This window comes from Apodemus sylvaticus, chromosome 9 (assembly GCF_947179515.1).
Source record: "Apodemus sylvaticus chromosome 9, mApoSyl1.1, whole genome shotgun sequence".
In the NCBI taxonomy this organism is placed as follows: Eukaryota; Metazoa; Chordata; class Mammalia; order Rodentia; family Muridae; genus Apodemus; species Apodemus sylvaticus.
Window position 1 is genome coordinate 55,677,217 of NC_067480.1, and position 288,358 is coordinate 55,965,574.

Here is a 288,358-nt window from a genome sequence, read left to right on the forward strand (position 1 = left end):
TTTACATTCCAAAAACTTTCCCCTTTCCCAGTTCCCTCTTCCCCATATGTCCCATAAGTCCTCTTCTCTCCATCCATTCTATCTTTCCCCCTCCCTTTTCTCTGTCCTGATACTCCCCTACAATGCTGGATCAAGCCTTTCCTTCTTCCTTCTTCATGGGAATCATTTGATATGCTAATTGTACCTTCAGTATTCAGAGTTTCAGGGCTAATTAATAACCACTTGTCAATGACTGCATTCCATGTGTATTCTTTTGTGATTGCATTACCTCGCTTAAGATGATATTTTCCAGTTCCAACCATTTGCCTAAAAAATTTATAAATTCATTGTTTTTAATTGTTGAATAGTACTCCATTGTGTATATGTACCACATTTTCTGTATCCATTACTCCATTGAGGGATATCTGGGTTCTTTCCAGCTTCTGGCTACTACAAACAGGGCTGCTATGAATGAACATAGTAAAGCATGTGTCCTTATTTCATGCTCGGGAATTCTATGGGTATATGCCCAGGAGAGGTATAGCAGGGTCCTCCAGAAGTGTCATGTCCAGTTTTCTTAGGAACCGCCAGACTGATTTCCATAGTGGTTGTACCATCTTACAACCCCACCAGCAGTGGAGGAGTGTTCTTCTTTCTCCACATCCTCGCCAACACCTGCCATCTCCTGAGTTTTTAATCTTAGCCATTCTGACTGGTGTGAGGTGAAATCTCAGGGTTGTTTGATTTGCATTTCCCTAATAACTAATGATGTTGAGCATTTCTTAAGGTGCTTCTTGGCCATCCGAAATTCTTCAGGTGTAAATTCTTTGTGTAAATCTGTACACCATTTTTAATAGGGTTATTTGGTTCCCTGTGGTCTAATTTCTTGAGTTCTTTGTATATATTGGATATTAGCCCTCTATCAGATATAGGGTTGGTGAAGACCTTTTCCCAATTTGTTGGTTCCTGTTTTGTCCTTTCGACAGTGTCCTTTGCCTTACAGAAACTTTGTAATTTTATGAGATCCCATTTGCCAATTCTTGATCTTAGAGCATAAGCTATTGGTGTTCTGTTCAGGAACTTTTCCCTGTGTCCATGTCCTCAAGGGTCTTCCCCAGTTTCTTTTCTATTAGTTTCAGTGTGTCTGGATTTATGTGGAGGTCCTTGATCCACTTGGAGTTGAGCTTAGTACAAGGAGATAAGAATGGATCAATTCGCATTCTCCTGCATGCTGACCTCCAGTTGGACTAGCATCATTTGTTGAAAAGGCTATCTTTTTCCCACTGGATGTTTTCTGCTCCTTTGTCGAAGATCAAATGACCATAGGTGTGTGGATTCATTTCTGGGTCTTCAATTCTATTCCATTGGTCCACTTGCCTGTCCCTGTGCCAATACCATGAGGTTTTTAACACTATTGCTCTGTAGTATTGCTTGAGGTCTGGGATACTAATTCCCCCAGAAGTTCTTTTACTGCTGAGAATAATTTTAGCTATGCTGGGTTTTTTGTTATTCCAGATAAATTTGAGAATTGCTTTTTCTAACTCTGTGAAGAACTGAGTTGGGATTTTGGTGGGGATTGCATTGAATCTGTAGATTGATTTTGGCAAGATGACCATTTTAACTATATTAATCCTGCCAATCCATGAGCATGCGAGATTTTTCCATTTTCTGAGCTCTTCTTCCATTTCCTTCTTCAGAGACCTAAAGTTTTTGTCGTATAGATCTTTCACTTGTTTGGTTAGAGTCACACCAAGATACTTTATATTGTTTGTGGCTATTGTGAAGGGTGTCATTTCTGTAACTTCTTTCTCAGCCTGCTTATCCTTTGAGCATAGGAAGGCAACTGATTTGCTTGAGTTGATTTTATAACCTGCCACTTTGCTGAAGTTGTTTATCAGCTGAAGGAGTTCTCTGGTGGAGATTTTTGGGTCACTTAAGTATACTATCATTTCATCTGCAAATAGTGATAATTTGACTTCTCCCTTTCCAATTTGTATCCCCTTGACCACCTTATGTTGTCTAATTGCTCTAGCTAGAACTTCAAGTACTATATTGAAAAGATATGGAGAGAGAGAGGGCAGCCTTGTCTAGTCCCTGATTTTAATGGGATTGCTTCAAGTTTCTCTCCATTTAGTTTGATATTGGCTACCCGTTTGCTGTATATTGCTTTAACTATGTTTAGGTATGGGCCTTGAATTCCTGTTCTTTCCAAGACTTTTAGCATGAAAGGATGCTGAATTTTGTCAAATGCTTTTTCAGCAGCTAATGAAATGATCATATTTTTTTTCTTTGAGTTTGTTTATGTAGTGGATTGCATTGATGGATTTCCTTATATTGAGCAATCCCTGCATCCCTGGGATGAAGCCTACTTGATCATGGTGGATGATCATTTTGATGTGTTCTTGGATTCGGTTGGCAAGAATTTTATTAAGTATTTTTGCATCAATATTCATAAGAGAAACTGGCCTGAAGTTCTCTTTCTTTGTTGGATCTTTGTGTGGTTTTGGTATCAGCGTAATTGTGGCTTCATAGAACGAGTTGGGTAGAGTTCCTTCTGTTCCTACTTTGTGGAACAGTTTGAAGAGTATTGGTGTTAGTTCTTCTTTGAAGGTCTGATAGAATTCTGTACTAAAACCATCTGGTCCCGTGCTTTTTTTGGTTGGGAGACTTTCTATGAACTCTTTAATTTCTTTCGGGGTTATGGGACTGTTTAGATGATCTATTTGATCCTGATTTAATTTTGGTGTTTGGTATCTGTCTAGGAAATTTTCCATTTCCTCCAGATTCTCCAGTTGTGTTGAGTATAGGCTTTTGTAGTAGGATCTGATGTTTTTTTTAATTTCCTCAGTTTCTGTTGTTATATCTCCCTTTTCATTTCTAATTTTGTTAATCTGGATACTGTCACTGTGCCCTTTGGTTAGTCTGGCTAAGGGTTTATCTATCTTGTTGATTTTCTCAAAGAACCAGCTCCTGGTTTTATTGATTCTTTGTATGGTTCTCTTAGTTTCTACTTGATGGATTTCAGCCCTGAGTTTGATGATTTCCTGCCTTCTACTCCTCCTGGGTGAATTCACTTCTTTTTGTTCCAGGGCTTTCAGATGTGTCATTAAGCTGCTAGTGTATGCTCTCTCCATTTTCTTTTTGGAGGCACTCAGGGCTATGAGTTTTCCTCTTAGCACTGCTTTCATTGTGTCCCATAGATTTGGGTATGTTGTGTCTTCATTTTCATTAAATTTTAAAAAGTCTTTGATTTCTTTCTTTATTTCTTCCTTGACCAAGGTATCATTGAGTAGAGTATTGTTCAGTTTCCATGTGTATGTGGGCTTTCTGTTGTTTTTGTTGCTATTGAAGACCACCTTTACTCCATAGTGATCTGATAGGAGGCATAGGATTATTTCGATCTTCTTATATTTGTTGAGGTCTGTCTTGTGACCAATTATATGGTTGATTTTGGAGAAGGTACCATGAGGTGCTGAGAAAAGGTTATATTCTTTTGCTTTAGGGTGAAATGTTATATATATATATATCTGTTAAATCTAATTGGTCCAAAGCTTCAATTAGTTTCACTGTGTTCCTGTTCAGTTTCTGTTTTCCATTGAGGAAAGTGCAGTGTTGAAGTCACCCACAATTATTGGGTTAGGTGCAATGTGTGCTTTGAGCTTTAGGAAAGTTTCTTTTATGAATGAGGGTGCCTTTGCATTTGGAGCATAGATGTTCAGGATTGAGAGTTCTTCTTGGTGTGTTTTTCCTTTGACCAGCAAGAAGTGTCCCTCAGTGTCTCTTTTGATGACTTTAAGTTGAAAGTCAGTTTTATCTGATAATAAAATGGCAACTCCAGCTTGTTTCCTGAGACCATTTGCTTGTAAAATTGTTTTCCAGCCTTTTACTCTAAGGTAGTGTTTATCTTTGGCACTGAGGTGTGTTTCCTGTATGCAGCAAAATGTAGGATCCTGTTTTTGTATCCAATCTGTTAGTCTATGTCTTTTTATTGGGGAATTGAGTCCATTGATGTTAAGAGATATTAAGGAATAGTGATTATTACTTCCTGTCATTTTTGATGTTATCTTTATATTTGAGTGGTTATCTTCTTTTGGGTTTGATGAAAGAAGGTTACTCTCTTGGGTGAAGTTTCCCTCCTTGTATTGGTGTTTTCCTCCTATTATGCTTTGTAAGGCTTGGTTTGTGGTAAGATATTGGGTAAACTTGGTTTTGTCATGGAATATCTTGGTTTCTCCATCTATGGTGATTGAGAGTTTTGCTGGGTATAGTAGTTTTGGCTGGCATTTGTGTTCTCTTAGAGGCTGCATAAGATTTACCCAGGATCTTCTAGCTTTCATAGTCTCTGGTGAGAAATCTGGTGTGATTCTGATAGGTCTTCCTTTATATGTTACTTGGCCTCTTTCTCTTACTGCCTTTAATATTCTTTCTTTGTTTAATACATTTGGGGTTTTGATTATTATGTGACAGGAGGTATTTCTGTTCTGGTCAGTCTGTTTAGAGTTCTGTAGGCTTCTTGTATATTCATGGGCATCTCTTTCTTTAGATTAGGGAAGTTTTCTTCCATAATTTTATTGAAGATATTTGCTGGCCCTTTAAGTTGTAAACCTTCACTCTCATCTATGCCTATAATCCTTAGGTTTGACCTTCTCATTGTGTCCTGGATTTCCTGGATGTTTTGGGTTACAAGCTTTTTGCAGTTTGCATTTTCTTTAACCATTGAGTCCATGGTTTCTATGATATCTTCGGCATCTGAGATTCTTTCTTCTATCTCTTGTATTCTGTTGTTGATATTTGCATCTATGGCCCCTGATTTCTTCCCAAGGTTTTCTATCTCCAAAGTTGTCTCCCTTTGTGATTTCTTAGTTGTTTCTACTTCTATTTTTAGATCCTGGATGTTTTTGCTCAGTTCCTTCACTTGCTTGTTTGTGTTTTCCTGTAATTCTTTGAGAGCTTTTTGTGTTTCCTCTTTCATGACTTCTGCCTGTTTATCAAAGTTCTCCTGTATTTCTTTCTCCTGAATTTCTTTAAGAGATTTATTTATGTCCTTCATGTGTTCTTGTAACAGCATCATGACCAGTGATTTTAAATCCAAATCTTATTTTTCTGGTGTGTTGGGGTATCCAGGACTTGCTGTAGTTTGCGAATTGGGTTCAGATGCTGCCATATTGCCTTGATTTCTGTTAGTAACGTTCCTACGTTTGCCTTTTGCCATCTAGATCTCACTGGTGTTAGTTGGTTTTGTTGTCAATGCAGGACTCACCCATGCAAGCTCCCTCCCTGCAGCCGACCTCTGGATGAGCTGCTGGCCCTCTGCTCTGCTTGGGGATGGGGCGCATGGCCCAGGCTGCTCCTGATCCAGAGGTGGCTACCAGAAGGCTCCTGCCAGAGGCCTCAGGAGGGATCCTCTGCTCTGCTGGGTCAGATGGACTCACCAGAGCAAGCTGCCTCCCTGTGGCCAGCCTCTGGATGCACCGCTGGCCTTCTGCACTGCTTGGGGATGGGGCATGTGGCTCAGGCTGTCACATTAATTTTTAGGTTGCTGGTATACATAGTTCTACAAACACACCTCTGACTGCCTCCTTTATGCAGTGGGTAATAGCACAGCCTCGAAAATTCTGTTTCCTTCAGTAATTAACCTCTCGGTCTTAGATCCCTTATCTGCAAAATTCTGCCTATAGAACTTCTATGGAAGCCACGTGAAACACTGCAGAAGAATGTGAGCAGGGTACACTAAGGTCCTGTGCGGTGCCTAGGAAAAAGGAAGGGCTCCATAAAAATGATGGCGCCATTATCACCTCAATTTCTTCAACTCCAGTATGCTAGAGGTTACAAGATGCACTATTATTGATTACACAGCCATGAAAGAAGAAATAACTCCCTAGTGCCACCCGTGCAACTGTGAGCTCTTTCTTTGGCTGCCTTATCCTTCAAATTTTTATTTTACATTCATCAAGAAAGGCTTAGATAGAAACAGATGCCTCTCATGGAGGTCTTTAGGCATGTGAAGAAAAGCAAGGAGAAGAACTTGGTGTATATATTTCTAAATTTGAATTGATAGTCTGATAGCCTTAACGACTCTGTGTCTGAAAGTGTGTGAATGTATGTGTGTGTGTACATATGTGTGTACGGGTGCACATGCATGTTTATGTGTGTACAAAAGTAGAGGTTAGAGGTCACCACTGGGTGTCATCCTCAATCATTCTCCATCCTGTTTTGAAACAAGGCTTATCATTGAATGCGGATCTCACTGATTCAGCATGGCCGTCTGGCTAACAAGCTTCAGGAACCATCCTGTCTCTCTGCCTTGTCGTTTTTAGGCTTACAGTATCTGGTGCTGCTACTGCTCTCAGTTTTTTCATGTTTAAGCTAAAGATCTTAACTCAGGTTCTAACATTTGTATGACAAGCCCTTTATGATGAAGCCATCTCCTGGGCCCCTAAAATGACTTTTGACACATCATTGCTGGTGGTTTTCCTATACGGCTTCTCTAGCCATCTCCTGTCCGGCAATGCTAGTGCACCTTTGAAGTCTCTGACACCCTTCCTATAAGTTTTCACGCTCATTCTTCCCAGGTCTTATGAAATGATGCAGCAGTAAGGTTTGCATCTGGAAGCCAGGTAAGAATGTTCTTTCTCCACAGTTGAATTGGTTGAATAACCATAACCAAACCAAACCAAAACAAAACAAAAGCACCTTACTTTTGTCATGCTGTAGGAATGATATTATGTATAGAAATAAACACCCAAAGATGGTATGTCACAACCAATAAAATACAGAATTTTCCCTGTAAGTTTCTCTACTTTCTCATATGAATAAAATGATATGTGTCAATCAATATCTCTAGTCAAAAGGAGAGAGAAAGTTAGACACTTTCCTACAGAATATAAGTATTGATTTTTAACAGTGTCCACCACAACCTAACATACACTTGTTATCCACTTACCAAACATCTATTGAAAGTCTGGTCTATGGATATATTTTTAAGTAAGGCATGGAATATAAAGATGTAAGTCTCAGAAACAAAACAAAGCAATAGACCCAGCTCTGGGGGAAAGCAAATTCTAAAGTCAGTAACTGAAGGGACACAGGAATTGTTTGGTATGCTATCCAGTGGCACAGGGGGATTTCCGTGGGTTCTGCTTGACTGTGAGGCAGAAATATTATATATTAGTGCTTCAGGCCTGCAAAGAAGGATAAAGCATTGCCAACACAGGGGACATTTCTCAAAGAAAAGGCTATGTTTTCCAATATTTTTTCCAATTTTACTTTAAACCTCCAGCCTTGTTCCTTGTACTGAAAGATTAAAATCACTCCTCTCTCTCTCTCTCTCTCTCTCTCTCTCTCTCTCTCTCTCTCTCTCTCTCTCTCTCTCTCCCTCCCTCCCTCCCTCCCTCCCTCCCTCCCTCCCTCCCTCCCTCCCTTCTTCTTCTTCTTCTTCTTCTTCTTCTTCTTCTTCTTCTTCTTCTTCTTCTTCTTCTTCTTCTTCTCTCTCTCTCTCTCTCTCTCTCTCTCTCTCTCTCTCTCTCTCTCTCTCGTTGTTTATTTTTAAGTTGCTTATTTTATCTGTCTTTCTTCTGGGAACTGTTTACTTATAAACGTAGAGAAACTTCTTATATAATATAGATGACAATCTACAATAATTAAACATTTTTGCAAACAGATTCTCCAACAAATTCGTTAGTAGCAACTTGCATAGTCTTACAGTTTTAAATATTTCCCTAGCCAAAATGTCAGTACTTTTCTTTGTTTCTGAGTAGATTGGATTTGAAAGCTTGTTCCATCCTAAGGTTATATCCTGAAACTTTCTAAGGGATTTCCTTCTGAAGCTTTCTTTATTTTTACAGTTAGATGTAGAGTCCAGATTTGGTTGGGAACATGCTAGTACAGTGTTTTCTGCCCCTTCCCATCATGTATGCATTGAATTTAAACGTAGTCTTTTGGCTACCTTTTTGGCACTTATAACTGGGTACTAACTCAGATGATTGCAAGCAGCAAACGAAGAAAGGGTAGTGTCACTGATGCAACCAAACTTTCCTTTTTGTTTTAGATGTTAGACTTGTTTCCAAATAACTTTGTCAAATCATAACAATTTTTGGCTCTCTGAAAGAAACAGGATATAGGTCCTTGCTCAGAAATGGAAGAACTTGGAGATAGGACAGATCATCTATCAAGTCTGTTCCTCTCTCACACCCATACCTTCTCTTTTGTTTTTCTTACCTTTTTTATTAGTGTGTGTTTTTCCCCAACTGAAAATATATTCTTCATAGATTCCATTCCCCAGCTGATCAAAAGCAACCGGTACATGGCATTTGTGCTGACTAGATTTAAGCCACAAACTAGAGTTATCTGAAAGGAAGGACTCTCTATAAGATCCAGTTGTATGCATTTTCTTGTTTAGTGATTGATGGGGAGGGCTCAGCTTATTGTGGGTGGGGGTGCCCCTGGGTTTGTGGTCCTGGAATCCCTAAGAAGGCAAGCTGAGCAAGCCATGAGGAGCAAGCCAGTAAGCAGCACCCCTCCATGGCCTCTGCACCAGCTCCCGCCTTCAGCTTCTCATCCTGTTTTGAGTTCTAGTCCTGGATTTTTCAATGATAAACTACAAAGTGGAAGTGTAAACCAAATAAACATTTTCCTCTCCAACTTGCTTTTTTTGGTTATTTTGGTCATGGTGTTTCATCAAAGCAACAAAAGTCTAAGAGCCCTGCAGACGCACACCCTCTCGATTTAATAATGAGGGAGACCAGTGTGCTCCTAACCGCATCTGATAACAGTAAATCTCAGCAGAGGGCCTAGTTTACTGCCTAGTAGATTCTGGTTAGTCCTTTACCAGACAATGAGCCACTCACTCCTGGACCCATCTATGCAGCAGTAAGATCTAGTCTTGACTGAGAAGACTGGGTCTTATTCTCAGCTTGACCCATATTTCAGAAAGTGACAGCAGAGGGTTGTGTCTGCCAAGACAATCATTGAGACAGTCTCTCTCCAATCTGTGATTTGCTGCAATCAATAGTCATAAAATCAGCACAAACATTTACATTTCCCTATTGGCTAGATTAGATTTTTTAGGCATAAACTGTTATTTCTCATTTTTTATTATCTTATACTTGCATTAAATTAATTTCTCTAACCTCAGTACATAACAATTGATTCAAAGCCAGAGTTTGTGCCATATGATTTAAAACAAGTTGTCTAATTTCTTGTTGACAATTTTTCATAGTAAAATGAAGCCTTTGACTTTACGATCTTGAAAATGATCGAGAAGACAATCTAGGACTATAAAGACAGGAGGCAAGGTTCTAATTTGCAAAAATGAATGCTTAGTGGGCAAATAGGCAAACTGTAAACAGGGTCATAACCCTCTGCCTTGGACACACTCCTGATTCTACACATTACCTAAGAAAATGGTACACCCCGAGACCAGTGCCTTCTGTGTGTGACAACCCAGCTCAAGTTAACTTAATGGACTAAAAAGGAAGCTGATACCAATTCCAGCCCCTGTGGGTTGGATAAAGTGCACTTATGCAAAGGCTGAAGGAACAAGGTTCTCAGAAACACTAACAGGGGACCTGAAGCTACTGTGGTCTGTGTCCCTTTTGCTCATTGCTGTTTCTTCTTCTCTTTGTCTCTGGGCCCTCATTATCTCATGGTAAGAAGTGAAGCTGCCAGAAACTCCCAGTTAGCAATCACAATCAAAGATCATACTTTCATCTGGAAGTCCTGGCTGTGATATATACATATATACATATATATATACATATATACATATATACATATATACATATACACATATACACATATACACATATACACATATACACATATACACATATACACATATACGTATATACGTATATACGTATATACACATATACATATGTACACATATACACATAACACATATACATAAATATATACATATATACATATATATGTATGTGTGTGAGATTATGTATAATACAATTATTAATATGTTAATATATTATACATAAATATATAACTAATATAATATATTAATATATTGTATAGTAATATATTATGTAACATATTATATATAACATGATATATTACAACCAACATATTATATATATAAATATTATAAATATAACACCAGTATATTAGAATGGGAATTGCATCCATTTTTACTCTTGTAGCCAAAGTGATAGCATCTTTAAAAAAAAAGAAAGTGAGGTAGATGTAGAGGAAAGTTTCCAGGAAGAGTAAACTAAAATCCATCCTATATTTAACCTGGCAGCCTATGTAACTGAACTTTCTATGGGGCTAAATCAATCCTGCCTGTGGTTGCTCCACTGCTTCCTCTGAAGCCTCCTGGCTTTAATTGCCTTGCTGCTCATTGTTGTGTGCATGAGCATACAGACAACGGCCGTCGCCACAGAAATGTGGCTCAGCTTAGAAGGTGGGGAATTCAATATATTTTTTTATATTCTACTTGAGAATTTCATTCATATTTTTCTCCTGGTTGCTATACCTATTCCATACTTTCATGAATCTTTAGAGTTTAGTATGTCTGTGGATGTGAACTATGGGTTTTATAGATATCACAGATATCTTGGATTTGAGTGAAGCTTGGAAATTCTGTCTAACTTCTTATATAATTTATAACTTTTATGAACTACAGAATCCACGTGTGGTCATGTCTAGGTGATGAGTGTTTAGGAAATTAAAGGAGAAACACGGGGCGGGGGGAAGAAATGAGGTGGAATTGGAGGGGCAGTGCAGAGAAGCATTAATCCCTGAGGAGCCAATGAAGGTCTTCAGTGGAGGAGTGCCTAAGTTGGACTAAGCTTTGTAGCGATATAGAGGAGGCGCTGAAAGGTACAGGACCAGAGAGGGAAGTAGCTTGCTAGCAAAGGGAGGGAGGGTGGGAAGGAGTGGCGGGCAGGAGGTAACTCATTTAAATAGCTCAGAGGAGCAAGCCAGCAGGCATCAGAGATTGATAGTGCCTGTTTAGCATCACTCATGACTCCTGCTCCAAGCTTTAACCAGAACCAGATCAGTTTCTCTGCTGTCAGGAACCTGCTCACAGCACACATACTGATGTTTTTACTGTTGTATTGAAATATTCTGGAGTCACTACACAATTAATAAGTCCATCATGTTCTTGCCATGGCTTTGAGTGGTGGTGTTTCCCACACATCTGTCCTCTTAATGTCTATTTCTACTGTGGGAGTCGTAGATACACAGCTGATTCCTCCATGGTGCCCGTTTAAGTGATTTTTAGAAACTCTGCAATGATCTGAATTCATTATTTCAGCTCATTTGATTCTCATTTTGATTACATCTCTGTGCTAATGTCAGGAAAGTGCTGGTGAGCTGGCTGGCTGTGAGAACTAGCTCGCCTCTCCCTTCCACCTGCCACAGAAACGACCGTGGACAAGGGACAGGGCCTAACTCCCAACTACACATGATGACTGATAGCTTAGGGTCCTTCAACACTGAGGAGCAGCAGATTCTGTGGCCAATTAAGACCACAAACAAATTAAGACCCTCTGCATTTGACCAATGCCGAGCGACTCCCTGCGCTGGGTGTGAGCTGAGAACTTAGGCTTGAATCCAGGTTCTCCCACCACGTCCTAAGCCTTAGTCATTTCATGATGGAGGTAGAAGCAAACAACTGTTTCATAATGTTGACCTACAGAACGCATAATAAGGCAAGAAGGACACTTAATAGGGGGCTAAGCACCTAATGGGAACCCCATGCCTCAACCATCCCTAACTTAATCAACACAAACTTCCGGTCATTCATTCTATTATATAGGCATTCAGCTATCCATTCAGTACATATGACTTCTGACCAGCCAATATTTGCTTGAGTATGCAATAAAAATCAGCAGACCTCCGGCCAAGGGAATTCCATGGGGTTCTTTTTCTAGTTTTCCTCCCTCACTCCCCCCACTCTACCCCCACCAAAAGTCTTCATTTGCTAGAAGGGGGATCATTGTAGAACAGTTTACATTGTGTTATCTTTCAAAGTAACCAGCTACTGGCTTTAACTCATCTCAGCCGCTGATTTTTGCAAGAGAGGGAGAGTCAGGGAGCTCGTGCTGCTGTGTCTGTTTCCAGAGCTGATGTGTTTAGTCACTTGTGTGTGAAACTGCCGAAGGCAGGCTGGGTTACTGTCCTGGGGAACATCTGCACAGTGTTTATCATCTTGGCATTTGAGAACTATGTAAATACGTGCAGACCCGTGACAACCTCAGGATTTTCTTTCCAAATGTGCCATCAATGAGTAAAAGCACAAATAAGCAAAAATCAGCCAGACAACTGTTTAGGCAGAAAGCTAAGAGTGGGAATCACAATCTGTTTCTGGGGGCTCTGGGGTAGAAATCCGTTCCTGTCATTAGAAAACAACAAAGCTTCTGGAAGCACAATAACGTGTAAGATAGCTTTAGAACCAGACAACGTGTTTTGTTTTGAAAGTACAGATTCAAGTCTTGCCTGGGATAATTACAGGCAGAGACAGTTTTCTTGATGAAGCCGTTTCCATGAAAGGACACAAGCCCATATACACAGCAGGAGCTAAGTTCAGCCGTTGGCAGAGCTCACAGCCTTCTTAAGCCAGAAATCAGTCCCTCCATTTCCTCCACCGGTAACTTGAGATGAATACAACTCATGCTGTCTCTGAACACCCCAGCGGCTCTGTCTCCTTCCAAATGATTCAATCCTTTGTCTTCAGTTGCTATCTTAGAGATGTACATGGGCGATTATTTTGGACTGTCTCCTAGAACTCAGAAAACCCTGTCTTCGAAGGTTGAAAACATGCCTGGTCATTTAGTCTGACTAGACTTTAAAAGACATCAAATACAAATAGATTCTGGGAAATAAATCAACTTCAGGCTTTTTACTGCTGAAGGCTTAAAATAATTCCCAAAAAGGCTAATTATATCTTTCTTTGCTCAGTAGTTGGGCTTAATAATAAGCACCAAACATATGGTAGTGCTTGGGCTGCATAATCCATCATGGCCTTCTGCTAAGCAGCAGGGGCATCAGGCTTTAAGGAAACTGTATGCAGAAAGCTCACATATATTAATAGTTGTAGAACCTGCCATTGCCAGAAGTGATGGCTGCTAACCTAGCTTCTGAAAAACTCTTCAGCTTTCTTGTAATCAAAGGAACATGATGGAAGATAATAATGTCAATTTATTGTCCATTTATTAGATTAAGGGAATAAAATTTTAACTGCATATATTTATTGGGGGAATGGGGACTATAGCTGCCACTGTGGACTAGCGGGGGTCAGAAGACAATCTGTGGGAGCCGCCTTTCTCCTTTCACCATGCGGGTCTTGGGCCTCTAATTTCGTCTGGAAGCAAATGCTTTTGCCTGCTGAGCTCCTTGCTGGCCCCAAGATAAGAGATATTCTTTAATGTTGAGGAAGATTTGATGAAGCAAGCACATTTCTGATTTATGTTGAGGAAACAGATCTGCACAAGCTTCCTGGGCGGCAATTTGGCCAGAGGCTCATGAACCATAGACATAGTTACATATTCTGAGCCAGGCATCATGTAGCTAAGTCAGCCTCAAGACTAAAGCATGAACTGTGGATGACCAATTAGCTATGAATGCTCAGATCTTTATAATAGCAAATGATGCAGCCAATGAGCAAGCCATCATATATACCCACCACATTCTATGGTACATTATATTGTCATTAAAAGTGCTGTTGACAAGTATTTTCAAAGGCAGAAGGACGTGAGAATAGGATACAGACCTCGGTTATACCTTATCTTGGTGGTGAAATGACACATCCAGTGCCCAGTGGGGCTAAAACAGTTTTAAAACTATCAGTTCTGAAGTCCAGGACAAAAATGAAAATTTGTGTGTGGGTGTTAGATACTGGAGCAGAGGCATAACAATGTTCGGGTGTATAATGATCTGGATGTAGAACTCAGCTCCTTCTCCAACACCATGTCTGCCTGCTTCCGCACCATCATGACAATGGACTAAACCTTTGAACTGTAAGCCATCCCCAGTTAAATGAGTTCCTTTATAAAAGTTACCTTGTTCGTGGCATTTCTTCACAGCAATATAGCCCTCACTAGGACACAAGGCCATTAGCTTTAGGGAAACCATAAACCAGCAGAATAACCCATACACAATTAGAGTGTTCTGTTCAATATAAGCAGGACCTGCCTCATCGTGGCCAATGCTGATATTTTCAAAATTCCTCAGTGATTCTGAGCAAGAAACATTTACAGAAGCCCAGTGTGTGCTCTGGCACTGTGGCAGGTGAAGAAGGGACGGTAGTAAGCAGCACAGTGCAATTGTACAGCAGCTTGTTGGGGTTTCAGTACAAAGACATTGAATGGGATAGACATGGGGAATGGGTGGGTGAGGGGCACAGCAACGTCGGGCACCTTTTTACAGTGAGATTCTGTCCAATGACCCAGTGTGTTGATGGTATATTGGATATACTGTCTTGTACTGTACGGGCCATGTGGAATGACAGGAGTATTTGGTTGTCTCCATGTTCTGCAGTAGAGTATCATAGATGTCCACAGGAGCCTAAAGAAGCACTTATAAGAGGTGTAAAGAGGGAAGTCTGAGCATTCCACAGCAAGAGAGGAAGAAGATAGCCAGGAAGAGCTGGGGGCACCATGGTCTTCTTACAGGGCATTCAGAAGTAATAGGTCAGAACTGGTCTCCCTTCACTGACTTGGGATGAAGTTTGAATGGTTATTATCTCAATACTAAAGAGAAAGCTGGAAGACACATGTATCCAAAACAGAGAAAAGGAAAAATAGATATATTATATGGAGTACCATTTCTCATGGTCCATACTTGCATAATCCATTAAAAGCCCCGCTCTGCTTCTGGTCTGGTCCAGTGCCCTGAGCAGATCTTAGGCACAAACTCTGCAGCCAGTCCCATAACACCCAGAGAAAGCCCTACTCCCAGGCGCTCTAACATGACCAGGATCATAGGATCAGAGGTGAGAGGGACACAACATCTGTCCCAACACTGGGAGTTACTGGGACCAGCAGGACCCAGGCACAACAGGAACTCTACCCGACCAGTAGGACAGGTTTCTTCCAGTCTGTTTGGGCTGGTGCCTTGAGCAGACCATGGGCACAATTTCCACAGCCAGTCCCACAACACCCAGAGGAAGCTCCACTACCAGGCGCTTTTACATGCTGAGGATCACAGGATCACAGAGACAGCTTGACTTTGAGGAGTTCTGACACAACCAGGATCACAGGAAGGACAGGCTCCTACAGACATAGCGAGGGCAGGTAGCACTAGAGATAACCAGATGGCGGGAGGCAAGCGTAAGAACATAAGCAACAGAAACCAAGGTTACTTGGCATAATCAGAACCTGATTCTTCCATCATAGCAAGTTCTGGATATAACATCACACCGAAAAAGCAAGATTCACATCTAAAATCACTTCTCATGTTGATGATAGAGGACTTTAAGAAGGACATAAATAACTCCCTTAAAGAAATGCAGGATGGGGGCTAGAGAGATAGCTCAGCAGTTAAGAACACTGACTACTCTTCTGAAGGTCCTGAGTTCAAATCCCAGCAACCACATGGTGGCTCACAACTATCCGTAAAGAGATCTGATACCCTCTTCTGGTGAGTCTGAAGAAGACAGCTACAGTATACTTAAATATAATAATAAATAATCTTTAGGACCTGACCGGAGAGAGCAGAGGTCCTGAATCCAAATTCCCAGCAACCACACGATGACTCACAACCATCAGTACAGCTACAGTGTACTCATATAAATAAATAAATAAATAAATAAATAAATAAATAAATAAATAAACAAATCTTTAAAAAAGAAAAAGAAATACAGGAGAACCTCTAGAAACCCGTAAAGAGGAAACACAAAAATCCTTTAAAGAATTACAGGAAATAGAATTAGTAAATAATTTGCTAAAAACATAGAGCAGATGCATGGTCATAATGTGCTTTATTATTTTTATATACCATTTTGAATGGGAGAGAAGAATATGAAATAATAGCTAATATTCCAGAAATTGTCTGTATTAATCAGGCAGTTTTATATATGTATTTTTATTCTACAATGAAGAGTATACAAATGAAAAAAAAAAAGAATTATAGGAAAACACATCCAAACAGGTGAAGGAACTGATTTAAAAAGGGAAATAGAAACAATAAGGAAATCACAAAGTGAGACAACCCTGGAGCTAAAAAATCAAAGAAAAATGCAAAAATGCAAAAAGCTCCCAACCCCAAACATCCAGAAAATCCGGGGCACAATGAGAAGACCAAATCCAAGGATAATAGGTATAGAAGAGAGTGAAGATTCCCAACTTAAAGGGCCAGTAAATGTCTTCAACAAAATTATAGAAGGAAACTTCTCTAACCTAAAGAAAGAGATGACCATGAACATACAAGAAGCCTACAGAACTCCAAACAGACTGGACCAGAAAAGAAATTCCTCCCATCACATAATAATAAAAACACCAAATGCACTAGACAAAGAAAGAATATTAGAAGCAGTAAGGTAAAAAAAAGTCAAGTAACATATAAAGGCAGGCCTATCAGAATTACACCAGACTTCTCACCAGAGACCATGAAAGCTAGAAGATCCTGGGCAGATCTCATACAAACCCTAAGAGAACACAAATGCCAGTCCAGGCTACTATACCCAGCAAAACTCTCAATTATCATAGATGGAGAAACCAAGATATTCCATGACAAAACCAAATTACACAATATCTTTTCAAAAATCCAGCCCTACAAGGATAATAGATGGAAAACACCAACACAAAGAGGGAAACTACACTCTAGAAAAAGCAAGAAAGTAATCTTTCAACAAGCCCACACAAACATAATTCCACCTCTAACAATAAAAATAGCAGGAAGTAACAATCACCTTTCCTTAATATCTCTTGATATGAAATTTAATACTACCAACATATCCTAATTGATTCAAATTCAAAAATATGAGGAATTAGAAAATTGTCATTCAGTGGTCTCTCTAATTTGGTAGTTGGAGAAATATGTCCAATATTGTATAATCCATATATACTTTCTGCTTGTTTGTACATATCATTGTCTTGCTGTGTACCACATAATGGTCATGAAATCATGCTTCTCCTATCTCAGCCTTTCTATTAGTAGGATTTTTTATTTGATGTTTTTACACTGTATTATGGTTTTCAGGACAGCTTACATATTTCAAAATTATTTATATAGCTAAAAGAAACATAGATAATTAATTTGGGAGATGGCTTGCTTGTAAGACAACAACAAAGAGTGAGAATGAATGTTCTGCTTGATATTTATAATTATTATATCAATTTTGAAAAAGATGACCTTATAAGTTATGCTTTTTCTGAGATGAATGCTTTTCAAAATCATCACAGTCAATGAACTAGAATCTTATCCTCACCTAAAGTCTGTGCCATCCAAGCAGTTCCATTGGTCATTGAAACAATTGATGAATGATGTCATGGATAGACCTTCTTAATATACACACCACTTCTTAAATGAATGTTCCCTGTGGGCTGAGAATGATGACAATCACTCAGGTCAAATAGCTTTGACCATAGCAGGAAATATGTATCTGAATAATTGTGCCTACAATTCATTCCTTGGTGCAGCAGAGCTGTCAACTCTTAGTTTAGCTACAATGGAAGTAAAATCCTATGGTGATGTGAGGGACATTGAAGTACAGCCTTATTACAATGAACTCCAATGTCTAAAAATTGTTCTTATTTTGGGTTTGTACCATAGTAAGAACCAAGATTTAAAGCTCTACTAAAAACAAAACAAACGAACGAAAAGACTTTTATCTTTTTATGTTCATTTAATAACATGTCTATCATTTTATGATTGGTATAAAATATATATTGTGTTGAATATAATTTTAAAAAGTATTTTTATAAAAAAAAATCTGGGGTTGCGGAGTTTGCTTAATTGGTAATGTGCTTGCTATGTAAGTAGGAGGACCTCAGTTCGATCCTTAGCACACAGATAAAAAGTTAAACACATATTTGTAAGCCGAGAAGTGGTAAGGAGAGACAGGAGGATCCCTGGGCACCCTGGCCAATCGACATAGTCTACCAGGAAAGATCCAGGCCAGTGAGAGACTGTCTCAAAAACAATATGGATGGATCTCTGACCCTGGCCTCTATATGTATACTTAAGCATGTGTACATGCACTTTCACATATGGGCATCTAAACACATGGACACATCAACCATGCGCACTAAACCCTGCCTACCATGCTCACACCATTCATTTATGTTCTTTTTTTTCTTTTTTTTTCTTTTTTTTCTTTGATATATTTTTTATTTACATTTCAAATGATTTCCCCTTTTCTAGACCCGCACTCCCCGAAAGTCCCATCAGCCCCCTTCCCTCCCCCTGTTTTCCCACCCAACCCTTCCCACTTCCCTGTTCTGGTTTTGCCCTATACTGCTTCACTGAGTCTTTCCAGAACAAGGGGGACTCCTCCGTTCTTCTTGTACCTCATTTGATGTGTGGATTATGTTTTGGGTATTCCAGTTTTCTAGGTTAATATCCACTTATTAGTGAGTGCATACCATGATTCATCTTTTGAGTCTGGGTTACCTCACTTAGTATGATGTTCTCTTACAAGTTTTCTCCCTTCTTTTCTCCTTTCTGGTCCTCTCTGAGTATGAGTCTTGTCAGCCTGCCTACGCATAAGCACCATTTGGGTTTTGTTTTGTTTTGTTTTGTTTGGTTTGGTTTTGTTTGGTTTTGTTTGGTTTGGTTTGGTTTGGTTTGGTTTGGTTTGGTTTGGTTTGGTTGGTTTTGGTTTTGGTTTTTGCCCAGGATTCTTTTTTTGTTTTAGAATAACAATAAACCTTATGTATACTGGTCCAGCATTTCACACAGTCTGTGCAACAGCTTTACCAGGTAGTAAAATCATTATGCTTCTTAGCAGATGTGATGTGGTACAGAGACCTGTCTAGATACTGTTGCAGATAGCAGGACTGAGGTCTGGATGCAGACTCCAGAGCCTGTGCACACCTGTAGACACTGTTGCAGATAGCAGGACTGAGGTCCCTCGGAAGAGGGCATAAAGGATGTCAGGAGTTCTGAGCACTAGATTTCCTAAGTGATGTTCCACAAACATCATTGAAAGTGTTGGGGCCTTGTAGCCAACTCTCGTGGCATGCCTCAACTATCAGAAAAACAGAATGAAGGACTCTATTAATTTTTTCTGTGTTCTTGAGTAAGTTAAGATTTCTATCTAGCTTCTCAAGACACAAAATGAGGACATAGTTAGACATTAGTCCATTAGACAATGTTTGTTAGCTTTAGCATAATACCTAGCATATAGTACATTCTATATTTTCCTGTATCAATCATAAGCAAATGGTTTTTGTTCAGGAATTTATTTGCCCATTCACAGATTAGACTGTAAATACTTGATAACAGGGGAAAGCAAATTATAGCCCATAAATTGAATCTGGCCTACTGTTTGTTTTTATAAATAAAGTTTTATTTGAACATCACCATGATCATTAGTTTTTATAAACCCCATGTTTTCAGGTTATAATAACAAAGTTGACTAATTATGACAACAAACATATGGTCTATAAAGCCTAAATTATATAGTTTTTGACTCTTTGCCAAAGGTTAATTATCTTGAGATAGACACACTTACTAGACAAAGTAACAAAACAAACCACAATTCAATATTTTTGTAGGGTTTTTCTTGTTGTTTGTTGTTTGGTTTGGCCAGATTTTAGATAAAAACCTTTTTTGTTGATCAGGAATTAAAGTCCAGAAGGTCTTTTTTCTCAGTAGATATTTAGCATAGGACTAAAAATATGTGTAATCACTTAAACTATTCATACATACACAAAAGTATGTGAGATGTAAAGTGCTGTGCAATTTTCCCATGCTTTTCTTTGATAGGTTATTCCTGCTTTACTCTCTGTCCGATTACTGCCACCTTTTATTGGGGAGGCAGCAATACATCTGCCTTGTCCCAAGATGAACCAAAATGAGATATCATGGGTGTTGGATGGGGTAAATTGTAGCTTCTAGAATGAAACACTAACCTAGCAATGTAGAGGATACTAATCAATCAATCAAGGATTACTGTGTGTTTTCTTGACCACCTGTGGGCTCTTTCTTAGTGAGTTTTGGCTGGAGTTTCTCTTCTGGGACTATCGCTGTAAAAGTGGTGTTAGTTCAAGCATATGGTATGCGGGCAGTGACTCTGGCTGGGCAAAGGGGCTCAGATTCTTCTGCTACAGGCTGGCCAAGCTTAGAGAAGCTATGCCTTGAGCAATAAAGGCCTAAGATGACAGGAACAGAAACTTCATTGTCTATGTCCCAGAACAAGAAAAAATAAGATCTCACTTTAGAAAAATAGCTGAGGAGGAGAGAGAGTGGACCAAAAACTGATGGCTACTCTGCATAATTTCCCACCAAGGGATTTACCTTGGGCAGAAAGGATCACAGATCCTAGCCAAACAGGGACTCCAGAGCACCTCTAGAAAGCAAGAGATGGCTGCAGAGAAGTGGCAACAATTTAACTTGATGTAAAAGGCTGTCCTGTCTCCAGCATCCATCATATTAATTGTGGCCTTAACTAGAAAGACATAGTATCGGAGTTTCATTAGACAACATGGCAGGAGGGAAAGCAGAAGGAAGCTGACTCCAGAGCCATATGAAGAGCCTAGACTTTGTCAGAGCGCTGCCCAGATTGGCAACTCTCTACTGTAGGTGACAGAGACAGCTTCTCCCCTCCTGGACCTCCTGCGTCCCTCCCCAAATCGTCTGGGCTTGTTATGGTCGACTTTGTTGAGAAAACAGTGACCCTCAGACGTTAGGCTAAGGCTGTCTGTGTTTGCTAATGCTAGACTTTTCTAATTCACAACTTTGTTGCTTGCTTCTAAAGGATAAAGGGCCCTGCTTTTGCTTGTTTGTTGTTCTCTTCAAAGCGCCCCTTGTCCTGCCCATGTGCCACTAACATGAACAAAGATTCTATTTCTTCTTTACAACTTCTTCAACTTCCACTTTGCTCCCAGTTGTGGAGACACTTCTGTAGAGATGGTCTGGATACTGTTTTGAATCCAGTAATTGTTGTTGTTTTCATATTTTCCCAAGACCATCCATTATATTTTTATAATCATTAAAGCAGACAGATGCATGTTCACTCTTAATTCTACCGCCTACTGGCTGCATCTGCATTGACATTTCTTATCCCTCTATGTCAGTTTGTTTCTTTGTAGGTCTGAGAAAACACTACCTACTTTGATTTCAGGGCTAATGAGGAAGCATAGAAAAATAGACAAATTCAGCCAAGATATTTTATCCAAAAACAAACAAACAAACAAACAAAAAACCCAGATACTTCTGGCATACGTAAGAGACCTTTGGGAGATTGTTTATAATAAACATGTGAGCTTTCTCCCTTTGTTGACATGATTTGACTTCCTCCTTACAAACTATTCTCTTAATTTCCCTATTCCTATAACCTTTCTCCTTGAATATCAGTGCATTATAAATAAAACTAAGTCTCCACTGAGGTAAGGCTAGGACACACTGGACATATTAGAACTATCTGGGGTCCCACGCTCATTCTCAATCCCATTACCAAAAGTTCCGATTCAGTAAGTTGAGAGTGGGCCCTGAGGAAATCGTGCTATGGAAATATTCTCCAGGTGGTTCCAATGTTCACACTTTCCATTCCATCTTGCCTCCCAAATGAAATCACTACTTTCAACTTGCATGAGTTTCTCAGGCCAACTTTGAAGCCATTCACAAGAAGCCTGAGTTTATGGCCACATCCTTTATTGGCCATCTTAGTTTGACACTCCTCTGGCAACCTGTGTCTACTGGGTGCCCTTTAATACTTGTAAGGATTCAGGACAACTGAGGTTGATTAAAGGATAAAATTGGCATCACCCTTTGAAAGATCCTCTACATTTTTATGCTAATTAAGCAATTTAATATCCAACTTCCCACTCTGTTTGCAGGTTTGACCCTCATATTCAACAAAATCTGTAGCAACTATTTTTGAGAACTCCCAAGTGACTCATTAGTGATTCTGATCTTTCTCCCTTGGGTGATACCATTTTCATTAAATTCTGTCGAGCCTGTTGGCACTCAACAGGGCTTCCCCAGGAACCTCTTGTTTCTGCCCCTTATGTTGTGCACCTGGCTCAGCTACCACCACCACTTTGAAGATATCACCCATTTAAAAAGCTCTGCTGGGCCACCTCCCCAAATGCAGCAAATCCCAGTGGTCCAGGGTTTGCTCAGAGGGGTTTTGTTCCCACACTGCCCTTGAGATGTGAGGACACCCTCCAAACCTCTAGTGTGAAACTAACTCAGAGGGACATTGCTAAAGGAATGCTGGCCTTGTTAACTGAAAAACAAAACACTGGATATACTTTTTCAGGAGTGAAATTAGTGGTTTTTCAAGATATATGCTTGGTTAGATCCTAATAAGGGTATCTGAGATTCTTTTTTGTCCATTTCCTGATTGTGGATTGAACACTGTGGAATTTTGACTGCTAAGCTGCTAATATGCTAAGCTTTAGGTGTGGATTAAAATCCAGCTCTGTACACAAATATCATGTGGTTCACACCAAATTATTTCAAAGTGAAATACCACAGTTGTTGGTACCAAGACCTGCGAGACCTGTGACATCATATAGGCAACAATTAGGACAGTGTAACTATAGGCCTGTTGCCAAGGCAACAGCCAACAGCCGCCATATACCCAGAATTCAATGGCCCACCTTTACCTGTAATTTATGTCATCACCCGTATATAATTGGGTAGCATTTCTCCCCCCCCTCTCTTTCTTTTCCTTCCTTCTTCCTGCCCACTATACCTTTCCCCATCTTAAATAAAGCCCCACGTGGAACTGTTTGGCCTGGTGTATCTCATTGCGGCCCACATCACCACCGCATCCCCGTGGCCCACATGGCGGGCAGACAGGTGACCTGTGCTGCGGCGTAGGCAGACGACCTGCGTGGAAAAAAACAACAACAGTGATGTAGAAAACTCAGGCATCCTAAGTGGTCAAGTGTGCTGTTGTACTCAGAATCGCCTTTCCCTTCCATGTATAAGAATGTACAAGCAGATTGAAAGCAGACGACTTGACTCTTCCTTCTACTAGGAATTTGCTCTCATAAAATTTGTCATCTAAATAGTCATAAGGAGACAATGGCCCATTCATTATGCTCCCCAACATGCCTAACTGTGGTGTTTCATCTATATATAGTTCTTGAAACCTAGCTATCACACTGGTATGTGAGTGCCTTCCCTTTTCACTTTTTAGATTAATTTCCCTCCCCAGATTGGGCTGGCCATTTTTCTTCTAAGAATTGATTTTATTAAATTTGGAATCAATGGCACTGCCATTGGAAGCTAAGCTGCACTTATTATTCAGTCTTTATCTGTTCTAATCAGTTTACAGACACATTCATAGTGCCAAAAGAGAAACGAAGTTACTGGTAAAGTTGGTGTGGAGGCATACGGGGATACTGTATCTCCTTTTTGCAATTTGATTGTACCTAGCAGTGACATTAGCCAGCTGGATAAATAAAGACTCTCCTTGAGCCTGGAATCTAAGGCAATGGCTCTACCTGAAACCAGGCAAGTCCAAAGGAAGAACAAGTGAGCCACTGAGAAAGAGTCCTTGGCACATTAGCCACACATGCTAATGGCCTAGGGAGTAAAGCATTCTGACTGTGGTCCTCATTTTGAGTATAGAAATAATATGTAGCAAGGGCATGAGGGAGACTCCACCCCCAAATGTTCTTGATCAAATCCTACATCCCAGGATGCTCTAGATTACCTTCCCTCACATCCTCTGTCCTTGGATAAATCCAAAACATGGTTTTAAGAAAACATGCGAGTTCTTCTGTTCTAAGAGACTAAAAAAGGTCCAGAGGGGAGCCAAGTCTAGATCAACCTTCTCTTTGGGGTCTCTCCAGCTTTCTCCCCACTGGGCAACTTACAGCTGCTATAGGGTTGACTAAGGAAGTTCTTTCCACCTTGAAGGCTTAGTGAACAAGATGCTATGGCATGGGAAAGGGGACTTGGAACTAGCTGTTAGGCCTGTCCAGCAAGACCAGTGTTTGTCAACCTTCCTAATGCCGCAACCCTTTAATACAGTTCCTCATGTTCTGATGGCTCCCACCATAAAATTATTTTCACTGCTACCTCATAACTGTAATTCCACTACTATTATGAATCTTAATGTAAATATCTGATATGCAATTTCTGAGGAAGGTTTGTTCAACCCATAAAAGAGTTGCAACCCATGGGTTGAGAACTACAGATTTAGACTTTAATTTTATAAAGACAAACAAGAGATAACTTTCTTGTATCAACCCACTCCACCACTTTTAGACATTAGAGAATCTTGCAACTAAATACTAGGTGACTATGAGAATTGACATTTGCCAGAGACAGCTCTTGGGTGCATGTGCCTAAAGAACCGGTTGCTGTATACCATTCAAAGAACAAGCCCAGTTCTTCCTTTGAGGACCAGTGTTTTATCATAGGCCAGCTTTGTTCAAAGCACCTGCTTAAATTTCCAAATATACCCGCATTAATCAGCATTAACCTCAACCCCATTATCTTACGTGGATGAAGATCTCTGCTTTAGCCAAAATCATGTCATTTTAGTCCTCACACTCAGGAGATGATGGGACTTGGACACAAGCTTGACTGCTTCTAACATAAACACTAGTGACTGTCTATGGAAACCTGACAATTGCTTGTCAGATTCTTTTATAGTGGGCTAGAGTTACAATCTTAGAAGAATGTATTAAGGAATGATTATCTCCTTTGAATCTTTAATAGTCTTTGACCTCTTTTTTTAGTGATCATCACAGGGCTCCCTCAGAACTAACACTCCAGGATCACACACCATAGACCAAAAGGCTCTTCTTTACTGTACAGTAAACAGGGGGCGGGACTCAGAGAGCTGGAGGACTTGCAGCAGAAATGTCTGATTCATCGTGCATGTCTCCAAGCTACAAAACTTAATCCTCCACTTTCTGCCCCTCACATTCATATGTACTTTCGCATAAGAATGTACACTAATTTTAATTGCTTTTTAGTCACTTCTGGGTGGCATTTTGGAATCAAAGTAATGACAGAAAACCAAATCATTGCAGAGTCCTTAAAAGCTGAGTCCTTGAGCTGGGGGGCTAGATGGCTCTGCTGGGCACATCAAATCCTCAGTACTTGCAGGGAAAGCCAGTGTCAGCATTTACATCATGTCTGTAGTCCCGGCGCTATGGGGGCAAAGACAGGACAGTCACTGAGATCTAGAGACCACCAGGCTAGTTCCAGTTTCTATGAAAGACACTGGCTCAAGGGAATAAGGCAGAAAATAATGGAGCAGGACACACACACATACACACACACACATACACACACACACACACACAATAAGTACAAATAAAAATAAAGTTGACCCTTTGTATTTAAAAATATTTATTATTGCTTGATAAACTTCTTGCTTTTAACAGAAAACCTCAGTGGCTAGTACTTGGCTCAAGGATCCCACTGACAACTTTTCGAAATACACATTAGAAATTAGCAGTTTCTTTTGAATTTTATCTTTTACTTTTGCTTATTTGATTTTTTTTCAAAGCCATGCCCTAAGAACAGAAATGGGTTATGGAAAGCTGTTCTGGAGGAACTATGCAGTATATGAACTTACAGAGTTTGACTTTTAAACTTAGCATAATTCATTTGCAAGCCAACCCCGGGGGTGTGCACCAAACCTCTGATGTATACACCAGGCTGTTCAGCCGTGGCTCACTGAGGAAGAGCTGGGTTCTTTCTAGCGTCTGAGTATTCCAAATAAAGCCACTATGAGCATCTGTGTAGATATCATTGTATGAATGTAATATTTTGTTTCTCTAGGATAAATGCCTAGGTTTTTTTTCAACATCTAAAAATCCAAGGACAATAGGATGAACTCATGTATCTGATCCAGTTCTCACAGCTCACCTCGAGTCTGGCTTGAATTATTATCCTCACATTACAGACAAAGACACAGGAATTATTAGCAGTGACTAGTTATTTTAATGTAAGCCTGAGAGATGGAATTCTCTGTTGTTTAAGGCCTTGATTATTCTTGATGGGATCCCTTTTAGTACAGGCTTCTCTGTACCTGGAATCCTTATTGTCTGCTCTGAGGTTTACCCTGATGTTTGGCAATTGAGATTGTATTGGCTTTGATATTTTTATTTACAATAGCTACATTCTGAACACACCTAGATGTCCATGACTTTGGAAAATGATCCAGATGTCTATTCTACTAATTAAGAACCATGCAGTGGCCACAAACAATCAGGAATGCACTGACACCAACTGTGACTGAGCAGGAAGTCTGAAAAGCCCAGAGCTGGCACTAACTAGATGCCAGAAATCCTCTTGCACCATAAGCTGCAAAACAGCTTCCCCAGAAAACATCTCTTCACTCCCTTTCTTAACAGACTGGATTAACACCTGGTTGATCGCAAGGCCACACCATGTGTCTAGTCATTTGCAAAGGGCAGATCTCCAATTTGGCACCCCAATATCCAGCTGGCTGCAACCGGAACAAAATGGAAAAAAACACAAAACAAGCAAACAAAAAAAAAACAAGGATGACTTCCCGACTGTTTCATTTTATTTAAATGAGACACTCACTGCTTTTATTTTGCCAATGTTTAGCCATAGAAGAGAAGATGAAAAGACTTTAATGACTTAAACAGGGTGGAAAAAAAAAACTTGAAAAAAATTCTAAATCCATCAATCCCCAAAATGTGCATTTTGGAAGATAGGGAGCCAGGCCAATTTAACAATATGCTAAACAGGTTAAACATTTCATCTCAGAATTAAATTCCTCAAGACTGAAGCATGAAGCTTCCCTACTCCCAGAGAAGACAGGAAGCGCTCTGGGTCCACGGAGACAGTGCTAAGCTGGCTCTGGGTCAGACAGAGACCCACAGAGACCCAGATCTGCCACTTTGTCCCACTAACTTAGAAAAGATGGTGCTTCCACCTTTCCAGGACACTGTGTGGCTTCTCCATAATGGCCCGGTACAAAGGAATCCGAACAATTATAGCAACAACAACTGACATTTACTGAGTGGCTCCAGGCTAAGCGCTCCATGGTGGTTCTGTCATTGGCTCTTCGAGGTAGTCCTGTAAGGTAGGTGTTACTCTCCGTTTTTGTAGATCAGACTCTGAGGCTGAGACAGGGGAAATAACTTGCTTGGGATTTCACAGCTTTTAAGTGATGGATCCAGGATATAAGCCAGCATGCTTAATTATAGATTCCAAGTTCTAAGCCATATGCTCAGCCTTTCACTCTACTTTCCCACCAGAGTTATCTTTTTGAATAAAATTCTCTTTCGCTATATATATTTCGCCTTTGGAAAATATTGTATGAAATGACCTTACAATATCTAGAATGAATGATTATTAAGCACAAAACTGTCATATTTTATCTGACTCATTTGGTTGTGTTTTCTATCATGAATATTTATACTCCTTGCTTGTATATATGTTTTCCCAGGTTGTTAAAATGAAGTATTTTCAATGCCCTAACTCCTGGCTTTTGGGTGGATTTAATAGTCACACAAGTGAGGGGTTGAGTGGCCTTAGACTCCATCCCAATCATATTTCTTCAAAGGATGGGTCTTTTCATAAAGAAATGGAGGTGTAAACAGATCCACGACAACTAAATATGCTAAGCGATTTGAAGACCATTTATTGAGGGTATGTGATCTGGACACAGCTGTGCTAGATCTGTGGATAGTAAAAAGAAACATACTCACATAAAATAATACTTGCCACACCCGAGAAGTTTGTAGTGAACATATAAGCAGAGTGACGACCCACAGTTCAAAGAACAGATGTGTAATCCAGATGTTATGGGAAACTTCACATTCCTTTCCCATCTAACGTTTCCTGAAAGATTCCAAAGATTTCTACTCAATGTCACTTTTGAATCACAGATCCCTCCACCCCTGGAATTTCAGTTTCATTTTTCCTTTCTTCCTTTCTTCCTTATAATTGTTGAGTTTGCTCTGTCTTAAACTAGCAACACTCCCACTGACAAGATGAACATAGAAAACAGCATTCAGACTTTGCAGAGAACTTTCACAACAAGGAAAAGATAACAGTTTTTAAAAGTGTGTGTGTGTGTGTTTGTATGTGTGTGTATGTGTGTGTTTGTGTATGTTTGTGTGTGTGTTTACTTTTTTTATTCTTACAGCATTTCTGGCCAGTTCAGGCCCTAGCATTCTACTGTGTCTTGTTTTACTTTTCTGCTCTCATTGCTAACCGGTAATTTGCACCATGTGATCATGCAAAGCAATTCAGCTCCCCTCTCTTTGGTGTGGCTCCTGGCTCTGCTGGACACAGGCAAATGCTCTCCAGCTGTTAGACCCTGGGTTATCTACTCTCCTATCGATCTCCAGCACTGAACCAATATAAATACGTTTCCATAAATATCACTCTTGCCACTCATTGGAGGCTTACAAAGGGCGGGAATTGCTAAGACTAGCTTGCATTTCAATAACATTTTTCCTTCTGTTATAGTCAGTATGAAAGACTCATGAGGAAGCAAGATTATGGGCTCAGGCTGTAAGAAAGACTTTGCAGGAAGGACTAAGGTTTGAATCACTGAGGTGACTGTAATATACATGTAGCTTGAAAATCAAAACGTTCAGATTAGGAGTCTCTAGGGAAATAAAAATGTTTCTATCTTATAAGTCTCCCAAAATGTCTTATGTAATTTCTAAATAAGAAAAAAATCCATTGCAGTATGGACACGGAAGCAGGTGCAGTCATCATGCCGAGGTTTGCTCGCAGCACATGATCCAGCCACATAACCTCATACACTGAAACAAAGCAAGGGAAGGCTGTGCACTCTCCCTCTGGCTTTTCTCTCACTCTTGATGCTTCTCTAAAAATTAAAGAGGGTGCTAGAGAGATGAATTGGAGTCTCCTCTTACAGAAAACCCAAAATGGGCTCCTAGCACCCATGTTTACACACTGGTCTGTAACTCTCTCTCTCTCTCTCTCTCTCTCTCTCTCTCTCTCTCTCTCTCTCTCTCTCACACACACACACACACACACACACACACACATACACATACACAGAGAGAGAGACAGACAGACAGACAGAAATAAAAATAAAATCAAATTTAAAAACATTTTTAAATGAAAAGAAAGGAAGGAAGGAAGAACTAATACGATGGAAACAAGGGAGAGGAGGGAAGGGAAATCAGAAAAGAAGCTCTTTTCTGAGCAGCAGACTCAAGGGCAGAGCCATGGGCAGAACTGGCTGCACAGGACAGGATGGGTGAGAGCAGCTGCTCCAGCCCTGTTCTCAGAGTTGCTGTCTACCTGAAAGATCAGTCTGCCATTTACCAAATAAATGGAAACGTGAGTATGGATGAATTTGGATCATCTATAGGATGTCCATTGACATCAGAAAAACAGGGAAGCCCAGAAATATACGTGATCACTTTAAGATCCCAATGGGAAAACAAGCAACTTGGGAAATGACTGTGGTACATCTCACCTGCTTCATCAACTGACCACAGAAGGTTCAAAACCTACTGTAACCAGAAAAGCAGGGGATTTTTTTCTGGTCTAGGAAATGAACTCAGCAACCATCCAGTTCAATACAGACCTTTAAAGAGTATGAATAAACAACCATTAAAAGTCAATCGTTTTAAGAAAATAAATTCAATGAACAGAAGAACCAATTCTTGAAGAAATGGAGTTAATAGCCAAAAGTCAGGAACTTTTACATCACAAAAGGAACAGATGGCTGTGGGGGACAATCTACTACAATCCCTGCAAACTGAAAAAAAAGTTATCACTAAAATTAACTAACAGATGGCATAAAGAACAAAATTTACATAACATAAGATAGAAGTAGTAAATTAAAATATGTGGCCAAAGAATTATCCTAGGGTAAAGTAAAAAATAATGAGCTGAAAATAAGTACAAAATCAAGACAGAAAGACAGATGAATGAGATCCAGCATTCAACTAATTGGAGTTCTAGAAGAGGAGAAAAAGTCTTAGCATCACTAATCATTAGGGAACCACAGATCAAAATCCCAGAGACACCCTTCCATGCAGTGTCAGGATAGCTGGGGTGGCTGCTATATATAAAAACAAAATCAAAACTAGAGAAGGGGAGGGCATGAAGAAAATTGAGACCCTTGGGCATGCTGGGAATATAAGACTATTGCTATTCAAGAATAGGGTAGTTCTCTCTTATCACTGTTCTATTGCTGGACAGAGACACCATGACCAAGTCAGCTCATACTTTTTTAAAAAAGCATTTAACCAACTTGGAGCTTGTTTACATTTTAGAGGGTTAGTCCATAACCAGCATTGAGGGAAACATAGTACTAGAGAAGTCACTGAGAACTTTCCTTTCTGATGTATAGGCAGCCTGCAGAGAGGCATGGGGAGCTGGCATGGGCTTTTGAATGACAAGACCACCCCTAGTGACACTCCTCCTTCTTCAAGGCCACCTCTCCTAATCCTTCCTAAACAGTTCCACTAAGTAGGAACCAAGTATTTAAAAATGTGAGCTTCTAGGGGCCATTCTCATTCAAAGTGCCACTGTTACTCAGAAATTAGACTTATCTTGGAGCCCAGCAATTCCATTTGCATGCATATATACAAAATTAAAGGCAAGGATGCCAACACACAGGGAAAACAACCATACGGGACACATCTCAGTGCCTACAGGGGCTGAACATGCATCAAAATGCAGTTATCCACACAATAAAATTAAAGTGTCTATACAATCAAACAAATATAAAATGACATTTATTTAGACTTACTAAAAAAGAGAATAACTGATATATGTTACAAACATGAATGTAGGAAGATGATTGGGCACTGCAGCATGTATCCATGAGGGTTGAATATGCATATTACAAGGATTTTCTACAAGCCCAGTTTTGGCTTTCTCTCCTCCACTGGCACACGTGCTTATATATGCTAGGCACGTTCTCTGTCACTGTGCTATATCTCCATTGTCAGGTCTTATTGTCCTCACAGTGGCTTTTGATGAGTAGACTTCAAGAAAACATATCCCAGATTATTAGTTTATAATTTCCCCCTATCCAGGACAATTTTCATGTTCTCAGTTCTCAAGGTCATAAAAGTATGATTATGTAGTTTTTTCTAGAAATTTTATAGTCTGGTTTTACACTTTCTGAGTCCCCCCACCTCTCCCTCCCCCTCTCTTTGCCCTCCCCCTTCCATCTCCCTCCCCTTCCCCTACCCCTCTCTCTCCTCATCTCTCTCTTACACACACACACACACACACTCACTCACACACACACACCACACACACACACACACATGGGGTGGGGAAGAGCAGTGTGCTTGCCTGTGAGGAAGCTGGAGGTTGGCACTGGGTCTTTCTCCTGTTGCTGTTCACCTCGCTTTTCCCAGAGTGTACTGCTGAACTTAGAGCTCACTGTTTTGGGTTAGCCTGGCTGGCCAGGAGTCCTAGGAATGCATCCATCTGTCTCTGTCCCACTGGTTGCCTTTACGGATGCATGAGGCCTGGCTTTTCTATCTCTTTCTTTTTCTTTCATTAATTTATCATGGGTGCTGCAGATCGCAGGTCAGGTCTCCATGCTTGCCCAGCGGGCACTTCACCCACTTGAGCTGACCCCAGACCTCCATGCTTTGACACTTAAGTATGCAATTCTTCTGCTAGTTTGGGGTATGTTGTGAGATGTTCATCATGGTTTGTTTGTTTCTATATACATGTATTCAGATGTTCCGACAACATTTATTATTGATCCCTCAGTCTGTTCAGACAGCAGTACATATAATCTTGATAATTCTGGATTTATGAACAATTTTACCATTAGTATAAACTAGCCAGAGTAGCATCTTTTAAAAGCTTGTTTAGTCTATTATTCTAAAATGTTTAGTTTTATTTCATTCTAAAATCTTTATACATTTGAGAATCAACTTGGCAATTTCTATACAAGGCATATTATTATCTTATTGAAATTGCATTGACTCTTTATATCATTTAAGCAACAAAGATTTCTCCTTCCTCCTGCCAAAGCTGCCCATGCCCTAATTCTTGTAACTTGCAAATATATTAGGGCATGTGGCAAAGAGCAAATTCAGCTTATTACTCAGCTGACTTTAAAATATGGAGGTTGGCCTGGCTCATCTGGGTGGGCTCAAGGTAGACACTTCTGTTCCTTAAATGTAGGAGAGAAAAGAGGAAGTCAGAATGATGTAATACCAAAAGACTTTGGTATACATCACTGGCTTTGAAGGTGGAGAAGAGGTACTTGTAAAAAAGGATGAGTGTTGTATGGGAACAGGGAGAGGTAAGGGAAATGGTTTGTCTCCAGAGCCTGGGGAAGTAATGCAGTTCTGATTTGATGAGGCCCAGATCAGAATTCCAACCTACAGAGCTGTAAGGTAATAAATTTGTGTTATTTGAAGCCTCTAAGTTTGTGGTGATTTGTCACAGCAGTCATAGGAACAAACATAATTGATATCTTTGTAATATTAAAATTTCCGATCTATGACGGTGGTGTGGCTCATCATTTATTCAGGCGTTCCCTGATTCCTCTCTATGGTGTTTTATAGCTGTCAGGCTGGCAGACCTGTGCATCTTTATTAACTTCATTCCTAGGCACTTCAGATTTCTTGATGCATAGCACAGATCTGCTTGTTTGAAGCAGAAGTCACTCACGCTATAAGCTAGAAGAAACCACTTAAATAGCACCTTGATAAATTGTTAGAGGCTGAGTGTGAACTAGTGAGCCATTCTGGGAAGCACAGTCTGAGAGGGACCCTTGCTCCATCTTGGTAGAGACTATCTCCTAGGACTGTAACAGGGCAAAGTCAAGGAAGATTTCCTGGTGGCTGTTGAGAGATGAGGAAAGGAACAGTTGCTGTGAAACTCATGTAGAGGTTTTCCTGCAATGGTGGCCTGTGTAACAGGGATGAGACTTTTCCAGAAACTTATCCGCAATAAAAGTGACCTTCCAACCAGAGCACTTGTTAATGTCTATTATTGTGCACAGGAGGAAACAAAGTCAATAGAGATTAAGGCTTCAGGAAACTAGATGAGAAATATAGCACTTAGGAGAAAGAATTGGGGAAAAGAGGGAGAGAAAAGTGCCACTGTAAAAAAAAAAAAATTAAACAAAAGCTGGGCAGTGGTGGCGCATGCCTGTAATCCCAGCACTTGGGAGGCAGAGGCAGGCAGATTTCTGAGTTCGAGGCCAGCCTGGTCTACAGAGTGAGTTCCAGGACAGCCAGGGCTATACAGAGAAACCCTGTCTCAAGAAAAAAACCAAATCCAAAAAAAACCCCAAAAAAAACAAAAAAATTAAACAAACAAACAAACAAACAAACAAACCTTGCAAAATTATAGGCTCAACAAAACAAAACAGAAATTCAATCAGAAGAGTTTGGATGACTCCCCATTCCCCAAAGTGCACCATTATATACCAGGGTTCTGGGTTAACAGTGGTGGACCACAGCTAAAAGAGTGTAAGACACAGTTCTCCTTGGGAGAAATTATTTATGGGCAACTAACGTGTTTAGTCTTTCTTACTAAGGAAAGAAAAACAAAAATACCACAGGAATTTGAAACCAAATGGAATAGATAAATCCCAGATTATCATAGATTCTTGGGTTAATATACCATTTACCCACTTCCATAACCTGACAGAACATGTTCAACTTTTCTCAGACCAATTGTAGGAGGAGAGAAAAGAAAATTATCACTTTCACCTATAAATTAATGTTGTCTTAAAGAATCTTTTGGACTATAGGACCTCCTTTACCATTTGTAATAGCCCAGGAGGCCCTTCTTCAATAAACTATCCATGAGGTTTTTTATACAGGTCCTCCCATCAGCCTGCCAATATTCAGATTCAAGGTTTACTCTGGAAGCTTCTGGAACCACTGTTCATCCGTGAGGAGGTTCTGAATGTGAGACACTTGTTCCTCGGGGCTTCCTTGTGCCCACCACTCACCTAGCATCTGCTTGGTGTAGCTTTCACATGGTTTGAATTTTTCTGAAGCTATATAAAGACTAATTCACCTGAGTCTTTTATATCTTAGCTCCCTCCCCTTGAATTATTTGTATTATTCTCTTCCTTTCTATTTCCCCTCACTCTCATTGTGTTCTAGTTTGCTGTCTGCTGCTGTGATGATCAGCAATGTATGTAGGAAAGGGTTTAATTCAGCTCATGGATCCAGGTCATAGTTCATCACTGAGGGAAGTCAGGGCAAGAACTATGGACAAGTATTGCTTACTGCCTCTTGCTCTCAGTGACAGCATTGTGGTGTCCACCGTGCGCTGGGTCATCCCACACCAATTGTCAATCAAGACAGTTTCTCACAGACACAGTCACAGGACAATCTGATGAAGACAATTGTTTAGCTGAGGTTTTCTCTTCCTAAGGGGCTCTGGGTTGTGACAAGTTGACAAAACTAACCAGCACCCAGTGTTTACACCTTAGCTTACTAATTGTACATACAACCCCTAATTGGTTTCATTGCTCAAAGGTTCATTTAAGTGTTGCTGCCTTGCACTACTCTGTTGGGGCCCAGGAATTGCTTCACAGACCACACACCCACCCACCTAAGTTAGTCAGGGAGAGTTTATTGAGTATACAGCCCCAAGAGTGATTGTCCAGAGCTATGGTCCAGATTCAGGAACTGAACCATGTCCCCAAGTTACAGTCCTACAGAGATTTCAAGCCCCAAATCCACAAACATCTGGGCCTAGTTATTTCACCAATCTGGATTTAGGGATAGGGTGAGTTCCTTAGGAACATGTCTTTGTCATTATTCTTGTTTCTTTCTATTGGTTGGGGTATTCAATTGTGGCAGGGGACTTATCTTGTCTAATATTCATGTCCCAACTTGTCCACCATGATGGGACTTGTCTAACATTCCTGTCTTAACTTGCCAATCAAGATGTCAGATACGTACATCCATCCCAGGGTCAGCTTATACCACAAAAGCTTAGACACCTGTGCAGGAGGTGTCGTAGGGTGGTTGGTTCAAGTCCAAAATTATTATGGTAACTATATAAAACAGTTCTACTGATGTCTATCATGATTGGCTTCCAAAGGCTCAGAACATAATAAAATATGTAATCAGTCTTGGCGTTAGAAAGTTTTCTAGTAACAGAAGAAACATATGAGAAAGTTTCCTTATAATGGCAGGGTAGACAGGTAACAGTAACCTAGGCTTTAACATTTTATCCAGGTTCTAACATTTCAGCTAGCTCCCAACAATTCACTATTTTCTCTAAAACTACCTCTTAACCTCTAGACCTTAAGGTCAAATGGAAGAGTATGCCTCTTACTGAGACATAATCATTAGAACAGCCCATGTTTTAGATCCAAGATGCTTCTGGCTTTCTTTAGTGCTTTAGACCATGTGTTTGCTCCCTTGTTCTATTGTGTTTCTCATTCTCTGCCTGTCAATCAAAATCACAATAGGTTGAAGGACTTTTATCGACTAATTGTTTTATGTCAAATCGATAACTTTAAAAAGACTACTTTAAAATTTCTTGGCTGCTATCATGGTTTCGCTTTTGAGTGGGATGTGTGCTAACAGTGCTTCTGTGCTGTTTGTCTAAACTGACTTGGGATTTAAGCCAAAGGTTTTGTGATAGCATCTTTGATGTCAGGAAAATATAAGTTGCTGTCTTCAGAATTCTTGAAAATTAACATAGTGAACAGTTTAGTTATGCATGGCTACAAGAGAAAATATCTACATAAGCTAGACTAATTAAAGAGAGGTTGGTTGCAAGGACATTAAAGCGTCTCAAGGAGTCCAGTTTTAGCAAGGGCAGCAGAATTTTGCAGATCCAGAATGGTACCAATATGCTCGCTCTTCTGCTCCTTCTTCACTTTTGTCCTGTCCTTCTGGCCCCTCATCTCTGCTTGTCTGTCCCATTCTTTGTCTCTGGGGACAGGCACTTCAGTACTGCTAGCTCTGCTTACAAGTGCTTATTCAGTCTGCACACCTGAATCCAGGAAAGAAACCATGATATTTGAGTGAGTTTTCTGCTTTGGTCTTGTCAGTTCCTCCAGTCATGTAAAAGACACAGTATTCCACTTGTCTGTCAGTGTCAAGCATGCCCTCGCATTGGGGGATATGAGCCAGAAATGATCACTGGACAGAAAGGCACTCATCTCCAATACAAGGTTTTGGTAAACTGATTTATCTGCTGATTGCTATTACCAAGTATCAACAGTGATACAATCTTGGATTTGCAGGGTGGGACAGAGATACTATGAACAGGCCACTCATATCATATCTCCTCCTGACTATTCAGAGAAAGTAAACGTACATACATTTTTATTATAATTTCCTTTAAATTATTTATTTTATGGATGTTGTAGAATATAAGTAGGTTCCATCTTTCTATAAAAACTATGTCTCCCTCCTTTTGTATTTTTCCTCTTTTTTGAAAGATTTATATCTTTTATTTTGTGTGCTTTCCCTGCGTGTACATATATGCAGTGTGTATATTTATGATACTGGCAGAGGTCAGAACAGGGCATCAGATCTCCAGGAACTAGAGTCGAAAATGGTTGAAAACCACCTGGTGAGAAATGGGAACAAACTCAGGTCCTCTGCAAGAGCACTAAGAACTCCTAATTATCTCTCCAACCCCACTATTATTAAAAGGAGGAGAAGCCTGAATAAATGCACACCTCCATTACCACAGTTCATGCAGTGAAGTTATCCACATATGTGAACTGCTGGGGTCAGTTGGGAACAAACAGGGTAAACTGAGTGAGTCTCACCTCGGGAAAGCTACTTTCATAGCCCTGCTATCTCCCTTTCTGAGGAGCCCTCAGTGCCTCAGGACGGTGCTTGATGAAGCCAGAAAGATTACTATTTATGTCTGATTTTCTTTTTTCGTTTTGGTAACATTTTGAAGCTGAGACAACTTTAGTTTGATAATCTATTGTGTGTCTTTTCCCAGACTTTATCAATTAAATATTATAATTCTTCATGAATGAAGAAATGATAAGTCTTTCTTTTATGTGTTCTCTTCCTGCTATGTGACATTTCAACCACTTACTGATCCTAAAGGATTGATTTTTTTTTTCCTTTACAAGTAAATTCCTCACATATTAAAAGCTAGAAAGGGGTCAAAGAACCTTCAGTTCCTAAAGGTTCCTTTGTAATTCCTTTTCAGTGTTAACAAATTACCATAAAATTACCATAGAATTTCCCTCTCTCTTTCTCTCTTACATATAATCATAGAAATCATAGACATTGTACAGTTGACTCCCAACACAAAATATATGCTTAAGAAAAAGACTTCAATGATCACTATGTTAAGTACCCACTAGTAATTTCCTGTGGCTGCTGGCTAATCCCAGGCTGTTAAACCACTGCCCGCCAACCCACCTGGGCCATTTTTTCCCATTACAAATTAGTGTGTGGCCAAGGGTAGCCAACTTTTCTGAACAGTAACTTAGAGACCACACAATTACAAAGACGTTGCTGCAGGGAAAGAACGAAATTGAATATAATCCCAAAGCAGAGAGCAGTGTGATCCTTCATGATCAGTTGTGGGATTATCTCCATCTTGGCTCCCCTCTACTGGTGTAGATGATTGGGGGGGGGTGTGAGTGGGGTACAAACTAAACTGCAGGTTTTAAGACCAGGAAAATCCAGTCTTCTGGATATCCATATCTTTGTGTCTTTGCATATCCTGACCACTACAGAGTGAAGACTTACATTTCCTCAAAAATTTAGGTTATCAGAAATGTCTTAAAATTATAAAACCAATTTAATATCCTAGAAAGGACAGATTCTCCCATAAGAGACACTATCATCCTGACTTTCCTGTGGTTCCCAGATCTGACCCTGCATAGAAAGTGGGATGCAGTTCAAAGCATAGAAGAGACAGTAACTATGCTTGGATAGGCTCCATAATTGCTCATATCCTGGCTGCTCTCAGCTCCTTGGTAATAGAATTCACTTTGATCAACTTCAAAGCTTCCAATTACCTCGGGATAAGAATTACAGACATCAATTTATGATAGCAATTTAGAAACTCCAAGTATTTAAATATAATACTATACAACGAATGAGAATAATTAATATTGGCACTGCATATTTATGGCATGCCACTTTCAGAAGACTATTATACAATACGCATCATTGAGTTCAACTTCCAAACCCTGCTTTGCCAGGGATGACACAAGAATGCCCAGTGGCTCAGGACACGAGGACCCATTTGCCCAGCTCTTCAGACCCCCCCCCTTCTCCCTTCTTTCTTCTGCGGTATGCTGATCTCCCCAAAGAGTACCTTGGACCACGCCTCTCTTGCTCCTCAGCACCTTTCCTGGAGGAAACATCTAGACTTATTTGCCTTATCAGGCAATCTGCTCCATCATTATAATCTTATTTTCTCAGCTTCCTTCTGCACACACTCCCAGTGTTAGTCAAAGCAGCCTTGCTATTGCATGGCTGTGACCTCCGATTGTGTAATTTCTTTTTGCCAAAAATCTCCTCCTCACCTCTCAATCTCTTGAATCTGTTCATATCTGGACAGATCTGGATCAACATGTCTTGGGGTTGTTCTAAGGCTTATAGATCAGTGTGCTTAAAGCTTTTCATGGTTTTCTGCTTTTGACATTTTCTTCTATTTAGCTGTTTTTAAGGTGAATTCTACCTTGCTTAGTGATCCAATTACCATTGATTTTTTTTGTCTGTTTGTTTTGGGATAGTATCTATCTCTTTGGCATATTTAATCATTTTCTTTTTTCCCAATGAGTTTTCTGGGACTTTTCATTATTACTGGACAGACTACTAGTCTACCTTCTGTCCATATGACCTTAACAACACTAAGTGGACCTAAGTAGAACCTTGTGGAATTTGTCCAATTGGGTCTGGCATGTTTTAGTGATGCATGTTCTAAAAATTCCAGGAGCTGCTCAGTGAGGTATTTGGTCTCTGTACAGCTTTATAACTGGTTGTGAGACCCTAGGCAAGTTGGTTCCCTCCCAGGTATAAAGTAGGGGTGGTATAACAGCATCCACCTAGTGGGGTCATTTTGAAAATTAAATGGCTTAACAGGGAAAGCTCTCTAATGTGTTTACTGTGCACATAACTTTTAATATCTTGGAGTTCTCTTGCAGAAAAGTGGGTAAAAATTCCAAAGTGCCGAGATTTGCTATTGTGCAAGTGCTAAGATATTTGAGAAGAAAAAACTATATAGACCTTTGCAAACTTGAATCTGCCTGTACATTTCTCTGAAAATGTCATTGTCACTTTTGTGAGGATCCAGCTGTGATGATTTCTCTTCAAGAAAGAGGCAGCTATGAATTCACTGAGGCTATTTTTCAGGGCATCAAGAGGTTGTACATTCTAGAAAGGGTTTCATTGCCATGCCTACCGAAGTCAGGGGGAAAGGATCTCTTGTGGCTTTCTCCTCATACCAATGCTTACTAAATGCACATTCCATTAGCCAACTATGGCTACTACTGTATTTGCTTGTCTTTTCTCAGTTATGTAAAGTATAAGTAGTTAAGACACCAGAGCAATGCTGAACAGTCTATTTTCACTCATTGGTTCATCCTTCATTTGATCAAAGGGCATGAACATCTTCATTTCATTTTAGATTTTACCAAACACATCCATGAATTGGACTTCAAAGTGACTGCATTACCACAAACTAGATTAATCTGGCCAGCTTGTGTTACTGGTAATAGTTTGTCTTTGTTCTGAGATAAACACGCTGTCCTAAAAATTTGATAAAGAACTCCTTTTTAAAATATGATGAATTCCCTCATCACATACAGCAGCCCAGAGACATTACTTACTGAAATGGATGCTGCTGTATAATGTATCTTATTGAATCACAAGTATTTCCCAGTTGATTATCAGATGCATAAATCCAATCAAAATTATCACCTATCGAACTAGAAGCAGTAAACTTACAAACCCAAATGGATCACCTAGCAAATCATACATACTGCCACAACATTTACATATTGGCACTCTGTTACACTGAGTTACTGGGAGAAGGGTTAACTCTCTGTAACCGTGGCCTGGATGAGAGTGGTTTTTTAGATATGGCTCTGTGCCATTAACCATAGGGGGCCACGTTGTCTTTGCTTTGCAAAGGCACATGCCAGGTCATGGAGGATAGAGAGTCTCCTTCATCCTCCCATTCCTTCTCTGCTGGTGCCAGTGACCTCCAAAACTGCTCACAAAGAAGCTTTTATGTTGCACTTCAAACAAATATCATTGGAAGGTGAGCTGGCATGCTTGAGAGAACATTAGGCTGTTGTTGGTGTTCATGAGAAGATAAAGTTGAACCCTCATAAATATGCTGTTCTAGCTTTGCTTCTAGGAGAAAGTTGAATTGTAGGATACCAGGGAAAGACAGTGCCATCTCAGGGAAAGGCAATGCGGGTTTTTTAAATATCATTACATCTTTCAAGTGTCTGGTTAAGTCCTCTATTCCTCCTCTGCTCTGTGTGCCCTGCCATGCTTACCTTTGGGCTTTCTGACACTTCCATATAATGTCACCAAGCAGGATACATATGTACACATATATTCATATGTGTGTATGTATATGCATGTATATATGTATACATGTATATATGTATCTATATATGTATGTGTATATAATACATGATAATTCCCTGTCATGTATATATATGTACATATATGTATACCCCGCTTTCAAACATGTCATTTCCTCCATTCCACATTCATACCAGTCAGACAGGATTCCTATTTTTCATACAAAATCCAATGTCACCAATAGGCTGATATATCTGCCCCCTTCCCTGTGGACTCTCTTGTCTTCATTCCCTTTCCATTTAGTGTGGCAGATCTTTCACAAAGTTGATATTCTTTGCCATGGGCCCTATGTTAGTTAGCATTCTTTTTGTTGCAAGTAATAGAAAGGATCTCTTGCTAAGATAAGTAAAAGATGGAATTTATGGAAAGGCTACAGAGAGATAGCCTGCAGACACAAACATGAGGGGAACAGCCAGCAAAGCATCAGCAGGAAGATGCCTTCCTCTCCTGGGTAGAGCCCATGATGCAGTCAGCTCAAGGGATGCCTTCTTTGCATATTCAAGTCACAGTTCCAAATTGAAGACTGTGGAGGGAATCTGATTGCTTGCTTAAGTCGGGTGTCCAAAGCCACAGGGTGAGACATGGCGACAGATGATCAGTCTTATTTCACTGGGGCAGTTCCCTGTCACACACTGGGAAGTGGTCAGTAACAGAAAGGTGGCAGAAACAGAAATGCAAAGCAAGAACCTCTCTGTGTCTACTGCTTTGGATGGAGCCATACATCTAAAGCATTTTCCTTTACTTTTTGCCATGATACTTCCAAAAATGGCTATGGTTGGCATCTCTTCTTCCCCCAAAAGACATGTTCTTTAGTCCAAGTATTTCTGTGGCTTCAAAAACATTGAAGGACTTTTGTCTTGAAATGGTAGAGAGAAGGCAAAGAAAGCCAAAGGTGGTGTTTGAGGTATGAGATGCCACTGAAGGCACATGTGGTGAGTGTGTAGTCCTCAACACAAGGTTCGAGGTGAGGCTGTGGGGAAGGAATCAGATGATGAGGACTGTGACCTCACCTGTGGACTAATGTATGAACAGACCTCCATTTGAGACATCATTGGGAGTTGGTAAGAATTGGGATGTATAGCTTCATTGGAAGAGAGAGATCATTTAAGATGTGATTTTAAAGGGTGTATCTGACCTACCCACATCCTGCAGCTCTTTCTGGTTCCTGGCTCCCCTTGGGTAAGCAGCTGTCCTTGGAGATGCCTCTTCAGAGGGATGTTCCTGCCTCTCTTTAGCCTTAAGACCATAGAGCAAACCAAACTCGGAAACATTCAGAACTGTCAGCCAAAGTGACTCTTCGTCTCCTAAGCTGTTTTTCTAAGGAGTTTGGTGACAGTGATGAAAAGGTCTGACTGCAGCAGTCTCCCAGTGGGCTAAAATACACCTACACTTGTGACAGCAGAGATTTGAAAAAGAAAGCTTCTATAGCCAAGTAAGATAGATCCATTTCCCAAAAGATATAATTTAGGATGGAAGGAAAAGGGGCGCTTTTAAAATGCCACCTGGTTAGTTTACGGCCTCTATCAGCACTGTGGAGATGGAGAAGGGAGGTGTCAAAAAAGTCAAATAGCAGATTTACTATCTACTGAAGATTAACAGCTCTGCTGGGCCTTGGCGAATGGAAAGAGAGCAGAGCAAAATGTTCCCCCTGGACTCACACTGGTGAAAAGGGCTGGATGAGCAGACTGAGCAATTTCTCTCTGCTGTGGGACAAACATGTGGTCCCTCATGACCCAATCTCATCAGGTGGGGGGCATTTGAAGACCCATATTGTCTTAAAGCAAACAAATTATTCCTGATCTAAATAACAACCAAATTCTTTCCTCCTGTCAACACAAGAGAAAACAATGGCCATCAGTCTCATAAAGGGTTTAATCAAGGCTCCATTTATGTAGAAGAGGGTGTCAAAATATTCACAAGCTGAACTTTGGTGAAGGCAAGCTCCAGGAGAGTGGCTATGACCAAACACAGTGTGGTGGTTTGGATAAGAATGACCCTCATCTGCTTAGTCCTCAGGGAGTGGGCCTATTTAAGAAGGAAGAAAAAGATTAGGGGATGTAGTCTTTTTGTAGGAAGTAAGTCACTGGAAGTGGGTTTTAAGATTTCAGAAGACCGGTGTGCACCTGGAGGCAGGCTGGGAGAACACAGCATGCTCCGGTGGGTCCGATCCCACAGAGCTTAGGTTCCAGTCCTGAGGCTCCTCTGGCAGGAGCCTTCAGATCTCCACTTTGGGATCCAGAAGAGCCTGGGCTACAACACTGCATCTCCAAGCCCTGCAAGAGGCCAGAAGGGCACCAGGGAGGCTGGCTGGGAGGAGTCAGTGTGCTTTGGTGAGTCCAGCAGGCCCCAGCGAGAGTGTTCAGGTGTCTGCTTCAGGATCTGAACAGCCTGGGCCACAGGACTCAGTCTCTAGGAAGTGCAAGAGGCCTGCTGTGCACCCAGAGGCAGGCTGGAAAGAGGCAGCTTGCACTGGTGAGTCCAGCATTGACAACAAGACCAACTAACACTAGTGAGAACTAGATGGCAAAAGGCAAACGCAGGAACGTCACTAACAGAAATCAAGGCAATATGGCAGCATCTGAACCCAATTCTCCTTTAACAGCATGTCCTGGATACCCCATCACACCAGAAAAACAAGATTTGGATTTAAAATCACTGGTCATGATGCTAGTACAGGAACACATGAAGGACATACTTAAAGAAATTCAGGAAAAAATGGATCAAAAGTTAGAAGCCCGTACAAGGGAAACACAAAAATCATTGAAAGAAATTCAGGAGAATACAAAATCCAATAAGGAGGAAACATAAAAATCACTTAAAGAAATACAGGAGAAATTTGGTCAACAGGCTGAGGTCATGAAAGAGGAAACACAAAAATATCTTAAAGAATTACAGGAAAACACAAACAAGCAAGTGAAGGAGCTAAGAAAAACCATCTAGGATCTAAAATCAGAAGTAGAAACAACTAAGAAAACTCAAAGGGAGACAACTTTGGAGATAGAAAACCTAGGGAAGAAATCAGGGGCCATAGATGCAAATATCAACAACAGAATACAAGAAATAGAAGAAAGAATCTCAGATGCTGAAGATAGCATAGAAACCATGGACTCAACAGTTAAAGAAAATACAAAATGCGAAAAGCTTGTGACCCAAAACATCCAGGAAATCCAGGACACAATGAGAAGACCAAACTTAAGGATTATAGGCATAGATGAGAGTGAAGATTTACAACTTAAAGGGCCAGCAAATATCTTCAATAAAATTATGGAAGAAAACTTCCGTAATCTAAAGAAAGAGATGCCCATGAATATACAAGAAGCCTACAGAACTCCAAACAGACTGGACCAGAACAGAAATACCTTCTGTCACATAATAATCAAAACCCCAAATGTACTAAACAAAGAAAGCATATTAAAGGCAGTAAGAGAAAAAGGCCAAGTAACATATAAAGGAAGACCTATCAGAATCACAGCAGACCTCTCACCAGAGACTATGAAAGCTAGAAGATGCTGGGCAGATCTCATGCAGACTCTAAGAGAACACAAATGCCAGCCAAAACTACGATATCCAGCAAAACTCTCAATAACCATAGATGGAGAAACTAAGATATTCCATGACAAAACCAAGTTCACCCAATATCTATCCACAAACCCAGCCCTACAAAGGATAATAGGAGGAAAACACCAATACAAGGAGGGAAACTTCACCCTGGAAAAAGCAAGATAGTAACCTTCTTTCATCAAACCCAAAAGAAGATAACCAATCAAATTTAAAAAATAACATCAAAAATGACAGGAAGTAATAACCACTATTCCTTACTATCTCTTAACATCAATGGGCTCAATGCCCCAATAAAAAGACATAGACTAACCAACTGGATACGTAAACAGGACCCTACATTTTGCTGCAAACAGGAAACACACCTCACTGTCAAAGACAAACACTACCTTAGAGTAAAAGGCTGGAAGACAATTTTACAAGCAAATGGTCTCAGGAAACAAACTGGAGTACCCATTCTAATATCAGATAAAATTGACTTTCAACCCAAAGTCATCAAAAGAGACTCTGAGGGACACTTCTTGCTGGTCAAAAGAAAAAATACAACAAGAACTCTCAATCCTGAACATCTATGCTCCAAATGCAAGGGCACCCTCATTCATAAAAGAAACTTTACTAAAGCTCAAAGCACATATTGCACCTAACACAATAATTGTGGGTGACTTCAACACTGCACTTTCCTCAATGGACGGATCAGGAAAACAGAAACTGAACAGGGACACAGTGAAACTAATTGAAGCTTTGGACCAATTAGATTTAACAGATATATATAGAACATTTTATCCTAAAGCAAAAGAATATACCTTTTTCTCAGCACTTCATGGTACCTTGTCCAAAATCAGTCATATAGTTGGTCACAAGACAGACCTCAACAAATATAAGAAGACTGAAATAATCCCATGCCTCCTATAAGATCACTATGGAGTAAAAGTGGTCTTCAATAGCAACAAAAACAACAGAAAACCCACATACACGTGGAAACTGAACAATATTCTACTCAATGATACCTTGGTCAAGGAAGAAATAAAGAAAGAGATCAAAGACTTTTTAGAATTTAATGAAAATGAAGACACAACATACCCAAATTTATGGGACACAATGAAAGCAGTGCTAAGAGGAAAACTCATAGCCCTGAGTGCCTCCAAAAAGAAAATGGAGAGAGCATACACTAACAGCTTTGACCTGTTAGCCTGAAAGCCCTGGAACAAAAAGAAGCTATTTCACCCAGGAGGAGTAGAAGGCAGGAAATCAACTCAGGGCTGAAACCAATCAAGTAGAAACAAAGAGAACCATACAAAGAATCAACAAAACCAGGAGCTGGTTCTTTGAGAAAATCAACAAGATAGATAAACCCTTAGCCAGACTAACCAAAGGTCACAGAGACAGTATACAGATTAACAAACTTAGAAATGAAAAGGGAGATATAACAACAGAAACTGAAGAAATTCAAAAAATCATTAGATCCTACTACAAAAGCCTATACTCAACACAATTGGAGAAACTGGAGGAAATGGACAGTTTCCTAGACAGATATCAGACACCAAAACTAAATCAGGATCAAATAGATCATCTAAACAGTCCCATAATACCTGAAGAAATAAAAAGGGTCATAAAAAGTCTCCCACCCAAAAAAAGCACGGGACCAGATGGCTTCAGTGCAGAATTCTATCAGACCTTCACAGAAGACCTAACACCAATACTCTTCAAACTATTCCACAAAATAGAAACAGAAGGAACTCTACGAGGCCACAATTATGCTGATACCAAAACCACACAAAGATCCAACAAAATATGAGAACTTCAGGCCAATTTCCCTTATGAACATTGATGCAAAAATACTTAATAAAATTCTTGGCCAACTGAATCCAAGAACACATCAAAACGATCATCCACCTCGATCAAGTGGGGTTCATCCCAGGGATGCAGGGATGGTTCAATATAAGGAAATCCAACAATGCAATCCACTACATAAACAAACTCAAAGAAAAAAACCATATGAGCATCTCATTAGATGCAGAAAAAGCATTTGACAAAATTCAGCATCCTTTCATGCTAAAAGTCTTGGAAAGAACAGGAATTCAAGGCCCATACTTAACATCATTAAAGCAATATACAGCAAACTTGTAGCCAACATCAAACTAAATGGAGAGGAACTTGAAGCGATCCCACTAAAATCAGGGACTAGACAAGGCTGTCCTCTCTCTCCATATCTTTTCAATATGGTACTTGAAGTTCTAGTTAGAGCAATTAGACAACATAAGGAGGTCAAGGGGATATAAATTGGAAAGGAAGAAGTCAAACTATCACTATTTGCATGATATGTTAGTCTACTTAAGTGACGCGAAAACCTCCACCAGAGAACTCCTACAGGTGATAAACAACTTCAGCAAAGTGACTGGTTATAAAATCAACTCATGCAAATCAGTTGCCTTCCTATACTCAAAAGATAAGCAGGCTGGGAAAGAAGTTAGGGAAATGACACCCTTCACAATAGCCACAAACAATATAAAGTATCTTGGTGTGACTCTAACCAAACAAGTCAAAGATCTATATGACAAGAACTTCAGGTCTCTGAAGAAGGAAATCAAAGAAGACCTCAGAAAATGGAAAAATCTGCCATGCTCATGTATTGGCAGGATTAATATAGTTAAAATGCTTGCCAAAAGCAATCTACAGATTCAACTCAATCCCCATCAAAATCCCAACACAGTTCTTCACAGAGTTAGAAAAAGCAATTCTCAAATTCATCTGGAATAACAAAAAACCCAGGATAGCTAAACCTATTAGCAACAACAAAAGAAATTCTGGGAGAATCAGTATCCCTGACTTCAAGCAATACTACAGAGCATTAGTGTTAAAAACTGCATGGTATTGGCACCGCGACAGACAAGTGAACCAATGGAATAGAATTGAAGACCCAGAAATGAATCCACACACCTATGGTCACTTGATCTTCGACAAAGGAGCTGAAAACATCCAGTGGAAAAAAGATAGCCTTTTCAACAACTGGTGCTGGTTCAATTGGAGGTCAGCATGCAGAAGAATGCGAATTGATCCATTCTTATCTCCTTGTACTAAACTCCACTCCAAGTGGATCAAGGACCTCTACGTAAAACCAGACACAGTGAAACTAATAGAAAAGAAACTGGTGAAAAAACCCCTTGAGGTCATGGGCACAGGGAAAAAGTTCCTGAACAGAACACCAATAGCTCATGCTCTAAGATCAAGAATTGACAAATGCGTCCTCATAAAATTACAAAGTTTCTGTAAGGCAAAGGACACTGTTAAAAGAACAAAACAGCAACCAACATATTGCAAAAGGATATTTACCAACCCTACATCTGATAGAGGGCTAATATCAAATATATACAAAGAACTCAAGAAGTTAGACCCCAGGGAACCAAATAACCCTATTAAAAATGAGGTACAGATCTAAACAAAGAATTTTCACCTGAAGAAATTCAGATGGCCTAGAGGCACCTTAAGAAGTGCTCAACATCATTTGTCATTGGGAAATGCAAATCAAAACAACCCTGAGATTTCACCTTACACCAGTCACAATGGCTAAGGTCAAAAACTCAGGAAACAGCAGGTGTTGGCGAGGATGTAGAGAAAGAGGAACACTCCTCCACTGCTGGTGGGGCTGTAAGATGGTACAATCACTTTGGAAATCAGTCTGGCGGTTCCTCAGAAAACTGGACATGACACTTCTGGAGGACCCTGCTATACCTCTCCTGGGCATATACCCAAAGGATTCCCCGGCATGCCATAAAGACACATTCTCCATTATGTTCATACCAGCCTTATTTATAATAGCCAGGAGTTGGAAAGAACTCAGATGTCCCTCAAAGGAGGAATGGATACAGAAAATGTGGTATATTTACACAATGGAATAGTATTCCATTGTGTAAATATTGTGTAATGGAATTAGTATTCCATTGTGTAAATATTGTGTAATGGAATTAGAAACAATGAATTCAAAAAATTTTTAGGCAAATGGTTTGATCTGGAAAATATCATCCTAAGTGAGGTAACCCAATCACAAAAGAATATACATGGAATGCAATCTCTGATAAGTGGATATTAATTAGCCCAGAAACTCTGAATACCCAAGGCACAAATCGCATAACAAATGACTCCCATGAAGAAGTATGGAGAGGGTCCTGATCCTGGAAAGGATTGATCTAGCATTGGAGGGAATATAAGGACAGAGAAAAAGGAGGGAGGTGATTGAAGAATGGGTGGAGAGAAGAAGGTTTATGGGACATATGGGGAGGGGGGATCTGGGAAAGAGGAAATCATTTGGAATGTAAACAAAGAATATAGAAAATAAAAATATTTAAAAAAAAGAATAACAAAGATGCAAAAAAAAAAAAAAAAAAAGATTTCAGAAGACCATACCAGCCCCAGTCATACTCTCTGAGCCTGCAGATGAGGATGTAGCTCTGAGCTATTGCTCCAGAGCCGTAGCCTACCGTGCTCTGAGCCATAATGGTGATGAACTAAAACTCTGAAATTGGAAGCAAGGCCCCAATTAAAAGCTCTCCTTTATTAGTGCTACCTTGATCATTGTGAAATAAATGACCAGAGCAATAGAATAGTGACTAAGACCCCAGGAAATATTAATTTGGCCAAGACTGGAGGAAAGCCAGAGATTGAGAACTGAGCAGAGCACAACTCAGCCTCACAAGTGCAGTTTCAAGGCCACTGACTGAAATAATCTCAGGAGGTCATACGTACACAATTAACCTCGAGAGGGGATTAGAACAAAGATTATCAAGCAAAGGTCTTTATAAAGCCATAAAACCTGAGATCACTTTTTTTTCTTAGTGCTCTGTGGAAACCTCAGTCTCATGTAGTTTCTAGTAACCAGGCATCTGTCCTCCAATATTAAGTCCATTTTTCTTTCTATTAATGACCTTGAGCACAAGTTGATTGAATGAGTTGACTTTCTCCTGTTCCAGCTGGTGTTTCTGTCCTTCAGACTTAGTCTAGCTTGTCTTCACTAGCTGTTTCCAAATGCTACCAGACCTGTCACCTTTTAGCGCAAGTGTTTAATAGTGCCTCCTCTGCTATTTTCACACTAAATTCACACATAGATGATATACCTTGCCTTCACATGTAATATGTTTTAAGCAATATAATGCTATAACTTTCATTTGAAGAAATGTCTTAAAAAGAAGTTTTAACAAAATAATAAATCATTCTAGTATTCAAACATGATAGCATTTGAAGACAGAATGAAGACAGACGGCTGAATCATTAAGTAGTTCTGTTATCATTTCTTCACCTGAATGTGCCAACCGACAGATGGGTGGTACTAGCAAGGCAAGGATCCCACAAGCGATTAGGAAGTGTGGTTTTGTTAGAAGAAGTATGTTGCTGGGAGTGGGCTTTGAGGTTTCAAGTGTACACACAAACCCAGCATCATTCATTTGGCCCGTGGATCAGGATGTACCTTTCAGCTACAGCTACAGCTACAGCTACAGCTACAGCTACAGCTACAGCTACAGCTACAGCTACAGCTACAGCTACAGCACCATGAGTTCTGCCGTGATCCCAGCTATAATGATAACAGACCAAACCTCTGAAATGGTGAACCAGCCCCAAGTCAAATGCTTTGTCTAATAAGAGTTGTGTGGTCATGGTGTCTCTTCACAGCGATAGAACAGTGACTAAGATACATTGCTGACAAATGTTGGTTATCTCCCAAAAGAGGAAACATAATCCGCTTTCTATTTGTATCACACTCATGGAAAACTCTGCATATATTTAAACTATACTTAACATTGTTTATATTTATATAGGCATGGAGTTGGGCTTTAAGCCTAGATTATGACAAACAGCTTTTTCAGTGATATAGATGCCTTCGGAGGGAAAAAACACACACGATCATCTCAATAGATGCAGAAAAAGCATTTAACAAAATCCAACATGGCTTCATGGTAAAGTCATAGAGATGTTTGACTAGAGGAAACATACCTCAACATAATGAAGACTATATGTGAGAAATGCACAGCCAACACCATCCTAAGTAAGAACGTCTTGAAGCAAGCTTGCTGCAGTCAGGAGGGAAACAGTTGTCTGCTTGGACCACTCCTTTTTAATATTGCATTTAGAGTACTATCTGGAGAAGGAAATGAAAGGAATACAAATAGGAAAATAAGTCAAACTGTCCCTATTTGTAGATGACAGAATAGAACACATTAGAGATCTTCAAAAATTCCACCAGAAAGGTTCTAGAAATGAAAAAATTCTAGATTAATTTTGCACAAATCAATAGGTTTTTCTATACATCAACAACAGACATACAGACAAGGAGATGATGTATACACCCCCCCCCACTCACAATAGCCTCAGAATAAAATAAAATAAAATATCTAGTGATAAACATAACCAAGGAAGTAAAGACCTATAATAAAAACATCAAAGCCCCGAAGAAAGAGAAAGGAAGATATTAGAAAATGGAAAGATACCCATGCTCCTGGATTAGCAAAATAAAATTGTGAAAAATGTTCATTCAACACAATCCCAGTCAAAATCCCTAACCTGTTCTTTACAGAAGTAGAAAAGAACTATCCTAAAATTCATATGGAACCAAAAAAAAAAAAAAAAAAAGACCCTGGATAGTAAAACAATCCTAAGCAAGAAGAATAATGCTGGAGGCATTACTATTTCAGATCTTAAGATACATTACAAGGTCATAGTAATAAAAACAGTTGGCACCAAAGCAGATGTGCAGATCAATGAAATAAACTTGAAGAGTTAAACATGAGTATATGTAACTTAAGTCATTTAATATTTGACAAAAATGCCAAAACCATATGCTGTGGGAAAGAGCGTCTTCAATAAATAGTGCTAGAAAAACTGAATGTCCACAGGCAGAAGAATGAAATTAGATCTGTATCTATTACCTTGCACAAAATTAACTCCAAATGGACCAGAGACGTGAATATAAAACCTGAAACTGCTAGGAGAAAATATGTGCCATGTTCTATAGAATGTAGGCTTAGGAAGGGATTTTCCACATAGGTCTCCATTTCCTCAAGAATTAAGGCATACAATTGACCAATGGGATTTCATTAAAACTAAAAGTTTTCTGCACAGTTAGAGAAACAATCAGCTGTGTAACTTTAAGTTTTTCAAACCTTATTTTTAATGATGGTTCTTAAAAGATTTAACCTCCCTTGTAGCCCACTACCATAGGTAGTGGAAAAGGACACAGGGGGAGGGTGAGCTGTTGAGAAAGGTTCTTTGGAGCAACTCCCTTCTGTGTTTTCTGGACATCATCAGTTCAGTCCACAGGTGAGTAGGCAGGAACAGTTCAATCCACTAGCACCTCACGGCTCTTCCAGCAGTCCAGTTCAGTAGAATCAGGTTAGCAACAGTGGTGACACAACCTAGCAGAGACAGCCAGGCCTCAGCCTCAGCTCAAGGCAGCAGGAGGGACCAACAGGAACACCAGGAGAAGCTCTCAGCTGTGCCTCTGTCAGGGAAGCAAAGATCAGCGAAGACAGGAGACCCATAAGCGTTGTACAGCTGGCTGTACCAGCAAGCCAAGCTCTCTCTTCGTCACTCTGTGGAGTCCTATTTATACCCTCCAAACATCACGTGTCCTCGGCGTGTCTTGCCTCAGCGTGGGTCTTGCCTCAGCACATGCATCCAACTAGCCTGAGTGAAAGAGGCAAGAAACTGCAGCACATCACAAGTTTTTGGTGCATTTCTTTATAGAAACCGACAAATGCAGTTGAACTACATAATGTCAGACAGACCAATACATGCATGTCTTTAGCAAAGAATCCTTCATCATGTGTCCTTTCATGTCCTTTAGCAGAACATCCTTTCTCCTGTGTCTGCTTCAGCAAAACAATCCTTCACGCGTCTGCCTAAGCCTTTCACACCTGTGTTCACAAAACGTTCCTTCACATCTTTGCCCCAATAAAACACCAAATGACTTTTCAAAGAACCACTCCACGACTGGATGAAGAAGAAGCCGACAGAGTGGGAGGGAATCTTGTTAGATGTGAATTTAACATAAGAGTAATATCCTAAATAAATAAAGAACCCAAAAAGAGTCAAAATAAACAAAGAAACAATCCATTCAGGGGGAAAAATGGACCTGGGACCTGTATAGAGAATTCTCAAAAGAAGAAAAACATGGCTAAAAATTATCTCAAAAATCTTCCTTTTTCCCCCCTATCTATTATGGAAATACAAGTCAAAACCACTCTGAGATTCTATCTTTCCCCAGTCAAAATGATAAAGATCAACAAAACAACCTATAACAGATGCTGGAGTGGGTGTGGGAAAAAGGGAACTCTCATTCACTGTGGGCAGAGTTGCAAACTTTGTCTAGCTACTCTGGAAATTAGTGTTGAGAAGTCTCAAAAATCTAAAAATAAATCTACCATAAGACCTAGATCTACCACACTTTAGCATATGCCCCAAAGGACTGAACACCTTATGCCTCAGATACTGGCTCAGCCACATTCACTGCTGCTCTGTCATCAATAGCTAGAACATGGAAACATCCTCGATGTCGACTGACAGATAGATAATGAAAATGTGGTACATGTGCACTATGGACTACTATTTAGCTGTAAGGAAGAAAGAGGTAATGAATTGTTCATCTAAGTGGATGGAACTAGAAAAGATCATGCAGCATGAGGTAACCCAGACCCAGAGAGAAATATTGCATGCTCTCTCTCATTGCAGGTTCTGAGCTCCAAATCTTCAGATGTGAGCACATATCCTGCAGTAACTACAGAAACCAGGAATGTAAAAGGAAACCATTGCTGGGGTAAGGTGACCTGATCAAGGAAAGAAGAAAGGCATGGTGGCTTATGGTAAAGGGAGGGAAAATACAGAAAAAGGATGGAGGGGGAAATATCAGTAAGGCTATCTGAAAAAGTCATAGGGAATCATATTATTAGCTATTTACATAAAGTACCTGTAGAACTTGCAGTTCTGTATATAAATATGCATATAGTTTAAATTAACTCTTGCCATACGGATTGACAAAGTTCCCTTCAAGACCATACAACAAAAACTCCAACATCAGAGGAAGTGCCTAGCCTTACAGAGACTCGAAGTGCCATGGTGGGGTTACATAGGGGATCCTCATCCACTCAGAGGACAATGGGGGGAGGGGAAACAGGGGAAGGATTGTGGGAGGGGGTGGCTGGGAGGGAGCAGTGAGCAGGATGTAAAGTGGATAAGTAAATAAGTTAATTAATTAATTATTTAATCAAAAATAGAAAGATTTTTTGAAGCTGCAAAACAAACAAACAAAAACAAACATGCAAACTCCATCAGGCATGAGAAACTCCCTTTTGTGTTATCGGTCAGAGTTGTCCAACAGACTCTTAAATGGGCTATTAATGTTGTACTTGGTTGTCTCTCTTGCCCAGATGTAGAAGTGAAATCGTTTTTGCTGAAGACACTATACATTTCAGACACAGAGTAAAAGGCTTTTGAGCTGGAACTGACCTAAATGTGTCCTCACTGAGGACCGGCTCTCATGGTACCTTGTGGAAACTTCCAGAAGGGGAAACAATGAGCAGCCCTATCCAGCTGTGATGCCTGTGAACCACCACAACAACCACAGCAACCACAACAACCACAACAACCAACATGACATAATGACCATAAAGGCAAGTTAGTGGTGCTCATATTTTGCCAGTAACCAAAGAGTTCTTTAATTAGACTTAAGACTTGTAAAAAAAAAAAAATAGGTGGATTGGGAGAATCATGCCTAGTACTGGAAATCTAGCTCACTATCTAGAGTTAGTGAGATCAGGCTTGGATAAGAACCTAGGACCACCACAGTACTAAACCAGCATGATCTCTAACTACACTCTAAATTTCTAAAACATCCCTTTTTGTTTGTTTTATTTTATTTTATTTTATCTTTTTGAGACAGGGTTTTTCTGTGTTACCCTGGCTGTCCTGAAGCTCACTCTATAGACCATGTTGGCCTGGAACTTATGGGATCTGCCTGCCTCTATGCTTATATTCAAAGATAAGTGTACTCCTTGCCCCTCATCAGGGAAACTTCTCTTTGCAAAAGACAGAGACCATTACTGAAAACCATAGCCAATCAAAGCAGAGTTGTAGCTCTTAGTCCCAACAGAAACATCTGCAACATAACTGTTGTACCTAAAGTTCAGGGATCATTGAGAAAGAGAGGACTGAAAGACTGTAAGAGCTAGAATATCAGAGAATTTTTTGTGTGTCTTCTAGGAAAGTCAGAAGTTATGTCAATGAGATGTTGCCAAAATATATGCTGGGCAAGGACAACATCAATCGATTTGTCAATGTGGGCGGAGGCTGCACTCTTACACAAAGAACTACAGACAACACTGAAAACGACAAGAAATGCTAAAAGTGGGAGACAAATTCTTCCTCAGGGAAGAGCACAGCAATTGGTTGTCAATACCAAAGGTCAGCCCTGAAAACTTACAAACTACCAGTTTTAACTAAAATCTAAAACTGGAACGTGCACACCCATTTGAAGTTGGTTCATCTTCCAAAGCGGCCACTAACATTCACCAAGTGTTGATGCATTATCATGCCCGTCCTTTCAAAGAATGCTGTTTCTGAGAAATGTTTCTACTACTCATGACTTACATATAACCAAGTAGTAAGCCCTTATTAAGGTATCTTGTATCAAAAGACTATAGATGGTTGAATATTTCTGGGAAGTAATAGTCTGATGGTTAATCAGATTGTCAACCTTATGAGATTTGAAATCATGGAAATTTCAAATGTCATCTTGTAGACATGTCTGTGAGGGAGTGTCTCGACTGAACTAATTGAAGGGAGAAGACTCCCCTAATTGTGGCTAGCACTATTCTATGGACTTGGGTCTTAGACTGAAAAACTGAAGAAAGCTGCCTGGATGCCATTGCTGATCACACTCTGCTTCCTGACTGTGGCTCTGTGGCAGCCCCGCTTCACAAATGCTATGCCTTCTCCACCAGGATGGACGTCATCCTTTCAATCTGTGAGCGGAAAGAAACCATCCCTTTCTGCAGGTGTTTCTTGTAAAATGTTTTGTAGCATCAGCAAGAAATGTAAGTCATACAAAGGAAGAACAGTGGGTAGAGGAATCACGTCACAAAAGCAAACCTTTCTCAGGGATGTTTGCAATTTCTAAGATGAACAGTCAGGCAGCATGTACCTAGCTAGATTGAAAAACTGATGTGAAGCCTCCCAGCTTCAGAAGAAACCTTAGAGTCAACCATTTGACTTTCAGGAATAACTTCAAGGGGGGAATGTTAAGACCCAGGTAGCCTCTGCCCTGCTGACATTACTGTAGCCATTTTGTTTTGTGCCTATAGCCAGCCATCTCACATTGCTACAGAGGAATGTCTCATGTCTGAGTTAACCATTAACCACATATCCTGTTAAGTTTTTTGCTTTGGTGTTCTTAGAAATTCAGCAGACCCTCACCGTCCTTTAGAGCCAAACACGATAAGGGTCAAGTGGAACTGCTTTGTATAGTTAGCTGCAATACACTTGGAACCAAGCCAACCACAGCAACCTGTGCCCGTGCACGTGATTTTATGGTTGCTCTGAGCATTTGTGGTTTTTGACTTTATAAGCTGACCCTGGGAAACAGGGTGGCAGACTCCGTTCCCAAGTCTGACCTGCATCCTTGATTGATCAGTCACAGGGTGTATGTTCATTAAACTATCCCTGCTTGACTGGAAAAAAAGAAAGGAAAGGAAAGGGAAGGGAAGGGAAGGGAAGGAAAGGGAAGGGAAGGGAAGGGAAGGGAAGGGAAGGGAAGAGAGGGGAGGGGAGGGGAGGGGAGAGGAGGGGAGGGAGGGGAGGGGAGGGGAGGGGAAGGAGGGGAGGGGAGGGGAGGGGAGGGGAGGGGAGGGAAGAGAAGAGAATAAACTGCTGTGAACAGGTGACTACTGTGTGCTTCCCATCCTTCCCCTGATAAACAAGAGTGCTTCTTTGCTCTCCCTTTTCCCAGCCTCGCACTGCCGCATGGCATGTGTATGTGGGCAGGGGGCACAGAGGGCATTGCTTCATGTTGTTTGTAGGCATTCAGCACCGGGGTAGCTCTTCTACGAAGAGTTGTAAGTGAGGAACCTCACTCGCAGTTGAACTGCAATTAGACAGCAAAACCCCACACACTGCGTCTGACCTCACAGTAAAGCGAGGCTTTTGAGGAGGAAGGTGGGCTCTGAGATGTCACCCCCTGTATAGAGTAGGGCGTTTCAGTACTGATGCTGTCTGGGGGCCACCCACACTCTTGTAATCCTCATCTATGCTCCCATAAGTAAATTCAGTGGATTCACTGGCTCACCAAGATAGACTTGGATAGAATCACAGCTTTGGTCTCTCCTAGGTGCCTCATCTGGGATGAGTAGATATTTGTTCATGTCTCTCCTAGGAAACAGAATTCAACATAGATTGTTACTATGTTTTTTGTAATGTGCTCTGTATGTCTATACCTCAGTGCTCATGGAGGCCAAATAGGGTTCCAATTTCCTGGAACAGGAGATAAAGATGATTGTGTGCCATGTATGTGCTGGGAATCTAACCCAGGCCTCTGGAAAAGCAGCAAATGCTGCTAACCACTTCAGCTCTAGCCTCCAGATTGTTAGCATTTCAACAGCTATAAAGAGAGACACAGCATAGATGACTGCCACAGTAACTGGACGGCCTATTGAGAGGGAAGGCCCCTGTGGGGCTACCTCAGGCTTCATCTTCTCACTCTCTGGAGACATCAAAGATGCCAATTCATCTGAAGAAACACAGCCCCTCTAATGAGTGATGCATTTTACCCAACTAACTTTCACACAGTAGGTCTCTAATTTTGCTTGTCAGATTCTGAAACCATGAAAAACAAACAAAAAAAACAAAAAAACAAACAAAAAAAAAAAGCTGTCCTTGGTCCAGTACACCTACCCACAGTTTTAAGCAGTTTTTCTTACTTTTCCCTTTGACTTCTGAAATCTTTTGGTAATGGATCATTTGTGCACTGTGAAAGCTTTGGGATGTTAGCAAATTACATGTTTTTAGTTGACCTCTCTGAATTTCTCTCCATTATCCCGGCCAACTGCAAGGTACATGTGATTAAGTATCATTAGCCAACCAGAGATAAACAAGCCACAGAAATAGACATGCCAACCTTTGACCAGGTACAGGTCTCTGGTGCTTTCAGAAGAGGAAGGCTGGGGCTTTATACCCACATTTCTGTTCTTGAGCTAGATTGGGTTTGTTGAGTGATAAAGGCACTAAGCAGGAATTAAATGGCTGTGGTTCCCACCTAGACCCTTTCTTCCAGTTGCTGGGGGATCTTGGAATTCTTTTGTCTCACTAAGCCTGGCTTTTCCTGTATGATGATGGAATGATGAAACTTGTCCTGCCTCTCCCCAAAGGGTAACTGTGGGGAAAATCACAGTAATGCTTTCAAGGGCTCATAGAATTGCAGCATGGTCTACACAGGTCAGCAAAAGACTCTATTTCTGTGTGCTTAATGATAATATGTCTTTTTTACTATAGTGATCCGGTTGGTGCTGTGGTAAGTGTGGTGTTTACCATGGAGAAAGAATACAAAAGGTTCTGGAACAAAGCCCTCATGTCCTGGTGCTCTGGCTGCTAAAACACTCTTCTGCCACCCAGCCTCTGAGCAGGCTGTGGAGGGACTCTGATGTGTGTACTGTGTGTACTTGGTACATCAGGGCTGAAAATAGTACTTCTACATTTGCATAATGCACCTGAATGGAAAGGCCTGCCGTGCTCCTTTTATCCCAGATAAAAAGGATCGTGATGCTCATGGAAAGAAGACAAATGAAAACACACATCCCCAACTTCTCAGTATGGGGAAATATTGAGGAAGATAACATATCATCGTCTTGCATCTTGAGATACACCTTCACATTGACACTGAAAGTTCTTTGTACTCTCATTTATATCCTACACCATGAGATGCTCACATGGTTGGATAGCTCCTGTGCCAAGCTATCTCTCTATCCACATGTCTGCCCATAATCTCTCTATCCACATGTCTGCCTTCCTTTGTCACTGGTTATGCTGGAGGGTATGTAGGGGTGAGGCACGATCCAAACACCAGTAGATCCAACACCACCTGGGCAGAGACTTCTCTAGTCCTGTACACTGGAGTGTGGTCCCAAATGAGAAGCAGGGACTTCAGTGACTCTGTGCCCTTTGTGTTGCCAATTTGGTCACTCTGACAGGTTCCTGAAGATGTAGCTTTCAGATCTCCACTCTCCCTCCAGCTTCAAAGCAAGGCATGGCCACAAAGAGTATATTGGCAACTAGGGGTAGCATTAAATGATGTTTATAAATGGGCATGGCATGTGCTCCATCAACCATGCTACATGTAGGAACAGACACAGTTAGAAACAATGGCTATTTATAATAGCCAGAAGCTGGAAAGAACCCAGATGTCCATCAATGGAGGAATGGATACAGAAAATGTGGTATATTTACACAGTGGAATACTACTCAGCAATTACAAACAAGGAATTCATGAAATTTTTAGGCAAGTAGTTGGAACTGGAAAATATCATCCTAAGTGAGGTAACCCAGTCACAAAAGAATACACTTAGAATGCAGTCACTGATAAGTGGATATTAGCCCAGAAGCTCTGAATACTCAAGACGCAATTAACATATCAAATGATTCCCAAGAAGAAAGAAGGAGAGGGCCCTGGTCCTGGAAAGGCTTGATGCAGCAATGTAGGGGATTACCAGGACAGAGAAGTGGGAGGGGGTTGATTGGGGGTTGGAGGGAAGAGGGCTTATGGGACTTATGGGGAGGGAGGAACTGGGAAAGGGGAAATCATTTGGAATGTAGAAAGAATATAGGGGAAAAAAAAGAAAGAAACAACGGCTATGTCCATAATCCATCTAGAACTGATATTACCTAGAAGCTGGCATTTATGCTTAGCAACCCCCTTTCCCTTCTATACTGGCAAAGCTCACATACCTATATGTCTCAGTTAACTTACTGGGACCAAAATCCTTCCTTGGGCCCAGTGTCTTCAACTGGGTAGGGCCACAAGACACATTCCCAATTCTTCCCAATTCTTTTTCTAGGAGCCCTCCATTGATGAATATTTTCTGTGGTCTAGTGTCACTCTCTGATTTAATGGGTGGCTTATCCCATGGCTTCTCTCCAGCCTCTGACAGGATCAGGGTGCATGCTGGGGGTTTTCCACTACTTTCCAGCCCTAGTCACTGGACAGCAATGGGCCTTCTGCCTTGAGATAGACAAAGGGCAATCACAGTAATGGGAAGGCAGGCTGTGCTGCTAGCAGGTCCCATACTGGGACCTCTGCCCTACCCTACCAGTTTCCAGCCTTGATGTTCACGGTGCTCAGCTTTTGCGGCCAACTTATCCTCTGACTTGATTTAATCTGTACTCTGGAAAGCATACTTAGAGCATCTGTCTAGTCATCCTCCAGGCCTGGCTCAGCTAGACTTTTGCAGAGAGAGACAGAGAGAGAAAGAGAGAGAGAGAGAGAGAGAGAGAGAGAGAGAGAGAGAGAGAGAGAGAGAGAGAGAGAGAGAGAGAGAACAAATCCCCATGCCCCAGGCACATTTGGAGCATTCTAGGAAGCTCAAACAGAAGCTCACACACCATGAGTCTAAATGTTTAAAGGTATACACTCAGCCAAGATAATGTTAAATAAAACATGGCCTGGTCTTTCACTTTGACAGATACACCTTCATTGTGTCCTTGAGGCCCAAGTAGAAATGGTAATTTTTTGGATTCTTCTGGGTTTTATGTCAGATTGTGTAGACAGAATAATTAGCCCCAGTCGTGGCTGAGAATAGGCAATATCCCACCAAAGCAACCGTGTAAGGACAGGCAATACCAAGTACAGACAGCTTGCTCCTCACACTCAGATTCTACACACACATGCTAGAAACAGTTGGCCCTTGCCTAGCCTAGCCTCCGGGTAACCAGTGTGGGAAACAATCTGGGGACCATCTGGGAAGGTACCTCCAGGATGCTAGGCACTTAGAATAAACAGGATGCTAGGCACTTAGAATAAACCTACAAGTGCAGAGTGTGTGGCGTTCTGGGTGGATACATCTTCTGCCCTCTGAACTTCTTACCTAGGGACAGTAGGGAGCCAGGATTGGGCGTCGCCAAAGGTCTCTAATGCTTAGTGCCAGGTACAGGGATCCAGAGAGAGAGGGAAAGGGGCATTGAATTTCATATATGTAGAGGACAAGAAGCTAGAGAAGCCCATGAGGCAGTAAACTGCAGGCCCTTGGAAATAAGAACACAGTTTGATCAAAGAGCTATATACAGTAGAAATCCAGGTATTACTAAGCAAAGGATGTGGGACTAAATGAGATGTTTTATACCAGCTGATGGAAGGAACACTGTTACTGAAGACAGGGGAACCTCCCAGTGTCCCCAATCACTGTCGTTAATCGTGCAAATCATGCAAAAGTTGTTGCTACATTGTCTGTTCGTAGGCTGTTTAATAAAACAATTGGCTTGCCAGGAGTCATTCAGGACATTTGAAGGTACCTAGACAAAGTTATAAATAAAGCATATTAGCAATATTTGTAAGTGCCAAAAAATGATAAGCTGCTTATAGGATAGCAATTTTCACTATAATCTGAAGCTACAACTTTACTGGCCCAGTCTCCTCCTGTCTGAAAGATACCTTCTACATATTTTGAATGACAGTTTCTTACCTCATGGTTCAATACAATTGCCCAAACTCCAACCATCACTTCCACGTTCCAGACAGAAGGAAAAATTAAGAGTATCTTTTCTCAGAAGTTTCTCCTGCAAGTTCTACATCCATCTCACTGTCCTGAACTTAGACACATGACAAAATCTAAGTAGAAGAGAAACGAAATATAGAAATACTACAATTAACTGGCATTGCTCTTAAGAATGAAAGTTTTTTCTATTACTATTAAAGAAATAATGGAAATTCTTTGCTTCTGCTATAGGTTTGAAGAAAGGAGTGGCAGTGTTGCCTCTGTGGAACGACATCTTGCTTCTGAATGAGTGCACCTCCCTCGGCAATACCCAGCTTAGTCCTGGCCCTTTCCTTCCACTTAGGAGGGGCTGGCTGAAGCCTCCCTGCATCTGTCCCCCTTTCTTCTCAGGCAAAGTCTGCAGCAGCAGGCCACTCTCCATACTGGGTGAGAGTCACGTCTTAATTTGTCCTTGTACAACTCATCAAAGGCGATTTCTGTCTTTGAATAAGCTGAAGCTGTAGCCATTATTATGCCCAGAAAGGCTGTGAAGTTTCCACGGATCAGCAGTTTTGGTCGTTGACTCTGCCTGATCAGATGTAGAGCAGATCATAAACTATTCAACACGTAAACACTGGAGGATGTGCTTCGCATGGCTAAGTTGCATGAAGTGCGGTGAGTCCTGAGAGGCCTTTAACCCAGCCCAGCTGGCTGGAAGGTGCTTGTCCATCCTGTCAACACAATGTGACAAAGCTAGGGGGCAAGAAGGCACTGAAATGGGAAGGGGGCAGGAATAATGAGCAAGGCACTGTCCACTGCTGAGTTGTTCTAGTCAGGGTTGCCTAGAGTAACCAAACTTATATACTGAATCTATAGACAGAGAGAAAGGACAAAGGAAGCCTACCTCAGAAGATTGCAGAGTGCTAAGGAAATCATCATGCAAAAAAGCCCTAGGTCAAATCAGGTCCTTTCCAGGTCCAGGAATGATTTCATTCCATCTTCTTTGCTGGAGCACAGAATCATGTGTTGGCCCCACCATTGAAACTAGCTTTCTCTATTATCTCCTATCTGATTTCAGGCTCTTTTCGGCTGCTATCCCTGAGTTTTGTAGCACCACCCAATTCTTTTCACCTCAGTTTTAGAATGTTCTTTCTCAACAATTGCGTGGCTCTGATCAGCTTCTCCCTGCCACACAGAGACCTGTTGTGGTTTGAATATGCTTGGCCCAGGAAATGGCACTATTAGGATGTGTGACCTTGTTGGAGTAGGTGTGGCCTTGTTGGAGGAAGTATGTCACTGTGGCATGGGCTTTAAAACCTTCGTCCTAGCCAAGTGATAGCCAGTCTTATAGTGGCCTTCAGATGAAGATGTAGAACTCTCAGATCATCCTGAACCATGGCCTGCCTGGATGCTGCCATGCTCCTGCCTTGATGACAATGGACTGAACCTCTGAACCTGTAAGCCAGTCTCAATTAAATGTTGTCTTCAAAAGAGTTGCCTTGGTCATGGTGCCTGCTGATAGTAGTAAAACCCTAACTGAGACACCTGTGGAAGAAGGATTTAAAGGCCTCCAGTGCCCCAAACCCACTTGTTTGGGTAAGTGCCATCTTAGTCCAGATGTCAGTCCAGGGTGTCAGTCAACAAACAGCGTGGGCTGTCTTATCCCAGATGTCAGTCCAGGGTGCCAGTCAACACACAGTGTGGAAACACCCAGAGCTTACAAGTTCTCCACTGAAATCTAAATGGCTAACTAGAAAAAAGACAAATCTCTGCTTGAGTCAGAGAAGGATGGAGAGCTAAATGGAGAGATTCAACCTGTCCTTCTTCCCCATTGTCTTACTTTACAGCTCAACCCTTGCTTCTTTCACAGGCCTCTTAGCTGGTAACATCAGCATGGACCAGGGGAACCTGGTTGTATTGGCTTTAGTCAACTTGGAGTATTTACAAAGCAAAAGCAAAGGAACTTAATCCTAATGCTGCCTTGCTTCCTCAGTCAGGCTAATGTGAAGAGGCCTGCCTCTGCCTAGCTTCCTCCTGCTCCTCACAGTGGAAGATGCTTTCTGAAGGCTGGGCTGCCCGAGCGGCTGCCTCTGCTGCCACCCGGCACTTCTTCCCTGGCTCAGTCTCTCTTTGTCAGTATCAGCACTTCCTCTGTTGTCAGTATCAGTACTTCCTCTGTTGTCAGTATCAGTACTTCCTCTGTTGTCAGTATCAGTACTTCCTCTGTTGGATCATTCCAACATGAGATGGACATACTTTATCATCTTACATTTAGTAGACAGACAGAAAGCACAAACCTTCTCCTGACCTGACAGCTTCCCCAACTCCTTCCACCCATCTCAAAGCATCTCAAAACCTGTTATGCTCTCTGTCTCTACTTCCTTGTTCCTGCTCAGCCATTATAAATCCAGCTCTCCATACTTTCCATTCTTTTCTTTCTATTTAAACTGTTTTTTGTTGTAATCCCAACAGTTCCCACGCTGACAGGCCAGGAAATATTTCCTGTTTCTACCTGTTGACTTCACACTGACTTTCAGGGATGTTGGCGGGAAAGGTCACTGTGTCTCTGGTCTTCTTCCCTCACCCATCACCCTCTCTGGATTTCTAATTCCAGCCAAACACTAAATATTAAAGTTGCTCACTGTTCAGCCCAGAGGTTTAATTTCCTTCTTTTACATGCCTTATATATTATTTATGCTTTATGTTACTGAGACAAAATACCTGAGGGTTTTGAAAAATCCTAAACAAGGAAGTCAAGATTTATTTTTGACTCATGGTTTCAGTTTGTGACCATTTTGTTCCTTCTAGAGGAGGGAAAATGTCATGGCATCAGAAAGGCCTAGGAGAACAAAGTTGCTTATCTACGGTGGTCAGGAAGCAGAAAAGGAAAAGGAAAGACTACTCTTTAAAGCCATGTCCCAGTGACCCATTTCCATCCATCAGACCCGTCTAATATTCTATTTAACTAGGAACCTATCAATAGATCAGTCAATTGATGAAGCTTATCATCAATGGTCCTATCAGCCTGGAACCATTGAACAAAGGATCCTTTCTGGAGGGCATTTTATATATAAACTTTAACACACTATGAGGGTCTAGATATGATAAATCCCTTCTCATGGGTGTTGTGACATGTTTAAAATTGATCATCTGATTTATTTCAACCCATATCTTTCTTCATTCTTCCTCAACATAATTCACATAACTACCAAATTCTTTGCTCAATCCAGTGGCCAGTGATAAATGTAAGCACAATGGGAGAGACACTGACTGTCTCTATTTTTATGTGGTGTGTCTCAAATAACTAGGCCAGTGACTTACACACAGCAGACACTTAACTCTCAGTTGCCAAATGAATAAAACTTTTAATTTGTCTCATGCCCCATCCATTTTACCAGAAAACCTAATTCTTTATTAAACAAGAATGATACCCTGCAGGGCCCATCACCCTTCATTTCTAGGGCTGTTTTCTGGTCACTTCTTACTTGCACTAGAGATATTCTTTCTTACCATCTTGTTGCTTCCACTTTGGTTCCTTGTCATTCTGTCCTTTATAGCACAACATGATGCCATTCCTACTTTTATAATCCTTCAGTCTTCTCTTCAGGGAGTGGAGGGAGGGACAGAATTCTACCCAGTTCTGCCCAGCTGTAACAGCTGTGGAGCACAATGACCAGCATGGCAAGATATACATAATGGTGCACCAAGTGGCACTCATGGGTTGGTGGCAACCAGTCGCTGTCTAATCAGACTTAAGGCCCAGTCCACAGGTTGGCAATTGTGCTTGGTATTGGAAACCTACTCAGCTTTCTCGGGCTGGTGAGAACTTAGAAAAGAATCTACTCCCACCATTTTGTTGGACCAGCGTAACTCCTTACTACATTCTAAATCTTATCCTTAAGTCCCCAGATAAGTATAGCTATGATTCTTCATCAAAGAAGCTTATATTTATGGCAAATGGAGACATCTCCTCAAAGCTACAGCCAGATACAATACAGAGATCCATAGACTATGGGCATCTCAGTTGTAATGGATACATCTACAGCAAAACTCCTCCATCTGTGGCTCAGAGAATATCTCAGAAGAGCAGGGTGGAAAGATTGTCAAGAACCAGAATTTCAAGGGATGTAGTTAGATTTCAATGACAAACAACTAAAATAAAAACCAAAAGGATATCAAAATTCTAATCCTGACCCCCAAATCTTAAAACCTTGACTACCATTATCCAACTAAGAATCCTCCCTCATGACACTTTCTAACTGTTCAGTATAGATTTAGTCATGGGAATTCCACGAGTTTCTGGGATTTTTCTATCTCTTTTTCCCTTGGGGCCTTTGGACCTGCTGCTGCTTCTCCCTGGGACATTCGTCCCTATGCTCACTGGGTGGAAGGTTCTGAGACTTTAGATTTCAATAAAATCTTGTTTGTTTTAGCGGCTTCACTAACTACCTTAAATAGTCTACTGTGGTGTTTTCTATTAAGAGTATCCCACTATCAACATCGAACAGAAACTATCATTACTTTCCATTTATGTGATTAAAAGTTTATCATCTCTTACCCCCTTTCCTCCCACTCCCCCATACTGTCACCTCTATCAGTTAGGGTCTTTGTTTATCTTATTCACCATCTGTCTTAGTTAGAGTTTAATTGGTGTGAAAAGACACCATGACCAAAGCAACTTTTATAAGAGACATTGTTCATTAAGAGCTGGCTTACAGTTTCAGAGCTTCAGTCCATTATTATCTTAGCAAAAAGCATGGCAGCATTTAGGCAGATATGATGCTCTAGAAGGAACTGGCTATTCTTCATCTTGATCTGAAGGCAGCCGGGAGTGATCTGACCTCCACAATGGGGAAGGGGCTGAGCATAGGACCTCAAAACCCATCCCCACAGTGACACACTTCCTCCAACAAGGCCACATCTATTCCAACAAAGCCACACCTCCTCCTAATGCTACTTCCCATGGGCCAAGAATGACCAAAGCAGCACACCATCATCCTACCCAAGCATGCAAAGCAGCACATCATCGTACCCCACTGGTTATGGCACAAAGCACTTGTTCTTCATTTATTCAATGAATGATTGGAATAAGCTTCATCTAATAATGACATGTGGCTTTCTGAGATGTCTGGTTCTATTTTACAGTCATGTGAATGCTAACAACCCAGATGTCACAGTTGCCTATTCTTTGAGCTTTTTCATAGTGGAGCAAAAATACAGTGACCTCCTTGGGATGTTTGTGAATTCTTGGCATCTTACTGTCTCAGAAGTGCTCTGGTTTTAATTTGCCTGCCCTGTAAATTCTTGGTCTCATTCACATCTTGACTCATGCAGCTGTTCTTGGCTTTCTGCTCCAACATATGGAGACAAGTCATTCCCTTTTCTGTAGGCACTAGACACAATTGACCAGGCATTTGAGGATAAAACTGGGTTTTCTTGACGTGTTGGAGCACTGCCTGGGATGGAGAGGAGGCAGCCAGAGGGCAGGGTGTTCACACACTAGGAAATAAACACATTTTCTCAATATTAAGCATTTCTGTCATTTTAAGCCCTTCAGCTCTGGCTGCCACTATGATTTCTCATGGGAGATACTTCCCATCATCTCCTCTCCATAGCTCTTTCTCTCTTTACCCTTCACAGAACAGATTCCTGTTCTCTTCCCATCCTTTCAGACCAGAGATGTGATGGGAGAGATAAAGAAACGTTTACCTTTCAAACAATCAGAAAGCAATCTATTCCTAAGTATCTCAGAGCCTTACACACAGAACTGATTTGATCTAATGTGGTTTTGCTTGTTGGTTTGTTTATTGCTTGTTTCTTTTTTGTTTTTTGGGTTGGTTTTTTTTTTTTTTGAGAAGAAGATTTACTGTGTAGCCTTAGCTGTCCCCCAACTCAGAGAGCTTCCTGTGTCTGCCTCTGCCTCTGTTGAAAATAAAAGTGTGTGCCACCATTGCTCTGCTGTGTGCTTTTAAAGAATATATCCTCAGGCTCTGTGGACCCTTCAAAGGAAGGATGTTATTGCTCTTACACTAATGACTTTGGTAGTTTTTCCAAAGAATACTATGGATGGGCCAGACTCTGGTGGACCCCACTGTTAGCCTGAGCAAAACAACTTCTTCATTAGGTCTGCCAACTTCCTTGACCACAATCTCTAATCCTAAATGTAGCTTGACTTGGGCTGACCATGTAAGAACCCTGGTAGAGGCAACTAGAGAAAAACCTTAAAGTCAATTTCACATGTTCCAAGTATGGTCAGAGCAAAGAGGAAGAATATTTCCATTGCTGGATGTAAAGTATGTCACACCAGTGGGGATGGCCTGCCTTGGTTGACAAGGACAAGCCTGGGCACATAGAAAGCTTCCTACATCTCAGACACTATAAAGAAGATAATAACAGAACAGCACTCCTCCGGTGAGAGAGATTGAAACCATTTCCTCCAGATGGAAGAATCCAGAAAGGTCATGCTTGGATTACCCAGGGAACGTGGCAGATGACTCCCCTGAGCTCAGAGAAAAATGTGTTCCCAGGTTTCAAGATGATCTTTACTCTAAGCTGATCTAAACCATTCAGGCCAGACAAAAACAAAACAAAAAAACAAAACGAAAACCATTTGTGTCTAAAGATAGAATTGATTCTTTCGAGAGAGGTCTGGTCCATTGTCAGTCTGCTCAAGTTCAGGAGACATTATGGAGCTGTAATCAGGACAGTCTTTGTCAATGTCCCTGTGGGTTACTCAGTAAGCTAAGAACCAAGCCCTGGAGAGTGGCTAGAGATGGGACTTTGCCACCTGCCTGTCTGTGACAGAACAGACATAAAGAAACTGCAGTGCTTCTGTGGTTTTCCTTCTTTCCACAGCAAAGATGGCAGGTGAGGCCCCGCTTCAACCCAAGTTTCTCTCTCTCTCTCTCTCTCTCTCTCTCTCTCTCTCTCTCTCTCTCTCTCTCCTGAGAAGTCTCCATTGGAGGCTAATTGTGCAAAATTCAGGAAACAGATGGATTCTTTGTCTTGGAAGGCGGTTGGGCCTGTCCATTGGGCCTGTCCCAACTCTTCTGCTGAGAGCTGTGTACGAGCTCTCTGAGTGGCTTTTACTCTAACTCCCAGTCTGTTTTTCTTTCCATCTTGCCTTACAATTACCTCCCTGGCTGAGGCCTCACTTGGTCAGAGTCCATGAACAGATGGATAATTCTTGCTCCTTCTATTCTCTGCTTTGGTTTGCAACTTGCTCCAGAGATCTTGAAGTGAGATCGTGGGGCTTCTGCACTGACCTTTGTGATCAATGCATGACCCGAAAGCCTTTCAGCCCCTCCAGGAAATCAGGTTGCTTTTTTTTTGTTTTGTGTTGTTTTGCTTTGTTTTTCAGAACAGGCATTAGTAAATATTCCTTCCTTTTCTTAACTCAGTACACAGGCAGGGAATAGGTAGGTTTCTCTGTCAGGCCAGCCTCTCCCTCTACCTACTGCTACCAGCTGAGCCCCGTTGCTGCAAGGCCCAATCCACCTTAACCCTATGGTTAGCCCTGTTTTCTACACTAGCCAGAGTGATCTTCAAATGCTTTGGAAGTTACCTCATTGTCTGCCTAAGTTTCTCAGACAGTGGTAGCTCTGAGCTCTATGTGGGGCTATCTTGGGGGTGGGGGCTGTCTGTGCCGAATGCTTAAGATAGAGGAGACAGTCATTAAAGCAGGAAGGGAGTGGAACTGGTAAAGAGCATACACGGAATGGAGACCCCCCCAAATCACTTTGAATGAAACCTGTTTTTGTGTCTTTAAAAGACAGCATAGCTCTTTTCTTTTTCTCTGCCTTTGGATAGTCAGGCCTGCCCTTCACTGGCTGAGGGACGCCGGCCACAGCAGACCCTTCTAGAAACTGAGCTCCAGGCTTAGAATCCCTCATACACTCAAACTCTATCAGGTTTTGAAGAATATATACCTTTTTGTTGAGAGATCTGCCGTGTACAGTATAGTGAACATTTAGTTGCAGCTCTTGCTCCTACCGATCAGATGCCAGGAACACCAAACTGCCACTTGTAAACAATTAAAGGTTGGCAGTGGGAGATGGCTCTGTGGTTAAGAGTATCTGCTGCTCTTGCAGACAACCTGAGATCGCTTCCCAGCACCCACACTGGGGCTCACAAAGCCTGTAGCTCCAGCTCCAGGGGATCTGACACTCACTGCTGACGTCTAGGGGCTCCTTCATACATGTGGGGAACACAAATGCACTTGAGTATATACACACATAAATAAATAAACACTGTAAAAGAAACACCATCAAAAATGTCTCCAGAGCCGGGCAGTGGTGGTGGCGCACTCCTTTAATCCCAGCACCTGGGAGTCAGAGGCAGGCGGATTTCTGAGTTCAAGGCCAGCCTGGTCTACAGAGTGAGTTCCAGGACAGCCAGGGCTACACAGAGAAACCCTGTCTTAAAAAAAAATGTCTCCAGAAACTGCCCAAGATGTCTTAGAGGTCAAAGGAAGTCTGATAAACAGCCATCAGTCTAAGGGAAAGCTTAGCATCTTCTGGTGGCTTTCATGGTTGGATAGCTCTTAAGAATCACATGTAAAAAAGTTATTGTGGTAACAGGGTGCATTTATTTGCTATGAGGAGCAGTATAAAGTACCTAAAGGCTCAATGTGTAATCAATCTAACTTTGGCTTCAGAAATTGGCAAAAGATCTACAGGATGGGGCCTGGAGCTCACAGGAGAATGCCCAAAGAAGAACAAGGAAAATTAAATATGAGTAGATAAAATAATTCATGCACCACTGACAGAATTTAATTATAGGTAACTATGGTCTGCGAATGTGAATCAAAAAAGTGCTAAAGGCAAGCCAGGCGATGATGGCTGAAACGATGCCCACCATGGACAAGTAGACTGGCTTGTAAACCAGAGTTGCTGGGATCGCAGGGCAAGAGCTGCATCTTGCTGGGGTCCTAATCAATAAACAAGGCTGGGTACGCCATTGAAAAGGTGCTGCTCACCTGATGGTATCACTGGCCCATGGCATTGGGCACCGGTGCTTTATAAATCATCTTGACATCCATCCAAGCACTAGAAAACCCAAACTGAGGTGTCGGATCTCAGGTCTTGGAAGGATGTGACAAGCGCGCTCAGATGCACGGACCAGAGGAAAAAAAACCGATAGGAATGAGGCAGAAGTGAGTTGTTCCCTTCCCCTATGAAGGACGCAATGAAGTATGCAGGGGTGCAAATTTGGACACCGGGAAGGCATCAGAACAGTTAAGCAAATCAGCCTAGGCAACTTGGAATGGAAAAGTGATTACAGTGCGGAGCTCTCCCAAGGAAAACAGGAAACACGCTGGAAAGCACAAAGCCTCTCTCAAGCAGACAATCCCACATGGAAGTGGAAACTTGAAAGGAGATACAGCGCTGCAAACACTCTGTAACCACATAACAGCTGCCTGATGCAGAGCAGGACTCTGTGAATATGTCTTTGAAATTATCAGCGGCAGCAGCTGAATAGGACCGGCGCTGTGAAGGCTCCTACTCTGTAAAGAGAGAGGCTTTTACAAGAGAGCCGGGAGACCACAGACTTCATGATTTCAGCAGCAGGGGAAAGCGTTTTGAAGCTTTAAACCACAGCTTGAACGTAAGAATCTCTAAGGAAGTTATGTTTAATTACAAAGAAATCAGCACAATCTTTTTTTCCAATGCGGGGAAACCATCCCGCAAACCTGTGAGGTTAAACTGCAAAGGAAAACGTTAATGGGTGGAGCAGCTGAGCCAAACAATTTAAACTCCTTTCTGGAAAGCGTTTGACACCGTTCTTCATGAAACCCTTAATTGGCAAAAAATATTTTCTGGCATTTACAAGGCAAGCTATTTTAACTACAATGAGAAAAAGAATTCCACAAACCAGTTTTGAGATAGGTTATCATGTTACCATCAATATTCTGGGCAGGACAGGAAGAACACGGAGGCTCGATTGAAATACAGTGCACAGTTCCAATAAAAGACATAAACATGGAGAGGGCGGGGCAGGGAGCAGCCAAATGATACAGAGACTTGGAGAATACTTACTTTACCTTAGCTCGTATCTTGCAAAATCAGCAACTGTGCTTCACTTGGTCAGCAAAGAAGGGAGTTTATAAGAGAATATCATTGAGACTTTAAGAAAAATTCTAAGAGGATTACAGATGATAACGCGGGAAGGCAGCTTGGCTTTGAATGTAAGATCCGGGCCTACATATTTTGTGAACAACTACAACAAAACAGTAAGAAGACTTCCTGTGTGTTGAGGGAGGGCTTGGAGCTCCTGAGGTGGGGAAGGGGGTCTTGTGCAATACCAGAGAGAAAGTGGGACAGTGAGTAATGGCCGATTCTGTGAAAAGGAGAGACAGAGACGGCCATTTTATAGCATCTTGAACAGACATTCAAGAACTATGCTCCTCAGACTGGCGAGAGACACCATTTATGAACAGGTAGCTGCTTTCATGGGTCCACCTCAGAGGAGAAGGTGTTTAACCATGCTCTAGGATGCAGAAGTGGCTTGTTTCATGGAGAGAGCATCTGGATCACATAAATCAGGTTTCTGAACACTCTCTTTGTCTTCTATTTCAAATCGAAACCACCCTCCAAGGTTTAGTCCAGATGCCATGTCTCCCTCTGCGAAGTCTTTACTGGTCCCTCATGTGGTATGAAGTCTTCCAGCACATTCTGCCTCTCATACTCCTTTGGCATTGTTTTACTGTCAAGAAGGGTCTCCAACTAGAGGGTAAGCAATTTCAGGGCAGGGACAATGTCTTGTGTGTTTTCCTTGATTCCCTGAACAGCACATTTTGGTAAGGGACTCAAGAATGGGTTGGGTAACCTAGCTGGGCAGTGGTGGCACATGCCTGTAATCCCAGCACTTGGGAGGCAGAGGCAGGCCGATTTCTGAGTTCAAGGCCAGCCTGGTCTACAGAGTGAGTTCCAGGACAGCCAGGGCTACACAGAGAAACCCTGTCTCAAAAAAAGAAAAAGAAAGAAAGAAAGAAAGAAAGAAAGAAAGAAAGAAAGAAAGAAAGAAAGAAAGAAAGAAGTAGAAGAAAAAAGAAAAGAAAAGACAAAAAAGAAAAGAAAAGGAAAGAAAAGGAAAGAAAAGGAAAGAAAAGAAAAGAAAAGGAAAGAAAAGGAAAGAAAAGAAAAGAAAAAAGAAAAGAAAAGAGAAAAGAATGAGTTGGGTGTTAGTGAAGTGCATGCAGGTATCTTCTAATGGACTCCATATACCTCATTTTCTAGAGGTTGACGTTCAGAGTAAGCCAGACAACGGGCTACATTGTAATGTCGTTAGTTATCTTTTATTATGTGTTTAAAATTAATATAACAAATGTTATACTAAAAGCCAAGAAAATTAGAGGAGGTGTGAGGGGTGAAACAGGAAGAGATAAGGCTAACGAACTAGGGCCTATTCTAATTAAGACTTGAAAATACTGAAAGTTTTCTTTAAAAGACAAAAGATGGTAAAGGGCTAATGTGTGGTAACACACACACATGATTTTGTTTATGAGTGTTTTGCCTGTGCATATGATGTTCTATAAAATGCAAACTCAGCATAGGCTTTTGGTCTTAGCATTTATTTTTCTTTTAAATATTAGATAGGAACTGGAAAGAAGGGAATCAGCGGGCTCTTTGTTTCAGTTTTTTCTCAGTTAAGAAAATCTGCTGTTTCTTGTTTGTGGCAGGTAGCTCACTGGCCATATCCACATCCTATTATAACATAACCCTCTTATTACTTTTGGAAGAAGATAACACTGGTTATTTTTTCTGCTTTCTTTCATTTTTTATTATATTTCCTGTTTGACTGAAATGTTCAGTCTAGAAGAAGCCTGTGAGATGAACCAATATTGTCATAGTAGCAGCTCTGGTGCATGCCTGAGGCCACCCACCTGGTGACACTGGAGCAGTATGAGCTTCACCTAAAGTGACAGGATTGGCACTTCTACAGCAAATGCTGATCTTGTAAAAAAAAAAAATAAATAAATAAAAATAAAAAAATAAAAACCTTTTGTTTTTTTTCCCCCTCAAATGAAAACCTTGCTGTCAGTTCAAACCAGGTAACTTTGACAAGCTGGGGACTGGAGCAATGATAGGCTGAAAGCCCCTCAGCTATCATTGAATCCCTGACACTATTGCCACAGCAAGTTAAGTTACGGGCCAGCTCTACAGCACATGGACATGGTTTGGAGTTCGCTGTAGTGGGCCATCTCTGGAACCCAAACACCAGGGGCCAGGGCATTCGGTATGAGAAGAATGGACCTAATGCACAGGGAATGGAATAATTCTATATAAGGAGAATGCTTCATTTTATTAGAAATTTCCCCATGAATAAAAAGAAGTATGCACCTGGACAAAGCAGCGCTCACAGCTCTTCCAAAGAAGAAGGCCATGTCTGCACTTTGTGGAACCACTGTGGTTTATGAAAATGCTCATGATCCTCTGGGAAAGCAAGAGGCTTGCTCTGAAGAGGAGATATTTGCCTCAGAGTAGACTCTCCACAGCTCATCTGAACAGCTGTAGAGTCTTGCAAAGCCTGGACAGGAACGACAGAGAGGAGAGGAAGCCAAGGTACCCCAGAGAGGTACTGGGCTACCAGGAGCTGGGGAAGCAACTTTCGATCTCCCCTGCATCCGGGAAGCAGAAGATACATCGGAAAGTCCTTGCTCCCCTTAACAACACAGCCACCATGGGGTTGTGAATCACTTTAACTAGTAGGCGCAGTCAACAGATAACTAGATCCGACACCCAGGGGCAGTGGAAGGCGTTAGGGTTACTGAGAACAGAGTTCAAATGCCAGCTGTGCCAATCTCTGCAAGTCCTTTGGCCGGGTTTCTGCATTTGAGAAGTGGGAGCAGTGCTAGCCATCGCACTGGCCTCATTGTGAAATGGAATGAACTTTGTGTTCATTTTGCTGTTAATTTCCAGAGTAACTAAGTAGTGGTTCAAACAGCTAGATCATTTTCCTTCATCTTCCTGGAGCCTAGGATTCCAAAATTCAACATATGAGCATCCCATATTCCTTCTGGTGGCCCCAGACCTCCTCAGCTCACAACCGTGATGGCCACTGACTTGCCTCCATTTTCACCTTCTCTCCGTGTCCTCCTCTCATCTCAGAAGGACCAGTCATTGGACCCAGGACTCACCCTAATCCAGAATGCTCTTCTGGATACATGTGTAAAGCCCCCAAAAAGATCAGAGTCTCAGTTTCCCAGTGGATGCAGATTTGGCAGGCACTATCAATACTCAGTGGCTGGTTGAAAGGGCACATGACAGGGACAGTTAAGATACTCCATGAAATACTTGCTCCCCATCAGCCTTCGAGAAATAAAAGAGCATCTTCCTGCTTGGGTTACTTTGCAACTGTAGATGCTGTTGGTGTCTTTTTAGGGAAGAGGAGGTGTAGTAGTGGTTCAAATGAAAATGTCTTCTGTACATAATCGAAGGTATCTGGATGCTCAGTCCCCAATTGGGTGACAGTGTTTGGGGAGTTATAGGAGGTGTAGTCTTGCTTCAGGAAGTATGTCACTGGGGGTGGGCTCTGAAAGTAAGAGCCTCCTACAGTTCCCGGTTTCCCTCCCTAGGTACGTATGGCTGCAGTTCAGTATTTGAACTCTGGCTGTGTCTTCTACTTATTGCAGTGGCTCCACTCTGCCCACAGGAACTCTTATCTCTCTGGATCTGTGAGCCAAAACAAATTCTCTCCCTTAAATTGCCTGGGTTATGATGCTTTAGCACAGCAGAAGAAAAGAAAACAGGTTTAGTAAGAGGTGGAAAGGCAAGGCGGTGGGGATAGAGGCAGTTGGAAGATCCAGCTGGGAAGAAGGTTCAGAAATCAAGAATCAGAAAGTGTTAGGTAACATTTCTCTAGTGGACTTGTTTAGTTCCTGTAGTGTCCATGACAACACTCAGGAAAATGGACAGTGTAGCTGGCTCCAGGCTTGGTCGGCCCAATTAATGGGCTTCCCTTACTCGGGAGAAAGAAAACGAGAAGATGGGGGTGTGTGTTTAAGAACACTTCTACTCCTCCTATTAAACATATTTCAGAATATTTCTTGAGGGAGGAAGAAGAGGAGACTAGATTCCAGAAGCGATGCTGCCAGGGCACGCAGGGCTTCTTGCCGAAAAGGAAGTGATTGTTGACGATTTTAGGGGATCCCTAAGTCCTGGCAATAAATCAAGTGGAACAAAAATGTGAAAGCAGCTGGAAGACCTGGGTGCCTCTTCCTTCCCCAGGCAGGATGGCAAGCGTCCTAGACACTAAAGCTTTTGTTAGTAATATGATCTGAATACGCCAAAATCTCGCCCTGAGGTTACACTGTACTCTGCCAGGCGTCGTGGAAAACAGTTTCATACAGATACGGCATGCATCTTTGGAAAAGATGGAAGGATAAGAGTAAGTCACAACTACTGGATACAAAAAAAAAAATCTTTTGATCTTTTTCTCTGGAGATTGTTCTGGTAGCCTTGTCACTGGACGCTCTTGGTACTGGTTTTAAATTATGGACCTGTTGACAGAGGGGTGAAGCCTATAGATTTCTCCTCATTAAAAAAGAATGCTTTAAAGTAAATACACTTAAAATGAAATAAAACAGTCTATAACGATTCAAAGCAAGCCAGTGATATCGAGAGGTAGGTATTAAAATGTCAAAACAAAACCAGCAGATTTGTGATATGGTTCTGTGTGTACTTTTTTATTAACGTGCTAAATAACACGAGCCAGCAGCAGGTTCTACAGCTACTGCAATGTTAAAATAGTGAGGAGGGTGAGCAGTATTTCTAGCTGTCTGGGCTGGGAGCTGCAAGTTATCTATGACTTGCATTCACAATTGAATAGAAACTCTCTGTTTCAGCTGGAGGTGGGGCTTTTCCCCCATTTGAGTTCTCAGAATTCTATCTACCGAGATTTATGCCCTGCTCCAATTAAAAAGCTATACCATGTAAATTTCACAGGCATCCAGTTTTTGGTAGGGTTCTGCCAGGTAGGGGAGTACCAACCATTATGTTAGCAAAGGCTGCCACCTGCTGGCCAAAAGTTTCAGGCTGTTCACTTAATTGGCTGTTAGAAAACAATGGGGCATGCTATCAATTCACTGATAGATCGGGAGGCTACTTGTCAACCCAGCCCCATGGCATCCAATCAGTGCAGATTTAAAAGCCCCCTTTGGCTTAGCGGGCAAGTGCTGATGGCTGGTACTGTTGGTCATTAGCAAAGTGGGACAAGACGCCAGCATGGCAGGCTGTTTCTAAGGAGACTGCTCTCCTCAATTCTGATCAGGAACAGTGAAAGTACAGAATGCTTAAAGGTTAGATTTCCCAGTGGGCTTGTCTGACCAAGGTGTTTAGGATCTACTTTCAGTGCTAAGGGCGCGGAGCCGTATGGAGAGGAAGGAAAAGGAGTTCAGAGCTAGCTGTGTGCCAGAAACCAGCTAAGTACTTTCACGTGTGCTGCTGCATGTAATTCATAAGAGAATCCTGCATGTCACTGTGCTGGTGAGGACTGGGAACGGTAACTAAGGCTTGGAAAGGCAAGGCGGCTCCATCACTCAGGATGCGCGCACGGGCTGGGAGCTCCCTGGCTTCCCGGTCTGTGCACAAGTGGGTAGGTAGGCAAAGATTCCCACAGCCGTGCCTGCTCCTGTTCGCCCAGTGTTCTGCAGCCTGTGCGGCGGGGTCGACTCCTAGACTTTATCAATGGCACAAACACAGACAAGCTTATAAATCATTCCATGCCCCCCATTTCCCTGTCTGTAAAATGAAGATAATGGTGACCCCCTTTAAGGCAGAGATCTTGTTGGAAATATTGAGTGTGAGTCCCTACAGCGCTGTAGGCAATAGGTAAATGACAACTACTGTTAGTGTAAGACAATTTCGCTTCATAGTGTTGGGGAAAGAGTAATCTCTACGTCACACAAAGGAACGCACGAAGAATAATTCAGCAAAGTAATGTCTTTTTTCTTCTTTTTGTTTGGCTTTTTTTTTTAAATGGTGTGCCAGAATCCAAACACAGCTAACCAACACATTCAGCTAGAGTGGCATCTGTCTTTTGTCCCTTCATAGGTAGTGACTGTGTCTTGTGACATTGGCGGGCCCTGGACTTGTCCAAAGAGACTCTAGCCAGCTCTAGCATGAAGGGCATGGCTCTGGCTGTCACCTTTCTCTCCCACTCCCTCTGCCTTGCTAAAAAATAGTTAAATTATATTCCTAAAGCTAGCCACCCAGGTCCGTTCCCTTGGCCACTTCTAAGGCTGATCACCAAGGTCCAGCTATCAAAGCATTAAAGTCAGCAATCAAAGCCCCCCTTGGCTCACTAATTAACACACCCAATTAAAATGAAACACCTTATTCTGACACGGGGTTTCCCCCTTTACCGTTATAAACTGTCATTTGTCTGTTCTCTATCTAGAGGCAGTCTTTTGTCCCCTTAGATGTAGACCCTCCCCCTTGCCCCTTCCTCCCTCTCCCTCATCCCCTGCACCATCTTTCTTTCTCCTGTCTCTGTCCCCTACCCCTGCCCTCTGTCCTTCCTTTGTGCTGACAACTTGATCTTGGGGTGTTCTGAGCAGACACTTTTCCTTTCAAGTCACAGTCAGGAACAATTGGTTAGTTGCTATAAAGAGGCAGTGGATGGGGCTCAGGAAATATGGGTCATTGTTAGGGCTAACAACCTTTGATTTTAAAAAAGTGTTTCTCATGTTAACAGTTGCAACAACAGCTAAGTGTTCAGATGAGTACTTAACATTTAGCAGGGTCTGGACATTTTGCTTATCACTATAGAGGCGTCTAATGGTCAAAGGCTAGAACTATTAAATATTCTACTGCACTTCTGAAGTTACCAGTAAAGAATTGAGAACAGCAGAGGGAGAGACTCCCCACAGCCATATTTGCTGCCTGCCCGAGCAGAAAACCATAACTAGGTACTGTATTATCCCGAGCTTAGGATCTCTGGGGGTGCAAACCGCCAGGGATCTGCCTGTGCCCAGGACCTGAGCACATAGGCGGTTTGTCTGCCAGCCCGCCAGTCGGTCGTGGGGCCTGTGTCCTGCTTGGAGAACAGCAGAGGGAGAGACTCCTCATGGCCATACTTGCTGCCTGCCAGGGAAGAAAAACATCACTAGGTACTGTATTATCCTGAGCTTAAGCTCTCTGGGGGTGTAAACCACCAGGGGTCTGCCTGCGCCCAGGACCTGAGGACATAGGCGGTTCAGCTGCCAGCGGGTCTGGTGTGTCTGGTATGGGGCCTGTGTCCTACCTGAGAATCCCCCCCACCCCCCTCCACCATGTTCGCTCCATGACAGAGCAGTCCGGGAACACCTGGTTCACCATGACAAACCAAATATAACATTGCTTGAGGCAAAAGTGAGCAGGGCTCCAAAGGCACAAAAGAGGAAGGCAGCATATCAGCGATCTGTGCCAGAGGAAACCCAGTCATCCAGTGTCACAGAAATAACTTTAAAGGTCCACAGTAGGTTGAAGCACCAGCCTGTGACAATAAGACCATCTAACACCAGTGAGAACTAGATGGCTAAAGGCAAATGTAGGAACGTTACTAACAGAAACCAAGGCATTATGGCAGCATCTGAACCCAACTCTCCAACAACAGCAAGTCCTGGATACCTCCAACACGCCAGAAAAACAAGAGTTGGATTTAAAATCACTGGTAAGGATGCTACCAGTTAGAGGAACACATGGGGGACATAAATAAATCTCTTAAAGAAATTCAGGAGAAAAATGATCAAAAGCTAGAAGCCCTTACAAGGGAAACACAAAAATCACTTAAAGAAATTCAGAAGAATATGAGTCAGAAGTTAGTAGCCAATAAGGAAGAAATGCAAAAATCACTTAAAGAAATACAGGAGAACTTTGATCAACAGACAGAAGTCATGAAAGAGGAAACACAAAAATCTCTCAAAGAATTACAGGAAAACACAAACAAGCAAGTGAAGGAACTGAGCAAAAACTTCCAGGATCTAAAAACAGAAGTAGAAACAACTAAGAAAGCACAAAGGGAGACAACTTTGGAAATAGAAAACCTTGGGAAGAAATCAGGGGCCATAGATGCAAATAACAACAGAATACAAGAGATAGAATAAAGAATCTCAGATGCCGAAGATACCATAGAAACCATGGACTCAACAGTCAAAGAAAATGCAAAATGCAAAAAGCTTGTAACCCAAAACATTCAGGAAATCCAGGACACAATGAGAAAGCCAAACCTAAGGATTATAGGCATAGATGAGAGTGAAGATTTACAACTTAAAGGGCCAGCAAATATCTTCAACAAAATTATGGAAGAAAACTTCCCTAACCTAAAGAGAGAGATGCCCATGAATATACAAGAAGCCTACAGAACTCCAAACAGTTTGGACCAGAACAGAAATACCTCCCGTCACATAATAATCAAAACCCCAAATGTACTAAACAAAGAAAAAAATATTAAAGGCAGTAAGAGAAAAAGGCCAAGTAACATATAAAGGAAGACCTATCAGAATTACACCAGACTTCTCACCAGAGACCATGAAAGCTAGAAGATCCTGGGCGGAGCTCATGCAGACTCTAAGAGAACACAAATGCCAGCCAAGACTACTATACCCAGTGAAACTCTCAATTACTATAGATGGAGAAACCAAGATATTCCATGACAAAACCAAATTTACACAATATCTTTCCACAAACCCAGCCCTACAGAGGAAAATAGGGGGGAAACACCATTACAATGAGGGAAACTATACCCTGGAAAAAGCAGGCTATTAAACTTCTTTCATCAAACCCAAAAGAAGATAACCACACAAGTATAAAATTAACATCAAAAATGATAGGAAGCAATAACCACTACTCCTTAATATCTCTTAACATCAATGGACTCAATTCCCCAATAAAAAGACATAGACTAACAGACTGGTTACGTAAACAGGACCCTATATTTTGCTGCATACAGGAAACACACCTCAGTGTCAAAGACAAAAGCTACCATAGAGTAAAGGCTAGAAGACAATTCTACAAGCAAATGGTCTCAGGAAACAAGCCGGAGTTGCCATTCTAATATCAGATAAAATTGACTTTCAACCTAATGTCATCAAAAGAGACGTGGAAGGACACTTCTTGCTGGTCAAAGGAAAAATCCAACAAGAAGAACTCTCAATCCTGAACATCTATGCTCCAAATACACGGGTGCCTTCCTTCATAAAAAAAAAAAAAAAAAAAAAAAAAAAAAAAACACTTTACTAAAGCTCAAAGCACACATTGCACCTAACACAATAAATGTGGGTGACTTCAACACTCCACTCTCAACAATGGACAGATCAGGAAAACAGAAACTAAGGGAGACAGTGAAACTAATTGAAGCTTTGGACCAATTCAATTTAACGGATATATATATATATATAGAACGTTTCATCCCAAAGCAAAAGAATATACCTTTTTCTCAGCACCTCATGGTACCTTCTCTAAAATCGATCATATAGTTGGTCATAAGACAGACCTCAGCAAATATAAGAAGATTAAAATAATCCCATGCCTCCTATCAGATCACTATGGAGTGAAAGTGGTCTTTAATAACAATAAAAACAGAAAGCCCACATACACATGGAAACTGAACAATACTCTATTCAATGATACCTTGGTCAAGGAAGAAATAAAGAAAGAAATCAAAGATTTTTTAGAATTTAATGAAAATGAAGGCACAACATACCCAAATCTATGGGACACAATGAAAGCAGTGCTAAGAGGAAAACTCATAGCTTTGAATGCCTCCAAAAAGAAATTGGAGAGAGCATACACTAGAAGATTAACAGAACAACTGAAAGCCCTGGAACAAAAAGAAGCTAATTCACCCAGGAGGAGAAGAAGACAGGAAATCATCAAACTCAGGGTTGAAATCCATCAAGTAGAAACTAAGAGAACCATACAAAGAATCAATAAAACCAGGAGCTGGTTCTTTGAAAAAATCAACAAGATAGATAAACCCTTAGCCAGACTAACCAAAGGGCACAGAGACAGTATCCAAATTAACAAAATTAGAAATGAAAATGGAGATATTACAACAGAAACCGAGGAAATTCAAAAATTCATCAGATCCTACTACAAAAGCCTATACTCAACACAACTGGAGAATCTGGAGGAAACGGATAATTTCTTAGACAGATACGAAATACCAAAATTAAATCAGGATCAAAATAGATCAACTAAACAGACCCATGACCCCTAAAAAAATAGAAGGGGTCATAGATATCCTTCCGACGAAAAAAATCACAGGACCAGATGGTTTCAGTGCAGAATTCTATCAGACCTTTAAAGAAGACTTAACACCAATTCTCTTCAAACTATTCCACCAAATAGAAACAGAAGGAACACTACCCAACTCCTTCTACAATGCCACAGTTACGCTGATACCAAAACCACACAAAGATCCAACTAAGAAAGAGAATTTCAGGCCAATTTCCCTTATGAATATCGATGCAAAAATACTCAATAAAATTCCTGCCCACCGAATCCAAGAACACATCAAAACGATTATCCACCATGATCAACTAGGCTTCATCCCAGGGATGCAGGGATGATTCAATATACGGAAATCCATCAATGCTATCTACTACATAAACAAACTCAAAGAAAAAAAAAACACATGATCATTTCATTAGATGCTGAAAAAGCATTTGACAAAATTCAGCATCCTTTCTTGCTAAAAGTCTTGGAAAGGACAGGAATTCAAGGCCCATGTCTAAACATAGTAAAGGCAATATACAGCAAACCGGTAGCCAATATCAAACTAAATGGAGAGAAACTTGAAGCAATCCCACTAAAATCAGGGACTAGACAAGGCTGCCCGCTCTCTCCATATCTTTTCAATATAGTTCTCGAAGTCCTAACTAGAGCAATTAGACAACATAATGAGGTCAAAGGGATACAAATTGGAAAGGAAGAAGTCAAACTATCACTATTTGCAGATGATATGATAGTATACTTAAGTGACCCAAAAAACTCTACTAGAGAACTCCTACAGCTGATAAACAACTTCAGCAAAGTGGCTGGCTACAAAATCAAATCAAGCAAATCAATAGCCTTTATATACTCAAAGGATAAGCAGACTGAGAAAGAAATTAGGGAAATGACACCCTTCACAATAGCCACAAACAGCATAAAGTATCTTGGGGTGACTAACCAAACAAGTGAAAGACCTATATGACAAGAACTTCAGATCTCTAAAGAAGGAAATGGAAGAAGAGCTCAGAAAATGGAAAAATCTTCCATGCTCATGGATTGGCAGAATTAATATAGTTAAAATGGCCATCTTGCCAAAGGCAGTCTACAGATTCAATGTAATTCCCATCAAAATCCCAACTCAATTCTTCATAGAGCTAGAAAGCGCAATTCTCAAATTCATCTGAAATAACAAAAAACCCAGGATAGTTAAAACTATTCTCAACAGAAAAAGAACTTCTGGGGGATTCAGTATCCCAGACCTCAAACTTTACTACAGAGCAATAATGATAAAAAAACAAAACAAAACAAAACTGCATGGTATTGGTACAATGTCAGGCAAGCAGATCAATGGAATAGGATTTAAGACCCAGAAATGAACCCACATATGGTCACTTGATCTTCAACAAAGGAGCTGAAAGCATCCAGTGGAAAAAAGATAGCCTTTTAAACAAATGGTGCTGGTTCAGTTGGAGGTCAGATGCAGAAGAATGCGAATAGATCCATTCTTATCTCCTTGTACTAAGCTCAAATCCAAATGGATCAACATAAAACCTGACACACTGAAACTAATAGGAAAAAAAAAAAACTGGGGAAGACCTTGAGGACATGGGCACAGGGGGAAAATTCCTGAATAGAACACCAATAGCTTATGCTTTAAGATCAAGAATTGACAAATGGGATCTCATAAAACTACAAAGTTTCTGTAAAGCAAAGGACACTGTCAAAAGGACAAAACGTCAACCAACAGATTGGGAAAGGATCTTCACCAACCCTAAATCCGACAGAGGGCTAATATCTAATATATACAATGAATTCAAGAAGGTAGATCCCAGAGAACCAAATAACCCTATTAAAAAGTGGGGTACAGAGCTAAACAAAGAATTTTCACATGAAGAACTTCGGAGGGCTGAGAAGCACCTTATGAAATGTTCAACATCATTAATCATTAGGGAAATGCAAATCAAAACAACACTCACACCAGACAGAATGGCTAAGGTCAAAATAATCAGGAGACAGCAGGTGTTGTTGAGGATGTGGAGAAAGAGGAACACTCCTCCACTGCTGGTGGGATTGTAAGATGGTGCAACCACTTTGGAAATCAGCCTGGCGGTTCCTCAGAAATCTGGGCATGACACTTCCAGAGGACCCTGCTATACCACTCCTGGGCATATACCCAGAGGATTCCCCGGCATGCAATAAGGACACATGTTCCACTATGTTCATAGTAGCCCTATTTGTAGCAGCCAGAAGCTGGAAAGAAACCAGGTGCCCCTCAACGGAGGAATGGATACCAAAAATGTGGTATATTTACACAATGGAGTACTATTCAGCCATTAGAAACAATGAATTCATGAAATTCTTAGACAAATGGATGGAGCTGGAGAACATCATACTAAGTGAGGTAACCCAGTCTCAAAAGATTAATCATGGTATGTATTCACTGATAAGTGGATATTAGCCTAGAAACTTCGAATACCCAAGACATAATCCACGTATTAAATGATGTCCAAGAAGAACGGAGAGTGGCCCTTGGTTCTGGAAAGACTCAGTGCAGCAGTGTAGGGGAATACCAGAACAGGGAAGTGGGAAAGAGTAGATGGGGGAACAGGTGGAGGGAAGTGGGCTTATGGGACTTTCAGGGAGTGGGGAGCCAGAAAAGGGGAAATCATTTGAAATGTAAATCAAATTTTTTTAAAAAAAGATAACTGGTCCTTAAAAGAAAAAAAAAAAAAGAATTATGTATCGGGGGTCGGAGAGATGGCTCAGAGGTTAATGACTGCCTTTCCAGAGGTCCTGTGTTCAATTCTCAGAAACCACATGGTGGCTCATAACCATCTATAATGAAACCTAGTGCCCCCTTCTGGCCTGCAGGCATACATGCAGCAGAACGCTTTATACATAATAAATAAATAAATCTTAAAAAAGAAAGAATTATGTATTCTCAAATGTCAGTAGTCTGACATTTAGCTAACCCTGTCCTGAATGGAACCCAGTCAAGCAGAAGCTATGCCATGGGGTGCTAGAGAGAAACTAACGGGTGCGGGCAGACAGGATTGACAGATAACTAGGACTGATAGGCGGATGTTCTCGAACATGTTAGGGTTGAGAGAGGGGCTGGGATTGCTCTTTCTTAGGTGGCCGGGAAAGTCTTCTCAGAAGTGGTGGAGTGACAAAGCGACTGTCCTTGATGGCCTGGGCAAAGGGCACAACGAGGGGACATAGTTCCAGCTAAGGAGCCCAACAAGGACCTAATTATGACTGAGGCCCAGAGAGAGGGAGAGGAGAAGTCAAAGGCAATTCCAACAAGGCCTCGTGTGATGGCCTCCACAGGATAGCGCTTCTGCTCCACATGGTTCCAAAGACAAAAATCTGCCTCCAAATACCCGATGAACTAAAATATGTAGACGATATCACTTTAATTTTTTAAAACTTTTTTATTGTTTTCATTTTGGTTGGTTGTTGTTTTGATTTAAAAGAATTGATTGACAAGGTCAGTTATTGGACTTGATTCCTTCTGGTTTGAGATGAAATCACATTGTTACTGTTGTTTGGGAGGGGGCTATCCCGATGCTGTAGGATAAGAAGGATATCAAAATGGGGCAGGCACAACAGGGCCATTTTGCCCTGTGAAAGCTTCCTAGCTGTCCCAGTCAGATGCAACACTGCAGTGTACATGGGAGACTCAGTGAGGCCAGGATGGGCGCTGGAGTGAAGGGCGGGGCCATGTGTTCTATAGGCCAACACAGCCTTGCCCATGACTGCTCTGCAGTACACAGACAGCCTGCTATACTGTCACAAATACCTAAAATAAAAAGAAAGGAAAACTTTGTGAGATCGAGTGACCAATAAATAATTTATAGTCAGGTTAACATTCTGTAATATGTTATATGAACACTTTTGGCATTGTATGGAACTCCCTTAATTTAAAGGTGTTTTATTTACCTGAGCAGATCTCAACAGACAGGACCAGGATTCAAGTTGTCTTCTGCCTTTTCTTCAAAGCTTCAGAGTCCTGTAGTGCCCACAAGTTACCGGCTGGCATTACCTCACAGATCCGGAAACAGTTCCTTTTGTTCCTGACCCTCTTGCTACCTCTGGTGCAGCAATAGCTTCCCAGGAATGTGATGAATTGTTCTTCCTGAATGCTCATGGCTGATGGGGCTGTGCTCTAGTCAGTGAACTTTATCTCTGTTCAGTTCAACATGGAAGTGCTCAAGTGAGACATTTTGGAGTTGTGTGTTTTGTTTACTGTGGTGCCATGTGATAACAGTCACTAGTCTGTGTCTGCTACCTACTCCTGTACATGGGTCCAGGTGTGTCTCCCCAAACATACATTCCAGACCCCTCCCAAAGCACTCACTTTTGTTTTGATCCACTGGCTTAGAGTTGTTATTGTTGTGTGTGAACTGACACACTTTAGAATACAAAAAATAGCCCTCAGAGAGGAGGCGTGATCGGAGAGACAGAATGCTACATCCTTCCAGCCACCACGGAAATGTGGGGAAAGCCTCCTCTACTCTGCCTCGTGTCAACTTTGTAACATGAAGTTAACTGTCACCAAACCTTTTTAGTGGAATGACTTATTACATATCTTTGCTACACAAGTATGTCAGTAAGCAAAGCGACTCTCCATTCCTCAGTGACTTCGGAGCCTACCAAGCTTGGTGCCAAGGCTGACATTTAGATCCCACACACAGCTAGCTCCACCGTGTGGTTAGTTGGAGTGAATGACATTAACTATCACAAAAACACGGTCACAGATCCAGTACTCCTTGAGAAGGGAGTTCATGATCTAGTTTGCTGGGACATCAAAGCAAGAGTAAAAGGGAAGTTATTCCCATCATGGGAACTAGGAAGCTCAAGAGAACTCAACCAATATCTACTGAGTTCTACCAGGTAGGACCTGGGAAGACAGTCGTTACAAGTTCCCACTCCCGTTAGACGGACAATGGCATGATAAATCAGGCTTAGAGGAGAGGGAACAATGGGGGAGAGAGTATTTTAAGTAAAGTTAACAGAAATGTCACCAGACCACCCACATTTTGACTGAAAAGCACCAAGGTGTGTGTGTGTATCTTGGTTTTGAAATTTTATCACAATGCACAGAATCCAGGGCTCATCTGTGAAAGAAGGAAAAGAGCATCCTGGGATGTTTTTATGCCAGAAACACAGTTCCACTCAAAAAAAAAAAAACCAATGTTGGGTCATAGCAACCTTTAATGTGTGTACAAACTAGGGCCCGAGGGCTCCCACTTAGAAAACGGGGGAGCATGTAAGCATCATCATGGACAATAACTATAATTGATACTATGCTTCTTTAAAACATTCAAAAGTTTATAGTGATGACTGGGTATCAAGAAACAGGGCCCAGCTTTATTTAAAAAAAGATAGTAGAAAATAGTATAGAATTAATGAATAATTATTTTGCAAATGATAACTGAACTCTGATCTTTTATTGATTTCTGGCTGCTGAGATAACCAGCTATCCCAGTGTGGTTGTTTACCACCACAGAACTCTATCTTTTTGCAGTTTTGGAGACCAGCAGTCCAAACCAGGTTAGCATGATGCCTCCTTCAGGAACCTCTTTGCAATGATGTTCAATTCCTTGACTCTCAATAACACATGTCTTTCTAACGTGTGCCTGAGTCATCACACCTCCTTCCATGCTGACCCTCCCTTCTCTTATAAAACTACCACTGGTAACACTGATAACCACAGACATGAACCAGGATAACACAAGACCAATGATGTAATCACATCCAAGAAGTCTAATTTTTTTTAATAGGCATTACAGTCATGAGTACCAGGGACCAGATATGAATGCCTTGGGATAGGATGTGGGCATTATACCCCCACTACAGCTTTGTGAATGGTTGCTTGTGAGTAGAGTGTCTACAATATATCAAACTATGATTTACAGACTGACAATTGCAAAAGAGAAAATTGGCTTTCATAATTAAAGATTCTCCCTAAACAATGGAATGATGGGAAATTATGTAGCACTTATCTTGATCCAGTATAAGATGCATACATAACTTATAAGATATTCTTCCTACCCCTAGAGGCATTGCAGGTATGGCTGATGTGTCCCATGTGCATCAGTAGCTGGCAGAGAAGAGGCTATGTCTATGCTTAGTGTTCTGGTCCACGAACATCTGAATTATTAGTATCCTAATATTCCCTAAAAAAATACAAACCTAAGACAAGCACCAGACTGGTGCCGCTGGAGCTTGCCTGAGATAACCCCTGACGAGCAGGGCATAACACTCCCAAGACAACTCCTGAGACGACCCAGACATTCAGAGATCCCAGGAGCCACTAAGAGGAGCAAGCAAATGGTGGAGAAATGGAAGAGAAAGAGAAACAGAAGGGTGTGCCATGACAAGGAGAGGTAGAACTGGACACTTGAGGGTAGTGAGGAACAGCCTGATGTGAGTAGCTGGTGATGCCACCTGGGAACATGGTGGGGGCCTGGCCTGTGCGGCCACCATATCTGGGCAGCTGTACAGCAGCAGCAGGGGTCTGTTACCACCAAAGACCAGGTGCATGTCCCTGGTCTGGGCTGCTGTCAGGAACATGTTGATGTCTGAAGGCTGTGCGGAACTGGTCCCACCCTCACCTGGGCATCATGGGAGAGCTGAGCCTGAGGGAATGAGAACGGGAGAGCTGACCCAACCCTAGCCAGCTGCAGTACTTGGGAGAGGTGAGCCAGCCCCAGGATACAAGTGTGGGCTACCCAGCGCTACCACTCGTCTCTTGTGAAGCGGCATGGATGAGGGATGGATACTTTTCACCCTCATCCTTCACCACCTGTGGCAGGTGGGAGACCTGTATCTGGGGCCAACACATTAGGAGAGCAATCCCTGGGCAGTGCAGTAGAGCTGACCCTGCTGGCCTTGAGGGTGTGAGGGTGGGAAAACCAGCCCCACAACTTGGCTGCCATGTGGCAGACAAAGGAGAGATGTCCTTCCCTCCCCTCACCCTGGGCCACCTACAGCAAGTCATGAGAACAGGAGAACCAGTCCTGCCCTTACCTGCTGCAGCACTTGGGAGAGCAAGCCCTATAGTTCACATGGGCAGCACAGTAGAGCTGTCCCTGGATATGGGGGCTGCAGGTGAGCCAGCCCACCAATTGTCTGCTGGGTGGTGGTATGGCAAGTAGGGGAGCTGGTCCCAGAGTCATGATAGTAGATGAACTAACTGTCCCTGACCCTTACCGGCTGGGCTGCAATATATGGGAGAGCAGTTCCTGTACCTCTCCTGGGCAGCAGGGTGGAGCTGCCTAGTTGCTGGTGAGCTGGTTCTGAGAGTGTGAGATGAGGAGAACTGGAGGCCTGGCCACCTCAGATTCCAGACCCAGGACTTTGAATTGGCCCACCGCAACATCTATTCCATTGATGAACTGCTGGAAATGCATGAAGGGCCAGTCTTACAGAGCCAGAGCTGCAGGATCTCCATGACTCAAGGCAACAACAGGATATCCTAGAGGAGCCCTGGTGAGGATCCAGTATTGAGAGTGAAGCAGAAGCCAGAGGCCTTGGACCAGACCAATGGCTCATTGCAATGAACATTTGCAAGCAAAGAAGTGTGAACAAAAGGGTATACTGTGGGACACACTGTGACACATTACAGCTTCCACAAGATTTTTTTTTTCTCTCTGTTCAGGGGGAAGGCTACAAGGGTGGAGAGTGGTGTGAGAGGAGGAGAAGATAAATGGGATTGGAGTGCATAATGTGAAATTCACAACCCCAGATTCCTCATAATTATGAAGTCATAGAAAAAAGATGAATATTCTAAATTTGTTAAGAGGACCAGAGTGACATTGTAAGTCATTTTAAAGATACTGCCACTTTAAATGACTTAATATTAGATAATATGGGATTAATTTTCTTGTGCTACACAGGATACCTTTCTTGGGAAATACAGGTCTAAGTATTCAGAATTGAGGGATTTAACAAGATTCTATTGAAGTCAAGCGGTGATCAACTGTGAGAAAACCTATTGTTTGGGAAATTTAATCACAGTCTCCTCCAGTTAGCATAGGCTGCCTTATTTGAACAGCTGGGACATCTAGTAGAGAACCCATAAATGCTATTTCTTAATAACGAGATCATCTTAATTACTTTTCTATTTCTGTGATAAAATGTGAAGACCTAGGCAACTTATAAAAGCATTTAATTTGGGGGTCATGATTCCAGAGGATTACAGTCCCTGACCATCATGGCAAGGGACATGGCAGCAGGCATGGGGCTAGAGCAGTAGCCAAGTGCTTACATCCAATCAAGGAGGAGGTAGAGAGCTAATAGGGAATGGCATTAACTTTTGAACTCTTATAGCCTGCCCCCGGTGACACACTTCCCCCCAACAAGGACACATCTAGTCTTTCCCATACAGTTCAACCAACTGGGACCAAGCATTCAGCATCTAAGGGGGCCATCCTCATTCAAGCCACCAGAAACCAAATCCCATAGGGTTAGAGAGACTCTAGATAGAGCCTAACAAAGCTTAACAAAAGCCATAATAGGATGAAATAGAATCTCAAATGATCCTGGCGATACAAGGTGAAGCAAAGCCAGAAAACAAGCATACAAACACACACATGGCTAAATCATATAGGCTGATTCAAAACAGAGGGGCAGACAGAATGACACTGCCTCAAGCTCCTATGTTGTGGGTCTGTCATGAGTGGAGGTTAGTGTTATCGCTTTGATTGGATCTGGGATCACCCTGGAGACAAGCCTCTGAGGGATCATGTTGATAAATTATTAAGGTGTTAATACACATCCTAAAAGTGGGCAAGCCCATCCCCCGCATCGGGGCCCTGGCCTGAATGAAAGGGGGAGAATACTGAACACAGCATTCATTGCTCTTGGCTGGCTTTTTTTTTTTTAAACTGTTTATAAAGTGACCAATTACTTTCAGACTTCATAGTAATACCCATAGCTGTGATAAAATATCTGGACAAAAACAGGTGAAGGGAGAAAAGTTTTATCTGGGTTCACACTTCAGGGTATCTTCATCATGGTGGGTCAATCACGATGGCTGAAGCTTCAGGCTTCAGTCATCTCTATCTCTGTATTCAATCTAGGACCCCAGGTCAAGGAATAGTGTCTCCCTACTTCCTTAATTTAATCTAGAAACTCCTTCACAGGTATTCAGAGGCTTGTCATCTGTGTGATTCTAGATCCTATAAGGCTCACTAGCAATATTAACCATCAAAAATGCTTCTTAATCCTGTCCAATTTTTATAATGAAATTAGTTGAATGATTTCACAAGTTATAAAAAAAATGTTGTGTTTGGAAGAAACTAATGCTTTCAAAAACCCTTGTGCTGCAGCCTATGAAACCCCTATTTCACTAGATAAGATGCTACCCATCTTATCTAGCAGAAGCTCTTTCAAGATGGCTTCTTTGTCCTTTGGACATTTATCTTTGTCCTAGATATCTTTGATGATGTTTTCCTCATACATGAGTATTTCTCGGACTTACTTTCTGTATATCGAGAATATACTAAAGAATGCCTTCATGGAAATCATGAAGACCATGATGTAGGCATTAGATACTGCCCCAACCCTGCCTTCAGCTTCAGTTATAACGGAAGGATAACTGACAAATAGCAATAGCTGATCGGAACTCATTTCCTCACCCATTAAAAATCTTTGGGGATTTATCTTAAAACTTGATAGCAAGTAATAACTGGCTGCAATTTTTAGTTCTTTCCTCTTTAACTATTATCTTTTCCATTTCATCTAAGTGTATTTCATCTGTGAAATATTAAATGAAACTGCATGAAGATTATATCTAAATATAGAGGGATTATAGGTTTTTAAATACTTTACAAAAATAGAATCATGATTTTCTTAAACACACTTTACCATAAACTTTACTTATAAATTGTACAAACACAAAAAACACAGCAGTCTTCCATTTTAAGCTGACATTGATGAGTTATAATTCTCTAAAGTCATGTAACCACTACTAGCTGATATACACCATCTTTATCACATTCCCAAACCTCCCCTCGTTACCTTAGCAATCCAAACTCCACTCGTCCCCCCATCCACCCAGCTCTGATCTCAGTAGTCCCAAGCACCTACTGTATTGTAGACTATCTTTGCTAAAATTCTTCAGAAATACAATTGCACAGTTGAGTAAGTCATTTGGCTTGTTTCTCTCTCCATTTGTTGTGTTCATCAGGCCTGTTCAGTTAGAAGGCAGAGAGGGGAAAACAAAACAACCCAATCCCTGCTATAACCATGTACAAATCATTACATGGAAGAGAATTTGTTTTTGCTTTTCTTGGATAAATGTCTGAGAATGGAACTGAGTGATCCTGCATTACCTTTTGTTGTTGTAATTAAACACCATGACCCAAAGAGTCTTCTACAAGAGTTTATTTTGGCTTACAGTTTCAGAGGGAGTCCATAATGGTCTGTGTTTGGGGAGGGCAGGACAGATGGCAGCAGAGTAGGAAGATGAGAGATCATTTTTAACCATGATGGAGCACAAAGTAGAAGTGGAATGATGTTAGAAACTCTCCAAGTCGGTTCAGTGATGTACTTCCTCCGAGGTTCAACATCTATTCCTTTTGTTCATACCTTTCCAAAGGTCATTGACTGGGGATCGAATGTTTAGTATGTGAACCTATACAGGAGATTTGTCATTCAAACTACCAGAGAGCCTAAGGTAAGTCTGTATTTAATAAGAAGCTGCCAAACTCTTTTCTAAAGTGCTTGCAATATTTTTGCCTTCTTATGAGCAATAAACACAATCTCTAGTTAGTCTAAGTCTTCAGCAGTTGGCATCAGTTTTGTTGGTTGGCACATAGTCAGAACGCTCTTATGGACTTCACGCATGGCAACCTGATCCCTATTATAGTTTATGAAGAAAGCAAAATTTAATCAATAGTATTTGGAGGCAGGTCTTTGAATGGGGTCATTGGGATGGGACCATGAGTGCCTGGTATCTTGTAAAGGATCAGAGACATATTCCCAGGTGTTCCCATATCTGACAGGTCCTCTAAGAAGACCATCACCAGATGAAGCCACATGTACCTGCAGAACTGACCCAAAAATAAAGTCAGAGGACACATCCAGTGTGGTTACTGCAATTGACATAAAGACTAAAGCAGCAGTTGTCATAAGTTGTCCTGATAAGTTTGTGTTACCAGAATGCAATTCCAGATGACTGGGGTGCAGCTATATACATATTAGTGTTATAAAGTAATTTACTTCAAATTGTCTGCCTAGTATCTGCCACACTGTTTAGCGTGTTATTATTTAGCTGTAAGGATTACTTATGCATTCTGGTTATGCCTTTGCAAGATACATGCATTTCCTCACAACCTGGGAACCTTTGGTTCTTACCACTGTCTTTCAAAGAGCAATTTCATCTTGATCAAACCTTTCCTGCTTATGATTATTGCCCACATCCCTCACCCCTCCCCAAAAGAATTATGTCTATCCAAGGCAGCAAGCAAATTTCTCCTGCTTTTTTCTAGGATCTCTACTTTTGGCTTTTGTCTATTGTCCATTTTGTAAAGCTCTTATCCTGTATGAGCATCAATTGTTCATTTGTTGAAGATTCTTTTCCTTATTGAATTACTCTGATACCTTGGTAAAAATCCATATTTATGGACAAGTGAAATATATATATATACATATATATTTCAATTTTTGAACTTCACTTTGTCCAAAGGTCCTTAGCGATTCTGAAACATATCTAGTAGTAACAAATCTGTTTACAGTTTCTCTCTGAAAGCCTTCTGTCACATTCATCTTTCTAAAAAGGTAGTACTCTATGACATTGTTTAAAGGTATTACCCAATAACTCCCACTTAAAATTTGAGAAAAGTATACATTCACCTTTCCTTGGTTTCTGTGTATGGAATACCTATTCCTCAACCCATGGTATTTCTCTTGTAGTCCAGATGTTTTTGCAATACTGTCTAGTTTCCAATTAATTTCATTATGCTACTCCATATGAGCTCTTTTAAAAACATACTATCCTCTACACAATAATGCACAGGCAAGTAGGAAATGCTGAGTTAGACAAAGTCTTCCCCAGGGAAGAGCAAACCACTTGGCTTGTCTAATAGTCAGTCCTGAAAACATAAATTCATGCAGTTCTATTCCTGATTCTTGTGCTTTCCTATGCTTCAAGTTCCCCTTTTAAAATTAGTGTCTTAACATATCAAGTACTGAGTTTCATTAGGAACTTCACCCGTACACAGCACTATACTTTAGTTATTCTCATCTGTCTCTCAACTACGCTCTGCGCCCTCCCCAGCCCTCTCCCCAACTTAAGCTTTGCATTCCACAACACACGTGCTCTATTATCCTCCTCCCGCAACATCTCCTCCGCCCCTCGTTTAGTACCCCTCGTTTAGTATCTCACGGCCTTCCCCAATGAACACAAATTGAAGTCTAGATTCCACAAATAAGCCATGCAATCACTGCCTGTGTCTGACTCATTTCACTTAACAGTTCATTCATTTTCTTCATATGATTTCACTCTTCCTTACAGCTGAATAAATTCCCACTGTGTATATGTGCCACATTTTCTTCATGCATTCCAGTGCTTGCTGATGGATATCTAGGCTGGCTGCATTTCTTCACTGTTGTGAACTGTAAACAAACATGGATGTCCTACAGAGGTCAAGCTGCTATAGTTCTAGCTAGTCCTTATCTGGATAGTGATCACACATACTAGGCTCAGTGGCTTAAATTTGGATCATTAATTTAGAGATATATAGTAGTTTTAATAAGTCACATGTATAAAACTAGTCTGTGACACATGTACACATAAAACATTGGAATGACACTCAGCAGGACACCAATGTGGTGTTGTAGTTGTGTGTTTTACATAGATAGCATTGGAATGATATTAAACAGGACACCAATGTGGTGCTGTAGTTTTGTGTTTTCCTTTGACCTCCTTTAAAGAACAGTAGCAATCTGTGGAAAATGTTTTATTGTATTAGGTCAATGTACTGAGTATTTCCAAATAATACAAAAGTAATCCACAGACTTAATTAAGTTAAAATCAAATCATCCAGAGACTTGTCTTCCTTAGTTTTTCACAACAGTTATTAAGAGTTCAGGCCCTGATTTATTTTTTTCCAAGAAAGATTATTCCAGTAACTTTGAGTGTTCAATCCGTGCAATAGTCCAGTCAGGCTTTACTCCTTGTGTAAATTCCCTCTGAAATCTAGGAAAAACATAAACACTGTGATCTTCCATCAACTCACATATTCTCAGATAACTACAATTGACAAGCATGAATTAAAAGCAGTATTAACAAGAAGCTAATTCAATGGTTAATGGTCAGTCAAAATTAAAATGTTTATGCTTTTAATTTAATCAGAACAATACCACAAATACTAAAGTACACTTCAGCACTTTTAATGGTCTGATCTATATTCAACACCCAATAGGCCCTGAAAGAAATTTTGATTTTGTTATTAAATATTTACTAAAGCACATGCCTAGTATGAGCAGAAATAACAACTCTGATAATACAAACAGCACTTTAAATATATAAACCAGCATATAGGAAACTGTGTTTGACAAATCACACTGCTACCAGTTTAGTGAAAAATGGAATTTGGCTCAGTTCATATATATTAAATCAATCTTTAGGGTACAGTTTTAAAAAACATTTTATTTTTAGTTGCCTGTGTGTGTGTGTGTGTGTGTGTGTGTGTGCATGTTGATATGCGTGCACATGGAGGTCAGAGACAGTAACTCTTCCTGAAGCTGGTTTGGCCTTGGGATCTGAACTTGGATCTTCTGAACCATCTCCCCAGCCCCAACTCTCAGTAATTTTGAGCCATTCTGGTCATATGAGGAATATTAAGAGACAAAAAATAGTACTGATGACATAGATCTTAATTATAAACAGATATGTTAAAAGAGGCAATTAATATATTTAAATTGTGTAAGTATTTAGTATCTAGAAAGAATTTGGGATAATTATAATCAAAGCATAAAAACAAAACAATAAAACATCTCTCGGACCAGGCTCGGTGGCATACTACTTTAATCCCAACACTCAGGAGACAGAGGTATCTCTGATAGTTGTAGATCAGTCTGGTTTACATAGTAAGGTCTGAACTAATCAGGAATACAGGGAGACCCTGTCTCAAAACAAACTAACAAAAATCCCCAGCACAAGAACAAGAAATATTTAGACAAGTGGAAACAATGAACTCAGGAACTGTGTTACTCAGTGAAACAGAAGACATTTTCACCTTAGAACACTTTCAGTATTTGTTTTGTTACTTTAAAGCAAATTTGTATATGGCTGGCAAAATAACAGTAGTAATCTCTTAAAGAGTGTCTCCACTGACTTGTTTTATTTAGTCAAAGACTGCTCATCTTTCCAAAAATTACAAAAAAAAAATCTTTTTAATCTCTTTCAGTACAGGCAGTGTCCCTTCACTTCTGCATCTGACTGGAGTGTTTAGTATGTGAAAGGTTCTAGATAAATGTCTTGTGAATGAGTAAGGCTTAGGACAACATGGCAGTTGGAAATTTCAAAGATGGAGGCACCTTATGATTCATCCCCATACACATCTCTGCATGTGACCTTGCTATTTATTGTTCTTCAAAATAGAGACTAAGGTGTATGGCCATGCCCTTTAAACTGTACAAATCCTGTGAGTATTCTGGCAGCACACGATAGCAAAATAACATTGCTTTAGTTCTCTTTACACGCCCATCACTTTCCAAATACGTGACATCCAGTACTAGGCAAATGGTGTCACAAGTTAAACTAAGGCTGTGAACCAAGCTGCAAAAGTTCTCGAGAAAGAGATGCCACATATGACAGATGAAGCCAGTGTGGGAATGAATCTTCCTGTTCCTGAGACCCTCCCTGAGGCCAGGTGAGGCAGAGGAGCCACAGAGCTCAACTTCCATAACTGTACAGCAGTGAACCTGCTGTACAGAACTGAACCACAGTCAGTTTGAAGCTGCTCACTGTGGGTTTTGTTATTTTTTCCCCTTTGAAACACAGTACTGCTGTGTAGCCTGGGTGGCCTGGAACATACTGTGTAGACCATACTGGCTTTGGAATTACAGAGATCTGCAGTTTCTCCCTCCTGAGTCATCGCTGTGCCCAGCAGAAGCACTACCTACCATTTTTACATTTTAACAATCCTATTTCTTATTCAGTGTATCTTTATAACTTTTTTCATCATAAATAGCTTGTCAAATTTCAGTTCTGTTCTTCCTAAAGCTCTCTTTAGTTTCCCCTCTTTGACACCACCTTCTATTTACTGGACAAAGGAAAGGAAATGCAGTCATACTTACTCATAGCTTGCACTGAGCAGCTGTTTAGTTTCCACGCTCTGATCTCCCAGCTTCACCTGGAACACATTGGCTCCACTTAAAGACTCACTGGGGATGTTGGCACTAGTCAGATACCAAAAGCACATCAGGATGTTAACGAACTTCCTTCCTTAGAAAGAAAACACACAGACACACGCACAAAATCAGAATACGTCCAAAATGAAATCAGGCTGTACATTGCTGCAGACTCCCGTGTGTAGAAAATATATATGAAGTAATTAAAATATATGAAGTAATGCTATTTTCTTTACAGAAAACTCTTAGGCTTCTGCCCGCTTTGCAACTCAGTAACCAATCTACTGCTGGGTGGAACACATTCTTCACTGAGTGTACCACATGATTATTCTCAGCTTTCACCATTTTCTAAAATTAAAACAACCTTAAAGCAAATACCTGGTGAAAAAAGAAGTCACATCTAGGTATACCTTTGCCCCTACTTTAACTGTCCCAAAGGAAGGCCTCTGCTCTTCTATCCTAACTTCCCTGCGGCGCCTTAAGTCTCACAATGCATGTGTAACTCAATTAATAACCATGGTGCTATGACAGACTTTGAAATGTTAGTGAAGAAAAATTATCTCCTAAGACACCATTCCAAATATTTCAAATTAACTTGCATGTGAAATTATCTGTTACAAGTCCTCCACTGTCACTGTCTTAAGGATATCCCGCCTTATAATGTATATACAAAAATCTGTAGATGGTACGATTAATTAGCGAACTTTCCGGTGTGCTACTGGAAAATTCATGCCCTGGAAAAGGAAAAGAACCATATAAACTCCAAATTTCTTTCCAATCTTAAAATCGCTACCAAATTCCACCTGGAGTTTTGGAATCTTTATTCTTATGTGTCTTTATCTGACACTTTTGTTTTGGGTTTCTTTTATACTTTATTCCTTCCAAATAACATGCTGCTAGAAATGTAAAAAGCTTGTTTAGAAAATCTGAAACATTAATATTTTTATTTAAGACATGGGAGGAGCCTGTCCTGGACAACCCATTTTCATCAACATATCTGAGTGTTTCCGCTCCTTTTTTTGAGATAGGGTCTCTCTCTGTAATCCTAGATGGTCTTGAACTCAGAGATCCTCCTGCCTCTGCTGGGATTAAAGGCCTGAGCCACCACACCGGACCCTGGATTTTCCTGCTGTATAGTAAACAGTAACCAGGTAGAGATCTAGCTAGAATCTACTACCAGGCATCAACTCTTTCAGTTTGGTCTTTAGTTAGCAAACACAATATGGTAATTTTTCTTCCTTTTCAAATTCATAGTTTTTTATTATATATACTGGGTTGGTTTTGTAAACTAGCCAAAAGATATAGGATTTGAAAGGCTATAGACATTTGCTCACAGAGTGGTACTCACAGCTTTGGTTTATTTGAACAATTATTGTTCATGTAAAGTTGCCTCAGGCACCGTTACCTTTCTCATCATAGTAAATGGAGATATCTCCTGTTGATGTGTAGACAATTTCATCTATGTCTGCAGCAAGTGCATTCTTATGGTTATCAGACAATGAAGTAACCTTTTCTTTTAATACCTGCAGCACCTAAATGGGAAAAGAAGCAGTTTGTTCATTCAGTTTTTAAAGTATTTTAAAAAGTGATGTTTATTATAGAATTTTTTAAGATTTAATTTTAAAATATTTTATATACTCAACCTTGGAAATAAAACTGAAAGGCATCGAGTTGTTCAACTAGGTAATTCCTAATAGAACATTACACATAAGAACAACTGGAAAATAGAACATTTGCCTATCTATGCTGCTAAGTGGCAGGAGTCATTCCGACTTTTATGACCCAAAGTACCACTAAGGACAGACACTCTCTGCTGGCGCATGTTCTGTTCGAAAGCAGAAGTGAAACCATGCATGCATCATTCTATTGCAAGAATCACAGACTTTTTAAATTAAAAGAACACTTTACCTCTTTGGCTACAAGTTCTTCCAATAGATCAAATTTACACTGAGACAGCAACTTGGATACATAAGCAAAAGCCTTGAAAAAACAGGAACATAAAGATGACAATTATTTCAAAACACCTCATAAAACAGCATACAACATTCACAGTTAAATGGTTAGTGTAGCAAAAACTTGCTTTATGGTAAATGTGATAGCAAAAACTATTACAATAATGTTGGACATGACTGCTTTTAAGTTGATTGACTTTTCTCAGATGGCTTGGCCACATATACAGTTGCAAATGAGCTGACTACAAATTATGAATCCATTTCTAGGCCTTGGAGAATAGTATTTGGCATATATACTAGATACCTCAATAAAAAATTACCTTGTATTTTATTTTAAAATTATATAAACTATGATATACCTCTTAATCATTTACAGACAGCAATAAGAAGTAAAATATTCTAGAGTCTAGATTGTACTTGAAGCCTGGAGATCTGGATTATAGACAGAACCTCCCTAAGATATGTATTAGGTTTAGAAAACTGGGAGAAAAGAGAAATAGTTTATAGTCTGAGACAGTGAATCTTAAAAGAAAGCACAGTTCTCCACATTCAGCCATGAGAAAAGCTGGTGCACTCTGATCGCTCTTGTGTTTCAGGAACTTCAAGCTGAGAGACGACAAGTTAGCCAACAAGTTCAAGAATATAAGATATGAGAGAACCATCTAATCTTGAAGAACCACAGAGGGCTCCCTAAAAGAAGTAGCTGAAATCTGACTACTGGCTGGAGAAAAGCGAGCCTGTGAGACAGAGAACTCTGCAAATTATTACTAGTTGAACTGTCTCTCCGCCATGCTCATGTTGAGGCCCTAAACTCTGAGACCTTGGGATGTGATATTATTTGGAGACAATATCTTTAAAGAAGTGAAAAAACCAAGGTGGTTAGTGTATCATTGGTACCTTTATGACAGGAGGAAATGTATAGAGATGCCAGATATAAACAAATGTAGCAGCCTCAGGAGAAAGCAAAGTTTCTCGTGTCTAGATATTGGAATACTTCTAAGCTGTTCAGTCTGAGACCTCTCTATATAGCCCTAGCAAACTATTACAATTCAATGCAGATGACTTTTGAGAATGTGTACATATCCAAACAGATTCAAGGTCTCCCTGAATACTACAGACGCAGGGTCATGGATCTTGTACATTTGGTAAGTTCTCTCATGTTGCATGAGTGATAATCCAGACAATAGGAACTGTATCCATTATGCAGAATCCTCATCTATAGTTTGTGTAGTCGAGATCACACTTGAGCAAATTGCCCTACGCTGTAATAATGAATCATAATGAGGCTACATGGTAAGATCCTCTCAAACTAGAGTTAGTTATGAGGTACCTTGTATGTGCTAGAAATTGAATTTATGATCTCTGAAAGATGTTCTTAGTTACTGAGCCATCTCTCCAGCCCACTTGGGTTCATCATGTCTAAACAAGGATTGGACAAGAGGCCCTCACACTCTGATGTTATATGCTGATTTCCATTCCTGGACTAGTGTAGTTATGTATGGGTGGTGAAGCAGACTCATGAGTGGGCACTGCAGAGTATGTAGTAGGATCACCTCTCTGCACAACTGACACAAAGAACAGACTAGCAAATTCACTCTTTCATCATGATACTGAGGCAGATGTTATCACTCAAGTTTGCTCACTTTTATTCTTGTGCAAGCATGTATTTAGCTAAGAGTTGACACAAGGAAACAGGAGTCAATACTGACCCAGATTACACGAAGTTGAAAACATTTACAACTACATGAGTTGGGTGTAAATGGCTAGGAACTGGGGAAAATCCGAATAAGTCAGGGGTAAAATTATAAATAGCAGCATAGAGTCAATGTTGTTAAATTATTATGCTGATGGTCTATTCCAGTATGAACTGGGAAATAAACCATGACTTCTACCTTTCTATTATTAATCAACAGTTTTGAAATGCTAGGGACTGACAACCTAAGAAAACTGAAAGGAAAACTAAAATAGCTTTCCATCCTAAAAAGAAACGCATGTACACACACATTTTGTAAATGATCTGGGGATTCAAAGTGACCATTGTAAGGCAACATCTCTGACCCTTCAGAACGGTGATGATGGGCAAAATCAGGGCTAGGAATCACCAGTGTGCTAGACCTAGACACTTAGACCAGCAGCATCAGCCAACTCTTATCCTCGGCGGAATATAGGTAGAGAGTGAGGCTGGCAATACAGCTCTGCAAACAGCTGGTAGCAAGTTCTACCTTTGTACCTGATGTGGTATCTTATTACTTTGGCAATGCTATCTTATTCCTCACCATAATTTCATACACTCAGTTTATTTAACAAATACTTATGAAGTGCCAACTATGTGTACCAGACACTGTCTTCTCTAACTTCTAATTCTGGAAAAATCATACCAGCAAAAGGATTAACCAGTCTTAAAGTGGCAGGGATAAACAGGCTTTGAACTTAGGCTTTCACCCTAGTTTCTTAAATGAACCCCTCCTCCTTGACGACCATGCAAACACACTTAGAAGCTTATTAAAGCCAAGAAGTGGCTAAAAGATTCAGTGTCTAGGTCACTACCATCGTTGGATAACATGGGTCGATATGAAGAAACTTCACGACTAAACACTTGAGCACGTAAGCGCTGAATGCACGAGGCGGAGAGGTCAGTTAGGGAAGCAAACAAACCTGCTTCGCCCCTTCAGAGAACTCAGCGATACTGAACTCTTTGTCGAAATAGGCCCAGATAAGGAAGGCGTAAATTCGAGTCCGGACCCAGTTGATGGGATTGGAAAATCCCAGAATGATCATTCTGGTTCTCTGGCGTGGCTGGGGCTGCTCCTCGGTGCTGTAGCCGCGGCTGGGACTAGTGGGTAAAGAAGCGAGGGCTGGAGGATGTTCTGCCCGGCCGAGAAGGGGCCTTCGGGGGCCCCAGGAACGCAACGCCGGGCTTGCCCAGGCCCAAGTGCAGCGAGGGATCGGAGCCGCGCTTGAGCCCAGGCGACGGCGACACAGGCAGCAAAATTCAGTCAGCGTCAGCCTCACCTCGGTGGTACCGACAGTCCAGAGTCGGGTGGCCCGGCCGGGCGGGGGCCGAGAAAGCAGGGGCAGAGGTAGGAGACGGGCGGCCAGCGCCATGTTTGTGACCTTTCACCTCTGCATGCCTGTGCAGTACCGAAAGCAGGCCGGAGGGAAACCAGCTCGCCGGTGTTGGAGAAGCGGAGCCAAGGCCGCCTAGCTGCTGCCACCTCTGGTGAGTCCTCCCATCTCGGCTGTGTAAGCGCTCAGCCCAGGCCTAAGCCCTCCGCCTTCCCGTCGCGTGCTTCGAACCAGCCACCCTCCGGGGTCCGTCACCTTCGCGGACCTTTTCTTCCGGGGTGGTGTTTACGGGGGGGCGAAAAATCACGCGCGGACGAACTCGTCCAAATTCCCAGGTCTTAGAAAACTAGCCTGAGCCACCATGGCTGAGCAGCGTCTTCCGGTACCCCGGCTTCGGGGCGTCTCGCGGGAGCAGTTCGTGGAGCATCTTTACCCTCAGGTGAGGAGGCCCGCGGCGGGAAGACAGGGGAAACAACCCGGAACATTCTGGCGGCCCATCTGCTCTCCTGCAGCCCAGAGGTTTCCTGCCAGGGGAGAGAACGGAAGGGACCTGTAGACCTGCTCGGGAATTAAAAGCCCTAGAGAAAACGCCCCACATTTCTGGGGAGCAGGATGACCGGAGAAAGCTGGGTGGCATGAAGCATTTTCCCAAAGCTCACTGAGAGGTCGGCCTTGGCGGGAGTCTTATTGAGTTCGTGTGGCTTTTATGGCCTCACGTGCTCCTTTTTGTGGAGTTCCCTAAAGTCTAGCTCAGCATCCCTCGCCCTTCTCCTGGTCCTAACAGCCCCTGACTGTTTCGAGGTTCTAGATTTTTGAAGCTCAGTATTTCAGTCTAACAAAGGATTACAACAGGGAAACCAATGGGAAGTTCCTCGTACCTTTCCTCTGGTACAGGTCATTCTTTGATTTAAACCTGAATCATAATTAAGGTTTAACAAGTCCTTTAGTTTTGTTTTGTTTTGTTTTTTAAGCTAGAAAGTAGTTAGATTAAAAAAAGAAAGAAAGAAAAAGAAAAGAAAACAAGTTTGCTGTCAGGACTTTTCAACAAAATCCAAACTGCAGAATAACAGTAAGGATTCTAGCGAATATTCGAAGAGAAAAAAGTCTCTAAGAATGTTAGTGCTAGTAGGACGGGATCTGTGGGTACAGCTACACTATGCTGCCGGAGCAGCCTGAAGTGTCCCTTTGAGAAGGATTCCTGAGGACCCTAGAAGAATTTCTAGTCAATATGAAGCAGGATTTAAGTTTATTAAGTGGCTTTAGTACATGCTTCAATAGGGAGATGCTTTGGGCTAATATTACAGTTTGATCAGGCAAAACTATGGTTTACTAACGTTGAACCAGGAGTTTGTTTGCGACCTGACTTTTTGCAGGGCAGTGGTAGCGCATGCTTTTAATCCCAGCATTCAGGAGGCAGAGGCAGGTAGATCTCTTGAGTTCCAGGCCAACCTGGTCTACAAAGCAAGTTCCAGGACACAGCCAGGGCTTCACAGAAAAATCTTGTCTCAAACAAACAAACAAACAAACAAAAAAAAAAAAAACCAAAAAACCCAAAAATATAAAAAGACGAGACTTTTCCTGCTAGTGGAGCTTTAGTCTTGTTCATGGGAATCCTAGAAAACAACTGGCTTACAGGAAAGGGCATACATATATGCTTTGGGCTTAGCCATGATTTGTTGCTATTCTTAATTATAAAAGAAATATCTCCATGGAGGCAACCTCCCAGCAAAATATTTTAATTGTGCTGGAATTATTATTTTTATTTTTTGAGACAGGGTTTCTCCGTGTAGCCCTACTGGCCTGGTACTCGATCTGGCTGGTCTCAGACTCACAGAGATCCGCCTTCCTCTGCCTCCCAAGTGCTGGGATTAAAGGCATGTGCCATTACACCCTGACTAGTTGTACTGAATTCTTACCTCTCAGCTGGTGAGAGACTTTAGACTGCAGGGTGAGGATCTTCCCATCCCATGTCCTTAATTTTCCCTGTCTTTCTGCCTCACTTCAGTTGTAGTAAGTCTGTTGGAAATAGAACAAAACAAATTAATAGAAAAACAGAGCAGTTTTTCATCAGTAGTCAACTCATTCACTCCTGTACTGTACATAATCTTGACTACATATGTTGCCCAAGGTTAAGAAGCTTTGATAATTTGCCCTCAATGAGGGTGTTTTGAAATAGCAGCCAACTGGTTTATACCAAGTGATTTAACTCTTGGTACAACTTAAAAAACTATATGCTTACTTTATAACTGAGCGATTTTTAACTCATTGGAAGTTTCATACATGAAAATAATGAATTTTGCTCATTTTCACTAGCATCTCTACCATCTCCTGTCTCAGCCTTTGTCAATAAACCTCTCTCCTACTTCAGTGTGTGTGTGTGTGTGGGGTCACTGTGTGTATAGCAATTTCATATTTATTTACTTGGGTTTTTTAGCAATTTATTTATTTTTATGTATCTAAGTACACTGTAGCTGTCTTCAGACACACCAGAAGAGGGCACCAGCTCCCATTATGGTTGTGAGCCACCATGTGGTTGCTGGGAATCGAACTCGGGACCTCTGAAAGAGCAATCAGTCCTCCTAACCACTGAGCCATCTCTATAGACCAGCAATTTCATATTTAAGAATTTACTTTGCAGATATTTCTTTAAATATATGACAATATCTACAGGACTCTCTTTATACTAGTAGTTATTAGAAGTAAACAATACATGGGAGTATAACTAGATAAATTATTACTCATTCTTTCATATATAAGGTATACAAAAGAATAACGTGTGGGAACTGATAGCTATGAATTTCAAAGTATATGTTTTAAACTTGTAAAAAGAAAACCCTTTTTTTGTTTGTGTGTTGGGGGCACTTTGAATAAAAGAAATATAGGAATGGTACTTAAGAAATCACTTGGCTTCTCTAGAGGATGAGTGCGTATGAGCTAGAAGCATGTGCTAAGATAGCTAGCCTTGGGGTCAGATTAATATTTTACAATCTAAAGTAAACAAACAAGAAAAACAGTAATCTACAAGAAAAACAAAGAGGGGGTTGAGAAGAGACAGTTGGATTTCTGAGATTTTGTGACCAACTTGGACTATATAGTAAGTTCTAGGCTAGCCAAGGCTACATAGTAAGACTGTCTCAAACAAAACAAACAGAATTCAACAGAAGTGAGAAATGGTTTAAAAACAACCCTAAAGAACAAAAATAAACAACGAGCAAGCTTATCTGGAGTTGTGGAGAGTGGAAAAGTAACCGAAGTTACTTGTAAAACAATACTTTAGTTACGTGTCTTCAATCAAAAGGTGAAAAGGACTGAAAACAATTTTAGTGAGAAGACTTGGGCTTTATACCCCATGATCTAGAAGTTCTGAGAGTATTTTCTGGTAATTCTAGAATTTTACAGATGATTAAGTATTGATGGTAGAAAATAAGTTTTTTGTTTTTTTGTTTTTTATTTTTTTTTTACTGTTGAACAAAAATTTGCAAAGATGCAAACAATAATGACTATAGTTAACCTTGGCATATGTATTATTCATAATGCATGGTACATATATGTTTAGAGATAAGTTATGTAATCACATATCTAGATTTTGCATATGTCCTTACATGTCTTTCGCTTTTAGTATTGAGAAAGCAAAAGTTATGATATAGCACTAAAATAGCTCCTGTAGGGTAGATGGATGTAATAAAAATACATTATATGCATACATTAAAATGTCAAAAGGAAAGTTCCCAGGAAAAAGAAACCAGAGTTTCCTCAAATGATGGATTGCAAGGCTTGACAGGGAAATTAAATAAGAACTGGATCACCTTATTTTGCTACAGAGTAAGGAAATATTGAGTTTTTAAGGTTATAAAAAAGCTAGTCTTCTGGTCAAGTTTGCAATAATTTGAGCATTAAAATTATACCAGAAAAGCTCGAGGACGAGGGATTGGGGCGGTGTCAGGGCAAAGCATCATGTGCCCTGGGCGGTCTGCACCATTCCTTCTGTGGAACATTCCTTACTCAAATCTAATCATGAGAAACTAGAGAAACCCAAATCCAAGGCCACTCAACAAGTAATTGGCCTGTGTGCTCAAATATATTCAGGTCACAGAAGACAAAGAATGTTGATGAGCCATTCCAGATGGAAAGAGCTGTGCTCACTGAATCTGACGTGGCATCTCAGCCTGAATTCTGGGTCAGGGAGAGAACTCTAATGGAAATATTAGGATAATTAGTGAAATTCAGATGTACATGGTACATTACATAATAATATGTCAGTGTGAAGTACAACTTTGATAATTGCTCTGTAAGAAAGTAGCTTTGTTTTCAGAAGACATACTTAAGTCTTAGAGATGAGAGGACATGATGTTAACAATTTACCTTTGAAATGGTCCAGAAAAACTAGGTTTAATAACATGTCTGTCTTTATATGCTGTGTTTGTGAGCAAGTGATAACACAAATGGAGTCCATATGGGAAGTTGGTGCGTCAGGCAGAGGCCACGTCAGTACCTATGTTCCTGCATGGCATAGAAAGCTACAAGGATAGCAGAATTAAAAGTTACAAAAATAGGGTAACATTTTTGTACATGAAAATACTATATATAGTATTTGAATTTATCTGTTGATGAGGCTGTTTTGTTTTCCAGTTCTTAAGTTTGCTCTAGGTGTCTGATGTAAGCCATCTACATAGCTTAGTAATAGCACAGACTATTAAAAGCTTTAAGTTGGACATCTTAGGCTGAGATGAAAGCCACACTCTGATACCAAGGCAGTTGCTGTGTTTTTCACCTTCATTACAGAGAAAACCTCTCGTGTTGGAAGGACTCGACTTAGGATCTTGTACAAGCAAATGGACAGTGGATTACCTGAGTCAAGTTGGAGGGACGAAAGAAGTGAAGATTCACGTTGCTGCAGTTGCACAGATGGACTTCATTAGTAAGAACTTTGTCTATAGGTATTTTCTTTACTCTGGGCATACAAATAACTTTGCAAATCTTTAAAAATATTTTTACATCATTATATAAAGACCATACTGCATTCCATCTTTAGTCTAGTTTATGTAATCATGGAATAGCTTACTGCTTTTTAATGACTGGCTTAAAAGACAAGAATTCCGAGTTTATATAATTGTACAGAGACAATTTCCACAGGTTTATTTTTTAAATATAGGGTTTACCCTGTGTTCTATGGAGTCATGGAACAGAGAATTTCTATTCTTGGAGTTAGGTTGCCTCTGAAGTTGTGTGCTGTGTTCGCTCAGTCTTTACTGACTCATTTTTGCTGCCATTACCCAGCACAAGAAGTTTTCTTAAAGCCTGTTATTTTTTCTGCCTCTCAAAAAGCATAGGGTTACTTGTATCTGGTATACACTTTCTTTGGTTTAGTAGCATTTAAAACCCATGTTGAATCTTCTGATGAAATGACCTTGCATGCTAATAACATCTTTCATGCTTGTTTGATAGTGTTGTCTATGACACGTAAATCAGCTGCTGAACATCTAAACTTGAAAGCCTTAAGGGTCTCCTTGTAGATTTTATGTGCTATTTATTCCTATGCAATTCATTAAAAATGTTAGGTTAGAAAACAATGTGCACTTTCTGAGCATGTGCAGTTGCCCGTAAATGGAATCTATTGAAAAGACCCTGTTGATCACAGGATTTCAGTGATGTTAGAGATGAGCTGAGTGCTTTCTGTCCGGGCTGTGCTACTGTGCAAGCCTGTGTGGTAGCTGCCACAGCACTTTTCAGTTTCTGAGTGAGTAGTCACCACTGTAGCTCTGGGATGCTTCACAGGCCACAGGCTGAATTTAATTGCTATAAGTTTTCCAAGGGTAAGAACTTGACATTTTTAATTTAATCAAAAAAGCAGAAGAAAGTACCAGAGCGATGAGTGTCTTCAGTCTGTGGTTAATATTACTTACTTATTTCCATAGTCTAATGCCATAGCAAGTGGGTATTGAAACTTCATCCTGCATGGGTTTGATGTTTTCTTATGTCTTAAACTTTCCAAAACTTGCTTTTCAAACACATACATAATGTAATAGTTTCTATTCCAGCTTCTTCAAAGCCTTTCACTAGAGCAACTAAAAACACGAACAATTATTTTTGTACAAGGAAAAAAGTAGATGTGTTTTTTCTCCATTTAAAATATAAGATGGTAAATACAAATATTGCTTATGATAATTTTTACAGATGAGAAAAATGAAGCTTTTAAAAAATGTACCTTGGTCATTCAGAGATGATGCACCTAACCCTCAGGAGACTGGAGGACGGGGGAGGAGGAGTGGGGACATCCACGAGGAGACAGGAGGGTGGGGAAGAGGTACAAGATGTAGAACAGTCAGAGGGTGGACAAGGGGTGTGGTGGGAGGGAATAAAATATGCAGTGTAAGAAATAAATTAATTAATTAATAAGAAAAAATGTATTTTGTGGCTCAGAGGATAAAGTGTATTTTGCAGCCTTGATGACCTAAGTTGGATGTCCTGGACAGAGCTATAGTTTAGATTGATGTTCACACTCACAGAACCTACACTCCCCAAGGTAACAGACAGAACAGTCACTTAGGGTCTCACAGGAACATGAGGCTGGAAGCAGCATATAAGCAGAATGTTATCAGTGATTTCTGTAGTTCCAAGTCATTTTTGGCCAAGCAGTGATAACTTAGTCTCAGTAGACAGGACTATGGAGATGGCACTGAAGCGTGCCCAGCTTAGGTAAGTGTTCCCCAAAGCCAGTGGCTTGAAATAGGCCACACAGCTTGGGCATTTTCACACACTGTACACAGGAAAACTGCATTCCTGTAAACAGCATTGTCTGGTATTGTAGCTGACATCAAACCTTCATCTTTTTTTAGTATGTTTTAGGAAAACAACAATACTAGGAAAAAGTAAGTTAGCTCAAGTCATCATCTCATAGATGATATAGTTTATAGCTCTCTTAGGGCTTCCATTACTGTGAAGAGACACCATGACCAAGACAACTTCTGTAAAGGACAGTTGGGGCTGGCTTACATGTTCAGTTCATTATCAAGGCAGGAAGCATGGCAGCATCTAAGCAGGATTGGTGCTGGAGGAGCTGAGAGTTCACATCTTGTTGGAAGGCAAACAGGAGAAAGCTGGTTCCCATGTAGCTAGGAGAAGGGTCTCAAAGCCCGCCCCCACTGTAATGCTTCCTCCAACAAGGCCACCCTTTCTAATAGTGCCACTCCCCGGACCAAGCATATGCAGCCACTACAATAGCTCTTCACCTCATATTCCCATTACACATGCTTGGTAATGAGACTGACAGATTTCCAGTGGGGGTTGGAGGACAAACTTTTGAGGACTTCTTTGACTTGCTATTGATATAGTACTGTCTTCATGATTGAAAATGGTTTTGCAATTTTTTAAAAATTAATTAATTAATCTTTAAAATTAATTAGGAAGCCCTCTGCTGATAAACTACATCTGGAAAGTACTTTAGTTCTGGAAAGTGCTAGGACAACTGGCACAAAAATAGCCCTCTAACTTGAAGAGTGTGGTGTACTGGAAATAAACATTGTTTCTTAAATATCCAACCATTTTTTCTGGAAGCTGTAGCATGGCAGGCAGAGCAGGAGTAAGGGGTGGAGATATCTTCCCTGGTGACCTTGTCCCACTTACAAGATTTGTCTGCCTATTACACTTGAAGACGGGCCAGCCGGAGCCCCAAAGGCTGTGCAGTTTAACTTTAAACTTAGATTCTACATGGATGAGTTGCTTGCATGTATGTATAAGCAATACAGTAAGTGCACTGCATGTGTCTGGTGTCCAGGGAGGCCAGAAGAGGGCATTGGATCCTCTGACATGGGAGTTACCAATGGCTGTGAGCCAGTATGTGGGAGCTGGGAACTGAATGCACATCGTCCTCAAGAGCAACACCAGGCTTCTCTTCAGCTCTGGTTTGTGTAGTTTCAGAGTAATCTGACACTGCAGAAGCACTTCTCAGTAACAGGAACAGAAGGACAGTGACCTTTGAAGATCCATCTGTACCATATACTTAAAATCTTTAAGTCTAAAGATTCAGGACACAGGTCAAATTTATATACTGCTAAATGAGTTTTGAAAATTCAAGATTCTATCCATGTGGATTATACTAAAGCTGCAATTTTTAAAGCATGTGACACTCACTTGTACCAAGCCTGCAGGCATAGTGAATGAATTACTATTTGGTGTATTATTTTTACATCTAAGGATTCTGTTATGTTTATTTCAGAACTTTACCTTTTAACAAGTTGGTCCAGAGAGCAGCCGAAGAAACACATAAAGAATTCTTTATTTCAGAGGTAATTGTTTTCCTTTTTTAGAAATCACCAAAGCCATATAGAAAATGGTTTTATATGTGTGTCCATGTGTGTGGAGAGCAAAGGTTGGCCTCAAGTGTCGTCCTCAGTCATTCCTTCCCTTATTTTTATGAGGAAAGCCTTTTGGAACCTGGAAGATTAGCTAATCAGTAGGCTCCAGGGAATCTCCTGTCTTTGTCCCCAGTACTGGAATTAGAAGTACACGCTGCCAAATATAGTTGCTTTTACATAGGTGCTGGGTATTGACGCAGCCTCGTGTTTACACAGCAGGCACTCAACGGACTTCTTTGTAAAGGACCAGTAGGTTGTTTTCTACAAAAGATCAGAAAGGATGATGTCTTAAAGCTCTAATCGCTGATAGCTACTCTTCGTGGGTTTTGTTTGTTGTTTTTTGAGACAGGGTTTCCCTGACTATCCTGGAACTCACTCTGTAGACCAGGCTGGCCTCTAACTCAGAGAGCTGCTTGCCTCTGCCTCCCAATGTGATAGACATTCTTGAACTTCAGTTGGCTATTCTACAAGCTGTAACTCTACTATTTATTAGCTCTCAAACTTTGGTCAAATTATTTTTTCTTAAATATACTTATCTCTACATGAAGGTTAAAAACTACATATTTTATAAGGTTTTTAAGGACTAAGTGAATAAAATAATCTATACTTAGCAGTGTACCTGACACAGAAACTACCCAACTATTAATCATTAGTCCTCCTTCCTCTGAAAAAATTTAAATGTTAATAGAAAACTTTCTTTTCATATCTTACATTAAAATTTCTACATTTTATAGTAACCAGTAATTTATCTGTGTAACATTTGTTTAAGATTAAAGCAGGATTTTACATTATAGTTTAGTTCCGAGTAATTATATATTTAAATGTCTTGAGTAGGGCATTAATGCTTATACATAAGTACAGTTTTAAGTTATGTTAGAGTTGGAGTGATACTTTAGTTGGTAAAATATTTGCATAGTAAGCATGAGGATATAAGCTACATATGTAAAAATACTGGGCACCCTGGCATAGACTTATAATCATTTTAGTGCTAGGGACTAAATCCTCTTGAGAAACAAGAGGACCCTGAAGCTCACTGACCCAGCAGCCAAACTGGTGAGCTGTCTCAGAAGCCAAGTTCACAACCATCTTAAGAAGAAATAAGGGTGGACTTCCAGCCTGACCATGATTCGAATGTCTCTTCAAGCCAGCCTTCAGTAGTTGTTCCTCAGCACTGTGGCCAGTCTTTGCATGTGTATAATCATTGCTTTTAAGGATTTGTTTTCCCATCAAAAATTAATGAATGGCATAGAGTTAAATTGCCATGAAATGTGTCATAAAAGAATCAGAGACAAACTAAAGGTTAAGTTTAAAAATTATAGAGTATACATAAACAGATTAACATGGATTCTCAGTTAAGTCATAAGGAAAGTTGACACTGAGAGTGGACTCAGAACGTCAGGGAGTGCTGCCTGTAGAGGAAGGAAGAGGAAGCTGGAGAGGACTTGGGTATGTGGTGGGGAGTCATCAGACACAACTGTACACAGCTGGAGTCTACTAGTTAGTTCCCTGTGAGCCCAAGCAAAGACAGCGCGTCCTGCATAGGCGGCAGCTTCTGGACCGCTTACCATCTTTGTTGACTGTTGCTTGGGTCTACAGATGAGAATGATGTAACCTTGGGTGAGAGGCTGAGGTGAACATGAAGAAATTGACAACTGGCAGCCCCAAATTAAATGCATTCTTTTCAAATAAGCAAGGGCTCTTTCTTGATGGAGAACTGAGCATCACGTCTTTGCTAAATGACAATTCAAATTTTGAAGAACAGACTTCAAATCTTATTTAAAGAATGATTTCAGGGGCTGGAGAGATGGCTCAGCTGTTAAGAGCACTGGTTGCTCTTCCAGAGGTCCTGAGTTCAAATCCCAGCAGCCACATGGTGGCTCACAACCATCTGTAATAGGGTCTGATGCCCTCTTCTGGCATGTAGGTATTCATGCAGATAGAGCAGTCACATAAAATAAATAAATCTTTAAAAAAAATTTATATATATAAAAAAAGAATGATTTCATTGTGACACTAAAAATATGAAAACAGCTAAATTGCTTATTTATAATTACAGATTTATAAAGTTCAATGAGATATGCCTTGAAGTTTGTTACAGCAGTCTGTCTTGGTTTCTGAAAGGCAGAATTCTTACACTGGAATGTGCCTGACTGGACCTGCTTGATCTCAGTTCTCCATTCTCTGAGGAAATGTATGTAGCAGGAGTGGTTTTGTGGTTTATGGTGCGAGTACTAGAAGCCAGGCTGTCACAGATGCTGGTAACATAGTTGGACTTAGCCCTACAGTAACTATTTTATAATTAGTTTTCTAATTTAGCTACTCAGAAGTATAAATGGTAACTTTTGAAACTACTTGCATGATTTTGCTCTTAAAATGATGCATTTCTAAGTCATGCATAAGCTAACACTTCAGAAGGTCTTAGTGTGAAAATGCAGGTTATTGGAGAGAAACAGTCTGGCACAATGCAGTCTCCTGTTTTTTAATGTGCTAAAGGGTAAGGTTTTTATTTATCTCATTTTATATTGTATCAAGTTTATTGTTGCACTCATTTTATTTGTCAAATATTAAAACCATGTGAGTTGAGGTAGACGTTAACCGGAGCTACAGGAATGCTTATGTTGCTGTTAGAATTGTTTTATTTACTGTTTTGTGCATCCAATTTTGAGCAATATATAAAGACATTTCTTTATGTGGCCACCAGGGAGCATCAGTAGAAAGGGTAAGGTAATTGAACTTTTTATATGATTTAACTAAGTCATATTTTAAGATTTACTCCCTTCTTATTTCTTTTTATTTATTTATTTTTTTGATGAATGCTGATAGTATTTTTCTTTGGGGTGTTTAAGGATGAGAAATACTACTTACGGTCACTTGGAGAAGACCCGAGGAAGGTAAGAATTGTGGATTTGAAACAGTAACTTAAAATGTCAGTGAGCATTTTCACATTATCAGTATGAATTTTATATTATTGTTGGAGACATATAACCCATTTCATTGTTGTCTGTTTCTTTCAATGATCTGTGCCCCTGAATGAAAAATCTTCAGAAACTGATTGTTTAGTTATTCAGAACTATAGAATCTTAGAGTCATCTAATTTACACACAGTAAGAATCCCCTACTGCTAAGTATTTTACAGACAGTAGTTCAGTTACTGACATACTTACCTAAAAGTACTGAAGATTTTTTAGATGAGCCTTTATGTGTATTCAGAGCCAAATTATTAAGAAAAAAAATATAAGTCATGCTGAAAGTAGGAAGAACTCCTTCACTGGGAAGGTTGGGTGTTGCTGCTGGGCTTTTCCATCATCAGGCTTTAAAACACGGATGAAGACTGCCTCTTCCTTACTATTCCATGTGTGGGTGCCTTACAGGGATCCTTATGCCTGTGTTGTGTTTATTATGAAATTCTTTCCAGATACTAATTTGAGTACTTTGGTATGTCTGTCAATTCAGGATGTTGCGGATATCAGACAGCAGTTTCCATCATTAGGAGGAGATATTACGTTTCCAATGTTCTTCAGAGAGGAGCAGTTCTTTTCCAGTGTTTTTCGAATTAGTTCACCTGGATTACAGCTCTGGACTCACTATGATGTACGTTACAGGTCTAATGTTCACGGCTTGGGCTTTATTGACTAGTTTGTTGATCTGTGCAGTGTCATTGGCTGAAAAGTGGAGCTGTGAGAGTAAGAGGGCAGTAGTGATGTGGTGGAGTGAGCTGGGAGCAAAGCCTAGCTTCTTACGTGACTCTTAGTGGTGTGTTCTTACGTCATTGCCGACATAATAAACCATAGATAAAAGGCAGTTATGGTTTTGGCCTGTGGAAAGGTAGGGGGAAACGTAGAAGGGCAAAGCAGTATGATAGAAAGTGTATTAATGAAACAATTGGCCGACTGTCCAAGTCATATTATTTAGGGGAAAGGTGGAGCTTATGGGGAAGGATTTGCAAGAATAAGAGTTTGAGGTATCTGTAGGTCTTAAGATATATACGCAGGGTATGCAGTCTCTGTGATCTTGATTCTGTGTTCTTCTGGTTTTATTTGCTGAAATATACATATAAACATAATAAGCAAATTTTAAGTGGTATTATATAAAGTTTGGTGTTGGCAGCAGGAGAAACAAGAAGCTAATGGTACCCAGTACTTTTCCAGAGCCTTTTGGTGTTTTGAAATGGGACTCTTGTTTTGAACCCCTGGCTAGACTTGACCTTAGACCTTTCTTTCTCTGCTTCCCAACTGGCAGGAATCTAGGTGTGTGACAGCACGCCAAACTGTGATGCCACGTGTATGGATTTCCTAGTATGTCCTGAAACTTCCAGGGGATTTCAGCATAGTAACTCTATAATTAGATGAGACAGACACGAAATCTTAGATATTTTCAAAAGTTGTATTGGAATGATTGTTGAGAAAATAATGTACTTCATACATTTTTAGCTTTCTAGATTATGCTTTAAGTTTTAAGTATTTCCTTTGACATTAAATTGCAATAGAATATAATGCTTTTCTTAAAAAGAAGTCAGAGGAACAGAGGTTATAATTACAGAGTTAAGGTTTGCTACTGAGGGATTAGTGCTAAAAGAAGATTGTGTCAGTAGTGATGATCCACGAATGATTGCTTACTCAGTGTATGTCTTAATTCTTCAACTGAGTCATGTGCCTCTGCCTTTTACCATTTGCACAATCTGCACCAAGAGTGGGCACCCTTTATTCACGAGGGAAAGGTAACAGTGATTCATTGGAAAGCATACTATGGAAATTTGCCTGATCGAGTAGTCCTTTGCAAATAGTCTCATAATCATAGTTTTTATGACCGTGCTGTAGGTGATGTATATGCAGTTGAACATGAGCTGTGTTAGTGCTTTCTATTTGACCCAAGACATTCCTAAAAACTTAGTAACATAAACATTAGCCAGAGGCAGCCTCAGGTGTACTTACACTGGATTTCCACTTCCCATTTTCCTAATTCGCTGGTCCTTCTCATGTTTCTTAACATGGGAAGGAATGTCTCCAATAAAAACATTTTGAATTATGGCTGTAAGAGTTTTGTGTAAGTCAGATCTCACAAAAGGAATAGGATTTAAGTAACATGTAGTGACTCAGATATGTGATGTTGGCTGCTCAGAAACTGAGGCCTGAGTATCAGAAAGTCAGTGTGGACAACATAGGGAGATCCTGTGCACCCGCCACCACCACCAAAAAAGATAGAATAAGGTTTGTGGTTAAGTATTTAGAATGTCCTTGAATTGAATTTTTAGATACTGCTTCCACATCTCCTTATTGTATTGATCTTTAGGTAATGGATAACTTTTTAATACAAGTGACAGGAAAGAAGCGAATTATACTGTTCAATCCTCAGGATGCACAATATTTATATTTATCAGGTATGATTTATGTTTCTAGAGTTTATTCAGTTATTTTAAAATAATATAGGAAGAACATGTTTTAGGATACTTCTTCCTAAATGTACAGTATTTTCCTGTGTGTGTGTGTGTGTGTATAGTGATTGATAGGCAGTATAAAGAAGGAGTTTTCAAGGCCACCCCCTAAATGACAGCACTGAGGAGGCTGAGGCTAGTGGATCTCCGAGTAGCCTGGTCTACAGAGTGAGTTCCAGGACAGCCCAGGCTACACATAGAAACCTTGTCTCAAAACAAAACAAAACAAAACAGGAGAAAAGTTTAAGGCCAGACCTTCCTTGCTCAGCTACATATAGTTCAAGGTCAGCCTGGGATATGTGAGAAACTGTCTCAAAAACAAAAAGTCAAACACATACACACACACACACACACACATGAGTTTTCAGATTATCTTATAGCATTGCATAGATGATGGATGTCAGTTGTCATATTTAAAGAATGGCCATTGAAAATTATCTTAGGTTCCAGAAGAATACTTCTTACAGTGAATATAGTAATTGAAAAGAACTAAGTTTCAAGTTTATATTTGTGATTGCTTTTTAAAATGTGGATTTGGTTTAACCTATATGATCTCTGGGGGACTTTCAGGTTCTAAATCAGAAGTGCTGAATATTGACAGCCCAGACCTGGATAAATACCCACTCTTTCCTAAAGCAAGGAGGTATGAGTGTATCCTTGAAGCTGGTGATGTCCTGTTCATTCCTGGTAAGGTTTCTAAACCACGCTAATGTATTTTTTTTTATTTGTATCTAGATATCCAGGTTCATTATATCACAGCTGCCTATAGTCTTCAGAACAGTAAACTCATACAAGTTTACACCCTCTTAGTAATAGGCTATACCATTAGCATAGGGATGTAGTAGGTCATTTCATCTGGTATTCACAGAATTACATGATGTTTTCTCAAAATATATTCCTGTTGTAAAGCAATCCATTACTTGTTAAGATAGTACCATGTTTACTAAAAAATGAGTATCATTGTATCTAAGAAAAGATTGTACTTGGTTGTTTTTTACTATTTACTTTATTTTTAAAGTATATAGACATTTTAGAAATGGTAAAAGAAATTTACTATTTCTAAAAGATTTTGGGTTTTTATTAAGTATAGTATCAACATCTGAAAATTTTTTTCTGTATAGTTTTCTGTGTTCAATAAATACACGTTAGTTTAGATGCTCACAAAATTTCCAAGTTGTTAGTAACTATGATAATATGGTTAATATTTGTAATTAATACTTAAGTGAATACTTGAAGATTATAAAGACCAAAAGTGATGGGGTTTATTGGCCAGTTTCACTTGTGTAATTCTATTTGCTGTAATTAATACATTTGTAGTCCTAAACTATTGATGCCTTTATTCAGTGGTAGAATTAACTTTCGAAACATCCATACACAGTAAGAATCAGGTAACATACTCAGATTGTAAATTACTTGAGCATAAGGACAACAACAAAATTTCAGCAACAACGCCATTTTCTTAAGTCTGTTGCCATTTTGTAAATTAAAGTTTTGTTTTTCATATTTGTAGAACATGATTAGAGCTATATAGTTTTCTCTTATCTGTGTTTAGATTTTGTAGGTTAAATATTTGCATGTATTTTAATATAAAACCAAGATTCCCATCTTTAGATTAATTATCAGAATGTTAGCTTGTTCTGTTGTATTAACAAGTTAAAGAAGATTCTGAAAGACCTTATAATTAAAACCAAAACTGTTATAAGATTACTTTTATTAAAAAAAGTATTGTTTTTCTATGAGCACTCTTAGAATGTATGTCTCTACGCTTTAAACCCTCCTTTCACAAGACTAAAACATTTCTTGGCATGATTAGCATTCCATCTGTTACATTGAGGTGTTCTTTAATATTCTTCTAGCACTTCCATTTTGAAAATGTTAGTTGAAAACAGTAAACTTTATAGTGAAAATGAAAAAAATAGCTCAATAATATGATCAAGTTTCTTCTTTATCACCACTGCCAGCAAAGGATTTGCTGTATTTTTTCATAATTATGGTAAAGTAGCAGAAAAAAAATAGAGAATGGATCTGAGTACCTTAGAAATATAAGAACTGAAGCAACAGTGCAGACTGCCCAAGTTAGGAACCAGATTGCTACTGGAACAGGAAGTGTTTGAGACTGAGTACTGTATTGAGTCACAAAGGACCAGGCATAGTCTTTAAGTAATTAAAATGTTCTGTGTACAAAATGCTCCATGTTCTGATGTGGTTGTGTAAATCAGGAAGTGTAAACATGCAACACAAATGACTGCCCTGAATCTGAGAATCTCAAAGCAAATCCAACTTTATATGTCTTTCAAGCTAGATGGGAAAATGACAATTCCTCGGGTGTTGAGAACAAGGGCTGTGCTCCTGACACTGAGCTAGCTGGCAGATGAGTGAGTGACTGGAAAGCAGGGAGCATGCAGGCGACGGAGCTTGCTACAGACTGGCTTTATACAACTCGTGATATTTCACTGACATTTGTTTTTTTTTAAACTGTAGGTTTTATTTTTAACTTTTTTTTTAAACTTTCTACAGCTTTATGGTTCCATAATGTAGTTTCTGAAGAGTTTGGAGTGGGGGTGAATATCTTCTGGAAGCATCTTCCGTCGGAATGCTATGACACAACAGATACCTATGGCAACAAAGATCCTGTAGCAGCATCCAGAGCTGTGCAGATCTTGGACAGAGCTTTGAAAACACTGGCTGAATTACCAGAAGAGTACAGGGATTTCTATGCACGCCAAATGGTCTTACGTATTCAAGACAAAGCCTACAGCAAGAACTCTGAGTAAAAAATGAACTAAATGTAGAAAAAATTTAAAAATAAATAAAAAGCAGCTCAAGTATTTGAAAACTATAAGAAGATATTTAAAGATGCTTTTTAAATTAGAAAAGCTAAGTCTGAGATTTATAGTATAAAAGATGCATATCTGATTTCTATTAGGTATAAACAAGATGTAAATAAAATTTAGTTAATAAAAAATTATTGAATCACACTATATAAAGTCTCCTGGTGGAGTGACCTTATTTTTTTTCCAATGATATAGTGATAGCACCAAAACCTTGTTTGCCCCACCCCCACCCTACTGTCTTTCAACCACAGGATTGGCATTATCCTAGGTCTAGCTACCCTCGTGGTCATGGGATGATTGCCAGTAGCAGCTGGGGCCTTGTGTGTCTTCATTTGTATGCAGTGGAGGAGTCTGGCTGGAATCCACAGGCACTGTCTTACATGAAGCAGCTTTCCAGAATTCCCTTAGCCTTAGCCTTAATGCTTTGAAATGTCTTCCCCCGTCCATCAATGAGTCTGTTTTCACATGCGATAGAATTACACATAGGAGTGGGCTGCTCTTCCTTGAGATGCAGCAAGTATATTAAGAGAGCAGAATGGTTAAGTTTAGATATTTAAGAAAACTTACAGGGTGCTTTGAATTATCAGGACTAAAAATAAGTAGATTTGATAGTGTGATAGATCATGAGATCTGGGATTTATTTGAAAGAAATCTCATTTGATGCTGGCCTTTCCTGATGTTTTCCCTTTAAATACTTCTGTGGTATTTCTAGTTTTTCAAATACTTCTTTCAAAGATGAGGAATCCCACTAGTTTAATTTTTGAAGACAGTGACCTTCGTGTGTGCATGTGCATGTGTTCCCTGTACCTAATCCACTCAGTGCCACTGAAGGACAATTGTCCTTACTTAATGTCCATCAAAAGTAATCTAAGGTCATCAGTTTAATACGCTATAATTACAGAGGAAGTATTTACTCTTGAGGGTAGTAGTAAATCATTCACTCATGACCTGTTTAGAGTTGAACTAATTTCAGGCATTCAAAATGATAAGACAAGAAAAAAAATATGTAAAAAATTTGACTTTTCCTAGGTATCTTTGGAAGATACACTGAAATTATTGAAATAAATGAGGTTAAATTATCAGATTATTTTAAATTGTTACTTCTTTGCCTGAACACAGCATTTATTTAATGATTTTTCTCTCAGGAAAAAGTTGGAAGTCCGTAGTTCATACAGTAGTTAGCTTTGAATCCATCCATATTCACATATAGAGAGCTGGGAACACAGTGGTAGAGCACTTTGGTACTGGGTTCAAACCATAGTACCAAAAGCAAGGGTCATGTAGAAAAGCTAAAATTTGAACCAAGCTGAGTGGCGCATGCCTTTGATCCCAGCACTTGGGAGGCAGAGGCAGGCGGATTTCTGAGTTCAAGGCCAGCCTGGTCTACAGAGTGAGTTCCAGGACAGCCAGAGCTATACAGAAGAACCCTGTCTCAAAACAAACAAAAAAAACAAAACAAGAAAAAATCTGAACAAAATCTTTATAACATATAACACTATAAAATCAACTTAAGGAAAAGCATGTATGTGTGGTGCTAGAAACTGTTATTTCTTCTCAAACTTGTTAACTCCTCTTGTAGTGGATTGCAGCACTACAGTGAATTTGACAAGTTTGAAGACAATCCTGATTACATTGTTTTTTAATTTTTAATCTTAGTTTAAGGCCAAATGAATGTAATTCACTGGACTCAAAATTTTTTATTGAATAAATTTTAGGAATGATATAATCACCCTGGTTTGCACAGATGGTCCTTGTTAAGCAAGAACATAATTCGGTTCTGCTACAGAAACCGAGATTACAGTTATAGTGACCATATTAGTCATTATACCCCATTCTTTCAGCTGATTCAAGGCTAACAAAGTAGTTTTCTCCCAGCAAAACAATATGCTGCTTACTATATACAGACATGGATGCAAATTAAGCTAATGGGAAATGGGAAAATGGCAAAATATGATACAAAATATGAAACCAAGGAGTCAGGCAGTTATGACTTGGCATAGAATTTGTCCAATTTAATAATAAAAACTATGCTGCCATTTATAGTGTATACTCTATGTAATGCTTAATAGAATGAGCTCTGCTAGGAACATAGCCCAGTGACAGCAACTGCCTGAGATGAGGCTAAGTAGTCACAAGGGAAACATATCTGTAGCTTTGTACATTGTGTGTTCAAGACAGCTTTCCATGACAGTATTTGTCTTAAGTTAAATATATGGAGTTATGGGGTAGGAGGTGGTTCAGGGAGGTGAAACAGGCAGGTTATGACAGAATTTGGGACTGTGCCAATGTGACTCCTTCCTTCAGTGTTGGGAAACAGATGGGTCAGAAGGAACTCACAAGCTGGCACTCTGGTGTTAACCTTGCTTGAAAAGTACACCAGAGTGTCTTAAACATAGCAGGAGATACTAAAATGATTCTGAGTATGTTTCCATCATCCAGGTGATGACTCAGAAGGGGTAGGCCCACAGTTTAAACATGTGAATCATAGATGAGACTACTTATTCCTTACTCCTTGTGTTTCTCTGAAGGCCTCCGAATGAGCTACAATACTGTTTCAGACATTCCTTCCTAAGTTCTAGGCTGTTGTACTTCCTCACTAACATGTTGGGACTTGATGTTAAATCGTTATGGCTTAGATTCACCTCTTATACTTATGGGAACTTGGACACTGCATAAATGAAATGACAGTATCACACTATATTCCAAAGATCTTTTATGGAGATAAAGGAGTATAGACAGCTAAGATGATCAACAAAGAAAAGGGAGAGCTTTTTAAGGATTTCCTCTAGGAACCCAACAGAAGAAATGGGTATAATGCAGTTGGTTATGGAATAATTAAGAGGTGTACTCAATGAAAAGGAAAGTTGTTCACTAAAAAAGAAAAGTAAAAACAGACACACAAAATGGCATGTGAAGCATTCTTTTCAAATGATCTGAGTGAAGAGATAAACACAAAAATCATTTCTGTGGATTACTATTTTTAATGTAATTCATGCTATGACAGTAACAACGTTCACATTTGTAGGACCACTTCTCTCAGTGACTCTTTACAAAGGCACGATCAAGTAGAATGCATGTTTACCATAAAAAATTTGGCATATACAATTTTAAACAGATTAAGAAAAGGGCCAGTTTGAAGTACAAAACAGAAATACCATGTGAGGGTCAACTTAATCATTTCCACTCCTAAGCATCTGTAGTACTTAACACTGTCTCCAGAGGGGATGATGGTTCTAGTGTCCATCTGATCAACATCCACTTTAACATGTAACAATTGAACATTCATATGGAGAGGTAAAGAACTCAATGAGTTCTTAAAGGAAAACCCTTCTTTCTCTACTTCAGTTAATCCTGTGAAAACTAAAGCTTTTCCCTTCTGTATAACCATTCAGTAGTTCAGTTTTACATTAAATGCCACATTTGAGGATTATTAAACAAATTGAAGATTGCTATCCAACCACAGTACTTAATGTTAAGGAAATACATAGTAAGTTAGAAGCCAGGTGAGTTGTTTCTACAGTGGGAAGTGTTGATCTCGAAAGAATGGATATTCAAAAACTACTTATGAAACTGTGTAGATACTCAACTGTAGTTGATGGAATCATGTTCATTTTTAAACAACATGTGTGAAGGAAACCTTTATCATGAGTGAATATTTGGAATATATTTATAGGTTGATGTAATATTGGAAGAAACCAAAGACTTAATACTTTCCATATTGTTTGATAAATAGACTAGCTCCCTGGGCCTTGAAGGTGCCATTCTCTAGTACAGTTTCTTGCCAATCCCAAGGCAGCAGGTTTTAGTTACCTCTTTAGTTATTTTGTGACCTACACATCATTATTTATAAAGTGCCTGACCACTTTTTAAAACTACACAGCTTTGTTCCAATATTGTTTGAAATTTGTTAGATCTAGGTTTCTCAAAATCCATTTTTCTAGTAAAGAAAAATGTGCCCAAATTATGTAGCAGTGTTAAGCAAATTCAGTTTCTGGGCCAAAATTTAAATTATTTGTGTCTCCAAACCTTCCTTTGTAACCTTTCTTATCTCATCAATTTAATTTTACATTTGGCCAAAGAAAGCTATTTTCTCTTGGCAGACAAAGCCATGTTTCTGAAGAAATGCTGATTTAGGCCTGTGAAATCTGTCTCGTTTTCAGAGCACACTAACAAATAATTAAAAAACGACAATTAAGAATTAAGTTATAGTGCTCAGTGTAATATGTTTTAAAAATCAACTATACAACTCTGATCTTGGATATGAGGGAATATATTTTGACTTTAAAAACAAAACACTTGGTATAACACTGAGAATGAGTACAGGGGTTCTGAAACCCCAGGAGTCTGGATGTAGAATGCAGTTGTCCCCAGACAGCGTTGGATAGAGAGAAATGAAATGTCTCTAGTCAATAGCTGAATGCCATTACTACCAAAGTTAGATTAAAACAGGTCCCAAAAAAGTCAACCATTTCCAACACCGATTTTGTTATCTTTGAAAAAACTACCATGGTTGCTTTCACTTTAATGGTCACAGAATTAACAAACTACCCTTTCAGAGTTCAAACTAATTCTCATCTCATCAGAATTTAAAACTGCCCACATTTAACAAGTAAAAAAAGAAAAAAATCCTGCTGTATTTTTGGAATGTGCATCTTCTAAGCCCACAGACTGATGATGTATTGTTAATCTTGCACCTCATCATCTGCATTTATAACACTCAAAATATTTATTCTCCCATTAAGCAAGCACATTAATAGTCTCAGAATACTTCATGAACCCTGAAATGATTCTCTATCGAAGGAGTATCCTTTGCAAAATGAATTTGGCTGGTCACTTGCATACCCAAATCCCCAAGTATCTGAACAAATTTCTTGTGCTCCTTTCCAATCCAGGATCTCATTGGATCATGTACTTGGTAAGGTGTTACATGAGTGTGAACAGTAATCCCTGTTTGAGCAAATTCTTTCAAGATTTCTGGATATGTGATCCATGTATTGCTTCCTCCAGAATGTCCGCCATCCAGCCAGTACATTGTTCGTATGCTTTTGATGAATGCATCTATGTTCTTGTCTTTCTTGGCTTCCTTCAACTCAAACAGCAACTGATTCAAAACAACACAGCCTTTACTGAATCCAACCAAAGTAAACGATGCACCATCCAATGACAGTGGGGAAAAACTCATGGAAGGCTCATTAACCTGCTCACAGGTCCTCTTGTTTTCCTCCTGGTCACCATTACTAGTAGCAGAAGAATTAGACTCACAGTTAGATGCTTTACCATCCTTATTCCAAACACTCCTGTTCTTGGACAGCAAACCGTTCTGAGTTAGGTTAAAAGCATTTACTAATAACATATACAAGTGCTTAAAGGCTCCAAAGTCCGGAGTGTGTTCTGGTGCACCAAACATGTTGCTTTTCACAAAATTGTCATAGCAGCTGAATTTGTGCAAATGCATTCGGGAACACTTTATTACCCAAATATAACTATGGGGAAAACGGCGGGCTAAAATGGTAGCAATATTTTCTAGACTCCAATTTTCCCATTGATAATTCTCAGGATGACGAGTCATAATCTCATGGTAATTCTGAAAAGAAAGATGAAATAAGCATTAAATGTGTATTTACCTATAAAAATAGCTTCTCATTACTGAGGAAGTTTTGATGACTTACAGTTAATGTACTAGAAATAAAACCTAAAAACCTGTTATCACTTTTTGGTTATAAGATTTTGAATGAACACTTTACTCTCAGCCTAAACTTCTTTAGGGTAATAAATATATTTATACTAAGTATTAAGAATTTCTCAATAAAATAATTTAGAATAGATAAATTTTAATTTTACAAATATTTATAATTTTTATTTAGTATTTAGTATGTGTGTAACAAAGTGTCCTAATTCAACTGAAAATATAAATTTGCTTCATTACAGACCTTTTGATGAAGACATAATTCAAAAATATTTCCTTCTCAGTAAGCTCTTGTCCCCCATATCTGTAATAAAATCTATCATAGGCATGTATATTCTGCTATGTCTGACTTCAGTTTACTTGTTGCAATAACATCTTAGAAAATCTTGGTATGTATTTTTAACTAGGTTTGAAATAGTCATAATTTAAATAGACTACAAAATTGCCTTCTATGGTTCTCTTTTTGATTTGTTTAATTTCACAGGCCTAGGAAGGCTCAAATGTAAATGACTCAAATTTAGATAGCTCAAATTTAGTATTAAAAATTAGGATGACTTTAAACTTTTGCTCTTTATATTTATTGTTTAGATTTTAGCTCTTGTCTGTCTTACCCTTTGCCTTTTTGTACATAGATTTTATTTGTTTAGATAGATTTAATATAAAGGAATGATATATTTTTGTTTTGGTTGTACTATTTATATAATTTCATTTTATATTTTTATTAATGGCAATGTTTGTTGTTGTTGTTTGAGACAGGGTCTTATTATATCATTTGCCTGTCTCGGTTCCCTGAGTGTTGGGAGGCTGGAGGTAAGAGGAGACTTTTCTACTTTATAGCCTTTAGTAGTTTGAATATTAAGTGATAGGTACATTTTCATATTGAAAAAAAACACTACAAAACTTAAATCTACAAAGATATAAGGATAAAGTCTAAAGGTTAATGTTAGAAATAATTAAAATTTAATTGGCTAGCAGTTCAGTGTTTTCTACTATACACACACATGTAATTATGTATATAAGAACATATTCTTTCCTTCTCTGTTAAGCAACTATAACTGAGGTATAATTTTCCCTTAAAAATAGGCTAAAAGGTATGACTCTATATCAATACAAATTTGCATAATAGTCTTTAGACATCAGTAAAATGCCACTGGCAGTAACAGTAGGACACTAGAAATGTACAAGATGCAGTGTTTTCCATGCCATTGTTTAGCTAATAATGGTTAACTTAAAAATAAATCAAGGTAGGATAAGATTATGCAATGCTCTTGATTTCATTTGCATATCTGATATTAGGTTAAACATTTTTCTGTCTGCTGGCAATTTTATTTTTTACTTTTGTTAACTATGTTTGCGTCCTTTGATAATTTTCTCACTATAATGTTCAACTCCTTAACAGTTCTGTTGCATTAAAAGTTTGACATATATATCTATTAGCAACTTGTTATATATGTATTCAATGTATCCCAGGAAAATCTTCTGTTGACGTTTTATGGATTTTGCCATTACCTTATGCACATCCAGGCTGTCCTGTCCTTCTACCATGAGGGCCTTGGGAACTCAACTCGGGCTGGCCAGTGTGACAGCAAGCACTGTTAGCCACTCAGGCATCTGCTGGCTTTTAAAGAAAGGTTTCTTTGAAGCCTAGGCTAGCCTTGAACTCACTGTGGAGCTGAGAAGAACAATGGATTTCTCTGAAGCCTAGGCTAGCCTTGAACTCACTGTGGAACTGAGAAGAACAATGGATTTCTCTGAAGCCTAGGCTAGCCTTGAACTCACTGTTGAGCTGAGAAGAACAATGGATTTCTCTGAAGCCTAGGCTAGCCTTGAACTCACTGTGGAGCTGAGAAGAACAATGGATTTCTCTGAAGCCTAGGCTAGCCTTGAACTCACTGCAGAGCTGAGAAGAACAATGGATTTCTCTGAAGCCTAGGCTAGCCTTGAACTCACTGTGAAGCTGAGAAGAACAATGGATTTCTCTGAAGCCTAGGCTAGCCTTGAACTCACTGTGGAGCTGAGAAGAACAATGGATTTCTCTGAAGCCTAGGCTAGCCTTGAACTCACTGCGGAGCTGAGAAGAACAATGGATTTCTCTGAAGCCTAGGCTAGCCTTGAACTCACTGCAGAGCTGAGAAGAACAATGGATTTCTCTGAAGCCTAGGCTAGCCTTGAACTCACTGTGGAGCTGAGAACAATGGATTTCTCTGAAGCCTAGGCTAGCCTTGAACTCACTGTGGAGCTGAGAAGAACAATGGATTTCTCTGAAGCCTAGGCTAGCCTTGAACTCACTGCAGAGCTGAGAAGAACAATGGATTTCTCTGAAGCCTAGGCTAGCCTTGAGTTCACTGCAGAGCTGAGAAGAGCACTGAGCCGCTTTTAACCCTGCCTCCTCCTTCATTTTTTGCAGCTAAGTGTGGAAGCGCCTTTAAGGCTGAGTCAAGAGGACCCAGAATTCAAGAGCAGCCTGGACTATGCAAAGTAATAATCAATAAATCAATAAAATAAACAAGCAAACAAGCAAGCTAGTAAGCTTATAATTCACAACCCCAAAGTCCTGCATAATTACTTAATTATTTAATGGATGCAAGCGAAGCAGATTTTCTGACTCTCAGTTTAGGATGTACCTTATAGACAGTGTTATAAATCTAAGCATCACTCCCTCCACCAGCCCCAGGTTATTGATCTAAAGGAAAGAAAATGTGACTACTGAGGAAGTGAGGCTCAAAACAAGAACTGTGGCTGTTACTGTCATATCAAAGCTCAGACCCAAGAACCATGGATAAGTACTTCCACTCCCTGAAATGAGGGCCAGATGCCTCCAGTCAGCTGATCCTGCAGCCCAGACTATTAACTATGACTAACCTACCGAAAGGGGGTTTCTTTGGAGTTTTCACCTTCCTGGGGTATAATGCACTTATTATGCTTGTAGGAGGTAAGAAGTGGAGGCTATGTCTCTACTCATGTCCAGTGAGGCAGGCAACAAGAGAATCGCTTGCAGAGACCAAGGAATGCTTATTTCAGTTAGATGCTCATGGATGTAGAAATTTAGGGGTCCATTCCACAATGTATTAACTGGAATCCAAATAATATTTTCAGAAAACTTCATGTTTGCAAGGGTTGAGAAACATTCATAGAAAGGATGTGAAGTAGATGGACCACGCTTTGAACAGACTGAGGACAATGAGGAGAGCTACACTGGGTAAGAGCCACACTTCTCTCAAGAATGCACCAAGGAAAGGAACATCTTCACAGAGTATAAATTACACAGCCCAACTAAGCAGCAAGCAAGGATCCAGCTAAAGGGAACTGCCTAAGAAAGTGCAAGGAGACCCAGAGAACTATCCCACCCTTGTCATCTACCCTTTGGGGAAGTGAGCTGTGATGGCACCTGCATTCCTAGCACTTGAGAGGACTCTGGCTCTTACTGCAGAGGATGGTTTGGAAGAGGGTGGAATAATGAGACCTTGGCTGTGAGCCACCGTTTCTTCACTTCACTGTACTCACAGAGAGGTGGAGGCACTGCTTGCTGCTGGAATAGAGAGGAGGTACAGATGACTTCAGATTTCTGAGTCGAATAACTAAATAGGGATTCTCATTAACTTGGATGAGAAAGGCTGCTTCAATAGATTTTCAGTTTTAGAAGGCTACTAAATATCCAAAGGAAGTAAGGGCATGCAATTGGTGAATTCATAAACATCCCGCTAATGTCTAGACTAAATACCAAGGCTCATCAGCACATAGGCAATATGTACAGCCACAAGATGGAAAGAGATCACTGGAAGAGTAGAGAAAAATCCCAAGAATGGAACACAAGGGTACTTGAAGGTGAGAAGGGGCTGGAACCTAATTAGAGTTATTCCCAAATTTAAGCTCGATTGAGGCCCTTTCACCTAGTATCCCCATTTTATATCTGAGGCACTCCAAATACAGAATGGCGTGGTAAATCTACGTGAATTTTCTTGGAGCTTTGCGATGCACTTCCTTCCATTTCTTTTCCAGAAGACCTCATGTTCTATATAACTCCACACTTTGCACAAATTACCACTCTGCCATTGTCCCAAAGGCTAATGGAGTGGATGATGGGAAATGAAAGATGATCCTCAAACTATATCTAGAACATTTTAGGCCTCACTTAAGACAGGTGGATGTTCTGTCTGGCACCATTTTACAGCAGAAAGTTCTCAGCCGCCATCACCATCACCACCAATGCCACCACTACCACCGCTGGAAGGCATGAAAATAGTTGGTTACAAATCGCAGGAAGTTAATGTCAGAAGCAACGTACTTGGGAATAAAGGCACCAAAATGAGCAGATTTTCTTGAATCTAAATTTGAGGGTTTTTTTTCCAGTTTTCATTAGCAATCAACTGGTCAAGTCAACTGATTTGAGAGCAAGAGAAAATAGCAGCACTCTTGTTTTAGGTGAATCATTTTAAAGCACCAATTTCAAAACAATAACAGTTTTCTAGTATGAGGAAACCATCTAGCTATATTCTAACGTGAATATCTTCCCTAGCACTAACAACTCTCCGGGATGACTGATTTTCAATGGAAATGCGTCTGTATCTGCACTGCCCAGCTGCGTACAGGAAAGTCACCTGTGGTGACTCAACACTTGGCAATACAACTAGTGAGAGAGAGAACCCTGCCTTTTCATATAACTAATCCAGACACTCTCACGTGGCTAATGTATCCATTGCATGATGCATTTTTACATTAAAACTCAGCTTCCAGGACAGCTTCAGCAGAGACATATGTCTGCAGCTATAAAACCAGTAACACGAAGCACACTGATGTGTTGAATTCAAATGGGCCTCAGTATCATTAGCATTCTTGGCGATGGCATTCCTTCCACTGCCCTGTTTTAGGGTTACCGGAAAGGTCACACTTTAGCAACGGATGTATTTTATTTGATCAGTCAGCGTTTTCTAAACAGTGTGTGCCCAGCACACAGAGTCCTCTGAGACCAGGCTGGAGCTGTGAGTGCACGTCCCTGTCCTGCCTCTCCTTCCACCCAGAGGCACCTGGATTGACAGCCGCTCTCTGTGGACCTTGGCCCGCCAAGGCCCCTTCTCCGGTGAGGCTCTGTCAGGAACTGGGGCGCCCAGCACCCTCCCTCGTGTGAGAACCCGCGTGGGCGTGTCGGGGAGGCCTGGACCGTGTTACCTGCACGTCCCCGGGGAAGTAGAGGACATGGTGCCGCTGCTCCGGGGAATCTCCCTCCCCGGACGTCAGCAGGAGCAGCTCGTTGCTGCGCTGCGGATCGGAGCCCGGCACCGTGGAGCGCTGCAGACGGTGGCTGTCCTCCGGGGAGCCCCGCGCGCCGCCGCCCGGGTTCATGGCTCGGGTCTGCGGACGGGACGCGGAGTCTCCGGTAGCGAGCAACGGCCGCAGGAGCAGCAGCACCAGCGCCGGGGACCGCAGACTCCCGGACCCCTTCATGGGCTCGAGCCGCCAGGGCCGCGCACCGGGCGGCGTGGGCGGGGCCTCAGCAGCCCAACGGCCCAGATTGCCGTGACGTCAGCGCGCCGCGTGCGTCGGGAGGGAGGGGGGAGCGGAGGGCGCGGCCCGCGGCAGGACGTTTATGGTTGGTGGACTCTGCCCCGGCCGGGAAGTTCGAACGGAAGTCCGGGAGCCCGAGACCAGAACGGGCAGCAGTTTGGGCCTTGGAGCAGTAGCTCAGGGTCGGTGTTTCATCAGGTTCTGTTTATCAGCTTTGGTAGGTTCATCCTCACGGTGAGGCGTATTTAGTCAAAGATAAAGTAGAATGATTCTGGAAGTCTTGTACTTGCTCAGAATGAAAAGAATCCCCTATGTCCTGAAGTTACCTAATTAGGTAGTTTGTGGTTCCACCGCTAGTCTGGTGCATTCCTAGTTGGTAGAGAGAGCTGAGTACTTAGCTTAAGGAAGATGGAGAAAAGGCCTACTTGTTCACACATTTACTGTAGGGGTGTTTACAGCTTATAGAATTTCCCATTTAGGGTTTTGAAACCACACTGGAAAGTACAGGAAAGTCATTGAAATAGCAACTTCTTACTTAAAATCGTGTAGAAATGGAACTGGACTAAGTTTATGCTAATGATGGGGAAAGTGAATCTTATTTTAACATTGTATGCGTGCATCGGACACGCACGTGCATTTGTTTGCTGCTGTAGGCCTAAAGTGACTTTGGGTGTGCAGGAGATTACTGAAAAGAAGTCAAAACTTGGAGTTTCTGCAATCTGATTAGTTAGCTAATCAGAACTTAAGTGATTGGGGAGAAAGTATGATGTTGTAAATCTAAAGCCTGATTAAAAATTATCTTGGGCTGTCTTTAGCTCCTTTAATTGATATCCTATCCTAGCCAACCTGTGTACCTGAGCAGCGAGCATCCTGGTAACAGGAGAAACCTTTGAAATGTATTAACTTAGCTTTGGCCAGCCCAGAAGCTAAGAATGTTATAAGAGGCCTATTGCAGAGATTTTTCCATCTGATACCTTCTTATTTGAAAAGTCTTAATTTATATACTATTTTCTATTTTGGTACTGTGAAGCTTCAGCTAATTCATTTGGCTCAACTTTAAGGTGAAAGCAGTTTCTTGTATCAATAGTACATTCCTCATGCTCCATTTTTAAAATTGTTATTGATTGATTTTATTTGACAGCATTTTGCTGGACCTGAAGCTCATAGATTAGGCTAGACTGAGCTAGCCAAGAAGCCCCAATGTCTTGCCTGTTTCTAATTTCCCAGCTACTGAGTTCTCTGATTTGCAAATGCTGGGATCCAATTCAGGCCCCAATGCTTTGGGGAAAGAGTCAGGCACCTTACCAACTAAGTCATATCCCAAAGCCTTATTCTAATTTTAAAATTCTTGTATTTGTTAGTATAATAGCTTTGTACATTGTCTTAATGGCTTCATTGAGGTATACCTTGCCAATCTACTTTGATATAAGCTGTTAGATTCTATCTGACATAATAAATGTAACTGAGGTGTTTTGATTAAGAATGGCCCCCACAGACCCGTATTTGAATACTTAGTTCCCAGATGGTAGAACTGTTTGAGAAGGGTTCTGATAAGTGGAGTTCTTGGAGGAAGTGTTTCTCTGGGGGTGGTTTTGATGTTTTGAAAGCCCACACCATTCTAAGTTTGCCCTCTACTCCATGCTTCTAGATCAAGATATAAGCTCTGAGCTACTACATTAGCACCGTGTCTGTCTGCTGCCATGCTCCCCACCATGATGGGCATGGACTCTAACCCTCTGGAACTATGAGCCCCCAATTAGATACATTCTTTTATAAGTTGCCTGGGTTATAGTGTTTTATCACAACAATAGAAAAGATAGAAACCAAGAAAAAATTATTTAATTCCTACCATGAAGTAGATTGATTGCTTTATAAAAAATAGCTAGTTCAGAAGTAGAAGTCAGTCCATGATCACACTGAGGAAGCTGATCTTCACCTTTGTTTAGCAAATCACATTTTCACCAGGCCTTAGACAGTTAAGTATAGTCTACAAGTCCAAATATGGACATACATTGCTAATGTAGCTTTTGATTCTTGTGGTTTTGGTTTTTCAGGTTGACTGATTAATGAAATAATCATGCTGAAGGAACAGGAAGTACTTGTGTTTAGAAAGAAAAATAATTGTAGCAAATGCTAAACATTTCAAAGTAGTCTTAGTATCTCTAAGACAATTGAGGCCTTCAAGAAATACAAAAGAAGAGTTGAAGAGCAAAGAAACAAGGTGAAGGAGAACTCCCCACTCTCCAGTCAGAGATCTCTAGAGCCCTCCAGGAGACATTTTCTTGGGCAAGCAGCAGCTCGCTCTCAGTTCGTCATTAGAGGTATGCATGTTATTCATATGCTGTGTCGTAGACTCTGTAGCTACTTCTTATATGTCTCCTTGTTATTAGCATAATATTTTCTCTCATCTTCATCTTCTCCCACGAAATCGACCCTGATAATTCTGGTGTTCCTACACAATCGTCCGCACAAATGGACTCTACTTTCTTGCCTTTTAGTCTCACTCAGAACCAGACTTCCAATCTCAGTAAGAGTTGTTATAAGACCAAAGATACTCTACCCATTTGAGTAAAATTTCCTCTTTTCTAGTTCTTTGTGATCTGCAGTGGGCATTTTATTGTTAGTAGTGTGCAAACATCTACAGCCCACATCTGGCTTCCTCTTGCTTCCCAGAAGAGTCCTCAGAGTATCATGCTCCTCAATATAATAGAAAAAAGTTTAAACTTTGAGAAGGACTCCAAGAAAGATTAATTTCATCATAAAGTACAACAGTAAGAGAATGAAGCCATTGTTCGTCATCAGTAGTAAAACTGGCTGTATCTCATGCAACAGGAAGTGAAAGACTGAAAAACTAAGGGATTTGTCACAACTGAAGAAGTAGCTCACTCTTCTTTATGAAGCAGTTGTAAGATGAAGTGAACTCTTTGCCAGCATTTCCAGTCTTTATCTGGATAAAACAGATATACAGGTGTTTATTACTTGCTTGCCTATAAATGTGATTTTTCAATTACGCTTTGTTTTGAATGATGATGATGGTGGTGGTGGTGGTGGTTGGTGGTGGTCGTGGTAGTTGTAGTGGTTCTGGTGGTAGTGGTGGTGATGTGTGTGTATAACAAGCCTATGTGCTGAAACTAGACCTTGAGAAAAACAAGCAATAAATGAGATATGCCACTCTAGCATATAAATTTGTCCCAAACATTCTAGATGAAATAAAGATAGAGAATAAATCCACTTAGGGATTTGAAAACTTATTTTGGCAAGTTTCAGAAGCTAAAATGACAAGTTTTACACTTTGCTTTCCTGTTGAACACACACTTTATTAAAATAAAAGTCATGTGTGTAGCAGTAGTTTGACTAGCCACTCTGTGTGCCTGATGGATCACACACTCACACACTCGCACACACCACACACACAGTACTTAATTTTAAGTATAACTTTATTAGTTCAAAGGCTGGGCAGTTCTAATCCTCCCTGCAACTAGCAAACACTCCCCTTCAGTACTTCTGAGTTAACATCTTTTAAAATCTATATTTCATCTCTGTTACCCTAAACACAATTGGGGAAGTAGCCCATGTGGCCACTTTCCCTGATTGTCACGTGACAGGGGACCTTTAGGTCTGGTCTTCTTCCTCACCATGGTGATCTCTCCCTTCCTCTGTTCTAGTCCCCCTAGCCTGTACAAATCCAAAAGTCCCACCTCATTCTACCTGTGCAGCCATTGGCTATTGGCTCTTTATTGGGGACAAGGACCTTCAGTGTTTGGACATGCAGATTACTGATTTGGGGGTCCAGATAATTTCAAAGCATTAGAACAAATCCCCAATACATGTATTTCAATGTTATATAGATTAGCACTCACTGAAATCTTCTGCATAATGGTTAACTAATAATTTGCACACATTAGTTTTACTTGCTGTTAAAGACCAAGAAAAATGTAATTGATTAAAATTTTAAGTTGTCAACAAAATACTATCATCAGGAAAAATCCAATGTGTAAAGAGAGTTCTGGATCATAATCAAGTGGGATTTATAGGTAGGTTATGATGGTGCACACCTGTAATCCCAGTACCAGGAGACTAAGGAAGGAGGACTATGATGAATTTAAGGCCAGCCAAGGTGAATAGTAAGACCCTGTCTCAAGAGGACAGCAGGAAAGAGATTGCTTCCTGGATTCCAGAGATATATTCCAGGAATCTAAGATGGTTTGACATCTGAAAATCAACATTCTATACCATATGAATGTCATAAAACTAAAAATACCATAGACATCTTAATAGACACACTAAAATATTGGCAAAATCTAGCATACTTTCAAGATGAAAACCATTCTGCAAACTAGTAATAGAAGAGAATTTCCTGAACCTAATAAAAGTCATTAGGAAAAACTTACAACTAATGTAATACTTCATGGTTGAAAGATTGAGTATTTTAACTGTAAGATCAGAACAAGATAAAATGCCTGCTCTTGCAGCTTCTAATCAGTATCATGCTAGAAGTTTTAGCCACAGCAATTAGAAAAGGAAAAAGGTGCCCAGATTGAAGAAGACATAAATCCATGCAGATGGCTTGATACTGTATATGGAAAATTCTTCAGGGGCCTACTGAAAGTAATGAGTTGAGCAATGTTAGAAAATCAATATGTAACAAGTGTTTTTAAGTTCATTGGTAATGGAAAATCCAAAAATAAAGTAATAAAAATTTTTATTTACTCTAGTAAAAACACATTTATGAGTACATTTAATGAAAGAAATATAGAACATACATACTAAAAGCTATAAAGCTATTTAAAAATTAAAGAAAGCATAAATAGACTGTCAATGAATCATATGTTGTTCAAGTTGGTAATTTTTTCAAAATTGATCTGTTTGTTCAGAGCAGTACACATTAAACTTGTTTTGCTGGTCCTAAGATGCACATTAAAGGCTAGTGATTCAAAATACAAATCCATCTTGATAAAAATAATAAAAGTTGGAAGATTCACAATTTTCCATTTCAAAACTGCAATCCTGTGTTGATCGAAGAGGTGTCTACAGTCATAATGGTGGAAACACATAACAGTGAAATGGGATTCAAAGTCTAGGAACCAACCTTACATCAGTGGTCAATTGATTTTTCAACATAGGTAGCAAAATAATTCAGTGCTAAAGGAAAGTTTTTAATGACTGATATTGGGACACCTGAATAGACACATACAAAATACAGAAGTCCTTTCCATTCTATACTACCTTCAAAATGATGAATAAGAATTATACTTGAATGTATTCCCTAAAACAAACAAAAAAGTCTTGTGGAAAAATTAGGAATAATCTTCATCAATAATAATTATATCCATTTTAAGCCAATGTTTTTTAAACAATAATAAATGAAAAAGAATCAAAAGGAAAAATAGACAAACTTAATACAACAGCTTGTTATTTCATATACTACTAGTCAAAATTGAAAAAAGGCAATCCCCAAAATAAATGAAAATAAAATATGAGGAAATTGCAAACCTGATAAGAAATGTATCAAATAAGCATTAGAAATTCCTGGTACTTAATAGTGAAGACAAGGCAGGTTTCAAAACAAAGGGTCTGCCCAGTCATTTCACAGAAGACATACAATGGACAAGAATCATGTTACCTACCAGGTGCTCAACATTAGACATTAGGGAAATACAAATCAAAACCCTTACAAGCTTCACTTCACGTTAATAGTGGGGATATAGTAGGGATATAGTTCGAAAACAATATATAACAAGTGTTGACAATGATACATGAACGCTGTGAAGCTCATGCACTGCTAGGAGGCTCTTCTCAGCTGATAATGATAGAACTGCTCTTGATGTTATTTGGTAGCTTTTCAAAATACTAAAGAGATTTTCCATATATAGTAATGACAGGATACCTGACAAAAGAAAGTTGAAGAAAGGTTGAATCTGGCTCCCAGTTTTAAAAGAGATACAGTTCCTCTAGGTGAATTAGGCATGTCAGGAGGAGTATGATCCAGTTGATTACATGTGTCAACAGTCAAGACAAAAGTGCATAGAAGAGGGGCCAGGGTATAAAATCTCCGGGCCCTCTTGGAATGGCCCAGTTCTTTCACCAAGATTACACCTTCTGAAGGTTCTACAAGCTTTCACAACAGCACCACCAGTTGGGATCTCAGTGTTCATACACGGGAGCCAATGTGGACATTTCACATTCAAACCAGAGCATTCTAGCACTGGTCCCTAGTGGTGTATAGTCATCTGATAATATAAAATGCATTCAGTATTTTATGAATGCAAATATCTTGGGTCTACATTGCTGTAACTTAAGCATCATTCCTGGCTTCATGCAATGGGTTTTCAGGGTCTTCTTGCAGGGAATCCACTCCTGTCACACACTGCACAACTTCATTGGCTTTCTGAAATTTTTGTGAACGCACCCTCTCACTCTTGGATCTTTCATGTCTGCAAAACATGGTCAGCAGTGCTGTAGGTACAGGTGCACACATGCCGTATTTACCTGTGTAGAAGTTGGAGGACACCCTCTAAGAGTTGTAAACACTACAGGGATTGAGCTCATGATGACAGCCTTACGCAACAAGTGCTTTTACTCATAGAATCATCGTCACATACTTAGGTCATTCCTTCTGAGTTGAGCTTCATTCAAGTTCTAGGGACACAAGCAAAATGTAATACAAACAACTTCTAGTGAACTTCCTAATACACTTTTTGTGCAGATTTTGCCCTATTAAAAATTTGGATGATCTGTTTTCTTGTTTCAATGAAAAAGCTCTTAATTATTTTTGGATACCAGTCCTGTACTAGAAAGAAAGGATATGGGAGAAGTGGACCTGTTTAGAAATGGGAATAAATCCAATCGACATTGTCAGGAAATCAGCAGTTTACTTCAGATGTCAGCAGCTCAATCCACTTGCAAACACTTCCCAGATATACTAGCAGTCCAGTTCAGTAGAACCAGGATAGCAATCAGCAGTGGTGGCATGACCTAGCAGGAACAGCCAGGACTCAGTAGAATCAGCACACATCAGCAGGAGGGACCAGGGCCAACAGGAACATCAGGAAAAGTTCTTGGCTTTGCCTCTCTCAGCAAAGATCAGTGAAGACGTGAGAGCAAGTGTTGCACAGCCAGCTCTACAGACAAGCCTAGACAAGCCTCTCACAGTCCATGGAGTGAGTCCTTTTTATTCTCACTCCAGACATTATGTGTCTTCCACAGGTCTTGCTTGACCATGTGTCTTGCCTCAGCATGTGACTTAGCAAAAGTCAGTGTGAGTCTGTGTCAGCTGACATCACTCTTTCGATAGGCCTGAGTCTCTAGAAGTGGCAAGAAGCCACAGCATACCACCAGAAATTTTTTGGTTCATTTCTATAGAGTTCTAACAAATGGAGCTCAACTATACAATGTAAGGTGAACCAGTACATGTTTCCTTAGTGAAGAATCCATCATGTGTCCTTTCACATGCTTGCTTTAGCAGAACATTTTTCATCTGTGCCTTCTTCAGCAAAGCATTTTTTTCATAAGTCTGCCTTAGACTTTCACTTGTGTCTACTTTGGCAAAATGTTCCTTCGTGTATTTGCCCTAACAAAACACCATTCAACACAACTGACTTTCCAAAGAATCCTTAAAATTTCCACTTCACTTCAGGTTCATCTTTTTTTTTTTTTCAGTTTTGGAATTGAAAACATACCTAGACACCACACCTTTTATACTTTATATACTTAGAAGTCCAGTTCTTTTATCACATTTGGTATTTGCCTGCTCTCTTGTAAAGTCGTTTAATTTGTTCTATATTCTTCCACGTGTGAACTGTAAGAGCATCCTATCTATCCCCTTACAATCATGTGACCTATTAAAACATAATGCAGTGTACAGGGGTTGAGTTGACTGGATCACAGGGTGTACAGCAAAGCATCTTTTGTTGTGTGTCTGTCCCATTGTTCTTGGGTGAGACTGACATTTGTATTGGTGATGGAGAGAAACAGATTACTCTTCCCAATGTGGTGGCTTTCATCCAGTCTTTTGCTATTTCCATGTTGTATTCCATAGCTGCCTGCAGCTATTACGAGCTGGGTTGCTGGAACAGAAGCTGAAGGATAGATAGGGAAGGGGCGAAAAGAAAGAAGGGCCAGGACAATATTTCACTGATCGAGGCCAAAACTTTAATGTTGGTCAGACCTTTTAACAGTTTGGGCAAACCTTCCCCCAGACTCAAGGAGATATCTGAGAAATCGTTGGCTCCTCTTCTCAGCGGGTCGCCTGCTAGGATTAAAGGACTTCATGTCTTACAGGTCCCAGGATGTTTCCAGGTGAGACTGCCCTGAGGCAGCCTTGATTTCCAGGTGAAAGCAGCTGTATGGTACTCAGAAGAACAAAGGCCAGGGATAACACAAGGCTGGGGGTGGCGGCCACGAATGTTGCAGACTGATTGAATGGGCTGAGAAGCCCAGCTCAATGCTGTGGGGGAAGGGACATTTCCACACTGCTCCTGTGTTCAGACATGGAGCTAAACTGGAATTTGCACCATTGCCTATCCTGACAAATCAAGAACCAATTGGGGAACAGGACCTTAGTATCAGAACCACCTCTACACCTCACCTTTTCCATCCAATACAAAATAATAAAACCCTCTTCTCCCAAACATAAATTGAACAAAACCATAATAATCATGTAAATTATATAATATGATATACAAATGACATCTAGTCCATCATATTTGCCAGTTAGATGAAGTGTTCTACCACCATTCCTAACTTAGAGAATTGTGATTCTGTCCCTAGATTATGTTTAGATTTTAGCCTATAATGCCATCTGAAAACCATGTCTTCTACTCTATAACCTCTCTTTCAATGTTAAGCAACTTGAGTTTGATTATGAGACTAAAACTAGTCTTCAACCCTGCCAGAAATCTGAGAATGACTTAATCATTCCCTGGGTATATAGGAAGCACCAAATGTACCTTCTCAAATGTAAACAAACTGTAGAGATAGCTGACTACCTGGACAGTCCTCTAATTCCTCAAAACATTGAAGCATCAGTCTTCAGCCTTCTGGCACAGGTTTAGCTGACAAACCTTTGCAAAGAAGGATTATGAAGGGCTGTTTACTGTGTCTTGGCAGAGCTAATAGTCAACTATTCTGCATAATGTGTCCTTTTCCTGAAAAGTATTTTGTCTTCAGATAAAATAGGCAATTTCTTCCCAGTGGCTTCCTTCCTTCAAAAAGTAACCCTTGCCTAGAGGTGAAGATGCTCAATTTCTTCTTTGAACCAAGAAGGGGGTGCTGTCAGGATCAGACATTGTCAAATGATGAAATAGCATTAAATATAACATTCTGTGGATTTCTGATGCTTTTGAAGACTATATATATGAGGTAATCTGAACTGTTAAACCTTGACTACTCTCAGTATTTCTAATTGGAATATATTGAAAATACCCTTTTATAATTAAATCAGAATCTAACATAACCATGAGTTTGCTATCTGGTCCTTTACTTGTATAGCTTAAGCATCTATAAACAGTTTATAATAGCAGTGATTAGAAGGACTGGGTCTAAGATTTGTACTCTTAAGTGAGTTGCATAGGCACAATACCTATCTAAGAGTGACAATATTAATTCAAATTTTGTATCAATATAAGAAATTTATAACAATGAAAACCTTAAATGTGTATCAAAATAAATTCTGTACTAATGTAAGGAATTATAATTTCAACTTTGCATCAATTATAAAGATTTCTACAATTAAGATTATGGCTATACAATGCTTTGTTCAAGGATAAAATTTAATAACCCATCCCACCTATTTCCTCTCTGTTCAAAGTTATGACCATTCCCAAACAGTACCTTAAAATGTCAACTTTGCTATAATTTGTAAAATAACTATTACCAGACACCCCAACCCAGGGAATTGGGCTGATGATTTTCTGTAACTTCTTCCTGCTGAATAGGGGTGATGAAAATTTCTTTGAAGGGGTGGAGAGGGGTAAGAAACTTAGAACATTTGGTTAGACTTAAGAAAGCTATGTTTAGAATCTGTTATCTAGTCTCTGTATGCTTACAAGACTCAGGGCTTGATTGAAGTTCTGCCTGGATCTGTCTGAAAGTTTTGATGAGGCAAGGTAACCTGGAATGAGTGTCAATCCTTAAAGCTGTTTTGGGCAGCAACCAGAAGCAGGGGCCAAGCAGTCAGTTCAACATCTCTTAGGATGAATCTCATCAAAGCTGTACATTCTGTAATATATGAATCTTTCAACTAAACTTTTAGTACCATTAAGATATTTGTATAGATTGTGCAAGGTGCACAGATCAATTAAGGCTGAAATTCTGTTCCTTGTTAGAGCAGGTGGAAGACAATTGTCTTTTTTAATGAGTTAATTTTTATTAATATCCAGTTGTAATATCATTCATGCCATGTGAAGGATGGCACCATGAACCCTTACCTGTCCTGTTTGATTCTTTTGAACTGTTATAGTTCTTCAGTGGGTTTCCCCCCTGTCATATATGATGCATATCACTCTGGAAGGTGTCCAAAGCCTACTCTCATTCCCTGCCAACACAAATACAGATTTTCTTCCAAAATAACATATCTTTGGTCTAGTAACGAGAAATCATTAAACACTTAGCTTCACCTCTCTCCTAGAGGAATTTTAATATAACCACCAAATTCAAAATCACATTCATTTTGATAATTGAAACAATCCAAAGTAAATAAGGCAATCTAAACAAATATTATCTGTTGAGACAGTGCTTCTACTGTCCCCTACCCTGGCCTTCATGGGATTAAGGTCTAAAGTATTAATATCTCTGTCTACTTACTGTATAAATCTATTTCCAGGCTCTCTATTTATAAAATCCTCAAGGGCTGAATTTCTACTGTCTGAGATAGGCTAAGCACTCTATTCCCTACCTTCAATCTATTTTTTTAAGATCAAGTGCCTCAATATTTTAATATCTCTGTCTGCTTACTGTATAAACCTATTCTTAATGGGGCACACGCCTGTAATCCCAGCACTCTGGGAGGCAGAGGCAGGCGGATTTCTGAGTTCAAGGCCAGCCTGGTCTACAGAGTGAGTTCAAGGACAGCCAGGGCTATACAGAGAAACCCTGTCTTGAAAAACCAAATTAAAAAAAAAAAAAAACAACCTATTCTTAGGCTTGTAATCTGTAATAGTCCTCCTCCCCTCCTCCTCCTCCCCTTCTCCTCCAGTGGTGGTGGTAGTGATGGTGATAGTGATATCAGGGATGGAATTAGACACAAGTCTTTGTGTTTTCTAGGTAAGTTACCTACATCCCCAGCCTACCAACTTGCAAAAAATATTTAGAACTTTTTACATGCATTGGTACACCAACAAATGGGGAACAGTCAAAGAGAAGGACTATTTTACTGCTCACATTGGTTAGTATGGATGCTTCATCACAATATTATAAAGAGTGGACCCTTTTAGTTTGCTTTATAATGCTTTTAAAATTTTCTTGCAGATAATACACTTCTTGCTTCATCTCCCAAAGCTGATGCGTCCACACCACTCTCCAGTGCACTGTTTGGCATCCCTCTGCCTCTGCATGAGTTACAGACGGGAAATCAGAAATTAGAGTTACCTGCAGAACTAACAAGACTATGAATGGAAATGGCCTGAATATGAATCTTCATTCTTCGTTTTACCAGTAAAATGGCCAGGGACTAGTAAATAACCTTTCTGAGCCTCAGTTTCCCCATAGTTAACGTCATCACAGTATCTGTTTTGTGGCTAACAAAAGTCATAATTTAAAGTGGTAATGTTTAACATGTACTCTTAAGCAGAAGTAATTCTTTCCTGTCATGAACATCTTAACATTTTTCTAGGATCCAACACTTTAAAATGTGTTTTTCTTTGTTTAGGGAATTCTAACCATACATAGCATGATGAATACTTGTCGACTTGATAGAATCTAGTACGTCAGGGATGGGAGGAGGCTTCTGGGGGTAGTGTTGGCTTTTTTGGGGTGGGTGGCCTTCTTACTGTGATGGTGCCTTTCCTGGCCTGGCTTCTGGGCTGTGTACGTGGAGAAGGTGAGCTGAGCACAGGCAGGCTTGACGCTGTCCTTCCTGGCTGTAGAGCAGTTGCTTCAGTCAAGCTTCTGCTGACTTGCCTCCCACACAGTGGACTGCACTTTGAGCTGAGAGCAAAACTAAATGCTTTTGTCTGTAAGGTGCTTTAGTCAGGGTGTTTTATCATAGTCACAAGATAAGAATAAGACACGGTACATGTTGCTTCTTCAAGGAGGGCCCTAAAACTGTTTCCAGATCTTTGGCATTGGCTTTACCTGCAGGTAGTGATTTGAATGTTGTTAGCTTAAGGGAGAAAGACAGCTAAAATCCAGTTTGTGATAAAGGCACCTGATAGAGTGAATTCCTAATACAGCAGTAGTTAGCTGGACAAGGGGAGTAACCTCAAACATAGTACTGGCCGATCATGAGAGCTGTCTTAGGGTCTCATTGCTGTGAAGAGACACCATGACCAGGGCAGCTCTTATAAAGGCAAACATTTAATTGGGGCTGGCTTACTGTTTCAGAGGGTCAGTCCATTATCATTATATTGATAAGCAGGGCAGACATGGTGCTGGAGGAGCCAAGAGTTCTACATCTTGATCTGAAGGCAGCCAGGAGGCTCTGATTGACATACTTCCCACTCCAACAAGGCCCCACCTCCTAACAGTGCCACCCCCTATGGCCAAGCATTAAACACATGAACCTATGGAGTCATTAAACCACCACAGACACTCTCTGGCCAGGTAGGTCTAAGGGACCTTTAAGCATTAAAGTGACCAAGCTTGCTGCCTCGCTGTTCTCTAGCTTCCTGGTGATTTTCTGGGTTTCCCTGTTTTTCAATAAATTTCTTTTCTGTGCACTCAGTCAAAATAGATTCTGTTATGTGTAGCAGGCTAAGAAATTACCATTTGAAACAAAAGTATATAGTATAAAAAAAACAAACCCTAGTGGAAGGTATATGCAATATTAAAATGGTTTCCCACGTTTCTTTTTCTCTAGTGGTATCAGAAGTGGGAGATTTGAACTTTAATGTTCCTAATGAATCCAGTGACTAAAAATAAAAACTAAAAACATAAAAATCAATCCCTGGATATTGATTCTGCACAAAAGTCCCCAGTGAGTTTATCAATTCAAGTCAAAGCCAGAATAAAAATAAATCAGGCATTATATTGCATATTAAATTTCTGGAGCTCAGCTCAGTCCCTTAACCTCTCAGAGCCAGCAACAGTGAGGCAGCTCTCACCGCAGCGGGGAAATAACAAAGCAAGAGCAAAATTGCCACTGCGCAATGAAGCGCATCCCCACATTTCCACCTACTGCATTATACTTCACGAGTCTCCCGGAGCCAGGCAAACGCAGGAAACCTTTAAAAGTGGGTCCAGATGTCAGCTATCAGCACTGCAGTACTTTAATTACCAGAAAACAAAGAGCGACTCCTTAGGTATGGTCTAAGCAGGTGTTCACACCCAGGAAACAATAGCTGAAGAGACAGCCGCAGCATTAAATCTACCTCAGCCTGAGTAAAAACTTACCCAGAGGGGGCCCAGAAAATTCACAACTATTAAAGAGTTTTACAAATACTATATTATGCTGCAGAATGAGTGGTTAATATTAATTACCCCATTTTGCAGATGAGAAAACTGAGTGCCTTGTATCATAATTTCTAACCCAGTGTTGTCAGTTTTTTGACAAATTCACTGTTCAATGAATTTATTTTCTAAGATCCTTTAATCTGTATGTAGAATAGGATTGTTTTTAAACAACTATAAATTTTAACATAGTCTATTTTCATTGGGGAAATTAAAAAATACAAATAAGGAAAAGCAAATCTTAACATTAAAAATTATTTTATTATTTATTTGTGGTTGTTTGAGACACGGTTTCACTGTGTAATATACGGCTGTCCTGGAAATAGCTCTGTAGACCTGGCTGGCCTGTCTCTGCCTTCAAGTGCTGGAATGAAAAGTGTGTACCACCACTGCCTAGCCCAAATCCTAATTTTTATATCAACAGATATTTTAATGGGGCCCATTATAAGACTTTATAAGATCCAGGAGCCTCAGACACTAGGCTAAAATGACATTTTTCAAAACTACTTACTTTCTGGTTAGCACATTCTCCAGGGTCTACCCTTAAACATGAGAGCCATTTGGATTTCATATTTGTGGCTGGAAGATTAACATTTATGTCTGCCTTCAAGTCACAGCCTGAGTAGGTATCCTTTGCCCAGTGTGCTAAATGGGACTAAACAAGTAAAATGTCCGGCATTTATGTTGGCATTTGTACTGTCTTGCTAAATTACAAAATGTTATTAGAAAGTGCATTTTTCTTAAAGTTTCCCTTTTGTTTAGGTTTTAGTGTGTGTTTCTGTGACATGTGGCAGGCAGTGGTAAAGAATGGAGACACTTTTCCATGGTGGGGGGGATGTAGCCAACTCATCAAGTATCTACAAGAAGCAGCAAAGTGGGGGCCGAGGTGTTGCAGATGAAAATGAAACCCGGATTTACTTGACAACAAAGAGGAGAGGGGAAGAAGCTGTAGAGGAAGCAAGGGACCCAGAAGTAAAAGCTTTGAGTACACGAGAGGGACTTAGGGAGCCCTCTTCCTTTTAGAGTAGAAGGAAGTATCTAGCAAGACAGGAAAAAATGGGGAGACATCTTTGTGGTGAAAAATAAATAGGTGTGTATTGTTTGATGGATTATACTATCCAATAACAGAGTTTTCTGATATGAAACATTATGGACAGATGCATCATGCATAGGGACCTGATGAGATTCTTATGAGACCAGACTGCTGGAGGTGTTAGGAAAACAGTGTGAAGTGGCGGTCAGGCGGTGCGTGCGTACAAAGGAGATTCATTCGTTGTTACTCTGCACACGGGGAATGGAAGACGTAGACTAGAGTGGGAACAAGGCCATGCGAGGTGGCGTGGGAAAGCTTGGCACTGGTAGAAGATGCCAGGCAAACTGGCACGCTGCAAAAATGAGGTTAGGTGAGGGCATGCTAATGATGACACTGGCTTCTGCAGATCCAAGGAAGAGAGCCAGTGCTGATGACGGGCAGCAGCAGGCGTGGGAAGAGAGGACAATTAGCAGAAACGGTTCAATACTGAAGACATTAAGACGTAACCTCCTTATTTTTTTCACGTTGGAGATTGAAGTCAGCTCTGAGCATGTTGGGCAGATGCTCTAATACTGAGGGTCTCCCTTGGTCCCAAGACCCACACTTCTTAAAAAAGCCAGCGTGAATGCCTGGTGCAGTGCTGCAGTGTCCACAAACCAGCACTGACAGCTTACACTTAGAATCAAGGCCACCCTTCTCTAAGAGACCAGAGATACCGTGCCTCACAGGTCCTTCGCCCTCCTAGATACATAAACTGCAGACGTGCAGATTCTCTTGTGTCACTTCCTCACTGCTTACCCCACCTCATGTTGAAGAATCTGCCTATCTTCTCCCAACTTCGGTCTGGTCCATGTCTTCTCCACCCTGCCTCCCATGGCACCGCACGGCTTGTTCTATACCAGCTCACTGGCCTGTGACCTCAATCTGTTTCTTGCCTGGGAGCTCTGACATCCTTGCTTTTTATGGCCTTTCCCCAGGGACACTGTTAGCTGTTTTCTTTCTCACACCCAGAATGCCTCACAGCTAGGAGGGGGAGTTGAATTCTCCTGCTCTGTTGTTGCTTTCAAGGCATTTTGTTTTCTTCTGTCTTAAAACTCATCCACCTTTTTCCATGGCTAATATTTAATGTTCTTCCTCCCCTCCCATACACTGAAGATTTGTTTTGAGTAAAGTTTTTTCCTACTTCCTCCTCTTCCTCATCCTTAGAATTTAATTACTCAAGGGGGGTAGCTTACTCTACATCTGCTTTCTCGATTCCTTGTTCTTTTTACCCCGCACTTTCCCCTGCATGCTCCTACAGCCCTTTCTCAGGTTTACCTGGACCTGAACTTACATTACTTGTGAGACACTGGCTGCTCCCTCCCTACTCTTCGTTGGTGTACTGTGGGTGTACTGTGCAGTCGATAGGTTCATAGGGCACTCTCAGAACCCTGCCCAGACTCACAGTTGCTGTCAGTGTCTCCTTTTTCCTGTTACCTTCTTTTTAGAGTTAGATTCTGTGGTGATGTTGTAGAGGCTCCTTTGATCACACATAGCCTTGCCTCTGTGTACCTTTTGCCTGAAGAGATGTGGGTGCTTCTCTCATGGGAAAATCTTAGAATATTCTGGGTATCCTCAACTTAAGTCCTTCTCCTCCATAAAAAGCCTGTGTACAGAGAACCCATGTTCATTAATAATCCTCTAATAGACAACTTTGTGCGGACCTGAGACTGTGAACACAGGAGTATGCTAGTTGTGGGGTTCAATGTTAGGAATGTCGTTTACCCACACAGGAGAAGTGTATGTGTTAATATACCAACTTGATGAAGGTTGTGGTCTGACTTCTACCCTATTGCTTTGACTCATGTTTCAGTTCTCAATGATAGTAAATAAGGAAACATTTGCTTTTCTTAAAGACCTCAAGTTTAGATATGTCTCGCCCTCTATATATACTATTAGAAACTTGCACGGCGCTGAGTTTTCTATACCTTGCTCCACTTATTCAGTAATTACTCTTTCATCATCCCAAAAGCTTACTTATTTTCATAGTCACATGATATTCAATTATATGTTATCTGCCAAAATGTAGCCACTCTTTTATTGCCAAACATTTTCTGTCATTTTATAACAATACAATTGTAAGTTCTTACAAATAATAACTGTGCTCTTAGGGGAGGTAAGTACAACTAAGAAGTTTCATATATTTTCACAGTTACAAACCTTAGTTGGGACAATCAACAGTATGTGTAAATACTATTTTATTTAATGTTTTAAACTATAAGTAAATGTAGTTTCCCCCTTTGAGTCAGTTATTTCATACCTTCTTTATATCAATTGATGATCTTGTCTGATACTGAGAACAGAATTTTGGGGGCAGGAATGCCCCGTCTTACTTTTCACTTGGGAACATGATCATATGCGCCATTTTTCTTTCTTCCCATTCGGTGTGGAGATAGGCTTCATCCCAGCTCCTGTCCTGAGTCCGTCTGTCATGCTTTCCGTCCTGCACTGCCATTCTCTCCCACCCCAGCTGTGCATTTTCTAGTCTCTATGGATTTCTTCAGTTTCTTTAACTTAATTCTCACTGATGGATCATCTCAGTCCGGCCACTTTCAAGGGTGCTGTGCTGTCTGTCCCCCAGTGTTACCCACGTTGCTAGGTACAACCCATACCCTCTGCCTTCATTTCTACCTGGCACCTTAGGCAACAGGTAAGAACCCACTTATTTGTTGTTCCGGCTCTTTGAAGATGCTGTGATTGAACCTGAGGCAGGTGCTCTCCAGCGAAGCCCCATCCCTCTCCCACTTCCTGTTTGCATGCTCTCCCAAGTTTCTTCCAGAGCACCATGCTCTCTGGGCTCCTCAACTTTCGAACTAACCCTTCTTAGCCTCTTTGCTAGTTAGCCTTCTCTGTTCACCTCCCAACACTGGGTTATGGCTCACCCCCAAGCTCACTTACCCTTACCCGTTTTCTCAAGTAGCCCCAGTCATTACCAGTGCTTTGATTACTACTTATGGGCTAACAGTTCTCAAGTTTATGGTTTGAGTTGAGAATATTACACATATATTTCATTATTTAGAGGAATAATACAAGAACTTACTGTATTGTTGACTTTGAATCCTTTCCCTAAAGGTTCAACTTCATCTAATACATCCACCAAGGCACCTTGCTGACAATATGGTCTTTTTTTTTTTTCTTTTTGATTTGGGTTTTGAGCTTTTTGTTTGTTTTGTTGAGATATGGACTCATGCTGGCCTGAGTAGACTCAAAGCCCTGATCCCCCTGCCTCCATCTCTCAGCCAAGATGTCAAAAAGTGACCCTCTTTGTTCTCCCTTGAGCTCAGCCCTATTTCCCCTCCTCAGCTGCTCTATCCTTTCCCCCCTATTTCCCCTCCGCAGCTGCTCTATCCTTTCCCCCCTATTTCCCCTCCTCAGCTGCTCTATCCTTTCCCCCCTATTTCCCCTCCTCAGCTGCTCTATCCTTTCCCCCAAATTCTGGCTGTTGTAACTCTCAGTGGCATAGTTTGAAATTCATGATCTGAAGCGTTCTGTGGCCTGTAGGCTTGCCTGTCCTTCAGAATCATCCTTCCCACCCCTTCTCCAGCCATGCTGCTCTTTAATTTCGCTCTTTAATTTTTCAGTGTATCCCAACTCTCACAGCGTCAGGGGTTAGTCTTTCTCTGCCTAATTCACTCTTTCTTCTGCTCTTTCTTTGGCTAGTTCCTTACTTCTTTTCCAGTCTTCAGGAGCACCTTTCTAAAGAATTATTATTTGGCTCTTCTGCTTAACAGGTGAATGGTATGCAACCCAAGGAGAGAACGGAGCATTGGCTTTCTTATGAAGTCAGATTGCCTTCCTCCAGTTATTCTTAGCTTGGTTCCTTATGGAATTTAGCTTAAATGCATATATTGATCTAGAGCTAAAAAGAGACAGCATGTGCTAATGAGGAAACATGAACAAGGAACTGTGGGAAACAGGTGGACAGGAAATTGAGAACGTCTGTGATGGAAGCTGGGTCAGTGAGAACTGTGCTTGGTAATGGTAGCAGTTTAGAAGTTTGCAGTGTCTGGATGGTCTGCAAGTAGACTTTTCACCAAATGATAATAAGAAAATTATAAAATATTACTAAGGCTGCAGTTGAAAGCCGTGGGAATCTTTGCCCACAGGCTCACATCTGCAAACAATGACACATTTTTATTTTAAAGCCAATTCAAGTCCCATTTGGAGGTAGCTCTTCCTTACTCCTAGATGAGACATACAAATATCCTCCTCAGCTGTACAAAAGCCACTGTATTGTGCATCCCTTGAAGACACCCACATTTAAGCTACCACTTCATATGCCTACTGCTGAAATAGCCTTTGCTTCTACCCTTTGCCAGTAACTGCTAGTTGCTTGGAGGGTGGAAATCTTGTGTGAGTTGACAGCCCTTGGCCCACAGTTCTGTCTCCTGCATACCCTCTGATTTTTTTTTTACCAACTTTAGCTCTGACATTCTGGGGCCTGGTAACCTCTGCACTTTCCCAGTTAGTGATGCAATGCTGTAAATAGGAAATTGGGACTGAAGAGCTACACAGAAAGTGAAACATAAACATTGTTTCAGGATAGTTTGAAGATAGCACTTGGAGATCAAAGCAAATTAGTTCAGATAGTTTGCTAGAGATCAGCTTCAACATGGGTGGGGGTGTTTCTTATTTTCCTGAGTTAGGCAACTCAGTTTGAAAATATTTACATTAAAAGTTTGGAAGATGTGAAATCTGAAATCTCCTATCAATGTCTGATTTCCTGGGGAAGTCAACTGTAGAAGGCCGGTAAGAGCATGCCTCAGAGCAGAAGCTCACTGTGGGCCTCACCACCAAGCAGAAGCCCACTGTAGGGGATAAAAGATGGCCACATGTCTTTTGAAATCCTCTCACTGAGTGGAGAGGTCTACATCCTCAATCCTAGAGTCTAAATTGGACTTTACTTGTTAGTCCAGCACCATAGATGAGTTTTCTGGAATTTTAGAGAAAATTCTAGCCTTCAGTCTGGCCTCTAAAATAGCTCTCTTTTGGGATCCTAGCAACAGTCACTCAAGTTGTTTGAGTGTCTTTTGGAGAGAGCACAAGGTGAGGGTTCTGTCTAAGCCCAACCTTCCAAACTGACGCGTGAAGACATAGGGAAGAGGGCTCTGCTGTTACAGACCAGCCTAGACCAGCCTAGACCAGCCTAGACCAGCCTAGACCAGGACCAGATGCCAGCTTTATACTATACTGCCTTAGTTAAAGCCACGGAGGGGGTGAGACTCACCTAATCCATCTCTGCTTGTTATTCTGTCTTAAAGATCAATCATAATTAAATATTCATTTAAGCTACTGGGTTTGAGAGAAACTCGCTATGCAGTATTAAACAGTACAGCTGGATGGTAGTAGTACATGTCTTTAATCCCAACATTCTGGAGTCAGAGGCAGGTAAATCTCTGAGTTCGAGGCCAGCCTCATCTCTAGAGTGAGTTCCAGGACAGTCAGGGCTACTGTCTCAAAAAAACAAATCAACAACAACAAAACAAACAAGAAAAATCACAGAAATATTCAGATCATAATTTGATATACCATTCATCTCAGCAAATCAAATACTAACATTTCTGACAATAACTGTTTATTTTAAAACACCACATCCTATTTTGTTAGCATTAATAATCAGGAGATCTTCTCTCACATATGTTTGGCTAAAGTTTAAACTTGATCTCTTCCTGAAAGTCAGTCTTTCATCCTGGCATCTGAATATACAAGAAGCCTTAAGCCATCCCCAGTGCCTCGATTATTGAATTCCCTTTAACCAAGTCCTCACGTGGGCATTTGCTGCCTTAAAAGAAAATTCTCCAACTACAAATTGCCCTTTACATTCTGGATTCTGTGTCTTCCCTGGAGAAATTCTGCTTTGCTCTTGAACTTAGCAGCACCCCCCCCCCCCCCGCATAGATTCTAAGGGGATAATTAGGCAAGATACAAATTCAGAAAGCCTCTGAACTTCCTTTGCTGCATCTGACATGCAATTCTCCTATCCTGTGACCTGTTCTCCATGTAACCTTTGCTGCTTTTCTTCTAGCTCTTTCCTTGGTTTGTCTAGCATAAATGGCTTGCTTAGAATACCTGGCTTATGTTACCTGTGTGGTTTCGAAGTTTACTAAATAAACTACCATGATTCCATGTGTATTCTACAGTGTAGTATAATTTATGGACAGCATTCTGTAAATAGAATATCTCTAAAAGTCTATCCCACTCAAGTTTTGTACCTGTATCGATCTGTTCTTTCATTCTTCCTGGAAGTCTTTATATTTCCTTGTTTGGGGAAGACTATCACAGAAGTTTGGAATTATAGAATAATCGTCTTTTATTCAAGACTTTCATGTTTGAAATATATTTATATAGCATCTTCTATAAATCTCTATTTAAATTCATAAAGCATTCAAAATCAAGTAGTGTTATGTTCTGACTATGCCTTGGAAGACAGAAAGGGAATCTGTATTTAGGTATTTCAGTTATAAATACATGTTTCAAAAAATAAAAAACAAAAAATGTGTATTACATACACAAAAATGGTATTTCAATGAAAAACTTTTTGCATTTTCTCTAGAATACCCTCCAAGGTCATTACCAGGTTTTAGCCATGTTTATTATCTTTGAGAGGTTTTGCAACTCTTTGTAAAGTGTTGATGATTGCTACGTTTAGGTGTAGGTCTATAGATCTGTATAAGTGGCGGCTTCTCCATTGCTCACACAACCTCTTGTATCCAATTTTAATTCACTTCATTATTCCTTAATCCTTATGAATGTGCATTTGACTTTATAAAATAATTATATACCTACCACTTTACACATTTTATCAGATATGCCTTCCTTTTTATATATGTATGACAGAATTTTATATTTTGCTGAAAATGATCTTTTACAGTTTTGGAAATATAATTCAGAAATGTGATGCTTTTTCCACCTACTAGAGCTGGACAACATGGTTGCCAAGGAAGTGCACAGCACTTAAAGCCAAAACACATCTTTTCTTGGTCATCAGGGCTAAATCCAAACTGACAAGGGAACTCTGTTATTGTCATTTTTACTTTGCTCTAGGTTGACTTTGGTTTTGGTTTATGTAAGGCTAATTTAGTTATTCCCTGGTGGGAATCTGGATTTTATAGTCAGCATGGGTCATCTGTGTATAGATCTATGGAGGTAGAGGTGATAAAGTATCATCTATAGATCTTTTCTCCTATCTATTTTAAGTTCAAACTGATTGTTTGCACTCATGTAGAAGAGAATAGCACTTTGGTATAGACTGGTGAGTGTTTTTATTGAATGTAATACCTACCATATGTACAATTTTAAAAACTGAAGCTGTAAATTGTATTTGTGTCTGTCTCCAATGTTAGAAAGACTTGTAACCTTTGGTGTGAAGCTGTAATCTTTCTATATCTGAATTAAATAAATTAAAATAAATTATAATATTTCTGTAAGAAGCCTTATTTTGCCTTACCTATAAGTACACTTTTATCTTTACTGAATATTCCTAAAATTTCAGAAGATAATAAAGTTGAACTAATATCTAAGTATGCTAGATTTCTTTTGAATGCGCACATGAGATATTTGTTGTTTCTGATATCCTCTTCTATTGAGCATTTGAATTTTAACATTATTAAAATGTGGTGACAGAACAGGATGTATCGGGGTAGCATCTATCACAGGGTTTGTACTCAGGAGGCTGACACATGAGTATCAGAGTTCAAGGGTAGCCCTGACAGGCTCGAACGCACATAACAACATCTCAAATGTGTCTGCGAAAACAGGAAACCCAAACCAACAGCAACATCCCTCCACCTTCTCACAGACAGCCTTCCCTGAAAGGCATAGTACACACTGCACATTTTAGATGAATTAAACTCTGAATATGAATTATTGTGCCTTTACTCTCCTTCCCCATAAGCCACAGGAAACACTGTGGAAGAAGGGGTGGAAAGATTGTAAGAGCTAGAATTAGAAATGCTGCAAAATAATGGTGTCTTCTTGACATACCAGCCATGTCGCACATGGATTCACAGTTGCCATGGTTACCTGCACAAGATGTACACAAGATTGAACCAGTAAGAATCCCAGAAATGATGGGGAGAGGGGCTTGTGAACTTACTCCTAGCTGAGAAGCCCTGCAGTTGATGGCTGCTGGGGTACAAAGATCTGGCTTATTTTTAGAGTTGTGGTTCCTGTTAAGATGTCAGGCTCCTGTGGGTGGTCCCATAACTGTGCCTGTAAGGACCACCTTGATTGGACTCAGTGGTCCATGAAAGGAGGGTGTGAATGTGGGGGTGGGGTGGAGCAGGAGGAGGTGCAGGGGAAATATGATACTGATATGATTGAAAAAAATTGATTTGTGAAACTACCAAAGAAGGAATAAAAGATAATTACAACAAAAAAAGATCATGCTTTTTCTACTGGTTTTTATATGTTATATAGAGATAATAAAGTGGGACCTTGCCATTTTAAAAATACTCTACCTGAGTAAGGTGATACACATTGATAATTTTAGTATCTCAGAGATAGAGACAGAAGAATCAAGAATTCATGGCTATCCTCCAGCTACATGAGTTTGGGGCTAGCCTTGGGTACATGAGGCTCTATCTGAGAAAATTTTAGAAGGGAGGAAGGAAGAGAGGGCGAGGGCGAGAAGAGCTGTGTGGAGCATGGCTGTAGCATGGCCTGTGTTTGAGAACTTGAAAATGTCAAGTGCTGGGAGCATTCAGAGCCACTTCCCCTGCCTCCTTCCTCCCTGCCCCCTGCCTCCTCAATCTCTGTGACTTTGGTTGAAGATTATAGCTAACAAATGTGAATGAGACGCTGAGAGCAATAGTTTTAGAGGACTTCTGCTGTTTTCCACTGGCAGAGAAAGGACTAGTTTTGACCTGAAGACGTGGGTTTTGGTCTCCTGGTTCTTTGTAAGCTTAAGTCTGTTTATTACACTCTCCTTTTGTTTTATTTTGTTTTGTTTTTCAGATAATAAAAATCCTCCCTGGAACCAGAGTCCAGGTGCCTATCTATTCCCTTTTAAATGTCTTGTTGTCACTAAAAAAGCAAGTGGGCAAGTGTTATCTATTAGGTGCAGATGACAGGATTTCTGTTGTAAATGGTAAAATCTTTTGATTATTAAGTTTTACATCATCATGATGGAATCCAAAATGTAAAGGCATCTAAAATACAGCTTGCTGTGCATTTTCCTTTGCACCTGAAACTGCCTCTAAGACAGTCTAGAATGATTCTAGGAAAAAAAATGTATACTTTTACCTTCTAAGGGGAGGTACTAGAAATATCTCTGTTCATTTGGCATGTGTCTGTCAATAATGTGTGTGAACAATTATCAAAACATGAGATGCCTGATGTCCACAATTAATACAAACACTTCATAACGTTTCTTTATTATAAGTTCTTGGAGTCCATGTCATGTTTCTGTCAACCACAATCTTGCTACTGTGTTAGGCTGTTGTCAGCCATAGCATAGGCTGTCAGTCATGGCACAGGCTGTCAGTCACGGCATAGGCTGTCAGTCAAAGCATAGACTGTCATTTATAGCATAGGCTGTCAGTTACAGTATAGGCTGTCAATCACAGTATAGGTGGTCAGTCTCAGTCATAGTTTCAGTTATTTTAAACTTATACCTCAGTTCCATTTTTACTCTGAATCAAGTGTCTTCCATGTCAATGTTTTACAAATGTAGTCTTGTAAAAGTCTCTCTCTCTCTCTCTCTCTCTCTCTCTCTCTCTCTCTCTCTCTCTCACACACACACACACACATGCACACGCACACGTACACGTGCGCGCACATACAAAGGCCCATATAGAAATTGGACAATCTCATTTCACCTGTGTGCACAATCAAACCAAAAGTAATGGACCAGTCTAATCTGGTTTTGCAGTCAAGGACAAAGATGAAATCTGTAACGAAAATGTGTTTCCATGAAAGACTGTACTCTGTATCCCATATCCTTCAGAGTTACAGATTCTAGGTCTCTTTATAGACCTTGAGATATTTTACAACTCTGTTAATTGTTGGTAACTGCTAGATATGTAAATTTTACCTTGCCTTGCATTAATTTTTTCATCTCCCAACAAAGCTATTTTGTTTGATTTGTAATTTGTCTCAACATTTCTCTACTCTAAAATTTCTGCTGTCTGGCTTCTCTGAATCAGTAAAGCTGTCTGCCTGAGTCCTTTATATGATAAGTAAAATCAAATCCTTAACATGTGTTCATTTTTATACCACCATGAAAGTTACAACTTTATCTTTTCCCAAAATTATCATTTTGAAGTAGGAAATGTAAAATAAAGACCAATGACAAAAGAATTTAAAAATTATGAACATGTTAACTGCGTTACAGAACCATGATCACAACTGGTCATAAAAACTATAGGGCAGAGGTCCTGGTGAAATCTGTTCCTTCCCTCCTTTACCTGACTGAATAAAAAGTTGTACCTAGAGCAATCTCAACTCATGGGGTGGAAGTAACTCTCTGCATGTCAATACCTATGTTTACTGTACTGTCCACATTTTTTTTAAAATAAGCCTATCAAGTTTTAAAAATTTGTTACATTAGGGTTTTTTTGTTTTTTTGTTTTTGCTTTCTACATTCAGCCCTTGTGGAAATCCAGAGGCACCCACCATTGGCCCCTGCAGTCCACCAGCTAGGGTTCCAGTCTGTATCTTCTGCACAAAGCAATTTAGGGAAAACCTCCTTTTAATCCTATACAAAGCCAGAGACCAAATCAATCCCCTGCGGTTTGATCTCTTAACTCTGTGATTTCCCACCTGAGATTTGGACCACTTAGTGGTGCTTGAGGTGCTTCCACAAGGCATCCCTGCTACATTTCCAATCATAAGACATAAGGCAGGAGCCTGCCATCTTGGGTCATTTCACTTAATTCTCTGTGGCTTCTTTTTCCATTTAGGGGAGCATTATCTTGATAAATGGATGTTTTTTAAAAGGCCATATTCGTATTGTACAATGTGCAATAGAGTAGGTTTGGTGAGGCCAACTTTGGCTAGTCTCCTTGTATACTGGAGAAATAACCCACCCTTTTCCTGATTCTGGTCTTTGTTTCTAATTTGTATACTCCATTTCAACAACAGGGTAACTCTAACTGAACTAGGATTAAAATCCAAACAAGAACATTATCAGACTCAAAAGTGCTGAGGAAGGAAAGGGGGGAAGGAGAGAAGAATCAAAGGGAGGGAGTCCAGGAGAGCAGGATCACATTCCCTAAATTCAGATGTGAGTTATTTCCAGGAAAGAGTCCTGTGATAAATTGACTTACAGAGGTGTTAGAATCTGAATTGCCCTCTGTGGGGATCCTTCATAAGGCAGCAGTAGGTTAAAGAAAACACTCGGTCATTGGGTCATTGTCATTCGTCCGACTGCCCTTGGAGGGACACTTAAACAACACAGGAAAATGCAAAGCAACCACCAGTCAGTATAAAAGATGCATGGCTCCTGTGGGGCCACTCCTTGCTCTGACACAAAGGAGCCTAAGGTTAGAGAAGGAAGTCACCAGACCAGTGAGTGAGCTGACTGTTTATGCTCAGACTCTGCTGTGGGAGGGCACAGGGGTAGAGAATTGCTCATGCTGACAGGCAAATGCTTATAGACACACAACAGCATCTGCCTCCTGTCAAGGATGGTTTGTTTAGTCTCTAAAGTGGGAACTCACCTGTCCCTCCTTTTCTATTTTTGTTTTTTATTAGGTTGGTGGCCATGTTGGAGGATTTTAGAACAGCTTTATAATTATCAAGAACAGACCTCAGCTTCTTATTTAAAAATAAAGTTAATGGTATGCTGAAAGTCATGGAGAAATTTGAAAGTGGTGTTTAAAATAGAAATTTAGACTACTGACTTGAAACCCCATGCTCTGACCACTAGACCGCACGCCCGCCCAGGGACCCTTACAATTTCAGCTGAGTTCTTCTTTGTAATTAGATGCAGTGATTAGAATGTCTTTTGCATTACTCTGCATTTTTCTTTTAAGTTAGGGTTGTGTAAGCCACATAGGGCACTGTCCTTTACAAAACTAAACAAGAGATTTTCAGTTTTGCAATACAATCTCCTGATATTTGTTTATAGGTTTCACACATCAAAAAACAATGAAATCTGTAATTTTTCAAATTACAATCTTCTCATTCTCTAAGTTATGTGCCTATGAGAATTTGCAAATCTTTTGAAGAGAATGTAATTTTTATGCTTTACAAAATGTAGGCTTTCATATTTGGGTACAATTACAAATCAAGGCCTTTTCCCCATAATAATCAGTTTCTCAGAGTTGTGGGTTTTCCTCATTTGAAAATAAGCTAATGGGAATTTTAAAACATAATTCATCTAGCTATTAAATCTTTGAATCCTTAAAATTAGAAGCCATTTATATTCTCAACTGCCAACAAGCAATGACAGAAAATATTTTGTATTATAGGACATTGTAATTTGAGTTTTTGATTGAGGAAATAAACAGCTCAAACCGTTTAATTTAAAGTACAAAAGAAACATCATACTTCTTAAAAGCAACATATTGTTTTACATTTTTCCATTAATGGTATATAATGTTTGACTTAAATATTGAGTTTATTTCAACAAGTATCAAGAAGAGTCAATTTCGAAGCATCTAAAACTTGAATTGCTACAGATGGCTTCCAAAGGAATTTGAATTAGTACTCATTGCTGCAAAACAATGATTATCTTTTTATAGTTCTAAATATCAGTTTTTAATTTGGAGACTAATTTATAGGGAAGCTAATCTCATAAATCATTTATTTTAGATAATATAAATAGCTGATAGTTACTAAGGATATACAGCAGTTTTACGTAGAGTTGTGTATATTATTAGTGCCATCTAATTTAGAAACCACACCCTCAGTCCTGGGAGTGTGGATGGTTGGTAGTCTGTTTTCTATGAATACTTCCTTCAGGGGTAGAATCGTGGTCATGTGCATTCTCTCAGACCCACCTGGAGTAATCTGTATCAGGGAGAGTACGATTTAGAGAAGAAGCAAGAGGTATGTGAAACTTGTTAGCTGCCATATACATGCAGACTTTTTAAAATTTACTATTGTTTTATGTCTTTTTGGCTCAGTGCTATAAACTTCTGGTAAAGATATACATTTTTCTAGAGGGGGTGGGTGGAACCAAATCTCCACATGGAGAGCTGATGGAGAGGTTAGTTTTCCACCTTAGCCAGGAAGTAGGGCTTGCTGGGATGGGGGGGAGCTGGAAGGTGAGGCAGGTAAGGGACGAGGAGGTTGGGAAGGCTTCTCTTAATGCTAGACTGCCATTTCTAGAACAACAAAGCATGAACATATGACTATCAGTGCCTTTGACACTTTGTAAGCCAAATCCTCAAGTTAGCATACTCACGAATAAACTGTAGATAACACCACAGGTCTGTGAATTAGGGTTAGAGGAAATCCTGTAAAGATAGTTAAGAGAGTGGAGCCAGGCCTGTGACCCGGGATTCTCCAGGATAAATGGCTGTCTATCAGCGACTATTTGGGTAGTCTAAAATTTTCCAAAACAGACATAAGTCAGGCAAAGATCAGAGATGTTTATTTCACAAAGCTCCTCTGAAATTGATGGGTGGTATATGGCAGTTGAGTGTCCTTTTGAGGACATACTTTGAAGGGCAGGGTGGAGGGGAGAGGCAAAACACAGATGTGTCCAGATGGAATAAAACTGGCCACACACAGTAGTCATTTTTGAAGATAGGCATCCAAGGCTCATTATAGGACTGTTTCTGCTTTTGCACTCGAGATTTTCTTTTCATAATAGAAAGTCAACAAATACTGTCCCAAGTAAGAACTCAGTATGTTGAACATTTATATTGTCTAATGTATATTATCTGGTTAGGAAACCTTGTAAGTCATATTTTATTTTTTTCTTTAAAAGAGAAAAATAGTTCATATGGCAAAATATTATTTTTAACATTTTACAATAACTTCTGATGGGACATGGCCCAGTATCACTATTAGCAGGTCTTTTGTTTGTTTGTTTTTTATGATTGGAGGCTAGGGATCTGTGACTACCCTTTATATATGGAAGCAACCTTTCCATCACACTAGGATTAAGGAAGTCAAAGAAAGTAGTGGGAAAACTGGCCAGACTCTAAGGTACAGGACCCATCCTCTGCCAGCCACCTGCTGGCGCTGTCATCAACCCACAGGACTGCCAATTGATAGGTCTCTGTGACTGGCTGATTGATTGTATCCTGTTGATCTTAGATTCTGAGGATCTCAGGTTTTTTTTTTTCCAGATCCTCTTCAGCTCAGCGTTCTGTGACTTCATACATAAACATTAGCCTAACATATTAAGTAACTAATGTGGATGGAATGTGTTGGAATTCTCAATTGCTTGTGAGAGGCCCCAGAAAGTGAAAGGACACATTCAAATAATAAGAGGAAGGAGTGATTTCTCTACCTAATCCCATATGTTCTCATTCAGAGAACAGCTTCAGACTGATTTATGAACATTTCCCATGAAAGCCTTTTCATAAAAAGACAATTTTACATGCAGGGAAAATGGCAGGAATTACCTCTCTTCAAATACATTTTTGCCCAATGGGTTCTGCAGCATAATAGACCCCAATACCTTACTTTGCAGTGACTGACACCATTACCCACCTGCACTGCTCGCCAGCCTGATGGGAGAATGAAGAAATTTAACTTATAATCCTGTTAGTCTGAAATTTTTGAAAACCACTGTTTTTATTGAATTAAAGTATAAAAAATGTCACCAGTACTTAGATGAAAAATAACTTTAAAGATAAGGTCAAAATTAAATTACCTCCTTATTTAAAATTACACTTTAACCCTAGAATTCATGCAGCATAATTTACAGTTTGCAGTTGATGCCACCAATCTGAATTCTGTCTACTTACAGAAAGGGAGGGTGGGGGGGGGATTCAGATTCAAATGCTGTAGGAAGAGGAAATCTAATTTTGACCTTGAGTCAAATAGATGCCAAAGTGAATTTTTGGTTTTCTTTTGCCGTATAAGCTGTAATTGCAAATACAGTTTCCTTCTTCTAAAACAACGATTCCACCCTGAAATTTTCAAACAAAAATAGTTTGCAGAAACATTGGCAAAGGCTTCTTCAAAAGGAAGCATGGATTAAAGGAGCGGGGACAGAGACTGTGGGGATTTCATAAAGCATTATATATTTTCAATATTTTTTCACAGAAAATGCTTTTTTAAAGTATTTCTTCAGTAAACTTTAAAAGTAGATTAGTAACTTAGACTTAATTCTTCAAGAAGATAAAAATAGCATTGCATGTAAGTTTAAAAGAAAAATCACAATGATATGAGAAACCTTTCCAGGCCATGTTAAATAGAAACAAAATTGACATCAGTCGATGACAAAAACTAAAATTTATACCTCTAATAAAATTAATAAAAATATCCTAGTAATGTAAAATTAAATTTCCAAAAGTTGCCTGGTTATTTTTTAATCAAAGTACGTGATAGCATAACTTCATGTTTAATTATAATAAATTATGTCATCTCCAACATTTGCAGTGTTTACTATAGTGTGTCCAGAGGTTAAACTGAACACCTTGGCAAGCTTAGATTTTAACAGACTGTTCACCTTTGTCCCGGTATTGGCTGATAGCCAACTCAGGACACAGGCAATTGCACTTTTACCAAGTCTGTATCCTGTTCCCTCGGAAGGAGCCGAACGCTGATCAGAAGCCCAGCTGCAGGTAGACGCCGTCACTGTCGCTTGGTCCAGCAGGCTCCAGCTTTTCATGGGTCTCCTTACTTCTCAAAAGATACCTTTCATCTGGTTTCAAGAAATCCTCCCACTCAAGGGCTTTCAAGTCCACTGATTATTGAACATGCTTTTCATTGTAAAAACATATCCGAACATAGCAGCACAAGGGAATCTACTAGTGTAGTTTTGCAGTTTTTTATCTTCCCTTTGTTGAGCACATCCAATTCAGAAATGGCAGCTACAGTCATGAGAAAGGGAGATAGATGCAAGGCTCATGCACAGTACTCAGTTACTGGGCTGAGGCAACTTGGTTGTGGGCAAGTGGCCGTTCTGCTGTCCAGAAGAAAGTTCTAAGGCTCTTAGTATGTTATGGTATGATGCAATACAATGCAAATAAGGGGCTTGAAAAAAGTCCTAAGAAAGCATGAGGCCTTCTCAACGACAGCGTCTATGTCAGGAGAGGCTAAAGCATAGACTTGAAGCTAATGTTATTTCCTGAAGCCAAAAAGTGATCCTGCTAAAAGGAAACTGCCCACCAAGACGTTCAGAAAATACAAATGAATATGGCCTCCAGAATCGTCAAAATGATATAGGCACTGTGGATCCTACGAAGGCAGTGAGCCATATAGTACGAGTCAGCTGCTTTTTGCATTTGAGGGCATGGAAAGGAATAAATATCGTATGGGAACATTTCAGGAAGAGGCTGTGAGCTAAAGTTTGAGTGATTACAACATTAACATTATAAAAGGTTCAGAGAATTAAAGCCTTGATTTGGAAAGAGCAGAACTAGAAGGTGCCCTCATAAATTTTCAAGTGAAATGAACATTTCCTGATGTGGGAGAAAAAATAGTATTGGGGCAAGTTAAAAATCTTAACAGATAGGCCTTCCACCTCTGATCATAAAGTAGGGGCAGGATTGCTGTATTAGATCCCAAAACTATATAAGATGCAGGGCTCAAATCATCTGTTGGTACTGATCACAGAATTCAAATACCGAAGCTAAGTTATGCTCCTACCCAAGAGTACAGTTCACAGAATCTTAATCTATTAAGCCATGAGTATTAAAGAACTTAGAGTCCCCACCCCACCCCCACATTGTTAAGATAAAGGAATTGAGCTGCAGAAAGGTGGTGCCATTTGTTCTGTGGTGTGTGCTTGGTGAAAGGCCGGGACAGAGATGGCCCCTTGATGTCCTGTCTGAAGTTCCTTCCATATACAACTTTGGGACAACCAGGGATATCCCTAGCTAGTTAACTCAAAGACCAAAAGCACATCACTCACAGCTGTGCCTATCTTCTTATAGGGACAGTAAGACTTAAACAGAACCAGATAATGCTGTAGCCATTCTCAGTGACTATATCTGCTGTTTTCAACCACCCAGATGGAAGAAACAGTCAATGGCCTTATAACACAAAATAGCGCGTGGTCAGAGCGATGGGGTGTTGATCCTTGTGGGGAAGTACCAGTGTCCATCTGTACCCCTGTGAGTGAACTGAACAGTTCAAAGGGTTTGTGTCTTCTTCATGGTATGAAGTTTTACAGTCTTTCCTAGGTCCTTCCAATTTTTCTAGCACATGATGAGGAGATTTTAGTTCTCAGTTATATCTGTATATCCACAACAGTTGTTCAAGTATCTAAAAGTACATCAGGATGACCCTCCCTAATGGAGCACCCTGGCCTCATTCACTGTATGAGTGGTAATTCACACAATGTGGCATGATTATAATGGCAGAGATGGGTGGTTATTTGACTTTCCCGAGGCCAAAGGAAAGCTGAACTGTCAGCCAAATGCTGAAACTTGGATGAATACCAAACTCAAGGTCAAATTTCTCTGTGTCCCGAATTCGGAGTTTAGAAGGACATTTCTAGGAGCAAAATTTGTGTTTTTAGAAACCTAGTTTCTCTATTCTCTTTTATTCGTTTTTCTGGGGGGAAAAGTGTCCTTTTAATCAGAAATTAAATTCCTGTAAGATCCACAAGATGGCGCTATGAAGTGGCATTTAGAAAAGAATTTTAAAAGCTGCTAGGAATAAATTTGGACAGGGTCACAAAGTGGCTCATTATTTAAGTATCACATAACAACTGCCTACAGACGAAGCATGTGTTTAAACGCCACTGGTGAGCCAGGTGAGCTTTTATAAACAGGCATATCTTTACTCCCGATGTTACTTTTAAATATCTGATTCATTATACTTTGCTTAATTTTAGATTTGGCCTCATGTCTTAAGAAGATGTTGTGAGAAAACGAAGAGCTGAATTTGAATGTTGGCAAGGCTAAATCATAAAGCAAAAAGTACTGGACTGAAGCAGACACGTTTCTAATTCACATTATCTACTTGAATCTCTGCATCTGGTCGTCTTCCCTTCTATTGTAGGAGTTCTCATGCCCCTGGGGATATTAACTGATGTCTGAAGATATTTTTCATTGTTACAGTCAGCTGGGAGGCTGAAGGAGCCACAGCCTCGTGGGTAGAGGTGAGGAGCTGCTGGCATTAATAAGGATAGTGTATTAATAAAACAAGGTTAGGGCTGGGGAGGTGGCTCCTTGTTTAAGAACACTTGCTCTTGGAGAGGCCCCAGTTCAGTTTCCAGAACCCACAGGGTGGCTCACAACCAACAGTAACTTCAGCTCCAGGGGCTCCAACACCCTCCTGTGACCTCCCCGTGTTTCTGGAACATATACATGTTATGTAGACATACATACAGGCAAACACTCATACACATAACAATCTTTCAAAAGCAAAGACAAGGCTGAGGGCTGTCATACTTTGTCTACTGCTTTGTTGGTTCATTTGTTCATCTGCATATTCATTTATGCTTGCATCATCTTCTCTTCAGTCTATTAATTTATCATTTGCCTGTGAAACCAGTTTTCAGTGCCACTTAAGACATGAGGATAAAATAAAAATTGCATCATTTTTACAAAGTCTGAGAGGAGAAGTGATCGGTTATGAAATGATGTCGTAACAGGGTGTGACTGGTCCTTATTCCTAAGTGTAAAACATTCTGAGAACAGGTAAGCCATAGAAAAAATCATGGTGAAGAGTGTAGAATTGAGGAATACTTTAGGCAGGGGACTGCATATGGGGTAGGGGTGACGACATAGACTGGAATTTTGAGCAGACAGCAGAAGAGGTGCAGAGTCATCGAAGGTATTTGGTAAGTGCTGTTAAGATATGAAATCCATGAGAAGGGTTGGAAAAGCCACGGTGTGCCACCTTGTTTGTGGCACCATGTCTGTGTCACCTTGACATAAGATTGAGTCATCGAGGGCATTGTTTCTCAAACTATGGAGCCAACCCCTTTGTGAGGGGGTGTGTTAAAGACTCCCTCACAGGAGTCACATATACCTGCATATCAGATACTCACATTATGATTCATTTCAGTAGCAAAATCAAAATCATGGAGTAGGGACAAAATAATCTAATTATTGGGGGTGATTACAGCATGAGGGGCTGTGTTAAAGGGTCGCAGCATTAGGAAGGTTGAAAACAACTGTTTTAAAGGAAAGAACCTCAATTGAGAGGTTTATAGGGAAACCTGTGCAGCATTTTCTTACATAGTGATTGCTGGGGAAAGGTCCAGTGCATTGTGGGTGGTGCACCCCTGGGCTGGTGGTCCTGGGTTCTATAAGAAAGCAGGCTGGGCAAAGCGGCACCCACCATGGCCTCTGTATCAGCTCCTGCCTCTGGGTTCTTGTCCTGTTTGAGTTCCTGTCCTGAGTTCCTTTGATGATGAACAGTGAAATTCAAGTGTAATCCAGATAAATCCTTTCCTCCCCACATGGCCTTTGGTCATGGCATTTATCACAGCAATAGTAACCCTAACTAGGACACATGGAAACCTGAAAGACTAGTGCAGGGCTACTAGGGAAAGAACTTTGGACTGCATCTCCTAGGCATTTTACATTTAAAATAAAAAAAAAAAAAAGTAAGTTGATACACATGACAGTTTATTTCTTTTTTTAGGGGGTAGGGGTTTTAGACAGGGTTACTCTGTGTAGCCCTGGCTATCCTGGAACTCACTCTGTAGACCAATTCTGACCTCAAACTCAGAAATCCCCCTGACTCTATCTCCCAAGTGCTGGGATTAAAGGTGTGCGCCACCACCGCCCAACTACAGCAGCTACATCTCCCCCAACACAATTTGCTTCTTTAGCTCTGGCTTCTCACACTGAAAATGTTGGAGGAATTCACATCCAATGTTACTTTTCATTTTAAATTGCTTTGCAGTAAGTTAATCTATCAGTGGAACATATTATATTAGGTTTCTATTACAATTAGTAGTAAAAAATGTCTATAAAGGAATACCTTTCCTTATTGAGGCAGGGTGTCACTATATCCACCCTGGCTTGAAAGATTAGACCAGATTGCTCTTGAATTTGTAGTAAGTAATCCTCCTGCCTCTGCCTCACTAGTGCTGGAATTACATGTGTACACCATCACACCTGTCAGAATAGCTTTTCATTTACAAAAATTATATTGTTGTGATATTTACTTTCATTATGGTGCCAGGGGCTGGGGAGATCATGCCACAAGTAATCCACTTGCCCCACGATCATGAAGACTGGAGTTCAGACCCTCAGAATCCATATAAAAGTCAGGCGGGCATGGTGGCAAGCCTGCAGTACCTGCAATGGGGCAAAAAGGCAAGGAATCCCCAGAGAAAGCTAGCTAGCCAGATTAGCCAGAATGGGAACCTGGGGATAAGCAAGAGATCTGGCCTCAGTGTGCGAGGCGAGGAGTCCCTGAGGAGGCTTCAGGCCTCCATATGCACATGTGCAAGGACACCCTTCCCATGTGGGCCATGTACACGTCCTTATGCAGAAATAAGCAATATCTACATGTTTATTTAAGTGATGGTGTTTGTTCTAAGCCTGGACATTCTTGAGAGAATAAGTTACTCTGTGGAATGCAGTCTTCCAATTGGTTTATTGCTGAATATGTAAATAATTAACTGAGGTCGTTCCCCCCCCATATAAATTCCATTTTTAAACATTTTATTATTTGTTTAATGTGTATGGGTGTTTGGCCTGCATGTATGTTTGTGTACCATGTGCATGCCTGGTGGTGCCCTCAGAGAGCAGGAAAAACCATCAGATCCTTTGGAACTGGAGTTGCAAAAGTTGTGAGCTGCTGTGTGGGTGCTAGGCTTTGAACCTGGGCGGAAGAATAGCCAGTGCTTTTAACCACTTTGCCATCTCTCTAGGCCTCTGAAAAACTTCTTAAAGTATCTTTTACTCAACCTTCTTTACTTCTTACACTTTTTTTTTAAATCAATGCTATAGGCAATCTAAGCTAAATAATTTAAATATATTCCATAATTTCAATAATCACTTCACAAGTGTTCTTATTTTAGAGAAATAAACCATGTCTTCTATTGATAAATAAAACCTGATGAATAATTGTAAATTTTAATAAAATCAGTAGCAATCAGATGTTTGATATATTTGTTTTTTACTTACAAAATTTATTATCTTTAGATATTTTTAGTAAGTATTTTTAAATTTTTTTTTATTTAAGCAAGTTTTTCAAATGTGGATGGTTGAAATTGCTGCTGGGGACAGTTCTGTGACATCCAAAATTTATGGTCATAAATTTATGGTGTAACTTGTGATGAGAAAGTGCGTTGAACACAGAAAACAAAACATGGTCGCATCTAAAACCAATGCAAAACCCCAGATCACCCGCACGGAACACCGCCCTCCTACTGCCCAAAATAGAGGAATAAAAATACCAGTGTTAAAAGTGACAGAGGCACTGGGCAGGGCAGGGTGGGGCAGGGCAGGGCAGGGCAGGGCTGCCACAGTCTTCCCAATAGTTAATGACACAGTTTCCACTCCACTTTCCTCTTTGTTCCTGTCTGAGCTGTAATTGTCGGCTCTGTTTGATTGCACACTCCTGACTCCTTTCTCCTCCTTCCCAAACTTTCATCCTTCTGGGTTCTCAACCACTTTTCTTAGTGTATTAATTAAAATCTTTGGATCATTCTAGACTTAAAAGTCTGATTATATTTATTTTCCTTTCTATCAACTATCAAAAGTCTTTCAATAACTTATAAAGTTATATTCCACAGTGCTTGCATTCTGAGATCACACCCTGGCTCCCTACAGACTAATCTTTGAAAGTAAGAATGATGTTGTTATGAAAGGGGTTTCAAGCCTGAGGAAGGTAGTTGAATTGATTACTGTGAATTGATTGTGAATTGATTAAAAGACACCTCGGAGTTCAGGAAGGGGCTTTGGCAAAGCAGAAATAGGGACAGTATTAACCTGTAATGTGCCCCCTTAGGACCTGATTCTCTCTTCAGCACATCCTTCTAGTGGGACATTATCTCAAAGAGATTTGAGGAAATGCCAGATGAACTCAACAGATCCATTTTGCCCCAAATGCTGAGGAATTTTTTTCCTTTCCTTTTTTTTTTTTTTTCTGGTTTTCCTGGAACTCACTCTGTAGACCAGGCTGGCCTGGAACTCACTCTGTAGACCAGGCTGGCCTGGAACTCAGAAATCTGCCTGCCTCTGCCTCCCAAGTGCTGGGATTAAAGGTGTGTGCCACCACTGCCTGGCGGAATTTTCTTTTATAATCTATTTATTTTTATTTTATGTGCCTTGGTGTTTTGCCTGCATATGTCTGTGGGAGGGTGTCAGATCCCATGAAACTAGAGTTCTCGACAGTTGTGAGCTGCCATGCGAGTGCCGGGAATTGAATCCTGGTCCTCTGGAAGAGAAGCCAGTGCTCGTATTCCCTAAACCATTCCTCCAGTCCCCAAATCTCAGGTCCGTTGTTTTCCTTTGCTTGTTTTTTGTGTTTTGTTTTTGTGCCTCAAGACAGGGTTTCTCTTGTAGTCCTGGTTGAACTGGTATTTTCTCTGTAGACCAGGCTGGCCTTGAACTCAGAGAGATCTGCCTGCCTCTGCCTCCTGAATGCTTGGATTAAAGGAAGGTTTCAATCAAATGTTTGCCACAAGTTGGTTCTCATGTCCTAGGCCTGTAAGTCTTACACTTGAGGAGAGGCTGAGACAGGAGGATATTGAGTTCAAGGCCAACTTGGGCTGCCTAGTCTCAAAGACTCAAAACAAAAGAAAAAAGGTCTTCATGAGTTAGACTTTCAAGAGCTGTGTAATGGCCCTGACTCAAGGAAAAGATGAAGGAAACTATAAACAGCAACATGAAAACTCATCTGCTCCACTTCTTGCTAAAAACTTGCATATGATATAAAAGGACATTGAGAACATGTAAATTTCTTCAGCCACTGAGCTGTACAGTGAAAGACAAGCCAGCAGGACAAGCATTAAGCTTTCTCTCTGAATGTCTTGCAGTGAGAGCTTGAAAATTTGCCCTAGAGCAACTGAGCCAATGCTCTCCAGAAAGCATTTCTTTCCAAACACAGGACGCCTTTGGCCACTTATTGGGATCAGGAGACATTAGACCCCCACTTCTGTTTCTGTTCCCAATTCTTATGCAGACAGGCCTTTGCCTTCTTGCCTACAATAGAGTTGCCATTCATTTGCATACATGCAGATGCATTAAGTGATCCTTCAATAAATGTGACTCAAAAACAGAGCCTGAAGCCAGCAGTGCAGAGGTGACTGGCTACTGCTGGGCTGCTCCCAATCGCAGCCAGTCAGCCCCCACTGCTGGGACTTGAAAGAAAGTTCTCACTGAGAAAACCTTGCAAGGTAACAGCCATTCCTGTCACTTAGGGGTCAGCCTGTCTATGTACTTTACATAGTTTTCTGAATATAGTGATACATTCTGGGATTGTAACAGCCTTGGAAATAATCTAGTTCCTAAAGTTAAATTACCGGAAGTTCTGAGTGTTTTCATCAGTACTTGAACCGACAGCGATAAAAACACAGCTCCGCAGCGAGGGACAGAAGATGCTTTTTATTGTATTTCTCAGTTCTGTGGTTCAGGAGCTCCACATCCTATGAAACACCGGGATGTAGAAGAGGGCAAGGAATGAATGAAAGTGGATCACAGACCGGGGCACTTTCAGTGCGGTACATGTGATGTGCGGGCTCTTGGTGAATCAGATGCTTAAGTGATTCCAGTTTCAGCCAATAACTCTGCTGACATTCTGCTGCGACAGTCCTCACAAGAGACCAGCTGACCAAAATGTGTCTAGACTATCAGGGTGAAAGAAGTACTTCCTTCTGGACATTTTAGAGGTTCTCCTTCATTAAGTTACCAGGACTGAAATGATTAAGAACAATTTAACTAATCAAGATGCTGATACTATAGGTGATGGACATGTTTCTATTATCAAGTGTGACATTATTTGGACATTAGTATTTGTTTAATATTTTATTTTATCCTCTGTGAGTGTGAGTGCCTGGGGAGTCTAGAAAGGGCCATTGGACCCCTTGGAACTAGAGTTACAGGCAGTTGTGAGCCACCTGTTGTTGGTGCTGGGAATTGAACTCGTCTTCCTCAAGAGCAGCAATTATTCTTAACTACTTATCATTTCTCCAGCCTGTTACCCTCTCCTGACCTCCTCCACTGGCATCACACGTGCGGGTTTGCATACATATGTATATGTGGGCAAACAAGCACACCTATAAAACAAAAGTAATCCTATAACGAAACGAGGTCAACTTTATTTGCTGTTTAGTTAGTGACTAATAGGATACACACTCCATAGGATTACACGATGTGAATAATTTAAAATTCACTAGAGAAACACTGTTGCTCAACATCCTAGAACAAAAAGTAAGAGAAAGATGCAAAGTCTCCCCTTCCTCAAAGAAGCAAGAAGTCGGGATGAGCTATGAATTGGCACAGACAGACAAACAAGCAAGGAAGTAAATGTTCCCAGGACAGAGGCGACATTAGAACCTGAATTTTCGCCTTGCAGAGGGAAATTGTCCGCATGGTTTTCTCCAACTCTGCCAATGATAGTAAATTAGAAAATAGATGTGTGAGGGTGGTAGTTATAGTCATTGTCTAGATTGAGGCTAGCCCGTGAGAAGATGAGTGAGGGCTTATCTTGACTAAACTAATTGGTGCTGGAAGACCCATCTTAACTGCAGGCAGGACCTCCCTCAGCAGGAGATCCTGGACTACATTAAACACTTAAGAAAGCTCAGCACTGGCAGGTAGGAGTCACTCCACTGCTCTCCCCTACCTGGACATCTGTGGCCAGCTCACCCCAGCCTTGCTGCTCTGACTTTCTTCCAGTTAAGAGTCCAATACCCTCCCCCCTTTTTCTTCATGTGCCTCTGTCATGGTATTTTAACACAGCAACAGAAAAGAGAGTAAGACACACAATCAGTTATATTGTTCTGTAAAATATTTCAAAATTCCTAAGCATAACGGGAGACTCAGTAACACTCTACCCTAGACTCGGGTGGAGACTTGAGAAGCATGCAGCTCCTGTAAATAGGGAAATGGACAAGATCTGTGGAGAACCTCATAACATCAATGGTGCTCTTCTGCACTCAAGAACACGCTAGTGCTCTCAGTCTCACTGCTGGCCTTCTCAAGGACCTGTCTCCATGGTGACTGGTGGGAGGGCAAGCAGTTCAGACAGCTCCCCAAAGAACACTGGGCCTGCGCCCACTTTCCCTTCATTTGAGCTTGGAAAGGGTAACGTGAAGATTTACCTCCGGAATGGTTGCTTGCTGCCCCAGTGGCCCTTTCTATAAGAGAGCTCTTTGCCAAGAGGGCTAGAGGATGGAGGAAACCATCTTCTTCCAGGAAGATGCTGCAGCCCGAGTCCCAACAGCTTAGGTGTCACATGCTGACAAGCTTTAGTGTCACAAGCTGTCCTCTGAAGACCTGTGAAAGGACTGCATGGAATATTAGCACACTCTCTGCTTTTACCAATATCACTCATCCAAGGTTAGTGCTTCTCAACCTGTTGGTCACAAACATCAGAAAATACATATTTCCAATGGTCTTAGGAACCCCCAACCATACATTTATTTTTGTTGCTACTTCATAACTGTGATTTTGCTACGAAGTGGTGTCTTGGTTTCTAAGACCATTGGAAATAGGTGTGTTCCAGTGGTTATAACCCACAGGTTGAGAACCACTCCAGGGGCCTCAATTTCTTTCCTCTACTGTGGAAGAAACTTTTGTGCATTGGAAGACTCTTGGAAAATGGAAACTAAAGCTACAACATAAGTTTTCAACAAAAATGGCAAGGGAAACAAAAGAAAAAATTCAGGTTTAAAAGCAACCCAAAACACTTGATAAATGCTGAGGTTAGATGAGTATTGATCCTTAAACATTGAAATGGATATGTAGCTATTCATGTGTTTCTGTGTAGATTCGCTACACACACACACACACACACACACACCTAAGTATATATTTAATTCCATAAGATCCTAGAACACTTGGGGATTTAAACTGATAAGCCAACCTCAAAGGGACTGATTCTTGCAACTAAAACACAGACACCTCTGGGGTGAAATGTGGCAACAGTTTGACAGGCATAGCAGTAGGCTAGAAAGGATTCATCCAATTAAAATTATGGGATGAATTTTGGCTGGCAGAACGTAATTACCAGCCTTGGAATGGATCCAGGATCCTGAGGTTAACACCCTCCTCTTGCCAACAAGCCTCCTACCTGCCAACACTCGGAGATGGAGAAGGCTGGATCTGACATAATCACACATAATACTGTTGTGACATCTTAGCACAATGATGATGATGTGCGAAGCATCATGAACCTGTTTTTTTTTTAACACTCATTATGTTACTTATTTTTATGCCACATTAGGCTAGAAACCAAATGTCCACATAAATGTTAATTTCCTCCAAACCGTGTTTAAAAATTATAATTAGAAAATTAAAAATAGATTTAAAAATTAATTTATTCCGTCAAAGTCGTTATTTGGCGATTACTTCACTTCAGAAATGAAACTAGATAAAAATGGTGACATTAAACCCTTGTTATGTTAAGAGGAAAGAAAACAACAACAACCACCAAAAGCAGGTCCTGGGTTTTTTGTTTTGTTTTGTTTTGTTTTGTTTTTTGGAAATGTGTTTTCAAGGTTGACTGGCCTGGGGGGATGGAGAGGGAAATGTCTAAGCGTCTTCCACAATCCTGGGAAACTGACTGAATGAGGGTGTGTAAGTGTGAACGGGTTGGGAGTTCACCTCTGCTGGAAGGAAGGGCCCATGGCCAGGTGGGCCCAGAGCACCTGATGCTTGTCATGTAAGTCCCCTTCGGACTTGGTAGTTGGAGTGACCCCAGAGTTCCTTGGGTGAGTGCTGTCTGGGCGCATGGGAGCACTGAGGAGCCTGTGGCTGCACCCCACTCCTCAGAGCTATGGCTGGCCAACTCCTCCGGGGCAGGTTTTTGGTCTATCACCTGAAGTCATCCAAGACTGTATTGGCTGTCCATATGGGATCTTTCTGTTCCAAATCACCAAGAAGAATAGGGCATTGCGTTAGGCTGCCTTCTAAGAGCAAAGGCTGTGTCAGCCTTTGCTGGGAAGGTAGAGTTCTCTAACACCATCTTTGTGTGGTTTAGCTTGTCCATGGGGAACCAGAATGTGGACCGCGTGGATGAGAGTAATCCTTTCTTTTGCACTGTTAGGGGTTGCCATAAACACCATTTGTTAAAAAGCATAATTACATTGGGAAAGTGCCTGATGACACAATTAAGCTACATAAACACACTGAAAACAAATGAAAACCAGGACACACCCACACCCCTCGTGTAAAGTGATTTTTCTGTTTACACAGAAAAGAGAGGTCCGAACTGCTTTAGTTCATCATTATTAATGTCTAGAAAAACCAAGAGATTGCATTTTTTGAATTTTCAATGATTGGACAATGGAAAAACCTGCCTGTAAGCTGGAAAGTAGCTGGGAAACTGGAAGCACAGCAGCCAGTGCTGCCAGAGCAAGAGCACCGGCCTTAGCCACTCGGGGAAGGTTAGTGTTTAAAGTCGGAGTCACTGCAGTATCGTCCACTTGAAGAACTTTCTCAGACATGACGACCCACGTTAAACATTTGAGGAATGAATTCGCTAGGGCCTTGCTCCTTTCCAGGTGTGATATTTGGAAAAGGCACACACTATGGTGGCCTGATCCTGAGTTATTTTCTTGTATTTTGATATATTTTGATTATTTTCAATTATAGTGTAGTTTCAGGCATGGGAAATGGATTGCCAAATGTCTGGTGTTCTAAAAGGAATTAATACAGCCTCTCAAGTATGTGTGTGTGTGTGTGTGTGTGAGAGAGAGAGAGAGAGAGAGAGAGAGAGAGAGAGAGAGAGATTAATACATGTGTGACAAAAGAGTAAGTCATATATTGTTATGACTTGGGTAACACATATGAGAAAATACATCTCACCTTTCAGGAAAGAGAGTCATTAGTGAAAGACTAATTCTAAGCTAGTTTAGAAACTTTGGAGATAAAAGGACAAGAAAGAGCTTAACAGGTCAAATAGTTGCTTTATTACCCACCTGGGTCAAGGTCTATGGAGATATCTATCTATCTATCTATCTATCTATCTATCTCCATCCACTTATCTATCTATCTATCATCTACCTATCTCCAGCCATCTATCTATCTCTATCTATCTATCTATCTATCTATCCATTTATCTGTCACAGGCTTTTTTTTTATTAAAAAAATCAATATATTATAGTCTCCCTCAGCACACTTTTCTGTATTTCTTCAAGAACTTAGTTTAACAAAATGATCCAGTCTACTTGTTAAGCAGAAGTTTGCAAAGTAGAATGAGCTAGGCTGAGGAGGCCGTGCAACCTCGGAGAGGAGTAACACTCTTCCACAGGAAAGTTCCTCCATTCACTTCACAGTCAGGCAGAGTCATTTGCCAGGTGTCCCCCAGTGCTGTCACCATGTTCCTCTGCCCAGTGCACATGGCCGTGTACACCCAGAACATCGCTCCGGGGAATCTGATGACTTTTAGAGTCAAGTGCTCAGGTTATGATGCCCTGCTGTCCAGTATGATAGGATCTGCACAGTTGATGAACATGAGGAGAATGCGGAGCTGTAGGGAGGGCAGCCAAGTTCGCCTTTCTTGTGCTCAGTCCTTCGCCTCTAGCCTGGGGCTCCTTTTGGCAGACTACTCATTTAACACTCCAGATGCCAGAAGAGAAGACATCATCATTGAGAGCATGGCAAAGCCGGTCTTGAGGAAAGTGGTGTGAACCACGGCAGTGGCTGTGACTACTGCTCCACCCACCGTGGCCACACTCCTGAAGTGCTTCCTGGTCTCCAGCCATCCCAGCTCCCTCCTCAACAGACCTCAGGTACTGAGATAGACCACTTACTCTAGTGTGCACTCTTGACCTTTTCAGATGCTGTGTTAGCTTAGCTCTGCAACTTTGCACACTGCTGTTTGCACGAATCACTGAGACGCAGATTGTTCAGGGTACTGATAGGCTCCAGAGAAGGATCTGTTTACCCAGAAAAATGTACTGTTTCCTTCATGGACCACTTATTTGGTCATTAATAAAATAAGCATCATACACAATGCATCATAGTTTTTATTCAGAGAGTTAAGTGAAAAATAAGCTTTCCAAATGCCAAGCAGTCTGCAATTCACTCTTGCCAGCATAACCCATGCTATTATTACAATATTATCATTGCTCCTGCATTTTCTCTGTGCAAGGACTATTGGGCAATTACATTTAAATGATGTGCACAGGATCACCTGGCAGCAATTCAGTGGAGACTGAGACCTAAGCCTCTTTCCTCCCATGGCCATCACTACCAAGAGATGCTACTCCGTGTTTGTCAGCCTCCACAAAACATCCCTTTGGTGATGCATAGTTTAAATATCATTTTCTCTTATACTCAAACATACATAAAATATAGGGCATCTGCAGATGTAAAATCGCTTAAATAGAAACTCCTTGTTACTAAGTCAGTAGTTTTGTGTTCCTAGGTGAACATTAGGGCGGCAGCTATCACTGAAACAGTGTATCTTAATTTCTGATTGTCACTTTTTACAGCTTTCATGAGAAGAGTTTACCTCAACCCACCTCTAACTAGAAGCACATTTTGGTTGCTGTCTTCCAACTTGGAAATGTTTGTGAAATTCCCAGTAATTACTGACTTTTAAAAAAACACAGCCAGCCTGGTCTACAGAGTGAGTTCCAGGACAGCCAAGACTACACAGAGAATCCAAAAGAAAGAAAAGAAAAGAAACAAAACACCTTTTGGAGTGACCATGCAGCCGGCTCTTGCTTGTCCTTTGTGGGAAGAGCCAACCGGCTTGGGCACTTGAGTATCAGACATGTGGCATTCACTGTGCTTGGTTGGGCTACCTGTGAGGGAGTGAATGAACTTGCAGAGAAGTCTGTGGAAGGCACACACTGATGGATTCCTGGGTCTCAGCTCACAGTTTTTATCAGCTTATTAGTGGCAGCCGCTCAAAAGGAATTATAGCTATTATACCCCATTACAAACACCAAACAATTTCCTTCTGCTGAGATTCGTGGGACGACGTCTCCTGCCAGCGTTGATTCTCTTCCCCCACGTGTGCTTAAGAAATTGCAGGAGAGCGAGTTTCATTCTTTCAGCATTCGTGTCTATTGAATCACATGAAACTGCGAATAAAAGCTTTTCGGAAGGTTTGGGGGGAGATCATCATTGTCTCTCACTCACTCTTTTTTCCTCCAGGAGCTAGAATGTGTTGAGAAACAACCTAAGAGAGGAAATCGCTTTTGTTCCCGCTTCGTCTTTTGTAGTTACTCTGAAACGTGCAGGAAGGGCTGGTTGCAAAGGTTAAGAATGTGAGTCTGCTTTACCAACAGTGGAAAGGGATGTATGTTTAAGTGGGTGGAATAAAATGATATAAATCTTGCTCTTTTCTAATTAGGCAAAACGGGCACACTTAAATGGCCTAATAGGTCTTCAGTACAGGAGGCCCGAGTTATAAACGTTAGACCCACAAGAGTGCAGGGCTCCACAGATGCTCGTTTGCCTGTGAGCCAGTGACGCGTTTTTATCTCCTCAGGCTGGCCATATTAATAGTGCAGGGCTGCTGTAAGCTCTACCATTACTGGCTCCAACTTCTTTTTTTTTCTTCCAGTTCTGAAAAGATCTGTTGTCAAGTTGCCGGGGAAGGGAGAGCAGAGGTAAAGGCTTAATTACCACGTAAACCCTTTAGCCCTTTGCTTTGAATTTGCTTTTGTAGGATTATGGGGGGGGGGGGGACCTTTTAAGGAGGCTGGACCAGGCTTGTAAACTTCAAAAATAACTCTGAGTTTATATATGAGTGCCACAGCAGGGTACAGCAGCATTCTCTTCCAGGTTACAGTCAAGAGAGTTGTAAGGCTCTGTAAGTCCTTAGCATCTAACTGTTGGTGGTCCTCCCAGGAAGAGAGTATAGTCGGAACTGTTTCAGTTGGACGGATATGCGCATGCCCAAATCTCTCTCGAGCTATCCTCTAATTGCCTTTCTCTAGATTTCTTTCTTTCGTTTTGTTTTGTTTTTCGAGACAGGGTTTCTCTGTGTAGCCCTGGCTGCCCTGGAACTTGCTCTATAGGCGAGGCTGGCCTTGAACTCAGAAATCCACCAGCCTCTGCCTCCCAAGTGCTGGGACTAAAGGCGTGTGCCACCACTGCTCCGCATAAATTTCACTTTCAAATGGGGAGGAGGGCAGAGTTTGTTCAGGGAAGTCCGATTTCTGGTTTTGGGAAGGAAATATTGACAAGAACAAGTAGATGAGATTGCTAAGACACACAAGAAAAAGTAGTACAATTTTACTGCTGTTTATTTTGGATTTTTGAGACAAGATTATACTTTGTAGGCTAGGTTGGCCTTGTATTTAGGATCCTCCTGCTTTAGCCTTCCAGATTATGAGATTATGGTCATATGGTATCATAGTCAGCTTAGAGTTGTACAACTGGACCATTGACTAAAAGACTTCACTTAGACTAAGTAAGAGAACTCTGGTGAGTAGGTTCAGTAATAAGTCCCTAAGGTCTCTTATAAACATTCAGTGCTTACCTCTGAATGGAGACATCTGGCCATCCACACCTACACATGCTCTAAGAAGTGGGCGTGCCTGGTGTGAAGATCAAGCTTTTGTGTCACTTTCCAAGGTCACAATTTAGAATTTTTCTATTAAGTTAAATTTAACTATATGGGAAGAATTGAGTATTAAGGTTTCACCATGGGGCGGTGGGAGGTGGGAGGAATCTTGCAATTTTTGTGACATTTTCTCCATTTTTAAAATAAAAAAATAAACGTTTTTTTCTTACTAGTTCTTTGTGTAACCCACATATGCATATGATGTATTTTGAGCATATTTACTCTTTTACCTCCTCTAAACCTCTAAACTTTCAGATGTCCTCTTTACCTCCCCACCCAATTCCAACCTAGAGTCCTCTTCTTAAACATTAAATTTGCCAAGTCCACTTTGTCTTATCCATATCTTCATGGATATGAGACCATCTGTCTACTGGAGCATGGCCAACCTACAAGGGTCCACACCCTGGAAGAGAATGGACTCTTCTTCCCAAAGAAGTCCTCAACTATCCATAGCTCTTCCAGTAGGGGCAGGATCTCTGGAACCCCATGCCTTCCATGAAGGACTGTTGTCTGGCTTGACCTGTGTAGGTCTTACACAGGCAACCACAGCTGCTGTGAGTTCATGGGTACAGTGGTCCTGTCGTGTTCAGTCCAATCCCTCTGACCTTTGGTTTTATGATATTCCCATCCCCTCTTCTTCCATGGTCACTGAGCCTTGGAGGTAGAGGGGGCAGGTATGACACACATGTCCTCTCTATAGCTAAGCACTTCATATCTGTAGCTAAGCACTTCATATCTGTAGCTAAGCACTTCATATCTGTAGCTAAGCACTTCACAGACACTTATTTTCTATACTGCTGAGCACTGTCTACCATGTAAAAACCTTCTCTGATGAGATCTGAGAGCTGAACTAATTTGCAGATATAGAGATAAGGATTCACATTATTGATATTTTATTTGATATTATGTCTACTTAGCAAGATAAGAAAGTAGTTATCTCCTTTTAAGGCCTATGAACTCTCCAACCATGGCTTTTTGGGTCAGTATTTACAGTACTATGTTTTATAGTATGTAGTATTTATAGTACAGTACTATGGATAGGTTTTCCCTGTGAAGTGGGCCTAATTAGAAAGTGGTTGGTTGCCCCCCTATACCATTTATAGTACTATGGCACCTATAGGCATATCTTAGCAGATGATTCTTAATCATAGGTCATGGGGCTCCCATCTAGGTAAGTTTTATGATAATTTTTCCCTTTCGTCACCCTGAATAGCACCTTCTAGCACTATGAAAGGTAGCCAGTGCGAAGAGATTCTTTTTTTCTGGTTGGTTCAAGATTGATTTCTCTATATCCTGTAACTAAAATGTATGATGTTTTCAGCAATAAGCTTATATTATAGATATGGTGAAACCAAGAGCAATGACAAGAGCTTGCTTGAATTGTTCTAGGTTCTCTGGCGTCTCCATGACCAGTGGCCTATAAGGAGGTAATTCATACCAGACCCTGAGGTTATCATGACAGTTGTTACATATAAACCTACAGCAACAGTAGATACCTGTACAAGATCAACACAGTTAAAAATTACAGCTCAGAACTGTGACTGGTGCCCATGGCTCCACTTCTAACTGATGGCCACGGGTAGCTATGCCTTCTGGGACAGGGAGAATAATTTTTTCCCGGAGGTTGACTACCAGATGTTCCACTAGATGACCCTATAGCCAGGTGTCTATTGGCAGGAATAATTGGGCCACAGGTTGTAATTACATGGGGCTCCATGTTCTATACAGTACAGTGTGAGGTTTGATAGGATATCTTGATTTTGAAGAATCATGCCTGTGTAAAATAAAACTTATATTATCTTCTTGGTAAGGAACTAAAAGTATCTTCTAGTGAACTTGTTTCCAGTTTGGCAGATTATCTTCTTTGAAAAGGAATGTTTGCATGGAGATTGAGGCCCCGAGGAGTGACGAGTAGCAGTCATGGTCTAGAGATGAGAGGTCAGCTTTCGTTTCAGTTGTTAAAATGATTCAACTACTCTTGTCAGTGGAGAAACACCACAAAACGCTTAGGTGTCTGGAACTGGTACTTATACATAAAACTTCAGTAAAAAGAATCTGATTACTAAATAAATACAAAGCTAAAATAAGTATCTGAATTTTTAAAACTAATCGATTTTGAAGCATTTTAGTATAATTACTTATAAATCAGTTTGAAAATAATTAGTAATTGTATCAGATTAATAGAAGAATACTGAAAAAATTGAAGTAACCAATTGTAAGAAATAAAAACTAGCTAAACTGTTTAAATATTGCCCGACTCCTCCACGTTGGGTAGAAAAAGACTCAAAGAACCACACACTTGCCTTGCTGTGGTCAGGTGGGCGGAGAGAAAATGTTGAATATTTTCTTCCTAAATTAATTTGGATAAAAAATAGGTTTTTTTTTTGTTCAGATTATAAGAGAAAACAATATGAAAGTTTACAGCTGCACATTTCTGGGCAGCTCTTCGCTGGCTGCCTGAGGAGGGGTTTTCTTGGCCATCACTACACAGATTTGAGGGGGATTCAGCCTTGCCAGGGAGCGGTGAACCTAATCTCCACTCATCCTGTCTCTGGTTTGCAATGGATAAGGATGGAGCTGTGGCCAGAAGTAAGGCAAGTTCAGGGTACAGGGGTTTTACAAGTGCAAATGGCCTGTGACCATCTAAGCACAGATGGGCAGGTCAGCTCCTGGGAAAGCCAAGCTCCAGGCTGAACTAACAACAGTGTGGATTTCACATCAGCACCGTGGCTTTAGCACTTCCCATTTGTGTCATGGCATTTAGAAAATTTTCACTAATAATTTTGCTCCAGTTGATGGAGAAGAAACAAAAGTAGGTTTGTGTGAGCCCATTGATTCTTCCAGGAAGAACGATAGCTTGTTTTTCTTTTTCATGTCTCCTTTTTCAACAGGAGAGGTAATGATGAGGGTGAAAACCACTCAGAGGTTAACTCATATCTCTCTTTACTCTGATTTTTTTCCTTGTGCACAAGTCTAAGGCATTCTGTAGAGGTGATCTGTCACATGCATGGCTTCAACATCAGGAGAAAGTTTTATTTGGAAAATTGAAGTTACAACACTTGAGGCTTTTTTGAATGAGGCAAATAGGGAGAAAAAGAACTTTTGCCAGGACTGTCTAGCTGCATTGTAGTTAATTATAGAGCAGAGGCTCATAACCTTTGAGGGACAGCCCTTCTTGGGATAAGTGCATTCTTCCCTATATGACCTCAAAAGTTCTTCTATGATGTTGCCCTATTTTAAAAACCAGTGGATTGTCTGACACTGGAGTATGGATTTGGACTTTAGCTGAGCTGCCGTAAGCACCAGACATAGGAAACGAGACTTAATGTGACCTGACAGCTGAGGGGCCATTTCCTGAAGAAATAGGTCCCAAATTTGCTTCACTATGATCCAAGACAGACTTACCTTTAGCATAAACAGTTTCCAAAATTGTCCAAACGATAATATTGTCAGGAATTGGACAATTGTCCAAACTATAAAAATAATGCTAATTGTCTTTAAAACAATTCTGGATAATTGTATTAACTCTGAAATTAGCTAGTACATGGAGTTCTTCCTGACATCAAGAGTCTTCTACCCCAGATGTTCCTCCTGTGTAGGAGATAGTTGAGGTAGAGGGTCCAAGTGCAGCCTTTCTCCCATCCCTTTCCTTTTTGCTCTGGCAGCTACTGTACCTCATGATTTAAACATGGACATTTCTAATTAAGTGAGAGCTCAGCTGCATTCTTGAACTAATTTATAACATTTGATTTGAAACGTAATAGCTTCAATCTTCATCTGATTAAAAACAGTCATATAGTGTACATGGTTACTATTTTGATGCTCCAACATGCAGTTTTTATTTTTACATTCCCCCTTTCTACACAGCTGTTCAGCTAATATCATCCAAAATTTTTTTAAAGATTTTTTTTTGTAACAGCATGTTCAGGCATCCTTATGAGGCAGAAATATTCACATTCTAGGATCCCAGTATTTTCAGAACAGTAAAGGGATGTTTTTCATAGAGTCATCCCTTCCAGGAAAACTAACTTTCAGATAATGTATTTAATTTTCATTGGGATGAAGAGAAATGTAGGATTTTTGGCAACATAAAATAGTTGACTTTGATATGTGTAAATCATGAGTGTATTATATGCAAAAATTCTATACTAAAATTCCTAACTCTAAGCTTACTTATTATCTTAAGAAAGGGGTTTTTAAAGTAGGTCTGCAATGTGTGTTTATGATGCCTGCAAATGCTGCCTACATTATTTGTTAAGTTTTTGTGCATATGCTTTTGTGCATGCATATGATTTTAGTTGGGAATCTTCTAGCATAAAGGGGAATGCAATGCAGATCAAAGGTAGCTTAAACACAAGGATGTGTCAAGGACTTCCGTGTGGTTGACCAGAACTTAGTGATGGACTGGCTTGGACAAAGCCTTCCCAGGAAGAGGCTCAAGACATCCTCAGAGGTGAGATAAAGAATCTTCATTTTGGATTTAGAATACAAATCTTATGTTAAAGGTGATAGAAAATGTTAGAAGCTCTATGGTTGGCTTTGGCTTCAGAAAGATTATCCTGCCTGCATGAGAGTGAAAGGCGATAATGGAGGATGGTAGAAAGCCAAGAGATAGACAGAGGTCAGAGGGCAGCAGAGAGCAAAGGGCGACAGAGAATATGGAATGATGGAGCTAGAGCTATGCTTTGGCTGTTGGACTTAGAATTTAGAGCTTAATAGGCATGTATTCCTAGCTTATCTTTATTTAAAGCTTGCAGATTTATTTCAGTTCTTCAATTTATTAGGCCATCTCTTTTTCTTCTTCTCTCTCTCTCTGTCACTCTCTCTCTCTCTGTCTCTGTCTCTTGCTAGTGTATCACATTTTCTTCTTTTCCTTTCTGCCATCCCTTTTCCTTCTCTCCTGCATTTTCTTTGTATTAATATGATGTCATTTGCTAAAAGTCAAATGTTCTGTAGGTTTTATTTCAAAATTCACTAAGTATTGCCTTACCCATGGCCCCTCCCATACCAATATTTCAGTTTCCTTCTCTCAAAGATGGGCACTTTCAGCTCTTATAGTTTTTATTCCTGAAGGCTTAATCCAGCTATGTAAACATCTTGCTTACTGTGGTAGTTTAAATGGGAAGTGTCCCCCACAGGCTCAGGCATTGGAGCTCTTAGTCTCCAGTTGGTGGCCTTGTTTGGGCTCACAGCCTTTCTCTGGCTCTCTACTCCATATTCGTGGTTGAAGATGCAATCTCTCAGCTTCCTGCTCTGTTTCCAGGCCTTCCACATGTTGCTATGCACTGCTGCCATCATGGATTCTTATATTTCTGGAACCATAGGCCAGAATAAACTTCTCTCCTAAGTTGCTTTTGGTCACTGTATTTTATCATATCAAGAGAAAAGTAACCAATACAGTTCTATTGTTACTTCTTAGTTTTTCAGTTTTAGGCATTATTAATGAATTTTTCACTACAGAACATGAAAACATAGCTTTTTTTCACCCTATTCTTTGCTGCTGCATGACCTCCTGATCCAAGCTTCACCTTGACCTTTGCTCCCCAAATGATGGTGCTACTTCTGACCAGTTAGGGTGTGTGTGGTGTGAGCCAGGTTGTTTTATTTCAGATCTTTTGCCACCCAGGCTCAGCTAAAGGGCCTATTCCTCACTCATCTGCCCTCTGCCTTCTGGTTCCCTTGCCTCCTCCTCCAGATCTGTAAGAGCAGAGGCGACTTAAACCAGTTTTCTTTAGCAGCTTTTCTTTGGTATTTCTTGTAGAAATGAAAGTAAACACAGGAACTCACACTAACATCTTTACCTCAAATCTTCTCTAATTCCTGGTGATTTGTAATCATCTTGGATCATTCCATGAATTTACTTAATTTTGAATGAGCGTTAAATTTATAGGCATACTCTCCTATAATCCATCTTTCTACTCAATATAGATATTATCTAGCCTGAATCCCTGGGCTTCTCTAAACTATATATAGCTTCTCCATGTGATCATGTGGACCACTGTGTTGCCTATATGTTTTCCACAGCTCATCTGCTCACAGTCTCACACAAAGGAGTAGATGCTCCTGTTGTATGACTTTGTTGCCTGCACATACACACTGTATGAGGAATACCAAATGGAGATAGAAGGGAGGGGGTTGTAAGGGTAGAAGACCCTTAGGAAATTAATGATTTATCAATAAAATATGACTTACCTCCTCTCCAGGATCAGAAAAATTCAACTTTTAACAGTGTGGAGTATGAATGTGTATCTGTAGGTGTTGTGGACAGTGGCCTTTGTTTTATGTCATTCATTAAGTAAAATAATACTTAAACAATGTCAGGTTATGATTGAGATAGAAAGCAGTGGGAATGAAGGAAGTTGCTGTCAAGTCCTGTGTGGCTATAGAAGTGACAATGTGACACAGATCCCGTGGCTGGAGCAGAGCCAGCAGTGAATGGTCCTCCATGATTGTTGATGGCTGCTAGGTGTAAGGCTTGTCTGCATAATAATGTACAAAATTTTACTTCATGTTCATCCTTTGGGAAATATATCCCTGTCAAGGTTAATGATTCCATGATAATTTGAAGCAGTGTGTCTAATGTTCCTCAGAAAAGTGGTAAAAGCTGTGACCTTCAGGACAGCTATTAAGGCTATGGGAAAGAACTCTGAAAACATGAGGTCAAGAATATAAAAATTTCTCAACTATGCAAAATATAAGGATGCAATATGAATTGTGTGCAGGTCTTAATGGACTTAAAGAACAAAGGCATCTGCACTAATGATCTAGCTTGTCAGAAAGATACAAAGGCAGGCAGATTCCTGAGTTCAAGGTTAGCCTGGGACAGGGCAAGTTTAGGTTCAGGTGGGAATGATAATCTCAGGACAGGATCCCACCCAGCTAAATTTATTGTTTGTGCTTACAAATGCAGGCTGATCTCTAAGTTCATTAGCTATGTAAAAAACAATGTATTTAACCCCGGGTGGTGGTGGCGCACGCCTGTAATCCCAGCACTCTGGGAGGCAGAGGCAGGCGGATCTCTGAGTTCGAGGCCAGCCTGGTCTACAGAGTGAATTCCAGGACAGCCAGGGCTACACAGAGAAATCCTGTCTCAGAAAAACCAAACAAACAAACAAAAAATAAAAAACAAAACCAAATCCAAAAACCAACAACTACAATAACAAAAACAAAACAAAAAAATGTACTTAATGTTTTTTTTCTAAGAAGGGGGGGGGGGCGCTAAGGTCTTAAAATCCTGTTTGTGAGATAATCAAAAGGGAACCTGGGATAATGATTGAATTGATATGTAAATGAAAGACTGGGCTTTGGTCTGAAAGAGCTGAGCTGTCTAGATGTCTACCTGAAGACATCTTGAGCAGAAGACAGAGCTGTTAGCTTGTACCCATGATTGGCTTCAAGTCATTCTTTTACCTCTCCCAAACACCCCTTCCTCTGGAATCCCCTCCAAGCTGAGGCTGGTCCTTGGCAAATTACGTGCATGAAGCACTGTTCATTTTTACTCATGTGTGTGTGTGTGTGTGTGTGTGTGTTTAAATCTAAAAAAAAACATTAATGAGCTGTTTTAGAACAATCAGTCTCATGGTATTTGGGGGCGGGTTATTGAGGGAACATGTGTGATAACAAATTTCCAGGGCATCAACACTTGTCTGAATAGTCTTGAGACTCATAGATCATCTCATTATAAACTGTCAAAACCTGGGCATATCTGGCAAATCAGGAGCAAATTTACCCTTTAAGAATGTTTTACTCTGGGGCTGGAGAGATGGCTCAGTGGTTAAGAGCACCGACTGTTCTCCCAAAGGTTCTGAGTATTATTCCTAGCAACCACACGGTGACTCACAACCATCCATAATGAAATCTGATGCCCTCTTCTGCGGTGTCTGAAAACAGCTACAGTGCACTTACATATAATAAATAAATAAATCTTAAAAAACTTAATTTTCTACTCGAATTTTCCAGTTGCTATAGAGATTGGATTTGGTTGAAATTAGTCAATTTAGGTGCTGGGTTCTCATATAGTTCTTGTTACTGTTGGCATTGTCTTTATTGCCACAGTATAAAAATGATAATTGATTTGATAGATATAGGTTAACACATTTAGAGCACAGCCTTTACCTTGAGAAGGATATGACACTGTCATCACAGAAAATGAGGAATTATGTATTGTGAAAATACTAAAGCTATGAAGACTGGTTTCCAATGGTTTAATTATTTTTTTAACTATGAAAGGTAGCTACAAGGTTGTTCACAAATGCAAATCACCATAAACAGAATACATGTGGGGGGGGGCGCTACACCTATTATTGTAATCCAGAGACACTAACAAGGAAAGAAGAAACCAACTGAGAGGCATGGGGTGAAGAAACCTAGTCTTCTTTGACTACCAATTATGGACAAACTCAACTGTACCTGAAATAACTGCTCTCTCATCTCTCATTTGGTTTCTGCTACAAACCAATGTTACAGCAAGTTACATTTCTCTGGGAGAGAAATGCTTTTCCCATTTGTCTCCAAGGTAAACAGTTCTGAGGTTCATTTCACTAGGATCAGGTCCTAGTTTTATGCAGCTGTGGCTAGTTTAGTAATATACCTTTGGACTGGTTTTTTCATCTTTCCTTGTTTCGTCCCTGATGTTTACCAAGCAGATTTTATTAAAATATTGATGAGAACAAGTGTCCAGGTGGATGCATGACAATGAACAGGTGGAATGCATGGCATCTTTTTGCCTTCTTGTAATTCTTTCCTATTATAGACATAACACATAAGACTTGTAGTTAAGACTTGAGATGTTCCCACCCCCCACCCCAGGGACAATCACGTCTTCTGGTTATAATGGCTCTTGTACTATTGAGTATTAAGCCATAGGTCTTTGTGACATACATTAAATATCCCTTTTATTAGCAAAGAGAACTATGAGGCGGGGAGTTCTTTAGTGAGTGTATATTTCTGGTCTTCAGTAGACATCTACAAACTCAGAGATTGATAGCTTCCGTGGTATCTCACTAACGGTTGTGAAAGATGTGGGCCTAATAAGGGATTTCTAGTGATGAATGGATATCACACTCAATTTTAAAGTACAAGTCCCCTAACACTAGAGGTGCTTTTAATAAATTCCTTTTGTTCTCTCCTTCCTAGGATTTATAGGGGCTTCTATTGTGGTGTAATGTTAGAAATTATAGTGGACCCATGAGATTAATCCCATAAACCCAAGCCTTTCTGTACACCTATGTACACAAGTACTTGACCTCTGGTTCCTATTGGTAAGAGACAAGGTGTGCTTCTTGAAAGACTCAGAATGTAGCAATGATTATAACACATGTGCCTAACGGTATATTACAATAATTAAAACATCACTAAACTAGTAATCATTAGTATGTGGTTATTAAAGTTATGTACATTGAATAACTCTTTCTCCCACTTTAACTAATCAGGAATATGTAGTAAATATCTCAGGATGCTAATTGTGCTTGCTATGTCTCCATAGTCAGTGTGTAACTATCTGAGTTATCTGCTGATTTGATGTGCATGCACGTTATCATAATGAGAAGGAGGAAGTAACAGGAACTGTTCATATTTGAATCTCTGACAGCAGAGGCATTTGGAAGGCAGGCTACATGATTTATAGCCACAGGATTCAAAAAAGAACAGAGAAAGGAGGTCTCTCCTTCCTGCTTCCAAGAAAATAAGATCGATGCTGTTTTTGAAAGGAGAGCAATACATTTTAGACCCATTCCCTACGGGGGTTGGGGGAATCAGAGACAAAGTAGAAATACTAACTTTACTACAGATGAGACTAATGCTGATGGCTTGGCTTATCTAACCAGAGATTAGACAGAGAGGGGGGGAGTTTTCTACTGCACAGCATTTTGGCATGGATGATGGGTTGTACATCTATCTCCTAAGAAGGAGGAGGAAGCAGGGACAGGCTTATGCATGCCCAATTTCTCTTCCAAACTCTGTACCAGGCAGTGAAGGTGGGAAAGGAGGGTGGCTACTGTACCAAGTTAATATGGTTGTGGTAACCAAGTGCTTAGATCAGAGGACCTAAACAGCAGAAATGTACTCTCAGATCTGGAGGCAGGAAGTCGAAGATGTCCGGAGTGTTTTTTTATCTTGGCTCCCACATCCCATTTCATGTTTGCACGGCACTCTTCCTAAATATTGTCTATGTTCAAATTCCCCCCTCCTTTTACGAGAACATTAGTGATATTGGATTCAGTGTTCATCTATTCCTGTACGACTTGAAGAGGGGGAGGAGCTGTGAGAAAGCTCAGACTGTAGTGTGGGGGTGTAATGGAAGAAAAGCATGGCCATATTTGAAACTACTTGTATGGCCAATGAGCTGGAATAGCTTGGGAGCAGAACACACCAACAGCTCATGAAAGCCATTTGTTTAGCATTTGAGGGAGCACGGACGAGATGAAGAGATAAACAGCTCTTGCTTGCTGTTAGGGGGCCTAATTAAAGACACTAAACTATTCGCTGCTGTGTTAGTGTATTAGTTACTTTTCTGTTGCTGTGATAAAATGTCATGACCGAAGGCAACTTAAGGGAGAGTTTATTTGGTTTCCAAATCCACAGTGATGAGAGTTCATCATGGTGGGGGAAATGGTACCTACACTTTACCACACAGCACCACCAGTTGGGAGACCAAGGGTTCAAATACTACAAGTGCGCATGAGATGTTCCTCATTTAAACAATTACAGTCTGGACAATTTAAACAATTACAACCTGGTAACAATCTGGATGACCTGGGCCAAGGTGCTGTGAAAGCCAAGAAAGAAAGGCAGAGTTAGGGTGGCGGAGAGCAAGGATTGGAGCTTAACTAACTGGATTGTGGTCCCTCATAGCAGCAGGGCCAACAGGACTCCTGCAACTTGGGTCATAATATATGGGAGTTTACAACCAGCCCTGCCACCAAGGGCTGGTTGTAAACTTCCATATATTTCTCTAATACTTGTGTTTGGTTATAGTTTGCTGGGAAGCTGTGTAGAAAAAGAGTGACGATGGTTATTTTGGGGCAATTAAAGTGGATATGGCTTATGATGAATGCACTATTATCAAATGATCTGTAAGTGTGGAGCCAATGATTCTTGGCTGTCCTCAAGAGTTTGCCATATTTCATATGAACTTTTTTTTTTTTTGGTGGGGATCTTCAGCTTTTCCATTTGTCCCAAAAAGAATATGAGGTTTTTATCTGGGTGAGGAGTATTTGGAATTGGCAGGCTTAGCCCCACCACATCACCCAGCATGTTATTCCCATGTGCATCTCTGCAGTTCAGGAACTAACCATTAGCATCGTGTTGCGTAAGTAGCTAGTCAGGGAAGCCAAGTAGTGAAGAGGCCAGAATAAGAATTCAAGGACTGAAAAGCATGAGTTCAAATCCCTTCTTTGGCAGTTAATTTTAAGACCTGAATTTAGTGTCTTCTGCCCACTTCTCAGTATTTTCTTCTATGAAATAGAAGGACAGGAGACTGCTAATCTACCCCTTTCCATTGTAATGACAGCAGATTCCTCTTTGCTGATTTATGCATCAAGTTTCAAAGTAGGGCACCTTTTGGGTCTCATGAAAAGATGTTAGCAAGTCTCTTGAGCGGAAGATCTGAAATGTTTTCAGTCCTCAAAGTTCAAATTCTATAGCAGACAACTCTTTATTTGCGCAGTGATATTTAGAATCTGTCTTTGAGAGATACTGTGAAGATTAATGGATTCTGTGAACATCTAAAGATTATGAGAGTGCCTGATTTCTTCCCCTTTCACACCATAAGTTCTAGTATCATTAGAGAATGGGAGAACATCGTCCTCTGGGGGGCCATAAACCATGTACACAAGACAACTAGAGAGCCACAGGGGAAACTAAGTCACCCTGGAAGATATCATTCTTTAGACAAACAACCCTATGTCTGCATGAAGGTATAAATACACTAACATGTGCCTTACAAATTAATAATAAGCTCTTTGGACTATCAGATACTTTATTTTCATATTGTATATATAGCATAGCATGTAATATATGTATGTATTGTACAATGCATTTATATATGTATGTGTGTATGTATGTATGTGTATATATGTATGCATATATGTGTGTATATATGTATGTGTGTATTTATGTATGTATGTGTATGTATGTGTATGTATGTATGTATGTATATGTGTGTGTATGCAGTGTCCGGTGTGCATACACTCTGACATCATGATATGCCATGCACTTTGATGGGTACCCATGTTTATGTCTCCATAGGGTATACTGATATTAGGACTTTGGAGGTATGCCATTCTTCTGTTTATAACTAAGGCAGAAGATAGATCCACTCTTTTCATTTTAAACTAGCAACTATACCTAGAAACAAGACATTACTGCTGGGTTCCTGTTAAGGTAACAGCAAGACAAAGGATGCCCTCAAACATTCGTTAGGAGTTGCTTTAGATTTTTTTCTCTTAATTCCTTTTCAAAAATTGAACTACTATAGGGTAAAGGTTAAACTCCATCTTGAACCACTATTATTCTTGGTCACCAAAATCATCTGCAGCTTACAGTACACTGCACCATGTTCATGTCCAGAATTTCCTCTGCCCGTGCTTAGATGGTATCTATGCACAGTGTCCACTTGCTATCTCTTAGAGATTTGTGTCGGGACCCTTGCAGTCTGTTGTCTGTGTATGCTTGATCTTCCTGTGTGTGGCATTCACATCTAACCATATCCCCAGTTACACTTAAATCACCTTTAGTTCACTTTTAATACCTAAGAACCTATAAAGGATTGTTAAATCCATTTTGTGTAGAAAAAACATCAAGGGCCTGCACACACTCAGTATGGGTGCAGTTTTTTAAAAAGCCATTTCAACCCAAGGTTGGCTGACAGTGTGGGAGCAGAGCTTACGGATATGGAGAGCACATTGTGTAGAATGAACCTAGTACATAGGCTGTGTTTACACTGGAAGTACACACACTGAAAATGTCACAGAAGTATATCTATCCTCAGTGTTATGAGTCCACATAGTCCATCCCTTCTACCTGTCGTATAGCTATCAGACTGCATGATAACTGCATGAGCATTCAGATTGTTGACCATTTTTTACTAATACCTACTGCACAGTGATGATTCTTTAATTGGCTTTTGTGTACAAAGCAAGAGTTTTTCTTTAAAAAAAAAAAACCTTGAAATAAAATTGTTTGGTCTAAAGATTTTAAAAACACTCAAACCTAGCAGGTGTTTTTACTTAAGAACCAGATGATTATTGAGACCTGATTCTGTAACTGATGACACAGTGCTGTTTTGTTGCATTTTATCATTTATTTACACGTTAATCATAAATGGAGAACCTAAAGATAAGATAAAGGAAATCCCTTTCCTCGGGAGGCCCTGTACACTGAGATTTATAGATTCTGTTCCCTTCGCACCACTATTTGCAAGCTTGTTCTTTTGTAATGAACCACGGCAGAGTATACAGTAGCCTCCAGTGACAGATAATGGAGTGTAGTTCCCTGACCTCACATTCTTCTCTGCGACCTCAAGAAAGCACACAGCACCTGAGCGCTTCAGTCACAATGCTCTTGACCTCATTATTCAGTCCAGTGTTTCTGTTCTTTCATCACAAAATCAGCTGCATTTATTTTTTTTCCCAGCCTCTTAGAGTAACATCCAGTTCCAGTCAGCATGTTTAATGTACTTCTCAATGATGTTCTAGCACAGTCAATTTTTGTATCTCGTGCATGTGTACATATGGTAAGCATTTCTCCGAGTCCTAGCCATGTGGGGGAGGAGTATTGCGGTTGCTTTGTTAATGCAGTGTTTGTGTTGGAGCGGGTATGGCCCCGTGCTCTAACTCCCAGCACTGGGCGTAATGAGATGGCTTTGATGGTGGCGTAAGAGCCTCGGGATGGTCACAGCTTCACACTTCAAAGCTGAGCATATGGGGTGAATGCTGGTTAAGCTTTGTACTCTTTGGGGATGGTTGGGAGACAATTCTTAACAGCTCTGTTTAATGAAGACATTGGAAAAGAAATATTCTATCTTTAAAACAATTTTGAATTGCAAAGAGAGAAATTTCCACGCGCTCCCCCCCCCTCATTCCACAGACTAAACTAAGAATAATTTTTCCTAGTCTGCACTTAATTAGAGGCGACGCGGCGCGGCTCAGCATCACTGCTCTACGGTATTTTCAAATGCCGCTCTTCTAAACGTGATGGAACAAAATTAACCAGCCAGATTTATTTTAGGTATATGTACGGATTGAGGTAAACACTCTTAAGGCTACCTGTTTTACCATCTGAGAGATTGTTATAATTTATGATTGGAAAAAAAAATTCCCCCTTCTCATTAAAAAATTTACACAAATTAAAAAAAAATCAATGAACAAACATCTCCTTGGCTATATTAAGAGAGCTATGCTAAAAGCACAGAGTGAATATGAGATTGTAAGTCTAGCACCAGTTTAATTTTTAGAATTTTGTGCTTTTTTTTTTTTCTCTCCCTCTTCTTGGTTTGAGTCTGGGGTGCTCGGGTGGGTTGGAAGATGCTTTCTTGATGAGTATGGGCTTTTGAAAAAGCTGATGCTTTTTTTTTTTTTTTTTTTGAGTTTTCACCAGAGTTCTGGCTGAAGAGTAACAATGGTAGAACATGCATCTGTGCGAGGGGCGGGGCAGAAGGAGAACTTAACTTCCTAGAGGAAAGAGTGACAGATGAGGGGTTTTTCTAAGTCGTGCAATTTGGCTGCAATTAAAAGTGTAACAAAAACCAAGCTTATGAATTATGTTCCTTGAGCTGCTGAAATAGAATTCTGCCTAACAGCTGAATTTCTATTTCATTCATATTAGTACTCCTAAATTGCTACAAAGAGAAGCAAAAGCAGAAGGGAAGACTGTAGCACTCCATCCGGTCGTGACATGAGGCTTGTGCCAGTGTAAGGCAGGTAGGGACATTTAATTAAGCAGATTCTTTAAAATGTCTGTCAAAGTGCCTCTATTATATCGTATGTTCAATAAAATTCTGCATCTCGGCCGTAGTTGCAATGTGCACTAGATGTAGAAAAGGTCTTCCTATGGCGCTATGAAGCCCAGAGTTCTCCGTGCTCCAGGAAATCCTCACTGTATTGGCTTTTCTGTAAAGAGGAATGTCAAGGAATGCATCAGTGTCTCCAGAGCTAAGACTTGAAGTGCTCAATGTGCATGCATAGAAGTTGTTAGAAATCATTGTTCGTCAAGAAAATTAGCCACAATGAAGTTTCAAGATGCACATTTGCACACAGTATTATCAAGTCAGTCTTTTTAGAATGGAGAAAATGGAAGAATCAGAACCTCTGAGAAGAGCAGTGGGATAACAACCTGGTCAAGGATATGAGAACTAAAGTTTTTGGTCCTTCAACAAGAAGTGATTTAGGAAGCAGCAGCTTTGTTTTATTTGGACTACAGGGTGTTCAGCACCAAACTATTTCTGAGCAAGGATATTCTAATGTGGGTCTTCTTGTTTGGCAAGATCAATGGGTTTGCTATTCTGCAGGTCCATATCACTTGGGCTTCTGCAGGGGGACCACTGTGACAGGCACACCAAATGGGAGACCATCCATCTGCAAGCTCTGATTGCAACAGTACTTCATGATTTCACAAAGGTAGACTCCCTGCTTCATATGGAATTGCATCTGGAGGCTGTCATGCCCAGTTACTTCATTTCTAGAAATGCAAACCTTTGTCTGCTATTGGCTAGTTCCCAGCTGTCTTTGTAGTGTTTTGCTCCTTGGGAATTTCTATCTACAATAATTTTGGTGTTTACTGGCTGCAAAGTGTTGATTTTTCTAACCATCACTTCCATACCTATTAATTGTATTTTATATTAAAAGACTTTTCCTCATCAATTTGGACTATCTGGCTCACTTGAAATAACTACTTATACAGGAAGTTCTGGATAAATAGAATTTATAATTGTTATTGAATTTATATGATTGTAATTGAATTTATAATTGTAATTGATAAATTTGTCATTGACAAAGTTTTGGATACAGACTTAGTGCTTTGAACTTCCCTACTCCTGAGGTTCAGGGAGCTTTGTGGAAGAGGTGGCAGAAAGATTGCTGGAGCCAGAGGGTAGGAGAACATGGACAAAACAGGGCCTTCTGGGAATGACAGGACTTCTGCACTCATAAACTCATAGGAGCTGTGGCTGCCCACACAAGGTGTGCATAAGATCAAGCCAACCAACATCCCATAATGGAAGAGCCATCACTCCTAGCTGCACACAGCTTATCGACAGTTTGGCTGATAGGAAAGGGGGAGTCAGTTCTTCAAAGGGTGTGACCCCTCATGGATTGACCATGCTATAGTGGGTGGTTCCACACTTGTGAATATATGGGCAGCACAAAGTAGGGTAAATGGATCCTAAAAAGGAAGAAGGAGGAGGAGAAAGAGGGGGAGGAGAAGGAGGAGGAAGAGGAGAAGGAGGAGGAGGAGCAGGAGGAGCAGGAGGAGCAGGAGGAGCAGTTAGGAAAAGAAATCCAGGAATTTATGGTGAGGAGGGAAGAAGATTATGACCAAAATACATTGTCTATAAGTACGAAGCACTCAGTGAACCAGGGAAAGTATACACACAAATGTTAGTGCATTAGAAGATTTTTTCTTTTATATATTACAGAGAAGTTGGAACTTAAGAGATGGCAATAAATATTTTCAAGATCCCAAATGTTTATCAAAGAGCAGAAATGCTATTTGTTTCCATATTGGATGTATATGTCATTTTCACTAAGTAAAACAAACCTCTACCCTTGAACCTCCAACTTCAGACAGTTGAGAGTTGCTACTGCAAACATCAGACGTGTTTTCCTTTAGAAATCAGGGGCCAAGGACACTTCTGAGCAGGTCTTCTGAGAAGTGTATAAAACCCAGTGTTCCAGAAGTGTAGCTTCAGATAAAGATGCTGATAATTTAGAGGATGATCTCAACGTTGTGTTTTGTACTTAGGGCCACTGTAGCACCCACAGGGTGAGTCCCTCTAAGCAATGGTGGGAGGAGAAACGCCTATCCATTTGTGAGGTGTCTTAACTCTGTGACTCCCCTAGTGTTCTTCCTTTCCTCCTGCAGCCTTGTTCCCGCAGCCACCTCAGATTTTAGGGGGCAATTTAGTTAATTGCTAAAACATTATTTTGTAATTCCTTAACCTCATTTGACTGTGTCCCTGGCATCTATTCCCAATGCCTTTCTTAGGAGCTGTGACTCGTTAGTATCTTAAAATAGTGTTAAATAAGCAGAAATCACTTTAGCTAAAATAAGACTTGAAGATTTTCTTAGCTCCACAGAGCCTGCAATATCACTGGCTTCCAGTGTTGGAGTACAGACTGGCTCAAAGAGTGAGTCTTCCCCAAGTCTCTGTCTCATCAGTGCAGTCTTTTCTTAGAATGTTCCATGTTTCACTCCGTCACCAACATGACAGCCTTCATTAAAACAAGTGCGCAGACAGAAACGCTAAAATTGAAGATTAGAAAGTTTCATGTCTTTAATGTGGTTGGGTATCCTGTCTCCTCACCTTGCAGCAGAAGAACTGGAGTTCTTGTTATTTTTTCATGTTTAAATTAATTATTAATTGTAACTGCCTACAGTTACATCGAACGGGTTACCTGGAAGGGAAGCTGGGGATGTATGGGGAGGCAGCAAAAAGAGATGGAGACCAAGATAGCATCTGCTATTCAAGGTCTCAAAGTTTAATGAAGAACTCCCAATGTATATAGACAGGGGGAAAGTCTGGAAGCTTCTCAGCAGAATCAGTTCAGTTGCTCCATAGGTGGATAGTGTTTCTCAGGAAACTGCAGGTCCTTGAAGAATAATAGGCTTCACCTTTGTCTGAGCACTCCACCCTAGGTGGAGGGGATTATGGCTGACACAGGAGTTCTCACTCAAAGGCTGGGAGAGGAACTTCACTTTGGTCGGTGTTAAGTTCCTGCCAGTTGGCTTGGCGCCTCAACAAGGCTCTCTACAATTAATGTTTAAAATCTTTGCAGAATGGGAGACAAGTCTGCAAGACATGTGAAGACCCGGAATACAGAACTAGACTAAAGAATGATAGAGCCATGTGTGGTGGCACACACATTTAACCCCAGCGCTCAAGAGGCAGAGATAGGCAGCTCTTTATGCATTTAAGGCCAACATGGTCTACACAGTGAGTTCCAGAGCAGCCAGGGCTACACAGTGAGTCTGGACTCAAGAAAACAACAACAAAATAACACTCTGTAAGGCACCTCTGATATGAAGGCCCACACTTCAGCTACACTTGGTTTGCACCAACATCCTTAGAGAACCCACATCTTGCATACCAAGAGAAAGATTCATGCTACAGATGGGCTTCTTTGCTACAGACAATGCCATAGGTCAAGAAAAGGTCTCCTGAAGCACTTCAGTAATCTGTCTTGAGAAAATAAAGTCGGGTACCGAAGATCTAGGGTTAAAAAAATCTCAGAAAGTGCATCCTCTCCCACTGAGGCCAGACAAGGCAGCCCAGCTAGAAGAACATATCTCACAAAAATGCAACAGCTTTTGGGATAGCTTCCCCCACACTCCAGTTGTTTGGGACCCAGAAGAAGACAATCTGTACATCTGCTACATATGTGTAGGGATGTAGGTCCAGCTTGTGTATGTTGTTTGGCCTGTATATGTTGTTTGGTTGGTGGTTCAGTTTCTAGCCTTACAGAGACTTGATGTGCCAGGGTTGGGGGATACCCCAAGGGGCCCCCACCCACTCAGAGGAGAAGGGGAGGGAAGATGGGGGAAGGATTGTGGGAAGGAGTGACCTGGAGTTGGGCAGTGAGTAGGATGTAAAATAAGTAAGTATAATAATAATAGTGATAATAATGCAATCAAAAAATCTCAGAAAGCATGCAAGATAGTCTGTCATTTGATTATACTTGTTATTATGCTTAAGAAGGTAAATATTAGCCCTTAATTATGCTTAAGAAGGTTTTTTGCTTTTGTTTTTTGCTTCTGTGGTGATGGAAAAGCTATCTTCCTGCTGTAGTGTGGAGACCATAGACACGCGTGGTTACAAACATGGGAAATGTAGCTAGTGAGTGAAATTGAAAAACCTAAAATTTAACTTTATTAAGTTTATTATTAGTGTGTAACTACCATATATAACAAAGTGTTTAATTTTGACCTTTTCATAAATATATATATGTTTTAATCATATTCACCTCATTACCTGCTCTTGATATTTTAAAAGTTAAAATTAAGTATCATATGCATCTAGGATTTTGTATTGAACAGTGAAGACAGAGCACTTACTCTTAACTTTTAGTGCCTCCAAACGAGATATATAATTCAGGCCACTGTAAAAATTGTTTGAAATTTAAGCCATATAATTCATTAGTCATAAATGATGCGATTATTCTGCTGCAGTCATATTTGTAATGTTAGGATCCCAAGTCTTCTTGCACAAAGGCAAAATTTAATTTGCTTACTCATTTGTGTATGTGTGTGTGTGTGATGTATGATGTGTGTGCATGTGTGTATATCCTTGAGGAGGGGGGCACATGTGTGTTCAGGCATGCACGGGAGGTCAGAGGACAAACTTTGGGTCCCACTTCTTGCTTACTACCTTGCCTGCGACTCCTTTCCACTGCTGGTAATAAGCTGGGCTAACTGGCCCAGAGCTTCGCTTGGCTCTCCTGCCTCAGCCTCACTCAGCCACGCTTCCTGCTCTCTCTGCTTCCCTAGGATCTGAACTCAGGCTGCCAGACTTGCCCAGCAAGCACTTTCACCTACTGAATTATCTCCCTTGATCAAGGCAAACTTTTACTTTGAGACTAACTTCAAGGAGAAAAAAATGACTACGCTCAAACTTTGTATTTTAAAACTATGACAGTGAGAGGGGGAGATGACTGGAGAACAAGGAGGCCCGACACACTGAAGGGCACACTCAAAAGGCTGCTGTTCAGTCAGCCCTGTTACCACAACCTCAGATACACACTTCCGTTCAGCCAGCCTGATTTAGGTCTGAATTTCTTAAAATTTCCCACTGCTCGAGGGTTTGCTGAGCAGCTGGCCCTTCACAGAGCTAGCAGCTGGCTGCAGTGTGTTTCTCCTTGTGAAGCTGACCTGTGGGAGAAGTCAGTCTTGTCCAGACAAGGAAGCATCTGGCCTGGTTCAGTGCTCTTGAGCCTGACCTGGGAGTTGCCCTGATCAAAAGGAGCAGTGTAATATTTGTGTACATTTCAGTGTGCTCTGTTTCTTTCCTATTTTCCTGGAGTTGGGCATCAAATCCAGGGCCTCATATATGTAAGCAAGTGCTCTATACACTGAGTTATATCCCTTGCCCTGTTTTGTCTTTTAAACTTGGTAATATACATACCAAGTTCTCTTTCTTTGGTCAGGCTCTCCTAAAGGCTGGAGAGTTTTGGGCTAGTGTTTCCTCCTTACTTGGTTCAAGTTCTCTTCGTAGCTCTTGACCAGACCCAGGTGAGCTAGCCAAGAAGCCTTGAAACTTTCATTATATTCAGTGTGTGTGTGTGTGTGTGTGTGTGTGTGTGTGTGTGTGGTGTGTCGAGGGTGGTGGATAATATAAAAGCGATGTAACAAGCCCCTTGGCAAGATTGCAGCGTGACTACTTGGAGCCAGAATGGTTGAAGCAAGTGGAACTGGGGATCATACAGATGACTCCCATCTCGGCCAGGAAGGGCATGTGTCCCTAATAGAGATACACAGAGAAGGAATGAGTAGGGGCCTTGGCAGAAGTTCCTCCTAACTATTAGAATGATGTGTTAGTGCTTGGACTTCCAGGATAGACAAGTTGGAGTGCACAGTCAGTAATGCAACCAGAAGAAGCAAAATATTGCAAAGAAATTGGCTTCTAGAACAGAAAACACAAAAGCTGGGCAAGTCCCCACCCCCACCCCATCTCACCTACCCTGTGTTTGCCTTAGGGATAGGGAGAGGCCTGCCCCTCTTATTTATGTTCTATGGAAACAGTCTCTTGTCTAAGTCTTACATTCATTTTCCCCCCTGCATAAGCGGCAATTAATCATAATTTATTCATCTCTACTAAACACATCATTCACTAAATATCTAGCTTAATTAGAAGCCGTTTGAGTGTGTTTTCTCCCTTGTGCCATAAAAATACAGTAATTTGCTTAAAAAATTATCTGTGAACAAGCTTAAGTATTTTTCTGAATATAATGCTAGAGGTAATTTGCATTTCCTTAAACTAGTAGAGCAGAGAGAATTCTGCACCATGGGATAGTTTGAAGCAGGTGCTTTCAGCTGTACGTGTGTTAGGCCATGGAGAAGGAAGACGCAGTGAGCAGATTCTGGGCACTGAGCTCTCAGTGGGCGACTGGCTTTTGGTCTTCATCTTGGGTCTCGCTGAATTTATCAGCTATCCTCAAGATGCTAGGAAAGCTCAGAGTCTGACATTCTTAACTCTCAAGTCTCTTTGGAGAGGGTCTTAAGTTAACTCTATTTAGTAGTCAGCTTTGATTATGACCCTCAAAATATGGCAAAATTGTAATAATTTTCTGGAATGTATCCATTATGCTACTAAAGGCACAGTTTTTCTTCCTTATGATGTGTAGATTTGTGAAGATGTTATTATAGGTACTTTGCATTTAGTATCTTTGAAAGAAAAGGAAGGGATTGTTCTGTACAAGACTGGCATATTTCCCCATGATGTTTTTCTGAGAAATAAAGAAGTGTAAGTTTTATGATTAAGTTTTCATAAATACACTTCCTGGTTACTAGTTTGAGCCTCTTTCAAGATCATAGAGATCACACTGCACATGCAGATGATTCCGTGGCTGCTGGGCAGGGATCGCTGTCAGAAAACAAGACAGGACAGGAGGCAGACGGATGTGAAGGAATGGAAGCAGGGGCTTCCTCGAGGGTGAGCCAGCCTCTGAGGTGCTAAGGCACAGCGTTGTTGTGCTCTCAGGGGAAGAGGTCCAATGTTGAGGAGGAAGTCAAACCTGATAAAAAAGGCACATTTGAGCTACAGACCAAATGATAACACCAGTAATCTCTTTCATTTGTGAAGAGTAAATGTCTGTGCAACAACAAACTAATCTGACCATTGCTTCCGGTCTCAGCGATGATTCCCTGGGCTTGGGGTAATCTGTGCCTCTGACCTCATTCTCTCCGGTTTCATGCTGTCAGATATGATGGGTAGACTGTAGGAAGGCCTGATTTTTCCTTGTTTTTTATAAAACATGCAGTTGAGAATTTCATCAAAATTAAAAAACCCAAGTTGAAGCTTTTAAAATGCTAAAATTGGCACAAAATGTCTCCAGATGATAATTTGAAGGTAATATTACTTGTAAGGATGTAGTTAAAACATTGGTACTGCCAAAGATACTATCAACTTGTATAAGTCTTTGGAGGTGAGTTTTTTTTTTATTCGATATAATTTATTTACATTTCAAATGATTTCCCCTTTTCTAGCCCCCCCACTCCCCGAAAGTCCCGCAAGCCCCCTTCTCTTCCCCTGTCCTCCCACCCACCCCTTCCCACTTCCCCGTTCTGGTTTTGCTGAATACTGTTTCACTGAGTCTTTCCAGAACCAGGGGCCACTCCTCCTTTCTTCTTGTACCTCATTTGATGTGTGGATTATGTTTTGGGTATTCCAGTTTTCTAGGTTAATATCCACTTATTAGTGAGTGCATACCATGATTCACCTTTTGAGTCTGGGATACCTCACTTAGTATGATATTCTCTAGCTTTTTAATGTATAAAAAGTGCTCCAGAAATGTACACAAGTGCCTCTTGAGAGTCACGTCTAGGATAAATCCCAAGGATAAAATAGAAGCACCAGAACTGATGTGCTTTACTTTTGTTTGTTATTAAAAAAATAACATTACGGAGCGATCGCGGCAGAGAACGAGATGCTGGTGGCCGTGGGTCCCTACGGGCAGTCCCAGCCCAGCTGCTTCGATCATGTGAAGATGGGCTTCGTCATGGGTTGCGCCGTGGGTATGGCAGCCAGGGCGCTGTTCAGCAGCTTCTCCTGTTTCAGGATCGGAATGCAGGGTCGGGAGCTGATGGGCGGCATTGGGAAAACCATGATGCAAAGTGGCGGCACATTTGGCACTTTCATGGCCATCGGGATGGACATACGTTGCTAATTAGGATGCGGATGCCCTGCTACACCTAAACTTCCCCATCCATTTCAACTCTTGTACAATAATTAAAGTTTTTTTCTTCTCGTTAAAAAAAAAATAACATTACAACATTTCTCCCTCCCCTTTGCTCCACCCAATCCCCTTTCTCACCCCTACTATCCTTCAAATTCATGCTTTCTTTTTTCATTGTGTGTGTGTCTCTCTCTCTCTCTCTGTGTGTGTGTGTATGCATTATGCATATATTCTTAAATGCAACCTGCTCAGTCTGAATAATGTTACATGGGGATATGTAAGAGTTTCCTCTAAGACTGAAACATTCTGTCTTGCAGGGAAACTCCTGATACTCAAAATAGCTTCAGAAAATTCCTGAACCTGACCAGAATCTGAGACTGAACAGCTCAGGCTGGGGAGAGTCACGCAGACAAGCCATGTTGCAAATACTCTGAGACCAGGCCAGTTGCTTGGAATAAGAAGGAACCAGCTGAGCTGTCTGGAAGAGGTTTAGAGCAGAGTCACTTGGAAGGGACGCTCTCCCACCTGCTGAGCTGCCTGCAGGCTGTGCAGAGAGCTCCAGGTTCCCAGCATTGTGAACTGTCAGCCATGCTGGGAGGGGCTTTGGTGATGTAGCTGTCTTTATGTCATTTCTGCTTCTGTAAGTAACCCCTTACCCAGATTCCCAAAGTAGCCCCAATAAAACTTGTTGGTTCACCAAGATAGACTTTGGTGGTCTCTGTACATTGGTCTATCCTGGGCTCCTTATGTGGGATGAATAGATGTGTGTATAGCATCTCTCCAGGAAATGTTTCATTGCATAACATTTGTATGTATGTTTTTAACGTTGGCTATTTGGCACTTAACAACCTATTTGTGTGCTCTGTCCCAGGAAGGATCACCTCTCCTACTCCCAGATCTCCTCAGCTGACAGACATTCATTTGTAAGCATATCGATCAGGTATCATTTGCAATACAGATGACATATAAGAAAATACTGGATTGGTGAAGATCTTTTCCCAATTTGTTGGTTGCTGATCTGTCCTCTTGATGGTGTCCTTTGCCTTACAGAAACTCTGTAACCTTATGAGGTCCCATTTGTCAATTCTTGCTCTTAGAGCATACCCTATTGGTGTTCTGTTCAGAAACTTTCTCCCTGTACCGATGTCCTCAAGGGTCTTCCCCAGTTTCTTTTCTATTAGCTTCAGAGTGTCTGGCTTTATGTGGAGGTCCTTGACCCATTTGGATTTGAGCTTAGTACAAGGAGACAAGGATGGATCAATTCGCATTCTTCTGCATGCTGACCTCCATTTGAACCAGCACCATTTGTTGAAAAGGCTATCTTTTTTCCATTGGATGTTTTCAGCCTCTTTGTCGAGGATCAAGTGGCCATAAGTGTGTGGGTTCATTTCTGGATCTTCAATCCTGTTCCGTTGATCCTCCTGCCTGTCACTGTACCAATACCATGCAGTTTTTAACACTATTGCTCTGTAGTATTGCTTGAGGTCAGGGATACTGATTCCCCCAGATTTTCTTTTGTTGCTGAGAATAGTTTTAGCTATCCTGGGTTTTTTGTTGTTCCAGATGAATTTGATAATTGCTCTTTCTAACTCTGTGAAGAATTGAGTTGGGATTTTGATGGGTATTGCATTGAATCTGTATATTGCTTTTGGCAAAATGGCCATTTTAACTATATTGATTCTACCGATCTTCACCAATCCTACATCAGATAGAGGGCTAATATCCAATATATATAAAGAACTCAAGAAGTTAGACTCCAGAAAACCGAACAACCCTATTAAAAATGGGGTACAGAGTTAAACAAAGAATTCTCAGCTGAAGAACTTCGGATGGCGGAGAAGCATCTTAAAAAATGCTCAACTTCATTAGTCATTAGGGAAATGCAAATCAAAACAACCCTAAGATTTCATCTTACACCAGTCAGAATGGCTAAGATTAAAAATTCAGGAGACAGCAGGTGTTGGAGAGGGTGTGGAGAAAGAGGAACACTCCTCCACTGCTGGTGGGGTTGCAAATTGGTACAACCACTCTGGAAATCAGTCTGGCGGTTCCTCCGAAAACTGGGCACCTCACTTCCAGAAGATCCTGCTATACCACTCCTGGGCATATATCCAGAGGATTCCCCACCATGTAATAAGGATATATGCTCTACTATGTTCATAACAGCCCTATTTATAATTGCCAGATGCTGGAAAGAACCCAGGTATCCCTCAACAGAAGAGTGGATGCAAAAAATGTGGTATATCTACACAATGGAGTACTATTCAGCCATTAGAAACAATGAATTCATGAAATTCTTAGGCAAATGGATGGAGCTAGAGAACATCATACTAAGTGAGGTATCCCAGACTCAAAAGGTGAATCATGGTATGCACTCACTAATAAGTGGTTATTAACCTAGAAAACTGGAATACCCAAAACATAATCCACACATCAAATGAGATACAAGAAGAAAGGAGGAGTGGCCCCTGGTTCTGGAAAGACTCAGTGAAACAGTATTCGGCAAAACCAGAACGGGGAAGTGGGAAGGGGTGGGAGGGAGGACAGGGCAAGAGAAGGGGGCTTACGGGACTTTCAGGGAGTGGGGGGGGGCTAGAAAAGGGGAAATCATTTGAAATGTAAATAAATTATATCGAATAAAAAAATTTAAAAAAAAAGAAAGAAAATATTGGAGCATGTGTCCTTATTACATGATGGAGAATCCTCTAGGTATATGCCTAAGAGTGGTATAGCAGGGTCCTCTGGTAGTCTTATGCCCAGTTTTCTGAGGAACCACCAAACTGATTTCCAGAGTGGTTGTACCAGCTTGCAATCCCACCAGCAATGGAGGAGTGTTCCTTTTTCTCCACAACCTCTCCAACACCTGCTGTCTTTTGAGTTTTTTTATCTTAGCCATTCTGACTGTTGTGAGGTGAAATCTCAGGCTCCACTATGTTCATAGCAGCCCTATTTATAATAGCCAGAAGCTGGAAAGAACCCAGATGTCCCTCAATGGAGGAATGGATATAGAAAATGTGGTATATATACACAATGGAGTACTATTCAGCCATTAAAAACAATGAATTCATGGAATTCTTAAACAAATGGATGGAACAGGAGAATATCATTCTGAGTGAGGTATCCCAATCACAAAAGAACACTCATGGTATGCACTCACTGATAAGTGGATATTAGCCTAGAAGCTTGGAATACGCAAGACACAATTCACATATCAAATGATGCCCAAGAAGTAGAAAGAACAAAGTATGGATCCTTGGGTCCTTTGTAGAAAGGGGAAAAATACCCAAAGAAGGGGATACAAAGGCAAAAGGTTGAGCAGAGTCTGAGGGAAAGACCATCCAGAGACTGCCCCACCCAGGGATGCATCCTATATACAGTTACAAAACCCAGGCACTATTGTGGATGCCCACAAGTGCTGGATGACCAGAGTCAGATATAGCTATCACCTGGGAGGCTCTCCTAGAGCATGACAAATACAGAGGAGGACACTCTCAGTCAGCCATTGAAGTGAGCACAGGGTCCCCAATGGGGGAGTTAGAGAAAGGACCCAAGGAGCTGAAGGGGTTTGAAGCGCCACAGGAGGAACAACAGTATGAGTCACCCAGTACTCCCAGAGCTCCCAGGGACAAAACCATCAACCAAAGAGTACCCATGGCTCCAGACACATCGGCAGCAGAGGATGGTCTTATTAGACACCAAAGGGAAGAGAGGCCCTTTGTCCTGGATAGACTTGATGGCGTAGTGTAGAGGAATACCAGGACAGGGAAGTGGGGACGGTTGAGTGGGGAAGGTGAGATGGCTTACGGGATTTTCTGGAGAGGGGGGAACCAGGAAAGGGGACAACATTTGAAATGTAAATAAAAATATACCTAATATAAAAAAGAAAATATTAGAAACAATATAAACATTTGCTTGGTAGAAATGAATCACAAAACTATAGCAGATATCCATGTATGAAGTTTTGGAAGAAGTTTTGAACATAGAAAACATAATCTAATTTAGAGTGAATTTATAGATAATTAATTAATATGTATTTATTAAATAATCTGCTAGGCAGTATCCTCAATGGGCAAAATAGAATTTTCTCAAGCTCGACTTCAGTGCAGGCATCCAGATTAGATATGAAGGAAGACTGATATTAAGAGGGGGCAAAAGATCATGTGCTTTGCTAAACATTATTCTTCTGTAGCACAGGTCTAGCAGAAGAAGAAACCTTGATTTGTGGGAGAAAAAGTAGCAAATTCATGTTTGGGCCAATCACCATCAACCCTTATTGAACTAGGATTAAACAGATGCTACTAATAGATAAAACATTTTTTTTTTTTTGGAAGGGAGACTAATACATTTTCAATAATCTCAAGTCAGAGTATTTGAATGTTACATTCTTAACAGAATCCTAGGTTCTTTACATCCCTTCTTTGCATTATCTCTGTAAAGGAATGAATTCTTTTTGTTTTTTGAAGCAATCCACATTGAAGTGAATTCCTAACACATTGTTCATCTGGTAGGAATGTTATTCTTGCAACTTTGCAATGAATGTGTCTGCTGATAATATTCCCCTCCCTCTTGTTTTTTTTTTTTTGTTGTTGTTGTTTTTTGGATTTTTTTTCTTTTGATACAGGGTTTCTCTGTATAGCCCTGGCTGTCCTGGAGCTCACTCTAGACCAGGCTGGCCTCGAACTCAGAAATCTGCCTGCCTCTGCATCCCAGAGTGCTGGGATTACAGGCGTGCGCCACCACTGCCCGGCTCCTCTTTTTGTCTTAATGGTGCTATTTCTTCTTTCCTAAACTTCTTTGTTATATCAATGTTTCCCAATTGATATTTTATTTTCCTCCCAGGCAGACAAACCTTAACACACTGTTGCTATTTCTCTTCCTTTTCCTGCAAATTGAGAGAGAGAGAGAGAGAGAGAGAGAGAGAGAGAGAGAGAGAGAGAGAGAGGATCGTAATTGAGTGTTATCAAGACTCCAATAGTAAATTAATTTATATAGTTCCAAGAGGAAGAAGAACCTCTAAGGGAACAGGCTATTGATTTGGAGTCCTAGAAGAATATTACAAACAGAAGAAAAAATGAGAGATGCTCAGCTGAGAGATGCTTAGCACTCTGCATCCGGACCGTACACACAAGAGCTTTGCTGTCAAATTCCTCCTAGAAGTTTGCAGTTGGCCAGCTCCTGGAGAACATAAACGAGGGCAAAGTATTCATAGTTGATACTTACCCTCAGCCAGAGTAACCAGAGGGCACAGAGACAGCGTCCAAATTATCAAAACCAGAAACGAAAAGGAGGATGTAACAACAGAAACTGAGGAAATTCAAAAGAATCATAAGATCCTATTACAAAAGACTATTCTCAACAAAACTGGAAAATGTGGATAAATGGACAATTTCCTAGACATGTACCAAATGCCTTGGTCAAATCAGGACCAGATAAACCATCTAAACAGTCCCCAAACCCCTAAAGAAATAGAAGCAGTCATTAAAATCTCCCAACTAAAAAAAAGCCCAGGACCAGATGGGTTTAATACAGTGTTCTATCAGACCTTCAAAGAAGATCTAATACCAATACTCTTCAAACTATTCCACAAAATAGAAACAGAAGGAACACTATTCAATTCATTCTATGAAGCCACAGTTACACTGCATATTTTCCCTTTGTTGATAGAATACTTTCTGTCTAATCAGGAACTTGTCCCAATTTCCTTTCATAAAAGACTTCATAAGAGATTTTTTTTCTACTTCTATCATGTTTAATGTTCCCAATAGAGTTTAAAACTGGTTGAGCGCATATTACTTTTAGCTTCAGAAGCTATCATGTATATTTAAGAGGCATTTAACTATTATAAATTATTTTGATGACTTAAAAAGTCAATACTGGGTTGTATATTTTAAAATAAATTTTATTAGTTTAATAAAAATTAAAAACAGTAAGAAATATCTTAAAGTATAAATAACATTATAAAACAAGAAAAATGTTGGGTAAAATAATTTGAGAACTTCCACGGGCTAGTGTTTTATACTCCACATTTGGCAGATGATATGTATACTCTGCATTTTTATGCCAACTTAATTTTACTTTATGTCCCACTCTATCCATTCTGTCACAAATGACAGGATTGTGTTCTTTATGCTTCTAAGCATAGATATTCTTTGTTCAACTCACTAAATAAGGTTTTGGAAATTGTCCTACATAGAAAATTTATAAATAAAACCATTCTAATTTATTTCTAGCATAAAACTGATTCCACTAATAAGGTAAAAATAACCCTAGGATTTCATTTTTCAGTAGCCAAGTCATATTCCATCAAACCTATGAATGACATTTTCTTCAGACACCCATCAGTTGATAAACAATTATGCTTATTGCTTTTTTGTGACAACTGACAATTGTTCTGCAGTAAACATGGGAGCACATGTGTGTTTTTGACATGCTGATCTTTTCTTTTGAATATATACTCAATAGTGGAACTACTGGACTCTAGCATGCTTCTATTTTTAGTGTTTAAAAACTTTCGTACAGTTTTTCCATGATGTTGATAAAAATAGTGTGCTGGAGTTCCATTTATTTTATACCTCCACAAGCATTTATTTAGTATTTTTGACAATAACCATTCTTTCTGGGGGCAGTGTGATATATAGCACCATGATTAAGGCAATTTATAGAATGAAGGGCTTATTAAAGTTTACAGTTTCAGAAAGTCCATTGCCTCATGGCATAGAAACAATGGCAGCTGAAACAGACAACATCTCCCATTTCAAACCTCATTCAGGAAGCAGAGAAATTGAGCCAGAAATGGTTCCAGGCTTTTAAACTCTCAAAACCTGCCACCAGTGACATACTTCCTATAACAAGAACAAACCTCCTAAAACATCGGCAAACATGATCACTGACTGGAGCCCAAGTATTGGAATGTCTGAGCCTAAGAGAGATAGTCCCTTTCAAGGCACCACGTGATACATATCACAGACTTTATTTACCTGGTGATTAGTGAGTCTGAACACCTTTTCCTACACATAGTATTCATTTATGTCTCTTCTGTTGTCATTACACTCATAACAGCATCTTTGAAGGATCAGAAGCTCTTGGTTTATGTTGTCTAATTCAGTAGTTTTATTATTTCCTTTTTATAATAATAGATTGTGTTTTTATTATATCAAAAATAATGACTACTTCAAATCAATAAAGATCTTCCTTTGTTGTTATCATAAAAATAGTTGATACGTTTCAATCTATAAATTATGTGTGTATACATACACACACACACACACACACACACACACACACACACACGCGCGCGCGCGCACAGGCACACACACACACACACACACACACGCGCGCACAGGCACACACACACACACACACACACACACATACACATGCGCGCGCGTGCGCGCGCACACACACACATACACGTTCCATAAACATTTGTGTGATAATTTAAACATAACTGTCTGACAAAGTGTATGAATTGCCTGGATTAATGCATCATTGTTTAAAAAGTGAAAAATTCTTTGAGCTGTAGTTTCAAATGGTGCCTTGGGAATCCTGGATGTAGGTAACTGGTATACCTTGGAGTCAAAGCTATTGAGTTACTAACTTGACTTCCTGAGACATGCCCCTGCTCACTTTTTATTCCACTGTAAACAAGAAATAAGTCATTAGGCTTGTTTCTGGCCATAGACTCATCCAACACACACCACATCTAACATGTTCCCTAGCGTTTTAAGACAAATTTTGAATTTAGCACTGAGTCTTGCTTTGGGGGAGACTACTTGTAATATTTTATAGTGCTTACCAGTGAGTCTGCTCACTGTAAGCCAGTATGCAGCCACATATGTGCCCTGTAGCTGACACAGGGGACCTGTTTGGAAGGTTTGGAAGGACACTGTTGTACTAGCAGGCAGGTCACCTGATAGTCCCTTCGATCTGGGCTGACTTTGTTTGTTTCATGCTGTTAATGTGTAGTCACCTCTGCAGCAGCCTTTCTGAATTCCTGTTGTGAAAATTTAGTCTGAAAATTGGGGTCCATGGTTCCTTCCACAGATGGACAGTGTCAAAGCCATCTTGCAAAAGAACGGTTGAGCACACACATTGCTTTAGGAAGGTAGAACAATTTAAATCCATAGGGAGTCCGTCCAGCACTGTGCCCAATGTGCCATTTAGCTTTTCTTTCTGTGGACTAGGCTCTGTGGATGGAAGTTCATCTTCCCTCGCTCCTGCTGTGGAAGCACCCAACTTTGCGGTTATGTGTATTGTATGGCTTTAGTCATCAGATGTCCAGATCTAGCAGTGGTTTCCTTTTGGTACACGTCCTAACACCTTAAAGCACCAGATGTAATGATAGCTAATTGCCTTTAGTGTAACAACCATGCGTATTTTTAAACCTACGGCTCAGCCTGGTGCTTCACTCTGCTTGTTAATATGATGTAGAGACAGAATTTAGGCAAAGGTTCGCCTTATTTTAACCTTACTTGTGGTCTTATACTAATAACCTGCAAGCTTTCTGGAATTTGTCAGCTTTTTGGTACTTTTAAAAAAAGCATTTGATGAGGGAGTTACATTGGTTAAAGGAATTCTATTTATTCAAACTGTAATGTAATCCATGAATCTGAAATTCTCAAATATAAAAATGTCATATCATAAAACACCAAAGTGGGCTTCTCCACCTGCATCTGTTATAATATACTAGACACTAAAGAAGGCATTAGTGTAATAAATAATACTTTTGAAGACATTCCAAGCAACTTCTGAGCTGCGGAAATGAAATTCTCTTATGTAGAGTGAAATCCATTGACTCTTACCACTGTCTAAAACTGGTGGTATCTGAAGCCATTTCTCTAACTATTTATTTATTTTTTATTTTTAAATTGGGAAAAACTGCATGTGTTTCTCCTGAGAGCCGTAATTTTTGTCTTCTACTGGGTTCTTCACTGTTGTTTTGTCTGAAAGCAGTTTTATATTTGTGTTATTGTAAACGTGGTACCACCACACGCATCTCTAAACCAGACATTAATAGCATATCTCACCGTCATTGCTGTCAGAGCTCAAGCACAAATATTGCATTTGTGTTTGCAAAAGCTACACATCAGATGTTAATTAAGTACGTTTGAGTTTTTATCTTTGTTTCCCCCTGCTTAAACAATCTGGCATAAAGGGCTACATCTCCATCAGTTTACCATAAGGTCTCTGCAGTATCCAAAGCACCAGCCGTACAATATATGATAAATACAGTGTTTCTGCAGAAGAAAATAACAGAATTGTCAGGAAAACATCAGGCCTGTTACATTTCCTGTGAAATAATAGCAACTGAATCTCAGTTTCTTTTTCTTTTTGATAAAATAAAGTATTTAACTATGAGTAAATACCAATATTTAGAATGATATTTTTTTTCATTAAGGAACACATGGAAAGTGAAATCATACCAGATCTGTTTTTTTCCCTTGTTTTGCGCTCACTTCAGGGCGCTGTGACAGTTGTGCTGGAATAAAATTGGAACCTCAGCCTTGAAGCCACGAGAGCCGCAGAGTGCCAATCTGCAGAAGGCAGGGGAAGAGCGAAACTGCAAACTGAGAATCAAACTTTCACATCAGGTTTCTAACTTTAGAGCAAAAAATGGAATTACTTTAATTATCTGACATCTAACCAGAAATACAATTTACTGGGATGATCACTCTCATTTTAAATACCTTATTGTAGGTTTAAATTAACATTAACAAGTCAAACTCGGCATGTGCATGAGGCCAATGGGACTGATCTGCATCACTAAATCATATTTGCTATGACGGGGTGACATTGAGGAAGTTGCAAAAGCATAGATTTAGACAAAAAGGGAAATATTCTTTACTCTCTTTTCCCCATTCTCCTGGGGGAAATAGGACATTGTCTCTTAACCCTTTCTACCGGCACCCTGACTCAGTCCGAGACATAGCTGGTTGACTGGGGATCTCTATGCATTCTGGGCTTGAATGGATACAGCAATAAAATTTAGTGAAATCACTGTGCACATAAGATTTAATGGGAGAATATAAGACATGCCGATCAAGGCCATATGTGAAAAAAAATATTCATTTCACTTTAGCCATTTGCTTCTTATTGGATTTAAGAGAGCATATAAAATAATTTTTGATGTTTATTTTTCTAAGAAATAATTAACTTAACTGTGTTTGAGGATTTATTAAAAAGCTTTTTTTTCTTGTAGTGAATTGGTATTGTGACTCCAAATACATGTAATTTGCGGTGTGTGTGTGAGTGCCTGCACATTTATCAATGTATCCATGTGTGGAGATCAGAGTTGGACATAGGTGTCTTCCTCTACCACTGAGCCTTTCACAGAACCAGAATATCCATGTTTTGGCTCATCTGACTGGTCAGTTAGTTCCAGGGACTCTCTGCCTCCTGTGCTAGGGTTAATTAATGTAAATGGTAAACCTTGGGGGATCTACCACCTGCAGAACAGATTCTGGACACAGTCTAGAGATGCCTTTGAACCTGCTGTATGGATTAGGGAAATGTAGGGAGGGAGGAGTCATGTGACCCATGTGAGAGACCATGCCTTGCTGCCTCAAGCTGGTAAAGGATTTGTGAATAGGTGCATCTAATTGGTCCTTTCAAAGCACAACTCTGAAGGAGCAGAGACCATGCACACACAGCTAGGTTGTCTCAAACCTGAGTGTGATCTACCTGCTTGTTAGAATACTGCTAAAAAGTCCTAATTTCTTGAGTGAGAAGAGGGTGTGTATATCAGGTCTTAGGAAATGGTATTATGTACTGCATTGCCTAATGAAGGAAAGAGGAGAAAACCTTGCTTGGGTGTTTTCTGTTAATGAAGAACGTTGACAAAGAAAATTTCGGATGTGCTCTAGGAAATGTTGAATTGGCCTAGTTCTGAAAGAGTAATAAGAGATTCGTGTATGGGATTGTATGAAAGAGATATATTGGCTGTTAGGAAATTTAATTTTTATGAAATCAACATTATAGTGAGGTTCTGTAATCTGATTCATTTTGTAGAGTTCCCAGTAGGAAGAGGCCCTGCCTTGGGAATGAGCACAGTGTAGGAAAAAGCTGAACTGTGTTTTCTAAGTGCCGATTTTCTGTGAATATCTAACAGTGTGTGAGTATCCAGGCGAAGTACAAAGGTCTGAAGGCAGTTAGTTCAGCCTAACGGACAGTGAAGCCATTCTCTGGTAATGCTAGCACTGTGAACAACGTAGAAAGTGGGAACAAAGGAATGCAGGAAAATAACATGCAAATAACAGCTCAGGGACTGCTTGCTGGTGACAAGGTTATCCTTCTGTCCCAGGCCACTTTGCTTTTAGAAATGTAAGGCTCCCTCAGAGTAGGAAACTGCAAATCTAAGCTCTTTATACCAAAGCTAATTTAACCAAGTTGTCCATCTTAGAATGCAAACTATAATTAGAGCAGAACCATTTATGTAACGTGAGCTCCAGCTCCCCGAGGCAGGGGAAAGGAGGACAGTCACTCTGAGCTCAGCTGCAGTGCTCAGCTTGGTGGGGCAGCAGTGTCCTGAGAATCCTGTGCAGAGGAAGGGTGTGGAGTTTGAAAACACACTGTTGCACACCTTGTGCCAGCCTCATATCATTAGGGAACACTGAAGTCCCTCTTCCTGTCCCAATTCCAAGGCCATTTCAGTAGGCCCCTTTCCTAAGCAAGACTGGAATAATGTTCATTTTATCTCATAATAATGTGACTCATTGATGACACGTGTCTGATTGAGGTGCACAGAGCTGTGATTCCATCTTGTCTCCAAGATTCTTAGATCTGCCATTGAATTCCAAGCTCCATGGAACTAGCCATGGAGATAAACTTAAGTCTATGGCCTGTCTGGGGTAGTTGATAGTTCATACATGTGTGTATTCTTTTCTATATTGACAAGTTTTGAACTATTTGGACTGTTCTTAATTCTTCTAGAATGGAATATCCCTCAGACTCTTTTTAGGATAGATAAAACTTTTTGCCTGAGGCTCAAATCCTTGTGCCACTACAACAGGCTTAAAAGTAAGGTCCCAGAGATGTGTGCATCCTTGTAAGGTCCCAGACACGTGTGCATCCTTGTTAAGATCCCAGGGGTGTGTGCATCCTTGTAAGGTCCCAGGGGTGTGTGCATCCTTGTAAGGTTCCAATTAAAACATGTGAAAGATCTGTATGACAAGAACTTCAAGACTATGAAGAAGGAATGGAAGAAGACCTCAAAAAAATGGAAAAACCTCCCATGCTCAGGGATCAGCAGGATTAATATAGTTAAAATGGCCATTTTGCAGATTCAACGCAATACCCATAAAAATCCCAACTCAATTCTTCACAGAGTTAGAAAGAGCAATCCTCAAATTCATCTGGAATAACAAAAAACCCAAGATAGCTAAAACTATTCTCAACAATAAAAGAAATTCTGGGGGTATCAGTATCCCTGACCTCAAGCAATACTACAGAGCAATAGTGTTAAAAACTTCATGGTATTGGTACAGTGACAGGCAGGTGGATCAATGGAATAGGATTGAAGATCCAGAAATGAACCCACACACCTCTGGCCACTTGATCCTCAACAAAGGGGCTGAAAACATCCAATGGAAAAAAGAGCCTTTTCAACAAATGGTGCTGGTTCAACTGGAGGTCAGCATGCAGAAGAATTCGAATTGATCCATCCTTGTCTCCTTGTACTAAGCTCAAATCCAAATGGATCAAGGACCTCCACATAAAGCCAGACACTCTGAAGCTAATAGAAAAGAAACTGGGGAAGACCCTTGAGGACATCGGTACAGGGAGAAAGTTTCTGAACAGAACACCAATAGGATATGCTCTAAGATCAAGAATTGACAAATGGGACCTCATAAAATTATAAAGTTTCTGCAAGGCAAAGGTCACCATCAAAAGGACAAATCGGCAACCAACAAATTGGGAAAAGATCTTCACCAATCCTACATCAGATAGAGGGCTAATATCCAATATATATAAAGAACTCAAAGAAGTTAGACTCCAGAAAACCAAACAACCCTATTAAAAAATGGGGTACAGAGTTAAACAAAGAATTCTCACCTGAAGAACTTCGGATGGTGGAGAAACATCTTAAAAATGCTCAACTTCCTTAGTCATTAGGGAAATGCAAATCCAAACAACCCTGAGATTTCACCTTACACCAGTCAGAATGACTAAGATTAAAAACTTAGGAGACAGACAGCAGGTGTTGGCGAGGATGTGGAGAAAGAGGAACACTCCTCCACTGCTGGTGGGGCTGCAAATTGGTACAACCACTCTGGAAATCAGTCTGGCGGTTCCTCAGAAAACTGGGCACCTCACTTCCAGAAGATCCTGCTATACCACTCCTGGGCATATACCCAAAAGATTCCCCAGCATATAATAAAGATACATGTTCCACTATGTTCATAGCAGCCCGATTTATAATTGCCAGAAGCTGGAAAGAACCCAGGTATCCCTCAACAGAAGAGTGGATGCAAAAAATGTGGTATATATACACAATGGAGTACTATTCAGCCATTAGAAACAATGAATTCATGAAATTCTTAGGCAAATGGATGGAGCTGGAGAACATCATACTAAGTGAGATAACCCAGACTCAAAAGATGAATCATGGTATGCACTCACTAATAAGTGGATATTAACCTAGAAAACTGGAATACCCAAAACATAATCCACACATCAAATGAGGTACAAGAAGAAAGGAAGAGTGGCCCCTTGTTCTGGAAAGACTCAGTGAAGCAGTATAGGGCAAAACCAGAACGGGGAAGTGGGAAGGAGTGGGTGGGAGGACAGGGGGAGAGAAGGGGGCTTACGGGACTTTCGGGGAGTGGGGGGCTAGAAAAGGGGAAACCATTGGAAATGTAAATAAAAAATATATCGAATAAAAAAAATAAAGGAAAAAAATTAAAAAAAAAAAGTAGGTGGCATAGGCCTTTAGTCCCAGAGGTTAGGGCAAAAAGATTGAAAATTCTAGCCAGGGATTTGACTGATAGAACAGAGATTGCTAGTACCATGTGGGATTGAAATCCTCATGGATTCAAGCAGCGGATTTTCCCCATCAAGGGATAACAAGTATTTTGTGGTGTAGAACATTGAAGATCCAATAATTATCGAGACCTCAAAAGACTCTCAATATGTTGCTTACAATGTCCTGAGAGGCTGTTTCATCTATGTGTCTCCATATTACATAGAAGCTGTAGTGTTTTGAATGAAAATGGCACCCATAGGCTCATAGGAAATATCATTATTTGAAAGAATTAGGACATGTGGCCTTGTTGGGTTGGTGTAGCCCTGTTGGAGGAAATGTGATACTGGGCATGAACTTCAGAAGCTCAAGGGAAGCCCACTGCCTTTCTCTCATTTCCTGATGCCTGCCCATCTGGATGTAGATATCTCAGTTATCTCCCCAGCACCATGCTGCCTGGGTGCTGCTATGCTTTCTGCCATGATGACACTGAAGTAAACCTCTGAACAGTAAGCAGGTCCCAATGAAACGTTTGCCTTTATAAGAGTTGGCCGGGTCTCTTCACAGCAATAGACAGAAGCTAAAGTTAAAAAGTTGACAAGTGATGAGGGAGGGAATTGATACCACAGAGAGAGCACTGATGGTGGGTTTATACTCAGGAGTGAGTGCCAGGATGTGCCAGATGTGCTATAAAGGAAAATATTGGAGATTTGGAAGGTTTGAGACGATACTTGATGGGATGTTTCTAAGGCCTCTTGGAAATTCTCAAGAGAAAACATCAATCAGTATAGAATTTTCCAGTTTCATGGATTAGCACAAATAGTACTGTAAAATCAGCTACACTGACAAGATCCATCTACAGAATCAATAAGTCTCTGTCAAAATTTCAATGATAGCCACACAGAAGCATATAAGACTGAATAGCCAAAGCTACCCCAAGCATAGAGAACAATGATAGAGATACCACAGCTTTATATCATAACATACTACAGACAGATAGCAACAAAATCAGCACAAAAACAAATGTGTAGAGCATTGGGACCTAGGAATAAACTCACAAAGCTCTGATCACCTGGCTATTAACAATGGAGTTCAACACCATACATTGAAGACAAGACAGCCTCTTCAACAAATTGTCCCAAGAAAACTGGTTATCTACATGTGGGATAAAGTCAGGCCTCTTTTGCATACCTTAAAAAAATCTTTGTGATCACTCTTCTGGTCTGCAGCTCCACCTGTACCCATGGCAGATCTATATGCATGCTGCCTGACCCCCAAGCCCTGCCTGTCTCCCAGGAGGGCTGCTCTAAGCAGGGACAGAAGAGGTCTGCTCTAACCCAAGCCACATAGCTCCACCTGCCTCTGAGGAGGCTTCTTTAATCAGAGACACCCAGGCCAGTTAAACACTACAGATAACCAGATGGCAAAAGGCAAGCACAAGAGCATAAGCAACAGAAGCTAATGTAATTTGGAGTCATCAGAGTCCAGTTCTCCTACCACAGGAAGCCCTGGCTACCCTAAGACACTTGAAGAGCAAGATTCTGACCTAAAATCCTATCTCATAAAGATTATAGAGGCCTTTAAGGAGAATAAAAATAATTCTGTTAATGGAATATAGGCAAACAGGTAGAATCCCTTAAAGTGGAAACAAATAAATCCCTTAAAGAAATACTGGAAAATACAATCAAATGGGTTAAAGAATTGAACAAGATGACAGTCCAGACTACTATACTCTGAAAAACTCTTAATCGTCATAGATGGAGAATCAAAGATATTTAATGACAAAACCAAACTTAATATCTTTCTGCTAATCCAGCCCTACGTAGGATCCTAGAAGGAAAACGCCAAACCAAAGAGAGTAACTACACTCAAGAAAACACCAGAAATTAATCATCTCACAACAGACCTGAAAGAAGAAAATCACATGCACATAACACCTCCAACAACAAAATAAAAGGAACTAACAATCATTGGTCATTAATATCTCTCAACATCAATGGACTCAATTCCCCAATAAAAAGACCCAGTCTAACAGACTGGGAATGGAACCAGGAACATCATTCTGCAGTACACCTCAGCATCCAAGACCTCGGAATAAAGGGCTGAAAAAAGTTTTCCAAGCAATTGATCCTAAGAAACAAGCTGGAGTAGCCATTATAATACCCAATAAAATAGACTTTCAACTAAAAGTAATCAAAAGAGATGGAGAAGGACACTTCATACCCAAAGTATTTAGCAGATATATAGGGAACATTTCACAATAAAACCCAAGAATAGGAGCAGCTGGGATGGAAGTCTTCCCACCACCATTTGCACCAGAGAGCCAGGCGACTCCACAGCCTTCTGTGCACAGACCCTGACAGAAGAGAGTTGGTCTCCCAAGAGTACAGACACAGGTTTACAGGCCCACAGGAGGGACAAGCTCCAGCCAGAGACAACAAGACCAACTAGCACCAGAGATAACCAGATGGTGAAAGGCAAGCACAAGCACCCTACCAACAGAAAACAAGGTTACTTGGCAACATCAGAACCCAGTTCTCCTACCACAGCAAGTACCAGATACCCAAACACACTGGAAAAGCAGGAGTTGGATTTAAAATCGTATCTCATGATGCTGATAGAGGGCTTCAAGAAGGACTTAACTCCTTAAATAAAGAAATACAGTACAACATTGGTCAACAGGTAAAGCCCTTAAAGAGGAAACAAAAAATGCCTTAAAGAAATGCATGAGATCATGGGTCAATAGGCAGAAGCCCTTAAAGAGGAAACAGAAAAATCCCTTAAAGAATTACAGGAAAACACAAACAATCAAGTGAACAAACTGAACAAAACCATCCAGGATCTAAAAGTGAAAGTAGAAACAATAAAGAAATCACAAAGTGAGGCATCTCTGCAGATAGAAAACCTTGGAAAGAATTCAGGAGTCGTAGATGCAAGCATCAACAACAGAATACAAGAGATAGAAGAAAGAATCTCAGGTGCTAAAGATACCATAGAAAACATTGACTCAGTAGTCAAAGAAAATGCAAAATGCATAAAGCTTGTACCCTAAAACATCCAGGAAATCCAGGACACAATGAAAAGAACAAACCTAAGGATTATAGGTATAGAAGAGAGCGAAGATTTCCAACTTAAAGGGCCAGTAAATACCTTCAACAAAATTATAGAAGAAAACTTCCCTAACCTAAAGAAAGAGATACCCATGAACAATAAAAGAAGTCTACCAAACTCCAAACAGACTGGACCAGAACAGAAATTTCTCCCGGCACATAATAATCAAAACATCAAATGCACTAAACAAAGAAAGAATATTAAAAGTGGTAAGGGAGAAAGGGCAAGTAACTTATAAAGGCAGACCTATCAGAATTAACCAGACTTCTCACCAGAGATGAAGAAAGCTAGAAGATCCTAAACAAATCTCATACAGATCCTAAGAGAACACAAATGCCAGCCCAGACTAGTATACCCAGCAAAACTCTCAATCACCATAGATGGAGAAAACAAGATATTCCATGAAAAACTAAATTTACATAATATCTGTCCACAAATCCAGCCCTACAAAGAATGATAGATGGAAAACACCAACACAAGGAGGGAAACTACACCCTAGAAAAAGCAAGAAAGTAATCTTCTACCAACAAACCCAAAAGAAGATACCCACACAAACTTAAAAATAACATCAAAAATAACAGGAAGCAACAAATCACTATTCCTTAATATCGCTTAATATCAATGGACTCAATTCCCCAACAAAAAGACATAGACTAACAGAAATATTTTTCATGTAAGTCTTCAATTTTATCAGAAAATGTTTGTAATTCCCCTTTCAATTAATTTAGTAATGTTTTTTATATCTACCATTTTATCTGCATTATTTTTCATGAAAATCTTCAATTTTACATGTTTTTCTACATATTTCTTCTATTTTATCAGAAATGTTTTCATTGTAAATCTCTGTTTTTATAACAAAATGTTTATAATTCCACCTTCAATTAATTTAGAAAGGTTTTTTATGTCTACCATTTTATTTGTATAATCTTTCATAAAATAGTCAATTTTAATGTGTTTGTCTATATATTTCTTGAATTTTATCAGAAATACTTTCCATATAAATCCAATTTTATCATTCCATTTTCAATCAACTTAGAATTATTTTTATGTCTACCATTTTATCTGTATAATTTCCATGATAATCTTCAATTTTAACATGTTTTTCTATATATTTCTTCAATTTTATCAGAAATATTTTCCATGTAAATCTTCAACTTTATCAGAAAATGTTTATAATTCCACTTTCAATCAACTTAGGAATACTTTTATGCCTACCATTATTATATCTATATAAAATTTTCCATGATAATCTTTAATTTTAACATGCTTTTCTACATTTTTCGACAATTTTATCAGAAATATTTTCCATGTAAATCTTCAATTCTACCATAAAATATTTTTATTTAATTTTTCAGTTAATTTAGCATTTTTATGTCTACCACTTTACTCTTTAATTTTTCATGAAAAATTTCAACTTTAACGTGTTTTCTATATATCTCTTTATCTTATCAGAAATATTTTCCATGTAAATCTTCAATTTTATCATAAAATGTTTTTACTTCCTATTTCAATAGAAGAACATGTTTTTCAAAAAAACCCAAGAATATGCTCCTTCTCAGCACTTCATGGTACCTTCTCCAAAATTGACCATGTAACTGGATACAAAACAAGCCTCGACAAGAAGATTGAAATAATCTCTTGCATTGTATCAGATCATCATAGACTAAGGCTGGACTTCAACAACAACAACAACAACAACAAAACCAGAAAGCCCACATATTCATGGAAATTGAACAACTCTCTACTCAACGATAACTTGGTCAGGGAAGAAATTAAGAAAAAATTAATGACTTTCTATACACAATGAAAGCATTGTTAAAAGGAAAATTCATAGCACTATGCACCTTCATAAAGAAATGGAAGAGGTTCTATGCTAGCAACTTAATAGCACAACTGAGAGCTGTAGAACAAAAAAGAAGCAAACACACCCAAGAGGAGAAGATAGCAGGAAATAGTCAAACATATATAGAGAGTAACACTATATATAAACTTTGTTTTAGTGCTTCACCCTAAAACAAACAAACAAAAAAATACACTGCTTCTCATAGTGCCTTCTCCAAAACTGACCATATAACTGGACACAAAACAATTGAAATCAACCAATTAGAAACAGAAAAATACAAAGAATCAACAAAATCAAAAGCTGGTTCTTTGAGAAAATCAATAAGATAAATGAACACCTCGCCAAACTATACATGATATGTCCTGCCAAACTATACATGATATATCCTCACCAATAAGTGGATATTAGCCAAAAAGTATAGAATACTCAGGATATATCCCATAGACCCAAAGAAGTTAAAAAAGTAGGAAGGCCCAAGTGAGGATGCTTCAATTCCACTTAGAAGAGGGAACAAAATAATCATGGGAGGCATAGAGAGGGAGAGACCTATGTGGGAGAGGAAAGACGGGGCAGGATTAGATATGGGGGAAATAGGAGAGAAGCCCAGAGGGTCAGGAGAATGCATGTAACTATGTAGATGCTGGGGGTGGGGGAGTATGGAGTGGGAGGAACCTGTAGAAAATCCCAGAGACCTGAGATGTAAGAAGCTCCCAGGACTCAATGTGGGTGATCTTAGCCAAAATGCCCAAAGTGGGGAGATGGAACCTGAAGAGACCACCTCCAGTAGATAGTCCCAGGGGAAGGATAGGGGTAGCAACCCACCTTCAATTTTTTGACACAAAATTATTCCCTGTCTAAAAGAAATGCAGGGACAAAAATGGAGCAGAGACTGAAGGAATGGCCAGCCAGTGACCCAGGGACCAATTCAACTTGAGATCCATCCCATGGGTGGGCACCAAACCGTGATGCTATTACTAGTGTCATGTTGTGCTTGCAAACAGGAGCCTAGCATGGCTGTTCTTTGAGAGGTTCTACCAGCTGCCGACAAGGACAGATGTAGATACAGCCAAACATTAGACTGAGGTCAGGGATGCCTATGGAAGAATTAGGGGAAGGGTTGAAGGAGATGAAGGGAATGGCAACCCCAGAGGAAAACCAACAGTGTCAACTAGGAGCTCCCAGAGACTAAGCTACAACTAAAGATCATACATGGGCTGGTCCATGGCCCCCACACATGCAGCTGAGAACCGACTGCCTTGTCTGGCCCCAGTGGGAGAGGATGAGTCTATTCCTGTCGAAACTTGATGTCCTAGAGAAGTGGGATGCCAGGGTTGTTGGGCACCCTCTCAGAGGTGAAGAGGAGAGGGAAGAGGGCAAAGAACTCTAGAAGGGGGGGCAACATTTGGGAAGTAAATAAATAAAATAATTGATTTAAAATATCCTTGCAAAATGGATGAGAGATCTTAGCATAAGATCTGAAACTGGAGATAGTAGAGGAAAGCACTTGTCTAGGCAAAAACTTGGTGCTGTGGACTGTAGTAACTCGGGAAAAAGTAGCAAGAAATCACAAACAGGATTCACAAGTGTAGTTTCATGGGACTGAAAGAAACTACAAATGTTTTCAGAGTGAGGGAGACAACAGGTAGGGTGGAGAAAGCCTAGATTGGAGATTAATATCTCTAATGTATAAAGCACTAAAAAAATGAAAAATCACCTCTCATCAAATCATTCCATCAACAAACTGGAACATAAATTAAACAGAGGATTCTGAAAATAAGAACTACAAGAACTACAAAACAACAAAGTTGTGAAAAAAAGCAATATTTTTAGCCATCAGGGAAATGCAGAGTAAAACTTAAGATTGTCTATCATCAAAAACAATAGAACAACAACAAATGCAGCTGAGTGTGGAGGTGAAGATGACCTTTAACCTCTGGTGGTGAGAATGGAAAATGAAAGAAATCATGGAGGCTGTCCAAAAACTAACAGCAAATTACATACTCTAGCCATACCTATGAATGTATGTATGCATGTAGTATTTATGTACACATGCATGCATACATATGTACATACAAGAACTACAAAACAGCAAAGTTTTGAAAAATACTTTTATATACATACATATGTATGTACAATACATATATACACACATACATATATACATACACACATGTATATATGTGTGTATGTATACAAAGCTAAGTCAGAATACCAGAGAGGTACTTGTACCTCCATGTTTATTGCAGCACTTACAAAGTTGTCTAGATAGTAACCATTTCATGGATGGATAAATGATTACAATGGTGTTTTATTCAGCCATAAGGAAGAATGAAATTATTCAATTTTGTAAGAAAAAAGAGATGACTGAGTGAAGTGAAATAAGTCAGACTCAGAAAGACAAACATCTTGGGTTCTAAGGTTTTCATATGTGGAATATACAGTTTAAAAGTGTGTGTGTGTGTGTGTGTGTGTGAGTGTGTGATTGTGTGAGTGTGTATGTGTATGTGTGTAAGTGAGAGAGAGAGAGAGAGAGAGAGAGAGAGAGAGAGAGAGAGAGAGAAGAGAGAGGGAGACAAAAAGAGGACTATTTGTGGGGAGGAAGACAGACTAGAAGAAGGGAAACTGACTCAGGGTGTTTCACTATCAAACTCATAAGGGTCTATTCTGCTGGGGATATGGAATATATTCTGTATAATATGGGTAGGATAGCCTGCGATTGTTGAATAACCGTCAATTTTAAGAAATAAAATTAGAAATGGACTTGTTTTGCTTTTCCTGGACTCTGTGTCTCCAACCTCTGATTCAACTCTTTTTAAAAAAAATTGTATCATCATTCTTTTAATGTATATTATAATATGAAGTACTTTATGTAAAATAATGTCCATTTGTCAACATAATAGTATTAATCCTAATGACTTGTTATCTCCATAGATTTGTCACCTGCAAACACCTATGAGAAATGTTCTTCAAAGTTGATGGTGATTAACAGTGAGACCCACAAAATGGTTAGGGTGTAGAGTAAGAGGCTATAGAATGCTCAACCCTAAACAAGACATTTGCATTACATCATCTTCTTCCAGAAATCAGGGATCATCGTGGTAGAGGAGGCAGAAAGATTATTAAGAACCAGAAGTGGCAGATGACTACAAGGAAACAGTTTGCTAGGCACAGCTGGACAGTTGTGCATATAAATGAGTTCATAGCAAGTGTGATAGCATGCACAAGACCTGTGCAAGCTTAAGCCAGACAAAATTGCAGAATGGAGAGGGCAGATAGGCACAAAGTCCCACCCCAGTCTAAGGAGCTTTTGACAGTTTATAGATACCAGGAAAAGACAAGGGGGTCTTGTTTAAGGGTGTGGTACTTCATGGATAGACCACCTTCAAGTGAAGACCACACATTCAAGAGTATATATTTAGCACAAATTGGACTTGATGTGGTTTTCTTTTTCTTTTTTGTTTTTTAAAGAAGAAGCAGAAGCAGAGAAAAAGAGAAGAGAAGAGAAGAGAAGAGAAGAGAAGAGAAGAGAAGAGAAGAGAAGAGAAGAGAAGAGAAGGCTGCCCCCTTTCTCCTTATCTTTTCAATATTGTACTTGAGGTACTAACTCGGGCAATTCGACAACATAAGGAGGTCAAAGGGATACAAATTGGAAAGGAAGAAGTCAAACTATCATTATTTGCAGACAACATGATAGTCTACCTAAGTGACCCAAAAAACTCCACTAGAGAGCTCCTACAGCTGATAAACAACTTCAGCAAAGTGGCAGGTTATAAAATCAACACAGGCAAATCAGTGGCCTTCCTATACTCAAAGGATAAGCAGGCTGAGAAAGAAATTAGGGAAATGACCCCCTTCACAATAGCCACAAACAGTATAAAGTATCTTGGGGTGACTCTTACCAAACATGTGAAAGATCTGTATGACAAGAACTTCAAGACTCTGAAGAAGGAAATGGAAGAAGACCTCAAAAAATGGGAAAACCTCCCATGCTCATGGATCGGTAGAATCAATATAGTTAAAATGGCCATTTTGCCTAAAGCACTATACAGATTCAATGCAATACCCATCAAAATCCCAACTCAATTCTTCACAGAGTTAGAAAGAGCAATTATCAAATTCATCTGGAACAACAAAAATCCCAGGATAGCTAAAACTATTCTCAGCAACAAAAGAAAATCTGGGGGAATCAGTATCCCTGACCTCAAGCAATACTACGGAGCAATAGTGTTAAAAACTGCATGGTATTGATACAGTGACAGGCAGGAGGATCAATGGAACAGGATTGAAGATCCAGAAATGAACCCACACACCTATGGCCACTTGATCCTCAACAAAGAGGCTGAAAACATCCAATGGAAAAAAGATAGCCTTTTCAACAAATGTTGCTGGTTCAACTGGAGGTCAGCATGCAGAAGAATGCGAATTGATCCATTCTTGTCTCCTTGTACTAAGCTCAAATCCAAATGGATCAAGGACCTCCACATAAAGCCAGACACTCTGAAGTTAATAGAAAAGAAACTGGGGAAGACCCTTGAGGACATCAGTACAGGGAGAAAGTTTCTGAACAGAACACCAATAGCATATGCTCTAAGAGCAAGAATTGACAAATGGGACCTCATAAAATTACAAAGTTTCTGTAAGGCAAAGGACACCATCAAGAGGACAAATCGGCAACCAACAAATTGGGAAAAGATCTTCACCAATCCTACATCAGATAGAGGGCTAATATCCAATATATATAAAGAACTCAAGAAGTTAGACTCCAGAAAACCGAACAACCCTATTAAAAAATGGGGTACAGAGTTAAACAAAGAATTCTCACCTGAAGAACTTCAGATGGCAGAGAAGCATCTTAAAAAATGCTCAACTTCATTAGTCATTAGGGAAATGCAAATCCAAACAACCCTGAGATTTCATCTTACACCAGTCAGAATGGCTAAGATTAAAAATTCAGGAGACAGCAGGTGTTGGAGAGGGTGTGGAGAAAGAGGAACACTCCTCCACTGCTGGTGGGGTTGCAAATTGGTACAACCACTCTGGAAATCAGTTTGGCGGTTCCTCCGAAAACTGGGCACCTCACTTCCAGAAGATCCTGCTATACCACTCCTGGGCATATACCCAGAGGATTCCCCACCATGTAATAAGGATACATGCTCTACTATGTTCATAGCAGTCCTATTTATAATTTCCAGAAGCTGGAAAGAACCCAGGTATCCCTCAACAGAAGAGTGGATGCAAAAAATGTGGTATATATACACAATGGAGTACTATTCAGCCATTAGAAACAATGAATTCATGAAATTCTTAGGCAAATGGATGGAGCTAGAGAACATCATACTAAGTGAGGTAACCCAGACTCAAAAGGTGAATCATGGTATACACTCACTAATAAGTGGATATTAACCTAGAAAACTGGAATACCCAAAACATAATCCACACATCAAATGAGGTACAAGAAGAAAGGAGGAGTGGCCCCTTGTTCTGGAAAGACTCAGTGAAGCAGTATTCGGCAAAACCAGAACGGGGAAGTGGGAAGGGGTGGGTGGGAGGATAGGGGAAGAGAAGGGGGCTTATGGGACTTTCGGGGAGTGGGGGGCTAGAAAAGGGGAAATCATTTGAAATGTAAATAAATTATATCGAATAAAAAAATTTAAAAAAAGAAGAAGGAAGAAAACACATTTACAAAATTCTCAAATAACAAATAAAAATTTGAACTAAAGTGACTGAAATTTGAAGAGAAATATAAATAAGTCTGACTTTCAAATGACAATGACCCTTTCTTGGCCAATCTTAAGACAGCTTATTCATTCCAGACAATTTCCTAAGCCATATTTGTTTAGGTTTTAGTGGTTTTTGTAGGAAGACAGCATAATGGTCGTGTAGGACTTAAAGAAAGTATCTACCTTTTGACTAATTTAAATGATGATTGTGGAAGTTTCTTCAATATGTTTGAACAAAAAGATACTAGTAGAAGAAATTTTATTTGAATTAAATCAAAATGTGTAGCCTTTTTATGAGCTAAAAGAAATTGCTTATTGATTTTGGCAATGTGGGCTAAAATTTAATAGAAGGTATTTTCTAGTTACAAAACAAAGAGAATTAAATTCTCCACTAATTTTATTTAATAAGAAAGATTATGAGCAATATACACTTATTTTAAAGAATTAAAAATCAAATTAGGTCAGACTTAACCTATTCTTTCTATCCAATGACCTAGACTTTTTTTTTAAACTTACATTTAACTCAAATTTGATTGTTTATGCCATCCCAGGGCTAAGGTTTTGTGGATATCTTCTATTTTCTTTCCATATAACTACAACAAAGACAGAAAAATGGTGGACTTATGAATGGTTTCAAACATAAGGAATTTTAGTTTCTCTGGTGGAGAGGGGAGATGCTGCTCTGGTAGACCAGGTATCTGAGTCTTTGAGAGCTGAGAAGCAGTCATATCAGCCAGGAAGTAGTGACCTGCTTCAGTGGAATCCCCACAGCCTAGTAGGAAGAGTTTTGGACGATCGTTACACTGGGGTTTGGGTTGCTGCTCACACCTTCTGTGTAGACATGGCTCCATTTCTGACAAGATAGGGAAAAATATGCCTACCGTAACTGTGGGTCTGTGTTTTAGGAAAATGTTTTAAAAGTACAATATAATAATGATATGTATTATAAATGATCTTTACTAATCTACTCTGAAGCTCTGTTTCATTTTAGCAAACGAATAAGAAATAAATGAAGGTATCAAGGCATGGTGCTATCGATTTATTTGGGCTTGTGGGATGGACTTATTGATCGACCAGTTGTTTAAGTTGGTTAGGGCAACTCTAGGTTCTCACCATGATTGGTTTTGGGTAAACCCACTTAAGCAAGCATCTAACTGGATATGTATCAGTGCTGGAAGATGAAAATTGCTCTAGAGACAGATGTTAGGGATGACCTCGTAGCAATTAATGGCACCAAATAATAAAATAATCAAGTTGAATTGAGTGTTTTATGACAGTTTTAAAATATCCAAAATTTACATAGTTCACAAAATGTTAAAAAACTGACAAATATCTGTATAATTTTTGCTAGATTCTTACTTCCTAAATAAAATTTGCCAAATTTCTAATATCTGTTTGTAAGTATACAAACACAGGAGACTGGCTTCCTCATTTTTCCCCCAACCATTAATATGGACACTTATGCTGTGGGTAGCTTAGTTAATAGTTTGAAATACAGTTAATCAAACTTGGTCTTTGTTCCAGCTATCAACTTGAAATTTGTAAGTCATTATTTATTATCAGTGATGTTAGAAATGCAGGGCTGACATCTGATAGAGGGCTAATATCCAATATATACAAAGAACTCAAGAAGTTAGACCCCAGGGAACCAAATAACACTATTAAAAATGGGGTACAGACCTAAACAAAGAATTTTCACCTGAAGAAATTCAGATGGCCAAGAGGCACCTTAAGAAGTGTTCAACATTATTAGTCATTAGGGAAATGCAAATCAAAACAACCCTGAGATTTCACCTTACACCAGTCAGAATGGCTAAGATCAAAAACTCAGGAGACAGCAGGTGTTGGCTAGGATGTGAAGAAAGAGGAACACTCCTCCACTGCTGGTGGGGCTGTAAGATGGTACAACCACTTTGGAAATCAGTCTGGCGGTTCCTCAGAAAACAGGACATGACACTTCCGGAGGACCCTGCTATACCTCTCCTGGGCATATACCCAAAGGATTCCCCGGCATGCAATAAAGACACATGCTCCATTATGTTCATAGCAGCCTTATTTATAATAGCCAGAAGCTGGAAAGAACCCAGATGTCCCTCAAAGGAGGAATGGATACAGAAAATGTGGTATATTTATACAATGGAATACTACTCAGCAATTAGAAACAATGAATTCACAAAAATTTTTAGGCAAATGGTTTGATCTGGAAAATATCATCCTAAGTGAGGTAACCCAATCACAAAAGAATACACATGGAATGCAATCTCTGATAAGTAGATATTAATTAGCCCAGAAGCTCTGAATACCCAAGGCACAAATCACATAACAAATGACTCCCATGAAGAAGTATGGAGAGGGTCCTGATCCTGGAAAGGATTGATCTAGCATTGGAGGGGAATATAAGGACAGAGAAAAAGGAGGGAGGTGATTGGAGAAGGGATGGAGAGAAGAAGGTTTATGGGACATATGGGGAGAGGGGATCCGGGAAAGGGGAAATCATTTGGAATGTAAACAAAGAATATAGAAAATAGAAATATTTAAAAAAAATAAAAGAAAAGAAAAAAAGAAAAAAAAGAAATGCAGGGCTGGGCATTCCTCAGCCATATGCTAATCAGCCTTTCATCCTGTTTTCTTTCCCCCTTCTTCCATTCCCCTGCTTGGTTTTTTAGGAATCTGAGCCAGCTGTGCCCTGTGAAGGCTTGCCCATGGACAGACATAGTATCTATCACCAGCTCTGTCCTGGCTTGAGTGAGCAAGGATTATCTCATTGGACTAAAAAAAAATATGAGAAATTCACTAGCGTTTTCCCTTGATTCCTGGTAACGTTTCTCAGGTGGACCTAGGAAGAAACAGACTAAGTTTGTGCAAATGTTTCGCCACTATTATTTTTTCTTTCCCCAGTGTGTATATGGCAAGGTATGTGGCTTCATAGCTCATTTCACAACAGTTCCTCCCAGGTGGCTTTACCACGACCTGTGGTACAAGCACAGCTGTGGAACAAGCACAAATCCACGAGGACAAATAGAATTTACCTTTGATCAACCCTCCAGCATTTTTGTTCCACTCAACTTTAAACTTCAGGCTGTAGTCTTCTTTCTTTCTGCAATATTTAAGTTTACTGAAAACATAAGAAAGCAATACTGAAAAATCTGAAAGTACTTAAAGGATTAGTTTTTATCTTAATATATAAACTTCAAGGTTTATTGCATATTTTCTTTAAACGTTTTTTTCCCTTGAACATAGAATGTATGTATTTTTATTTTTAAATCTTTTCTTTCGGGTTTTGAGATTTTAATTACATCATTTCCCCGTTTCCATTTCCTCCCTCCAAACCCCTCCCATGTATCTAGCCTTTAGGTTCTTAAAAGAGGCGGAAGGCAAGCAATCGGCTGGCTGGCCAGGCTATGTGGGTGACACAGTTTGTGGGTTTGTGGTAGTGACTTGCCATTTGTTTCCAACCTAAATCTGGGCTTGACTCATGATAAATTAAAATTACTTGAACAAAAGGTAGGAGAGGGGTTAAGGAAAATATAACTGTGAAATAAAACAAAATGGAGGGTGTGGTAATATTTTCATTCCTTGGCATAATGAAAAGCCTTGGTCTGCCATTGGTCTGCACTGTCTTGGAAGTGGCGTCCGCGGTCACCAAAGGACCACTCTATGAGAGATCTGCAAGGGATTTATCCTGCCCTCTGGCTGAGCCAAGGCAGGCTTGATACACAGTTTTATTTCATATAAATATTCTCATGTTACTGTTTACTTTGGGGGACTATGAGGATCCCACTGACAGGGTACGTGCTCCACGGCCTTGCTTTTAAAGGCGTTTATTTGACTCTGGTGTTTGTACTTGCCCAGAAACTTCAGAGAGCAAACTCAAAACTTGTTTGATAAGCATCCAGACCATATTTGTAGAGAATGTTGTCCCTGGGGGCAAGAAACGCTTATTGTTTTAAGCCCGCCCACACATGGTTTCCAAGGAGCCCGCTTTTCATAGGTGACTTCAATCTCGTACTTGTCAGGGGTGTAGGAAGGCGTCCTGGATAGCACGGCTTGCGTGTAGATCAGATTGCCCTTGGGTGACACTCTCAGCTTCTTTGTTGCTGATCAGTGTATTTTGAGACAAATTTGCTTGTTATGAACTAAGATGTAAGAGACAGACGCAAACACGGGTCGTAACTCTTTCTCTGTTGTCACTGTGCGTGTTACCAAACTGCCGTCTCTCAGCTTCCACCCGTGGTTTATGTGACTCCTGGACTCCTCTCTTGTCTTCAAAGCACCTGTCTCTGCAGCTCCAGGGGCGATGCTTTTGGTTTTGGTTTGTTCTTTTTTGTAGTTCTCCAATATTTACCAACTTTCAAGGCCTTCTCTTTTGAAACTCTATGCTTTCCATTTCCTTGGTTGGGTCCACACCGGATCCTGTACGAACCCATCCACATCATCAGGCAGAGGTAGAGTCGCTTTCCCATGCAACCAAGGGCTCAGTGTTGATGCTAAGTTTCCTCTCACTTGTACTTTACTGGCTGGGCTCGTGGTTTTGTATTAACAGATTATATATTCTCTTTGACATTTGCAGTTTTGTTTAGAGAGTTGCCGTGGACTACGGAGGGATAATGGGACGAAAACCATGGAGTGCTGGTCAGGGCATTTTTCCTTTCTTCTTTCTTTTTTTCTTTTCTTTTTCTGTTTGCATAGCAGCTTGTGGCTCAAAAGGCAAACTGCCGCCTTTTAAGCGAAGGCTGCTCTTTCAGTCCTGTGTTCCTATTTGTTTTTCTTCCCTAGCCGCCGCCTCTGCTGGGCAGGTGATGTTTATTAACTGCTAGGTTCCTATCATTTCACTACGTAGACACATCTGCAGCCAGTTAGGTTTCTGACCTCATGAGCACCAAAAAGAAGGCCAACTGCTTTAGAAAAAGTAAGGTTGGTGTAGTCCAGCCTTACTGGACGCAATTGTTACATAAAACTATCAATTCTAGTTTCCGGTAAGAGATGAATACTGTTCTCTAAGTTTAAATTCATTTATTTTCCTTCATAATGTCTGCCCTAATATTTTGCAATGATGGAAGGAAGGTAAATACCCAGACAAAAGATACAAGAAACCTTGTGTGCACGTTTTGGTGTCACTATTTAATCTGACTCCTTCCTTGGCAGTTTTATAGAAGGACCCCCCCCACACACACTGCTAAATGCTGAGAATTTCCTCAGAAGTCCCCTCTGTATCTGTCCTTCCTGTAGCTGTTGCACCCTGAGGCACTGCCCAAGTAGTCCTTCTTGTACCTGGGAGATAGGTTGGCTTCCAGATTTGTGACCCCCTCTTTGGGTTGTCCATGCATCCTGTGCAGGGCCGAACACAGCCCTGTCTCCTTAAGTAGAGACTAAAGGAGAATCCCACAGCACCAGGTGTCACCAGCTGAACTTCCCCTGAGTTGACTAATAAACTTAATTGGAAAAATTCTGGAATCAGTCCTGCCACTCTGAAAAACCAAGTCAGCCTCAGGACTCACAAGTTCTTGATCAGTGTCTAAACCACGGAGTAAACCACCACCAGGTGGGGCCAAAACTGCAGTTAAGACCAGGCCTGATGTGGCTCTGCAGACCAGACTACTGGCTGGCTCACCCTGCAGATTCTTAGTCATTTAGTTTGGTTTGAATTCACCTCCCCACATTCTGTGCAATTACAGATCTGGGCTCTGACATGCTGAATTGTGGCAGGGGCTTGTTGACCTACTCTTGTTTGTTTTGCTGGCTAGACTGTAAGGTCCCTGAGGACAAAACATCATTTCCAAGTATTTATTGAACATGTACTGTATTGCAGTGAGAGCAGAGAAACCTTTAGAATAAGGACATGTAAGTCACAGGTACCTTTACCTACACAATAGCCCTGTAGATACTGTGTTCACAGGCTGTATATACACACAATTGTGCCATTTTATAAAATCTGCAAACGAAAGATGTTCTGGGCGCAGCTGGTTAAAACTGCCCACTGTTTCTTCTTACCTCTTTTTTGTTTGTTTGTTTGTTTGTTTTATTTTGTTTCACGGCAGTGGTACGGCAGCAGCCAAGGCCAGCTTCTTGAGTTTGTAACCAGTACACTACCTGTGTACTGCGCCTGTACCTGGCTCAATCCTCCGGTGCTTCTGTCATGAGCCCCGACCCTGAAGGTCTTAAAGGAAAATAACTCAGTTCCACATTGAACTGGGCTCTGCTGGTGGTGCAAGTGTTTCTCAGAATGTTGCTGAACATTTTAAGCGCCATCTAAGGGGAAGGTGTGCTGACTGTAATTAGGACCCAGTAGGATATAGGTATGCATCTCAGAGGGACTTCCATGTGTAGTTAAGTCCTTACCAGCTCTTTTAGTTAAAAACAAAGTGGATGCCAGGAATTGTCCATGGCTCCCACAGAGGTGTGATGCTCAAAGCAGAGTTGAAACTCTTCACAATGCACTAGACGTGAGTGAGATAGGAAGACAGAAGAAGACTAAAGACAGATGAGGTCAGGACTGGGGTGTGAAAAATGTTGTTCATAGTCTGTGAGTAAAGGGTGAATCTCTTAGCGATCGCCACTCCAACAGGAGCCTGAGCTACAGAGCGCCTATGCTGCTGTGGGCTTGCAGTTACAAATACACAGGAGTAGTCAGTATTGTTCAGTTCACCATGATGATCACGTGGAGTAGAATTTACCAGAAGTCCTGGTTTGGGCAAACTAGTGTCTGGAAAAACCAAGGACAAGTAATGAGGCTGGGAAGCTGTGCTTTAGTTCTGCACCCCAGACATTCATATCTAGGTCCCAGCACTCAGGAGGAAGAGCCAGGCAGATATCTGTGAGTTCAAGACCAGCCAGGGCTATAGTGTGAGACCCCCATCTCACGAAAAGAAAAAGAACAACAACTAACAACCCAAACCAGGTGTCTCCCAACTGTCCAGAAGGAAAAATGAGTGAGCTCTGCAGTCTCCTAAAATGACAATGGCAAAGCAGGAAAGGATAGCCCTGGGAATTACGATCCAAGTGTGCCACTCAAAAATACATGTAGGAAAGACCGAAGATATCAGTCCCATTATTCTGAAAAATAATGTAAGTGCTGGTACCAAATCAGATTTTAAGTGTGATTTATTGGGCCAGTGAAGCTAAGGGTGTAAGTCACTGGTTGCCAATCCTCAATAACGGGGACACACATCTCATACAGGTGTCTATATACTCACACACAAATTAATAAATTCCAGAAAAGTGTAATTTCTCCTAAATGCGTTACTCCTAAGTTCATTTACAAACATAGTTTGGGGCCGTTTTTCTTAAAGCTGACATGCAGAATTGTGCAAGCGTCGGGTGTAACAGAGCTGGGTCTGACCTGTGTGCACACCGGGTGCATGGCACACACATCCCCTGAGTCCTGGCAGCGTGCCTCCAAGGCGCGCGTGGTTACCACCGTGCTGCAGATGCAGCGCTGAGGTCAGGGAAATTCAGGGGTTCCCTTGATAAACCACCTGTAAGTCACATGACCAGTGGCCGGCTAGGTCTGTCCTTCCTAAGGTGCTGAGTCTGTGGACTGATCTCTGATTCCTGTAGCGATGGTGAAGCCATTTTCCCTGTAAAAGTCCCCTATGAGCAAACAGGTTAGGTGATAGGTTCTACCAAGCCTGGATGCATGGCTTTTCCCTTGTCTGCATGGCTTTTGTTTAACTTCTGAAGTGCATGCTGCCCTTTCACATGTCTACTCCATTTATGGTATCAGGATTCTGTGAGTTCGTTTCCGTAGGCTAGTAACTCTGAGAAGCACCTCAGAGCAGCTTCTCACCTTAAACACTGTCTTTGGCTGGGCAGAGGGAAGGTCTTCAGACTGTGGAAAGTGGGGCTCGCAATTAGCAACCAGGAGTACTAGGGTTGTGCAATTGACAACACAGCCTGATGCCCTGGATCTCACACTTTAGGAGGATTTCCTGGTAGCTATGGTAAGGATCAGACACCCCTGGAGAGGAGTATTCATGCCCTCAGTGTGCTGGGTTCCTAGGTTTGTATTTTCATAAATCAGATCGTCTTAAAATGGCTGCACACCTGTGTTCGATTTTCCCTGGAATGTTCAACCGAATTCTCTTTTACTCCACATTTCAGATGAGGTTTTCTGGATGACACCATCTGGGAAATGTCACTTTGATTAAAGTAAATATTCAGCACAGTTAACACCGGGAGCCTATTTGAGTTTCCCTAAGTAGCCACATCTTACAGAAGCAGAAAGGAACTGGCTCTTCGGGTTGGAGAACTTGAGAGTGCTACATTTCACGGTTCAGTGTCTGTCGAATGGCCGTGTGTGGCCCACTCAGCTCGAAAGCATTTTCTCTGTTTTCCTTTTCTTCCCATTGGCCCTTTTGGTTCTGGTTTATTTTGACACCAAGAAGAAAATATATAAAAATAAAACAAAATTTAAAAAAAAAACCCTCAGCTTTATGATTGCCAAGTTTTTCTTTCAAACCAAGAAAAGAAACCAGTTGTTGAAAACTGTGATGAACGGCGCCCTTTGTTTTATTTTCAATGTAGCTCATGAGGGCACTGCAGCTGGAATGGAGCCAAGGCGAGAACACAGGACCAGAAGGAGGCCTAGTGATCTGGGTTGGTTTGTCAAGATTTCATCTTAGCCGTTGCAAGTGTCTCTTGTAAGACCCCCATAGCTCCCCCTTGTAAGATCCGCCACAGGCCCAACCCTTGTAAGACCCCCATAGGCTCGCCTCTTGTCAGACCCCCTCAGACCCCCCTGTAAGGCGCTTCCCCCCACAGGCTTGCCCCCCTGCCTTTCACTCATCCCCTGGGTTTGCAGCACTCACTCCTGAGGATGCCATCTATTTGTAAGAAACCGCTCTTGCCATGGCAGGAGGCCTTCCGTATTTAAGTTGTGGTTTTCTTTGCTTCCCCAGCTCCTGACTGTCTGTGGATCACGTTTGGTTGAAGGAGACAGTCAGTTGCTAATGTGTAAGCAAACCCTGAGACTGTCAACATCATTTCTTCTTTATTGTTGTTCTGTCACCAAGTGGTTTGGGGCAACCAGAGGACAGAGAGACTAAGTTTCTTGTTCTGTAAGTCACCCTCAGAGAAGCCCCGCTGCCGCTGTCTCTCACGGCCACCCACACATGGCAATTATGAGGAAGGGGTGGGTGAGAAGTGTCACATTTGACTTTAACAGAAGGGAGGGAAATGTCTCAGGTGCCTTGAAAGCATCTACATTTCTTATAAAACAGAAGTAAAATTAAGAAGTAGGTACCTGCTTGCCCAGAACCTTTAGCAAATCCCTAGTCACAGTTCTCTGAAAACTTTCTGTAGCTTGGCTGGGGTGGATCATTCATTCTTCAGAAACTATTTACAAGGCTTCTCTCCCTCCACAACTCAACTAGGTGCTCTTGAAAAGAGATGGTTTTATTCTCTGTGCCTAGTCCAACGTTGGCCTAGAAAAAAACCTTCATTGAATAAATTAAGATATAGATAGGAATTCAGAGCCCAAGGCTTGGGTCAGCACTGGTGATAACTCTCCTCGTGGCCTGGATAATTTAATCACTTACCAAGCAACTTGAAGTTTTGTGACATGAAGCTGGGTTATCTTTCTGAAGCACTGTTCAAGGAAAGAACTTTTTGGAACTCCTAAGGAACAGAAAGTCTGGCTCATCGTATCTGTGAAGCTGAGGAAAGTAGTGGAGACATCAGAATTCCTCATGAAGACAGCCGTGAAATGACTTGGGTTTTGAGCACCTCGCTTCCTATGGAGACATCTGTGGGGGCAAAGTGTTAGTATGAGCCCCTCCCGCCTCTTCCTGTTATCGTAACTCCCAAATCCAGGCTGGCGTTTAAATGCCCCAATCCGCTTGTAAACTCTTCAAGCAAAAATTATGCCAGGTTCTGTGGCTACCAGATTGGAGCTGTTTCTCTCCTTCTTCATTCAGTTAATTGAGCTGTGCTGGAAGCCTCAGTAATTTATTCTATGGAGCTTTCTGTGCAAACAGTTTCAGGATGAGGGAGAGACTTCCTTGAATCTCTCAAACACTTGAGATGCAGCATTATGTTTTGGAAACCACCAGCGAGTCAGTGTCCTCTAATGTGATCAATAGAAGACAGCCCCGCCGCCAGCTTTTCATGAACCGAGTTGGGAGCCGACGCGTTTACTGCCTTTTGCATGTTTATGGTATCTCATTCTTTCCTTGATTCTGGATTTTCACACCATATGGCCACATCTTTAAGTCATTTTTCAGCTGCTCTATTAAATAGTAAAATGAGATGCAGAACAGATTTCTTTGATTTTAAAATAGCATTTTGGGTGTGTGACTTTTTTGGTAAATATAAAAAGAATTAAGGCACTCAAAAGTATGAAATTTCAGGTATCCCCACCCAGACAGGGTAATATGTTGCTTTCTACTTACTTAGAATAAATGTATGTTTATCTCCTAGAATTCACCTGCACTACAAATTGATTCATTCTTTCTGAATATAGAAATTCATCTTTACTTAAATAAGGTTCAGCCTCCACTATTGCTAATGAGCATAGATTGAAAATGACATAGAAAGTCTATCTTCATAACCATTCAATAGCACACTTTTCATTAGGAACGATTGGATAGCTTGTGGGGACACATACCACATATCAATGATACCCCCAGTGCTATAATCATAGCTGCATTTCTACCATGGATAGGATGTGGGGGTAATTCCTATTTTATTCTCCTTTCCAGACTGTTATGGTGGCCTCTTCCTTGAGAACCTGCCAAGAAGACAGTTTTAGAACTCACTGTACAGAGAGCAGTGACCGCTGAGGACATGGGATGCAGCTTCACACAGTTGACTGTAAGTGTAAGAGGGCTGGACACTTAAAGGGCCTCTTGCTTACAGAACCAAGGTGGACATTTTGGTAAAGGCTTATTGGTATTTAAAAGAGAGACAAAGGAGGAGGACAGGAAGTACTTAACAAAAGAAACTGCTATACCAGCACATTTTGCAATATGAGTGAATTTGACATTGATCCAGACTTTAGCTGCAGGGACTGTGTCAATCACAATTAATCAGCTCATGAGTATATGGTTTGAAATCTTCAATTATCCATTAAAACCTGGACATTGACTTGAAGAAACGACTGACCTAGAGTTAAGACCAAGTGCACTCAACAAGCAGGTCAATAGTCTCCTAATTGCAATCCAATGCAGTTGATTTAAGTGGGACACAATTTGTGAGTATTATAAATATAGTTGATATATTTCAATTTCTTTTATGATTCCACTTGCCAGAGAAATATCCTCTAGTTGGCAGTATATCCATTGAATGGGCATATTTTGGTGATTATTAATTTTAAAGCTCATTACTTAACAATTTGGGGGCAATAATGGTTTGAAGCAAGATTTCTAAATAATTCAGATAAAATTCTGCTTTTCCATGAATTACCCAGGCATCACTTAATTACCACAACAAATGTTTGTAGATTGATTTTAAATAACAGTAAGTAAACAACCAAAAATGTTCAAAATTCAGTTTAAAAGTTTAAAATAATAATCACATCTGCTTTTTCTCCTCCATTCTTTTAAGAACACAGGCTTCTGGGAGGCATAAATGATCTCCATCTATTCTGTGAAAGTAGCCTTCAACGTCAAATTAAGAGTATTTCTCACACAGTAAAAATCATTGCTTCTTAGTGTTTATTGTGCACCTAAGAGGTATTGGGCCCTGAAACCTCAAAATTAGGATATCAGACATTTGGCCAAACAAGTAAAAGAAACAGGAAGTGGGACATACATGGCTGTCTGAGGGAGCAAGAGACATTCTCCAATTCCAGGACAGCCAGGGCTATACAGAGAAACCCTGTCTGACAAAGACCAAAGAAACATTATCCAAACTCTCTTTTGTCATTGTCAAGTTTGAGGGTCAGCTCAGAGAGTCACAAAGTATTTGGAAGGTATGTAAGCCTTCTAATATTTCCGGATTGCTGCTGGGTCAGAAACAATTTATGGTTTTGAGGGAAAAAATGATTCAAGCAATACTCATTGAAGATGCACTGTGTGCCAGGTGGTGGTAAAAGAAGACTGCTCAGGACAAAGCCCCCGTCCTCCAGGCCCTTGCTCTCCGTTGGTAGGAGACAGGCAATCAGCGAAAGAACAAACAACACATTCAGGTGACGTTAAGCACCCTGAGAAACATGAAGCAGTACGGAAGAAATTTCTTTCAGATAAACAAAACTCCTTAATAAGATGCCTCTCAAACAGGGAAATTCATAATACCAGCATACTATGTTGTACTGGAAGATGTCAAGGCATCCAAAGAGTGGGGGCAGTCCCTCAAGGTATTTGTATTCTAGTGTTATATTTGGTCCAACATCAGTGGGCGAAAGATAACTTAGAAGACGACTCTGGACCTCTTACTTTCCACTAAAGACTGTACTTGGAAATCTCATGAGCTTCAGCGACTGTATTTAATTACCTTGTGTGAGAAACTAGGCTGCATATTTTACAGTAATGAATATTGGGATGTATCCTTTCCTTTTCTCTGAGGGAGGCTGGTGTTCAGTTAAAGTTGAACTACTTGCTTTGTCCCTTGCGGCTTCCTCACTCTTTTATTTCTGTGGAGTGTTAGTACTACATTTTGATCAAACCTTGCACAGGATCCAGAATGCATCAAATTATCAGACCACAGAGTCCCCTGCTGTTTCTCCAAGAGTTCACATCTGAGGGGACAGCAGTATAGGGGTTCTTAGACTGTTCCCCAAATGTAGCAAACACTGATGCTCTTAAATGAATGAGAAATACTTGAATGTCTGCTAGAAAAATCAGAGTGACAAGTGACAGCCAGTCCCTGGTTGGACCCACTAAGGGTTCTTCTACACAGAAGGCTGTAGTCTGAGCTCCTGTGGCTCTAATCCATGGCTTCTTTCTCAGAAACATTTGCTTCAACCATAATAGTTGATTTTTAAATTTGTGTGTTTGCTTGGGAACTCTGTTTTCCTGTGTAAAATGGAAAACAGCCTACTGTAAAGATGTAAAAACATCACCTACTTCCTCTAAGGAGCACTAGAAATGTAATAAAAACTTGCTAAAATCTTTTTTTTTTTGCTAAGTTCTTTTTCATATTTGTACTCAAGTATATGATGTTAATATGAATAGCCATCATAATTCATTTGTAATTACTAAATTTTAGGACATTACCATTTCAGTGCTGAAATGTAGGATATTTCTGAGCATGCAAGACACTTTAGAATCATTGGGAAGCTGCCTCGCTTGTGTGTCCAGGCATGGGAAAGCCATCTTCTGCTGAGGTAATTAGAGACTCATGGCTCGCTCACGGTTCCTGTTCCTATAAAGTTTTGGTTCTGCACTTTGAACTAACCTTGCACAAGAAAAACAATAGTTAACCAAGTGAAGCACTCATATAATGAGTAGCTGTTAAAATAATAGTCCTGGAAAGAAACTACAGCTTAACATAACAGGAATTTTCTTTTAACAGATTCACATTACAGCTGGTCTTAGGCCTTGGCCTAAGTGGTTTTAAGTTTTTAATGTCAATGTCGCATGCTTGAGGGAAGGAGCAGATCCCAATCCTGTAGCCATTTGAACTTCCCTTTATTGTGAGTGAGTGTATTTTGATTGCAAGACTGATCTGCCTTCTTTAAGAAGCTGCATTAAGAACTGGTTTGGTTGTCTTTGCGATCCAGTCCTAATGAGCGTTGATGAATGCCCAATCTAATGAATTCTGATGAAGGGATAGCCTTGTGGTGGAGTCATGAGACAGATGCGAATGAGTTGTTTCTGAAAGCTTTCCCATCCTGCTATTGCTTTTGTGACTCTCAGTTTGTATCCCATGTGCTTTATCATAACTGTTTTCATCAGTGATGAGTATTCATATATAATTTAACTATCCTGCATTTGCTTTCCAAGCCAGGCCTCCTGCCCATGCATTTTGAGGTTCTCTGACACAGACCATTGGGGGATTTCTGCTTGGGGACTCTGGGGATTATACCTTGGAGGATTTATCTGTGATTCAGCTCTGTCCTTGTGTATGTATCCTTCTCTCTTTTAAATATTTTGTTACATTTCTAGGGGAGCTTTCCCTTCAGAGAGACTTTCCGGTGATTTGAGATGTCAGATAAATATGAACAAGTACAGCCTTCCAAATCCAGGCTGGTAGAGAGGCACATGGGTCCTTGCAGGCCCTTCCCAGGCCTGTGCTGGCTACTGTGTGATTTCAGAAGCACTGGCCCAACTGTGCTTTTTGGGTGTCTGTTCTTTACTTTGTCCATTAAATTCCAATCAGAAGCTACCAACATTCTAACACGTTTGACAGTGAAATGGGAATCTAAAGGAAACAAAGATACATTTACCAATTAGCAAACATCGATGATCAAATTAAATACTTATGCTCTATACTAAAATCTTTCAAAACTGAAAAAAATGTTCCAATGGTTTCATTGAGCCCTTATTCTGGATGGTGTGATCTGGAGTTATTAGAGTGATTTGAAGCTGCAAATCCACAAAGGAAATAAATGTCTTATGATGGGCCTAAGTGGACTGAGAGACGAAGAAAGGAAATCACCAGAGGGAAGGCAGCCAGGTTTCTAGAAATACCATCAGTTATGGAGGAAATGCAGATTAGCATAGCTGGTGAGACTTTGAAAGACTGTGATAGTGGATAAGGAGCTAAGAAGGCATCTGGGGACGTGTACAGAATCACAGAGTGCAGGTGCCTGAGGGGCCAGGGCTTGGCTGGGACCTCCAGCCACTCACAGCTAAGCTGGAGATCAATGGACAAACCTCTTAGTTTAGTACCTGGGATAATTGTAGAAAGAAATAGAAGTGAAAATCAGTCTTCTACTGGAAGGAGTCTAGAAGCTTCTCCAAGTGAGGAAAGAATAATTTGAGACTGAGGAAGGGTCTTTAAGAGAGAACACACAACTTCCTGGACTAGAAACAAGATTGCCCCGAGAAATAATAGGAAATGTACTTTAAACTCTAGTGCAAAATGTTGGGAAGCACTGAGACTTGTGAGGTTGCTTTGAGACTCCATACTTCAAATGTTTCTGAAATTTAATTAATAAACGACGAAAAAATATTATTTGTGCCCAGATTCCATTTTTCTTTCTAACAAAAACTCAGCGTATTATCTTAACACAGAATCAGATGGCGGAAGACGGCAAACTTCAGAATGGAAAGCACTTTGCTTTTTCAAGGCGGTGACATTGCACATTCTTCTAGAATCACCATGAAAATTAACTCATAAAAGTGACATTTTTAAAAGGTGACAGCATATACAAATACAGTATATACTATACCACACACACACACACACACACACACACACACACACACACACACTTTTAGAAGGCAGCACGTTACATTTGCTCATAGGTTCCCATCATGTTAGCCTGCAGCATCACAGGTCTAATTTTAATCCTTTAGTCCTTTGGAAATCACTGCACCAAAGTAAACAAAGATAGACGGCCCTGACTGCATAATATTATATGGATTTAACGTAAATTCACATTATGTACAACGACACTATTAAACGTGTTAACATAGCACATAAAATGACCAATTCTCTTTAAACTTTACTGTTTAGCATATTTGCTGTGATTGTCCATGTGGGACCTGTGCAAATTGCTCTGCAGAAATACTTTGCAGGTCTCCATAGCGACCGCTGCTGCTTTATGGTGGTGCCCTTCCCTGGGGTTGGAATTCAGCTAAATGTTTTTTCAATTACAATCCAGTGACTGACGTTAATGTTTTCCTATTGTAAAAGTTCTGTATACACAAGTTGGTGAATAACTTTATATAAATGTACAATTTGATCGTATTTCACTTTTCTGAATGAGATTTCATTTTGTTTTTGTTATTACTTTCTTCTTTGCCTCCACATTCTATTTCCTATTTCCTTCCCTTCGCCATCCCAGGGACTGTGGGTAGCAGTGGTGTCTGCCTTTTTGTTTTCCCCATTCTCTTACAAGTACATACAGATGTAAACAAAGAAAGGCAAGGTTTTTATGTGTTAAGACAATCCTTACAAACTAGTTTATAAACATTTGTTTCTACTTATACTGTTTAATGGCTACTTAATATTTCACATTGTGAGCATTCACAGGGTATTTAACACTTCTGTTTTTTCCCCTTCCCTATATTTCTTCAATAAACACTATCCACATGTCTTCCCACATTGCAGGTATTTTTTGCTTGGGTACAATGGAGTCCAAGAAGTTGAGATTACAAAGACTATCTTACGTGTTTTAGATTTTTGTAGAAGCTGCAGTATTGCTCCCCAAAAGGACAGTAACATGTAACTTTTATTTTCGGCAGTGTCTACAGGTATCTTTCTCTTGCCCATTTTTCTGCTGCAGGGAGAATGCTTATAATTCTCTGGGTATTGCCAGCCTGGTAGCATTTTGGTTTGCATTTTCTCTACTATAAGCAAATTTTCTGGTTGGTTAAATAATGTACTTGTTAGAAATGAGTGTCGCCGGGCAGAGGTGGCACATGCCTTTAATCCCAGCAGTTGAGAGGCAGAGGCAGGTGGATTTCTGAGTTAGAAGCAGGCCTGGTCTAAAGAAATGGGTGTCTACTTAAACTTGACTGGCACCCATGCCTATGCCAATGCCTTTTATTAACACCTTGTAAGACCTCTTGACCCCAAACATACCTTTCTTGTATCATCTCTACTACAGTTAGTTTCCTGTCTCTTCCTCTGTTGCTTTCCAAATTCTGATGCATTTCTTTTTACATGATCTTTGAAAATTACTTAATATAAAATCATCCAAAATTCTTTCCACTTGTGAAAAATAAAATAAAACCAAATCCTTATTGGAGTTCTAAGTACTTTGATGTAAGTGACATTTTATGAAGTTGAGTAATAGAGCCAAGCACTTGAAATGTCCACCCCTTCTATGGCCTTGGTTATCAACACAGTGTTGTTAATCTCATCTACATGGTGTCATTAATCTCCATTCGTATGGCTACTATGTCTTTCTTGGAAATTTTAAGTATTTGTTTGTTGCTACAATAAGTACAATGGTACATTTCTTTTCCATGAAGTTAGTAGAAGAATCCTCATATTTCATCTTATGTCTGAGGTTATTATAAATGCCCCCTTTTGTGAATCTTTGTTCTTTTGCATTACCTTCTGAACCTTTAAGACCTTGTTATTATTTTAAGCATATATACAGGTGAGATAGGGTCTCACTATGTGGCCCAGGTTGCCCTGAAGTCCACTATGTAACCTGGTACGGACTTGAACCCAAGATCCTCCTCCCTCTGCCTTCCATGATCTGGGATTTCGTGTGCCTGCCATCATGTTGGCAAAACATGAACGTGGGATGGAAAGTTTTTATATTACCACTGGAAAAGACACAGCTCTAGATCTTCATTTCCAGTGTTTATATTTAATGCTTTTCTTAAAAGTTGGATGCATTAATGAACAGTGAATACAGTGTATAAATAAACTTCCCTTAAGTTGCTATTTTTAAATAAGTTGTTCTTGATATCTTGATATTTTGCTGTTTAAACAAATATATGTACCTGACTTTTTTTAAAAAAGAAGTAATCTGTACTGTACGTTACTTTCTTATAGTGCTGGTATCTGTGGTATTTTTATTATTAGAGTTGAATACTAAACTATAACAAGTCAGATATTTGCATTTTCAACTCAAATCTATTAATAAAAATAATTTGTGGCTACATTTCTTATTATTAAGCTATCATCCACAAACTAATTTCAGGCATAAATTATTTGAGATTTGATTCATTTTGATTCTATTTTTGTTTATCTTTAAATTAGCACTTGTGCCCATTTTCTTAATGAGATGATCTATAGGTTTTTTTTTTTTAATGACTTCTGAAAGTTTAGCTAAAGGCAGTGTTTGTTGTATGGAATAGCTTCTAGCACTTTCTACCAGGTGCTGTACTCTGTACACACCTGAATACGTTTACAGTGGTAGCTGCTTAATGTCTAGGTAAAATGGCATTCCATGGGACATCCTGCCGGCGTGAGTCTCTCCTCTGGTGAGCTGCATCGTCAAGGTCACCTGTCAAGGTCTCTCCTCATCAGCTCAGCATCGGTTGCCCGCGTCTGGCTGGGGTCAGTCATCTTTTTCCTCTGTCCCCAACATTTATTTTCCATGAAGTTAGTTCCATGAAGAATCCTCATAATTTTCCCTCCTATGTCTGAGGGTCTTATATATCCCCACCGTTTTATGAACCTGCATTTACCTTTGATCAAATTTCTGAATGTTTTTAAATTTCGAAAGTACATCAAAATTCTTTTAAAGAATTTTATAATAAACTCTTTATAATAAAGTCAATGGGTTTTGGTAGTTTACTAATTTTTGTCTCTTACCCTGAAGTTTGGTTTCCTTGTTTCTTCGGGGTCATTACTGCTCAGTTTTTGAAAATTTTAGGGGGAAGGGTTTAAATTTTTGTCATTTTTTTTAAAAAAAATAATAGTAAATAATTTAAGGCCATCAACTTTCTTCTCTGAGAAACTTGTGCTTCACAGTTTTGCCCTCTACGCAGCCCCTCCTATGTCTTTGGTTTATTTAAAGCTCATTTCTGAGGGTTCTTTTCCTAAGTTGTTGAGATAAATTTAGTCTCCGTTTACGATTTGCTTTGAATTTTATTTCACTGTGATATAACATTGTCCTGCTTATTTTTATACTTAAAAACAAATCCCCCTCCCTGGAGCTCCCCTCTTTACTTCCCCTGTTGTAATACAGATGTGCCAGATGTGCCAGGCCCTGTGCCACACACAGGCACCCCTGAGGTGGCAGAGCAAGCAGGACTGCTCCCCCAAGAGTCACAGACAAAGTTCCATCAGGACAATGTACTTGTTCATCACTGGAAAGAATACATTTAAACACTAATGAATCCCAAAATAAGATGATTTCTCCAAACGTTTTATACCTGTTCATGTTCCATTATATATATATGTGTGTGTGTGTGTGTGTGTGTGTGTATGTATATATATGTATGTATATATATGTATGTATATGTATTTGCATATGTAGATGTATATATATATATGTATATGTGTGTGTATGTATTTTTGTACATGTGCATGTATGTGTATGTGGTGGTATGAAGTATATCCCCATATCCCCAAATCATTCATTCTCCACCCTCATTTTGAGACAGGGTCTCTCCCTGATCTGGAGTTTACCAGCTTGACCAGATTTGCTGACCGGTGAATTCCACGGATCCACTCCTGTCTACCTTCCTAGCACTGTGAGAGCTAGCACTTGCCATAGTACTCTGCTTTTTACATGGATGATGAGAGTTATATCTCATGTCTTTGTGCTTGTGTGACAAGAACTTTACTGACTGAGCCACCTCCCAGTTCTCAGTTTTGTAGATTTCATATGCGTCTGTGATCAGCTAAGTTATGTTCCTCCTCAAAGACATCCTTTTCCTAATTTCTGCTATCTGTGAATAGCTTAGCTTGTGTAACAGAAGGGGATTATGTTTGAAGATGGAATTAAAGTTGCCAATCAGCTGACCCCAAAACACGGAGATTAACCTTGGTTATCTCCATGGCCAGTGTGAGCAGATGGATTCTTAAATGCAGATGAGGGGTCCCGACTAAGAGGTCAGGGCAATCAGTGTGAAATTTAACCTTCTGCTTCTGTCTGTGAAGATGGAAAAGGAGCAAGGAAAATAAGAGAGAGAGAGAGAGAGAGAGAGAGAGAGAGAGAGAGAGAGAGAGAGAGAGAGAGAGAGAGAAGAAAGTAGCTTTTAGACTCTGAATATAGAAGGAAACAAATTCAGTCCTAGAACCATCACAGAAGAACCTAGCCTGGCCAATATCTCGATTTAGCCTGGTGAAACCCACTCTAGGCTTCTGGAGTAGAACTCTGAACTGTAAGGTATATAATAACCATTGTGCTGCTTTAAGGTATGGATTGTGTCAACTGTAGTGGCAGTCATAGGCAGCTAATACCGCCTGTAAGGAATAGTTGTATTTCAAGACTGATGAGTCAGTCTGTCAGGGACTTAAGGACACATCTTGATTCAAAGACATTAAGGCATTAAAAATAAGAACTGACAAGATGACTTGTGGATAATAATGCTTCCTCTATAGGCTTGAAGACCTGAGTTGAGATCCTAGCTTCCACCTACAAAGCTGAGTGTCTGCGCATAATGATAAATCCATTGCTGGGGTTGGGGAAGCAGAGACAGGAGGATTGCTCTGACTTTGTGACCTTGTGAGTAAAAGGAAGAGTGACAGTGTGCAAAGTCGATATCTTCCTCTGGTCTCTGCACATGCTTACATATGTGTACGCACCTGTACCATACATGTGCACATACCACAGTCACACACAGTATACATGAACAGTGTGAAAAATATATACCTTAAGTTTTATTAAAATATGACAAATGTCCATCGAATAGGCACAGTAAGAAGAGAGCCTCTTAGAGATGGTAACTGGGCTGAGATACTGATGTTACTCGGGATCCAGTTAGGCCTTGTGTTAAGGCTGAAGCAGCTGCACCAAAGGATGTGAGACCCCATCATAGCTAAAGATTTGTAGAGTTAGACAAGGATACAAATACATATTTTTAATATAAAAATGTAACCCTAGAGATGTGGCAATCAAGATCTGAGCTGAATGACATCCCAATTTAAAGTTCTGGAGTCCCCATTACATGCTATTAAAAGGGCTGGATGCGACCTATTGTCCCAGACAAACACTTAGAGCGTCACCATGATCTCACTGCTACCCAGTGCTATTGGTTGATGTTCTTGTTTGCTTTCTACTGCTGTGACAAAACACTGACTGAACCCAACAAAAGGAGGAAAAGGTTACTTTTCTCTTACAAGGTGTAGTCTGTCACCGAGGAACCCAAGGTAGGAGCTTGAAGCAGAAGCCATGGAACAGGGCAGCCCTGGCTGGCTCCCTCGGGCTGGCTTGGCTCCCTCAGGCTGGCTTGGCTCCCTTTTATGTATAGTCCAGACCCAACTGCCTAGGAATGGCATTGCCCACAATGGACCGAGAACTCCTACATCAATTGCATCAAGAAAATGCTCAACAGATGTATCCGCAGACCAATCTGATATAGGCAATTCCTCAATTGAGGCTTCCTTTGCCCAGATGTGTCAAGATGACAGGTCTTCACAGACATATCCAAGGTGGTACCTGACTAATGCTCTAAGCACACAATCAAGTTGACAATCAAATTTGTCATTATAAACATACTTTTAAACGCCATAAACCAGGACCACTCTACACCACTGTGCCAATATGTATGTCTTTGTGCTAATTGGACTAATATGACAGTTTATTAAGTAGGTTGGCAGCTTCAGAGAGTGAAGAAATATCACCTATTGACAATTCAGGATTCAGCAAATTGGTAAATCCTTAGGACTTCAGCGCATGTCTTCCTGAGCACGATGACCACTACATCGCGTACCTCCCATCAGTAAGAAGGAAACACTGGGACCAAGAAGCCTGTTGGAGTCTGTCAGCAGCACTTCCCACACTTGAGCATCAGATGTAATTCTTAGGCAAGAAAAAATATGTACACAATGGTAAACATCTGGGTCAATTGGTTAAGTGCCTAGGAGGAGAAATTCAGAGAAACCAAATAACACCAAATATACAGAAAGATGAGGGATTCAATCAATAACCATATGAGTGATCACAGTGATTGAGCTAGGGGCTATGTATAGGTCCAGTAGCATGAGCTGTCACTCACCAGCTGGTCAGACTGTTGCCAATGCTAATGCCCAACCTTCTATCCACAGAGGCCACTCCCTTCATATGGCCCCACCCCTCAAGGAGAGCAAGGTGAGCCCAGAGAACAAAAGCTGGGAATAAGACTGACTTGATTCCTATGACACCAAGGGACTCTTGGGAAAATTGTGTTTTCTCTGTCACGTTTCCAGGCCTGGTGTGATAGCCATCTTACTTCTCAGTAGAAAACACATGTTAAGGAATGATGTTGTTTGCCCTGTTATGTTCATACTAGGAGACCAGCAGGGCAGAACGAAGTCAGTCTGTGGTACCAAATAGACAAGCCAGGCCCCAGGCTTGGGCTCAGATTCCTCAACACTGAGGACCTGACCCCAGTTCTAGCAAGGTGAATGGTCTTTGCTCCAGGGCTCCAGGTAGGACTTGGTATGTCTTCAATTAGAATTCAGTTCTCTCTGTCAGGTCCTGCTCCCTGCAGTCAGTTTTTCTCCAGGGAGCTACAATTCTTTGTACTTTTTTATTATGCTCACTTCTGACTGTTGACACATTAAAAGTGGCGTGCCAGCATGAGCAGGGCACATCAGCACAGTCCTTGGGGACTGTTGCTCTCTGCTGATGTTCAAAATTAAGCCTGCTTTCCTCTTTGTTCCTTCAGGGCTGGGGATGGTCAGTCTGGCTAATGCTCCCGTGTAGGGATCAAGACTATCCTGACACAAGAGATGACCACGGGGTCCTTTAAAGGTATGGAAGACCTGAAGGGCTCCAGCAGCTGCTCGGTGTAGGAGAGGCTGGACTGGAACCGCCGGGGAGTTGAGGACGGAGATGAGCTTTCAGCTTTCCTTGTACCTATCTCCTTTCCTGTGTGAAATTTTCACTCTTCCATTTTGTTTCTCCCTTTGCCCAGGATGCCTCAAACTTGTAATTCTATTTCTTCAGACTCCTCCCAGGTGCTGGGATTGCAGGCGTGCACCCCCACCTCGCCCCAGTTGCTGCGGATATGGCTTGTATATACTTGTTGTAATGAGCTTCCCTATGAGATAAGCCAGGCCTTCCTACACAATTGGCAGAAATATTTATTTATAAGATTGTCAAATAAATTTAAGATGTTCAGATTCTATGGCAGACCAGATTCTTTCTCTAGACTATGCCGTGCTTCAATTTCATATTTCTCATCTTAAAACTGTACTCAGCAAGTGGTAATAAAGCCTTAACCCAGATCAGTTTATATTTTAAAATTTTTTTTCTGTGGCACCAATTTGGAGCTTGTAGCAGATACTGCAGTTGGCTCTCTGTTTACCCAAATAATGAAGAAAACAGGGCTGTGTTAAATGGCTCATTCCCAATCGCTACACTCAAGAACTTGGGTAGATATCTTTTAGGACTCAGCAGTCTTGGAAAGAACAGGAATTCAAGGCCCATACCTAAACATAGGAAAAGCAATATAGAGCAAACTGGTAGCCAGCATCAAACTAAATGGAGAGAAACTTGAAGCAATCCCACTAAAATCAGGGACTAGACAAGGCTGCCCCCTTTCTCCTTATCTTTTCAATATTGTACTTGAGGTACTAGCTTGGGCAATTCGACAACATAAGGAGGTCAAAGGGATACAAATTGGAAAGGAAGAAGTCAAACTATCATTATTTGCAGATGACATGATAGTCTACCTAAGTGACTCAAAAAACTCCACTAGAGAACTCCTACAGCTGATAAACAACTTCAGCAAAGTGGCAGGTTACAAAATCAACTCAAGCAAATCAGTGGCCTTCCTATACTCAAAGGATAAGCAGGCTGAGAAAGAAATTAGGGAAATGACCCCCTTCATAATAGCCACAAACAGTATAAAGTATCTTGGGGTGACTCTTACCAAATATGTGAAAGAACTGTATGACAAGAACTTCAAGACTCTGAAGAAGGAAATGGAAGAAGACCTCAAAAAATGGGAAAACCTCCCATGCTCATGGATCGATGTTTCTCTTATAGTCTTATGGAAAAGAATGTGAACAAATCCTTGTTAGCAAAAGAATTCCCTGTGGTGAGTTACTAAGTATTTGTACGCATGGACAGAGGTCACCTTGAGCCCCATTCATGAGCTTTATAGAGCACGGCAGTCATAGAATATGAGTGTCCTGTAACAGTTTATAACTGTCATTGCACTAGAATGTCATTATTTCACTGCAAAGTAGCTAACATGCTTGTTTTCAGCCATGGGGGGGGGGCGGCACTTTTTGGTAGTTTGAAGCATTTATTATATTTAATATATATATATATATATATATATATATATATATATATATATATATATAAATTTGTTTATATATTCAGCAGCCATCCTCTTGAATGGAAATTCGTCAAGCCTGGAGAATTATATGATCCACTACAAGCTGCTTTGCTAGAAAAATAGAACTTATCCCTTATAGGTGTTAGGGCACTCAGACCTGGCGCCTCTTTAGAGCTGGCAACACCCCAGCTCTCTGCAGTCCACATGTGTGCGCTGACACCCTTGACTAGTTTCCCTTGCATTTGGCAGTGGCTTCACCTGGAGCCACAAAGATGGAGTATTCTGTAATTCCTGTTTAAGTGGCACACATTTGTAACAGAATCAGTGTGGCATGTCATTTCCTTCTCTGAGCTCTTGGCTTTCTACATTGTGCTTTCTTTGTGTGTAGCATCTGTATGTTTGATGAGTGGGAACATGAGTGTGTGAGCAGATGTGTACATGTGTTTGTGTGTGCATGTGTGTTGAGGCCAGCAGTCAATGTCAAACATCTTCCTCAGTCACTATCTTATTATTTGAGACAAGGTCTCAAAATCCACTAATCCTGGAGCTCACCAGTTTGACTTGGCTGGCTGGCCAACAATCCTCCTGTCTGTCCCTAGTAACTGGATTACAGATGTGTCCCTCCCCTGAAACCCAGATTTTTTTCATTAATTTATTTATTTAAACACTTTCTTTTTTTTCTTTTCTTTTCTTTTTTTATTCGATATATTTTTTATTTACATTTCAAATGATTTCCCCTTTTCTAGCCCCCCACTCCCCGAAAGTCCCGTAAGCCCCCTTCTCTCCCCCTGTCCTCCCACCCACTCCTTCCCGCTTCCCCATTCTGGTTTTGCCCTATACTGCTTCATTGAGTCTTTACAGAACAAGGGGCCACTCCTCCTTTCTTCTTGTACCTCATTTGATGTGTGCATTATGTTTTGGATATTCCAGTTTTCTAGGTTAGTATCCACTTATTAGTGAGTGCATACCATGATTCATCTTTTGAGTCTGGGTTACCTCACTTAGTATGATGTTCTCTAGCTCCATCCATTTGCCTAAGAATTTCATGAATTCATTGTTTCTAATGGCTGAATAGTACTCCGTTGTGTATATATACCACATTTTTTGCATCCACTCTTCTGTTGAGGGATACCTGGGTTCTTTCCAGCTTCTGGCAATTATAAATAGGGCTGCTATGAACATAGTGGAACATGTATCCTTATTACATGCTGGGGAATCTTCTGGGTATATGCCCAGGAGTGGTATAGCAGGATATTCTGGAAGTGAGATGCCCAGTTTTCTGAGGAACCGCCAGACTGCTTTCCAGAGTGGTTGTACCAATTTGCAACCCCACCAGCAGTGGAGGAGTGTTCCTCTTTCTCCACATCCTCGCCAACACCTGCTGTCTCCTGAATTTTTTTTTATTCGATATAATTTATTTACATTTCAAATGATTTCCCCTTTTCTAGCCCCCCCCACTCCCCGAAAGTCCCGTAAGCCCCCTTCTCTTCCCCTGTCCTCCCACCCACCCCTTCCCACTTCCCCGTTCTGGTTTTGCTGAATACTGTTTCACTGAGTCTTTCCAGAACCAGGGGCCACTCCTCCTTTCTTCTTGTACCTCATTTGATGTGTGGATTATGTTTTGGGTATTCCAGTTTTCTGTCTCCTGAATTTTTAATCTTAGCCATTCTGACTGGTGTAAGGTGAAATCTCAGGGTTGTTTTGATTTGCATTTCCCTAATGACTAATGAAGTTGAGCATTTTTTAAGATGCTTCTCTGCCATCCGAAGTTCTTCAGGTGAAAATTCTTTGTTTAACTTTGTACCCCATTTTTAATAGGGTTGTTGGGTTTTCTGGAGTCTAACTTTTTGAGTTCTTTATATATATTTGATATTAGCCCTGTATCTGATGTAGGGTTGGTGAAGATCTTTTCCCAATTTGTTGGTTGCCGATTTGTCCTTTTGATGGTGTCCTTTGCCTTACAGAAACTTTGTAATTTTATGAGGTCCCATTTGTCAATTCTTGATCTTAGAGCATACGCTATTGGTGTTCTGTTCAGAAACTTTCTCCCTGTACCGATGTCCTCAAGGGTCTTCCCCAGTTTCTTTTCTATTAGCTTCAGAGTGTCTGGCTTTATGTGGAGGTCCTTGATCCATTTGGATTTGAGCTTAGTACAAGGAGACAAGGATGGATCAATTCGCATTCTTCTGCATGCTGACCTCCAGTTGAACCAGCACCATTTGTTGAAAAGGCTATCTTTTTTCCATTGGATGTTTTCAGCCCCTTTGTCGAGGATCAAGTGGCCATAGGTGTGTGGGTTCATTTCTGGATCTTCAATCCTGTTCCATTGATCTGCCTGCCTGTCACTGTACCAATATCATGCAGTTTTTAACACTATTGCTCTGTAGTATTGCTTGAGGTCAGGGATACTGATTCCCCCAGAATTTCTTTTGTATTTAAACACTTTCTATCCTGATTGCAAGCCCTCTTTCCTCCCAGTCCCCACCTCCCACAGCTCCTCTCCCACAAACCCTATCCTCCTCTGAGAAAGGGAGGCCATCTGGATATCACCCTACCCTGGCACATCAAGTCATCACAGGACTAATCACATCTTCTCCCACTGAGGCCAGACAAGTCATCCCGGTTAGGGGAAGAGGATCCACAAACAGGTAGCAGAGTCAGGGACAGTCCCCACTCCAGTTGTTGGGGACCTACATGAAGACCAAACTGCATATCTGCTACATATGTGTGCTGGGGCTGGGGAGGAGGTCCAGCCCATGCTTTGGTTGTTGATTCAGTTCCTGGGAACCCCCATGGATCCAGCTCAGTTGACTTTGTTAGTCCTCTTGTGGAGTCTCTATCCCCTCTGGGATCCTCAAAACTTCCCCTTAACTCTTCCACAAAACTCCCTGAGCCCCCTCTAATTTTGGCTGTAGTCTCTGCATGTGTTTTCATTGGCTGCTGAGCAGAGTTCTCAGAGGACAGTTATGCTAGGATCCTGTTTGCCAGCATAACAGAGATTCATTAATAGTGCCAGGGATTGGTTCTTGCCCATGGGATGGGTTTCTAGCTGGGATGGTCACTGGTTGACCATTTCCTCAGTCTCTGCTCCATCTTTGTCCCTGTACATCTTGTAGGCAGGACACATTTTGGGGTAAAGTTTTTGTGGGTGGGTTGCTGTCCTTATCCCTCCACTGGGAGTTCTATCTGGCTATAGAAAATGGCCAATTCAGGCTCCATTTTCCTCCACTGCTAGGAGTCTCAGCTAAAGTCATCCCCATAGACTCCCTGGGGCCTCCCCCCATCCCAGGTTTCTAGCACATCCTAGAGATGCACTCCTCTGGTTTGTGTTCTCTCTCTCTCTCTCTCTCTCTCTCTCTCTCTCTCTCTCTCTCTCTCTCTCTCTCTCCCCCTCCCCCTCCCCCTCCCCCTCCCTCTCTCTCTCCCCCTCCCTCTCCCTCTCCCTCTCCTGATCTCTGTACACTTGGTTCCCTGCCTTGGTTCCCCTCACCATCCCCTCTCCCATGCAGTTTCCTCCCTCTATCCACCTCTGATATCTATTTTTTCCCATTTTGAACTAGATTCAAGCATCATCCCTTGGGCCCTCCTTGCTATTTAGTTTCTTTGGATCTGTGGAGGGAGCATAATTATCCTGTACTTTTTGGCTAATATACACTTATCAATGAGTACATACCATGCATGTCTTTTTGGGATCTGGATTATCTCACTTAGGATGGTATTTTCTAGTTCCATCCATTTGCCTAAAAAAATGTATGCTGTCCTTGTTTTTAATGACTGAGTAGTAATCCATTGTGTAAATGAACCACATTTTCTTTAACAATTCTTCAGTTGAGGGACATCTGTGTTCTTTCCAGGTTCTGGCTACTAAAAATAAAGCTTCTGCAGAGTGGTGGTGGCACACGCCTGTAATCCCATCACTCTGGGAGGCAGAGGCAGGTGAATTTCTGAGTTTGAGGACAGCCTGCTCTACAGAGTGAGTTCCAGAACAGCCAGGGCTATACAGAGAAATTCTGTCTCAAAAAAAAAAAAACTAAATCCAAGACAAACAAACAAACAAAAAAACTTCTATAAACATAGCTAAGCAAGTGTTCTTGTGGTATAGTGGAATATGGAATATCTTTTGGGTATATGTCCAGCAATGGTAGAACTATTCCCAAATTTCTGAGAAATCACCAAGTTGATTTCCAGAGTGGTTATATAAGCAAAATCAAGATTTTATGTTAGTCATTGTTACACAAACTCAGATTATCATGGTTAGGTAGAAAGTGCTTTGTAGAATAAACCATCTCCCTGGTTTTTTGCTATGTTTTATTATCCACTGAATTGAATGAAATCTGACTGTATTTAATAGCCAATACCTAAGCTTTTCTCCATTGTCTTTTTACCTCCATAATCATGTATCCAGGAAAGGAACACCTGGATGACTGGTCCTTTGGTACTGGAGGGAGGCTCAAACCAGGCAAGACCTTCTGGTGGATAGGAACCTTCAGCTCCATTATCTTAACACCTTGTCCCTCAACGGAGGAATGGATACAGAAAATGTGGTATATATACACAATGGAGTACTATTCAGCCATTAGAAACAATGAATTCATGAAATTCTTAGACAAATGGATGGAACTGGAGAACATCATCCTAAGTGAGGTAACCCAGTCTCAAAAGAACACTCATGGTATGCACTCACTGATAAATGGGTATTAGCTTAGAAGCTTGGAATACCCAAGACACAATGTACATATCAAGTGATGCCCAAGAAGAAGGAAGGAGTGGTCCCTGTCCTGGAAAAGTTTAGTGCGGCAGTGTCGGGGAATACCAGAAGAGGGACGTGGGAAGGGGTGGATTGGGGAACAGGTGGAGGGAAGAGGGCTTATAGGACTTTCGGGGAGGGGGGATGCAGGAAAGAGAAAATTATTTGAAATGTAAGTAAAGAATATATTGAATAAAAAAATTAAAAAAATTAAAAAAAGATCTCTTACACCATGTTTGGGACTGCCTTGGCTCCATTATGAGTTCACACTCCTCCCCAAAATATGTGTGATGCTAATTTAATGCACAACCTGGTTAGAACATAGTATCCTGATATTTGGTCTAACACTATATATATATATAATGACATTAGTGTTTAAATCAGTAGATGAACCTTCATGATGTAGGTGGGACTCACCAAAACTATTCAAGATCTTAATAGACAGAGGGAGTCCTTTCCCATTTCTCTTGAAGGAAAGAGCCTTCTGGTAGCAGACTATCTTTAGATGTGAATAGATTCCTCTGATCTCTGTCCCTGAAGATGTTAGACCTTGATGCCTTCATTCACACATAGCCAGTTCTTTCTGTTTTACTGGAGAAGCTAAGCTGGTGAGCAATAACTAAATTCATCCTGTCTGCTGTGGTCTGAGATAGCATTAGACTCAACATCCGACGCAAATATTGGCTGCAGTCCACCGTGTGTATTCAAATCTGTCGCATCATTAGCCTTAGAATGCTTTTCTTCTGCATTCCAAATTTCCCTTGCTTCTCTGACTTCTTGGCTGTAAATAGTTTTGGTGACATGTGTCTGAGAACTCCGGTGGTCCGTAATGCCTTGATGTAATACAGTTAAGTCCAACATTTGCATGGGAGACTTTTAGTGCTTTGGGACAAAATATGTTATTAGGCAAAGGGGCAGCATGTTTGCTCTGTCATAGGAGGAGTATTGTTATGATGAAGGTGTTGGCTGTGAGTGCAGGGGAGCCCAGTTAGCACTAAGCTGATGTTATGTGACACTAAGCTTTTGCGACATCTTTAGACCATGGGTGTGCTTCTCAGATCTAGGGGCAGACATTGGTGTCCTCTGTCTTAGTAAATGAAACATATGTCTCTGAAGTGTAGCTTCTTAGAGTGGGGTCAGGTTTTGTATTTTCTGTTATCTCAGGATTACAAAAGGCTAATGTCACTTAGGGATTTTACTATTGCAACTTCATACTGTGTACTTTGGTTTCTTTATTGGTTGGAAAAGATTCTGACTTAATGGTCATGAGAAGTTGATGAAGAACATACTGAAGAAATTCTACACTGGTTTGAATGAGAACTGGCCCTAGAGGTTCATAGGTTTGAATGCTTGATCCTCAGGGTATGGCCTTGTTGGAGGAGGTATTTCATCCTTGAGGCATGCTCTCTCTCTCCCTCTCTCTCTCTCTCTCTCTCTCTCTCTCTCTCTCTCTCTCTCTCTCTCTCTCGTTACTTGTGGATAAGGGTTAAACTCTTAGGTTCTGGCCAGCATCGTATCATGCCTGCCTGTTGCCATGCTCCTTGCTGAGCTGGTCATGGACCCATTCTCCAAACTGTTCACTCTCAGTAAACTCTGTTTTCTTTAATTGTCTTGGTCATGGTGTTTTATCACAGAGATTTAGAAGTGACTAGGACTGGGTCCTAACATGTTAAGTTCTTAAGGTGTGCCAATTTCATTTCTTCATTTCTGTCTACCTTTCCTTGTTGATTCCTTTTGTAACTGTTTGCTGCAACTTGGGGAAGGCGGGTAGGAGTGCCAGGTGGCTCCATGGTACTCAGGGCTGACTTGTTGAAGTTTGAGCGAAGTATCTGGAGGAGGAAAGGAAGATCTGTGTCCCTGGAGGTCATTGTCATCTTTCATTTCAAGACTATGTTGGAAAGTGCTCCACTGTTCCGTTTGGAAAGGAGCCAAGATGCATCATCTCTACAAAGAATTCGAGCACGCCTGAAATTTTCCCAGAATCAGTGGAAGAATGACTAGAGACACACTTTACAGTTTTGAACAATAGTTTTCATAAGAGAACATATTGCTGAAATCTGTGATCACCTACATTGGAATAGATGACTTCAAAATGCCCAAAATCTCTATTTAAGGGAAATTAGTTGTACTCTTTTCTCCTTCATTTTCAGATCTAGGGAGAGCTGGGTTGTGTTTAGAAAACATTGGTTATAGTTACTTACCCACTTTCAGACCCAAGTCACTCATTCCCAAAGCTCGTAACAGTCTGGATCATAGGGAATTTGCTGCTGAGTCTAAAGAGACTAGGGTGCTACCTTACATTTTTATCTATTCCCAAGAAAATTTCTAGATAATATATGGAAACAACAATACGAGACCCTTCAACTCTGGCCAACTCTAAAGACATGGTCCATCTCCATCTCAAAAACTCCATCGAGAGCAGTTGAGGTCTTCACTGTAGTAAAGCCATGTTCAACTTTTCCTCTGCCGCATCTGAACTTGTTCTCCTCCTCCACAGATGGCATCCCCACGTGTTCTCTCATGAACTTCCTCCAAGACAGGAATTGTAATCTCAGAATACATTTCTTAGGGAAATACCTCACATGGTATCAGGATTTGTTTGAGAAAGCAGACAAGGAAATTCAATTTTGGAGCTATATCATTCTCTGGCCAGCTGGCAGGAAGACAGTCTTAGTGGTCCTCAGCAGAACACTGAGCCCATCCACGTTCCGAGACATTATGCAGCAGCAGAATTGTTAAGAATTTATTAGCATGAATGGGGCGCTTATAGTAGTAAAATGAATGCACTCAAATATCTTAAAATTTGTGAGATCTTAAAGAAGGTATTACTTCTTTAATAGTATAGTCCATTAACTATTGAAAGGCCTTGTGTGATGACTTTCCACTGTAAAAGATATTGAGAGTACCATCATCTATCAGAGGGAATCATTGGGGACATATATAGACTTACTACATGTGACAGAGGACAGAAGAAGGTTCTATTCTTAATCATAACTCAAACAAGGCTGTTAGAGCTCCAGAAAAGATTGTATTCACAAACACAAAGAGTCTGTCATGTTAGAATTAAGCCTTAGCTGATCACATACAGGACCCTGAGCCTTGTAAAAGCTAAGGGGCCTGAGTATATCAGCTACTTTTTTCTGTCACTGTGAAAGAGTAGTTGATAGAAACAATTCAGTAGTAGTGAAGGCATAGTGGGAAGGGCTGGTGGCTGTGGCAGCAGGAGAACCAGGTGCTGATACACTGCAGTGGTTTTCAAGGAAGCAAAGGGCTCAGGATGGAAGCCAGAGAGGGTGGAGACAGTCTATAGTCCCCAAGTGCAACCTCTTAGCCTGCTGCTGATGGCTGAGCACCATGTCCCAGAGTTCTACAACCTCCCAAACAACAGCTCAGGTAGGACCCAAGGCTTCAGATATGCTAATCCATGGAGGACATTCAACATTCAGAATAATCACTCCGATGCCTCAGTCTCTTTCCAGTAGCTAGACCTGGAATGATTCTCAAGAGTTACTGAACCTAAAGAAAGGTTTCTAGGAGGGGAAGGATCTATATCATTATATAGACATATACATATATTCAGCCATGACCCTCCTATATTTCTCCCAAAAGGACCTAAAGGTTATTGAATGAGGATACTTATGCCTAGTGAAGGGCAATATTCAGAGTTTTGTGAATACTGCTGGATCCAGGGTTGAAGGAAGTAATGATGTATGGGGATAAAAGGCTATTGTGGTCTTCTGTTAGAGTAGGGAATTTTGGGAATAGTAGTAAATGGACTCCTGGCCTAGGTTCAGATGATAATGGATTCACTGGGTCTATGGGCTTACCATCCTGTGAGGAGTTTCCAGGCTTTAAATGTATAATTACAGTGCACATGCTTAGTGTTTCCTGAGTTTTCCCCCTTCCCACATCACAGATCCCTCAGATTAAATGTTAAAAGTTATCACAGGAAGAAGCCAATTGGAAGTATTTTGAAACTGTCCCTAATCACACATTCATCATTACAACTAAGACAATAGATAAAAAGTGATATTATGTGTAGAGAAAGAATAAGAATCTGTATTGCTCTTAACAATTAACTTGAGGATAATATATTTCTATTCAACAAGTCAGTTTCTGGCTCCTTCAAAGCCAATGGATCGTAGAGAGCTTCTGCAAACTCATCTAGGTATTACAGCAGCCTCATGTGCAGGTGCCACACAAGCGTGGTCTGAGCTAGTGGATGAATATAGAGAGTTATTAATGCAAGGCACACAGCCACACATCTGGCAATTATCTTCATCCTCACCTTTACTAGGAAGTAGGAGAGAATACAGCTCACTCGAAAGAGACAACACTGCATATTTAAGGTCTTTCCCCAGGGTTATGGTAACTCTCTCTTTCTCTTTCATAATGTGATAGGACTTGGATCTGTATTAATGTCCTGAGCATCACCACACTGACCCACCTTATCCGTTGATGACATTGCATCCATCAAGATGAACAACTGAGACAGGGCTGCTATAACTAGAGGTCCTGGTAAAAACCAGAGAGGGGAGAGGAACCCTATAATAACTCGAAGCATGAATGTGGACATGATTCAAGTTCACCCATGTAAACACGGAGCACACTGCTGCCTGGGATCAGGGTTGTTGACATTTATGGAGTGTTGGTTATGTGCTAGGCCTTGGGAATGTGCCACCTGCCTTGGGGAAATCAGACAGATAGGAGTTCAATCCTTTGTCAGTAAGAGCCTAAGGTATTAGGAGGCAACTTCAATTGTTCTAAATTCTGTTCATACTTTTCAAAAAAAAAAAGAGATCAAATGTTTATGTAAACACTGATTGCAATGTTACTCTCTGTTCCTGGGTAGTGCAGGATGTTCTGATGGAGTTTGAAGAGAACCTCTTCATCTAATGGGTTAAATGGCCATGCATAATACATTTAAATTATGACTTATTTTTTTCTCATTTACTGTTTGTTTTTGCTCTTTCATACCATAAAAAATTAATGAGGCTGAGAGCCTTAAACTGGGTTTTATGTATTTAAAATAATTATGATTAAAGGTCTTTTACACATGTGTACTTATCATGAATTCTTGTTCAAAGAACTATTTTTCATGGTTCAAGAAGCAAAATTAATTTAAATCGGCAGCTGATGCACAGCTCTCAACTCTGTGTGTCAACTGGACGCTGCTGGCATTTTTACGTAGAGCCTCTTTTGATGTAATAAAGAATGCTGGCCTAAATGATGTACGTCGTAAAGGAAGGGGAGGGACAGTCATTGTCTGAAACCCACGGGCCCACGTTCTGGGTCATGTCATGAGTCACATTGCTCCATTGTCTTCATGGTCACTATTATCCTATAGTTGATGTGGCATGACTGAATGGTATAATCAAATGCTAATTTTACATCTACATTGGTAGAACTTTAGGTGACTAATCCACTAATGTGCCTGCCATTTCTGTTTCATATCAAGAGATGAATTCACCATTACTGCACATTTGGATCCCCTGACTCATGTCTTTGGAAGGATAGAGAGGATGTTGTACCTTTGCTGTGCATGAGTGTGGCAATCTTCTATTTATTCTGACTATCCAGAACTCCACTGTTCTGCCTTTAACATGGCTGGATTCCAGGGCAAAGTCAGAGGCATGGTTCTGTGTAGTTCTCCCTGTGCATCTTCCTGGTAATCAGGTGCTCTAGTGGGACAGAGTGTGTAATTATGGATACTTCAAATAGGAGCAGTTGGTCACTTGTCTGTTCGGCATGTGGCTATGAGGGAAGCTGCAGACAATTGCAGAATAGTCTTTGTGCTAGCCTGAATTTATTTGAGAATATTGGAGTGAAGAGTCAAAAGGCTCTATTCTTCCCTTCCCAGTTATGGAGGAAAGAATAGAACACAGCCTTTGTCTGAATGGTTCATTTTAAAGTGCTATGCACAGGGATACTGCATGAATAACTAAAAGCTCTGTGGCTTAGGAGAAATCTATTTCACGAGGAGGAACAAGCATATGACATCTTTGAAAAGGAAATGATCTGGATACTGTGAAGTAAAGTTTTTGATGAGATCTTGAATATGAAAAAGTAGCATCAGAGACAACAAGGAATGTAATTTTGAAAATTTTCTGGCTTTGGGCTCAGATCTTCCTGTCACTTCAGTTTTCTTACTGCTGCCACTGGTGGAACAAGCCACATTTCCTCCATAGTTCTGGGATCCTGTGGCAAGCTAAGATTTAGGGTGGACATAATTCTCTTCAAGCAACCCCCTACTTTTCATGAAAAGCTTGTGTTGACTGTTCGGCCCTTAGCCAGCACAGAACCAAGAGAAAAGAGATATAAGCAGGGTGTGTTATTAAACATGCAAGCAATGCTGAGAGATGAGAAGATATTGGATCAGGGCAGAGGTTGCTGGAAGAGACCCCACTATGTTCATAGCAGCCCTATTTATAATAGCCAGAATCTGGAAAGAACCCAGATGTCCCTCAATGGAGGAGTGGATACAGAAAATGTGGTATATTTACACAATTGTATACCACTCAGCAATTAAAAACAATGAATTCATGAATTTCTTAGGCAAATGGTTGGAACTGGAAAATAATATACTAAGTGAGGTAAGTCATTCACAAAAGAACATACATGGAATGCAGTCACTGTTAAGTGGATATTAGCCCAGAAGCTCTGAATACTCAAGACACAACTCACATATCAAATCATTCCCAAGAAAAAGGAAGGAGAGGGCCTGGAAAAACTCGATGCAGCATTGTAGGGGATTGCCAGGACAGAGGAGTGGGAGGGGGATGATTGGGGAATGGGCGGAGGAAGAGGGCTTATGAGACTTATGGGGAGGGGGGGAACCGGGAAAGGGAAAATCATTTAGAATGTAAACAAAGAATATAGAAAAAAAGAAAAGAAAAGAAAACACATTAGTGTGCCGGCAAGAGCTGGACTGAAATGCAAGCTCATCTTTAGGAATAGATAGGGCTTGGGCAGAGCAGGAAAGCATGGTCCACTCAGATATGCTGACAGAAACCAAAATGAATGGGGATGGAGAAGCCTTGAAAGCTGGGAATAGAAATTGCACACATTTAGCCATGGGGCAGTCTCAATTGATACAAAGTGTTGCACAGCTAGTGCTCTGAATACATTCCCTCCTGTAGGGGAGAACATGAAAAACAGCTAACAAAACTCCAAGGGAACTCAGAAAGACACACAACTCACAGGGCTTCTCCCTCCCTGGGGCTCTATAAGTAAGAAGTTGTCCCTGGGATAGAGTCTCTCTTTGTCAGAACTCTCTGCACAACCTGAGTTGCCACTCATTCTTGGGTCAGCATTTTGATGATACAGATGCCGGAGAACCAACCGTGTTCTGTAAGTAGCCCCAATAAGCTCACATTGGCTCTCTCAACTTGGGTAGACTCCTTTCTTTGGTCCAACTTTGGTGCCATATCTAGGGTCAATATATTTTTATTCACATTTCCCTAGAAAAAGTCATTCAACATAAGGCCACAGTAGATTGCTGGGTGAGGTTGAGGGTTGCAAGAGAGCCCACACCTCCCAATTTCTGGCTACTGTGAGAGTGACTACCAGACCTTCCCTTTCTAAAGGGCACGCTTACTCCACTCATCCCTTCTCATTCCTACCCTCCATCTTAGTAGCCAAGCAAGTACTGGCTCAAAGAGTCCAGTGCCATACCACACTTTATTGTCTGTAGTTGTCTTGCCCACCCCTGGGCTTGTCCTAACACTTCAGCACTCTGCTATTCCTATTAGCTTCCAAGATGGAGCCTCAATTCTGTACCCTCCAGAGGGATGAATTCTGTGTCCTTTCCTGGTAATAGAGACAGAAATTGTCAATGGGTCAGACAGATTTAAGTATTCTTTAATGGAATTAGCATTTTTCTCCCTTTCAGAACTGAGTGCCAATGGGTAAAAATGAACTTGGAGTGTACTACAAGAACTCAAGTAGAGGGACTAGCTGTTTGTTGTCACCTGAGATGATTCAGATGCCAAAAGGTCTCCTGGGACTTCTGGGCTCCAGTTCCAGAGCCACCTGAAAACACCTGGATGTTCAAGAGAAATGCCTGACCTGCTGCGCATAGGATCTCATTTACCGGAAGCACTGTTTCAGTAAAACATCATTGTCACTTTACCTTAAAAATTTTATAGAAAGTCTCTTTGATCTTACAAACTTTTAATCTCCAATGTAAGCATTGTCTTCCTTGTCAAATGAGACTTTGTGTTGGAGGTTTGATCGTGAAATCCCATTCATTTTTATTTTAAAGCACAGTAGCAAACCACAATAAGGGTATTGTCCTCTCCCCTTTCTGCACCCCAATAACCTCAAATATTTATAGTTTTATATAAGTAAGGCATTTTAATGTTTTCCCTCAAACATTTCAGGAAGTCATTATTGTCTAGACACTGAAAGGGGGCCAGTAAACATTTCTGGAAGAGAAAATTCTTTAGGGATTTTATTCAATAGTTAGAGCAATCAAATAGGACATATTATTGAACAATTGAAAGTACTTGCTTCACAGTCTGCACACTTAGCAGACTCATCTTACACCAAGCCAATACTTAAGTTCAGGGCCATATATGGTGAAAAACACTATTTTGTCCATGGATATGATTTTCCCCCTTCAGAAAATACTTGACACTCTAAGTAGAAAAGGAAATAGTGAATTATGTATTAAAGGTACAATTAATACATTGCATTGTAATTTTTGTTGGTTTAAATCAAATAGCAGCGACAAGGTGGTGGAAGATTAACAATGGTCATGTTCATTCGATTGAAGGATGCATATCTGAAAGATGCATTCACTCTGCTCTTCAGTCGGCCATAGGTCAAGGTCAGACATCTGGATGGAAGATGGATGAGTCAGTGGTTGAATTCAACTTACAATTTATCCTGCTACTTGTGACGTAATTCTTTTTTATTCAACTTTGTACATTTTTAAAAAAATGGATATTATATTTGTTTACATTTAAAATGTTATCCCCTTTCCTGGTTTCCCCTCTGCAAATCCCCATCTCATTCCCCCTTACCCTGCTTCTCTGAGGGTGCTCCCCCACCCACCCACCCACCCACCCACCCACTCCCACCTGACTGCCCTAGCATTCCTCTACACTGGAGCATCAAGCCGTCACAGTACCAAGGGGCTCCCCTCCCACTGATGGCAGATAAGGCCCCTTCAGCTTCTTCAGTCCTTCCTCTAACTCCTCCACTGGGGTCCCTGTGCTCAGTCTGATGGCTGGCTGTGAGCATCCTCCTCTGTATTGGTCAGGCTGTGGCAGAGCCTCTCAGGAGACAGCTGTATCAGGCTCCTGTCAGCAAGCACTTTTGGCATCAGCAATAGTGTCTGGGTTTAGTGTCTGCATGTGGGATGGATCCTTAGGTGGGGCAGTCTCTGGATGGCCTTTTCTTCAGTCTCTGTTCCACTCTTTGTCCCTGTATTTCCTTTAGACAGGAGCAATTCTGGGTTAAAATTTTGAAGATGGGTGGGTGGCCCCATCCCTCAACCAGGGGATCATACCTAACCTTTGGATATGGTCTTGATAGGTTCTTCCTTCCCTTTGAGGGGTATTTCAGCTAATGTCATCCCCATGGGGTCCTGGGAGGCTTTTGCTTTCCTAGTATCTGGGACTTTCTGGTTGCTACCCCCAGTTCCCCAGCCCCTATTGCTACACACCTCTGTTCAATTTCCTGACCCTCTGTCCTCCATTTCCTCCCATACCTGATCCTGCCCATCCTTTTTCCCTCCCCCTCCTCTCTTCCTCCCAAGTCCCTCCCACTTTCTACTTCCCTTGATTATATTGTTGCCCCTTCTAAGTAGGACCAAAGCATACACTCTTTGGTCTTCCTTCCTCTTGAGCTTCATGTGGTCTATGAGTTGTATCATGGGTAGTCCATGCTTTTTGCCTAATATCCACTTCTCAGTGAGTACATACCATGTGTGTTCTTTTGTGACTGAGTTACCTCACTCATGATGATATTTTCTAGATCCATCCATTTACCTGTGAATTTTGTGAAGTCATTGTTTTTATTTTTTATTTTTTAAATATATTCTTTATTTACATTTCCAATGTTATTCCCTTTCCTGGTTTCCCCCTCCCAGAAAACCCCTAACCCATCCTCCCTCCCCCTGCTTCTATGATGATATTCTTCCACCCAACCCATTCTCATCTACCCTCCTTTGGTTTCCCTACGCTGGGGTATCTATTGAGCCTTCATAGGACCAAGGACCTCTTCTTCCATTGATGCCTGACAAATCAATCCTCTGCTACAAATGCAGCTGGAGTTATGTGCACCCCTTGGTTGATGGGTTAGTCCCTGGGAGCTCTGGGGAGTTTGGTTTGTTAATATTGTTGTTCTTCCTATGAGGTTGCAAACCTCTTCACCTCTGTTAGTCCTTTCCCTAATTCATCCATTGTGGACCCCAAGCTCAGTCCAATGGTTGGCTGTTAGCATCTGCCTCTGTATTTGTAAGGTTCTGGCAAGGCCTCTCAGGAGACAGCCATATCAGGCTCCTTTCAGCAAGCATTTCTTGGCATGCACAATAGTGTCGGGGTTTGATGAATCCCCAGGTGGGACAGTCTCTGGATGGCCATTCCTTCAGTCTCTGCTCTACACTTTATCTCCATAATTGCTCCTGTGAGTATTTTGTTCCCTTTCTCAGAAAACTGAAGCACCCACACTTTGGTCTTCCTTCTTGAGATTTATGTGTTCTGTGAATTGTATCTTGTTTGTTCTGAGCTTTTGGGATATAATATCAACGTATCTGTGAGTGCATACCATGTGTGTTCTTTTGTGATTCGGTTACCTCACTCAGGATGATATTTTCTAGTTCCATCCACTTGCCTAAGAATTTCATGAATTCACTGTTTTTAACAGCTAAGTAAATTGTGTAAATATGCCACATTTTCTGTATCCATTCCTCTGTTGACAGACATATGGGTTGTTTCCAGCTTCTGTCTATTATAAATAAGGCTGCTGTGAACATAGTGGAGCATGTGGCCTTATTACATGTTAGAGCATTTTCTAGGTATATGCCTAGGAGTGGTAGGGCTGGGTCTTCTTATTCTCTCCCAGAATGACCTATAGGGCTTGTTTTCTTTGTTTTGTTTTTAAATGGTGTGTGTGTGTGTGTGTGTGTGTGTGTGCATGTGTATGTGCGTGCATGCATGTGCTGATTCCCTAGGAGCCCATGAGTGTCAGATCACCTAGGGCTGGAGTGTGAGGCACCTAAAAATTATGTTAGGAACTGAGTTCAGGTCCTCTGCCAGGGTATTATGAACTCTTTTTTCTAAACCATCTCTCTAATCCTATATCTACCAGTTTTAACAAGTTTTATAAAGCTTTCTGCAATGTGAGTTATTTGTACTCAATGTATACTACTCTCTGAACCTCATACAGTGTTAAAAGGATGAAAGAAGACAGATGAAAAATACTTTTGTCTTAAATACTTTTAGGCAACCCCCACTAACCAGAGATTCTGGGAATTGTTATGTAAGAAATAATAAAACTCTTCCTTTGCCCTTCTTCTACCTCCTTCTTTGTCTTCCTCATCCCCTCTCCCACAAGTTAACCACATCTACTCCTACTTGCACCTGTCTGGTTTTCTGTGTAATTTTTAAAGTAGTATTATCCAGGATTGGAGTAACCTGAAGATTTAACCATGGAAAACATTTTGTTCAGGAGAGAACTCTATTCAGTGTTGGGAAGCCTTACAGTTAGAATGGATCAAGCAGACAACAGAATATCAGGGCTTGAAAATAAAGTAGGGGATCTAGACCAAATAGACACAGAACATGATAAAAAATTAAACATATGAAAGGAACATAGGGGAAATATTGGACATCATCAAAAGACTAATTACATGCATAGATGAGGGGGAAGGATCCCAAGTCATTGACATTAACCATATCTTCAAGAAAATCATAGAAAAAAGAAAACTTGCCCAAACTAAGAAAAGACACACCCCCTACAATATAAAAAGGACAGAGAGCTGGGTGGTGGTGGTAGTGCATGCCTGTAATCCCAGCACTCTGGGAGGCAGAGGCAGGCGGATTTCTGAGTTTGAGGCCAGCCTGTTCTACAGAGCGAGTTCCAGGACAGCCATGGCTATACAGAGAGACCCTGTCTTGAAAAAACCAAATCCCAAAAAACCAACCAAACAAACAAACCAAAAAAAAAAAAAAAAAAAAAAAAAAAGACAGAGAACACCAAATAGACAAGACCAGAAGATCTAATTCCATAGCACAACATAGTTAAAATACTAAATATATGAAACAAGAAAGTATATTGAAAGCTGCAAGAGAGAAAAAGAAATAAGTCACATAAACAGGAGAATGTATAAGAATAACAGCTGATGTCTCAGTGGAAAGTTTGAAAGCCAGAAGAGCCTGGAGCAATGTATACCAAACCCTAAAGGACCATGAGGGCCAACCTAGACTAATATACCCAGCAAAACTGTCCATTATAGTTGAAGGAGAAAGAACAACTTTGCAGTAAATAAAAAATTTATATCAACAAATAAAAATTAAATTTTTTACCTAAAATATTATGTGAAGAGAGGAATGAGCATAACGAAGAACCCTTGGAAAGAAATAAGAGCCAGATCTTGGCTCCTGGATGCCAGACAGATCTAACAGACAGCCGGGTGCACAGACATAGCCCGAGTCTAACATCACTTGGGTCTCAGCCTGTCAGACTTTTTAGCTTGCACCCAGAGCCTGGGCAGTTTTGTGGGCCATCTGTGTGCCATCCCTGTCAGGAGTTGTTTGCCCTGCAGACTGACCAGAAGGGGCGCTCCAGACGCCAGACAGACATAACAGACAGCGCCAGGTACGCAGACATAGCCTGAGTCTAACATCGCTTGGGTTGCAGCCTATCAGGCTTTTGCCTGCACCCAGGGCCTGGGCAGCTCTGCGGGACATTGGTGTGCCAATCCAGTGAGGGGCCATTTGCCCTGCAGAGTGATCAGCATTTGGAAAGGTCTCCACAGCATCTGCCATCTTCGCTCCATGACGGAGCAGATGGGCAGCACCAGGTTCACAGAAACTACTTGAATATAACATTGCTTAGGGCAAGACACACAATGGCTTCAAGGGCACCCAAGAGGAAGGCAGCACATCAGCATTCTGTACCAGGGGAAGCCCAGTAATCCAGTGGTGCAGAAATAGCCTTACAGGCTCACAGGAGGTTCAAGCACCAGCCAGTGACAAGACCAACTAGCGCTAGAGATAACCAGATGGTAAAAGGCAAACGTATGAATGTTATTAACAGAAATCTCGGTAATATGGCAGGATCTGAACCCAGTTCTCCAACAAAGGCAAGTCTGGATACCCCAACACACCAGAAAAACAAGATTTGGATTTAAAATCACCGGTCATGATGCTGTTAGAGGAATACAAGAAGGACATAAATAAATCTCTTAAAGAAATACAGGAGAAAATGGATCAAAACGTAGAAATCCTTACAAGAGAAACACAAAAATCATTTAAAGAAATTCAGGAGAATATGGGTCAAAAGATAGAAGCCAATAAAGAAGAAATGCAAAAATCACTTAAAGAAATACAGGAGAACTTGGGTCAACAGGCAGAAGTCATGAAAGAGGAAAACAGGAAACACAAAAATCTCTTAAAAAATTACAGGAAAACACAAACGAACCAGACTTCACACCAGAGACCATGAAAGTTAGAAGATCCTGGGAAGATCTCATGCAGACTCTAAGAGAACACAATTGCCAGCCAAGACAACTATACTCAGCAAAACTCTCAATCACCATAAATGGAGAAAGATATTCTATGACAAAACCAAATTTACACAATATCTTTCCACAAACCCAGCCCTACAAAGGATAATAGGTGGAAAACACCAAAACAAGGAGGGAAACTACACGCTGGAAAAAGCAAGACAGTAACCTTCTTTCATCAAACCCAAAAGAAGATAGCCACTCAAATATAAAAATAACATAAAAAATGACAGTAAGTAATAATCACTGTTCCTTAATATCTCTTAACATCAATGGACTCAGTTCCCCCAAAAAGACATAGACTAACAGACTGGATACATAAACAGGACCCTACATTTTGCTGCATACAGCAAACACAGTGTCAAAGACAAACACTACCTTAGAGTAAAAGGCTGGAAGACAATTTTACAAGCAAATGGTCTCAGGAAACAAGCCGGAGTAGCCATTCTAATATCAGATAAAATTGACTTTCAACCTAAAGTCATCAAAAGAGACACTGAAGGACACTTCTTGCTGGTCAAAGGAAAAACCCACCAAAGAACTCTTAATTCTGAACATCTATGCTCCAAATGCAAGGACACCCTCATTTGTAAAAGAAACTTTCCTAAATCTCAAAGCACACATTGCACCTAACACAATAATTGTGGGCGACTTCAACACTCCACTCTCCTCAATGTACCAATCAGGAAAACAGAAATTAAAGAGCGACACAGTGAAACTAATTGAAGCTTTGGACCAATTGGATTTAACTTATATATATAACATTTCATCCTAAAGCCAAAGAATATACCTTTTTCTCAGCACCTCATGGTACCTTCTCCAAAATCAACGATATAATTGGCCACAAGACAGACCTTAACAAATATGAGAAGATCGAACTAATCCCATGCCTCCTATCAGATCACTATGGAGTAAGAGTGATCTTCAATAGCAACAAAAACAACAGAAAGCCCACATACATATGGAGGCTAAACAATACTCTGCTCAATGATACCTTGGCCAAAGAAGAAAGAAATCAGAGACTTTTTAGAATTTAATGGAAATGAAGACACAGCATACCCAAATCTATGGGGCACAATGAAAGCAGTGCTAAGAGGAAAATTCATAGCCATAAATGCCTTGAAAAAGAAAATAGAGAGAGCATACACTAGCAGCTTAATGACACACCTGAAAGCCCTGGGACAAAAAGAAGCCAATTCACCCAGGAGGAGTAGAAGACAGGAAATCATCAAATTCAGGGCTGAAATCAATCAAGTGGAAACAAAGAGAACCATACAAAGAATCAACAAAACCAGGAGCTGGTTCTTTGAGAAAATCAACAGGATAGATAAACCCTTAGGCAGACTAATCAAAGGGCACAGAGACAGTATCCAAATTAACAAAATCAGAAATGAAAAGGGAGATATAACAACAGAAACTGAGGAAATTCAAAAACTCATCAGGTCCTACTACAAAAGACTATACTCAACACAATGGGAGAATCTGGAGGAAATGGACAATTTCCTAGACAGATACCAAATACCAAAATTAATTCAGGATCAAATAGATTATCTAAACGGTCCCATAACCCCTAAAGAAATAAAAGGGGTCATAGAAAATCTTCCAACCAAAAAAAGCTCAGGACCAGATGGTTTTAGTGCAGAATTCTATCAGACCTTCAAAGAAGACATAACACCAATACTATTTATTGCACAAAATAGAAACAGAAGGAACACTACCCAACTCATTCTACGAATCCACAATTATGCTGATACCAAAACCACACAAAGATCCAACAAAGAAAGAGAACCTCAGGCCAATTTCCCTTATGAACATCGATGCAAAAATACTCAATAAAATTCTTGCCAACCGAATCCAAGAATACATCAAAACGATCATTCACCATGATCAAATAGGCTTCATCCCAGGGATGCAGGGATGGTTCAATATACAGAAATCCATCAATGCAATCCACTAATGAAATGATGAGTATAGGGAATTGGTGGAAATGTTTAATGAAGGTGAGGTGAACATGGCCCTTTCTGCCGGCACCTAGCTAGACATGTCCCGGCCAGCATACAGAAAGAAAAAAATGCGGGCTTCAGGCTGACTGAGTGTCAGCATTTATTTGATAAACTGACATGTCTTTGTCACAGAAGCAATTGCATCCACTACGTAAACAAACTCAAAGAAAAAAACCACATGGTCATTTCATTATATGCTGAAAAAGCGTTTGACAAAATTCAGTATTCTTTCATGCTAAAAGTCTTGGAAAGAACAGGAATTCAAGGCCCATACCTAAACATAGTAAAAGCAATATACAGCAAACCGGTAGCCAACATCAAACTAAACAGAGAGAAATGGACTAGACAAGGCTGCCCCCGTCTCTCAACATCTTTTCAATATAGTACTTGAGGTACTAGCTAGCACAATTAGACAACATAAGGAGGTCAAAGGGATACAAATTGGAAAGGAAGAAGTCAAACTATCACTATTTGCAGATGATATGATAGTATACTTAAGTGACCCAAAAAAAACTCCACCAGAGAACTCCTACAGCTGATAAACAACTTCAGCAAAGTGGCTGGTTATAAAATCAACTCAAGCAAATCAGTAGCCTTCCTATACTCAAATGATAAGCAGGCTGAGAAAGAGATTATTGAAATGACACCCTTCACAATATCCACAAACAATATAAAGTATCTTGGTGTAACTCTCACCAAACAAGTGAAAGTCTGTATGACAAGAACTTCAGGTCTCTGAAGAAGGAAATCGAAGAAGACCTCAGAAAATGGAAAAATCTTCCATGCCCATGGGTTATCAGGATTAATATAGTTAAAATGGCCATCTTCCCAAAAGCAATATATAGATTCAACACAATCCCCATCAAAATCCCAACTCAGTTCTTCATAGAGTTAGAAAGAGCAATTCTCAAATTCATCCGGAATAACAAAAAACTCAGGATATCTAAAACTATTCTCAATAGTAAAAGAACTTCTTGGGGATTCAGTACTCAGGACCTCAAATAGTACTACAGAGCAATAGTGTTATAAACTGCATGGTATTGGTACAGTGACAGGCAGGTGAATCAATGGAATATAATTGACGACCCAGAAATGAACCTATACATCTATGGTCACTTGATCCTTGACAAAGGAGCTGAAAACAGCTAGTGGAAAAAAAGACAGCCTTTTCAACAAATGTTGCTGGTTCAATCAGAGGTCAGCATGCAGAAGATTGTGAGTTGATCCATTCTTATCTCCTTGTACTAAGCTCAACTCTAAGTGGATCAAGGATCTCCACATAAAACCAGACACACTGAAACTAACAGAAAAGAAACTGGGGAAGACCCTTGAGGACATGTACGCAGGGGAAAAGTTCCTGAACAGAACACCAATAGCTTATGCTCTAAGATTAAGAATTGACAAATGGGACCTCATAAAATTACAAAATTTCGGTAAGGCAAAGGACACTGTCAAAAGGACAAAACAGCAACCAACAAATTGGGAAAAGATCTTCACCAACCCTATATCTGACAGAGGTCTAATATCCAATATATATAAAGAACTCAAGAAGTTAGACTCCAGAAAACCAAATAACCCTATTAAAAATGGGGTACAGAGCTAAACAAAGAATTTTCACCTGAAGAACTTCGAATGGCTGAGAATCATCTTAAGAAATGTTCAACATCATTAGTCATTAGGGAAGCACAAATCAAAACAACCTTGAGATTTCACCTCACACCAGTCAGAATAGCTACGATTAAAAACTCAAGAGACAGCAGGTGTTGTCCAGGATATGGAGAAAGAGGAATACTCCTCCACTGCTGGTGGGATTGCAACCACTCTGGAAATCAGTCTGGCGGTTCCTCAGAAAACTGGGCATGACACTTCCAGAGGACCCTGCTATACCACTCCTGGGTATATACCCAGAGGATTCCCTGGCATGCAATAAGGACACCTGCTCCACTATGTTCACAGCAGTCTTATTTATAATAACCAGAAGCTGGAAAAAAACCAGATGTCCCTCAATGGATTAATGGATATAGAAAATGTGGTATATTTACACAATTGTATATCACTTAGCAATTAAAAACAATGAATTCATAAAATTCTTAGGCAAATGGTTGGAACTGTAAAATATCATACTAAGTGAGGTAACTCATTCACAAAAGAACACACATGGAATGCAATCACTGATTAGTGGATATTAGCCCATAAGCTCAGAATACCCAAAACACAACCCACATATCAAATGATTCCCAAGAAGGAAGGAGAGGGCCCGGGTCCTAGAAAGGCTTGCTGCAGCATTGTAGGGGATTGACAGGACAGAGGAGTGGGAGGGGTTTGATTGGGGAATGGGAAGAGGGAAGAGGACTTATGAGACTTATGGGGAGGGGAGAACTGGGAAATGGAAAATCATTTGGAATGTAAACAAAGAATATAGGGAATAAAACAAATATGAAGCCATACTCATTGAAACAAAGAATCACTGAGGACACAACAACCACAATGACCACAATAAACACATATATTTCTGAGGATAACTAAATATTAATGGCCTCAATTATCCAATCAAAAGACACAGGCTGTCTGAATATATCAAGAAACAAAAATCTGTTTGCTGACTACAAGAAACACATCTCAGTTTTAAAGGTAAGGACTATTTTAGCATAAAGGCATAAATGAAATGAAACCAGAAAGCAAGCAGTCATCACTTTCCTAACATCTGACAAACAGCCTTTTGAGAAAATTTATAGATTTAGGTGCCTACATGAAAAAAAACCAGAAAGATCACAAATAAATGATGATTCAATGCAAAAATCTGTAAAAACAAGAACAACCCAAATCTAAACCTAGTCAATGGCAAGAAATAATAAAGATCAGTGCAGAAAATAATGTAATAGAAACAAAGCAAACAATACAAAGAATCAACAAGAGGAAAAATTGGCTCTTTAAGAAGATGAACAAGATTGACAGACTCGACCCAACTAACTTAAAGAAAGAGAAGGTCAAAATGAACAGAATCAAAATCAAAAGTGAACACGGAACCAGTACAACAGACACAAAAGAAATTCAGACCATGAGGGGATTGTCCACTATATTTATAGACTATAATAGCTGAAGCTGGAAACAACCCAGATGTCCCTCAACAGATGAATGGGTATAGAAAATGTGGTACATTTACACAATGGAGTATTACTCAGCTAGTAAAAGCAATGACTTCATGAAATTCTCAGGCAAATGGATCAAACTAGAAAATATCATCCTGAATGAGGTAATCCAGACACAAAAGAACACACACGGTATGTACTTACCAATAAGTGGATATTAACCCAAAAGCTCAGAATACCCCCAATACAACCCACAAACAATATGATGCTCAACAAGAAGGAAGCCCAAAGTGTGGATGCTTCAATCCTACATATAAGGGTGAACAAAATAATCACAGGAAGTAGAGGAAGGGAGGAAGGGACATGAGAGGGAAGAGGGGAGGGAGGTGGGGAAAAGGGGAGGCAAGATCAGGTATTAGAAGGGATAGGAGAGAAGTACAGACGGTCAGGAAATTGAATAAAAATATGCTCCCAGGACCCAACAGGGATGACTTTAACTAAAATATCCAACAAATAGGGAGATAGAGCCTGTAGAGATCACCTCCAGTAGATAGGCATGTTCCCCAGTTGAGGGACGAGGCCACCCGCCCATCTCAAAAATTTTAACTCAGAAATGTTCCTGTCCAAAGGAAATACACAGACAAAAAAAGGGAATATAGACTAATGGAAAGTCCATCCAGAGACCACCCTACCTAGGGAATCTATCCCATCTGCAGACACCAAACCCTAACACTATTGTTACTAAGAAGAAGCACTTGCTGACAGGAACCTCGTATAGCTATTCCCTGGGAGGTTCTACCAGCACCTGATCAATACAGATGCAGATACTCACAGCCAACCATTGGACTGAGCCTGGGGATCCTAATGGAAGAGTTAGGGGAAGAACTGAAGGAGCTGAAGGGGATTGCAAGCCCATAGCAAGAATAATTTCAATTAAATGGACCACCCAGAACTCCCAGAGACTAAACCACCAACCAAAGAATATACACAGAAAGACCCATGGCTCCAGATAAATAATTAGTAAAGAATGGCCTTATCTGACATCAATGGGAGGAGAGGCCCTTGGTCTTGTGGAGGCATGATGCCAGTGTAGGAGGATGCTAGAGCCATGTGAGGTAGGAGTTGATGAGTGGATGGCGGAGTACCCTCATAGAGGCAAAAGGGAGGGGAGAGAGGAGGATGGGATGGGATGGTTGTGGAGGGGTAACCTGGAAAGAGGATGTCATTTGAAATGTAAACAAATAAAATGATTAATAAAAATTAAAAAGCAAACAAACCTGCACTCCAGTACATTGGAAAACCTAAAAGAAATGAATGAATTTATTGATTCAGCCAAACCACCAAAATTAAACCAATAAGAAGTAAAGAACCCATAACAAATGTGGGGATTGAATTAGAAATGAGCCTTCCAACTAAAAATGTCCAGGACCAGATGGATTTACAGCTGAATTCTATCAGATTTTCAAAGAAGACCCTCAGTTAATCTGTTATAACTATTCAAAAAAGTAGAAAGAGAAAGAGGACCTCTAACCTCCTTCTGTGAAGCATCACTATAAAACACCAAAAACAGGTAAAGACAAACCAGATAAAGGCATAAAAAAACAAAACAAAACAAAACAAACTAACAAAACAAAACAAAGAAAAAACAAAAAAGAAAACTACAGGCCAATATCCTGATGAACATAGTCAAAAATGTTCACTATAAAGCTTGCAAATAGAATACAGACACACATTAAAAAGATTATCCACCATGACTAAGTTTGCTTTATCCCTAAAATTCAGGGGAGGTTCAACATGTGCAAGTCAATAAACGTAATAAACCACATAAAGGAACTTGAAGACAAAATCACATGATCATCTCAATAGATGCAGAAAAAAGTGACAAAATCTAACATGCCTTCATGATAAAAGTCCTATAGAATGTAGGGTGAGAGAGATCATATCCCAACATAATAAAAGCTACATCTGAGAAATCCACAGCCAACATCATCTTAAGTGGAGAAAACCTTGAAATAACCCCATTGAAGTCAGGAATGAGATGGCTGTCTACCATTCCCACTCCTTTTCAATGTTGTGCTTGAAGCACTAGTTGGAGCAATAACGCAAGAGAAGGAAGTTAAAAGGATTTAAATGTCTCTTCCCTTTTGAAAGCTCTTAAATGTAGCTTTCAAGATATCAGAGGGCACCATGCAAGCCACCAAAGGAGAAAGGTAACTGTCAGTCCTATCCAGCTATGGTGCCTATGAACTAGAAGAATCCCAGCATGGCATACTTAACTCTAAGGATGCAGTAGTGGCCTGCATACCTTGGCAGCCACCAACAGCTCTCTAACTGTGCTTAAGAGTTGTTCAACAAGAGGAAAACCATGCCTGTTTATTGGAAACTTAGACAGTTACCCAGTCTCGGATCTTGGTGGAAAATCTGCAACCACCAGTTTATTAAACCAGTTTAATCCCTAACTACACTATAAATATCTATTCTTATACCCAAAACAATTGTAGTTCACACTCATCAGGAAAACTTATTTTTGCAACAAATGAAGATCATGACAACAAATCATAAATAAATGAACAAACAGAAAACACATAGGTTGGTTTTGTTTATGTTGTTGTGTTTTGTTTTGGATCCTAGATTCAACTAATACATCTACACATCTACAACACAAGTTCTGCACTCAAGGCTAGGAGATTATTGAAGAGGAGTGAGCTGATACTGCAAAAACCAGGGGACCATGACGTTTTGTATGAGATTATGTCTCCTAGAGATATCATAAGCTCATCAACATGACTGCCTCACCTGTGAATAAGAACACTATTATGCAGATGCTAACATGGGTAGAGGAAGTCCAAGAGGCTTCCACACAAAGGATCATGTACAAACTAAGATGTGCTGAGAGCAGAGAGCAGAAGAGGTACACTCCTGAGGGAAGAGCACACCAGTTGGTTAACCAATACCAAACAGTCAGGCCTAAGAAACATACATATAAGTAACATTACAGAGACTGAGTGGTGTGTGTGAGTGAGTGAGTGTGTGTGTGTGTGTGTTTGTGTGTGTGTGTGTGAAAATTACTGAAAAAAGGCCATGAATTTGAAAGAAAGCAAAGCAGTATATTTGGGAAGGTTTGAAGGGAGGAAAGGAAGAGGAAACAAGACATGATTATAATAAAATTTGGCAAATATTTCAAGTTTCCTGCAGACAGGCCATTATACTGTATCTTGGATGACAGAAGGTGTGTGTGTGTGTGTGTATTTAATATATTTTTGGAAATCCTGTAATATGGAGCAGCTTACATAATTAATTAGGGTGTTAGATGGTAGAGATGTTTTAGACAAAGGCAACTTTTTTATATAGTTGTGAAATTCCATTATATCCTGTTGACAAAAAGCATTAAGAACTTTGTGCTGGGCGGTGGTGGTGCACGCCTTTGATCCCAGCATTTGGGAGGCAGAGACAGGCAGATTTCTGAGTTCCAGGACAGCCTGGTGTACAGAGTGAGTTCCAGGACAGCCAGGGCTACACAGAGAAACCATGTCTCAAAAAACAAACAAACAACAACAACAACAATAACAACAACAACAAAACCAAAATAACTTTGTATAGGAGCTAAACAAAGAATTCTCAACCGAGGAATACTGGATGGTAGAGAAACACATAAAAAATGTACAACATTCCTAATCATTAGGGAAATAAAAATCAAAACAACCCTGAGATTCCACCTCACACCAGTCAGAATGGTTAAGATAAAAAATTCAGGGGACAGCAGATACTGGAGAGGATGTGGAGAAAGAACACTCCTCCATTGCTGGTTGAATTGCAAGCTGGTAAAAACCACTCTGGAAATCAGTTTGGCAGTTCCTCAGAAAATTGCATATAATACTACCTGAGGACCCAGCTATACCACTCCTGGGCATATATCCAGAAGATGCTCCAACATGTAATAGGGACACATGCTCCACTATGTTCATAGCATCCTTATTTATAATAGCCAGAAGCTGTAAAGAACCCAGATGTCCCTCAACAGAGGAATGGATTCAGAAAAGGTGGTACATTTACACAATGGTGTACTACTCAGTTATTAAAACAATGAATTCATGAAATTCTTAGACAAATGAATGGAACTAGAAAATATTATCCTGAATGAGGTAACCCAATCACAAAAGAACTCATACGATATGTACTCGCTGATAAGTGAATATTAGCCCAAAAACTCAGAATACCCAAGATTCAACTCACAGACCACATGAAGCTCAAGAAGAAGGAAGACGAAAGAGTGGATACTTTGATCCTTCTTGGAAGGTGACAACAGACTGAGCATAGGGTCCAACCAACAGACTGAGCATAGGGTCCCCAATGGAGCAGCTAGAGAAAGGACCCAAGGACCTGATGAGGTTTGCAGCCCCACAGGAGGAACAATAATATGTACCAACCAGTATTCCCAGAGCTCCTAGGGACTAAAGCACCAACCAAAGAGTAAACATGGAGGGACCCATGGCTTCAGCTACATATGTAGCAGAGGATGGCCATTTCAGACATCAATGAGAGGAGAGGCCCTTGGTCCTGTGAAGGCTTGATGCCCCAGTGTAGGGGAATGCCAGGTCAGGAAAGTGGGAAGGGGGTTAGAAAGTAGGGGAAGGGGAGATGGGATGGGGGTTTTCGGAGGGGTAATGAGGAAAGGGGATACTATTTGAAATGTAAATAAAGCAAATATCTAATAAAAAGAAAAAAAGAACTTTGTATAGCTATACAAAAAATAACTAGTGTCTTTAAAAACATAAATGTTTCAAAGCCAGCAATATATATTTTTTTCAAAAAATAAAAAATTTATAACAGTTAGGGAAGAAAGTGAAACAGAGGGGTCTTGCTTCAGTGATAAGAGAGGGCTTTTTCTCTGATGGAAGACAGTGCACTGCAGCACCAGGAAGTGAAGACCAGCTTTAGCACTCCATGGAAAATACAAAACCCTGAAGATGAAAATTAGGGAGCCAGTGTGGTCAGACTCTAGCACATGATGACGTCAGTGTTAGAACATTACCCATGCACACATTCACAAATCAGCCCGTTACTATTTTCATAGATGCTGGGAGAAAACCAAACTTCTGGCTCTTTAGGGGGGACAGAGTAACAAAGGGTGGCCCATCATGGTACCATTTTTTACCCTTGTCTCTCAAGTATGTGGAGGTGGGCCAACTGGATGCTGCATGGTCAGAGTGTTTCTGTCCAGCTGGGAAGCCCCGTGCTCTGAAACTCACTGCTTTGTCTTCAGCAGGTAACCAGACACACTGCCATTCCCATGAGAGGAACACTACTTCATCCAGGCCACATTAGCCAAGAGCAGACCACATCTTGCATTTACCTTCATGCCTTTGGAGTAAGCAGAATGGACAAGCCCAGGGTAGATCTCCTCTTCGGTAGGGTTGGGGTGGAGTTCTGAGCATGCTGACTAGAGTTTGCTTAGGGATGGCTTGGAATTTCATTAGCTTCTGGCTTTATTTCAGTACTTGTGGAGAGCTACATGCTTCTTATTACTTTGCTGCACATAGCTAGGGTTCGAACTGGAAACTGATGGCACAGTTGAAGTAATTGGAGAACACGTGTAACAAAGACCAATGTGGGTTGGTAAACGTCACTAAATAAAGAATAATGACACTCAGAGACCATTGTCACATAGCCTAAAATGAGGACTATCAATTTGCCTTTATTGATAAGACCAAAAAGAGGGAACATAGGGCTGGGGCTGGGGGAGGGGGATGCAGCCCCAGATCTCTTTCTTCTTTATATCTGCTACTGTTTTTTCCTATCTTTTTCACTAGAAAAGCTCAACTCTTCCTGACAGTGGTGATGTTGCAGAGGTCAGTAGCCAAGGCTCAGAGCAGGACAGGCAGAGGAGAAAAATAGAACCTATATATCGCAGAGGAGAAAAATAGAACCTGTATATCATACACACACACACACACACACACAGAGAGAGAGAGAGAGAGAGAGAGAGAGAGAGAGAGAGAGAGAGAGAATAATCAGCACTCTCTGTCCTGCTTTTCTTTACCGTTGTCCACTCAGTATTCACTTTGTAGCCCAGGCTGGCATAAAATTCAAGTTCCTCTTGCCTTTGCTTCCCAAGCTCTGGGCTCACAGGCATGCCCTGCCACACTTTTTCTTCATTGAGAAGGGTGTGTCCGTGTGTCCTTATGTGTCCTCCTGTATCCCAGCCTGACCTCTGTGTAGTCAAGGATGACTGTGAACTTCTGATCCTTCTGCTACCACATCCTGAGTGCTGGGATTACAGGAATGTGCACTGTCGTGCCCAGTTCATGTGGTGCTGGGGATTAAATCCAAGGCTTCACACATGGTAGGCAAATACTCTACCAACTACAAACGCAGTCTTTCTCCTTTTGTTTTAAAAATTAATGGAAAGTTACTTACTTCATAGCCAGAATTCTAAAATTCCAATAAAGGCATTCTGCATTAGCACCTCCCCCTAAATGTTCACTTAAATTCATTTTAAAGAAGCAGTGGAAAGCAGTTAACTTGGCCTTTCAATATTAATTTTCTTGTAAAATCTGGCTGACTCATCCATTTGCATCCAAGATGCTAAAGGCTTTTGTGTTCTGTTTCCACTCAGGAAGGAGACATGGCCAGAGAGACAGAAAGAGGGGACTTGACTCCCAAATTTATAATGCCTGGTTATGGAATGACAGGGCTGTTGATGCTCTCCGGCTCTCTAGCCCAATGCTGTGCTTGATTGCTATGTAACTCAGGACAGTGGGATGCCCCTGGAGGGCAGACCTGCTCACACTTGCAGTAAGCATTGCTTCACCTTTGCGCTACTTACTAGAGTTTGTTTTTCAATTCTTATTTAACCATTATTCTTGTATCAACATCCTCACAATTATATATAGGCTATATAGGCAATGCATAGCACTGAAAATAAACAGGGTGTTTGGCATAAGCCCTATTTTTTTCTGTTATAATCAAAACATGGCATTATCAGTGTACTGGCTGGTTTTGTGTGTCAACTTGACACAGGCTGGAGTTATCACAGAGAAAGGAGCTTCAGTTGGGGAAGTGCCTCCATGAGATCCAGCTGTGGGGAATTTTCTCAATTAGTGATCAAGGGGGGAGCACCCTTGTGGGTGGCACCATCCCTGGGCTGGTGCTCTTGGGTTCTATAAGAGAGCAGGCTTAGCAAGCCAAGGAAAGCAAGCCAGTAAGAAACATCCCTCCATGGCCTCTGCATCAGCTCCTGCTTCCTGACCTGCTTGAGTTCCAGTCCTGACTTCCTTTAGTGCTAAACACCTGTGTGGAAGTGTAAGCGGAATAAACCACTTTCCTCCCCAACTTTCTTCTTGGTCGTGATGTTTGTGCAGGAATAGAAACCCTGACTAAGACAATCAGTGTAGCTTGGGGCACAGGTTAGAAGCTAGCAAACAAATTGCTGCTGTCTGGCTCAGTGTGTTCTGCTAGGACATGGGTAATTGTGTTACCTATATTTGTACATAATGTTACCAAAGCCCGAAAACTCTCTTAGATTTTAGCTCTGGAAATTTTTTGTGGAGCAATTATTTTAAAAATCAGGCCTCTAAACTTTTACTTTAAAAATACACGTGGCTTCCCACAGCCACAGTGACATTTAAAGACAGGGCACACCCCAGGAGAGCATTTGTCCTAAGACAGCATGTGGAAGTAATTTTCTCACTTCTCCTTCCAAGGTGCAAATATGCATGTTTCTAGTTATTTGGCCAGGTTTGAGAATCTTGACCTTCATCCTCAGAAGTCTGCAGGCAGGCCAGCGTCATGATGAAGCTGAATGGAATGGTTTGGGGTAAACTACTCCAGGTCCTGTTCACTGGTTCAGGAAGGTGATGAATAGGGGTTCAGCATTTGCTCAGGGTGACCCCTGGAGAGCCAGCCTCGGACTCGAACCTCCTGGCCACCAGGCAGCACTCTTTACTAAAGTTAAAGGAGAACACATTCATAAATAACACTTGTATGAGTCCTTGTTATCAAATATACCAGGTGACAAAGAAAAGACTAAGGACCTCCTTATTACCACCCCAACCCTAATGCTTCCTCAGAATTAGCTCCGACACCCCAGTACCCTGCTGCAGACTTCCTGCAGCCTTCCGTACATATTCACACATACAGAGCAAGCTGTAGAAATGGTGGCACATTTAAAAATAGATGCCATAGTTCTAATGGTTTTCTTAATTTTTTGAGACAGGGTCTCAGGTAGCCAAGGCTGGTGTACTCACTACATAGCCTAAGATGACTTTTGTTTCTGTATCCACCTGCAGCTGTCTCCTGTGTGTTGGAATTACAGGTGTGTGCCACCACATGCAGTTTTCTGGGTGCTGGAGCTAGAACCCTGGACTTTGTGCATGTTAGGCATACACTGTATCAACTGAGGCACCGCCCCCCAGTCCATGTTCTAAAGACTCTTTAGGAAAACAAAATAATATCACACTGTCCACGGGGCTCTTGGGTATTTTTTCTGAGTCTTCGTGAATCTACCCTATTTTTTTAACGTGTTGGTGAATTTTTTTTCAGAGTATAAATACGCCATGCTAGATGTTTAGGTTGCTCCTTTCTCTTCCCCTTCCCTCTCACCCCTCCTCCTCCTCCTCATCTATTACACACAATGTCATAACAACTGCTTCATGAGCTTTAATGAGCACCAGAGTTACCAGAGGGGTTCATTAGAATACACTATTGGGACACATCTGCATGTGTTTGAGTTCAGTAGTTCAGGGATGGGACATTTTTAACAAGCTTTCAGAGGGTGCCAGGATTCTACTTCCAGTGGCATTGCTAGGACATCGTCACACAGGTCCCTGTGTAGCGCCGTGCCCAGTCTTGCATGGGAATGCTGGTTGCTGCCGCAGCAGGTGCCAAGGACTTGCCGGGTTACAGAGCACGGGTGCTTTAAATTTACAACTACTGAGAAATGATCCTTCCACAGAACCTGTGCACACAAGACGTGACGATGGTGCTTGCATCTCCAGCGCTGTTGGTCCAAATGACCTCTCCCCCCCATCCCCCCCAACCCCCCACCCCCCGATCCCTAATGAGCTCCTCCATCGTTTCCCAACTCTATAGGCTTCTGTGAACAGCAGGTTCACATCCAAACACATTTTAAAAATGGGTTATTCACTTGGTCTTTGTTGTTGTATGATTTACAACAGTTTAAAAATATTTGAAAATACATGGCAATGATTTTCTCTGCATTTTCCTTTATGCAAAAGAATGATTAGGCTACTATTAATTTTGTAATGCTAACTGAATGGCACAGGTCCCCTGGAAGACCATAAAAATTCCAGAATAAGACATTATTTTCCTTTTGGACCCCAGCCCCCCAATTTATATTTTATACCTACTGCTAAATGCTGCCTGGTAGTTGACAAATCATAGAGGTCCTGTCAAGGGGAGGAGGTGGGAGGTCCCACCAATCCCTCTAACTACAGGAGTGTCCTTTTCACCCTAAACCAATGTACAGGAATAAGACCCGCCTATGTAGTTAAAACTAAAGCAACCTCTATCTTGTCAACATGGACTTCATGTAAGTTCCCGAGTAAAAGTTCTCCTCGGCCACTTTGACATAGGATTATTCTCTTTTGACATATTAGAAACATTAAAGAAAATTTAATGCCCATCTGGACGGTTCGTTTTTGCCAATTGCTACCACCACCAGCTGCAAAACTACACTGACTACAAGCCATCCAGCTGCCACACATGCCCGGTGCCAAGACAGAGCAAGCTGCCAATGCTGCTTCAAGTGGCTGGGCTGGGTTGCAGCCAGGATGTGAGGAAGGATGTGCTTGCTGCAAAACACAGTAGTCAGAACTCGGGTTTTCAGTTGTGTTATTTGTATTGGCTTTTTTTTTTCTTTTTTCTGGTCATCTACTGTGGGAGGTTGGTGGGGACACCATCCCTTTCCTGGAAATGGCAGCAAAACATGTTGATCCTTCTTCCTCTGCCTTTTATGGTCTTCCTGGCATCCTCTGAGCTCACACGCCGCCTGCACACAGTCATCAGCAGGAAGCACCCCGAGCTGCAGGAAAATGGTGCCACCTCTCCAAGGCTGGCTTTCCCCAGCCCTGACTCTCTCTTCCCACCCCTAATGGCACATTTCTTTATCATTTTTTTCACATTTGTTTGGCATTGTTTTCTCACAACATATCGGAGAGAAATTGCCTCCATAGTGGGTGGTTTCCTAGAAGTGCTCATAGAATCTTGTCCTTGAGTCCCAAGTATCTCTCCTGAGCAGAAAGGGGGCTCTTCTTTTGAAAAACAAAGATTTTTCCCCAGACTAGGCAAGGGATCTCTATTGACCTCTGAGGTGGGGTTGTTCTGATGGTCATCAAGTATTCCTGTCGTCCACCTCCTCCCTGCTGATGTCAGAATTGTCAAATTAGCCAATAAAACTGTGGATAGAAGTGATGTGTTTGACTTCTACACAGTAGAATTGAAAGCCAGTTTGGGATTTGGAATATTCTCCTTTTGCCAGAAGAACTGCAATATCCAAATGGACACTTCTCTCTCAGGTCCCACGATGGGGAAGACATGGCTGACCACCATCGATAGACATTTAAAAGAATCTGTCACTGGAGCATAGCTGAGTGCAAGGAAGTAAGTGTCTACAATCTGTAGCTAATATGCTGAAAGACAACAAAAAACAAAGCAAAACAAAACAAACACAGGAAAGTCATTTTTTCGACTGCACAGAGTTGCCTGCCTGTTAATGTGATTCTGACTGAATTACACCCAGGGTCTCTTCCTGTCTCAGAGCCCTTCTGGTTAAGCCCTCTTACTTCTCATATGAGGAAACTAAAGCCCCAAACAAGCTGGCTCTCAATTAAGCCTGCTGGGTGGTGGAGGGGCATGGCCCAGGAAGGACGTGGCCTAGATGGCGGGGTGCTGAGTCCCGACCCTGTGCTCTTTGAACATTCTGCAGAAGACTTCATTTTAGGAAACACTGGAGGGGAGGTAATGTTTTGAAATATTACTTTTCTACTGTTTTGTTTAAAACCTTAAACTTATTAAACTCTCATGCATGGGCTCCATATTGCCTCCCATTCCGTGCCCTTTGGCTCCGTGTTAAGGGCTCGTAGTATTACCCAAATGGAATACACAGAGAAGTAAATATATTCAAAAGAACAAACAGGACAGGGGTTGTCTTCTCACATTCTGCCCATGCTCAGCACGCATTCACTTGACCAAACAATGGGGAGTTCACTCTCTGGGGCTGTTTTCTGATCTGCTGGTGTTTAATTTCATTTAGAGCATGAAAAGTGATGGACTTGCTTCTGTTTAGTAGCTTACTGTGAAGGTGTACCTCATGATAATAACACAAACTGACACTCAAACTTTAATCTGAGGAAAGTTCTCTTCAAATTGCTTTAATATTTTTGTAGACGTACTTCTCAAAGCAAACTTGTGATATACTTTCCTAATTATCCTTCATTTAAAGGAGGAGAAATGGAAGCACAGAAAAAGTTAAAAATCTTCCCCAAGTTAGAGAACTTGGGTGTGCTCAAACTAGGTCTGAACCTGGGTGGTCTAGCTGTACTGTTATTGGAATAACTGTAGTAGTCATAACAGTAGCACTAACAGAGGCCGGGCATGGTGACACACACTTTTAATCCCAGCCGTGACTGGTAGATCTCTGTGAGTTACAGTATAGCCTGGTCTACATAGTAACATCTCGATAGCCAGACCTACATAATGAGACCCTGTCTGAAAGAAAGAAAGAAAGAAAGAAAGAAAGAAAGAAAGAAAGAAAGAAAGAAAGAACAGAAGGAAGGAAGGGAGGAAGGGAGGAAGGAAGGGAGGAAGGAAGGGAGGAAGGAAGGGAGGAAGGAAGGGAGGAAGGAAGGGAGGAAGGAATGGAGGAAGAAGGAAGAACAGGACAATAAAAGTCACCACTTTAGTACTGAGTAACAGCTCACACACACACACACACACACCACAACCCTCAAACCAACTTCACAACAGCAAAAGAAGGGAGGAGGGAGCAGTGATCAAGATGGAAAATGAATAAGTAAATAGGGGATGTGGGAGAAGAAGAAGAAGAAGAAGAAGAAGAAGAAGAAGAAGAAGAAGAAGAAGAAGAAGAAGCACAAGAACAAGAAAAAGAAAAAGAAAAAGAAAAAGAAGAAGTTTTAACAACACAAAGTGACTGTTCCATGTCACATAAATAGTGAACTTGGACTTCAAGGCCAAGTGCATCTGACATCGAAGTCTATCCTCTCTCCATTTGGCCACTTTGCCTTCCATATCTTCTCTACAAGGAAACCACAGCCAGGGGTAAGGGTGAGGGAGAGGAGCTGCTTCTAGCAGAACAAAGTCCCATTGCTTTATGTGTCATGGGCCATAGCAAAGTTTCTGTCACTACAACCTAGACTCCTACAGAACAGATGGAAACCCTGCACAGGAAGAAAGTGTCCTCAGGAAGCGGCAGCATCTGGGTGTCCTGTGGCAGCTCCTTTGGCTTGAGCTTCTAATCAGCCACAGACCTCACAGCTTTCCCCATCTGCTTTTGGAGATATCAAGTGGAGGTGTGTCGGGACAAGCGCCTTGGGCTGCTGACCCGTGATGTCAGTTTGGGGGCCGATAGTAAAACTCTTTCCTCAGTGATCACACTTTTTGTGATGGATTTTACAGTTTTCCACTCTCAGGCAATGCCTTTTGCAGAGATTTCCAAAGCCTGACTGGGATTTTTCTACTCCCAAATGTGTTGAAACTGTTATTAAAAAGAAACCTTAGATAAAGAGAATTGAGTTGTGTGTGTGCTTTAAATTGTAAGGGATGGTGCTAAGGTTGTAACACCAGAGGATGACTTTGTAAGTCACTGAGTCTGGCCACAGAGACTCAGCTCTGCCTGGGGTAGTGGAATCTACTGGTTCCATGACTCAAAGATGGGAGAAGATGCAAAAGTCCCATGGTTCTGGAGGCTCCCATGTTCCCAATCTGTATTGGAATATGATCTGAGAGAAGTTCTTTCTTGCTCACACTGTAGCCTGTGTATTAACTTCTCTGGTCTGGAGAATGGCTTCACAGTGTCAAAAACCTGGGATCCTTCTGTCTTCGGCCCCTAACCCTGAAATTCCATCTTTGTCCCTTGCCAACTTCACTCTGCATAGGCAGGACTGCAGGCATGGGGGCTGGGAGGGATATATGCTTCCTTGGAGTGTGATCTGAGAACCTTGTATGTTCCCTCCACTCAACCTGTGCATCAGAGCTTGTCAGCAAGGCTACACCTGAACTGAGCTGCAAAGAGGTTGAGAATGGAAAACGTGCCCTGGATTAATCTGCTTTGCATCAATATGACAAAGTACCTGGGACAATCAGTGCAGTTAAGGAGACTCACCTGCGGTGTCACACTATACCATGGTGGGAATGACACGCAGGAGATGCTCAAGTCATGGAGTCTAGGAGGAAAGAGAAAGTAAGCTCGGTACCCATATGCCTTCAAGGATGCTTCCAATGATGTGACACCTCTCATAGACCCTCTGTGGTTCTATGGCTTTCACCTGACACCCAGTCCTTGACACAGAAGTCTTGGGGGTGGGGTGGGGCACATTCTAGATCCAAACTACAGCAGAAAGCAAGCTGACAAGCTGTTCTTAGGTCCTAACCTCTGCTTTCTCTCTCCACCCCACAAGACACAGAAATCTTTAAGCTGGTTTTCTTGGTAGTTAGAGCAAAATCCTGTCTCAGTCCATGGAAAGCATTTGTAAGTGACCCGCCTCTTCTTCCAGATTCCTACCCTGCAGACTGAACCTAGAGCTTCACTTCAGCTTCAGACAGCTTTTCTCTGTTTTCATTCTCTCCATCTTTATGTTAGTTACCTCAGCTGAGGTGTCTCTTTATGATAAGTGGCTGTCTTTCGTCTTGAAAGGCGACAGCTAGAAGAAAGGATGAGCGTCCTTTGTCTGAATGAGGAAGCCGCCAGGAAGGTCTTACCATCTATCGCTACTCCCCAACCTGTCCTCCACACAAATGTGGTTGAAATAATGTGTTTTTTAAACACACTTATTTTTAAAAACAAGTCAAAATAATGTTATTCCCCTGATTAAATACTTTATTGGTATTTCACTTGGAGAGAGTGTGGTTCTGTCCATCAGACCGCCTGGCTCTGCACGAGGCTTTTGTACCCAGGACCTCTCCTTATTACAGGACCTCCCACTAACCTCTTCTGAAACTGGTTCACCAATGGGGGACCAGTTTCAAATATATGAGCTAATGGAGGCCTTTCTCATTCAAATTCCCCAGTCAGGATCCATTTGGAATAGAGACCTCACACCTCCTTTCTTTCTCACCCTTCCCTCTCTTGACTGCTTCTGTCTCCTTTGGAAGCTTAGGACTTGTCACTCAGCTGCTGAGGTACAGGCTAAGAGGCGATGGTTTATAATGGAAGGGCTTAAGCAGCACCTTTCCCCCAGGTTTATAAGGTCACGGCGCTAAACCCTCCACTTCCTGGAGAAGAATGATGTCTGTGGTCAACACTTAGAGTTCTCCAGTGAGAGAACTCTTGAGTGTCAGTCTTACAGGCCTCACTTTGGATGAGGCCTCCCGCGTTAGAGAGGACCCTTTGCTTCATTCAGAGTCTATTGACTTCAGTGTAAATAAATCTCATCCAAACTCCATCCTCACAGACACATGGAGAGGACTGCTGGCCAAGTCCCCGAACATCATGGCCCAGCCAAGCATCACTGTGTACAAACACTCATTGCCCTGTTTGAAGAAAGAGTTCCAGCAGTTTCCAGTGTATGTACTATTATAAAAGAAAAGAAAAAAGAATGGTTCTAAACAAAGAACTGGACAAGGTGGAGGAGGGAGAAGGAGACCTTATAGCCCCAGGGCAGGTTGGCGTGTACAGATATCCTTATCCAGTGTGTTGTGGGAAAGGCTGAGAGGACACAGGTGAGAAAGAATCACCAGAGACGGAGAGAGGAGCTGACTGTGGGTAGAGGGCAGGCCTTGGGCTCAGCCTGGAGGATGGTGAGTCCCACAGTGCTCTGGACTCCCAGGCTGCTGCTGTCTGCCCGTCTGCAGACAGTACAACTGCCTCCCGTCCGCCATATTTAGTAGTCCAAGCGTGGCTCCCTGCCACTAGGTTTATTTGAAGCAATAGATAAATGTCAGCACTTAGAAGCTACACAACCTCCTAAACAGCCCCCCTAGACTAATAAACATTAAAAAAAAATCCTGATGTAGGCAGCCCGACAGGCTCATTGGTGAGGGGGCTGGAGATAAAGTTTCCCTCCAGGACATTTATAATTTACATAATAAAAAGCTTTTCACCTTCCAGTCAAGGGAGCAAAATTAATTACCACGGCCCTTTTACCTCATAGAACATTTTTTGCTTAAACTGGCAGGAACAATTTGTGAACTCTTAAATAAGGAGTGAGTGGGCCAGGGTGTGGGTAGACGCTGGGAGAAGGCAAGTCCTGGCTTCTCCAGGGTTCTGGAATGGTCTGGCAGGCTGGGCTCCGTTCTGCATTCAGTAAAAATATCTGTGGCCTGACCTGTCCTTTTGGTCCACTCAGCTTGAAATACCTCACTAATGATAATGGACTCCCACAATCTGAGGCCCTGTAATCACCCACCCACTCCCCCTGACAGATGTTGAATGGATGGTCACCAGAAGGGTTGCTTCGACCATATCTTTCCGTCATGTTTGTCCCCTTCTCTTTTGGGCACCATTTCAAATAACAAATAGGGAATCGGATGTTCCTGTATCCCTGGCTCTGAAAATATACCAGCGGCTTCAAAGTGCCATGATTAGGGGGAGCTGTGTTTGTTATCCATAGAGTCTCTCATTCTAAATACACCGGGGGTGGGGGGTGGGGGTGGGGGGGGTAGGGGGCTGTGTTTGTTATCCATAGAGTCTCACATTCTAAATACACCGGGGGTGGGGGGTGGGGGGTGGGGGGTGGGGGGTGGGGAAGCTGTGTTTGTTATCCATAGAGTCTCTCATTCTAAATACACCGGGGGTGGGGGGTGGGGGGTGGGGGTGGGGGGTAGGGGGCTGTGTTTGTTATCCATAGAGTCTCTCATTCTAAATACACCGGGGGTGGGGGGTGGGGGGTGGGGGGGTAGGGGCTGTGTTTGTTATCCATAGAGTCTCACATTCTAAATACACCGGGGGTGGGGGGGTAGGGGGCTGTGTTTGTTATCCATAGAGTCTCACATTCTAAATACACCGGGGGTGGGGGGTGGGGGTGGGGGGGTAGGGGGCTGCGTTTGTTATCCATAGAGTCTCTCATTCTAAATACACCAGGGGTGGGGGGTGGGGGGTGGGGGGGTAGGGGGCTGCGTTTGTTATCCATAGAGTCTCTCATTCTAAATACACCGGGGGTGGGGGGTGGGGGTGGGGGAGTAGGGGGCTGTGTCTGTTATCCATAGAGTCTCTCATTCTAAATACACCGGGGGTGGGGGGTGGGGTTGGGGGGTAGGGGGCTGTGTTTGTTATCCATAGAGTCTCTCATTCTAAATACACCGGGGGTGGGGGGTGGGGGGTGGGGGGGTGGGGGGGTAGGGGGCTGTGTTTGTTATCCATAGAGTCTCACATTCTAAATACACCGGGGGTGGGGGGTGGGGGTGGGGGGGTGGGGGGGTGGGGGGTGGGGGTGAGGGGGTAGGGGGCTGTGTTTGTTATCCATAGAGTCTCTCATTCTAAATACACCGAGCTCTTTGGAAAGCTGGCAGCCCAGTACCATTAATTCTCACTGTGCTCCTGCGAGGGAAGCAGGTGGCTTGCATTATTTGGGCTATTTTGCAGATGGAGAGGGAGAGAAGGAGGGACATTAACTGTGGTATCCACTCCACACGGATGAGCTGGGAACAGAGGGGCATCAGGCCTTCAAGGTTATAAGGGCTCCAGAGAGTTAGGGAAGGTCCACCTGAGCGTCTCTGGAAAGCAGATGAAGGCCGTGGAGATGAGTGCGGGAAACCTAAATCTCCTGCCTTTTATAAGGGAGGAACCATCCCTGGTTTCATATGTGTTGCTGATTGGTAGCACTTACAGTAATTGCACAGAATGGCAAAAGGGGGTGACAAAGGGTGATGTGGTTAAATAAAAAAAAAAAAAAGAAAGCTTGTCTAATCCCTAATCTTGCCTAGACAGAATATTTGCAGACAAATATGGTTGTTGTTTTTATTCCAAGACTCAAAATTTTGAAAGGCAATGTGTGGCCAGCACTGACTGTGGAAATCCGCCCACATCAAATTTGGCAGGGTCCCTCCCTTTCTCCTGTGGCCTCTGCAGTCCCCATGTGATTGACATTTGGCTAGCTCTTTCTGGATTCTGGTGTCCTCAGTGTTGTGTAGCATCCCTATGTAACTGTCACTTTTATTCTCCTGCTCTAATTGTCATCTTGGAGGCTTACTGCCTCGGCCTGCTAACCCCAGCCTAGTCCTGGAAGCCTTGGTACAATGTAATCTAGGCC

The 288,358-nt window shown here is 40.7% G+C and overlaps 4 protein-coding genes, 1 long non-coding RNA gene and 1 other non-coding gene across 11 annotated transcripts; 4 read left to right on the top strand and 2 right to left on the bottom strand.

Annotated features, from left to right (window-relative positions):
• Window positions 1-87,109: 87,109 nt before the first annotated feature.
• On the top strand, window positions 87,110-87,237 carry LOC127693142 (small nucleolar RNA SNORA17). The gene has a single exon (XR_007979617.1). It is a non-coding gene; the product is annotated as a small nucleolar RNA SNORA17 (small nucleolar RNA).
• Window positions 87,238-91,437: 4,200 nt separating this feature from the next.
• Maip1 (matrix AAA peptidase interacting protein 1) lies at window positions 91,438-101,498 on the bottom strand. Its single transcript, XM_052192424.1, has 5 exons — window positions 101,034-101,498; window positions 98,335-98,406; window positions 97,832-97,958; window positions 96,373-96,520; window positions 91,438-94,267 (listed from the first exon to the last, which is right to left on the bottom strand). Exons 1-5 carry the CDS (start codon window positions 101,481-101,483, stop codon window positions 94,189-94,191), a joined length of 876 nt encoding a protein of 291 aa, XP_052048384.1. The 5' UTR covers window positions 101,484-101,498; the 3' UTR covers window positions 91,438-94,188.
• A 21-nt stretch (window positions 101,499-101,519) lies between these two features.
• Tyw5 (tRNA-yW synthesizing protein 5) lies at window positions 101,520-118,193 on the top strand. Of its 3 annotated transcripts, XM_052192423.1 has the most exons (9): window positions 101,644-101,883; window positions 106,227-106,362; window positions 109,660-109,729; window positions 112,645-112,689; window positions 113,050-113,074; window positions 113,252-113,389; window positions 115,088-115,175; window positions 115,800-115,916; window positions 117,747-118,193. In XM_052192423.1, exons 1-9 carry the CDS (start codon window positions 101,806-101,808, stop codon window positions 118,001-118,003), a joined length of 954 nt encoding a protein of 317 aa, XP_052048383.1. In that variant the 5' UTR covers window positions 101,644-101,805; the 3' UTR covers window positions 118,004-118,193. The 3 variants fall into 3 exon arrangements, with proteins under 3 accessions (XP_052048382.1, XP_052048383.1, XP_052048381.1); XM_052192422.1 differs by lacking the exons at window positions 101,644-101,883; window positions 113,050-113,074 and adding an exon at window positions 101,520-101,598 and having other exon boundaries at window positions 106,227-106,381; window positions 117,747-118,191; XM_052192421.1 differs by lacking the exon at window positions 113,050-113,074 and having other exon boundaries at window positions 106,227-106,381; window positions 117,747-118,191.
• Window positions 118,194-121,005: 2,812 nt separating this feature from the next.
• Window positions 121,006-129,251, bottom strand: C9H2orf69 (chromosome 9 C2orf69 homolog). The gene is made up of 2 exons (XM_052192338.1): window positions 128,916-129,251; window positions 121,006-123,647 (listed from the first exon to the last, which is right to left on the bottom strand). The coding sequence occupies exons 1-2, from the start codon at window positions 129,189-129,191 to the stop codon at window positions 122,823-122,825; spliced, it is 1,101 nt and encodes a 366-aa protein (XP_052048298.1). The 5' UTR covers window positions 129,192-129,251; the 3' UTR covers window positions 121,006-122,822.
• Window positions 129,252-129,254: 3 nt separating this feature from the next.
• Window positions 129,255-199,447, top strand: LOC127692211 (uncharacterized). 4 transcript variants are annotated; one of them, XR_007979426.1, is made up of 4 exons: window positions 129,255-129,468; window positions 131,306-131,572; window positions 161,837-162,103; window positions 199,079-199,447. It is a non-coding gene; the product is annotated as an uncharacterized LOC127692211 (long non-coding RNA). The 4 variants fall into 4 exon arrangements; XR_007979425.1 differs by lacking the exon at window positions 199,079-199,447 and adding an exon at window positions 173,573-173,696; XR_007979424.1 differs by lacking the exons at window positions 161,837-162,103; window positions 199,079-199,447 and adding an exon at window positions 140,718-151,303 and having other exon boundaries at window positions 129,260-129,468.
• LOC127692210 (reactive oxygen species modulator 1-like) lies at window positions 198,512-198,839 on the top strand. The gene has a single exon (XM_052192339.1). The coding sequence runs from the start codon at window positions 198,513-198,515 to the stop codon at window positions 198,750-198,752; it is 240 nt and encodes a 79-aa protein (XP_052048299.1). The 5' UTR covers window position 198,512; the 3' UTR covers window positions 198,753-198,839.
• Window positions 199,448-288,358: the final 88,911 nt, after the last annotated feature.

Coding starts and splice junctions, on each gene's coding strand:
- Maip1 (XM_052192424.1), bottom strand. CDS start 101,483: ATGGCGCTGGCCGCCCGTCTCCTACCTCTGCCCCTGCTTTCTCGGCCC. Junction 96,521..97,831: donor CATTTACTATGATGAGAAAG/GTAACGGTGCCT, acceptor TTTCTTTCTAAG/GAAGGAAGTTCGTTAACATC. Junction 94,268..96,372: donor CTGCTCAGTGCAAGCTATGA/GTAAGTATGACT, acceptor TGTTTTTCCTAG/ATTTCAGAGGGAATTTACAC.
- Tyw5 (XM_052192423.1), top strand. CDS start 101,806: ATGGCTGAGCAGCGTCTTCCGGTACCCCGGCTTCGGGGCGTCTCGCGG. Junction 109,730..112,644: donor AAGAATTCTTTATTTCAGAG/GTAATTGTTTTC, acceptor GGGGTGTTTAAG/GATGAGAAATACTACTTACG. Junction 115,176..115,799: donor ACAATATTTATATTTATCAG/GTATGATTTATG, acceptor GGGGACTTTCAG/GTTCTAAATCAGAAGTGCTG.
- C9H2orf69 (XM_052192338.1), bottom strand. CDS start 129,191: ATGAAGGGGTCCGGGAGTCTGCGGTCCCCGGCGCTGGTGCTGCTGCTC. Junction 123,648..128,915: donor ACTTCCCCGGGGACGTGCAG/GTAACACGGTCC, acceptor CTTTCTTTTCAG/AATTACCATGAGATTATGAC.
- LOC127692210 (XM_052192339.1), top strand. CDS start 198,513: ATGCTGGTGGCCGTGGGTCCCTACGGGCAGTCCCAGCCCAGCTGCTTC.